The 262,013-nt window shown below is 43.9% G+C and overlaps 6 protein-coding genes across 12 annotated transcripts; 2 read left to right on the forward strand and 4 right to left on the reverse strand.

Annotated features, from left to right (window-relative positions):
- Positions 1–7,591: 7,591 nt before the first annotated feature.
- On the reverse strand, positions 7,592–102,366 carry KIAA0319L (KIAA0319 like; the record flags this gene model as incomplete). The annotated part of the gene is made up of 21 exons (XM_084242742.1): positions 102,300–102,366; positions 99,181–99,354; positions 70,683–71,209; positions 49,769–50,003; positions 47,427–47,528; positions 42,565–42,662; positions 39,481–39,568; positions 37,869–37,961; positions 34,959–35,091; positions 31,598–31,826; positions 30,204–30,327; positions 29,512–29,644; positions 27,615–27,763; positions 25,117–25,268; positions 24,634–24,772; positions 23,002–23,161; positions 19,029–19,171; positions 16,014–16,136; positions 15,079–15,169; positions 13,970–14,061; positions 7,592–7,779 (listed from the first exon to the last, which is right to left on the reverse strand). The coding sequence occupies exons 2-21, from the start codon at positions 99,320–99,322 to the stop codon at positions 7,592–7,594; spliced, it is 3,141 nt and encodes a 1,046-aa protein (XP_084098868.1). The 5' UTR covers positions 99,323–99,354; positions 102,300–102,366.
- Positions 102,367–103,270: 904 nt separating this feature from the next.
- NCDN (neurochondrin) lies at positions 103,271–110,830 on the forward strand (the record flags this gene model as incomplete). Of its 5 annotated transcripts, XM_084243029.1 has the most annotated exons (8): positions 103,271–103,303; positions 103,554–103,625; positions 104,214–104,354; positions 105,456–106,424; positions 107,394–107,635; positions 108,195–108,419; positions 109,019–109,161; positions 110,394–110,830. In XM_084243029.1, the coding sequence occupies 8 exons, from the start codon at positions 103,271–103,273 to the stop codon at positions 110,828–110,830; spliced, it is 2,262 nt and encodes a 753-aa protein (XP_084099155.1). The 5 variants fall into 5 exon arrangements, with proteins under 5 accessions (XP_084099155.1, XP_084099156.1, XP_084099157.1 ...); XM_084243030.1 differs by lacking the exon at positions 103,554–103,625 and having other exon boundaries at positions 104,184–104,354; XM_084243031.1 differs by lacking the exon at positions 103,554–103,625.
- Positions 110,831–117,474: 6,644 nt separating this feature from the next.
- TFAP2E (transcription factor AP-2 epsilon) lies at positions 117,475–132,239 on the forward strand (the record flags this gene model as incomplete). The annotated part of the gene is made up of 7 exons (XM_084243576.1): positions 117,475–117,501; positions 117,811–118,293; positions 118,750–118,801; positions 128,000–128,222; positions 129,508–129,626; positions 130,166–130,307; positions 131,957–132,239. 7 exons carry the CDS (start codon positions 117,475–117,477, stop codon positions 132,237–132,239), a joined length of 1,329 nt encoding a protein of 442 aa, XP_084099702.1.
- A 7,079-nt stretch (positions 132,240–139,318) lies between these two features.
- Positions 139,319–166,057, reverse strand: PSMB2 (proteasome 20S subunit beta 2; the record flags this gene model as incomplete). Of its 2 annotated transcripts, XM_084243727.1 has the most annotated exons (6): positions 139,319–139,426; positions 141,879–141,928; positions 143,321–143,483; positions 157,880–157,950; positions 161,824–161,946; positions 165,967–166,057. In XM_084243727.1, 6 exons carry the CDS (start codon positions 166,055–166,057, stop codon positions 139,319–139,321), a joined length of 606 nt encoding a protein of 201 aa, XP_084099853.1. The 2 variants fall into 2 exon arrangements, with proteins under 2 accessions (XP_084099853.1, XP_084099854.1); XM_084243728.1 differs by lacking the exon at positions 161,824–161,946.
- Positions 166,058–207,428: 41,371 nt separating this feature from the next.
- Positions 207,429–208,118, reverse strand: LOC311177436 (UPF0500 protein C1orf216; the record flags this gene model as incomplete). The annotated part of the gene is made up of 1 exon (XM_084243440.1): positions 207,429–208,118. The coding sequence occupies one exon, from the start codon at positions 208,116–208,118 to the stop codon at positions 207,429–207,431; it is 690 nt and encodes a 229-aa protein (XP_084099566.1).
- Positions 208,119–226,290: 18,172 nt separating this feature from the next.
- On the reverse strand, positions 226,291–253,184 carry CLSPN (claspin; the record flags this gene model as incomplete). Of its 2 annotated transcripts, XM_084241550.1 has the most annotated exons (25): positions 226,291–226,486; positions 227,011–227,172; positions 227,428–227,510; positions 228,334–228,439; positions 228,761–228,888; positions 229,141–229,262; positions 229,367–229,531; positions 231,086–231,186; positions 231,398–231,473; positions 232,650–232,761; positions 233,308–233,534; positions 234,106–234,260; positions 234,589–234,788; positions 235,368–235,432; positions 235,537–235,712; positions 236,611–236,846; positions 240,741–240,932; positions 245,968–246,551; positions 246,741–246,849; positions 247,566–247,638; positions 247,961–248,038; positions 248,707–248,865; positions 249,455–249,900; positions 250,678–250,786; positions 253,161–253,184. In XM_084241550.1, 25 exons carry the CDS (start codon positions 253,182–253,184, stop codon positions 226,376–226,378), a joined length of 3,999 nt encoding a protein of 1,332 aa, XP_084097676.1. In that variant the 3' UTR covers positions 226,291–226,375. The 2 variants fall into 2 exon arrangements, with proteins under 2 accessions (XP_084097676.1, XP_084097677.1); XM_084241551.1 differs by lacking the exon at positions 240,741–240,932.
- Between the last annotated feature and the right edge of the window lie 8,829 nt (positions 253,185–262,013).

Below are 262,013 nucleotides of genomic sequence, written 5' to 3' on the forward strand. Positions count from 1 at the left end.
CCCCTCCCCCCCCAGGGAAAAAAACATCAAACAAACGAGAAACATCTAAATTATCCTGTTTTTTTTTTTTTTTTAACCATGTTTGGGTTTTTCCCTTGCAGAAACCACAGAAATATTCCCTTAGAATAAAATAGTATATTTGTATTTGATGGGTGAGTTATTCCTTTTCTTTATGTCTTGAAAGAATTTTAAATACTTTCTGTATTGGCCCTATTGGTATAAACTAACAGATGGTAAAATTACAAAGAAAGAGCAGTTTTCAGAAAATAAATTATTTGACTTTTATTCAGTCCAGTAAATACTGTTTCATTACAGAATCTTTCATTTGTTTTCTTTTTTCTATCAAGAGACTTGTTCCCCTTTTTAGTTAATCTTTTAACTATAGTCAAGCTTTGAAAGCTAGAAATACTAGGTATCGTGTATATATTTCATTTTCAGGCAAGCTTTTTCGGGATTTACAAAGCTTCATCAGCTCAACTTGAACAACTTCATCAGCTCAAATTAATTGTGAGATTTAGAATAAAACCGTAAGTATAATTATTTAATTAGGGGATGTGAAACTAAATGGCATTTTAAGCTTTAGAGCCATCTTGGTGTTGCACAAATACACCTTCAAATTCAAATCAGTTTCCTCTTACCTGCCCTTTGGCATTCCTAATTTATAAAAACAGGAGTTTTCCAAAAAGGAAAATGAATTTCTGTAAATGAGCCCTAATTTTCCATTAAATTCAGAACTTAATTTTCTTAATAAAGTTAACAAAACAGTGCCCTATGGAACTGAGTTGAAATTTTAGAAAAGAATTAACAATTCTGTTACTAGTACTTGTCTGTCATTGTCATATTTTATTACCATCATTAAAAAAATATTAATTGTGAGGCATTATTATCGAACAGGAAGATCCAAGACTTCGGAGCCTAGCCAGGTTTTCCATGTATTTGTTGTATAACTCAGGTGAATTACTTAACCTTGCTGTGCGTCAGTTTTGTCATAAAGTGGGAATAATAGTAACTCCTTCATAAGATGTGGTTGATACATGGTGGGCATTCAGATAGCAAATATTTGCCAGGTATATAGTGGGATTTTATATAAATATTAATTCCCCCACTGCAGCCTGAATTTTCACTAAGTTCGGTGTTCCCAATTCTGCAAACATACATACTACATGATCAGTTTTGTATATTTGGATCAAATATTTATAATAGCATTAATGTGTGTATTAATTTCTTCGCTCATTTTCTTTTTCTTGCTCACTCTTAACCTAGTCTTTGTAAAGAACCAACATTTCGTTTTGTCAGGCTTCTCTTTTCCACTTAGTTTTATTTTACTCTTCTTTTTTCCTGCTGTTCATTTTTCAAATTATTGAATGATCGCTTCACTCATTGGCAGTATTTCTTGTTTCTTGAAAATGGAAAATTACTTCAAGCCTGTATTCCCTCTTGGTTCCGCTTTAGCTGTGTTCCCAGATTCAAACACAATGTTAATATCACCAGCCCATTCTTGGGTCCTTCTGTAACACAGGGTAATCCCTTTCTTTTTGCCTGATGTTTTGTTAGTTTTCAGGCTATCTTTCAAGTATTCTAATATGATATTTACATGTTCCTGATTGTTCTTACCAGTATATAATCTCCCATCTTTTGTCTGTTTTGCATTTAATTCTGATGTTATTTTGCTTCTGATGCTAATATTGCTTCCCTGGCTTTATTTGCTTGGTAGTTTTTCTGTCATGTTTGTTCTAAATTGTTATTTTTAAAATAGTCATACAGCCTGTTTTTTTACTCATTTTTATCAGTATAGATTTGTGGATTCCTATTTAATTCATTAGGTTGTCATCTCATCTTCATTTTGATACTCAAATCATCCTGTACTTAATCAGTGGAAGCCTCTTCTAACTGGATCCTGTGTCCTCCCTATCATTTCTTCAGCATTTACTTTCTCAAAACAAGATGTTCCAGCATTATTTTGTACTTCCCTCCCTTAGTCTTAAAATCAAGACTAAGGCCTATTTCTCCATGGGCCCCCTAATGCCTTAGCTCACTTAGTGTACTCACTTCTACTAAGTTAAGATTGTTTCTACACCTTTCAAAGGATAGAATTAAGCCATAAATATACACAACAGATTCATGTAACTATGTACAACTGTATCTTTTGATCTATTTTAATGTGTGAATTCATACCATATCTTCTAATTTCAATTCAATACATTGGAACTTTTTTCATCCTCCCTTTGTACTTTCAGAAATTCTTTTTCGGTGAGAAGTCTGGCTCCCATTATCTTCAATAATGTGTACTTATATTCTCCATCAAGTAACTTACTCACCCCGTGTTGTCAAGTCTCCTGATCACTCCAGCCACCCACTGCCTTCCTTGCTCTGCCACTGGGCCAGCAGCTGCCTCCCTGTGCAGCCCTCGCAGTAGATTCCCACAGACCCCAGGCCCACCGCTGGCTGACTCGGGACAGACATCTCCTCAAACACCCCAGAATCGATTTACTTTCCTTTTATTTTAAATCTTTTTATATTTTAGGTGTTTCTTTTATAAATGTATTTAAAATTTTATCCAATCTATTAACTTCTGTTTGGAGGTGGTGGTGATTGATTTTAATATCCAATCTGGCTGCTTCTGTTGTCTACTAAGTGGTCAGGTTTTCAGCGCTGGGTTTTCCCTCCTTCCATCCCTGCTATTTTGTTGATTAAAGTATTTCAATTTTTTTGTTGTTGATTGAAGTATTTCCATCTATTTCTTTCCTGGTCTATTTTTTTTTTTAATATTTATTTATTTATTTATGCATACAAGAACTAGAGTACAGGCTAGAGGTGTGAGGGGGGTGAGAGGATTCAGCAGAGACAGAGTGGGGAACAGAACAGGCAGACTGACTGAAATACACTGCTGAGGGGAGCAGCGGGCGAGTCAGGAGAGGTCTGCTGTGCCATGTGGGCAGCTCCCTGGCCGGGGATCGGACTCATAGTGCAGTGGCTGCGGACAGCTTCACAGTGCTGCATCTTAACCCCTTGCGCCACCAGGGAGGTCTAGTTTAGATGTTACATATTCTAATTCTGAGTTTTTAGTAGCCTTTTCTTTATTTCTATAATGCGAACCCCTAACAAACTCTAATCAGAATTTGTATTGTCTTCCTATGGAAAAAAATTAATTTGTCACCACTCGGCCCTCCTCTTATATGTTATTCAGTATTTTAATTCCCTCTCTTAAATCTACCCCCCCAAGTACTATGACCTGGAAACTGACTGGGCCACGTTCTCTTGGGGAGTCGGCTCAGCTCAGCAGTGACTAGATGTGCCATTCTTGCCCCCTCTTCAGCTGGTGTTTTCCTGAGAAACCAACTCTTCCATGTCCCTAGGCCGGGTGGTTCTGCATTATCCTGTGCTCGTCATAGGCATACTTCAGCGTGCATGCCCAGCACTGTGGTAAGGGCTGGGAAATGGCATAAGGTGAAATTGGTGCTTTGTGGGGAGGCTACAGTTGTATTGTTTCTTAAAATAAGAACACAGTTTTCGATATTTTCCAGGAATATCATGCTTTTGAGAACAGTACTGGAGTTTTTGAGGTAAGAAAGGGATAGGTAGTGCTGCCGTCTCTGCAGAAGACAGCCATGTTGTGACTTCCTGCCTGCTGTCATAGTTGGCATTTCTCCCTGATGGACACACATGGATTATGGCTAGCTTGGCAGAAGCCCTGTCTGAGGCAAAGGTGTTTGAAATTCCTGTGTTTTGCCTCCATTTAACAGAGTCAAAACAGGAGGTTTCTTGGGTATTGACTACTCCCAGATCACCTTGCTCTCACATACATTTGTTTTTTTAGCTTTACTATTAGAGGTAGGACTGTCATAAAACAAGACACTGCTCCAGATTCGGGAATTACAAGCAAATAGAAGGCTGAGGGCTTACACAGTGTAAGAGGCGCCTGAGTCACAGTAGCCTCAAATATAGTCCCAGGTATCAGAGGGAGCAAGATTCTAGGCTGCTCGGTCCTCTTAAAGACTGGAAGGCCATACCTGAGGTAAAGTGTAAACTGCTGTAATGGGATGGCATTAATAAGCCAAGTAATAAATGCCAAGAGCAAGCCTGTAACTGCAGTTGTTGTGCCCGAGGTTTAAGTCCTCATTGTGGGTTTGCAGTTCAGACTGGAGCCCAGGTGTGAGAATAGGTAACTATTGGCATTATTGTCCTTAAGGGCAGGATGCACCTTCAGAGATTCTGGGTGGGTGGCTCCTGCAGATTACAAAGCTGACTTTCCTCCACACAGCAGCATTTCCCGTTGAATATTGAAATGCAGCCATTTATAACAAAGTTTGAATCAAACACTTTTTGCATTAGATTTGTCCTGACTCTTCCTTTAAGCAGGAGCCTATCTTTGAGTTTTTAAAAATGTGTTCAGTTTTCTAGGGTACAAAATCTAGGAATGATTGCGATGCCTTCTGTCAGCAGGCGGAAATTTTCTCCACCTGACTGTCATGCTTCCCCACACAAGACTGGACCCAGGAGTTTGCAGTTCAGATTACTGCTGATTCAGATTCCTCTCTAAGCTTCAAGCACATGCTGCAGGTAAACACTCCTGGCTCTGGAGCTCTAAGCACCTTGCCCTTAGCCTAAAGGAGGACAGAGTTACTGTCTGAGCTTCAGAAAAATTACGAAAAGCATGTTGACCTAAAAACCGTTTGGCCAAGATTATGGGATACTTTGCTGTTCCAGCAGCCCACAAGGCTATGGTAGAGGCCTGGGCTGAGGCATCATTAGCTTTCTCAGACCCAGGGAGGCCTGTTATAGAAGAGAACCTGGGCCCACAAGCTTAACACCAGCTATTATTTAAAAGAAAAAAAAAATATTTAGGCAGCACCACAAAGCAGCTTCTCTTAACAACCCAGAGGCCATTCTGCTGGGCAGCTCTCCTAGATGGCGGTTTAGGGACCAGGCTTCTCTCTGTCTTATGTCTCCACAGCGGCCCGAGTCCTGAGTGCTCCTCGGCATTTGGCCAGCAGGTGGAGGAAGGAAGCAGGGATCACAGAGCATTTGTGGGTCAGGGCTGAAGACGGAACACCTCTCTTTTGCCCAGAGTGGGCAGAAGGCTGGGACCGTAGATCAGCTGTGTGCCCTGGAAAAATACTCTGGTTTGGTGAACAGCTGCTCTCTGCCACACCAACTACGAGGCCCTAAGGCAATTAGAGGTACCGGGTACTTTCCCTCTTAGTCTGTCAGACCCAACTGGTTTGCTAGTCTTCTGGAACTGAGCTGCTAAGGACTCTTTTTCCCCCTTGTCAAGTGGGCTGCACAAATTATCTGAGAAATGAGAGTTTCAGTTAAGCATTTAAAAACCAAAATAACCCCTGGGGTGTAGGTTCAGGCATGAGTGTGGTTTAGAATTGCCTGGGGATCCTAGCATGCAGTCAGGGTGAGAACCACTGATGTGGCTGCATGGGCAAGTGTGGACAGAGAGAGGAAGTTAGACTGAAGCACAGCAGCGACTCGCAGGCAGGTTTGTATCTGCCTACACGGACAGAAGGCTGGCCAAGGCCTGTCCACAAGCGGTTGCTTTACTTTTGTCCCTTGTGACCAATAGTCTGATCAGCAGCTTCCTGAGCAATCAAGATCCCCCAGAGGGAGGGGGTGTCACCTGTCTGGGCAACACTCAGACACTGAGGAGTGAACACACGTAGGCCCTGGGTGAGTAGGCACGAGCGTGGCCAGCCATAGCCCGCGTGCTGGAATATTGGCTATCAGGTGGCCACATCAGCAGCACCGCACACGGGACATCAGGTAGGTGGAAGGAGCTCTGGACTTGACTAGAAAAAATGTTGAGGCCCTTAAACCAGTACACAACATTCCAGGGCCTGATCCATGGTCTCCGGGCCAGCAGTCCAGCATGTCTGGGAAACTTGTTAAGAAAGGCAGTTCGCATGTTCCACTCCCGGGCCTACTTAAGTCAGAAACTCAGGAGCGGGGCTCAACCATCTGTTTGAACAAGCCCTCCAGGTGATTTTGATCACATCAAGTACGGGCTCTGCTAGGCCTGAGTTCTAATTCTGTCATTTACTATCTGAGTGGACTGTTACTCCAGGTCCTCTCTCCTCCCTTCCTGGGAGTCCCGACTGCACCAGCTCTCCTTCTTCCTCACCGGCCAGCAGGCTGCTCCATGAACAGTGCACACTGAACACATCTGGGGCAGGGCTCAAGCCCTGTTCCTGTGGAAAACTAAAAAAGGAAGAGCAGAGGCCAGAAGTTCTAAAGGCCATACCCCCCAGGCAGCAGGACACTTGGTATAGCCCAGCTGAGCCCTGAGAGTGTTAACAAAAGGTATGGAAGACAGGACAGGGAGGGAAAAAAGCAGCAGCAGCCCTCCCAGCAGCCAGGCAGACTGAGGCCAGCTACCCGGCCACTGACCTCAGCTGAACCAGGCCTTGCCTACCAGAGGCCATAGGTCTCAGGGTCACACAGGGGCTTGGCCTGTGGGACAGGTTAGCAGTGTAGCACAGAGCAGTACACCCAGCGGGGACATATACAATTAAATAGCATGTTTAATCATCTCACAACAGACAGTAGTACAGTCGTATAAACTAAGTTTCTTTGTAAAAAGTCGCTCCCTCAAAGCCCCCAGTCCTCAATACCCTGATGCCATGGTTGAGGAACCAGTGACAGGGCCAGAGGGATTCAGGAAGTCTCTGTTCCAAGGAGCTGAGAGTCTTTCCAAGTCAAGGATGCCTTGTGAGCAGCTGAAAGCCCTATGAGGAGTTGAGGCACGCACGCGCACTCTTTACACACATGCAAGGGCACAGAGAGGACACGTGGACAAACGGACGTAAAGGAGACCCTAATGGGCAGTCGCACACATGCACTCTCAGGCCACAATGTTCTAGTCCGTTTGTGGCTGTCTACAGGGAGTAGACCTGGGTCCTGCGGCAGCCACGGCTGATCAGGAGGCAGAGGCAGTCTTTGTCCCGCCCAGCTGTCCTGACACAGCAGCCCAGCGGCCACAGGGCCACCTCTATTTCTGAAGCAGCCGGTTCTCTCCTAATCTTAGGCCGGCACCGCTTCTGCACTACAGCCAGCATCAATGGTGCAGCAAGGCGGCATCACTTTTTTCTAGACCTAGTGAGAGGGCGCACTCCATCCAAGAAGACAAAAAGCATTGCCCACAGGCAGGCTCTAGGAGCCCAGGGGCTGTGGGTGCTGGGTTCTGTACCCAGGCACAAGGGACAGTGCCAGGCCTCACTGTGCAGGCACCTGGGAGCAGCACACTGCTAACAAGGAGCTGAGAAGTAGGCCAGGAGCTGGGTATGTCTGCTCTGGGAGCAGCAGAGGAGTGTGAAGGAAAAAAAAAACAAAAGCCCTGAGGTGAGGCTGTTTTGGGGCCTACCAGACGGGTTTACAGAGGAAACCTCTTCATTCACAGCTTCATTCAAGGGTTCCTGGACAATGTCTGTGGATTCAAGTACGAGCAGGTCTGCTTGGGGGTGTGAGGATGGAGTGGCCAGTGAATGCTGCAGAACAGCTGCTCGCAACCATGAGAGTAAGTGAACCAGCCTGGTGTGCTCCTGGCCCCAGCACTGCCACCAGCTGCCCTGAGGAGACAGACCAGGGGCTACAAGATCTCTTCCCGTGGGCTCCTGGCCTTAAGCGGAGTCTGTCCATTGGGCACAGAACCATTTTGACCCTGCAGGAGTTTGCCCTTCTCTCGGTCTGGCCACGTGAAGATGGCATCATCGCTGTCCAGCTCCGACTCGGAATGCATCAGACTGCTGCTCAGCACTGGGCCTTTCTGTTTAATGCCTGCAAGGGAGACAGAAACCCGTGTCAAAACATGAGCCTTCCTTGGGTCAGGCTTGAGCCATTCTCCAAACCCTCCCCCCAACCTGAGGAGGGACAGGGACAGTCCGGGTCCTCCTGTCTAGTCCTGGCTAACTGGAACAGTCCCATTGGGGAACCCTCAGCAGGCCTGGGGCTCAGTGCTGACTCTATCTCCATTATCTATTTGCTTCAGTTCATGTGACCCAACGACCTTCTCTTGTCTTTCTTTTAAGTGTGGAATATTCTGTCATCTACCTTCATGACTAGGATGGAGTTCGGGAATGCAGGAAAGCATGTGAACAAGAAGTCAGGCTCTGGAAGAAGCTTTTCATCACAGCCTGTCTCAGTAGGGGTGGCAGCCTGCCAGAATCCCCACACTGAGTGGGACCAGCTTGGCTATGAAGATGTTAGCTCTGCTCTTGGTTTGCTCTGGCTCCATGGAACGATACTGGAGGTGGAGAGCAGACACGCATCTCTTAGAGGACTTTCCTACTGGGAGAGGCTGACTGAAGTGGGGAGACTCAGACAGTCCCAAGCCACAACAAGGACCCAGAAGAAGCAACTGAAGGTCAGAAAAGATGCCTGAGATTCTGCAAACTATCGGAGGCCCTTCACCACTTATCCTTATGGCTGCAGGGAGACCACACCATAACACGTGGCCTGGTAACAACAGCTTTAGGGCAGATGCCATCCCTAGGGTACCCTAGACAGGTGCCCTCCTGCTGGTACAAAGTACTTCTTCAGAGAAAGCAAAAGGTAGGCTGAGGAAACAGGACTAGAAATAGAAACTGCCAACAGAGAGAACCCAGTTTGGCAGTGCTCTCTGCCCTGGCACTGCCTGTCCCACCCCCAGAAGCTAACTCACCTCCTTTTATAAAAGGTGGTCCAGGGAGCCCTATCATCAACAGTCACTCTCACTCAACCACATCCTTCCAAAAAACACCATCGTGTCCTGAGAAGATTCTTGGCACTACTGCCCCTTCCTGACAGACATGACACATGGCTGTGAATGCTGAGGGCATCCAGACCAGACTACATCTGTTCCCTGGAGACAAGGAGTTCCCTAGCCTGGTTTACCTCAGGAGCACAGGCCTGAGCAGGCCTGCAGACAGCCACACCACCACTGATTCTCAGGATGACAGGACCACTGGGCCAGAGAATACTGACATCCTGGGCAACTCCAGTGTGGTAACATGAACCACGCCCAGGGGAGAGTCAAAACAAAGTCCTCGACCTCTCTGCTTTGTCTCTGTAGATGAAATAACCACCCCCTGGCTCTCCACGTCCCTTGGGGGCTTTCTTCTGTCATAAACTTTCCTTCTTTCCAGGACCCCGTGCCCACAGCTCCAGAAGACGGGACGACACGTCTGACTCCTCAGTCCACAGCACTCACCAGGGCCCTCCCACCACTAGCTCCTGCTCTGCTGGAACAACAGAGTGGCAGTCACCACAAAATACAAGCTAGGAAATGAGAGTTATCAATGGGATGTAAATGCACACGCCTCCGATGATTCAGCAGTTCCATTCTGGGTCTATACCCAACGGACGTCCATGCACGCGCCCACCAAAGGACACGGACAAGAACTTTGACAGCAGTGCTCTTCACAAAGGCCCAAAACGAAAAACTAACTGCCCATCGACAACGTAGCCACACAACAAACATACAGCCGTGAGAGCGAACAGCTATGACTGCACTTGACGACGCCGGTGAATCTCGTATACGTGACGTTGAGTGAAAGGAGACCAACACGTTTACGTAAATAACCCCAACAGAGGAAAACTGAGCGCTGGGGGAGGCAGTGACTGGAAAGAAGCACAAAGAGGGCACTTCTGGGAGGCTGATGACATGGCCACGTTCACTCGTGAGAACCCACCCAGCTGTGCTTATGATTTTCTGTACTATTATATTAGATCGGGCCATCAAAAACTAATTTTTGCAGGTCAACAGTCACTTATCAGTAGTTTCATATGGTTAGACTTAATATACGTCAACAGAAAGTTTTGAAAAAAATCAACGGACTAGCTGAACCAAACCAAACCCCCAGCTGCTGAAGTAAACTACATGTGGTGAGTGGGCCATTCCCTGTGTGAGGCCTGGAGGCTGCCTAGGCCCAGAGCTTTCCCTGCTCAGGTGACTCCCCAGTCACCTTCCCTGCAACATGACCCACTCAATCTATTCTTCAATCTGAACATCTTCGGTTACACAGCACAGCCTGCTACCCTGTTCACTTCTTCCTACTCATGTCTCTGCTCCAGGCACCTGCTGATCCACAGAGCCCAAAACAAAAGCCAGTGCTTCTGGCCTGCCAGCTTCTCCCACACCCTCAGCTGGACACTGCCAGAAAGAAGGGCTTGGGACCCTCACCGTGTCTCCTCTTGTTGCCAGGTGGCATCTGAGCGCTCTGTGGCTCTTCCTCACCAATAGCCCGTGGGCCTACCATCAGGTTTCCTTCCCACTTGGCCTCCGTAGACTCAGCTTCTTCCCTCCACCTCAGAAAATCTACCTGTCCAGCTGGTCCCCACTTCCTCCGTTCTCCCCTGCTCACTCCCCCTCCTCAGAAACCACCTTCAGCATCTCTGACCACCTGCAGGTTTGCTCCATGGCACTCTAACCCCATCCCACCTTTTTTTCACTGCTCAACTTCTAAAAGGGCTTTCTAAACTGTTCAGGGCCTCCATGTCCTCACTACCTGCTTGTTTCCTAAATAAACTGCGCCTTCACTTCTGCTGTGCTCACCATTCTGCTGTAGCTCTTTAGGTGACCAGAACCGTCTCCAGCGCCCCGTCAGTTCTGACCCTTTGCTTCTGCAGGAGCAGTGCTGCTGCTCCCTCGTGACTCTCCTCTTTCATCATTGATGGCCTTTGAGCTCCTTAGCCCTGGACCTCTTCTTTTGTCTCTGAACTTTCTCCCCATGAGGTGCAGATCTGCACCAACATAAAGAGGACACCTATATTGATACTTCAGTTCTGACTCTTCTGGTGGTTCTATGTAATTTGCACCAGAGGCCCTTTTTTGGGGGGTTTCATTTTTTTAAAAAAGTTTAAAGTCTTTTTTTTTTGTATGTTTTTCTTGAGGTAACACTGGCTTATAGAACTGTATATGATTTGGGGGTACAGATTCACACCTCTTCACATGTACGTTAACATACCATGCCCACCACCACACAGACACCCTAATTACATCAACAGTGCTGTTGTTCTGCTTTTTGGGTCAGAAGTCAGCTTTACCAGTGCCTCCATTCCGACACCACGCTTACTGAGCCATCATCACCTCCCCCGACCACTCCAAAATCTCCTTGCTGGCTTCTACCTCCAACCCCACCCCAGTGTCCTCTCCCGCAGTCACCTAAACATCACTAGACTCACCTGTCCAAAGCCAGCACGCTCAAGATGCTGTTCCTCCTCACCACCAGGGTAAATGGTGAACTCTGCAGGCCGATCTTAAAATTTTCTACAACTTGGTCCTTGCCAAACTGCCAGCTCACTTCCTCAATCCCACTTATGACTCTTCTGAACCAAACATTCCGTCTTCTCCAACATTTCTTCTCCAGTTTTTCCTACCTCAGGGAATAACCAACAATTCGCAGATGCCTGAAGTAAGGTGCTTAGGAGACACCCTTCTCATTTTCTCTCACTGCAGCCAACATACTACTGATCTCATTCATTAAGTCCTTCTCCGAAATGTATCTGGGATCTCTTATATTTCTACCATAAGGACATCCCTCATCTACTCTTGCCTTTCTCCAGTTCCTTCAGCCTGCAGCCATAGTTTTCTTTTTAATTGGTAAATCACACCATTCTGGGCCTCCCTGGTGGTGCAAGGTGTTAAGTCCCAGCACTATGAAGCTATCCACAGCCACTGCAGCATGAGTTCGATCCCCGACCGGCCAGGGAGCAACCCACATGGCGTAGCAGACCTCTCCTGTCGCACCTGCTGCTCCCCCCAGCAGTGTATTTCAGCCAGTCTGCCTGTCCTGCTCCCCACTCTGTCTCTGGTGAGTCCCCCTGCACCTCTGGCCTACACCTCAGTTCTTGCATAAATAGATCTTTTTTTTTAAATCACACCATTCACCCCCTTAAAAAAAAGCAGTAGCTCCCCATTGCTCTTGGAGGGAACCATAGCACGAACCACAGCACAACCCACGCGCCTGTCCAGCCTGTGTTGTGCACACTGGGTTCACCATGGCAGCATGTTGGCTTCTTTGACTTCCTCAAATGCCATCTGCTGCTGCCAGCACTTGGGCCTTCACCAATTTTGCTCCTTTGCCAGGAATGCTAGTCCCCGGAACTTTTCCATGGCTAACTCCTACTCGTCCCTCGGGCCTCAGCTCAAGTGTTACTACTAGTTTGCATATTTGAGTTTAGGGTGTGTCTGGCATAAGTCACAGAGTAGCCTCTGTTTGTTCACCTGGTACACACCAGTCTCAGCCCCTACTCACAGAATGAAACAGCCTTTGCCCTCAAGGACTTCACTGCTTGATTAGGGGACAGATATATAACTAGTGTAACACAGTGAGGGAAATGCCTAAGCAGACACATGGGAGAAAGATGAGCAGGACTTTTAACTTGCAGGTTAAGGGTGGGATGAGAGCTTTCTGGACAGAGATGGAACCAGTAGAATATGTTTATAAAGAGATGAGCAGGGAGGAAGATCTCAGAAACTTAGGTAAGCTCCCCAAGGCCTTATCTACCGGACTGAAAGTTCTATCTTTCCGTGCTGAAATAGTCACTGGGGGATTTCAAGGGGTGGAAGGACCTTGTCAGAGTAACATAAATACAACCTTGGCTGCTGTGTGGAGGGGGGTTGGACGCATCTCTACCTCCGGGCCTCTGCTCCTGGTACCCCTGTGTAGGATGCTGTGCCTGCAGCACCACATCTCGGGCTTACAGTCCCACCACCCCCAGGCACAACCTGTATTCCCCATCTGGGCTGCTGGGTGCACAGCCCAGACAGCCTGTGAACACTTCTTTTTTCCTGCTAGGGCTTTTCTCTCTCTAGAAAAAGACTGGAATTCTGAGGCCGAGTCAGTTTCCTTCACTCTCTGTTCCCCCTCCCTCTTCTAATAGAAAGCTTTAAGTATGAAAGATGTTTAATAGAGTTCTACCTGCAGTATTTAGGAATAGCCCCGTTCCTCCCCGGTGGCGCAGCGGTTGAGCGCTGGGTTGCAAAGCTGCCTGCAGCCTCTGCAGCGCCGGTTCAATCCCCGGCCGCTGGGCGAGGGTCCCACATGGCATGCAGACCTTTCCTGCCACCCGCTGCTCCCCTCAGCAGTGTACTTTGTCACTCTGCCTGTTCCACTCTCTGCTCTGGCTCTGGTGAATTCTCTCACCTTCCATGCCTCTGACTATACCCAGTGCTTGCTTACTTGCATGCATAAATAAATAAATAAATAAATAAATAAATAAATAAATAAATAAATCCTAAAAATAAATGAAGTTGGAAAGAAAATAAATAAATAGGAATAGCCCTGTTTGAGTCCAGCTCCGATAAACAGACCACAGCTGCCCCATGGCATATGGGAACTTCAAGCGACCCGGCCCAGCCGAGGAAGGGAAGACCTCTACCCACCCTGACTCATCTAGCCCCATCCCCAAAGGCCAGCCCCGCGCTTGTACAGTTGGAAATTCTTTGGGGTGGGATGAGGGGCAGCACCTGACAGGAGCCTGATGCACCTGGAGCTAGCAAGGAAGCTGCCCCCCTAAGACAGCCTGCTGGAAGACAGTGACAAAGCCTATGCTTAGTCTGCCAAATGCTGAAGACAGGGCCGTGGCAGAGGAAGGCTGGCCGACGCTGCCTGAGATCTCATTCCTGCCTCTCCTGGTCAGGCAGCAGAAACCCAGGTTCCCAAGCCTAACTGCAGGGCACAGCTTGAAACCCGAGAGGACTGACCAGGCAAAGGAAAGAAAGAGGACTAGTCCCTCTGCAAAGTAGAAGGAACGCTGAAAAGGGAGCTCTGGAGCCAGCCTGAAAAGGGAGCTCTGGAGCCAGCCTGACCCGTAAGCAATCCTGCCAGTGCAGGGCGAAGCTGGCCCTTGGCCTTCATCAAGTAGGAAACAAAATGCTTTCCAGCACAAACAGCTACCAGTGGCACATGTAGGAGGGGGCTAGCAATGGGATTGCTTTTCACAGGGAGACTACAAATCTAGATACGCCAGCTCCCAGGGCCACTACCTGCTCGGAGCGTCGGCTTCAGCTCGAGGCTTTCCTGATCTGTGGCATCCAGGATCTTGTACTTGCTTTTCCGTTTGGGTTTTCCTTTTTGCCTACAAAACACAATCCACGCTGTCAGGAAAGGCTCTGTGTGAGGGGCGGGAAGCCACCATGGCATGACAGGCAGACTGTGTGCAGGGCCCTGCCTTGGGGGAAGCTGCTTAATAAGAGGGCTGCTTCTCACTTCTCAGCCAGAGAAGGAGCAACTGACTGGTCCTTAAAATGTTCCTCACCAATTTCTGAGGAAAAGCAAAGGGACTGTGACCATCTTAGCATGAACTCAGTGCTCCACAGCAGCAGTGAAGGAGACTGGGTAAAATAACACCCTGTGCTTGAGGGTGTGGAGTGAAGGAAAACATTAAACCAACAAGTTGTTAATGGTGGTTGTCTTGGGCTGGCAGGAATTTTAAAAATTCTTTTAAATTTTCTAAGGTTTTTGTGAGTCATATCACAGACTCTCAGCTCTGCCGCTTAATGGTATGTCCATGCTGTTTTCCTAAGTTTCCTTATCTACAAAATAATAAAGGTTGTTAAGCATATTAAAAAAAAGAAAAGTTCTATAAATACTACCATGGTTCTTGGCACACAGTGAGTGTAGAAATCACACTTATTAATAATGAAAAACATCAAACACTACTGAGTATTAAGACTAATGAAAAAACCCAGAACACTTACTCATGACTGACCTCAGCATGCACTTATGTGAAAACGTGTACAAATGAATCTCAAATAGAAAGGAAGGCAGAAAAATGAAATCGTGTTCAGCTGGTGAGGATGAGATGAGTATTAAAGGGGACACAACCTGCAAGTGATCCAGGGCACAGCCCAGGTCTTCCGACTTCCACACAGACCACAAATTTGTGACATTTCCCAGGTTGCAAATAACTGTGCTAAGACCCACATAGTGGAGGGAGTAGATGAGGAGGAGGAAGCCTTGCACACGCCTTGAGTGCCCAGACCATTCCAGAGGTCTGGATTCGGCACCTTCATGTGGCGGGTACTAGCTATTCCTTTGATGAATGAACACATGACTAGAACCTGAATGAATTGCAAAGGAGAATCCATCTTACCTCTTACAACAACAGATTGCAGTCCAGGACAGGATTCCCAGGGCAACAACAATGACAAAGGAAGCAATGATAACATACAACACACTCCACTCTGCAAAGAAAAAGTAGTAAGAGTTCTGAAGAGAAAAACTAGAAGGGAGGTCTGGGCTGCCCCCCCCCTTTGGGTGGGAGGTGGCTTTGTAGACAAGAATGTCCCTGCGGTTTCCCCAGGGGAAAGTGAGACCTTGGAGTTGAAAGCAGCTGAAACTTTAAAACATTGGAATAGGGGCCTCCCTGGTGGTGCAGCAGGTTGAGCGCAGGGCTGTGAAGCTGTCTACAACCTCTACAGCACCGGTTCGATTCCCAGCCTGCCAGGGAGACACCCACATGGCGCGGCAGACCTCTCTGCCTCACCCGCTGCTCTCGTCAACAGTGTCTTCAATCCATCTGCCTGTTCTGCTCCCCACTCTCTCTGGTGAATTCTCTCACCCTCCCATGCCTCTGACCTGTACCCCAGTGCTTGTATAAATAAATTTAAAAAAAAAAAAAAAAAAGGAAAAAAAACCACATTGGAATAGTCCCTGCTCTGAGAACCCGGGGCAGTAGGGCAGATTGCAAAGAGGGCTGGGGGACAGAGACCTGAGTGCTTCCACTAGATTATACAGCACAGAGGCACCCCAGAAAGCCCGGAGGCCTCACGGTTGGTCTGATTTAGACTGCAATTTGCATTTAGTCTGACTTAAGCTTGGTTCTTTGTACATGACTGATTCAGAGCTTTCCTCTGAACCTTGAGCAAGTGTGGAGGAAGGAAGTAAAAAGTCCTCTGCAAACAGAAAATACAAGAAGTTCTCCTCGCCTGCTCATCTGCCTCAGAAACACCAACACCCACCCACTCAACTTAGAACCACATTTAGTGCCAAACCAGACGGCACAGAGCCAAGCAGAGAGCCACTTACCACAGTTGCTGTCTCCATCCCTCAGTTGCACCTTGATGAAATTCTCCATCCAGAAAGGATCACAGATACAACGTTTGGTGAATGAATCACAGTGGCCGTGGTCAGAACAGTTCAACTGACATGCTAAAAGTAGCAGGAAAAGGAAGAAAGTCAACAGGAGTGCGAGCAGGGGGTACAACCAGCATCCAGTGCCTGTGGACACAGGCTCCTACCTCCCTACCCTGCAGCGGCCAGTCTCGAGACTCCCACAGACCGGCCCCAAGTGCTCTTACAGTGTGGGCATGCCACTGATAATTGTCATGGTCAGGTAAAACGGGGGCAGCCAGGCAGGCCACTGACAAAGTTCCAATTTGTTTTCACTGGTTTCTCTGTATCAGCAGTTCTTAATCTTCTATGTCCCATAGACCCCATTCTCTGAATTATTTAATTACAAAAATAAAATATAGTATTCCAAAGGAAAACAATTATTGAATCTTGAAACAGTGAAGATTATATATTGTTTAAAAAGGACTACATCTCCAAAAACTGCATAGCAAAGCACTGTCATTAAAAGGGAACGAGAGGGTCTCCCTTGTGGCACAGGGGTAAAAATCTCAGCGTTATCAAGGTATCACCAGCCACTGCAGCCCAAGTTGGATCCCTGGCCAGGGAGGTGACCCACATGGTGCAGCAGACCTCTCCTGTCTCACCCGCTGCTCCCCCCAGCAGTGTATTTCAGTCGTTCTGCTCCCCACCCTGTCCCTGGTGAATCTTCTCACTCCCTGCACCTCTGGCCGGCATCCCAGTTCTTGTATGCATAGATATTTTTTTTTTAAAAGGGAAAAACGCTCTACTGAATAGAAGATATTTGCACATCACACCTCTAACAAAGGGCTAATATCTGAAATATATGAAGAACTCATACAACTCAACAACAAAAGAACCAAACCACCTGATTAAAAAATGGGCAAAGGATTTGAATAGACACTTCTCCAAAGAGGAGATGGCAACAGGCACGTGAGAAGACATTGATCATCTCTAATTATCAGGGAAATGAAAATCAAAACCTTAGTGAGGTGTCACCTCACATTGATTATCCAAACAACTATTTTCCAAAAGACAAAAACCAGAACGTGTGTGAGAGGGTGCACAGAGAAAGGAACCCTTGGTAATGGGAAGGTAAATTGGTGCTTTCTATGGAAAGCAGCATGGAGATTCTTCAAAAAGTAAAAATAGAAATTTCTTTTGAGCCTCCCTGATAGTGCAAGGGGTTAAGACACAATCTATGAAGGTATCAGCAGCCACCGCAGCACGAGTTTGATTCCCCCACCCGGGCTCTAGCCACATGGCGCAGCAGACCTCTCCTGTCTCGCCCACTGCTCCCCTCAGCAGTGTATTTCAGTCAGTCCACCTGTTCTGCTCCCCACTCTGTCTCTGGTGAATCCTCTCACCCCCATACCTCTGGCCTGTACCCCAGCTCTTGTATGCATAAATAAATAAATCTGTAAAAAAAAAGAAAACACAACAGGAAAATTCTTTCATTTCAGGGTATTTACCCAAGAAAACCAAAAATATTAATTTGAAGAGATAGATGTAATCCCATATTTACTGCAGCATTATTTACAACAGCCAAGAGCTGGAAACAGCCTAAGTGCCCACAGACAACTGGACGAGTATATATACACACAGAATACTAGTCATTGGGGGAAAAGATGACACTGTACCATTTATGACAACACAAAAGGTACTGTGCTTAGTAAAATAAAGACAGAGAAAGACAATTACTGCATGGTTTCATTTACATGCGGTATATAGGAAACCAAATGAATGAATGAATGAAATAACACAAAAATAAACTTTTAAAACATACAACCAAATCAGTGGTCACCAGAGGGAAGGGGAAAAGAGGTGGTTGAACTGGTTAAAAGGGGCAGAATTGGACTTTTAGTGATGAACTTAATGTTTACACATGGTGATTTATCAATATAATTATGCACACCTGAAACTTAAATGTTTTTTTACTTGAATGAAATTTTACTTCAATAAAAAACTTTAAGCAAATACAAATTTTTAGGGCCTCCCCAGTGGCACAGTGGGTTAAGCACAGCTCTGTGAAGCTATCTGCAGCCTCTGCAGTGCGGGTTCGATTCCCAGCCAGCCAGGGAGATACCCACATGGTGCGGCAGACCGTTCCTGTCTTGCCCGCTGCTTTCCCTCAGCAGTCTGCCTGTTCTGCTCCCTGCTCTGTCTCTAGTGAATTCTCTCACCCTCCCTTGCCTCTGGCCTGTACCCCAGTTCTTGTATAAATAAATAAAATCTTTGAAAAAAAAAAAAAAACGGGCCTCCCTGGTGGCACAAGGGGTTAAGAAGCAACCTATGAAGCTATTAGCAGCCACTGCAGCAAGAGTTTGATCCCCAACTGGGGAGCTACCCACATGGCACAGCAGACCTCTCCTGACTCACCTGCAGCTCCCCTCAGCAGTGTATTTCAGTACATCTGCCTGTTCTACTCTCCACTCCGTCTCTGGTGAATCCTCTCACCCCCCCAAACCTCTGGCCTGTACCCCAGTTCTTGTATGCATAAATAAATAAATCAAAAAATATATAAAGAGATTATAAAATTTTAAATGTCTCTTATAAGATATAGATTTGAGTCTAATAACACAATTTTGTAGTAGTGATAAGTGATATCTCATGTAATGTAAGAAACTATTGCCTTTAAAGTACAGGTTCTGTTAAAATTACTATAGTTTGTTGCCTACCTTCATAATTGAGGGGAAAAATTAATTTCAGTTAGAGGTTGCTTAAAGATGCAGTTTTTTCCCCCTCACACTCAGCCTCTCTGACACCATCTTAGGGGTCTGTGAACAGTAGGCTAAGAACTCTAATGGGTTGAGACTCTTGTGATAACAGTAGTGGGGAAAAGTGATTATCTCCATCTTCCCTGAGAAAGGAGATGAAGCCCTGGACAACCAGGACTATGGGAGAGTTGCAGGCACTGGGTAGGCTGATTCCCAACTTTCCAAAATTACTCACTGACAGTATTGATTTCCAGGGCTCTGAATATCAGAAAGTCTGCCTTTTGCTTCCGCAGTTCATTCTTGAGCATCGCTGCCACCTCATGACCTTTGAAGATCTGGCGGGGAGGATCATTTTGAACAAAAAATACCATCTTGGTGCTGCAGAGACATGCAACAGTATGAATAAGCAGAAGCTGTCAACAACAGGGGTAGCTGTCATCTGCTGAGTACCTTCTGTTTGTGCTAGACACTGTGCTACGTTTTATGTGCTTTCTCTCACATCAAGTCAGTGAGAAAGGTATTGTCAGTATCATTTCCACTTTATAGAGGACAACACTGGGGCTCAGAGGGGTTAAGTAAAATAACTTGCCCAAGGTCACACAGTTAATTATGGCAGAGCCAGATCGCAAATCTGTTATATCCGACTCCAAAGCCTATGCTTGTAGAAATGCCCTAAGCTGCCCTAGTTCTTAACAAAGGACCCATCCCAAATAGGTAACTGGTGGTAAGGAGAATGCTGTCAGCCTTTCAATAGGGCTATGGGGTTTGTGGTGCTTGGGTCACTTGTAAGACAAACCACAGTGCTTTATAAAATATAAATTGTTAGACAGCATCAGAGCATAATTCACAGGCAAAAACACAGCCAAGATGATCATTACCATGACAGCAATGAGCAAGTCCCTGTCAACAGTGTGGCTGGAACCAGACTATGTTACTCCATGCCCAGGATCCGTTTTGCTTCCTGACTGTAAATTTCTGTCCAAGGCAGGCCACGTTTGAACTCCCATCTGGGTGGCACACAATCTGTTCTCTAAGCCTCGCCTCCATTTTTGGTAGTCTGCTTCTTGAGCTCCATTTGGTTTTATAAACCAAAGCTGCTCAGTCAGTGGGTCACACTGGGGCATAGGTATGCCCAAGAAACTGATCTCCTTTCCACATAGGTCAGCTGGGTGGGACCTGGTATCCCAAAGTGCCATATAAACAGCATTATTTTCTGTAAGGCATGATAAAAAGTTTGGGAAGCACCATCATGAAAGACTTTCTAAAAGTTAGTGAGGCTAACAATGGGGCATTATAAATTCCAGAATCAAGAAACAAACCTTTACCATAAAAGATTTGTGGCCCATTATTTTCTCCCAATTACATAATCAATGCTTACAGTTTCCATTTCTGTCTATATACCAATAACCTCAAATATTTATCATCTATACCCACATCTCTTGTGAGTAACCAAATCTGTATCAGCAAATGCTTGCTAGAATCCCTACCCCATATCTTCCATGGCAACTGAGACCCAAATACCTCAAAAATAAACTTATAATAATAACTACGAATAAGTACTCAATATGTCACAGGGACTACACAAACATTTTCTTATTTAACCTTCAATAACAGCCCTATAATATAACCATTTTCACAAGTGACTTTGTAAGTGATAAAACGGGCTCAGAGAGGTGTGTAACTTGCCCAGAGCAACGATGGCAGAATTAACACCAACAGAGCAGGGTTCAGAAACCAGTTCTGTCTGGTCCGAGGACTGTGCTCTTTTCCTCCATAACATGCTGTCTCCCTTCCTTCACACCCTCTTCCTGAAGTCCTCAAATCAATCCAGGCTGAGCCAGAAAGCTGCAGTCATCAGTCTTTTTCATGCCTGAGATGCAGTAAGACCGAGTCTACACACAAACTGTTCCAGAACGTTCTGATGTCTCCCACTAGTCTCTACACTGCTCTCCCCAGTCACTTCTCACCCGCTTGGATCATCCAAGCAGCCACTTTCCCTTATCTTATCCCCCAGGCTGCTGAGCAGAGAGCTTTAACACATGCTAATCATCATGCTGTCTCTGACCCAGTATACCCTGACTACATATTAGAATCACCGGGGAGCACTTAGACCTCACCCCAGACCAACTAACCTGTAATCTCTGAGAGTGAGGTTCGGGTAATGGTATGTCCATAAAAGCCCCAGGTCATGTAGCTAGAGCTGGGTCATGGGTCTCACCTCATATCTCAATTTGGCTGAGACCCCAATATTGCTCAAAGCCAGCTTGCCTGGAGCTGCTATTCCCAGGCTTTACCACTTCCTCAGACTGCCCACCTCATCCACTTCCTTAAAGCAGATGACCTTGCCTTCAGTTTCAGAGACAAAAACATAGGACACAGGTACCAACATGCTTAAATTTCATTCTCTCAACCTCTAAATTCACCCACGGTGCATTCCCTTCTCTCCTCATATCTTCCAGAGAAAGAGATGCCCTTGTTCAGCCACAGTCAGTCCCCCAGACCCAGCTCCACTTACAGCCCACCTCCCTGGTTTTCATCTACTTTTCTTCTGTTCCATCTCCAGTCTGTAAAAATGTTCAAATATGCCCCAGCATGGCCCTCCCCCTAAAAAACCAAAAACAAAAGAGAACTCCAAGGACTCTCCATCTTTAAAAGGTGTCCTTTCAATCTTATTTCCCATATTAATTTCAGTACCCACTGCTTCAAAGAGTTGTTATATTTACCATCTCTGTATCTAAACCATGAAATGAATCTGCCCTCTACCTCCAACATCTTAGTAAAATGCTCACTACGGTTTTGATGGCATACTAATCACAAACCCAAAGGCCTGGCCTGCATCCTTATCACACCTCCACCCTTGTAGCATCTGAATCCTGTGCAGCCCCAACTGCTAGTTCTTCCCCGCACTCTAGCAAACCTCTCCCACTGAGTTTTTCTCCCACTTCTCTGACTGCGGTTTCTTGGTTTCCTTTGCTGGCTCCTGTTTCTTTGCCTTCTTTTCAAATATTAGTGTTCTCCAGTGTTCTGTCCTCAACCCTCTAGATGTTCCCCAGTGTGACTCATTAATCCTCACGGCATTGACTCCTGCCTGGATTTGGTGACTCCCTCTCTCTGGCCTTTCTCTCCACCACCTATACGTGCTACCATAGGATGGAACATCTCCCCGTGTAACCCATAAGACATCCAAATTCAATAGTCAAAAGTAAACTCATTATCTTTTCTATGAAACTGGTTCCTTCCGTGTCCCTAATCTCAGTTACCAGCATTCTCCATCTGTCTATCTCCATCAACCAAACCAGTCTCATGTGATGCCCCATTCACCTTTATTCCCAAAGAGTCCCCGAATCCTACTGACTTATCACTGAATTTCTTTCAAATTCTCCTTCTGCTATTTCCATCACCACTATCTCAATTCAAATTTACCTTTTTACTAGACTAGTCCACAAGCCTCCCGACTGGTCACCCAGACAACTGTCTCTGTATTTTAGCCGTGCCTCTACACTACTGATCCCACCTAAAATTTAAATAAAAAGAAAACTTATTTCCTGGCTTTAAAAATAAAACAAAAACTTCACAACATAAAATAAGCTAACTTTGGTACTCTTGCTCACCCTATTAAAGCTAAACTTGTTGGCTTGCATATATGCCTGGTCTCAGCCTACTCAGTCAGTCTTATCTTGGACCATGTCCTCAGGTCCAGTAAACTCTGAACCAAGTGATGCTTCCCCGAGGAAACACTGTTCCTTTGTAACACAGGACCTTTGCTCATTCTGTTTCCCTATTCTGAATTTCCTCCTACTCCTCCTATGCTTGAACAATGCAAATTTTACTTCTTCCAGAAAATCTTTGGATTACCCCCTAGCCCAGCCCTCCTGAAAGAATTAATCACCCTTGCTTCTGTGTTTCTAAGATACCACATTTTCTGTCAAATTCACTCTGTACTGATGTTACACGTATACCAGATTATCTCCCTAGCCTTTAAAATGACGGGCTTCCCCTGCCCTTGCACCCTGGCTGTCATATCTAGAATAGAGCCTTTCACCTACACCAGAAGAGTAAAAGTTCATTAAAGAAGTACATACCATGAGTGTGGTTCCTGGTCAGAGAACCCACCCTTCTCTGTCTATACACACTATTTTTCAGCTCAATAAAGAAGCCCCAGGGGCCCCTGGTCTTTCTTTCTTTCCCCCCGTTAAGTGCCCAGCTACCTCTGCTCCGTGTACGGCTGAATCTTTTGCACAATGATGTCGGAATCCAGCACCCCCAGGAGGACCCCAATCTGGCGGATGAACATCCCCTTCAGCCTCTCAGTTAGCTGACTGACGTTGACATCCAAGATGATCTCCACCAGGTTGTTTTTCCTGGGATCTGGAAAGCATGTGGATCAGTTATGGCTTTAGAATAGCAGAGTTAAAAGACCTGCCCCTATGCATCTGCTTTGGTACAAGAGAGAAGTAGTGAGATCATTCAGAAATGCAACTGACCTCCTTCACACAGAAAGGGGAATAGTGAATTCCTACTAAAGTAATCTGGGGCTGGCTTATAGAGATTCAGAAACATTTATGGTCTCCATACCAACCTGACAATTACCAGGCACATGCTCCCAGGTTGAAGCAGGGAGGCAATGGAGATTAGTGAAGGGAGTGGAGAAGAGAGAAACACTTCAGGGTTTGTTTTAAAAGTCCCTGATCCAAACTGTCTTTCCTTAACTTTTCAGGCCATCTGGGGGCTCTCTAGTCATCTCCCCCCATCCACAGCACAAGGGAAAATGTCTAGCTCAACAATCTTACCAAAAATGGGAATGAATCTGCTCCACAGATTTGAAAACAGTAAACACAAAGGAAATCCAGGCAACCAAGAAACAAGGATTTCATTAGAGCAACATCACAGCTGTACAATCTTTTTACAACTCTAGAAGTGTGAGTGTGGTTTACTTTGGAATATGTCTCAGAGACTGTTCTACATTTGGGTATTAAAAGTGATTATACAGAATAACTTATTCATATGCTTGGATGCACTATTTGCCTGTTCTAATGTATAATTTACATAAATAGTAGACTATGTTCTGGCTCTAGACACAGAAGAGACTTTATAGTGCCTTAGCTGCTGTCCTTCAGTGGGAAAGGACAGTGTGTGAAGGACCTGCCAAAATCCCTTTCCCATTTTAATCATCCATACATTAGCTTGGCCTAGATAATAAAAAGCAGGTTAAAATTAATACCTTCTAATCAGATGCCCATAATTTTATAAACTTCTACCCTACCCCCACATTCATTTCTTCCCTAATGCCAAATTAGCCTCAAAACAAAAACTTGATTCTATTTAAGAAGAAAATCTTATTTCTGCAAATCTTAAAAATGTAAAGGACACCAGTTACTTTACCTTCCTGGGCTGTCAGATAAAGCCTGAGGCTCAACTTATAAAAATAAATTGTTTTCTGCATCTGGGTGCTGATGAGACATCATGACTCAAGTTATTCCTGTGCTCAGATTCCCAAAGCACCCAATTCCTCACTCATCAGTCACGTGTAGAGAAGAAAGTGCTGGCCTAGGTGCACAAAGGCCTGGCTCTGACACAACCCCTGTGTGACGCTGAGTAAGCCCTGCCCTCTCTGAGTTTCTGTTTCTCTGACAAGAGTCGAGGGAGGTCTATATTCCTGCATGGGTAGGAGAGGTACTGATGGAATGGACAGGGGTTTTCAGTTTGGGGTTTCTATGATATTTTTAAAAGCTGGACGTGCCAGCTGGCTCTGTCCATACTAGGGGGAGCGGGTCTCAGGTGCAAGGCCCTGCTCAGCTGACCCAGTGATTCCATTCAGGCTCATCTCTCCATGAACTCACCAGGCTTCACCTCCACAGTGGTTCGGTCTACGTCGCTCTCGCCCTTTGCATCAGTCACTTTCAGGTGAAATGTGTAGGTTCCCTCGACCAGGTTGGAAAGGAACAGGATAGGGTGGCGGTCAGTGTGATTTAACACCTCCTGTGGGGTTGAACAACATGACTAGGTTGCAGGAAAAAAACCTCCCTCCTTTTGTGAAATTAATTGCTGCTTTTGTCATAATTTAAGGCCCCCTCTTGGCTGGACTGCTTTGTGTCTGGGCAGTTCCGGCTGTGTAATGGCACTGCCCACAGCCACCAGGGCCAGGGGAGAGAAGCACATTCTGTGCCACACTAGATAACAGAGTGACCCTAAGTCTACCATTTAACCTTCCTGGAACGCAGAGAATGATCTGGATTTGATACAAGGGACCAATTAAAATGGATACTGGAATGTTTGGCTCAGACTCCTCTCCCTATTTCACCACCTTGACCTTCTACACTTACCCCTGCTGCTGGGCTCCCCTCATCTCGAGTCCAGAGATAGCTGACTATTCCCTTGTCATCAGAGGACTTGGAGCCGTCCAGCTCTGCTGTGTCCGTGGGCAAGGTAATCACCACATTCCCAGTTATCCTGGCTATAGGTGGTTTGTTCATTTCTAACCAAAGAGAAAGTATTGAAATAATGTAATATTCTGCAAAAGAAGGAATGCGTATTCATGATGCATACAGGAAAATTAAACACTGAGAGCATCTTAAATGGAGACCTATTTTAAGTGCCTATCCGTGCTGGCAGCTAACAGTATAGATTTAACGCCACTAGTGTGCAGGTCCTGAGGCTCCAGTACTATCCAGAGTCACGTTCTCCAGACACAGCTTACAACAGAAGAGGCAGGTGCAGTTTCCTCCCATATTCTCAAAGCAGCCTCCCTGAAAGAATCCATTTCTCTGCCTTGGAAGTATATGATGCCTGGAAACAAAGGCCTAAAGTGGACTAAATGTGTCAGAGTGTAGGTTCATCCAGCTGACATCACAAATGCTCTTTAAAACATGGCTTTAAATGTTATTCTCTGAATATCTTTTTTGATTCTTTCCTTAGTACTTTAATAGATTTTTACATAGTACTATTTTTCTTTTTTAAATTTAATTTAATTTAATATATATTTTACATCATTCTTCCTTTTTGTACAATATTTGCTTTCTCCTCTCAGGTGTAGTCCCTGTAAAATCCCCACCACCAATTCATCCGTGCTCCATCACCATAGTCCCTTATATAAGAACACATTCCCTCCCCTGTTTTTTTTTTCCCTCCCCTGTTTTGATCCTCTCCCACCCCCTCCCCTGAAGAGTATCTCTGATTAATAGCTGCCTGTTAATTTTTTTTAATTTATTATCATTTTTTTTTCCTGATCCCTTATTTGGTTCCCTTATATTCCTCCTATAAGTGAAACTATCCGATATTTTTCTTTTTCCTTCTGGCTAGTTTCACTGACCACAACCCCTTCCAGCTCCATCCATGTTGCTGCAAATGGCATGAGCACATCTTTTTTGATTGCTGAATAGTATTCCATTGTGTATACCACATCTTCTTGCTCCAGTCATTAATTTTTGGGTATTTGAGTTGTTTATATATCTTACCTATTGTAAATAGTGCTGCAATGAACATTGGGGTGCAGGTATCCTTTTGTGTCCCTTGGGTAGATCCCTAGGAGTGGAATTGCTGGGTCATATGGAAGCTCCACTTTTAGTAGTTTAAGGAGCCTCCACACAGCTTTCCATAGTGGTTGGACCAGTTTGTACTCCCACCAGCAGTGAGGGAGAGTTCCTTTTTCTCCACATCCTTGGCAACATTTTTTTTCTTTTTTTTTTAAAATGTGTCATTTTTGCTGGTTAAGGTGGTATCTCATTGTGGTTTTGATTTGCATTTCCCTGATTACAAAAGATACTGAACATTTTTTTCATATACCTGTTGGCCATTTGTATTTCCTCTTTGGAGAAGTATCTTTTTAGCTCTTCTGCCCATTTTTTTTTATAGGATTGTTTACTGTTCTTGTTGAGTCTCATCAGTGCTTTGTATATCTTTGTGACCAGTCCTTTATCAGTAGTATTGTGTGCAATTCCCAATCAGTAAGTTGTCTCTCTATTTTGGTCAATGTCTCTTTTGCTGTACAGAAACTTTCTAATTTGCTGTAGTACCAGCTGTTCATCTATTCCTTCACTTTCTTTGCTTTAGGGGAAGTGTCTTTAAAGATGTTACTGAGATGTATGCATGTAATGTTTTAAAAATATGGAACACTTCACAAATTCGAGTGTTATCCTTGCGCAGGGGCCATGCTAATTTCTCTGTATAGTTCCAATTTTAGTATATATGCTGCTGAAGCAAGCACTTAAATAGTACTATTTTTCAATTGTGCTTTTATCCTGGGCTCCCACTTATAGCTTTGTTTACTCAGTGTGTGCTCAGTGATTCCTGAGCTCTGTGGAGGTCATCTGCATTATCTGAGGGTTTTTCCCTACTACTAGCTTATAGCCCTCCCTCAAGATCATCACTGATCACCATGGATGCAAACCAGAGCAAGGCCAAACAACTCCTGCCTCAAGCTGGCCTTAGTTTGCAGGCTCATAGGACAAGCCTAGGAAGCCAAGTGCAGAATGATGATTCTCATGTCTGGCAGCAGGTGTCACTGTAGCCAGAGGGAGAGCCACAGAAACCCAGGACTTGGCAGCAGAGGCAAAATAAAAATGCAAAGAAAAAAACTTTAATTTTTTCCTTGTTAAACTAAGAAGGAAGAAAAGGAGGAAGTGGGGAAGGGAACCATGAAGTTAAAATTCACCTACAGTCACTCTCAATTAAAGGTTGTTTTAGAAAAGCCAGTAACAGCTGCCCTCACCCAACCGTCTCCCCCATCCCTTGTCTCTAGTCACTTTTTGCAGCTAAACAAGAGATGACTCTTCATTTATCTGACCCAAAGAGGATGCTGTACCAACTCTAGGCAGGAAGGTACCTTCTTTGACAATGACATTCACAGAGCTCTGGCTTTGCAGGTTCCTCTCATCTTTGACGGTCAAGGTGAACACGTAGGTCCCCACTTGCAGCCCAGTCACAGTGGCGACACTGCTGTTAGCATTCTCGAGTTGCACCCCATCGGGTCCCCTGGACAAAGAGAGAAACCAGAAGGCGGAGCTGTACCTGTCTGCTGCAATCCTGACTCAGCAGGAGAAGACAATTACTGCCTCAGCTAAGTCATGAACTATTGTTTCCCAGACCTTGAGAGGGCATGTTTAAAAATACTCCATTTGCACAGAGTGTCAGTTGGCCCCAAAATATAGGCTACCTGCTGATCAGAAAATTCCATTCACTAGCTTTCAAGCACACCTAGCTTTATCCTTTATATGAGCTTCTAGAACATTCAAAATCTTTACTGTTCTAATGTGTAAAAGGAAGAAAGTACCACTGAGCAGATCTCTGATCAACCAAATAATTTAAGAGTGATATTTCTGAAAAGCATTTCTGGCTCAGTAGTCGGTTCAGCTCTTGCCAAAAAAGAAGAAAAATGTATTTCTTAATCACAAGCCAAAATCCCTCTTGGTGAAAAGTCAAGGAAAGGAAATGGGCCAAGTTTGCAGAAGGACTCTCAGGGCAAAACCACCTCTTCTCAGCAGCTCTATAAGCAAAGTTCCCTCCAGCTTCTGAACAGGTGCCACAGAAGACCCAGGACACCTTGTATCCTTCTTTCTCCCCTGTGGTCTCACCCAGCAGCCTGCAGCAAGGTAGTGAGTTCTGTGCCAACATCTGGCCCAAGCAACACATAGCAAAGAGCCCTTCTTACTCAAGGATCAAAACATCCCAGAGCATTCCATTAAACTATAGGACAAGCGGAGAAATCTGCACACTTTCAGGTTTTGCTTTGTTTTTACTGTTTAAACATAACTGCTGACCTTAGCAGGCCCTCTTGAAACATTCTCCTCTAAGAAGCCATGCTAAGCATTATTTCTGTTGACAACACTAGTAAGACAACTGAAAGGTCTATCAGCTATATCTTCAACAAACAGTTGAAGATAAACAGTGAAAACACACTAGGCTGAGGAAACATTAGGTTCGTCAAAAGATAGAAGAGCTGAGGGAAATAATCCTAGAATCTAAGTCACCAATCATTATTAGTAAGTGGCTCCTATAGTCAAATTATAATCCTTTCTTACTAGTCTCTTAAGCCCTGATCAAAAAACACATAAAAAACCCAGTCTGTCCTAGGCCTGCTACCTGTGGGAACAAGAATATTTTTAACCCTTCTGTGGAATTCTTTGCTTTCTGTGAAGTCCTGAGTTCAATTTGTTATGATTTAAATTAGCAAAACATAAACTGTGAGAACCAGCAATAGTTTGACTAGGTAACTTACAGTTTAATTAGTCCACTTTGGTTATTGCCTTTGGCCTCTCGCTAACATAAACGGTAAATGATATCTTCAAGGCAACAATAACAGAGTAATGCTTTCATTTTGTAGATGAATTTTCAATCTCCTTAATTGCTGCTCTGCCCCATCCCCCCTGCCAGCCTTACCCAGTTAATTTTGAGCAAAAGTATTTTTCTGCTCCATTACCCCTTCTATCCTGCCTCTCAAGTGTAATTAAACTATGCATTTTAGCAGATGGATTGTACCTATAAAAGCACCAGGACCATAAAGCACTACCTGGGGACTGGCTGATGGTAAGCATTCTTTATTTCTTACAAATATTATTTTGTATCATTTTCTTAGAGTTGGAAGTTTGAAGTAAACATTTCTTTCATAGGCACCAGCCTTGGATAAGCCAATAAAAGCAAATAGACTCTTAAAAGTAAGTAAAACCTTGTTCTTCAAAGGTTTAGAGCCTTTGTACAAATAAAGGTTTTAAGTCAATACTTACTGTGTTTTTTCCCAGAGATAAGAGATAATTTTCTGATCATCTGAGCTCTTGCTGCCATCTAGGGTTGTGCTGTCCACCGGCAGGGTCAGCTCTTTATCTGGACCTGCATCTGCCTCAGGAGGCTTGTTGTTTTCTACAAGACAGAGAATTGGAAGTCAAAAACAGTCTAGACCGGAAAGGAGAGTAATCAAATAGAACAAATGTTCTGAAAGCCATGAGAACTCTGCCTCTGCCCACAGAAATGTCAGATACTGTGGGAGATATGGGTATAGTCAGAAGGTCACAACCAAGAAAATAAGCCTGAAACATATAAAACAATTATGAAAGAACAGAGTAGAATTTGTAATACCATGCTGAATTTAAAATACAGTGCTCTAGAAGTGCAAATGAAAGGGCTGAATAAGGCAGGGTTTCTCGTGGGAACAGGCTTTAAACAGGCCCTTAAAGGAGACTGGCCACTGGCAAGGACACAAGCTGAGGCTCTGAAGATTCTTTCTCTATGATAAAAGGACAAGGAGGGAGGACTACAAAAGTTGCCAGGACAACAAAAGTTGCCATAGACAGGTGCTTCCAACCTCTTCCCCAGAACCCAAGCACCTCAGAACTTGTACCTCAGAACCCAAGTCCTCTCCTCCTCCAAGGTCCAAAGGGACAGCCAGTATAAGATAATACACCAGATAATTGGGCCTTACCAGGCTGCACAATAACAGTCACTTGAGCGGTAGCCTGCTGTCCTATTGTATCAGTCACTGTGAGCTGGTAAGTGTAGTCTCCTTCTTGCATTGCAGAGAGCTGTAGGGTTGGTGTTCTAACACCCTGAGTATATAAACATAGACAAATGGAAAAGCAGACTCCCAGAATCACAACATCATACAATAAATCCTATTCTGGTTGAAATGATTTACTCAGTTTTCTAAACCTAAACTGGTATTGTAATATTATTCCCAGTTCAACATAATTAGTGAATGCTGAATTAGACATGGAGGGACTTGAAACCAAAGGTTTCCCTCTTCAAGAGAATAGCCTTCTCTGATATAGCAACAGTTTCCAATAAGGTCAGAGCTCTCATATGGGAGGGGTATACGAGAAAATATATAGAGATAACTAAGATCAGCGTCCATGACCCACATTAGAAAGAAGACCTTGAACATAAAATAATGCAACTTTTAAAACAGCATTCTTCTTACTGAAGCCACACAGTGATCCCAACAAAACTGCCTCAATACCACATGGCAGCGACTTAAGATGCTATGCAAGGCCAAGCCGTCCACTTACAGATTTGTACAGATTCTGCAACAGCAGAGAAACCTAACAGAATATTAAACTAGAACCAGGTGAAATGTGAGCTTTAAGTCAAGCTTCAAAGTGGAAACAGAGACTTTTGAATGTCAGAAGGAACTTTATAAATAATTTAGGGCAGACTTCCAATGCAGGAACTTTCTCTGGAACAGTGGGTAAAAACTGGCAGCCTGTGGGCTCAATCCAGCTTGCAGATATCTTTTTGGCCTGTAGAGTCTTGAAAAATTATAAAATTTCACATACGGGTCTAGATTTTTATCTTCTCTTGAAAAGCTGAATGATTTGGCATTATTAAGGTAATACTTGCATGTGGTAATAAGCAGCTGATCTTGGAATAGCTGAATCAAGGCCTCAGTTCTCCAGTTATCTTTATTTACTTGTGTGAGATGCTTGAGGACCCATCTAATCATCTCCAGAGAGAAGATGTTCAAGATCTAGTCAAGTACTTACTCCAATTGTATTAGAAACCACTGAAATTTGCACCTTTGCAGGTGTAAAATTACAGGTGTAGTTTTTGAAGAGTTTGACTCTGGAATCATCTGGAACAGCTACATTTGATCATAAAGCCTTCTATAATACCAAACACTTAAAGACTTTTGCTAGTGTTTTAATTAAAGGTCCCTTAAAGTTTTTCTTTGTTTGTGTTTTCTTTTTTTAACTCAAATATTCTATGCACAAATCTGACTTTGGTAACTAAAATGGAGAAACAATGAGCCTGGGATAGGTGACCAGATCAAGTAGCTCTAATGGCCCTGGATAAGAAAAGACAGAAACTATATCCTCCTACCTGCATCTCCACGACTTTCCCTTTGCTGCTCGGGCTGAGTGACCACTCATAGCTGTAGATGCCATGATCATCAGTGCTCTGGTTCCCGAAGAGGGTGATGGAGTTTTGGGGCAGGGTGATCACTTGGTTGGGGCCTGCATTGGCCACAGGGGGGTAATCCACAGCCTTGTTCACTGTCAGGTTTGCAGTGGTAGAGTTGGTGGCGCCATCAGAGTCTACTACAGTCAGGCTGTCGGGGCAGAGGAAGGAGTGCAATCAGGGATAGGCTAAAGAAAAGAGGAATAAACACAAGAGAACTGGAAATCTTACCAATTCCCCTTATAAAGGCAGAGGAATACTGGAAGCTAATATGGACTGAGGGTTTGTCGTGTGTCAGGCACTGTTTCAAATGCTTTATCTCCCCCTAGTTCTCACAACAGTGCTATAAAGTGCTATCTTCACTTCACTCCTTACATATATGAGACTGAGGCAGAGAGAGGCAGACAACATGCTGAGCAGAGAAAGGCAGAAAACATGCCTGAGGTTACAGAGCTTGAACATAGTGGAACCAGGATCTGAATTCAGGCACTCTGTCCCCAGCACCAACTTGCTCTCCCATCTGCACACATCTGTATGCTGAAACCTAACAAGCATTGTTTGATATGGCCCTCAAACAACAGTCACAGAGAGTAGGTAGGTATCACTAATCTCACCTTACAGGAGGCTTAAAGAAGCTAAGTATCCTGTCCAGGGCTACATCATGAGCCAAGATACAAGGCCAGTTCTCTGACTCTAAAACCAAAAAAACAACTCTTAGGGAGAGATAATCCCTGGCTCTATTCTTGTGAGGTTCAAAGGCACAGTAGCAAGTAGAGCAAGATCTGGCCAAAAACGGCTCTCCTCCATGATCCTGTTTCAGCTGTGTACAAATAATCACAAGAATGGATATCCTGGGCAGACAGCCTCTGGGATGGACAAGTGGTGGGGGAGGGGGCTGGCTCTGGTTAGACAAGAGCCTGAGATGGAAATGAATTCTCCTACGCAACAGTCCCACAGTTTGTGTCAGTGTGAAATAGAATTTGCAAGAAGAAAAAAAAAAATGTTCATTTATAAGAGCAGGCTTTTACCTAAATGATGCCTTCCAGCTGAACAGCCCAAAGCTTCTCTTGCCACCTCAAAATGTGAGCATAAGCAAACAAGAAGGTTTGGGCTCCTTCCATTTGCTGACAAAAAGAGGAAAAGCATAGAAAAAATGTAGTTTGTTTAAATCTCACTACCAGCCACAGACAGAGCTAGACATCTGTGAGGTCTTATTCAACAATGTCACCTTTTATCTATGGGGATTCTTGGTATAAGAATCTTTAGAAAAAGGCACAAAAACATCAGACACACAGGCATGTGCAAATCATTTGAAAAAGAAAAATCCACAGAAGTTTTATTCTTTGCATATAAGAATCATGGAACAAAATAGCACCTGGTCCACAGGCTGGGAGAAAAGCTATTGCCATATAATAACAGAGGAGAGGAAAGGTGAGTGGAATCACACCAGATTGGACCTTACTAAAACCCAACCCCATTATTTCATAGATTGAGGCTTCAAAAAGAACTGTTTACATTACCCCATCTACCCAATTGTGGTTAGAATCTCAGGCTCTGGATCAAGCTGCCTGTGTTACCTTGAGCAAATTACTAAACCTCTCTGTGCGAATTTCCTAGTGTATAAAATAAGAGTAATTATAATACCTATTGTAAGGATTAAATGAGATACTGCAAAGAGTTCAAAACAGTACTAAACATATAATAAATGTTTAGGAAACAGCAGCTATTTTTTTTAAGATTTATTTATTTATGCATATAAGAGCTGGGGTACAGGCCAGAAGTGCAGGGGGGTGAGAGTATTCACCAGAGACAGAGTGGGGAATAGAACAGGCAGACTGACTGAAATACACTGCTGAGGGGAGCAGCAGGAAAGACAGGAGAGGTCTGCTGCTTGTAGGTAGCTCCCTGGGTGGCCGGGGATCAAGCTACAGGGGCTGCGATAGCTTCACAGTGCTGTGCTTAACCCCTTGCATCACCAGGGAGGCTCAGTAGCTATTATTTTTAAAAGGATCACCTGGCTCATCTAAATTCTAATGTTGAAATTCCTATATTAGAAAGTTAAAACCAACTCACATTTCCATTTTAAACCAATGAGAATTCTCTAATCTTGTTGTGCTGGCAGATAGCTTTCATTTACATGAAGTCTTGAATCAATAGGGAAAACTGCTAAGTAAGAACTTGCAAATTTATTTATGTTAGAAGTTGTACTCGGACACTCATTTTGTCTCAGAGAGTATATAAAACTTGATTAATCTGAGATCCAGTGGGGAAGACAAACACCCATGAAGAAGCTGTGGCACCATGGCAGATACCACATAGAGGCACTGAATACAAAAGGGAATAGGAGAGACATAGTCCTTTCTTTCTGAAAGTGATCTCAGAGAACTTCACAGAAAACTGAACAGGTCCTTAAGAATGGGCAGAACTCTAACAGTTTGAGAATGGCATTCAAGGAAGCAAAAATAAAATACTTAAGGGTCAAGTCAAGGAGTGGAATAGTGAGCCCTGACTTGGGAGTTAGAAATTTCTGTCTGCTCTTGAGTTCTAGCTGTGTAACCTCAGAGAAGTCAGTAAATAAACTAAGCCTTATTTTTCTCTCAGATATAATGAAGATAGTATTGTATACATATGGTACTCTGTAACATATAGGAATTATGCAAAGGATTATTCTAGAGAAATCCTCACATTCTTATTAATTTCATTCTAGAATGTGGACTAGTTGGCACTATTTCCCAAAAGAACATCCTTTGAATCATATTCTCCATAAAGGCCTAACAGAGAAAGAGCCTACAAATCATATTGAAATAAATCACTACTCAAATTTAGTATTCTGAGGTATCATAAATTAAGGAATCATTTCCCAAAGGGAAAAGACAAGAGGGGTACAGGTTCCTTCTGGATTTTGCCTGAGAAAAGGGCAAAGAAATATAGGCCCTTTCACTTAATGACATATATCCTAAAAAAAATTTTGAGTTCTGCCAGGTAAGACTTGGAGGAGAAGGATCAACTAATCTCACCCTGATCTACTATGCTCTGCCCTAAAAAGTTATCACTGTTGTGACCACAATCACCATAGGGCTCAGAGAACCAAATGGAACAAGTGTGAGCTGGTTTCACCTTGGATTTCTAGTACAGAAATTTTATACTTTATAGAATTTAGCCTGGGCTATATTATCAACCAACTCCACAGTGTGATATCTGTCTGAGGTACTCATAACTATGTAAAACCCAAAAGGGAGAAAAAAATGGCCCACGGTAAAGTTAAAGCTGGATCCTAATTTACCTGAAAGTGTAGTTCCCAGGGACGAGCTTACTTAGTTTTAATATGGCCGTATCTCCAGAAATCTTCTCTTCTCTCAGAGGCCCCTTAAGTTCTTCCCAATGGTACTGGACGATTTTATCATCATCAGTGCTTTCTTGACCATAAAGAAACATTAGTTACAACATGAGAGTGCTAGGTCTCAGCACTTATCCAGTTTACACAAACCAGGACAACCACCCAGGGATTTGGGGCTAGGAAAACTTCATGAAATTACAGACTATCTCTCCAGAGTGTTTCTTCCCTAGGAATATTGGGTCATTCTGCCTCTATATATATATATATATATATTCCACTGCATAGTTTTCCAAGGACTCCAACACAGGCAACTTCTGGTTAAAATGCTACTATATAAAAAAAGGAAAATAAAAAATTCTTAAATACAAAAAGAACTCTATCTCACTTAAAAGAAATACAAATTAAAATAATACTGAGACACCATTTCATTTTATTTTTTTAAATTTGTGGTTGGTCTTTATTTTTTTATTAAGATTTATTTATTTATGCATACAAGAGCTGGAGTGTAGGCCAGAGGTGCGGGGTTGGGGGGGGGGGCTGTTGTGTGTGTGTGAAAGGATTCACCAGAGACAAAGTGGGGAGCAGAACAGGCAGATCTACTAAAATACACTGCTGAGGGGAGCAGCAGGCAAGACAGGAAAGGTCTGCTGCATGTGGCCGAGTGGCTGGAGATAGCTTCATAGTGCTGCGTCTTAACCCTTTGTGCCACCAGGGAGGCCCCAAGACACCATTTAAAAAAAACATATCAGATTGGTAAATACTGAAGTTTTACAACACATTATATGAGTAAAGATATGGGCAAAGAGTCCCTCTCATAAGTCATGGTGGAAGCATAACTTGGGACAGTCTCTATAAAGAAGAATTTGGCAAGAATTATGTTTTCCTGGTAATTACTCTTCTAGAAATATAGCCTACAGAAATACCTGTGTGTGTTTAATGCCATGCTTACAAGACATGGTAATACTGTTTGTAATAACAAAAGACTAAAAATAATCTAAAGGATTATGCAAAGGATTAATCAGCAATTGACTGATTGAAAACATGTATATATTCATACAATGAAAATGGATCTCCATTTAATGGAAGGCTATGTAATCATTAAAAGAAAAAAAGAAGTTATTTCATGTGTTGAGTCACAAACATTCTCTACATATAGAAACAAGCATCATATATAAATTAAACAAGAGGGAAAACTATATATGTATTTTCTTTTTTTTTAAAGTTTGTAGTTTTTTTTTTTTAATTAATTAATTTATTTATACAAGCACTGGGTACAGTCAGAGCGTGGGAGGGTGAGAGAATTCACCAGAGCCAGAGCAGGGAGCAGAGCAGGCAGAAGGACCGAAGTACACTGCTGAGGGGAGCAGCGGGTGGCAGGAGAGGTCTGTGCGCCATGCGGGACCCTCCTCCGGTGGCCGGGGAGCGGCCGGGGATCTAACCGGCGCTGCAGAGGCTGCGGGAAGCTTCGCAACCCAGCGCTCAACCGCTGAGCCACCAGGGAGGCCCTATATATGTATTTTCTTATATATACATAAAGTACCTCTGAAAAGCTACATGAAATAAAACCATTGGTTGTCTGGAGGAAAACTGAGACAGGGATGGTAGGGTTGTTTTTGTGGTATATCTTTTTTTTTTTTTGTTTTAAAGATTTATCTATTTATTTATACAAGCAGTGGGTATAGTCAGAAGCGCCAGAGAATAAGAGAATTCACCAGAGCCAGTGCGGGGCAGAACAGGCAGACTGATGAAATACACTGCTGAGGGGAGCAGTGGGCGCGGCAGGAGAGGTCTGAGCACCATGTGGGACCCTTGCCTGCCAGCTGGGGATCAAACCGGTGCTGCAGAGGCTACGGGCAGCTTCGAAGCCCAGCACTCAACCGCTGCGCCACCAGGGGAGGCCCCTTTGTTGTATATCTTTATATATTATTTAACTTTAACCTATTCAAAAATGCAAAATAAAATGGTACTATGTGAAACATTTTTACCATTCTCACAAGTGCTTCTTCCTGCTTGGTTTTTCACTCTTGGTCTGCTATTGTTCTAGTCTCCTTTTTTTGTTAGAACTATCTACATGAAATTCTTAACCTTGCTAGAGTTTCCTCTGCTAAAGCAGTGACTGCCTCTGCCAAAAAGGATGCTACTGATGCCAAAACAATCAGGGTAACAAAGCCTCATGGGTCTCAAAAGAAAGCAAATAATGGTGAGAGGATAGGCCTGAAACCTCCTATACACACACTTTTAATTTCATAACTCTGAGAAGCAGGATGGCTGGCCCCAGATGGTCTTCTGAAAAGAAAATGGGAAGAGAGAATAACAAAGACCCAAAATCCTCTCATGTCACCCATTAGGCAACAAAAACTACTCTGAAGGTTGTTATGTTAATGTGCCAGGCAGGGGTATGGAGCATATTCTCTGAGTCTCTCCAGGAAGATGACATGATTCTTGTCAGGTGGTGATGGCTGGGAGAGAGCTCCTCAGTCAAGCCTCTCAGTTGCTTATCTTGCCATGATAGGAAGGAACTTTGTTTCTACAACTGAGAATGGCAACTCCATCTAAGCAAATTTGAAAACCAGCAAGTTTCAACCAAAATGATGCTAAATACATGCATGGTCACACTTTCTTACCTTCTCTGAAAAGCAATATTACCTCAAAGAAGCCACACAGGATATTTTAAATAAGGCCTGTCAGTTTTTCATTTCTATTCAGCTGCTTTGGGACGCTGGTCTTCCCAAAACATGGTCAAGACTGATCTAAACAGAATGCAAACATAGCTTGCCCCAAATCATACACCAGAGTTTTCTACCAGAGCACACAGTAAATGTTCTTCTAAAACAGCTTGCCTAGACAAGTACTCACGGCTGCCATCGATGACTGTAGAAGTGGTTGGCAGAGAGATTTCCTGGAATTGTGGTGACACAATAGCAACAGGAGGCCGATTCTTACGAGGCTCTACAAAAAAATGAACCAGAAGAAATTAGAAGAGGCTTTATAAATTATAGGAGGCGCAGGCCATATCTGGGTATATTATAAATCAGTTTCATTACATGATTTATGGTTGAAGCATTACCATATGGGAAAGTCACAAGGCTAGGTTGCCATTCAAATATAAGATACCTGGAAATGTAAGAGCTTTCTGCACACCTGACTATTCCTAAGACCATGCCCTGTGCATTCTTTTAACATCCACATACTACATAGTTCATGAAAAGCACTATAGCAGCAAGCTGACTAGAGCTGGATAACAAGAAAGCTTTCTGTAATAAAGGCCTTGGAAAGCACTTTCCCTTGGTACAGACTGTGCTGAAAAGATAATGGTGATTTCTCAAGCAACCTGAGCTGACTGTATGTGATGTAACTAGGTCTGAGTAATGAAAAGGTCACAAGCCACTCAGGTCCACCCGAATGACTGGGAGCTACCAAACCCGAAGCCATTCCTTTCAGAAATGAGTAAATGACCTATGCTGATCACATTTTTAAGAAGGTAGAAGAATTACCTTAGCTACAAAGTTAAAGAAATGAAAAGAAAATCTACTACCAGCAAAGACAGAAAACAGTATTAAGAATTTGTGCCAATATATATGCCAATGTCCAATTTCCCCAAATTTCATCGAAAATGCAAATCAAGATACCTTGCTATTACACTTTAATCTACCAATTGTGGATCACTTAAAAAGAATGACGGGATTTGGTTTCCAAGATGAAAGAAGACTGGCAAGGTTTAAATGAGGAACTTTGGGGCCTCCCCGGTGGCGCAGCGGTTGAGCGCTGGGTTGCGAAGCTGCCCGCAGCCTCTGCGGCGCCGGTTCGATCCCTGGCTGCTCCCTGGCCACCGGAGGAGGGTCCCACATGGTGCGCAGACCTCTCCTGCCGCACACTGCTCCTCTCAGCTGTGTACTTCGGTCCTTCTGCCTGCTCTGCTCCCTGCTCTGGCTCTGGTGAATTCTCTCACCCTCCCGTGCTTCTGACTGTACCCAGTGCATGTATAAACAAACAAAAACAAAATAAAATAATAAAATAAAAAAAAAAAAGAAAATATTTAAAAAAATAAATAAATAAATAAATAAATGAGGAACTTTGTGGACAAAAGCCTACATTTCTCATCAGTCAGTGGACTGGTTCTTCTCGATATTTCTAGGCTCCTGGCTTTCTTGTATCCCTTAATTACGATTCACAGTCCTCTCTCAGCATGACCCACCTGGAGAAAGTTCTCAGGTAGACAGGCTACTGTTCAGGCCATAGTACACAGTGGGCTGTGAGACTAATGTTTCCCTGCACAGCCAAGATTTTCAACTAGAACCAAAGCATATACTTTGTCACCCTAACCTTTCACCACACTTTATTGGAGTAACTCCCAATAAATACATTACCAAAGAAAACAGGAATTTAAAACACCTAACGTCAAACTCCTATCTCTGGGACTCCTGCAGAGTAAACAATGAGGTTGCCACCAGGGCTGGAAAATACATACCTGGTTTTACTGTCACGTTCACATAACCTTCTCCATGGCTATTCTGACCATCAACAATCACTTTGAATTCATACAAGCCTGGAGTGAGCTGAAGAAGTGAAAGAAGATATTTTTTTAGACAACCACAAAAAGTAACAATTATATTTTAAATAATGCATATATGAACTTTCCACTGCTGATTCTTGCATGCTCTTCTTGCACTTTTTCAAAATGGAAAAAGTAAACTAGCTGAAAAGATGAAACAATGAATTATAAACTTAAAAAAAACCCTAAAAACATAGCTTTTAATGTGAATCTTATTACTAGCTGATTCTAGAACAACAGAAGGAATTTTAATATCTCTGTACTCCCATTTTCTTTTCAGAAGAACATTAAAGGCCCAACCATCCTAATTCACAGAGTTATGAAATTAAAACAATCATCACTGCAAAGAAAAACATTTTTGTAAAAACACCAAATTGCTCCCAAATATCTGAATATTTTTCCCTCCGGATTTCCACTATCTGTATAAACATAATATAAAAAGAAAAAAAAAATCACCCACAATCCCACTTTCCTAATACTTCAATTAGTCACACTTCCCTGATTTCCTTCCAATCCTTGGCCATACCAAAAAAATTCATTTAAACAGTTCTTTATGTGCCAGTCATGATCCTAGGCTTGGGATTTGAAGATAAGAAAGATGAGGTCCCTACCTATGTGTTCATATTTCAGTGGTATTCAGGATCTGGCTAGGAACAAGGTGTATAACAAACTTTTCATTGTACCCTCTTCCATTCATTTAGCATGAACACTTAACACCATTATACTTTTTAATAGTCCTTGTAATGGCTGTAGAATAACAGAGCACATGTGCCATAATTCATATAAGCATATTCCATATTGTTGGATATTTGGTTGTTTCCAAATTTCTACTATTACAACTCATTCTGTGATAACCACCTTTCAGGCAAATGGGTTTTTTCCCTTCTTTTGAATTCCCTGTGGGTAAATGCTGATCAACCGCCGGTAGCATTTTCTTGTACTGCTCTCCCTTCCTTGGCTTTCACTTCTCTGCCCACTCCTCATTCTCTCCAGTGTTCTCTTCTTTCCATACCTTTAGTGACAGTATTGCCAGTATTCCAATTGTAACCTGTATTTCTTCCCTCTGCACATTATCCCTGGATGATATCATCTATTACCACGGGTTCAACTGTAGCCCAGACTTGTATTCTGGCTCTAGCTTCTTTCACCCAGCTACTTACTCTAGACACCTCCACTCAAATGTTTCACAGTACCTCAAGTTCACTCTGTCCAAAAATGAATTTATCATCTGCAAACCTCCCCAAACTGGTTCCTCTTTCTGTGCTCATTTCAGTGAATATAACTATAATTGGACCAACATCTACCTAGATGCCAGAGCCAAAAGGCTAGAATTAGCCTAGATTTTCCTTCCCTAACACCACCTCCACCCAGTTAATTGAACACCAGGTCTTATCAAATTGACCTCTATGTTTCTCACATCTACTCACTTCTCTCCATTTATACTGCCACCATCTCAGCTTTTAACCATTCATCACAGAACAGTTGTTAAAAAGCATGGGCTTTAAAGATGGAAAGATTCCTTCAAATCTACAATGAAGTAGCCATGTGAACTTTGATCAAACTACTTTATTGTTCAATATTTAGTTTTGTCATTTGTAAAACAGATATTAATATCTACATCTTGTGGTTACTATGAAGGTTAAATTAAATAAGTGCATAAATCAATTAGCACTATGTCTAGCACATGGTATAAGCGCAATAGTTTTTTTCTGTTTTATTTATTTAATCTTTTTACTCAGGTAATTATCATCTAATATGTACATTTTTTTCAACAGATTACTCATTAATATTCCAAATTTGAGCCTCAGTTCCTCCAATCTATAGTGAGGGTGATTTTTGTAAATTGAAAATCTGATTATTTCTTTCTCCTGCTTAAAACCTTTCAAAGGTTCCCTATTCCCTCTGGATAAGATACAAAGTCCTTCACCTGGCATCAAGGCTCTGTGCAATCTAGCCCCAGCAGCATCTCTCCAACTTACCTGTGCCACTGCTCTTTTTACACAATAGTTTACTGGGCAAAGCCACATACAATTCTCTCCCTCTGCTTGGAGCACTACTCCTCCACCCTTTACCCAGTAAGTTAGTCACTTTTGAAGACCCAACTAGATAAACTTTACTCTAACTCCAGGGCTTCAATAATCCCCTGCACTCACATAGTGTATCACCCTGTTTAAACCATCTACTTCCTGTTAGCATCACCTACAAGACTCTGTTGTCCTTGAATATTAAGATTAGTTCACTGGTCAATCCCCAATGCCTGCTACATAACTAATATACAATAAATAGCTGTTGAATAAATGTATGAATGAATGAATGAGAGAGAGTTCTTGGCCATATGATATGAACTTTTTTATGACTCTAATAACTATACTGAATCCTCCCCACCCCCCGCCAAAAAAAAAGCTAAGCCAATTTACAGTCACATGCCTATGAATAACCTAGCTTAGCTCCTAAATCTAAAATCATTATGTTACCTTAAAAGCTGTTTGGTTTATACTTTCAACTATCTTCACCATGCTGGAACAGTCTACTCTTTTTTTTTTTAATTTAATTTAATTAATTTAATTATTTTTTTTAGAAGTGGGGTACAGGCCAGAATTGCAGAGGGTGAGAAGATTCACCAGAGAGAGTGGGAAGCAGAACAGCCAGATGCACTGAAATACACTGCTGAAGGAAGCAGTGGGCGAGACAGGAGAGGTGTGCCATGCCATGTGGATTGCTCACGGCTGGCTGGGGATCGAACTTGCACCACAAAGGCCGCAGACAGCTTCACAGTGCTGTGCTCAATCCCCTGTGCCACCAGGGAGGCCTAGTCTTCTCTTTTTGATTTGAGAATCATCTACTAACAAATATTGGATGTCAGCCAATCAGACTTTTGGAGGATTCACTTCTAAAAGATTGTTCCTGACTTGAGTGTGGACAGGAAATTCTGTATAATACCCTTGAGAAAATGGTCAACATCTCTACCCCAACCTTGAAAATGACAGGAAGCAAATTCACCTTGGATAGTTTGGGGGTTTGAGAATATTTTCCTTCCATTTCTCCACTGTAGTCTTTAGGATGAGTAATTAGCTGCCAGTTGTAGGTGTAGGTTTCTCCTGTAGAAAGGTAGTGACAAAAATCATGAAAACACACACCAACACACCAAGAGGGCAGCTATACTGACTGCCAAAAACAAATCTCTTCTAAATCTTGATAAGGCCTTGGTTTTTAAGATTTCACCTCAAAGCCTATAGGGAAACCAAATATTTCATTGAAAGAAAGGGTAGATTTTGTTGCCATGGCTATAGTCAGAGATTCTTCCACTCTCTTCCAGCAATGCTCTTTCCTGCTCCATATCCCACAAAAAAACAGGTTGTACATAGTGTGGCATCCCAGCAAAAGTACACACCCTACCAACCACTACAGATGAACTCATTGGGAACAAAGGCCATTTTTCTTTCTTTCTTTTTTTTTTTTTTTTATAAAACTTCTTTTGCAACAAAGAACCACAATGACTTCTAAATAACAGGGTTCAAAAATAGCTTTTTACAGAGTGCTAGCAACGTTCGTCTCACTGAGGTCATCACACCCTGGTGAGTTAAAAGAGCTACTTCTTCCTGCTGAGCTAAATAACATGCTGCAGAAGATGGCAGGGGATGGCCCATTTAAAACAGGCCCCACTGAAATTAATTAAGATCAAACAAAGTATTAAATGGTCCTCATTTGCAACTCAGACTGTATGACTGGGTATGGCAAGGATATAATCTCTCCCCTGTAAAAGTGGTCTTAAATTTGGTGGGGGGGAGTGTAAAATGCATTTCTAGTTATGGAAGGGGGGAGTAGAACAGCCAAAAGTGAAAGTAAAAGGGGAAAAAATGGAACCTCTAACACATAACAGACAATGGTAATCTTTTATTTCATGAATTCAAAAGTTAAAGTTAACATGTAGATCCTAATGTCAAAACATCTGCATTTATGACCAGATTTTATTTTATAAGCCTTAGATATAAGGTCAATTACTCTTCCTTCCTCCCCAGTTATTTTTTGGCCAGTTGTCAGCTCCAGGTAGCTTCTGTATATGCAGAAGTTATGATAGGCAAGGAGAAGGAAAGAAACAGATGTAGAATAGTAACTAAAAGGTGACATTTCTTCCAACTGTAGTTGAAAATTTTGTCCATACAGAAAACAGATTTATACCGGTTTGGGAACTGACAATTTTATATCTAAAGCTAGTAACACAAATTTGAAAAAGGGGGACATTTCTTTCATAGGAAAAAAAGCTCAGGGTAAAAATTATGCCTTACAATCAGAAATTTGCCCAAGGGTAGGAACAAATGAGTATAGATCTATTAGAATGCCGGTTTTAATGATTTATGGCAGTGGTTTCAGACTGTCTCTCAGCACCTCGGAGGGATTCTGAGAGATACCACAAAGACAGAGGACCCCCCCCTCAGAGCTAACCCTGCTTCACTGTCCCCACCCTCTGGAAGTGTGAGCCATCCATCTCAGGTATCTGATAAAGGCTGAAGACCCTGGGGAGAGGAGACTTGAAAAGAATCTGTTTCTGAACCGATGTGTTTTATAATTCTGATCTACAAGATGGTATTAACTCACAGAAATGCATATGCATTTAAGGGTTAAAAGGAAAATACATTAGAGCCCCCAAAACTTTCACAGCTCAAAGGCAGTTTTTTCCTCACCCCCAACTTCAAAGGCCACCACATCCATTCACCTTAACTTACCAACAGAGAGGGAAAGGGAAAAGCATCTCCAGAGAAGATGGAATGAACTGATAAGAAAACTTCAATTTCAGGCAAATGGCCAACAGACATATGAAAAAATGTTCAACATCACTTGTAATCAGGGAAATGCAAATCAAAACTACCATGAGATACCATCTCACACCAGTGAGAATGGCACATATTAAAAAAACTAGCAACAACAAATGTTGGCGAGGGTGTGGAGAAAAAGGAACTCTTCTGCACTGTTGGTGGGAGTGCAAACTGGTCCAACCACTATGGAGAGCTGTGTGGAGATTTCTGGACCTACTAAACATAGAGCTTCCATAAGATCCAGCAATTCCACTCCTAGGTATTTACCCAAAGGACACAGAAACATCAATTCCAAAGAGCACCTGCACCCCTATGTTTATAGCAGCACTGTTTACAATAGCTAAGCTTTGGAAACAGCCCAAATGCCCAAAAACAGATGACTGGATCAAGAAGATGTGGTACATATATACCATGGAATATTACTCAGCATTCAAAAAAGATAAACACATGCAATTTGCAGCAACATGGATGGCGCTGGAAGGGATCATGCTCAGCGAAATAAGCCAAAAAGAAAAAGAAAAATACCGGATGGTCTCACTCATAGCAGGAATCTAGAAAACTTAAATAAGGGACCAGGAAAATGAATATAAGAAAGTGAAAATCAAAATCAACAAAAAACTATGAACCAGAGACACTTTCTGGGGGGTGGGGGGGCGGGAGGGGAAGGATTGGGGTCAGAATGGGGCGTTTGCAATTGTATGGGGGAATATAAAAATAAAATTTAATATTAAAAAAATAATAAAAAAAATAAATAAAGTATATAGCTATGCAAAAAAAAAAAAGAAAAAGAAAACTTCAATTTCAGGACAGAAATATGTAACAAAGAGAGCATTTAGATTCTGGAAAAATACTTTTTTTCCAAGATTTATTTTTTCAATTTATGCATTGAAGAACTGGGGTATAGGCCAGAGGTGTAGGGAGTGAGAAGATTCACCAGAGACAGTGGGGAGCAGAACAGGTGGATTTACTAAAATACACTGCTGAGGGGAGCAGCGGGTGAGACAGGAGGGGTCTGCTGCGCCAAGTGGTTAGCTTTCTAGCTAGGGATCAAACTCATGCTACAGTGGCTGGTGATAGCTTGATAGCACTGAGACTTTAACTCCTGTGCCAACAGGGAGGCCCATACTTCTTGTATAAATATATTATTTGGTATTAGGTCCAGAAATTAGGAATACAGTATTGAAAACGTGTACCTAAAATGGAAGGACACCCCCACCCCGCCCCCCAGAGCATGGGATCCTACTTTATTAACTCTATTTTGCTTTTGTTTTGTTTTTTGGGGTTTGTTTTTGTTTTTGTGGGACCCTCGCCGGTGGCCGGGGAATGAACCAGAGCTGCAGAGGCTGCCGGCAGCCCAGCGCTCAACCACTGCACCACCAGGGGAGGCCCTTATTAACTCTATAATGGGAGTAACATAAATCCACTGCAAAAAATCTTTCATCAAAGCAAGTTTCACTTCATGAGATAGTCTTACAAGAATACATATTAGCAGTAGTCTTGCAAAACTTCTCTCCAAGTTTTATACCTGCTATTTATTAGTTGTTTGGCAAAAATAAACACGTTAACCTGAGTCTCAGTTTCTTCCTCTTTTAAATGGACAAAATACAACCTACATTTTTTTTTTTAAAGAGGCATGTACTATTTATTCATTTAATTAATTTATTTGTTTGTTTGTTTGTTTATACATGCACTGGGTACAGTCAGAAGCGCGGGAGGGTGAGAGAATTCACCAGAGCCAGAGCGGGGAGCAGCGCAGGCAGAAGGACCGAAGTACACTGCTGAGGGGAGCAGCGGGCGGCAGGAGAGGTCTGCGCGCCATGTGGGACCCTCCTCCAGTGGCCGGGGAGCAGCCGGGGATCGAACCGGCGCCGCAGAGGCCGCGGGCAGCTTCGCAACCCAGCGCTCAACCGCTGCGCCACCGGGGAGGCCCAACCTACATTTTTTTTTTTAAGATTTTATTTATTTTTTGCGTAGAAGGGCTGGGTTGTAGGCCAAGGTAAGGGGGATGAGAAGATTCACCAAAGACAGAGTGGGGAGCAGAACACATGGATCTGCTGAAATACACTGATAAGGGGAACAGTGGAGAAGACAGAAAAGGTCTGCTGCACCATATGTGGGCTGGCTCCCTGGCTGGGGATCGAACTCAGGCCCTAACAGTGATAATGCTTAAACTAACAACCTAGGCCACCAGGGAGGCCCAACACAACCTATATTTAATGAGCATCAGCTACATGCTAGAAAATGAATAGGTATCTTATAAAACATTTCATTTTGCCCTGAAAGTAACTTTTAAGAGAAAGGAATTTTTTTAAATTGTTCATAGTATATTTATTTTTAACATTTATATATATATATATATAATTTACATCATTGTTCATTTTTGTACAATGTATGCTTTCTCTTCTCAGGTGCATTCAAAGCAACATGGATGGAGCTGGCAGGGGTTATGCTCAGTAAAATGAGCCAGAAGGATAAAGAAAAGATATAGGAATTATTATCCTCATTTTACTGAGATAGAAACTCAGAGAAGTTAAATAATTTGCTTGAAATCATTCAATGATTGACAAACTGCTGGAATTTGAACCCAGATTTGACATTGAAGCCCATGATCTCAAACATATTATAATGCCTCTAACATAGCAAATACTCTAGCATAGTCTCATAGGAATGTGGCTACAAGTGAATGAGTTAAGGTATATAGAAATCATTATAAATTAAACATTATTGGGCTTCCCTGGTGGTGCAAGGGGTTAAGCACCGCACGGTGAAGCAATCCCAAGCCTCTTCAGAACGAGTTTGATCCCCGGCCCACCAGGGAGGAACCCACATGGCGAAGCAGACCTCTCTTATCTCGCCGGCTGCTCCCCTCAGCAGTGTATTTCGGTTAGTCTGCCTGTTCTGTTCCCCACTCTGTCTCTGGTGAATCCTCTCACCCTCCCCCCAGGCCTCTGGCCTGTACCCCAGCTCTTCTATGCATAAATAAATCTTTAAAAAACAAAAAAAATTTTAAAAATAAACATTATCCAACTAAAAGTGGAATTTTTTTACCTTTAGTTGGTTCTTGGAGAACATATGCATTCAATTTTACTTCATTCTGAGGCAAGGTGATCTGAACACTATCTCCAGCAGATACCACCAATTTCTTTATAACTGGAAATAAAATGTATAGGAAATAAAAAATCAGAAACAGACTACCTCATTTCTTCGCTTCCTTTTATGGCCAAATTTCTTTTATAAACAATAGTTAGTTACTGCCTTGACTTCTTCATTATTTATCCAGTGAAATTTGATTCTGTCCCCACTTCTTCACTGACAAGGATCTTTTGAGGTCACTAACAAACTGGCTCAAAGTAAACCTTGTAACTGTTTCTCAACTCCCACTCTTCATCTCTGAGGCATGTAATATTGCTGACTGCCTCCATCTTTAAAAACTCTTGATTACGACACCATATTTTTCTACTTTTCTTCCTTTCTCTCTGAGTTTTCTCCACTGTATTTTAACTCTGGCCTCTCCCCATGCCATCTTTATATTACTTTCCACAGAGTTCAAAATATTTCAACTCTGTTTCAGGGGTCACCTTTATTCTAATAACTTTCTAATAAAATACACAAAAAAGCTCCTAGAAGGAAAGGCACGTCACAAGGCAGTCTTAATTTCTTTCCACCCCAATTGTTACAACCAAATTTAGGTTGTTTCAAGAATCTTAACCTTCCCCTACTAGCTTCTCCACTCTAATCCATCCTATCTTCCTACAAGACCTACCACCACTAACTCTTCTAAAACTCTCACCTACCACGTTACTTTCCTACTTGAGAGCTCCCCTATTCCCAAGCCATGTTTAAGACCAAACTCTTAACCTGGCATTAAAGAGTCACAATCGTCTGATCAGACCTTCTGACCAAATCTGCCTTTAGTTACATTCATGTTCTCTCTTGGGCTCTGTATAAGCCATGGTCTACTCTTGGGGATTTTATAAAAGCTATTTCCTTCAATGGGGTGATTGCCTTTCTTTATTCTCCATACAGTTCTTTGTTTCTAGCTTAAAACCAGCCCTCTTTGTAAGAAATCTTACCAGACCTTTTCAGTCTGGTAGTCAAGATCCTACTTCCTGAACTATTTTAGCATTTTTGGAATATCCAAGTCAGCAAATAGCTACCACTGTCTTTATACTATTCATATAGGTATTACATGGATGTAAGAAATTCTCAACTACGGCACTATCGACATTTTGGACCAGATTATTCTTTGTTCTAGGAAGAGGATTGGGTTGGCCTATCACAAAAGATGTTTGGCAGTAACCCTGGCCTCTACCCACTAGATGTCAGTAGCACTCTTTCTCCATAGTTGTAACCAAAAATGTTTGCAAGAACCAATGATTATATAAATCTTATTTCTCTGACAATAATAGTTCATTAGCTATGAGCCCTAATATGAGAACTATGAGAGCTTAAAGCTTAACAACTGGCTAGTCTGCCCATATTTCAAGACTGGGAAGTGAGAAGAGCTTCCTAGACAAATATGAAATTTGATATTTATCTATCTACTTGAGAACTTTGCACTTGGGAAGAAATGAAACCATCTTTTATGGAAACTTCAGCATTTAGACATTCTAGGAGATGAAATAACACATTGAACTGACTTTCAAAAGAAACAAATAAACCACTATACTCAGAGAAAGTACAATGGGCAAAAATACAGCACAACTGACTCAAACCTTCTCAATTACACCAAAAATTATAAGCATTCTGCCTGAGTACAAAAAACACTTTGGTACCTCAGGATTGAAACCTTAGAGTTTCATGTTATATTACCACCAAAGGAGATCCTAGGAAAATAAAAATTGGCAAAAACTCATTTTCACTGGTTTTGTTTCACTCCAGTCACTTTTTCAGAGTATAAAAATCAATTTTGTTTCCTTGATTAGCCATTTCTTTCTAATACCTTAGAACAGAATTAGTGAAGTACAGTTTTGTTGTTAAGGCAACATTCTATGTATAAATCTGCTCCCTATGAGTTGCTTTAAAAAATAAAGATGCTATCAAAATCAGAGAGACAAATATCTCTCCAACTATCAGCATTTTACAAAGCAAACAGGTGCACAGACACAACTCTTTTTTCCCCCCAGTGACCTCTGTTGCTTGATTCCTTAAACATTACTTAATTGAATCTTGTGTCTGTAAGTGCCAGGCACAGTAAAATCTGGTTCTGAGGAAATTCTCATAGGCTGGGCCTGTGACCACAAGGACACTGATGGTTTGTTTTTTCCCCCCTAATCTACAGTCTTTAAACGTCACCCCTCCGTCCTCCTTCCTTTCAACTAAACAAGAACACTGATCAAAAGCTCTATTTTCTCATCTATCCCAAGGGTAGAAGCCAAGGGCCTCTTCACCTGGGGATGGCGCCGAAGTGTTCTGGAAAGAGGCCTGGGAGCTGGAGGTGGCAAAACTGTAGGAGGGAGCCACTGGCTGAGAGGTAGCAATCAGGCTTTTTACTTGCTGAGTGCTGGGCGTAGTACCAGGATTCGCTGATGTCCCAGGTTGGACCGACACATTCTTTGACCAATCAGGAATCTCCACAGGCAAGGTTGTATTTAAGGGATTGGAAATTATAACTGTTTTGTGGACCTAAAGAAATGTAAAAGTTACAAGTCAGTTTTTTATGTTATATCTCATGAAATAACTGCACACTAAATGTTTCTTTGAAAAACGCAGATCAAAATATTGAAGAAACTTGTCTCACCATCCAAACTGATATTAAATGTTGATATAAATCTTTCCAGGCTTTTTTCTTATGCAAAGAATTTTGCTTAAAACAAAGTAGTAATAATTGTACTAAATATACTTTTAATCTTTTCTCACTTAACATTTATATTCTATCTTTCTACAAATATTTATTGAGCACCTATTATGGAAAAGATCTTGTGGATCCAAAATATAAATAAAACACAGTCCCTCTGCTTAACAAGTACACAATCTAGAGGGGAGACATAATAGGCCAAAATGGTAAATACATCTATAAAATTTATGATGAAACACAATCTGAGTGAGCATGAAAAGATGACTTAAACAAAGATTTCCTGAGGAAGGAGAGTCCTAAGCTCAGTTTTAAAGGGTAAATAATTATTCACTAGACAAAAGGCTAAGTAGAGAATGAATAAAGGCACAAAAAATGAGATTAACATGGCATATGTTGGGAACTGAGAGTCATTAGCAAAGTGAGAGGCAAGAAAAAAATGGAAGATAACTAGAAAGAGACTAAAGAAGAAATATGCAGGTTTAAGGAGAGATGTAATGGTAAGCATTTAAAGAGTTGTATGGAAGCAATTGACAAGGTCACATTGCTGTCTTTTTTTTTTTTTTTTAAGTTTTATTTATTTATTTATACAAGCACTGGGTACAGTCAGAAGCACAGGAGGGTGAGAGAATTCACCAGAGCCAGAGCGGGGAGCAGAGCAGGCAGAGGGACTGAGGTACACTGCTGAGGGGAGCAGCGGGGAGCAGCGGGGAGCAGCGGGTGGCAGGAGAGGTCTGCGCGCCATGTGGGACCCTCCTCCAGTAGCCAGGGAGCAGCCGGGGATTGAACCTGCACTGCAGAGGCTGCAGGCAGCTTAGCAACCCAGCGCTCAACCGCTGCGCCACTGGGGAGGCCCCATATTGCTGTCTTAAATGGATCATTTAATTTGCTGCATAAGTGTATGAGACTGAAGAAGTATACAACAGTAGGAATACCACTTAGGAGAGTACTACATTCATCCAAATGAGAAAAGATAAGTGACTAAACAAGAGTAGAAGTAGAAGTATAGTAGAAGTATTTGAAATGAACTTTAATTAAAGTGTAATTAACATAAAATAAGCTGCACACATTCAAAGTGGATAGGTCAATGAGTTTGGACAAGTGTATAAACCCTGAGACTATAATCATGAGGAGATGGGGAGCGAAAACATTTCTATCAAGCCCAAAAGTTGATCGATGTCTCTGTAGTAAATGCCTGCCTCCAACTTCAGTCTTAGGCAACCACTGATTTGTTTTCTGTTATCATTATTTTGGGCTTCCTTATATTTCATATAAAAGGAATCATACATATTACTTTTGTTTCTGGCTGCTTTCACTTAATATAATACCTTTGCAATTCATTCATATTATTGCGTGTATCAGTAGTACAGTTTTTTTTATTAATGAATATTATACCATTATAGAGATTGAATAAATCAAAATTTGTTTATCCATTCATCTCTGATAGGCTTTAGTTTTTAGTTCTTAGCTCTTATAAATAAAATTATGAATGTTTTAATACAAAGAATACAAATATTTCTGTATACCTAAGCTTTAACTTGAAAAACACAGAAGAAGAACTTCATAAGAAATTTTGAACTATTATCCAAAGTGGCTATACCATTTTGCATTTCCAGCAGCAATGAAAGTAGCTCTACAACTTCACCAACACTTGATATTCTTAGTCTATTCATTTTTGACTATTCTAATAGTATCTCACTGTGATTTAGTTTGCATTTTACTGATGACTAAAGAGGTTTAACACTCATGGGTTTACTGGTCATATATTTTCTTTGATGAAATTTATTCAAGTCTGCCCAATTTTTTATATCACTATTAAGGTACAATTGACATTTAATAAACAGGGTATACCTAAAATGTACAATTTGGTAAGTCTGGACATATATGTACATGTATGAAACCATTACCACAATCAAAACAATGAGCATGTTCATCACTCTCACCCCTGCCAGGAAACTATATATCCATCACTTTCAAAGATTTCTTATGCTCCTTTGTAATCCTTTCTCCCAACCCCCTAAACAACAACTTTCTTCTTCCTATCACTGTTGATTATTGGTTCATCAATAAATGGAGACTTGGGCTGATTCTAATTTGGGGCTATTACAAATTGAGCTGCTATAAATATTCCCTTATAGGGCCTCCCCGGTGGCGTAGTGGGTTGAGCACAGCGCTGTGAATCTGTCCGCAGCCTCTGCAGTACAGGTTCGATTCCCACACTGCCAGGGAGATACCCACATGGCGCAGCAGACCTCTCCTGCCTCACCTGCTGCTCCCCTCAGCAGTGCTCTCAGTCCATCTGCCTGTTCTGCTCCCCACTCTGTCGCTGGTGAATTTTCTCATCCTCCCGAGCCTCTGGCCTGTACCCTAATTCTTGTATAAATAAATAAGTCTTTAAAAAAATATTCCCTGATAGGTCTTTATGTGAACATATTCTGTCATTTCTCAAGCATAAATACCTATGAATAGAATGTTTGGTCATAGAGAAGATGGATCTTTAACTTTAAAAAAAAAATGCCAAACAATTTTCCAAAGTTGTTGTGCCATAATACAGTCCCACCACCATTTTAGTTCTACAACCTTGTCAGAATTTGATGTTAGACAGCTCTTTAATTTTAGCCATTGCTGAGGTACAGTAGCATCTTGTTATGTTTTCATTTGCATTTTCCTAATTACTAATTTTTCTAATGAAATGTTGAGCATCTTTTCATTGTACTTATTGGACATCTGTATGACTTCTTGGGTGAATTATCCACAACCTTTGTTTTGTTATTAGTTTTCTAATTGAGTTACAAGAGCTCTTTACATATTCTAGTAACAAATCCTTTGTTAGATATATACTTTGCTAGTATGTTTTCCCAGTGTGTAGCCTGCCTTTTCATTCTTCGTAATGGTATTTTTTGAATAGCAAAAGTTTACAATTTCAATGAGTTCAAATTAACAATTTTCTTTTATGACTCATGCTTATAGTGACATATTTATTTAGTGACAAGATCACAAAATTTTGATTCTACTAGTTCTATAGTTTCAGTTTTTAAATTTAGGCCTTCAACCCATTTTGAACTAATTTGGGTCATGGTCCATGTTTTCCCATATTCTTTTTTTTTCATTTATTGAAAAGATTATTCTTTGCCCTAGTGAATTGCCCTGCCGTAATTGACCACATATGTGTGGCTCTTTACTTGACTCTATAGTCTTTCAAGTTAGTCTATCTTTATACTGTAAGAGTAATCCCCAGGGAAAGGGGAGGTTCCAGGTTCCAAGGGAAGGATGGAGCTGGGCAGGGAGGTGAAGATAGAAAAGAATGGGGAGGGCCTCCCCTGGTGGCACAGTGGTTGAGCACTGAGTTGCGAGGCTGCTCTGCAGTGCCAGTTCCATCCCCAGCCACCAGCAAGGGTCCCACCAAAAAAAAAAAAGAAAGAAAAGAATGGGAAGACTAAAAAGAAGCAGAGGAAGGAAGAAGTAGGAAACAGAAAAAAGACCTGAAGGAGCCACATGGAGCAGAGAAGAAGCTGCCCTTGCTTCTTGGCCTTGTATTTGTACCAGGGACTTGGGGAACATGGAAGAAGACACTTGAAAGAGACAGAGATGTGGGTGAAAGACCTGTGGGGAGTTGACACTGGCAGTTTTTATCTTGATTTGGATTTTGTTCTTTTCCTTCCAGACTTGCCTAGTCCCTCTGTCCCTTTCCTGTGGTTCCCTACCAGAGAAGATGGCTTAGTCTTGTGCAAGCTTTTAAGCCTCAGCAGTTCCATTTTGGGCCAACCCTGTTTGGCTGGCATTTACCCACAAGGGAATGGGTAACTTCGGGTATTTAATCAGAAATTATTTTTTCTTAAAGATTTATTTTAGGGCCTCCCCTGGTGGCGCAGCGGTTGAGCGCTGGGCTGCGAAGCTGCCCGCAGCTTCTGTAGCGCCGGTTCGATCCCTGGCCACGGGCGAGGGTCCCACATGGCGCACAGACCTCTCCTGCCGCCCGCTGCTCCCCTCAGCAGTGTACTTCGTCAGTCTGGCTGTTCTGTTCCCCACTCTGGCTCTGGTGAATTCTCTTACCCTCCCGCGCTTCTGACTGTATCCAGTGCTTGATAAATAAATAAATAAATCTTTTTAAAAAAATATTTATTTTATTTATACAAGAGCTGGGGAGCTGGGGTACAGGTCAGATGTGCAGGAGGGTGAGAGGATTCACCACAGACAGAGTGGGGAACAGAACAGGCAGACTGATGAAATACACTGCTGAGGGGAGCAACAGGCAAGACAGGAGAGGTCTGCTCGCCATGTGGGCTGCTCCAAGGCTGGCGGGGATCGAACCAGCAAGAGGCCACAGACAGCTTCACAGCACTGCGCTCTAACCGCCTGTGCCACCAGGGAGGCCCCTAATTGGAAACTATTTACCTATATTCTTTCTCTTCTCTTTTTTGCACACTAATTGTTGCACACTAATTGTGTTAAAGTTATTTTCTATTGAAGATCTTATGCCCTAGAATATATTTTGCCTTGATGTGGTAGATGTAAAACCCATTTACAGCAGGCAGGTTTGGGGGTACTGGAGTGCCCTTCATCCTGCCTTGTAACAATACCAGTACCATTATCTTGATTACTATAGCTTTATAGTAAGTCTTAAAGTTAGATAGTTTAAATCCTCCAACTTGTGTTCATTTTCAAAGTCATTTTGATCATTGTAGGTACCAATTTATGAATACAGTTGTTTTACTTTACGTGAATTGCCATAATAAATTGCCACAAAATTTGATGGCTTAAAGCAACAGAAATTTATTCTCTCACAGTCCTAGAGGACAGAGGTAGGAAACTAAGGCACCAGCAAGTCCACATTTCATCTAATATTAAGAGGCTCTTAGCATTCCTTGACTTATGGCATCATAATTCCAATCTGCCTCCATCTTCACATGACTTCATTGTGTCTTATGCACCCAAAGTCATCTTCTCCTCACTTTTTTTTAATAGCATTTTTTAATAGATTTATTTATTTATTTATACAAGCACTGGGTATAGTCAGAAGTGTGGGAGGGTGAGAGAATTCACCAGAGCCAGAGCGGGGAACAGAACAGACAGACGCACGATATACACTGCTGAGCGGAGCAGCGGGCAGCAGGAGGGGTCTGCGTGCCATGTGGGACCCTCGCCGGCAGCCAGGAATCGAACCAGCGCTGCAGAGGCTGCGTGAGGCCCTTCTCCTCACTCTTATAAGGACACAAATACCAATACCAAGAACCAGAAGGGCAGTTCAGCGAACAAGGAGAAGGTGGGCTCAATAACAAGAAATGCAAGGGTAGATGAGCAAACAAGGAAAGGGTGGAAAAATAAAAGAATACCCATCACTAGATTTAGAGCCCACCCTAAATACAGGATGATTTCATCTCAAGATCCTTAACTATTACATCTACAAAGATTATTTTCCAGGGCCTCCCTGGTGGCGCAAGGGGTTAAGCACTGCACTATGAAGCAATCCACAGCCTCTGCAGCACGAGTTTGATCTCGGGCCGGCCAGAAAGAAACCCACATGGCGAAGCAGACCTCTCCTGTCTTGCCCACTGCTCCCCTCTGCAGTATATTTCAGCCCGTCTGCCTGTTCTGTTCCCCACTGTCACTGGTGAATCCTCTCACCCTCTGTATCTCTGGCCTGTACCCCAGCTCTTGTATGCATAAACAAATAAATCTGTAAAAAAAAAAAAAAAAAAGATTATTTTCCAAAATAAGGTTATATGCTGAGGTTGCAGGGGACATGATTGTGGGTGATTGCAGGAGGGCTTATTCAACCCATTATGATGGTGTAACTCAGTTTAGGTTCTTTCTCTCAGTATGTTTTATAGTATTCAGCATATAGTTCTTACACATATTTTGTAAAATTTATCCCTAAAAATATTCATGGTTTCAGATGTTACATTTTTAAAACTTTAATTCCCAATTAATCATTGCTATTCTATAAATACAATTGATTTATATATTAATCTTACATACTACAAACTTGTTAAATTCACTTTAATAGTTTTGGTAACTTTTAAGTGGATTCCTTATAATTTTATAGGTATGTTATATTACCTGTGAATAAAAGATAGCTTTGCATCTTCATTTCCAATCTATATTCCTTTTTCTTGCATTCTCACATTGGTCTCTCACACAGACCCTCCAGTACAATGTTGAATAAAAGGCGTTATTCCCTATTTGTTGAGTAATTATTATTTTCCTGTTACTTTCCTTTATATGCTTGGACATAGTTTCTTTTTATTCTTTAAGCTTATTTTTAATAGTTACATTGAAGTCTTTAGCTGTTATTTTTGAAAGCTGAGCTCATTCAGAATTCAATTCCATTGATTAATTTTTTCCCTGAGCCTGGGTCACACTTTTCTAATTCTTTTTCCATATGTCTCACAGCATCTGATTAAAAACTGTACAGTTTGGATGATATGTTCTAGCAACTCTGAATTCTGTTTTATTTTTCTAATGGGCTACTGATTATTTTTCATGACTTCCCTGTACTTAAACTGCAGAGTCTGGCTCCCCAAAAGTATACTGCCATTGATGGCTCTGTTCAGTATTTTTATTCTTATCTATATTTTATTCTGGCATTAAAGTATCATCCCTGTAATCTGTAGTTTAGCAGTCAGCCAACGATTTGGGCACAGGTTGCTCATACCCATAAAGCTTTGCCTCTGCCAATCGGTCTGTGTGTTACTTGGTGAATATATTTAAAGTTACATCAAATTTTTGATTTTTACTTTTTTACCAGACTCTCATGGATCTCTGTCATACAGGTAGGTAGTTTCTCAGTCAATCAGGGTTATGTGGAGAGCTTATCTTCGCCCTTCTATGTCTTTCTTATTTTCAGGATTAAATTTCTAGCAGGCCCATCACTTACATCAACAGGCATTGCAATCTCAGGTTAGGAAAACTATGGATTATCTCCATTCATTACCAAGCAAGTTTGCCAGTTTTACTTAGCAAAGCTGTGAGAGTCCACCCTCTGTCCCAAATCAGGTCCACTTCCTTTGGCAGAAAAGCTGCCAGTTTTGATGGTCAGCCACACACTGTAAAATTACATTTCTTGTCATGTGGGCTGAGGTTATGGAGGTAGGGACAGGTGGGAGCAGCACCAGGAAGGAGTTCACTCCATAGTACTTACCCCAAACATTGCCAAATTTTTAAGAATAATAGCTTCTCAGTTTGTTCCTGCCTTTATTGAACCAGTGGCCTAAAAGATTTGCTTTTGTTAATTCTATCTAGTTTCATTCTTGTTTTGTTTTGTTTTGCTTTTAAAGAGAGAGAGAGACAGAGAGAAACATGAGGGCCTCCCTGCTGGCCTAGGGGTTAAGTCTCAGCATTACACCATCATGGCTTGAGTACGATCCTTGGCCAGGGAGCTAAATCACATATGGCGCAGCAGACCTCTCCTCTCTCACTGGCTGCTCCCCTCAGCAGTGTATTTCAGTAAATCCACCTGCTCTGCTCTGCAATCTGTCTCTGGTGAATCCTCTTACCCCCCGCACCTCTGGCCTACACCTCAGTTCTTCTATGCAATAAATAAATAAAATCTTTTTTATTTTTAAAGATTTATTTATTTATTTATATAAGCACTGGGTACAGTCAGAAGCACAGGAGGGTGAGAGAATTCACCAGAGCCAGAGCGGGGAGCAGAGCAGGCAGAAGAACCGAAGTGCACTGCTGAGGGGAGCAGCGGACAGCAGGAGAGGTCTGTGTGCCATGCGGGACCCTCCTCCGGTGGCCGGGGAGCAGCCAGGGATCGAACTGGCGCTGCAGAGGCTACGGGCAGCTTCGCAACCCAGCGTTCAACCACTGCGCCACCGGGGAGGCCCATCCTAAATAAAATCTTAACAGAAAAAAAAAAAACAAAGAGGAAAAACTACAGACCTCTTCATGATACCATAAATGGAAGCCCTCTTGATTCTAGTTTCCTATTTTAAAAATTGTTCCAATTTCTCTTTTTCAATTCTTTAACTGTTCATCATGAAGCCAGTCTCCTTTAATCCCCTTCAGTTCTCTGAATATACTGTGAATTGTGACTACTACCTCCAATATCCAGGTCAATTTCTATTGAGTAGGTTTTTTTTTTTTAAAGATTTATTTATTTATGCATATAAGAGCTGGGGTACAGGCCAGAGATGTGGGGTTGGGGGGAGGGTGAGAGGATCCACCAGAGACAGAATGGGGAACAGAACAGGCAGACTGACTGAAATACACTGCTGAGGGGAGCAGCAGCGAGGCAGGAGAGGTCTGCTTCACCAAGTGGGTTGCTCCCTGGCCAGCCGGGAGGCCCCTTGAGTAGGTTTCTATGACTGCTCCTCACTCCCCACCCAAGTAATGGGTCATTCCTTCCTATTTCTTTGTATATCTAGTAATTTTTGTTTGAATACTTGACATTCTATCTATTAAACATAGTGACTCTGGGTTCTACTGTCCTTTTCCTTATTGGGCTTTTCCCCAACTTATCTGCACTTAAACTGTAGATTTTTGCTTCTCCTGCAATGTGTAACAAATGATATCTCTGTAATTTTTGCAGCAGCTTTTTTAGTCTAATCCCTTCAGGTCTATTGTATAATCTGATGACTGGCCAGTAATTTGGCCATAAATTACACTCAAATTTGGGGACTGTTCTTGCTGTGCTTCCTTTGCTTCTGATCATTACTCCCTAATTTTTGAGTCATACACTCTCCCCTAACATCTCAAGTCAATAAAGCTTCAGATTTCTGCTATACAAGGGGTGGGGAATGTACTTAGTTAAAGGCAACAAACTCACAGAGCTTGCCAAATGTAGGTTCTAACTTTCAAAGACAGAACTCTGCCTCTCTGACCTCTGCCAGCTTTTTCACTGGGCCCTCTCGAGTCTTCCCTATGAAGGTATACTTTAGAGGTACAGCCAAGAATTTTAGAAGAATTTATGGTAAGAATATAGTTTCACTCTTCTGTGATTTTCTTATTTTTAGGGTCCCCCCCCCTCACCTTACATTTCCAGATAATTTTTCTGTCCTGAACTCTGTTCTTTGCCATCATTAAGAGAGTAAGGTTGATTTTTTTCTTTTTTTTTAAGATTTATTTTTTATTTATACAATAGCTGCAGTACAGGCCAGAGGCGCGGGAGGGTAAGAGGATTCACCAGAGACAGAGTGGGGAGCAGAACAGGCAGACAGACCAAAAGCACTGCTGAGGAGAGCATGCTGCACCATGTGGGAATCTCCCTGGCCGGCCAGGAGTCGAACCTGCGCTGCAGAGGCTGCGGACAGCTTCACAGCGCTGTGCTCAACCCGCTGTGCCACCAGGGAGGCCCAGGTTGATGTTTTCTGCTGTCACTATCTTCCTATGTGGACATTAGTGATTGTCGGTAGGCAAAAAAAATTTAAAAGCTGTAAACTCACAATTTTTATCACTTCTAGTTGCCATTTTTCAAAAGTAAACTTTTCTAGCTTCTGTCTGCTTTTGGATTCTTTCCAGTTTCTTTAAATAAATTTTTTACATATTTTATAATTATTATCTGTGGGAAGATTCAGGAGACCACTTTATTCTGCCACCATTACTGGAAATTCCCCCTGTGGGATGGATTTTAAAATATTAAGGATCTAATATTTGTGAAGCTAAAATGGATCTGGGGCTTAGGGAACAGAATCTATGATGACTCCCATGTTTCTAGCTTGAGTGAGGGACCAACCAAAGGGAAGTCAACTAAAAGAGACTACAAAGTAGCAGTTTTAAAGAAATAACAAACAAGTTATTTTTTAAACATATTGAATGTGAAGCACAACAAAGACCCAGACTTGGAATGAAGTTGCCAAAGACAGTAGCTGAAGCCATGAAGCAAATGAGCTTGCCCTAAAAAAGCATATAAGTAAAAGAAAGGAAACATAGACTCAAAGATAGAATACTGAGGAATGTCAGTGTTGAAGCTATAAACGACATGAAATGACCCATAAAATTAAGAAAGAATGGTCAGAAAGAAAGAACTAGGAAAATGTGTTATAACAAGAAAGGGGCAATTGCAATTAATATGAAAAAATTAGAGGAAAGAAGTTCAGTCACATAAGGACTCAAGAGAATACCCTGCATGTGGCAAGGGAAACATGAAAATCAAATTCTACAGTGTTGGGGTTTAATACAAGTGAGTGGCAAGAAAGTATACACTATCCTTGAAATATCTAGGTGGAAAGGAAGAGTAAATAGAGTAGTGAAGAGTAAATAGAGATACAAGGGGACAAAAATTTTTGACATAGTTGGAAGGAGTGAATTTGAACAATAAGCACCATGTTCTCAGACTGAAAAGGCAGTAGCAGAGTTTAGGCTCTTGTACAAACATTCAGGAGAGCATCTGGACCCAATATGGGGAAGACTATCAGTGAAAGCTTCCTAGAAGAAATTGACAATGTCTGGCCCCAATCAAAAATCACCAGACATGCAAATAAGCAGGAAAATAAATCCTGTAATGAGGAAAAAATCAATTAAAACTGTTTCAGAAATAAAATGGATGCCAGAACTGGTAGAAAAGGATATTAAAATAATTATAATGATCATAGTCCATATATTCTAGAAGCTATAAGAAAGACTTTCTGTATTAAATATCTGGAAGATATTTTTTTAAAAACACCCAAATCAAGCTTCTGGTTATAGATGTTGTAATGTGTAAGATGAAAAATACACTGTAGAGACTTAATGGCAGATTAGGCAATGGAAAATCAAAAAATAGTAAACTTGGAGATATATCAGTAGAAACTGTTCAAAATGAAACAGGGAAAAGGCTGAAAAGAAATGAACAAAACATCAGCAAACTGAGAACAAATATGAGTGGTAAAAACACTCATAACTAGAATTCTCAAAGGAAAGGGAGAATAGAAAAATATTTGAAGAAATGTAATGGCAAATAATATCCAAATTTGATGAAAACTATAAATCCACATTCAAACCTAGATTTGAGAAATTCAAAAAGCTCTATGCGGGCCTCCCTGGTGGTGCAAGGGGTTAAGCAACCCGCAGCCTCTGCAGCACGAGTTCGATCCCCGGCCCTATAGGGAGCAACCCACATGGCTCAGCAGACCTCTCCTGCTCGCCTGCTGCTCCCCTCAGCAGTGTGTTTCAGTCAGTCTGCCTGTTCTGTTCCCCACTCTGTCTCTGGTGGATCCTCTCATGCCCCTTCCCTGCCCCACATCTCTGGCCTGTACCCCAGCTCTTGTATGCATAAATAAATAAATCTTTAAAAAAAAAAAAAGCTCTATGCACAAAAAAAAATTTTTTTTAAAAAGAAAACCTACACTAAAGAATAGCAATCAAATTACTTAAGATAAGACAAAGAGAAAATCTTAAAAGTAGTCAGAGAAAAAGGGCACATTATGTAAAGGGACAAATAAAAAATAACAGATTTCTCAACAGAAACAATGTATCCTACAAAACATTGCCATAATATATGTAACATACTGAAAGACAGAAAAAAAAAGGATCATGCCAAATCAGATTTAAACAGTGAAAAAATTGTTCAAAGGTGAAGGAAAAGTGAAGACTTTTCAGACTGGGGATTCCATACTCTCAGATGGTAAGGGAGAAACCAGGCAGGATCTGGGTCCCTGGAACCTTGGACTAGGTAGATTTGGTCAGCCAGGACCTATCAAATGAAATACATAAAATCCAAATTGAAGAAATGAAATAATAAAATGTTGAGCAGAAATCAGTAAAATGGTAAAAGTAAAAATGAATGAAACTAAATATGGTCTTGAGAAAATCTAGCTAGTCTGACTAAGGGGGAGGGTGGGAGAAGGAAAGGGAGTAGAAGAGTTTGGAAAAGAAGGTAGAAGAAGGAGGGGAGAGAGAGAATGAATGAATGAGAAATAACACAAATTACCAATATCAGTAATGAGACAGTATGTAATATCATATAAATTCTACAGATATTAAAAGGACAATAAGGGAATGTTGTAAACAACTTTATGCACTTTATCTGACTACTGGGATAAAATGTACAAATTCCTTGAAAGGCACAATCTGCCAAAGTTTACTCAAGAAGAGCTATTATAGATAACCTAAACAGCTACATTACCATGTAAATTGAATTTGTAATTTAAACTTTCCTACAAAGAATTTCCTACAAATTGCTTAAATGGAGTTCATAATAAACATTTAACAAATAGTACCAATTTTACACAAACTCTTTCAGAAAATTAAGAACAGTAAAAACTTCTCAATTCATTCCATAAAGCCAGCATTACAAATGAGAGAAAGAGAGAACATGAGAACTGTAGGTCAGTATCCCTTATGAACACAGATGCAATGATTCACAACAAAATTTTAGTAAATCAAATATAACTATATAAAAAGAAAAATATATCACAACCAAGTGAGGGTCACCCCAGGAATGCAAGGTTGGTTTAACATTCAAAGTCAACTAAGATAGTCACTGTATAACACACTAAAAACAAAAACCCATGTGATCATCTCAATAGACGTAAAGAAAAGCATTTGAAGGATTTTCTAATACAAATTCATATCAAACTAGGACTAGAAAATAACTTCCTCCACCTGATAAAAAAAAATTCTCAAAAACCTATAGCTAACATCATAATCAATGATGAAAAACTGAATGATTTGCTCCTAAGATCAAGAACATGACAAAGATGTACACCTTCATTACTCTATTCAATATTGTAGTGGAGGTTGTAGCCAGTACAATAAAGGCAAGAAAAATAAAGACACCCAGATTGGAAAAGAAGTAAAATGGTTTTTATCACAGATAAAATTATATAGCTACATGTAAAAAATTTACCAGGATTAATAAGTGGATTTTGCAAGCTTTTAGGATACAAGATTAGTATACAAAAAGCAACTGTATTTCTATACACTAGCAATAAACCAAACTGAATTGAGGTTTTTCTGTTTTGTTTTTGTGTAACATTCGTTTATAGTGGTAACATTCATTTATGACATTGCATAGGTTCCAAGGTTACATTTTTTTCACTACACACACCAAATGTCCAGTCACTACCCACCATTATCCTGTGACCCCATCAAACCATTCCCTCCCCCTTCCTTCTCTTCTGGTAACCACCATTCCACTAACAGAGTCTATGGGTTTATTTCTGCAAAACTGAATTTTAAGAATACCAAGTATAATATCATCAAAAATAAGACATATCTAAGGATAAATTGACAAAAGATGTGCAAGACCCATAAACTGAAAACTCCAACACATTACTTGGAGAAATGAAAGGTGATTAATAAATAAATGGGAAAATATACTGTATTCATGGATCAGCACTCACTATTATTATTAGGCTATCAGTTTTCTCCAAATTATCTACATATTGATCCCAACATAATCCCAATAAAAGTTCCAGAAAGCTATGTAAAAAGAAATTGACAGAATGATTCTAGAATTTACATGGAAATCTAAAGGGCCTACAACAGCTAAAACAATCCTGATAACAAAAATCAAAGGTATAAAACTCATATTATTTGAATTAAAGACTTATTACAAAGCTATAGTTATGAGGAGCATATGGTGTTGATGTCAATATAGACAAATAAATCAATGGAACCAAATAGAGTCCAGAAATAGATTCATAAACATATGGTCAACTAATTTTCAGTAATCACAAAAAGCAATTCAGTGAAGAAAGGAAGGAAAAAAATATGGTGCCACCACAACTGTATAGTCATCTGCCAAAACCAAAATGAAACAAAACTCTTCCATTCATAGTTCCTACCATGTACAAAAAGGTTCTAGACCAAAATATAAAATCTAAAACTGTAAGACTTTTTAAGATTTTTTTATTTATGCAACTAGAGCTGGGACACAGGCCAGAGATATGGGGGGTGAGAAGATCCACCAGTGGGGATCAGAACAGGCAAATTGACTGAAATACACTGCTGAGGGGAGCAGCAGGCGAGACAGGAGATGTCTGCCTCACCATGTGGGTTTCTCCCTGGCCTTCTGGGAATTGAACTCGAGCTGCAGAGGCAGCGGAATGCTTCATAGTGTGGTGCTTAATCCCTTGCGCCACCAGGGAGGCCCTAAAACTGTAAGACTTTTAGAAGAAACTTCAGAAAAGAATCTTTCTTAGACATAACATCAAAAACATCCATTAAAAATGTTGATAAGCTGGGGCCTCCCCGGTGGCGCAGTGGTTGAGCGCTGGGTTGCGAAGCTGCCGGCGACCTCTGCGGCGCCGGTTCGATCCCCGGCTGCTCCCCGACCACCTGAGGAGGGTCCCACATGGCGCGCAGACCTCTCCTGCCGCCCGCTGCTCCCCTCAGCAGTGTACTTCGGTCCTTCTGCCTGCTCTGCTCCCCGCTCTGGCTCTGGTGAATTCTCTCACCCTCCCGCGCTTCTGACTGTACCCAGTGCATGTATAAACAAAACAAACAAACAAACAAATAAATAAATAAAACATGCCTCTATTTAAAAAAAAAAAAAAAAATGTTGATAAGCTGGACATCAGCAAAAATATTTGCTCTTTGAAAGGCACTGTTAAGACTGAAAGAGAATATTTGCAAATCACATACTTGATAAATGACTTATATGCAAAGAATATATATATTCATTTTTAAATGGGGAAAAATATGGAAACTCTTTGCAAAAAAAATGGGTGGCAAATAAACACATGAGAAACTTTATATACCTATTACAATGTCTAAAATTAAAAAAAGATTCCCCATGCCAGTGTTGGTGAGTGTGGAGCAACAGGGGCTATCAGATATCCAACATACATACAATGTAAAATAGTACAACCACTTTGGAAAACAATTTGACAGTTTTTAAAAAAAAAATAAATATACACACCTACAATATGACCCAGTCAATCCATTCCCAAGTATTTACCAAAGAGAAATTAAAACATATGCCCTTAGACAGACTTATACACAAATGTTCTTAGCAGCTTTATCTGTATTAGGCCAAGCTCTAGAAACAATCCAAACTTCTATTCTCAGGTAAATGGAGTAACAAATTAAAATATATCCATACAGGGCCTCCCCGGTGGCGCAGCGGTTGAGCGCTGGGTGGCGAAACTGCGCGCGGCCTCTGCGGCGCCGGTTCGATCCCCGGCTGCTCCCCGGCCACCAGAGGAGGGTCCCACATGGCGTGCAGACCTCTCCTGCCGCCCGCTGCTCCCCTCAGCAGTGTACTTCGGACCTTCTGCCTGCTCTGCTCCCCGCTCTGGCTCTGGTGAATTCTCTCACCCTCCCGCGCTTCTGACTGTACCCAGTGCATGTAAAAACAAACAAACAAACAAACCAGCAAACAAATAAATAAAGCATGCCTCTATAAAAAAAAAAAATAAATAAATAAAATAAAATAAAATATATCCATACAACATATTATTTATTCATCAGTTTAAAGGACTCAACTACTAACACTGTGACTAGAATAAACAGGAAAACATTATGCTAAGTGGAAGAAGCCAGACCACACAAGAAGCCACAGCTTGCCTGGTTCCATTTATAGAAAAGTCCAGAAAAGGCAAATTTATAGAGATAGCAGATTGGTACATGCCTTGAACGGAGGGTGGAAGGGAAGATGGCACACAGCAACTTTTGGGCAAATGGGCACAGGGAATTTTGGCAATGTTAACAAACTGGATTGTGGTAATGATGTATAATTCCACACATTTCCTAAAATCTCTGAATTGTATGCTTAAAAAAAAGTGAGTTTTTATGGCATATAAAGTTTTTAAAAAGAAAGCGTATAGAATAAATTATTTCATTTATTTAAAAATGCTGGAAAATCTGTAATAACCTTAAGTAGGTCAATGGTTACTTGGGATAAGGAAGGAGTGTTAAGGACTGATTACAAAGGAGTACAAGGAAAGTTCTGGGGTAACGGATATGTTCATTGCCTTTTTTGCAGTTATGATTTTATGGTATATACGTATGCAAAACTAATCCAGTTGTACACTTAAACATGTACAGTTTATGATATGTTGATTATAGTTTTATTTTTTTTTTCATGGTTCTGGAGGATTGAAGATTATACTTTTAAAAAGTTGTTTTTAAAAAGTATGGCTGGAGGGCCTCCCTGGTGGCACAGAGGTTAAAGTCTCAGCATTATCAAGCTATCACAGCAACATGAATTCCATCCCTGGCCAGAGAGATAATAATCCACATGATGCAGCAGACCTCTCCTGTCTTACCTGCCTCTCCCCTCAGCAGTATATTTCAGTAGATCTGCCTGTTCTGCTCCCCACTCTGCCTCTGGGGAATCCTCTCACACCCTGCACCTCTGGCCTAGACCCCAGTTCTTGTATACATAAATAAATAAAAATAAATCTTTTTTTAAGATTTAAATTTATAGAGGGGGTACAGTCAGAAGCGCAGGAGGGTGAGAGAATTCACCAGAGCCAGAGCAGGGAACAGAACAGGCAGACTGACGAAATACACTACTGAGGGGAGCAGTGGGCGCGGCAGGAGGGGTCTGTCGCACCATGTGGGACCATCGCCGGCAGCTGGGGATTGAACCGGCGCTGCAGAGGCTGCAGGTAGCTTCGCAGCCCAGCGCTCAACCGCTGCACCACCAGGGGAGGTCCAAAAAATAAATCTTTAAAAAAAAAAGTGAGTATATGTAGAGTTCAGAATAGCACATGGCACATAACAGCACACTCAGTAAGCATTAGGTATTGCTGCTAGCATCATCACCATTATTATTAAAGTTATCTCTACATGGATATTTCACTTAATTTGCTTGTTGAGCTTCCTGAGTTCTTTAGCTCCTTGTAGCCAATGAATTTCTCCACTCTATCCTAGCAGTCCTCTACCATAGCTACACCCTAGATCTGATAATAACCAGAACTTAGTCTACCTCCAAAATCTTAAATTCAAATATCCCATACTCTACTATCTTCAATTCTTTCAAGACTCACATTGACCCGTTCCTCCAATATCCACTTCCCATTGTGGAAACCTCTAAATACCAAGTTCCTCTACATCTTACCAGTCAGCCCCCACCCCCCATCTTAGTCTCTGTCCTACCTTCTTATACTCTCTCTCTTTCATCCAGTCTCCTGAGAAAAACCTCAATTTCCATGCCCCAATTTCCTTCTATGCAAAATTGGTAAAATTCCAATCCTGGATGAATCAAACTAGCAGCCTTTTGTTGACAGGGCTGCTGAGACCTACTGAGGAGAACCTCACATCTGGTAAGATTAGTACCACTCATAAATTCATGGTCTCCATATTCAAAGCTACCAGCAATCTTTCCATTTCCTCACCTAATCCTCTCCTCCTTACCCTTCACAATAGCTGTTTCAGAAAACCTTACTACTTTCTTAAACCTCTGATTTTCCTGCCTACTATCCTCACTCCATCTACCTCTGCTTGTACCCTCAGTAAGTGACCTATGTCACTTCAGAGAAAAACAGAGTAAGACTAGAACTACCACAATTTTCTTCTACCAAACCTATAAATCTACCTTATATCTTCCCATTTCTTCCTTCCTATCACAATGAAGGAGACATCTGTTCTCCTGCTTAAGGTTACTCTTACAGGCTGAAGACTAACCTACATGTCTATAATGCAGTGATTCTTAAAGTGTGTTTCCCAGATCACCAGCATCAGCACTCTCCAGGTACTTGTTGCAAAAGCAAATCCTCAGGCTCGACCCTAGACCCACTGAATCAGACACTAGGGAGCTGAGGGCCCAGCAATTTGTTTTTTTTGTTTGTTTTTGTTTTTGTTTTTTTTTTTGTTTGTTTGTTTGTTTTAAAGATTTATTTACTTATTTTTATACAAGCACTGGATACAGTCAGAAGCGCGGGAGGGTGAGAGAATTCACCGGAGCTAGAGTGGGGAACAGAGCAGGCAGACTGACGAAATACACTGCTGAGGGGAGCAGCGGGAGCGGCAGGAGAGGTCTGCATGCCATGTGGGACCCTCACCATGGAACCAGCGCATGTGGGACCCTCGCCATGGAACCGGCGCTGCGGAGGCTGCAGACAGCTTTGCAGCCCAGTGCTCACCGCTGCGCCACGGGGAGACCCCCAGCAATTTGTTTTTAACAAGGCTTCTAAGTTGTTCTGATGTATGCTAAAGTCTGAGGAACAAAGCTCTAAAGAATTACCTGCTCTTTAGCCCTTTCCTCAATCTTCAACCTCTTCGGTCTAGTAAAAGGTTCCATTACCTAAGAGCCTCCTATTTGATTTCCCCGTTTAAAGTCTTGCCCTTCTCCAAACTATTCACCACACAGGAACATACCTGATGACGTTATTCCCTGCTTAAAATTCTATAATGACTTCCCACTAATCTTAAAATAATGACCTCAGGGCCTCCTGCTGGCACAAGAGATTAAGCCTCAGCACTAGCAAACTATCACCAGCCACTGCAGCATAAGTTCGATCTCCAGGCCAGGGAGCATTAAACCACATGGCGCAGCAGTAGATCCTTCTGTTCTGCTCCCCACTCTGTCTCTGGTGAATCCTCTCACCACCACCCCTCCCCGCACCTCTGGCCTATTTTGTATGCATAAATAAATAAAAAAAATCATTAAAATAAATCTTTAATGACTTCAAGATTCTGCACACCTCTCAAGTCTCTTCTTTCATGACTAGATCTCTTACAAGATCTCTCTCAATTTCATATTGCCATACTTTAGTGTACCCAACAAATGCTGAAATTGTTATTCCCTCTGCCTGAAATACTCTTTGCCTATTTCTTTTCTTAACTCCTTTATGTATTTCAAATCTCAGCTTAAACTTTCCTTACTTAGGATATCCTAAGCTTACCCTTTATTTTCAGCTAGGTTCCTGTTAGATACTCATATAGCACTCTGCCATCTATTCTTTCATAACTTACATCAAACCTATAGTTATTATAAATGTAATGTCTATTTTATTTGCTAGAGTATAAGACCTCTGTAAGACCTATTATTATAAATATTACTATAATATTCTTAGTACCTAGCTTAGTATAGTATCACATAATTGCTGAATGACTAAGCCTTCGCATAGACTGTGCCTCTGTCCAGCATGTTTTCACTGCCTTTAGCCCCATAGTGAAATCCTACATATCCTTCAAGAAATAAGTTAAAAATCTCTGTAAAGTGGACCTCCCCGGCGCAGTGGTTGAGCGCTGGGTTGCAAAGCTGCCCGCAGCCTCTGCAGCACTGGTTGGATCCCCAGCTGCTCCCCAGCCACCGGGGGAGGGTCCCACATGGCGCGCAGATTTCTCCTGCTGCCTGCTGCTCCCCTCAGCAGTGTACTTCAGTCCTTCTGCCTGTTCTGCTCCCCGCTCTGGCTCTGGTGAATTCTCTCACCCTCCTGCGCTTCTGACTGTACCCAGTGCTTGTATAAATAAATAAATAAACAAACAAATAAATAAATAAAATCTCTGTAAAGTATTCTCTGTACACACACAACAATTGCCTGTTAAAGCAGATCACTTTTCCTTTTGTGTTTCTACTGTATTGTGTACATAAACTTACTAATTCAATAATTATGCACTATTATAAATACCTCTTCATGTCTGAGTCTCCACTAAATTGTAAAGTCCCTGAGGACATGAACCATGTCTTGTTCATCTTTGTGTTTCTTGTGTTAAAACTTACCTGAAACTGATAATAGGTGTCCATAAACATTTAAGGACATATAAAAACTAATACTGTATCTCTAATATTGCAGTGAAAGGGCTTTTTGTAATATTAAATCTGGATTCTGATTCTGGGTTTGCTGTACATCATGCATATGATCAAACTGTTTAACCTCTTTGGACCTCAGTTCCCTCACTAGTAAAATGGGACTAATAATACCTACTTGCAAATATTGCTATGAAAACTAGACAAAATGACACAGTACAACGATTAGCACACACAATGCCTGGCAGGTAGCATAGCAGCCTCCCCACACTGGTTTTAATTTGATAGAAACAACTAGGACAAAACAAATACAAAAATAAGTCATGGCAATCATACAGTGAGTCATTCCTTTTAATCATTTGCCCAGGAAGATCAACATAATAAGCAGACCAAACTCTACTGGTGGTATCTCCCTTGACATACAAAGCTTGGAGTGAATTCACACCCATGACCTCTTGGCTAACAGCCACATCCAGCTCCCTAGCCCAGCAGATGAAGTCTTAATATGTAATATCAGGCATGGTTACTGCAGACTGGATTAGGAACTACCTCATAAGTAATGTGTTTACAGACAGGAGACTGGGGAGGTGGAGGAGAACTTGACTACAACCACATCAATCAAATGTTTTGCAATCTGGCACAAAACATTTCAGAAGATTAGTGGAGACCACCCACACAAATGTACTTACCTGTAGTCAAGAACCAGCTTAGACTAGACAATGAGAAGCTTTTTGCTTTTACCAAAATAATGGCCAGATTTGCATGGAGTGAACATCTCTAAAAACAAATTACCATTTTACATCTGGGCTGCACCCTCTAAGATGACTCCAAGCAACTTTATATACATATTCCTCAGTCCATGGGTGTTACACACAAGCACTAGCTTCACTGCTCATGTGTGCAAAATGTAAAAGCATTTGCTCCTTATTCATAATACACTTACCTCTGCTGAGTCATTGGTATTCAGATCACTTAGTTCCTTGGAGTCATTCATTTCAGAATGCTGCGCCGGTATAGGGGTAACTACTTCACTGGGACTCTCTCTCTTCTGAAGCTTCCTGATTAAATTCTGCCAGTCATCTGAAGATACAGCAGGCCTGGATGGAGTTCTGGGTGGACTCAGCCTCTTCCACGATGCCCTGCTCCAACCAAGCCCCAGAATATGTGGTACATCATCTTCAGGTGGAATGTCCAAATCATCTGCAGTTTGGATTTTTTTAAAAAACACCAGCATGGAATTGGAAGAGTCTGTCCTAAAAGTCCGGCAGCTCTGGGGAATGCTGCAGTCTGCCTGAATACACATCCCTTCTAACCACCAAAAGGCGTGGCAGGCAGAGTCCTGGCAGCAGGCAGCCCAACATGACTGGAGAGAGGGGGTTCCTTCGAGAAGCTGGAGGTGATTTTCTCCTCCAGATCTCAGGCCAACTCCAAATTGTGTCTTTGCCTGCTGGCACCTGCTCTCACTGGCATCTAAAAACAAGAATAAAAATATTTTAAGATGAAATAAAAACAGAGACTACTGCTCTGTAAAGAGCCCTGAACACTAACAGTCGAGGCTATTTTGAAGACTGTTTTTTAAGAGGGTGGGAAAGCTGTCGAGTAAGTGGAACAGAAGAAGCAAAAGAGTGTTTTTTGGCTCAGATATTGTAGCTTGTAGAAGTACTATTCCACATTCATTGTTGATTCTCTTTCTCAATGAGTCCCTTCCACATAGACCTTTTTTATACAGAACTCCCGTTCATAAAACAGAAAGAACAAAACAAAAGAGCTCTTCTAGTGAAAAAGTGAGGAGGGGCTAGGGATTGGGGGGGGGTGGGGGAGAGAAGAATCCTACCACTTGTCCTCCCAATTATGTCCTAGAAATTTCTCAGGATAGCATGAGGACTGTGGGACCAGAAGAGCAGGTAGCTAAATAAGCTGGAATATTTCCAACGCTGAACTGAAAGCAACACAAACCGAGTACTCTTGACTTCCTACAAGTTACAGATTCATCTGTTTTCTAACCAACTGAATGCCAAAGTCAGGTGGTCTTATATATGGTATCAGCCAAAATAGTAATCTAGCTTACTAAAAATTTTAATCTGAGGCTGGAATGAATTTATTAACATCAGCATAAGAAATAAAGGAATATAAGTACAACAGACCTACTATGGCTAACCTAGATATTATGGTCCAAAATTCTAGCTAATACTGCTATGAATAAACTTTTGGGCTCAGGAGTTATTTCAAGCACAACACTGATTTTCCTGAAATACTATCTCACTTCTGTTTTCTTAGCTAAAGTCAACAGGACCTCCCTGGTGGTGCAAGGGGTTAAGTCTCAGCACTACAAAGCTATCAGCAGCCACTATGGCATGAGTTCAACCCCCAGCTAGGGAGCTAACCCATATAGCACAGCAGACCTCCACTGTCTCCCTGCTGCTCCCCTCAGTAGAGTATTTCAGTAGATCCACCTGTTCTGATCTCCACTCTGTTTCTGGTGAATCCTTGCACCACCACCACACCACCTCCCTGCCCCCACACACATACACCCCTGGCCTACACTCTAGCTCTTGCATAAATAAATAAATAAATACATAAATAAATAAATAAGGTCAACACAAGTTCCAAATGAAAATGGTTATACAGACTTCATTTTAAGGAATTAATTACATAGATGTCTATAACCAACTGTGGTCAGGGTTCTACAGGGCCACACCAAGGTGAAGCAAGAGAAGTGCACTAGGTGCAAAATTTAAGGAGATACTCACTTCTACAGATACAGAAGTACAATGTTGGTTTACCTGATCTTAAGAGTTGAGTACTTCCTTTAAATTTCATGCCTGAGGTGACCTGTTCTTCACCTGAGCTCTGGTTCTGGGGTTGTAAAATACATTTTAGAATTACATATAGAAAATATGCAGTAGAATCAAAGCACCAAAGAAATGAATGACCATACCTGCATGTACACATAACCAACAAAGGCTCTGGTGAGACTAGAGAAACAGTCTGAAAATCACAAAAAAAAAAAACCTGACTCCAAGGAAATACTTAGTGTTTGACTGAACATTAATTTATGCATGTGTAGGTAAGGGAAAAGGAATTCAGCACAAGGGAAATTAGATAATATTTTGAACTGAATGAAAATGAAAAAGCACTTCAAACTTTGTGAGATACAGTTATAAAAATGTTTAGAGGAACAATAGCTTTAAATGCTTATTTCTTTAAAGAAGACAAGTCTAAAACTCAGTGATTTTAAGACACATACAGGAGAATGCCCTGCAATGACAGAGGCAGAGATTGCAATGATTCAGCAGCTAGTCAAGAAAACACCATAAGGGGCCTCCCTGGTGGCTCAAGGGGTTAAGTCTCAGCACTATGAAGCTATCCACAGCCATTGCAGTATGAGTTTCTATTCCCTGCCAGGGAGGTGACCCACATGGTGCAGCAGACCTCTCCTGACTTGCCCGCTGCTCCCCTCAGCAGTGTATTTCAGCCAATCCACCTGTTCTGTTCCCCACTCTGTCTCCGGTGAATCATCTGGCCTGTACCATAGTTCCTGTGTGCATAAATAAATAAATCTTAAAAAAAAAAAAAAAGAAACCACCATGAATTGATATTGACCACCAGATGCTAGGAAGAGTCAAAGAAGGATTCTACTCAAAATCTCAAAAGGAATCAACCCTGCCCACACCTTGGTTTTAGACTTCTAGTCGCCAGAATTATTGACTTACGCAAGATTCTCTGCCCTTGTGTGGTATGAATCTGGGAGTTCAGGAGACAGGCAGCTCCAACACTACCAAAAGCCTAAATCAAAGGATCTCCAGCATTTGGGGATGTAGGTAAGGCCTTTACCCAGATTGACTAGAGATAATGGTAAGCCATTCAGTGGACATGTACAGGGAGGTGATGTTGGAACACTATAGGAATCTGGCATTTGGGGGGCTTATGTATTCCAAACCAAAATTAATCATCCAACTGGAACAAAGGCGAAGGACTTGATGGAGGTGTAAGAAGTTCCACCAAATGCCTCTGCATCTTTGGTTTAAAACAAAGATGTCAGCCCTAAAGCAAAATACTCCTGAAGGATTAGCTCCGTAATGGTGAACAAAAAAATGTCATGACTGATACAGATTAAAAGGACAGAAGCTCTAAAAAGAAGCAGTACTATAATGTGGAAAACTCTTCAAATATAATACCTCTCTTATTAATTACCAAAGAAATTATATTAGTGGAAAATCTCATAAATGTAAAGTGTGGAATAGCCTTTAAGAGCTGCTCATCTCTTTTCAATCATAGAATTCACATAAGCAAGTAACCTTTTAGATGATAGATGTATTAATATGAGAAATTGTTCAAGAAGCACTCAACAAGTATTAATCATCAGATAATTCATTTTAGAGAGACACCCTGTAAATGCAATAAATGTGGCTTTCAGAAAAAATCCTACCCTTTTAAGTCATCAGAGAATTTATACCAGTCAGAAACTCTACAAATGTAAAGACTGTGGGAAAGTCTTTTTTCAGGAGGCAGGTCTTACTCACCATAGAGAATACATAGTGGAGAGAAGCCCTTTAAATATAATGAATATAGTAAAGCTTTCAGGGATAACTCAACGTATTGGAACATCAAAAAATCCACAGGAGGGCCTCCCTGGTGGTGCAGGAGATAAAGACACAGCACTATCAACCAATAAAAAACACAACAAAATCAATGATCTACACTTTCAACATAAAAGCTAGAAAAAGAAGAGTAAATTATACCCAAAATAACTAAAGAAAGGAAAAGATAATGGTAAGAGTAACCAATGAAACAGCAAAGAGAAAAAAACAGCCAATACAGAAAATCAATGAAACCAAAATCTGGTTATTTGAAAAATCAATAAAATTGATAAATCTCTAGTCATATTGATGACAGAAAAAAGGACAATAGTCACAAATTAACAATATCAAAAATGAAAAAAGGAATACGACTACTGGTTCAGTAAACGAGGGTAAGAAAACTATGGCCCAAGGGCCAACTCCAACTGTTGCCTATTACTGTAAATAAAGTTTTATTGGAATATAGTCACACCCATTTATTTATGTATTCTCTCTGGCTGTTATTGCTCTATAATGGCAGAATTTAGAAGTTGGAAGAGAGTTAAGGCCTGCAAAGTCTGGCCCTTTAAGAAAGTCTGCCAATTCTCTAAAAGAATATGCCCCAGTTTGACTACTTACTATGAGTAGAGTCCAAATTTATATGTAATTTTTTAAAGATTGATAAGTTGCAAATCATTTTAATTTTAAGATTTATTTATTTATGCATACAAGAGCTGGGGTACAACAGGCACAGATGCAGGGGATGAGAGGATTTACCAGAGACAGAGTGGGGAACAGAACAGGCAGATTGACTGAAATACACTGCTGAGGGGAGCAGCAGGCCAGACAGGAGAGGTCTGCCTCACCATGTGGGTTGGTTGCTCCCTGGCCCTGTGTGGGAGTTGGGAGGGGATCGAAGTGCTGCAGAGACTGCAGATTGCTTCATTGCACGGTGCTTAACCCCTTGAGCTACCAGGGAGGCCCTAATTTTGACTTTTATAGAGATGCAAATTATTTCTGTCTGATAGAGCAGACAACTTCAAAGGTTTTCCCTATAGTTTCATACTTAACTTACAAACTTATTTTCCCTATAAGTTTTAAACTTAACTTACAAACTTATTTCATCCCTCTTTTCCTGACTCTTCCCATAAATCTATGTTCCTCAAAAGCAGGTTAACCATCCCCTAGTTCCTTCATTCATGAATTAAATAAATCTCTGACATGTTTCCTTTGTATTTGTGAGATGAATGTCTTCAAGTATTGGAATTCATACTTTGAAACACACAGAAGGTTCACATTTTCACTTACAGAGGCCACAAAACACAGAATTACCAAATTTCAGGGAAAGAAGTTTTTTCAAAACATTTAATTTAGAGATTCCCTGGTGGCACAGGAGCTGTCAAGCTATCACCAGCCACTTTAGCATGAGTCCAATGCCAAGCCAGGGAGCTAATCTACATGGTGCACAGACCTCTCCTGTCTCATATGCTACTCCCCTCAGCAGTGTATTTCAGAAGATCTGCCTGTTCTGCTCTCACCTCTGTTTCTGGTGAATCCTCTCATAGCCGGCACCTCTGGGCTATAACCCAGTTCTTGTATGCAAGAATAAATAAAATATTTAAAAAAAAAAAAACATTTAAACAGAAAAGAACTTAGTGTGTAGCCCTTGAAAGACTTCCCAAATCTAGCAGTGGCCTGCAAAGTTCTATTTGGAATGGCCTCAATCTCTCTAGACTCATCTTTCACTTTTGAGACTTTGATCTATGTGCTCAAATCATATTGGTCTTCTCTCAGTTTTTAAAAATAACTTTACTCTCTTCTCCCACAGGATAAGTAAAAGTAAAACATGGGTGAGATTACTCAGCAAGAAAGGGAGAAGAGAAGAAGTGTAGGATTCATCTTCATGTCTCTCCTTATCCAGCTTGGATAATATTATTAGCACCTTTATGTGTGGGGAAATAGCAGTTGTGGATGAATTTAACTGTCCTGAGAATAAATGGGAAAAAAATCCCCCACAGCACAGATAGGTCCCACTGTATATAAATGATCTCTTCATTCTCATCAGCACTGGCTGTCCTGCACGTCCCTACTTTCATGTACTTTTCCCAATTTCTCAGAGTAGCCATTTCAGATCTTCTCCATTTTTTTTTTTTGAAAATTCAGGTGCCCTTACCTCACAGTTAGTTAATATCTTTATCTCCATATTCATTCATCTATACAACAAATAATAGCAGGAATCTGTTTCATGCAGGCATTGTCCAGATAATGCTTATATATAGATGGGGAGATAGAATCAAACAAACACAATAAAAAAAGCAGGATTAGAAACCAATGTAAGTGCTCTGAAGGAAAGAAATTCAGCCTTGATAAAGGTACATAAATTTTTAATTTATTGAACAAATATTATTACATATGTGACAAGATATTAAAGATATTCACTATATGTTGTTTGAAATACATCTATTAATAGAGAATTGGTTAAATAAAAAGGACCCATACGGTTGTTGGGATAAATAAGGTCACTCTATATGGTGTTCACATGGAAGGGAAAAGGGGAGAATACAATGATAATGCATGTATATGTATAGACTGTTTTAGAAGAATAGTCAGGAAACTGGCATGGTTGCCTTTAGGAAGGAAAACTAGATAGCTGGCAGACTCAAAGAGACCTGTTTGCTCAGTAAATATCCTTTTCATATATTTTGAATTTGTACAATGTACATGCATTATCTTTTTAAAAATAAATTTAAAAAATTTAAATAAACAAAAATTTCAATGGCTTGTCAAAGTTCTTAGATGAAGACCAAAACCTTTAACATAACCTAATAAGATCTTGTATGATCAGGCCCTATCTACCTTTCTGGCCCTATCTACCTTTCTGGCCCCACCTTGTACTGTGATCTCCCTCCTTCACTAAGTTCCAACTCACTAATCTTTTTTTTTTATTATTTAATTTAATTTAATGATAGCACATTTTTTTTTGTTTTTTTAAAACATTTTATTTTATATAATTCTTACATCATTCAACAAGCAACTATAAACCAGAGACACATTATGGGGGAGGGTGGCGGGGAGAGGAAGGATTAGGGTCAAAATAAGGGGGGGTGCAATTGTATGGGGAATATAACCAAAATCAAAATGCATACTGATCTTCTTTTGTTTCTTCAATGAACCATGCTCCCTCCCCTTATGGGGCTTTGCACAAGCTGCCCTCTCTTGGAAGTTTCTTGCCTCCCTTCTTTATTTAGTTAACTCCTCAAATAAGGTCTCAGTTCATCCAACCTCTAGAAAATCCTCTAGGCTAAATCAGATCTCTCTAATTATACATTCTTTTGGACCATGTCACCCCTTTCCTTCAAAGCAAAGTTAATACTTACAAAGTTACCTTTCTTTGTGTGAGCATTGGCTCAATATTTTCCCCCACTACACTAGAAGCTCAAGATGATAGGACCATGTTTGGTTTTTTTCCTCTCACCACTATATATCCAGATCTAGCACGAGATTTAGTACATTACATGGTAGATGCTCAAAAAATATTTTTGAATAAAAGCACAAATAAATGCATGTGTGCATGTGCATGAAGTATTAACAGCACAAATGAACTGTCAGGAAATCAGGTGGTCAGGTATCAGGTGGATCATACTTAAAACACCCAGGCTAATGACAAGACTTTGGGGGTTTTTTTAAAAGATTTATTTATTTATACAAGAACTAGGGTACAGGCCAGAGGCACGGAAGGGTGAGAGAATTTACCAGAGACAGAGCGGGAAGCAGGGCAGGCAGACAGACCAAAAACACTGCTGAGGGGAGCAGTGGACGCAACAGGAGAGGTCTACTGCGCCATTTGGGTATCTCCCTGGCCGGCTGGGAATCGAACCCGAGCTGCAGAGGTTGCAGACAGCTTCACAGCGCGTGCTCAACCCGCTGTACCACCAGGGAAGTCCCTAATGACAAGACTTTGAAAAGAGATAAGGTCACAATAATGAGCGGGAAGGGGGGATGACAATTGGTAGATGAGTAATGATAAGAGCTAGGCAATGGCAGCTGTCTCAGAGAGTGTAAGTTTTTACATGGAAGTGGAGGAGTAATGTTCAAAAAGTGACAGTAAGGAGTTCTAAGGACATCCAGCACAATCTCCAAAGTAAAGGTAACCGAGATCTGGAAGAATGCACAACCATTGCCTGCAGCACAAAGGGAAAAAGCATCCTCTCCAAGAGAAAGCTAGGTCTCAGGGTAGTCTCTCATTCTAATGTCTTAACTAACAAGTTGGGAAGGAGGGTATGGTAAGTGCAAGTGAGTTGAAAAGCCAAAGTTATATAGGAATGTCAAGAAAGATTCATACAAATTATAATGGTGAAGGTATTTTATAGCAAGAAAAAAAGGAGAAGATGGAAAAATATTATGAGGAACTGCTGACAGAATGACTATCCATTCTTGATACAAAATGACAAAAACTTTGAGGCAATTCATGGAGACTGTTTTACCAATAGAATTTGGGGGAAACACATTCAGGCTGGGGAAATGGCCCAGGGAGTTTATGAGGAATACAAGGTCATAGGGAAGACAGCAGAAAAATTCTAAATCCGGGGTTGTTGCTAGGAGCTGTGGTTAAATTCAGATTTTTGAAGAGCAGAAAATAAAAGATGAGGGAAAAACTACAAGATCCGTCAGTAGTATGTTCTAGAAAGAACATACTTTTGCTTCCATGGTTCCCTAAAGAATGGCTATCTAAGCTATACCACTATCTGGTAGTACAGAAATGTTTCATAACCCAAACACTCCCCCCCACTTTGTGAGATGACCTGGAAACCTCAGTCAGAGATAATAACGCTCTAGGTTGGAAAGATCAAGTTCAATGAGTAAAGGAACATGGAAATTCATACAGGACACTCCAGACTCTACTTGCAACTCCTGATCACTGTACCCTTAAAATTATTACTAAAGTTTAGTAAACAGGTAAGATCTATGATTCATGTGAGTCTTTTTTTTTTTTTTTAAGATTTATTTATTTATTTATACAAGCACTGGGTACAGTCAGAAGCGTGAGAGGGTGAGAGAATTCACCAGAGTCAGAGCAGGGAACAGAACAGGCAGACTGATGAAACACACTGCTGAGGGGAGCAGCGGGCGGCAGGAGAGGTCTGCGGGCCATGTGGGACCCTCACCCAGTTGCCGGGGATTGAACCGGTGCTGCAGAGGCTGCGGGCAGCTTTGCAACCCAATGCTCAACCGCTGCGCCACCAGGTAGGCCCACTGCGATTCATGTGAGTCTTATCTGACATTTTGATCCTCTGCTTAGCTCAAAGGAACAAAGCCTGGAGATGGTCAGATGCACTTATACTTTTGACACTGACCAGGAATAAAGGAAATGTGAAGTCTGACAGAGGTTAGCTGGCTAATACTGGTTAGAAAATTAATCCCAATAGGGCCTCCCCTGGTGGCGCAGCGGTTGAGCGCTGGGCTGCTGGTGCTGCCCACAGCCTCTGCAGCACCGGTTCAATCCCCGGCCGAGGGTCCCACATGGCGTCACAGACCTCTCTTGCAGCACCTGCTGCTCCCCTCAGCAATGTATTTCCTCAGTCTGCCTGTTCTGCTCCCTGCTCTGGCTCTGGTGAATTCTCTTACCCTCCTGCACTTCTGACTGTACCCAGTGCTTGTATAAATAAATAAATAAATCTAAAAAAAAAAAAAAAAACAGAAAAAAAGAAAATTAATCCCAATAGTTCCCAAAAATACTCTGATCTCTAAGTTCACATATTCAGTCAGTGGAGTTTTAAATGAGGTGTTTTTTTTTATTGTATTTTTTTTAATGTTGTTCTACTAGGTGTTCAACAATGAAAATATGGGGGATGGGTGGACAGTTCCTTCTCATTCACTAGCGAAACATAGTTCCTCCACTTAGATGGTTAAAAAACAACCATGTTAAATAGCTAAAATATAGGGGTTCTAGTTTCAGCTCTAGGTCCATCATTTACTAGTAATTTAAGTAAGTTAACCTCGCTAAGATTCTCATTCTTTTCATTGTTGTTACTCTTAAGAAAAAGAATTCATCAGAGGAGGAAGCAAGGAAGCATTGGTAGAGTCAATATTGGATTCTAGAAGTAACTTGGATAAAAGGTAAGATGAAAATAAGCTCCAATTTTAGATCAGTTCCTCTCCCTGCCCACGCCGCCATAGGCTGGCTCTGATCCCAGGGCCTAAGCAAAAGTAATACTAAATGCTTACAAAAAAGGGCTTACATTTTGGTAGAGCCTTAAGACTGAAAACCCTTTGATAAACTCTGGAACTCATTGTTGGTAGGAGTATGTAGAAAGCTTACCCAGGGTGAGAATAGGGGGGGTAAAGCCAGTCCCTTTCCTGAAAACCATAGCAAAGCAGAGAATACAAAGTTCTTCTCAAAACACAAGACTCTAAAACTAGCAGTGCTTACTTATTACCACCTCTCAAAAGACAGAATTCTAATAAATCTGGCACAAAATCTAGACCTGGTTTCATAATTCCAAGCAGCAAAGTAGAAAAGTCTATAGATATAGAATACATGAATTATTGCCAGAAGGACTTTCATCAATACTTTAGGAAGCTATGAGAAACTCCATGAAACAGCACTATTGCCTCTGGCACTCTCATGTCTCAGGTTACAAGCTCAACTTCTCCAGTTAAACTTGGAAACTGTACTGGTTGGCAACCAAGAAGAAAGCAGAGAAGGAATGCACACTATCTTAGAAACCACACCATTAAAGACACTAGAAACTCATACTATAACAAAATTCATCAAACTGTATCCCAATGGAAAGACTGAGATGGGGCCTCCCCTGTGGCGCAGCGGTTGAGCGCTGGGTTGCAAAGCTGCTCGCGGCCTCTGAGGTGCCTGTTCGATCCCTAGCTGCTCCCAGGCCACTGGAGGAGGGTCCCACATGGCGCCTAGACCTCTCCTGCCGCCCGCTGCTCCCCTCAGCAGTGTACTTTGGTCCTTCTGCCTGCTCTGCTCCCCGCTCTGGTGAATTCTCTCACCCTTCCGCGCTTCTGACTGTACCCAGTGCTTGTATAAATAAATAAAAATAAATAAATAAATAAATCTTTTTTAAAAATTAAAAAAAAAAAAAAGACTGAGATGGTGGGCATGGAAGGAGATAAAAGACCCTATCAGTCTTATTTTTTTTAAAAAGAACAAAATTGGTAAATTCTTCTGTTGAAATGGGGCTGGCAGGGGAAACCATGGTTCTGTGGAAAGCGATAAAGGGCTAAGATATTTTATAAGCAAAAATTGCACTTATTTTTAACATTCATTGAAACTAAAATTCTTGAAATCTCATGATTTAATAATATGGTCAAAAATTCATTTAAAGCTTTCCTTTAATAATGACACCACATGAGCTATTATCAAGCAGTAAGGCAGAAGTCTTGAATTTGGTGGCATATTATCAATCCCAAAAACAACTCAGAGTAGCTATTCAAAACAAACCACCTTAGGGGGCACCCTCCACCTTCCTTTTGACTGTCAGCATGTCTGTCACCTGCACACCCACTAATAAACAAATACAAAAATGGTTCCACATTACTCTCCACACCAGTTCTCTCCTGCAGGGGTTAGCATATTCAGAAAACAAGGGAGAAGAGGAGGTAACTAAATCTTTTGAAGGGCACAATCAGGTATTATGAACTTTGGAAACGACCAGGGTAATAACCATTGCCCTCTCCTCCTTTTCAAAAGAGCCAACACTTTTTTCCTCAACTGCACACAGGTTAGATTGAAAGGTGGCAGCAGCCTCACAAAGCAGTCTTTGAAAAGAATATAATTGCTATTCATTGCCTTTGCTGTGTGCCTAGCTTTGTTAGGAGCGCAATTTGCTAAAAGTTAAGGTGTAGGTGATTTGCTGAAACTAACTAACTGCTCAACAACAATCAATAGGACTTGTTTCCATATTCTCCTTTTCCTTATCCACAATGCTTCATTTTCCCCCAAAGATTCCTCTGACTGAAAACACTCCCCCTCCCCACCACCATGGAACTAGTCATTGCATAGATACCTCTGTCACTATTCACAGTAACTCTTGATTGTCTGCTCTAGTGAAAAACAACTTGACCTTCCACACCTGAGTGTTGTGCTCCAACAACTTGACCACCACACCTGAGTGTTGTGCTCCTAGGGCACAACATACACATACACTAAAATTGGAACAATACAGAGATTAGTATGGCCCCTGAGCAAGAATGACACCCACATTCATGAAGTGTTCCATATTTTTATAAAATGGAAGGAACTGGAGAGAATTATGCTGAGCAAAATGTTAGGAGAAAACTAAATACTGGATGATTTCACTCATGTGGAATATAAAGACATAAAACAAAGGAACAGAAAAAACTACACAAAAACAAACCCTAGAAACCAGGCTGCAAAATTGAGGTTACCAGAAAGAGAGGATGGGGGTAGAGGGCTGGGAGCAAGGGGGAAAAGGGGCTCAATGGACTATGGTGGAGGGCCTGGTGTGGTAACACACATCTGAAGAGATGTGAACCTTGGCCTCTGAAATACAGACCTTTTTTTAAAGTAATGTTACCTCAAGAAAAAGAGATACAATTTTTTTTCCAAAAAACCTGAGTGCTATAGCAGTTTTCTACTTATGAATACTCAAAAGAGTAAGTCCTCTTCTGTAAGACTGTCACTAAAGAAACCTCAAAGGAACTAGGCTGTGGCAAATTGCTGAAGAGAAAAAAAGCACCATATCATCTCCTCAGAAGAGGGAAATGTTTACAGGCAAAAGAAGGGGGCAATGTTCTTTGAATCTTCCTACTTAATGTAGAATAACTATAGGCTAAAGAAACTATGAAAAACCCTCATTTAATCTTGGTTAAAGAGAAAATACATTCCTTCAAAATACTGAGTTAAAAATGTTTTTTTAAAAAAATTCCATATCAAGATCAATACCCTTGTTCCATTCTACCCTATCTTCTGATCCTCACCCCACAAGTCTGGTTAAGACTTTCACCCCTGAAATAAGACTGCCTGGATTTGAATCCCACTCCAGTCAATTTATTAGCTATGTCATCATGGATCAAATTTCTTGGTTTCTTCATGTGTAAAAATAAGAATGATGATAACAGGACCTAAATCACAGGGATATTATAGCTATTAAAGGAGATAAGTTACGCAAAATACTTAACACAAACCCTAGCATGTAAAGTTCAGTAAACATTAGCTGTCATTACTTTTTTGGTTGCTATTACACTTCAATTTTTACTCAGCTATCACTTTTTTTTTTTTAAGGTTTATTTATTATTTATTTATTTATACAAGCACTGGGTACAGTCAGAAGTGCGGGAGGGTGAGAGAATTCACCAGAGCCAGAGCGGGGAGCAGCGCAGGCAGAAGGACCAAAGTACACTGCTGCGGGAGCAGCAGGCGGCAGGAGAGGTCTGCGCACCATGTGGGACCCTCCTCTGGTGTCCGGGGAGCAGCCGGGGATCGAACTGGCACTGCAGAGGCTGCTGGCAGCCTCTCAACCCCGCGCTCAACCGCTGCGCCACTGGGGAGGCCCTCAGCTATCACTTCTTATAGAAAGTTCTCTTTGATGAAATCTTCATCCCAAGATTCTCCTATACATCCTACATATACCTCTATTATAGTCTTTCTCTCAGGGGATCAATCATACTTTTTGTCATTGTATCTTATATCTCTTTACTTGGAGCTCCAGCAAAGCATGTTGGGCACGCATTAGGCATTCAAAGATTTATTATTAAAGTTTAACCAATATTTAAATAAATTTATTTTTTAAAAAACAAAATCTAGCAAAAAATGTCAGCTGCAATATTGAATTACTTGAGTTTTAGTCATTTGAGTCAGATCCTTAATATTAATTAATTTACTTGGTTAAAAAGAGGGATGGGCTGAAGAAAAAAGCAATGTTCCCTGTTCTCTAAGAAATTAGAAAGATCTTTTCAAGTTAAATTGGGGAGCGCATTGAATGGGAAGTATGATGAGAGATGTACAAAGAGAGAAACTGAAGAAAAGCCAAATGGATTAAGAAGAGATAATGGAATCTAAAGTAACTAGCTAGGAAATAGCCTTTCCTGCCTAAACACTCAAAGGAAAAATCCTTTCAAATCACAAAGCAATCTTTTCCTCATGAAAGGACCAACCAAATTTCAATTCCCAGAGCTATCTATTTCAGACTATTCCACTTCACTCAAAGGCAAGATAGGCTTTTACCATGGAACTTTCTGAACAAAGCAATGGTGGAGAACAACTTCCCAGCTCACATAGGCAAAGAGCCATCCATCACTGATAGAGGACATCTAGATGCATTCAACTGTCCTTCTCCTAAATAAGGATGAGAAGGAAAAGGAAAAAAACAAAATCAAAAACCAAAAAACCCTCAAAGTTCTGGTCACCTAGTTAAAACAATGGAAACCAGTCTATCACAATTCTTAGGCCTTTAGCTTCCACCTTATACTTACTAATAAATCGTTTGCATTAATTGGACAGAGTTGCTATTAATTTTCCAAAGATCTACCTATTAAGGTTTAGTCCAAAGCAATTTTTACCACCGAGTTATAAGTGAGAGTATTAATTGAAACTGGTGTAGCTGAAAATAGCTCTCCTACCATAAAAGTCACCTGCTCAAAAACAATCCAGTCATCAAGGGCTTTAAAATATTTAAAAGCAGATTGAAGACAAATGATTAAACCATGCACTTAAAAAAAATTAAAAAAACTGTAACTAGGGGGTTACATTGCTGCATATGATATACTCAGAATCTCCTGCTTCACTTTTTCTCCCACCACCTTATGACTAAAAGACTGAAGAATGCTGTCAGCAAGGAGAGCACGCCTCCAAGTCACAGTGTGAAGGAGCCCACACCTCTCCATGTAACACTGTCTTCAGAAAGCACAGGTATCAAAAGATAACAGATAAACTGTCCTGTACATAAAATTGGTTCTAAAAAGAAAGAATTTTTTTTTCTAAATAGAAAAGCACTTAGAAATGATGTCACGAATCTAGCAATTCCCTGTATTAGAGCCCAATTGTAGATGTCATTCTTAAGAACTCACAGTTGTTTGCAGTCTCTGACTAATAAATTATTTGCATTCACCACAATCATACCAATCTTCTTTTGAAACCCATACAATGAACCTTGAATCAGAGCACTATTTTGCATTTTGGGCGGGGTTGTGGGGGTTTTTGTTTATCTGTCTTTTGATGGCTGATTTTGCAGCAGAGATATGTAAATTAGATAACAGCAACCTGAGAAGGACATAACACAGCAAATCATGAAATGTTACTTCAAAAGATAAAGCCAAGAGAGAAAAAGTTTATGTCAATTTATCCATTAAAAATCTCTTTTTGGAGTATTATGTAAGTGTCAGAAAGAAAAAAAACCCTGCAGTGGGCTGAACTGGGACATGTGAGGACTCAATACAACCAAGCTTCAGATACTTAAATATCTCAAACCACTTTTTGCTTATAGCAAATAAAATGCAGAGCTACAGATGCTTTCTCATCTGTGTGTAAATGAACGCGAAACTGTGTGAGTAGTTAGTATTCTTAGAATTTTTGAGAGCCATTTTATTTAAATTAAATCAAAGCCAATCTGTATCTGTACAGAAATAATTTTCTTAGGGCTTTTATCCTCTAGACTTCACAAAGCTGTACACACTCTTCCCTCTACTCCTCCCTCTGAGATAAAAAAGTGAAAGGAGCTCTATAGGTTAAAAATCACTTCAAAGGAAGTTCAAAGGGATTAAAACATCACTTTTCTTATCATCCTGCTATAGAACAGGGTTCAACTTTCCCCTGCCCCATTCTTTGTGCTCCCATAGCACATTTTGGAATTTCTCATGCTGCTTTATGTTTCTACATCTATCTCTGCACCCACAGTGTGAACTCTCCAACGACAAGGACCAGGTTTTATTTAGCTGGGAACAGTGTTTGTTGACCTGAATTATATGTATCTACAGTATGTACCTAACAACTATATATTAATAAAGCATAAGTGATTTGAATTAAGCATCCTAGGAAAAGTTCTCGAATGCTCTAAGTATATTTTAAGGTGCTGAGTGTGAGACAACACATACAAAGAAAAAGATCACAAATATTAGAGAACTATAATCTAGTTAACATTAAATCACATCAATATAATGCAGCACTGACATTCAATTACTTGGTATTATTTGGTTCATTTACTGCAGATGTGTGGCTTCTAATGGACTTTATTTTTATGATGTGCACCTACATGTGTCTTTCTCTTACACCTCCATTCTCAAGTTGATTATGATTTACACATTCTGCTGACAGAAATAAAAATTGGAGTAAAACCGTCACTACTGATTACCAAATTATTTAGTATGGAGTCTCTCAAACCACAGAGAAAATGGATTTGCCTTATCCTCATCTGTAAAATGGCAATATATCTTTACTGCTTCAAATGTGATATTAATTCTAGAGAGAGCAATAAGGACATCTAAATGTACAAGTGTCTCTCTCTCCCCATAGGCACACAAGTCCCTGGAAACACATCATACACACAGGGCCTTCACTCTCTAACTCTTCCTCCCCACTGACAGCGGCAGACATGCTGCCAAGGCAGCAACCCCCACATGAAATATGAAAGAGTGGAGGCGAAACAGCTCAATCAAAACAGCTTAGGAAAAGAAAGAAGGGTATGCTTGTCAGCGAAAGTCACCATGGAAAGGCCAAAACTCTTCTTTCTGCCTTGACCATCCTAGGCAAATAACCCTGCTCAAGATCTGCTTCCTAAGCTTAGAGGCGAAGGCCTCCCTTCAATCTTCCACAGAAGAGGTAATATGATAACTCACCCCTGCCATTTGAAAAGTGCACTGTGAAAAATGTCAGGGTGCTTATAAGCATATTCTGGAGGGCATAGCTGACAGCAATTCTGAAAACCAAGCAGGAGTTGATAAAGTAGAATGTACAAGTAGAAGAGAAGCTTGGCACTGCTTCAGCATCTGTGGCTGACCCAGACTGACCCAGCAGGATGCAGATTTCTCAATTTTGTGTAATGGAATCTGGCTCTTCAGCTTCACTCTACAAAGTTGTTTCATTTATTCTGATTAAACTCATTCATTCTACCTAGTTCTCTTCCATAAGCCTCTAGCTGACTCAGGTCACCCTCATTTAAGGACAGTAAACACTGAGCTTTACCAAAAACAAAATAAATGGAAAAAAAAAAACAAACACAAAAACCCTCCAGAGAAGCCATTTCTTAACAGCCAGAATGAAAGTCCTTTAATTTTTTTTTTCCTGAAATGTGAAATTAGAGTACAAAAGTAAAGCCAAAATCAAAATAAGCTCCCCATCTCCCAGCTCTGGTAATACTAGTTATTCCCCTTATTACCTAAAAATAAGAGACTCCATGAACACACATTTATTTCAATCTCAAATGTGCTCCTGGACTAGAATCAAAGCATAATTATAAGCCATTTGGAAAAAAGAGCATTCCTAAAATTCCTGTCATTTGCTGGGAGTGTTTAAAAAGGGGACTTAGGGTGAGCTACACTGGGCACTCATCTTTAGGGGCAGACTGCAGCTGGTGAAGCCTCAAACTATGGCCACATTTCTCTCTGCTTTTGTTTTTCCTAGGAAAGCATCTGTGATGACTAACTTGCTGTTCAGGACATTCAAAATTCCTTCTTATGCTCGGGTACATTACAGTTTCTTTTGGTGATTGACCAGAGAAGTTCGGGATTTATATAACTTGGTGCTTGCCTGATGTTAAGCATTGAAACAGTTCACCTGAGAGCCTGAGTATGAAACCTGATGTAAAAAAGGCAGAAGCACCCTAACACAGAAAAGATTTTTCAAGACTGACTAGTCAGGGATAGCCAATAACCATGAAATCACCAGAGGACATGTACTTCCAAATTGGGGGCAAAGGCTGCAGCTGTAGCATTTTTTCCAGCTCTCCACATAACAACCCTCACTGCTTATTCAAGGACGTGGGTTATTATTGGTGGAGAGAGTGGGCTGGATTGAAAGGAATGCTGGAGACATGCTGTATTATAGATGGGGGCTTTACCTACATAGTTCTTAGCAGAAGGTTACTCTATTGAGACCAGCTTAAGACATCAAATTGCCTAGTCTCTGACAAAATCCTTCCTAGGATTCTGGGTCTCCGTTGGCACTGAATTACCTAAGGACCTTAAGGAGGCCTCAGTCTCTTTGAAAGAAATCTTGGGACCAGTATCATCATCACTCTCAGAAAGACTTTCTGTTTCCTAGAAATGACAAAGAAATCAATACACTACAAAGTCCATGAAGACAGAGACCATATCTGTCTTATTTACCACTGTATTTCTAATGCATGAGGTAGTAGGCACTAAGAAATGTATTTTGAAGAAAGGAAGGGATTAACTGCTACTTCTGATACAAAATCCCAAAATGGAACAGCTCCAGTCAAAACACTGTCCTGACCAAAAGACAGAGTCAACTGGGTTGAGCACAAGGCCTTGCCAAGCATGGGCACACAATCATTGTTGGGGAAATGAGCTGGGGTTAAGAGACAGGCAGTATCAAGGCAGAAGAACTGTCCTTTTCCAGAGGGAAAGTGTCCTTGGCTGAAGAAGGAAACAAGCAGCCAGTAACATCTTAATGGAGGCCCACTTTTCCTGACAATGCAGAAAGGCTATCTGCTGCCTACATTATACATTTTAAAATGTGAGGACTGAGATCACAAAGGTTGAAAAAGCCAGCAGAGCTCAAACCTAGTGCCCATGCCTCCCTGGTGGCGCAAAGGGTTGAGACGCAACCTATGAAGCTATTCACAGCCACTGCAGCACGAGTTTGATCCGCAGCCGGCCAGGGAGCAACCCACATGGCGCAGCAGACCTCTCCTGACTCGTCCGCTGCTCCCCTCACCAGTGCATTTTAGTCAATCTGCTTGTTCTGTTCCCCACTCTGTCTCTGGTGAATCCTCTCACCCCCCGCACCTCTGGCCTGTACCCCAGTTCTTCTATGCATAAATAAATCTTTAGGAAAAAAACCAAACTGGTGCCCACTGGGTCATATTGGAGTTTGACAGGAGGTTAAGCAGATGGGATTTTATATTATATTATAATGACTACTGCCAACATTTACTGACTTGCTATTTATGCATCTGGAGTAGGCTAAGCACTTACATGAAAATTCAATCCTCACAACAATCCTATAAGAAGTACTCCCATTCCCATTTTACAGATGAGCAACTTGATGAAAGGTATGTTTTAGTAACACCACCTAGACCTTTCTGAATGGCAACGACCACCTCACGAGAATATGCAAATGATCTCCTTCATCCCCCTCCAGAGGAGAAAACACAAGAAGCAGCACCTGGTGCAGAGGTCCAATTCCTATTTCATGGATGTGAAATGCTTAGGATGTTATAAAACCATCACCATCTTTAGCCATGCACAAATGTTAGTTTTTTTATGTTGGTGGCTCCACTGTCCTCTCCCAACCTACAGGAGGAAAAGCAAAGCTTAGAGAACAATGTTCCTTCAGATGGAAGAAGCACTGAAAGAACCATGAATTAAGATGAATGGGACACCATCCCAAAAAGCACGTTTTGGATACGAAATAAAAAACGAGTACCCAGTATATAACAAAACCAGGACTCAGATTCAGGCTTTTCTGACTCCCAAGTCCATGTTCCATTCTCTTGGCCACTCTGCCTCCTATCTCTTGCTCAGTTAGTTGATCAATAGGTAGTCAAGACCAGTTTTTACACATTCTTTCTAAAACTTAGCCACCACTGTCTGGAACCAAAGGTGGCTAAAGGATCTTAGATAAAGGATCAGAAATAAAAAAGTTCAAAAGGCAGGCCCTCAAACACAGAGCTATGCATTCTGACCCAAACTCTTTACTATCACTCACCCAAGAACAGAAGCCCAAACACTAACCACACACATAGTTCTTAAACATGTTCTTGCCACTTCTACACAATGCCTTGAATTGGAAGCTGTTCCAATTGTAAGACTGTCATACAATCTCCAGAATAAACCAAAAAGCCTTGCTTTGGTCCTACAGTTCTTATTTTGTTTTCATAAACTCCCTCTGCTATATATTATTTCTTCCCTTGAGGAATTTCTGAGGAGAGTCAATTTAAGACAGCTTTTAAACTTAATTGGAATAACTGCCCAATTATGCCATTTTCTTATCCTTTTTCACTTTGTCACACAATCTAGGAAGTTTGTGTTTGTACAATGCTTCTAAAGGCAAAAAGAACCCACCAAAATTACATAGTTTTTCATGATAGAATTTAAGATAATCATCTTTCACAAGACAATATATTCCTGTCATTGGGAAAGAAGCTAACTTCAGAGGATTCTGATTGGTCTTAAGTCAACTAAATTGTGATATAACAAAATCCCACAGATCTGCTCACTTTACAATGAATCTTTTTTTTAAAGATTTATTTATTTATACATACAAGAACTGCGGTTCAGGCCAGAGGTGTGGGGGGGAGTGAGAGGATTCACTAGAGACAGAGTAGGGAACAGAACATGCAGATTGACTGGGGGGAGCAGCAGGCAAGTCAGGAGAGGTCTGCTGCACCATGTGGGTCACCTCCCTGGCCGGGGATCGAACTCATAGTGCAGTGGCTGCAGACAGCTTCATAGTGCTGCGCCCTAACCCCCTGCACCATCAGGGAGGTCCCTGTACACTGAATCTTATAATTGAAAAGCTAGCATGATTTGTGTTAACAGCCAGAAAACTCTTAACTCCCCGCCTCAGCTGCCATGTACTCAAGTCATTATCCTACAATCTGAGGAGACAGATTTAGGATTAATAATTTATTACCTTCCTGTACTGCAATGTAGTTAAGAATATAGGACAGTTTGGCAGGAGAAAGTTCCTGCTGAAGACTCATTGCTGTGAGATATAGTCCATTAGTCATCCACCTTAAATTAGGTGCCCAGCAGATATAAGAAGAGCTGGAATATAATGCTACCTAAAAAGTCTCTTGAAAATGCTTTTCTCCTGAAGATAGGACTGATGCATGTTCAAAATATATTATGCTATTAAATAAAAACGATACCACTTGTTCTGATTTGTCAACGGGGCTACAGCCCTCAAAGTACAGTTAAAGAGTAGGGATAAAAAAGAAAAGTGAGATCAGGTGCCTTCTGTCCACCAGAGGCAATGCAAGCAGCTATAAGAACAAAAAGAGTGGCAACGAGTGGAGGGAAGGACTTCTTGCTAAACCAGGAGCTATCTTTGTCCCATCTGCAATCTCTGTGGAGTTGACAGTGATCATTAATCTCTCCCATCCAGAGTCTGAGTCTAATAAAAAAATAAATCATGGCAATGAAAGGTAGACAAAGATCAAAATATCACCTGTAGTAAAAGTGACGAGGTGACTGGAAAACAAAGTTGAAATGTATCATTACAAATAGGTTTTTTACACTGAATTAAACTTATCCAACTGGATAAATGCAGGCGGTCCTGACATGGGTTGACCAGCTGGAGCATAGGAGAGAGAGGACAAGCGCAAATCCTTAAGACTGGCTGTCCATGCATAAGCAGGATTCCTTTCCAATCTCACCAACCAGAAAATCACTCTTCCTTCATTTCATGGAGAGTCAGAAAAAAAGTGCAAAAATCGTCTTCCAAATACTGTTCCCTCCTGGGAAGTGAAATGTCCACATAATGTGCCAAGACTAAATAAGAGAGTATGAAAAATGTTTATTCCATATTTATTTCAAGGTGGCATCACCTTTAGATCAACCAAGCAAACCTATACTGCTACCTACTATGTGCTAGATGCTAGATACACACTATGTGAAAAACAGTTTCATGAAGCAGAAGCAGGAACAGTAATTACAATAGACTTCTGCTCCCAGTCATGATAAAAGTTAATACCAGACTTACCATCTACCATAAATAACTATTAAACTGGACAGAATATGGCCTTCCTGGTGGTGCAAGAGGTTAAGTCTTAGCACTGTGAAGTATCTGCAGTCACTGCAGCACAAGGTCGATCCCCAGCAAGGGAGGTGACCCACGTGGTGCAGCAGACCTCTCCTGTCTCACCTGCTGTTCCCCTCAGCAGTGTACTTCAGTCAATCCACCTGTTCTGCTCCCTACTCTGCCTCTGGTGAATCCTCTCACCCTCCCACACCTCTGGCCTATACCCCAGCTCTTGTATGTATAAATAAATAAAATAAATCTTTAAAAAATAAACTGGACAATATACAGCTCTTTAAGTCAGGAGAGACCAGGTAGTGCAAGAATGCAATTCCTGTAAGAAGGGAAACTTGAAGTAAGCCCATAATTGCCCTGTTCTCTGTTATGGGACAACTTCCCAATTTTGGCAAAGAAAGCTGGAATCCAAACACAACAGAGGGTCTCATTGAACCCAAGAAACAGTGATCTGAGTTTGGTTAGAATTTTAAGTGGTAAAATACTAGAGAGAGGGCCTCCCCGGTGGCACAGCAGTTGAGCGCTGGGTTGCAAAGCTGCCCACAGCCTCTGCAGCGCCGGTTTGATCCCCGGCCACTCCCCGGCCACCGGAGGAGGGTCCTGCATGGCACACAGACCTCTCCTGACACCCGCTGCTCCCCTCAGCAGTGTACTTCAGTCCTTCTGCCTGCTCTGCTCCCTGCTCTGGCTCTGGTGAATTCTCTCACCCTCCCGCGTTTCTGACTACCCAGTGCTTGAATAAATAAATAAATAAATAAATAAATCTTTAAAAATTAAAAAATAAAACACTAGAGAGAAAGGAGCTGTGAAAAAAAAGGGGGGCACCAAAAGTCCATTGGTGGGAGGGCTCCTCTGCCACTCTGTGGCTGAGGACTGGAAAGTAGAGGCACAGGGCAAGACCACCTAATCCTTATTAGATAGTAGGAGCTACAGGGCTGAAAGAGAAAATCACTGAAGGTCAGGCAATGCTGGCATTGGAGGTAGGAACATGTTTTGGCTCTACCAGAGCAAAGAAGTCACATTAATGCCACAGACCAAAAGACACTGGCAAGGCCTGACATTAGAAGTAAGGACCACGTTGTAGAGCAAAACCTATGTTGAGCCTCTCCTCAAGCGAGGGGTCTTTGGGAACGCATCAGAAAAGAGTGTGTGTTTACCTGAATCAAAACACATCAGGCACATGGTAAGGTCATATGAAAAGGAATGGTGCACTCTGCATGAAAACACAAAACCACACTCTACCACTGTGATTTGAATGTGGAGGAGAGAAGGGAATGTAGAATGACTCAGGGATTTCTATCTCACAATACAAGTGGAGGTGGTCTTTTCACTGTTAGGGAAAACAAAGGAGAAAGGGATAAAAAGACCACAGGTTGGTTTTGATAGATTAAGCTAGAGGTAGCCAAGAGTCGTCCTGTTGAAAATGTGTGACATACAGGTGGTTATGAGGCCAGCAGAGAAGTGAATGAACAAGTGACAAATCTGGGAGTAGTGAGCACACAGGTTGGAATTATGGGAATGAATGAGATTGCCCAGGGAGAGTACACCAAGAGTGAAGCAAGAAAGGGTTGAAACAGAACCCTGAAGAACAAAACATTTAAAGGACAAGCTGAGATGGGAGTGAGAGAATAACTAGAAAGTGTAAATGCATCCATCTGCTAGATGGAGAACGAAGAAAAGCATGGTATGACTTAAGGCAACAAGGCTAGGGTCTCAGCAATAGTCAAAAGGCATCAGCAACAAAGATGCTAAGTAAAAAGTAAAGGTGTTCAACTAGGGAAGTAACTGGTTATCTACGCAAAAGCCAAGATGTAGGCAGAAATCAGACCTCACTAGATTCAGAAGAGGACAAAGTGGGAGGACAGCAAATGTGACATACTCTTTCAGAAAGCTGCTCTGACCAGAAGACTGTCTGGGATCTGGCTAGAAATCTCTCACAAAGAATATTGCCTAGCTCAATAAATATTGAAGGATTGTGCTAGAGGACTACATCACTTAAAAATGAACAAATGGGGCCTCCCTGGTGGCGCAGGCGGTTGAGCGCCGCACTATGAAGCTGTCCGCAGCCTCTGCAGCACTGGTTCTATCCCAGCCAGCCGGCAAGAACCCCACATGGTGAAGCAGACCTCTCCTGTCTCGCCCGCTGCTCCCCTCAGCAGTGTATTTCGTCAGTCTGCCTGTTCTGTTCCCTGCTCTGTTTCCGTGCATCTGGCCTGTACCCCGGTTCTTGTATAAAAATAAATAAATCTTTAAAAAAAAAAATGAACAAATGGCAGAAAGGGTAAAAAAAATTTTCAATGTACAAGGGAATTAACTATATCCATCTGGTTATTTCACCAGTCCTTGTTTCTTACCATTTTAGTTTGTCTGTCAGACTGGATAGATATTAGACCCAAGCAAAGTTCCATTTTCTCCATGAAGACTTCCTTGACTTTTGTAACCTTCAATGACCTCCTCTACCATAATCAAAAAGATAGACAAATGCAAGCATTGACAAGGACATAGAGAAAACTGGGACCCTCATACATTGCACATAGAAATGTAAAATGATGCAGCTGCTGTGGAAAACAAAGTTAAAGAGCTAACATATGATCCAGCAAAAAGTATATAAACAAAATGTGATTTAGCCATATAATGGATTATCATTCTGCCATAAAGGAGGAAATATAGATCCATGCTGTAACATAAATTACCTTGTAAACATTATGCTAAGTGAAAGACGTCAGCTATAAAAGACTGCATATTATAAGAATCCATTCATATGACCTTTCCAGAACCAGGCAAACCCATAGAGCCAGAAGGTAGATTACTAATTCCCTAGTGCCTACCCCAGGATCAGACTCCTAGTAAGTTTCCAAAATGTGATTCTAAGATGAATATATTTTCTTTGAACTGAAAGCACTTATTAACTAACTATGCAATCTACTTCCCAGAAGCAAGGGAACATCAGTAAAAGTTTCCATAGCCAATTACTAGATTTAGGCCTATGTTAGTCTGAAGGACTCTTCTTGTTTCAGGCTGGTTTAGACCCTCCAATCCCCCACACACATGCACACATAACTCTTCAGATGTACACACTCTTTCTTTAGGTGTGTTACTATATTTGTTACTGTATTAAACAGAACTTGCTGATCTCAAAGTTATTGTGTCTCCCTAAGGTGTTTTCACATACTTCTACTCTGTATTCATTTTAAGCTTTAGCTCTCAAATGATAGATTGTGTTGATTTTTTAAAAATTTTTTTAAAGATTTATTTTTATTTATATAAGAACTGGGGTACAGGCCAGAGGCATGGGAGGGTGAGAGGATTCACCAGAGACAGAATAGGGAGCATAATAGGCAGACGGACCAAAGACACTGCTGAGGGGAGCAGCAGGCGAGGCAGGAGAGGTCTGCTGTGTCATGTGGGTATTTCCCTGGCCGGCCAGGAATTGAATCCACACTGCAGAAGCTGTGGACAGCTTCACAGCGCTGCGCTCAACCCGCTGCACTGCTGGGGAGGCCCTATGTTGATTTTTTTAAAGATTTATTATTTATGCTTAAAAGAGCTGGGGTACAGGCCAGAGGTGTGTGGGGAAGGTGAAAAGATTCACCAGAGAGAGAGTGGGGAGAAGAACAAGCAGATCTACTGAAATACACTGATGAGGGGAGCAGTGGGAGAAACAGGAGAGGTCTACTGCACCATCAGTAGCTCCCTGGCTGGGGATCCAACTGGTGCTGCAGTGGCTTCAAATGGCTTCATAGTGCTGAGACTTAACCCCTTACACTACCAGGGAGGTGCTGTGTTGATTTTAAAGTTTAAGTCTCAAAATACAATTCCCTTACTGCTAATTTATCAATTTATTCAATCAACAAATATTTTCTGGTGTACCTACTATGTGCCAAGTCCTCAGTATTTTCCAGGAATAAGTAAAACAGTCAAAAATCTCTGCTCTCAAGAAATAGACAATTTATTATTTCTAATTTCTTGGGATCACCTCAGACTTCTCTCCAGGTACTGATAATCCCAAGATCCAAAATAGTGGGTTTTTTTAAGCCATATAACAATATCATTAAGTAGAAAAATGGTGATTCAGTAGCAGTGGGTTTCAACACTGAAGCCAAGAGCAGAAATAAAGAAGCAGCTGAGTATAAGCAAGCCAGTGAGCACTTGGGGCTCTTACTCGAGATGGAATAATCTGCAAAGTGGTAAACAGGAATAAGGACAACTGGAAAGTATTTTCTTTTGATTCATTTTTTAGGAATAATCCATATAATCCAGGAGCTAGATGATAACAGCAACAATCAAATTGTATCTTATCGGGGAAAATTAAAAAGCCCAGGTACAAACTGAACAAACTCACAAGGAGATAAATACTGATTCAGACTATCAACAAAAGGTTTTTGCTGCTATTGCTTTGTGGTTGATTTTTTCAGGTAGGTTTTTTTTTTTTCTCCTACATAAACACTGGGGGGGAAAAGTCTGGAAAACACAGAGAAATATAAAGAGATAATAATTCCACTATTCAAAAATATACATAAACAGTTATATAACTTGTTTCAGACTGTTTTCTATTATGTAAAAATATTTTTTTCTTTTCATAAAATTGGCACCATAGTGACTATGTACTAGTGTATCCTGCTGTTATTACTTAACACAGGAGCATTTATCCATGTACTTATTCTTCAAAAATATGAATTTTGAGGTTGGATTATACTCCACCATGTGAACATGACATAATTTTACCACCCTCCTATTGTTGGGGAGGTTGCAGCAATGTTTTGCAACATAAAATAAATGAATGTAGATACATGCTCTCATTCATAACTATCTAAATGTGTCCTTGAGGTAAATTCCTAAGAGGAGACTAGCTAAGTCAAGGATATGAACTTTTAAGTATCTTGATATTTATGCTAAAAAGTTTTCTGGTAAAACTCCCAGCACAGTATGAGGACAACCGCACCATCCCTTGGCAGCACTTGATATTTTTACTTTCATTTTCATCAATTAAATTAAAACTAATTTCTCATTTTAATCTGCAATTCTTTTATTAGTAATAATAAATATTTTTAAACATTTATAAAATTATTTTTAAATATTTTATGTATTATTTATTGTACTTTGTTTATGTCCTTTATTATTTTTTCCATTAGGATGTTGCATTTTTTCTTTTTTTTTTTTTTTTTTTTTGTGGGACCCTCGCCGGTGGCTGGGGATCGAACTGGCGCTGCAGAGGCTGTGGGCAGCCTCACAACCCGGCGCTCAACCACTGCGCCACGGTGGGGAGGCCCAAGGGCCTCAATTTCTTTATTCATGAAATGAAAATAAAACTATGTGTTTTAGGGTTATCATAAGGATTAAATGAGAGAAAATATGTGACGTTTATAACCAGGGTCTGGTATGGAGTAGATGCTCTTCAAAAATATGTGATTTTCTTATTTGGAGGTACTAAATCAGTATTTAATTCATATGATCTTATATAAAATGTTTGCTTGAAATAGTTAGCTATCCCAGCAAAGTATCATCTGGGTAAAAACATTTAGGTCAGCTTTCTGTCAATTGTAATTTCCACTGCTGTAATTATGCAATCATCAACCACCACTGCAAAACAACAAAACCCCAAAGCTGATGTTACTGAAATTGCTAAATACAGTAATTATTTGATTATCAAGATCATGACCACTAGTTCCTTTAGGAAAGCAAAAGGAATCTTTGTAATTATAAGAGCAAAAGGTTGATTAGTTATTCCAGAAAGTTGTCTCTACAAAAAAAGGTTTTTGGTCACTGCCCAGAAGGCAGTATACTCAGAAGTTTTTCTCAAATTGCTGTTTTCTCACATTCCATACTCTGAAAAGAACAATGTCAACAAAAGAACTGAAAGAAAAAAAGGATATTCTTTGAAACTTAGCCTTCTTGGCAATCTTTTCTGGCAAGAGGTTCCTTACTGGTTGAAATAATCTCCAGGAAGAAAGCACAGTTGATGAAATCTATCAGCATAACCCCTCTCTATGGAAAAAGCAGGGAACATATTCTCCCTATAAGTGTAGATTCCTTTAAGAAAGGAAGCAAGGTATCATTTACTAAGCACCTGTGTTTATAGTGCTTTATTACACATTTATATTATCTCTCAAAGCTATGAGGTAGGTCTTATCCTTTCTTACAGACAATAGATAATTTGCTCAAGGTTTTATAGTTATTAAGTGGAAACAGTCAGCTCCAGCACTCAAGTCTGTCCAACTTTGAAATCATTTTCTTTTCATTATACCTTCATCAAAATTCAGAATGATCATGCCAATTCTCCCTTATAAGAAAGGACCCAGTTTAAATCTTGATTCCGGGCCTCCCTGGTGGCGCAGCGGTTGAGCGCTGGGTTGCGAAGCTGCCCGTAGCCTCTACAGCACCGGTTCAATCCCCGGCTGCTCCCCGGCTACCGGAGGAGGGTCCCACATGGCACGCAGACCTCTCCTGCCGCCCACTGCTCCCCTTAGCAGTGTACTTCGGTCCTTCTGCCTGCTCTGCTCTCTGCTCTGGTGAATTCCCTCACCCTCCCATGCTTCTGACTGTATCCAGTGCTTGTATATATAAATGAATGAATGAATGAATCTTAATAAATAAATAAATCTTGATTCCAAGATAAAACAAACTCAATAAAGTGTGGGTGAAATCAGCAGATTGCTTTTCTGCCTATTAGTCTTTAAAATGAACTGAAGGACTCAAAGAAAGTGCACCCTGGTGGCGCAGCGGTCAGCCTCTACAACGCCCTGTTGGATCCCCGGCCACCGGGGGAGGGTCCCACATGGTGCGCAGACCTCTCCTGCCGCCCGCTGCTCCCCTCAGCAGTGTACTTCATCACTCTGCCTGCTCTGTTCTCCGCTCTGACTCTGGTGAATTCTCTCACCCTCCCACGCTTCTGACTGTACCTAGTGCTTGTATAAATCAATCAATCAATCAATCAATCAATCTATCTTAAATACATAAAGAAAAGGTACCTGTTGACAACCATAGCACACTGAAGCAGAAGCAAGTATAAAACAGGTATAGGCTTCTCAACCACATCACAGATGTCTGCCAAAAAAATTCTGATAAAATCCAGGAAGCAGGGCTTGGCTTGACTCCCAGCCTCTTCTCCATGGCCTTCCTTCCAGACAAGCAGAACCAATCCACTAGAGAGACAAAAAGAGAAGAAATTATATGCCAAGTAATTAATAATTGATTCCTGGAAATGTGGAATGCTAGAAAATGTGACAGATAAGAGGGAAGAGAAATTTCAAGTTGTCTTTCAATGATTATCCCTGCCCATAAATTTTTTTTAAAGATTTATTTATTTATACAACACTGGGTACAGTCAGAAGAGCAGGAAGGTGAGAGAATTCACCAAAGCCAGAGCGGGGAACAGAACAGGCAGACTGATGAAATACACTGCTGAGGGGAGTAGCAGGTGCAGCAGGAGAGGTCTGTCGCGCCATGTGGGACCCTCGCCGGCGGTGGCCGGGGATTAAACCGGCGCTGCAGAGGCTGCCAGCAGCTTCGCACCCCAGTGCTCAACCGCTGCACCACCAATGTCACCAGGGGAGGCCCCAATGCCCATAAAGTTTAAACCTGAGCTTTGACATAGCTGATAATTATCAGGATAAAAACATAGCAAGGGCTATGAAGGACTCCACTGTAAAACTGAAACACTTTACATTCCATTATTTTCTAACAATTAATCATCAATGTGGTAAAATAGAAAGAAGATCAGCCTGAAAAAAAGGTCTGGGTTTTAGTTCCAGTTCTGTTACTAACAGTTTTGTGGCTGTGGCCGAACACACTTTCTTATCGATGAAAATAAGAGATTAGATCATTAGAGGTAAACTAACCTGAGGATTTTTAGCCATATTTTAAAAATCTGTAATGTGACTGTCTCTAGGCAGGGCACACACTTTCCCTGTTTGCTACTGTGTCCATCACTATTATCTTTAAAATCTATCTGATTAACACTTTAATATCACCTCCCTGATCTTAAGTCATTTGCAATTTTTGACTTGAATTCATACATATTCAGCAAATATTTATACAGCTCCTATTATTTGCCAGGCATTTTGTTGGCTACTCTAGAATCTAAGGGCTAACTGATTTAGACCTCTTCCAAAGGAAAAAGTGATTTTCCATCAGTTTCTTCTCTCTTATACAATTCTCCTATAATGTATAAATAACTACATAAATATAGGCAACATTTTGAGAGTTCAGTTCTGAAAAAGCAATTAAAAACTTTTCCTGTCCTAAATGGTACATGCCATCCATAACTAACAAAGAGCACAGGCTGACAACCCCCACCCTCAACAGTATCATGGAGACTGGCATTGATAGATATCAACAGTAATACAGGGAAACACACACACATACACACTGCAAAACTGAGGTATAGCCCACCCAAGAAATGGCTTTCACTAAGCCTTAAGTATCTGAAGGATTTTATCTTTCTCATTTACTTCAATCCATCTCTACTTCTAGTTGTTTTGTAGTTGTGTGTGAGGGAACAGGGGCAGAAAGGTGTGTGGGCCAGACACATGTTCCAGAGATTATGAAATGATGCCTAAGTTAGGAAGTGTATCTAGCAACTTCTCTAGTCTCCTACGACAGAATGGGTGAGTGTGCATGTGTATGTGTGTGTATGGATCTTACCCAATACATTTCTGCCTACCACAAAAAGATTTTAAACTCAAGGTGACTCAACACCTGTCATCAATAGTGTGATAGGTAGGCGACAAAAGCATAAAAGAAATGAATAGGCTTTGGAAATGGGAGTAATAAACACCATTGGATCAGCAGCTGACTTGAAGTGCAATGCCTTACAAACCATGCATAAGAAAGAGGTAGTGCTACTTTCATGTGAACTCCCAACCAGTTATTTCTCTGAAACCTACAATTGCACAAATCACTGCTAGGGTCCAGTCAAAGACTTGCTGACCAGAGGCAGGAACAACATTTCACATCAAGATCCAAATGGTTTGTTTTAGAATCAAAGGGTAACAACTCAGGGAGAGAACACACACCCCCACAATACAATAGTTCTGGCATTTAGGGCGTTACAAGTACACCCGAAATAAAAGCACTCTCTGTTGCAGCAGCTGTTCAGACAGAGCAGGGGGTAATGTTTACTTAATACTTCAGGTTGATGGGGGATGTATCATAGTTCAGTCTGTCAGCTACATACGTGGAACTCCATTTATGTACAAAGCGATAAGATATGTTTGAACAACGACAGAGCACGTCTGAAACAGCCTATTCAGCTGGTATGAGTAATCAAGAATAAAGTACTTTAAAAAAAAAAGTCTCAGATATTTGGGAAAGTTACAGAACAGACTGCCATGAATAGCTTTGCTTATATTTGCAGACATTGTTTTCCAAATAGCTGGAAAAATGAACAGATTGTTCTGAGAGGTCGTCTTTCCAATTTGTTCCTAGTTTCCAGTCTGTTAATCACATAAGAAAGCACGGGAGAGTGAGCTAATTCTCTTTGCTAACTGCATCTATTGTTGGTTGGACATAACCACCAGACGTGAGAGAAAGCAAAGCTTTCCTGGAATCCAGCCTGAGGTTTTCTCTTGACTTCCGTCATTTCACCTTTGCGCTCACTGCAGTCACCACAGAACCCTCTGTGGGGCATAATTTTCCAAGCCCTGAATAAGGCAGGTTTTGCATGAGAATTTACACATCGTGCTCAGACCCCTGCCACCCGACCTCTTATTCTGCATCAAATTTCTATCTTGGTGGGGAGACCAAACACCAAAGACAGCAGCTAAGGGAGAAGCTGCAGAAGTGGAAGCAGGGGAAAAGCCAGCTGCGCCCCGACCCCGGTCTGTCTGTCTGTCAGGGGAGGGAGAGCGCTGCCTGACCGACCGCCAGGCCCTGGTCGAAAGAAGCTGGGGGAGGGAAGGATGTTACACCTCGGACTCGAGCTCTGCACCAGCAAAGCCAGAAGCAGCTGGCTGCCCTCGCTGGGCTAGGAGCGCCACCTCCGGGCCCCAACACCCGGCCAGCGCACCCCCAGAAATAGCCCGTCCCGTGAGTCCCTCCCCTGAGCTCGAGGTCCTCGGCCTGGCAGCCAGCCGCCCCGGCCACCTACCGGGGCTCAGGGCCACACAGCGGGGCCCCGGCTCGCGGCGGCCTCCGCCTCCTCCCGGTCCATGGGGTCGGGGCCCCAACCTTCGCTCCCCTCACCCGGAGGAGGAGGAAGAGGAAGAAGGTAGTGCGGGCTCCCCACCCGGACAGCTCCCTCTCGCCTCAGCCTCCCTGGACAGCGACGGCGGCCGGAAACACCGCCTCCTCCCACCTCCCGGGGCGCAACCCGGAAGCACATTCTGCTTGCTCAGCAAGCCCTCCCGCCCCCCCGGAAGCTCAATTCCAGCCGCGCGCCCAAGGGGGAGGAGGGGCGGTGCTGGAGGGCAGAACGACGCGCGAGCGCAGGAACCTCGGCCCCAGGTGGTCGCCTCCTGCTCCCCAGAGGCGGGCTGCACCTTCGCCTACCCGGCGTGCGCTCCGGGCCCCAGACCCAGGAGTACCCACAAGCAAGATGGCCGCGGCGGCGGCACCCGCTACGACCTAGCGCCCGGCCTCGCGATTGGCCGGGGCCTGGAGTGAGGCCGCCGCGGATTGGTCGAGGGCGCTGCGGGGGTGGGGGTGGAGCTGCAGCAGTCTGGAGCCGGGAGTGGGCAACGCGGCGTGAGCAGCGGCCCCAGGCTCCCGGAGCATCGCGCTCGGAGAAGACTTCGCCGCTCGGGGCCGCAGCCTGGTGAGCTCAGCCCCCTTCAGGCCCTCCCCTGCCTCCCAGCCGGAGCCTCTCCGAGCCGGCGCTGATCGATGCCGACACACCTGGGGGACCCTATCGCGACTCCATCGCGCCATATCGCGACATCATCGTGCCCTGTCGAGACTCCATTTTGTCACAGCCCTTTGCAATATATATCTATAATTTTTTTAATTTGCCCTGTCATCTTTGGGGGCTGTCCCATGTCGTGATTTTGCCGTGATCTCTCCGTGACATCACCGCGCCATCGTGAAGTGTGATCTCATCGCCGCCCTGTCGTGACTTCATCAATGTCGTGTTGTGACCTGGCTGCGGCGGGACAGGTGGTGACCGCCAGGAACCCTTCTCCCCTTCTCATCTCCCCATCTCAACAGCCCCGCTTCGATTATCCGGCTTTTGGATTCTCCGTTGTCCTGGGAGCTACCCCGGACCCCTTCTTGCTTCTCCCGCCCCTGCCAGTATCCACAGGCGGGGCGGGGAGAGCGAGGAGAAAGAGCACAAAGGGTTAATCTGCTGCTGCTGCTGCTGCTGCTGCTGCTGCTGCTGCTGCTGCTGCTGCTGCTGCTGCTGCAGCTTCTGCCCGAGGGAGGGAAAGGAGAGGAGGCAAGGAGGCTGCGGGGGCGACTAAGAGGCCCGGCTGGAGGGGTGGGGTCCCCAGAGAGGCCTCCAAGTCTTCCCTGCTCAGGCCCAGCATTCTCACTTCTGCTGAAGCTTGTCTCCTGCCTCTTCTGGAGAAGGGAGGGGAAAGGAAACCTAGTATACCCTCTCCACTCTTGTCAGCCTGAGTCCGGATAATCGAACTTTCACCCATGTATGTCTCATTCCTCCCTGTCTGTCCTCACCACTTCCTCCCTGTGTGCCTCCGTGGAAGGAGATTAAACCGGGCTTCTGGTGCCAGGGGACAGCTGAACAGTGGGGCCAACCCCCTCACCCCCCCAGAGATTGGTGAGGAGAGCCGTCCAGCTGAGCAGTAGGATGCATGCTCCTTTCCTGCTTTCTGGAGGTGACCTTGGACCTGGGTCCCTTCATCCCTAAGGACTTGAGGGTCCAGCCCCTTAAAGGGACTCCCCCGCCCCCCAAGGGAGGTCAGTCCTGAGGATCCCATCCTTCCTGATCCTCCCAACCCTCTGTGCTAATCCCTCCCCCCATCCTCCACTCCCACTCCCGCCCCCTCCCTGCCCCACCCCCGCCCCTCCTCTGCAGAGGGATGCTCAGTCCCTCTTGTGTTCACAGTTGGGCAAGGCGGGCATCATGGCCTCGGATTGCGAGCCAGCTCTGAACCAGGCAGAGAGCCGAAACCCCACCCTGGAACGCTACCTGGGAGCCCTCCGTGAGGCCAAGAATGACAGCGAGCAGTTTGCAGCCCTGCTGCTAGTAAGGAACTGACTGAAAATTGGGAGGTGGGAAGGGCTGGGTGATTGAGCCCCCTAGGAATGGGGTCAACAAGTCCCAAGGATATATAGGTGGTTGCTGGCAGCCTTCAAGTCACAAAAGAAGGCCCTAAATGCCTACCTTTGGGCTCTCTTTTTTTGCTTCTCTAAGTATGGGGCAAAGGGAAGAATGAGGGTAAATAAGGCTTGTGGCCCTAGGAGTCTTGGAGGAGGCTGCTTGGGTCTGCTCTCTGGGGCGTCCCAGAGCAGATGGGAGCTGACTCATATGGTAACAGCAGCAGGTAGTAACTAGTGCAGAGTACTTGAGGCCTGGGGATGATTGTTCTGGGGGTGGAGAGTAGCAGGACTGGAAGTGACTGGGAAGGGGTCGAAGAGGGTGGCCAAGATCGTAGTAGGTAGGTTGAGGGTAAAGGATCTGGTTCAGGGCTTAGCCCTGTTGGAGGAACCCAAGCTGGGGACAGCAGAGCAGGAGCTGCAGTGCTGGGAAGGGGGGGTCGGTGTGTGGGGGGTGAAGGGAGGAGGGAGTACAGCCGCTGCTTGTTTGCCATAGCAACAGGGAGAAGGCTCTGGAGTCAAGGGCTCACACTGCAGCAGAGGAGGTGTTTAGGTGAAATGTAAGGGGAAATGTTTTGACAGTCAGAGCGGCGAGACACAGGAGCCATTTCCCTTGAGAAGGTGGCGGGAATGGATCGGAGACTTCTCTGGAGGGAGCAATTAGGGAGGGACCCTAAGTCCTTGGGAGATTTTAACACTGAGTGCTAACCCTCTTCCAACTCAGGTTGTGAGCCTCTAGATTAGACATCAGGAATTCCAACTGACCAGGTGACGAAACAGCAGAGCAAGTAGTTGAGGAGGACTAGACTGTTCTCCACAGAGATAACCAGAGGGGAAGGTTCCCAGAGGTCACACCTGTCTCCTAGGAGAAGGAAGGAGCTAGATAAAATGGCCTCTGGGAGTCTTCCTGACCCCTCAGTGAACCCCCTTACATAACCTAGTCCTGTTAATGGTGAATACCACATGGTGCAGGGGACAGTCTTTGCCACCTCTTCCTTTCATCCTGCTGATGACACATACCCCCTCTTAGGTGACCAAGGCAGTCAAAGCAGGTGACATTGATGCGAAAACTCGACGGCGGATCTTCGATGCTGTCGGTTTCACCTTCCCCAATCGCCTCCTGACCACCAAGGAGGCACCTGATGGCTGTCCTGACCATGTTCTTCGGGCCCTGGGCGTGGCCCTGCTGGCCTGCTTCTGCAGTGACCCTGAACTAGCCGCCCATCCCCAGGTCCTGAACAAGATCCCCATCCTTAGCACCTTCCTCACAGCCCGGGGGGACCCTGATGATGCTGCCCGCCGGTCCATGATCGATGACACCTACCAGTGCCTGACAGCTGTGGCAGGTACACCCCGAGGCCCCCGGCACCTTATTGCTGGTGGCACTGTGTCTGCCCTGTGCCAGGCATACCTGGGGCATGGCTACGGCTTTGACCAGGCCCTTGCACTCCTGGTGGGGCTGCTGGCTGCTGCTGAGACACAGTGCTGGAAGGAGGCGGAGCCCGACCTGCTGGCTGTGTTACGGGGCCTCAGCGAAGATTTCCAGAAAGCCGAGGATGCCAGCAAATTTGAGCTCTGCCAGCTGTTGCCCATCTTTCTGCCCCCAACAACCGTGCCCTCTGAATGCCTCCGGGATCTGCAGGCTGGGCTGGCACGCATCCTGGGCAGCAAGCTGAGCTCCTGGCAGCGCAACCCCGCACTGAAGCTGGCAGCCCGCCTGGCGCATGCCTGCGGCTCCGACTGGATCCCAGCAGGCAACTCTGGGAGCAAGTTCCTGGCCCTTCTGGTGAATCTGGCATGCGTGGAGGTGCGCCTGGCACTGGAGGAGACAGGCACAGAGGTGAAAGAAGATGTGGTGACTGCCTGCTATGCCCTCATGGAGTTGGGGATCCAGGAATGCACCCGCTGTGAGCAGTCACTTCTAAAGGAGCCACAGAAGGTGCAACTAGTGAGCATTATGAAGGAGGCGATAGGCGCCGTCATCCACTACCTACTGCAGGTGAGGGTACGGAGGGAGTCCAGTGTGGGGGGAGCCAGGGAAGGGGGGAGCAAAATTCCTGCACCTCCATGTAATGGGAGACAAGACACTGATCCCACAGCACTCCAGGGAGTAGTGTGTGGCCGGCCCTCCCTCTCCCTCCCTCCCTGATCCTCCACATAAGCACCTACCACACACCATATGTGCACTCACATCACAGTACACACACACAACACAGTAACCTCCCACTTACAAGCCTCCCCCCAGTACACACACACACACACACACACACACACAATGGAAGCAGTCTGTTCTTCTCAATCTCTAGCAGTTTTACACACATACACATACAGACTTGTAATGGCACAGGGAAAGGAGCAGGGCTGCCTGGTTCTTGGCCTCTGGAGAGGTTCATCTAACTCCATTTAATCCCCTTCCCCACATCCACATCTCCTCCTCCCTCCCTGTCTGAGAGTCCAGGATTTTGTCCCACAGGGGTTCACTCAAGACTGGTCTCTTCAGTAACCTGCTTCAGCCACTGAACTCACCAGCACATCTCCCACATACCAAGTCAAGCTCCCATTATCTTGTTTTTCTGATTTAGCCCAAAAGAGGGCATCTCTCCCACCACTCCTACCAAACTGGAGCCCGTCCTCCCACCCCAGGTCAGTGCCGCTGGAGAGGAAGTGTTTCTTAGCTTTCTTAGTGTTTCTTAGCCTTGAGATGCTTTAGAGGTGGGGGTCCAAGGGGATGCGGCTTGAGTCTCAGCAGACATGCCCTGAGGCCTGCTCTCTGCCAGGCCCCTGTTGGGTTAGTCCCTACTGTGTGCCAGATGCTGGGTTGCACAGGGTAGGAGGAGGCGAGGTGCCCACCTTCGGCTCACAGGCCAGAATTCCTCTAGTCCTGTTATTCCCAGGCTGGCCAGCATGCTGGGTAGGCAGAGGAGGGGCTGTGGTCCTGCTCCATCTCGAGGGCATCCTCTGGTAACAGGTAGGGCCGGAGAAGCAGAAGGAACCCTTTGTGTTTGCTTCGGTGCGGATCCTGGGTGCCTGGCTGGCTGAGGAGACCTCATCCCTGCGCAAGGAAGTCTGCCAGCTGCTGCCCTTCCTCGTGCGCTACGCCAAGACCCTCTACGAGGAGGCCGAGGAGGCCAATGACCTCTCTCAGCAGGTGGCCACCCTGGCCATCTCCCCCACCACCCCAGGGCCCACCTGGCCAGGGGATGCGCTCCGGTGAGTTTGTAGTTAGTCTGTTCAGCCAGACTATTCTAAAAAAAAAAGTGTACCCCCTGGGTTCCCTGGGGCCGCTCTTGGGTGAAGACTGGTTAACACAGGGCTACCTCTCCCCCATACTAGACTGTGCTGGGTTTGGGGCATGAGATTTCCTTTTGGATTGTTCCTGTTTGTGGGGGACTTATTCCCACATGCCAACCCTAGGTTTTTCTGTAAAAAGAACTCATGCTCGTTAAGTTACCTACTAACTGCTTGGCATTTTGCTGTACCTTTTACCAAAACTATCTCATTTGGCTCACACAGCAAATGTATGATAATAAGTCTCATCCATGTCCTTGGGGTGAGGAAACTGAGACTCAAGGGGTTTAAGTAACTTGCCTACACTCACACCATGTGGCAGAGCCCAAGTTTTCATCTAGATCTGTGCCATCCCAAACGTGTGATGCTTCTGCAGTACCTGTGAAGATGTGTCTTCCCCTACTTCCCTTTCTCCCCAAAAGGGAATCCTGTGCCCTAATCTCTCCCAACCTTTCACATATCTGTTCCTTCCACAACCCAGGCTCCTTCTGCCTGGCTGGTGCCACCTGACAGTTGAAGATGGGCCTCGGGAGATCCTGATTAAGGAGGGGGCCCCCTCACTTCTGTGCAAGTATTTCCTGCAGCAGTGGGAACTCACATCCCCCGGCCATGACACCTCAGTGCTGCCCGACAGCGTGGAGATCGGCCTGCAGACCTGCTGCCACATTTTCCTCAACCTCGTGGTCACTGCACCAGGACTGATCAAGTGAGGCGGGGATAGAGGTTGGAGGAGCAAGGGGGTGCTGCTGCTCAAACTGGCTCCAAATCCCAATCTCTTCTGCTTCTCAGTGCCCATGGAATGAAAGGGGCTCAGAACAGACAAAGCCACACACATAAGAATTTAGCATATTGGGAAACCCTCTGGGCATGTCTGCCTATTCTAGCTAAAACCCAATCTCTGCCCCCAAGGTACCATGAATGTGATCCATAATTAACTATTCACCCTGCTGCCTGATTTCTTTTTTTTTTTTTAAAGATTTATTTATTTATGCGTACAAGAACTAGGGTACAGGCCAGAGTTGTGGGGAGGGGGTGAGAGGATTCACCAGAACAGGTGGATTGACTGAAATACACTGCTGATGGGAGCAGTGGGCGAGCCAGGAGAGGTCTGCTCCGCCATATGGGTAGCTCCCTGGCCACTCTTGCTGCAGTGGCTGCTGATAGTTTCATAGGTTGCGACTTAACCCCTTGCGCCACCAGGGAGGCTCCCTGCTGCCTGGTTTCTAGCTGCCCTTTTTCCCAGGGCTTAGCCTGACTCTGCTAGGCCCTGCCCTACCCACACCCACCTCTCCCCTCTCTCCCCAGGCGCGACGCCTGCTTCACATCTCTCATGAACACCCTGATGACGTCGCTGCCCGCACTCGTGCAGCAGCAGGGGAGACTGCTTCTGGCTGCCAATGTCGCCACCCTGGGCCTCCTTATGGCCCGGCTCCTTAGCACCTCTCCAGGTAAGCCCTGGGAGTCCAGTCCTAATGGATAGGGGCAGGGGACCTAGGTGGATCTGCTACGTCCGGGACATAAGTCACTGTCTTCCAAAAATGGCTTTAGACAATTTTCTAGTCAAGAGGAAATCTCTGAGGTATGTCTCCATCCTCCACCCCACCCCACCCTTCTTCCCAGAATGATAGCATTCTCTTCCTTTTGAAGACTTTTAAGGCAAGTTCTGGTGGGTGTAAGTACAGGCCTGCTGAGAGGCACAGGCATAGGCACCTGGAATCCCCAGCACCCCAAGGAATCTGAATCCAGTGTTTTCAAGGTGGAGCCGCCCCCACCCAGCCCTTGAGTCAGAAACCTGACTTCCCTCCATTGAGGTTTTTCTGTGCTCGGCACCTCACCTCCCTTGTGACAGCCTTCAGTGCTCATGCTGTGCTGCACACCCTCTCCCCAGCCCTCCTCACTCTGGCTGTGTGCAGGGGGAGGGACGTCCCCTCCAGCCCCTGCCAGCCCTCTGTGTCTCCCACTTTGGCCGTGGGTGTCTGCTTGGGTCCCTCTGTCCCCGCCTGTTCCCTGTGCCCCATCTGTCAGGTTGGAGGAGCTGAGCAGATGCCCAGGAACAGGGTGTAACAAGCCCGTACCCTCAGCTGCCTCTCTGTTCCCTGTGTGGGGATCCCAGCAGGGTACCCGGCAGTGGGAAGGGGAGATGTCCCAGGGAACCAGGAACACCCCCCTGCCCTCTAGTCCCTGTGCTCCCTTAGTCCCAGACTGCATCTCCATTGCCTCTAAGTGAAACCCCCATGCAGTTCACCCACAAACGCTCCAGGCTAGACAGCCTCCCAGAGAGCCTCTACAAGGTGGGGCTTGAAGCTCCGCATCCCCAGCTCATGGTCCCCAGTGCTCTCTTCTGGCCCAAGTATCAAATTGGTGCGACCTCCTTAGCCTGTTGAGCTCCAGGCTGAGCTGCTGCTCCCCTCTCCTCAGAGGACAAGAGGTTCTGTCCAGTAGCTACGAGCACCAAGATTATTACATTTTATTCTCGCAATAAATTCTAAGGCTAGCACTATTGACCCCACTTTACAAATAAAGAAACAAGGTCCCTGGGAAGTGTGTCCCAGGGTCACACACAGGTAGGGTATCATTCTAGGCTGTGCTTCAGCTCCCTGAGTGTTCACATGGGTAGGGAAGGGCTGGCAGAGCAGCTGGCCCTTCTGGCTCATGCCCCCACCCACCTTTTACCTTCCAGCTCTTCAGGGAACACCTGCATCCCGAGGTTTCTTCGCAGCTGCCATCCTTTTCCTGTCGCAGTCCCACGTGGCCCGGGCCACACCTGGCTCAGACCAGGCAGTGCTGGCCCTGTCCCCTGACTACGAAGGTATCTGGGCCGATCTGCAGGAGCTCTGGTTCCTGGGCATGCAGGCCTTCACTGGCTGTGTGCCCCTGCTGCCCTGGCTGGCCCCTGCCGCTCTGCGCTCCCGCTGGCCGCAGGAGCTGCTCCAGCTGCTAGGCAGTGTCAGCCCCAACTCTGTCAAGCCTGAAATGGTCGCTGCCTATCAGGGTGTCCTGGTGGAGCTGGCCCGAGCCAACCGGCTGTGCCGGGAAGCCATGAGGCTGCAGGCAGGTGAGGAGACAGCCAGCCACTACCGCATGGCTGCCCTGGAGCAATGCCTGTCGGAGCCCTGAGGGTGTGTCCACTGGGGACAGACCTGGGGGCAAGCAGCGAGGGAAGGAGGGAGGAGGCATCTTCCCTGAAGCCCCCAAACTGGAACCCCTCTCCCTAAACTTCCCCCCCAAACACCCCAGCTTACTGGCTTTTCCGAGGGCAAGGGCGTGTTGCCCACCCCTCAGGTGTGAGGAACTGCGTCCCGCCCCCCGGGACCCCACGGGGGTAGGGATGGGCTTGGAAATCAACATGGCTGTCCCCGCCAGGCCGGGGAAGGTCGGAGTAGCCCCCAGGGAGGGGGGCACTAGGTGTCATTATGCCCGATGTCTGGCTCCCGTATAGGAGGGAGGCCCCAGAATAGGATAGGGCTGGCAGGAGCTGGCTGCCTCAGCCCATGTGCCCTGCCGGCCAGGGCGTGGGGGTCCCCTAGGCTGTGGTGCCCCCTCTGGCCTCCCAGGCTCACGTCCTTTAAATTGGCCCTTTGGCTCTTGCCTTTGACTCTCTTGGGCAGAGAGCAGGCTCAGGCCATTGACATCGCAGTTCTTCCTATTAACTTCAGTGGCCCAGGGTCTGAACTACCCCATCCTTCCAGGAAGCCGTGGAGCAGAACAGGCCTGGTGGGGGGGGTGGGGAACCTCCTTCCACCTGAGCTTCCTTGAGGGGATCCAGGAGTCCTTGGGCTCTGGTCTCTAAGCTTTTGTGTCGTGTTGCAGCAGAGTGACAGTGGGGATTGGGGGATATTTATTTTGCCTGTCCTTATCCCTGCTTGGACACCTGAGCATCTGATCCTTGTCCCCCCAGTACCATCTGGCCTGGCTGGAGCCAGGAACAGGAGGGACACCTCCCCAGAATCCGCATGCTTCCCTAGTGATTGCACCCCATCACCATCGTGGTGCCTGGCTTTAACTTCCACCCCTGCTTAGGGTTCCTCTGCAGAGAGACGCGACTGGCGGCTCCAGCAGGGATGACCTTTCTTATGACCCCAGGGGGATGCCCCCCATCAACCTGATCCTTTTCTTTCCCTCCCCCATCCCCTCCCCCAGTGCGTTCTGTGATCGCCAAGTTCAAAGCTGTGCACATGTGGACACTCAATAAATGTTCATTGGTGACAAGGTGGCTCCTGTGTGGTCTGTCCTGCACCATCTCACTCCTTCCCAGTCTCCAGCAGCTCACTACCACCTGCCGCACACATCCACTCCTTACTGAGCACCTTTACAAGTGTTATCTCATTCAGTCCTCCCAAGAATCCTGTTAAGAAGGCACTATTATCCCGATTTTACAGGTGAAGAGACTTAGGCATAGATGGACGATTTGGTGTTACAGCTAGTGAGTGCCAGAGCCAGGACTCCACATAGGCCTTCACTGCTAGAGGTTTGAAAATGCAAACTATTGATGTGCCAGGCCTGGTGGGGGTGCTGCCTCTGCAGTCAGCAGGCTGTTACCAAGTGAGACAGGTACATCATCCAGTTTTCTTAGAGTCCACAATCCTAGCTTTTAAAATCCCATATTTGAATATTGATCATTTAAAAAAAAATCACTACTGCCTCAACAACATCTGCAGGCCAGATATGGCTTTTGGGTCACTAGCTGTTCACCTCTGTTCTATGCCAAGTGAGAAAGGGAAGGGTCTTCAGCAGGATACAGGAGCCAATCACCCACTGCCTCACCAGGTCTGAACTTAAGCTGGTCCTTTGGCCCTCATTTTGCAAGTTGTTATCTACCCGTGGGCCTACACGCATTCACAGAGCTCCATCTCCATGTGCCAATCAGTGGTGGGCTGTGTAAATATGAAAAGCTAGACCCTGCCCTCAAGCAGCTTAAAATCTAGCAGGGAAACAGACAAGGCAACAAACAACCTGGAGATGAAAGCATTACTTCCTTGGAATCTAAACAAAGAGAGCCCCTCAGTCTAAGTCCAAGAAAACTCAGAGGGTGAGGGTGAGGAGAGGTATGCCAGGTAGATAAGCAGAGGAACAATGGGTATAAAGGTATGCCGACTAGGTGGCTGCAAAGAGTTGATCAGAAGTAAATGGAAGAGTGTGAAGTAGGCAGTGTTGGAAGATGATGTTGCACCAGTGGGCCTGGACTAGATCTTTCAAGTCCTGGTGTGTTGTGCTAGGCAGCTTAGCTGTGGGAGAATGCTGAAACTGCAGAATTTTGAGCAGATTGAAAATGACCCAGTTTGCATTTAAGAAACATGGCTTTGACTGCAAGAGGAACAACTGAGGCAGAGAACTCAGAAAAGAAATAAGATGTCTGAATCAAACCAAAGCCAGTGAGAATGAAGAAAATATAGATAGGAGTCAGTTAATAGGGCTTGGTGATTCATTGCAAGTGAAGAGGATAAAGATGGCTCCCAGATTCCTGACCTGGGCCATTGAGTGGAGAATGAGGCCATTCATCATCATGGGAAACAGTGGGAAAGAAACAGGTTTGTGCAAAATATATACTGTTTTGGTAAATGGTAAGAATTCATGCTGCTGGTGGGATATCCAGGAGACAGTTGCTTTCTGCATCTGGAGCTTGGAGAGAGGTCTGAGTGAGTGACAGATTTGGGAGTTGTCAGTACAGAGGGTCCTTAAAGCCAAGGGAGTAAGTGAGATCATGTGGGAAGTGACAAGAGAAGGGAAGGGTTCCAAAGCTAGCAGCAACTACTCATAGGGCTGTTCTTGTGCAGAGTGGAAGCCAACTCCTGCAGAAAACTTCGTGTTACAAGGCAGACTGAGTTCTGTACTTTAGTGAAGGATGGTCAGAAAGTTCTGGGCTCCGGATGGGGGAAGAGGGATGGGCGGGACAGGCAGGCTTAGGATAACTTGGCTAAACCAAGCTAGTTCCAGGAAATTCAGCTGCGAGGGAAAAAGGGGGACCTGAGCTGCAGTTGTGAGATATAACCACGAGGTGGCACCTCAGAATCTTCCTGAGCCAGATTTCCTGGCATCCTGCAAACAGGCCCTGAGTAGGAGGCTGGCAAGAGGGTGGCTGTGTCAATAAAGGAGGCAGACCTGAGTATTTTCTTAACATAAAGTCCACATGCAAGTTTGCTGATTCAAAAGAGAGGGAAAATTTTGAGCCTAGGAAAAAAGCAATATGACAAGTATGCCTAATGGGATTCCATGTATGTGTGAACATGCACACCTATGTGCCAATATATGTCCTGTGTTCTGTGTGCATGTGTGTTTCCCTTGGATATCTCTGTGTGTGTGTTGCATGGGCCATGTGTCAAGAGGTGTCTGCACATATACCCCAGTGCACATCCCAAGCCTTCACATATATGCGTGTGTCCCAGAGAGTAGGCAAATAGCAATGCCTATCTCTATCTCAGAAAGTGAGGTGTCCCTAAGCCCTGAAAAAGAAAGATCACAGGGCTGCAGCCAGAGGGTCCTGAAGTCTTTAGGAGCCCCAAAAGCCTCAGCAGGTCATGGAGAACTTGCCTCATCCCGAACATGCCACAGGTAAGAATCACTCACTCATCAAATGAGCTCCTGCAATTATACTTGTGTTCTGTCTAGTTACCATGGTCATGTTCACGTGGAGGATCTAAAGGACCTAAAGGATCCCTCACTAGACCATGGGATTCATAAATGTGTTCATTGTTTCATTTATCATTTATTTAACAAGCATTCATTGAGCACCTGCCATGCACCAAGCCTAATGCTAGTTACAGTCTGTTTTCTCCTTTCATCTTCTTGTGCAGCAGATCATGAGGCAGGAAAGAAAAATTAATTGCAGCTGCAAAGAGCCTGGAATGCTGGTTAGAGTGTTTAAACTTTTTTCCCCTGAAGATGTGCCCAGGGGGGCTCCCGGAAATTTTTCAGGAGGGAAATAACGTGGTCCAGTCACTCATGTTGCTGAATGAAATTAGAATTGGATCAGAAGAGATATGACTGAAGTCATGGACCAGTTAGGGGGTTGTTGAAATGGCCTAGGCAGTGGTTCTCAAACTTTAGTGTCCTGAGTCACCCTACTGGCTTATTAAGAACACAGGCTGTATTGCTGATTCATAGGTGGTCTGCAGTGGGTCTAAGAACTAGCACTTCTAGCAAGTTTGCAGGTGTTATACATACGCGACGCTTGAACACTTTGAGAACTATTGGTCTATAAGGAAAAGTATGGTGGTGTAAGATGCTGGCAGAGAGGCAGAGAGAGACTTAAGGGTTAGACATGAAAACACTCCATGAGGATTAGCATATGCAGGTGAAGGGAAGGTCAGAGTCTGGGGAGATTGTTTTTAATTTGCAGAACAGTGGTGCCATTTACTATAGAACGCAGGAGGTAAAGCAGTTTGGGGTTGAAGGTGGGAGTAGAGATGTGGAATTCAGTTGGGGACTTGGAAAAATTCGGCTGGCTGCAGCCAGATATCTGGAGAAAATATTAAGTTGGCACTGGCATCTGGAGGTCTGGATTTCTAGTGAGATCACAGACCACAGATGACAAGGGGGGAGATAAGAGCAGATAGGTAGTCATTAAAGTTTTGAAAGAGGATGAGCTCACTTATCAAGAGAGTAGACAGGAAAAGACAGAAGCTTTGGCCTGAGACTGAATAACTGACCTTAAAGATGTGAATGAAAAGAGGAGGTAGAGAAGAAGACAGAAAAATGGATAGAGTAGTAAGGAAGAGAATGAAGAAGGGAGTGTCTTCCGCTGCAGGGAAGTAGGATGAAGAAACCAAAGGAAGCCTCCAGACAGGCAAGCTATCTGGTCATTCGGCCTTCCCAAGCCTGCTGGAGAATCCCCAGGGGAAGCCCAGAGCTGAGCAGGGCTCCTCAGGCTCCCTGTCCCTGGACTTCTCTGAAAGGGGTCTACCAACCTGCATGCCATGCACTGACTTCAATTGACCTGTGAACCTGGGCTAATCCCTTTTCCTCTCTGACCTCAGTTTCTGCACCTGCAACAACAAAGTAGGGGACATATACACCTGTCCTGGAGTCTCGTTTCTAAAGTCCTGTGGTTGAAGTTGGGAAATGGGAAGAGGTTCCGTGACACAATCCACACACCCACATATAGAGACACACTAACACTCCTGACGTCTGATCTGTCCTGGGCACAAAGATTGCAGAACTGCCCAAGTCTGCTTAGTTTGTCACCCTAGCAGATGGTTCTGTACTCCAGAACATTCTTAGTGATGAGTTCTCAGCTGCTGGAACATCACCTCCCCCCTTTTCCAGAATCCACCAGATAGAATGGACCTAGACCTGAGCTCTGCACCTGCCCTGTGCCTTCTGAGACATCCCTCTCAAGCCTCCTGCATATACAGCCTGTGGATTCAGTTTTGCCTCCATATCCCTTTCTCCTCTAGTCTGTCTCAATATTTCCCCATTTTCTTGCTCATTCTCTACTTCACTAGCAAGGAATCTAAAACAACAACAACAACAAAACACTTCTAGTCCTTTCTCTCCTCCCCTACTTTTTGTTGTTGACAGTGTAGAAAATGAGGTCAGAAAAGGGATTTGCCCAGTGTCACCGGTTAATTGGAGTCAGGACTAAATTCTAGGCCTGTGAGTTTCAGGCAATACAAAGTAGTAATCCTGAGCAGAGAGAGAAGAGAACTAGAGGTATTGCTCTGCCCTATGACTAGCAGCTTGACCTTGGGCAAGTCATTTAACTTCTCTGTGCCTCATTTTCCTCCCCTGAGGTAGGCATAATGATATCTGTCTCATTGGGTGTTGTGGGTTTCAAAATTCAATATTCATCAACTACTTAGCACACAACCTGACACACACTGTGATAAGTGTTTGTTGTGGTTATTTCTATTATGCCCTGATCTGAGAGTCTTCTCGCTTTCTTTCCCTTTGCCTTTAGCATTCCTCTCTTTTCCCTTTTTTTACCCTAGTCCCTGCTTCTCAAGAAGGGAGGGCTGGATTTGGGGAGACAGAAAGAGAAAGTGACTGCGGAGCCTGGAACAGGCTTGAGAAACAGCCAGTAAAAGGTTCGCGCGGACACACACACACACATACATGAGTCGTGGGCTTCAGTCTGCAGCTCACCAAATTGTTCCACATTCCTGATCACCCACCTTATCTATTGCCCCGTGAAATAATTAGAGAAAGAAGTGACGGTACCCATTTTACAGACAAGGAAGCTGAGGCCGGAGAAGTGCATCCAAAGGCAAGGATGCAATGGAGCAGAGGCGCAAACCCGGGGCCCTCAAGTCCCTGCCTCGAATCCTTCCATTTCAACACCCCTGGGAGCCTGGAATCTCGAAGGCGGCTCAGACCCGCGGGCTTGGATTCTTGCCCGGCTACCAGCCCACTGCGTCGCGCCAAAGCCCCGCCTCCCCCTGAGCGGCCGCTTGGGAGAAGGGCGAAGCTGCCACCGCGTGTCTCTTTAATGCGCGCCCCCGGAGGCCCGGCGCGCCCCCGCCACTATAATTGGAGTGCATGGAGCAGGCTGCGCTCAGAGGAAGAAGGCGGGCATCGGGCACCAGTTGACCGACTTTTTCAAGTGCGATCAGCGCCCGCCGGGCTCAGTCCCGCCCCCACGGACCCGCTCGGGGGCGCCCGCAGCTGAGGACCCGACGCCCGCTGGGCTCCGGGCTCGGGGGCGCCCCGCCGACGCCAAGGGACCCCGGGCGGGCTGTGCCGGCTCCAGCGCCTCTTCCCGCCGCGCTCGCCGTCGGGCGAGAGAGCCGCCGCCGCCACGCCTCGCGCCCCGCGCTGCCCGCCCCATGCTGGTGCACACTTACTCCGCCATGGTGAGTTGTCCGGGCTGGGGGCGCAGGGAGACACCAGGCGGGGAGGTCGGGGAGCCTGGGCGCTGGACGTTCCGAACCTCCTCCTCCAGCGAAACGTCGGGGGGAAGGAGCTAAGGGACTCCGCCAGCTGAGGACGGTGCGCGCAGGGACCGCTGTCCCTAGCCCCCGGCCCCCGCGGTCACTTGGAGATAGAACTTCGGGTCTGGGGAGGTGGCCAGGATGGCAACTGGACCCTGGCGGGCTGAGGAGGGAACTTACCGGCCGGGGTCCTGCCCATGGGTGACCTAACGCGCGCTTCTCCTTCCCCAGGAGCGCCCCGACGGGCTGGGCGCAGCGGCTGGCGGGGCCCGCCTGTCGTCTCTGCCCCAGGCGGCCTACGGACCTGCGCCTCCGCTCTGCCACACGCCGGCAGCCGCAGCCGCCGACTTCCAGCCGCCCTACTTCCCGCCGCCCTACCCGCAGCCGCCACTGCCCTACGGCCAGGCGCCCGATGCCGCGTTTCCCCACCTGGCCGGGGACCCCTATGGTGGCCTGGCACCCCTGGCGCAGCCGCAGCCGCCACAGGCCGCCTGGGCCGCCCCTCGCACCGCCGCCCGCACTCACGACGAGCCGCCCGGCCTGCTGGCGCCGCCCACCCGTGCCCTGGGCCTCGACCCGCGCCGCGACTATGCCGCTGCGGTGCCCCGGCTCCTGCACGGCCTGACCGACGGCGCGCACGGCGCGCACGGCCTGGCGGATGCGCCCCTCGGCCTCCCGGGGCTGGCGGCACCGCCCGGCCTAGAGGACCTGCAGGTGAGGCCAGAAGGGCCCGGGATGGGCCCCTACCCCCTCGGTGATTTAGGTAGGAGTCGTTGAAGGCAAAGTGTGAGGAATGCATCCCAGAACCCGAGTTTTCTCCCATCTTGCCACCTCTCTCTGGTGACTCAGAGAATGTGTCCCAGGGTTAGTCACACCCTGGCCTTTAAGGCCGGCTGGCCCTGAGTCCTTGCACAGCACCTGATGACTGCAACTCTTGGTAGAGTAAAAGGGCAGGGATTGAACCACTCCTGTCCCTCCACACTAGGCCAAGAAGGACAACTATGCCTAGTCCAGTTGTGAGAAAGAGAAGTCATCCAAGTTTCCAAATTCCCTTTTTGCACGGCACAGGGAGGTACCGTGTCTGGTTGAAGAGGTTGTCAAGCCTTGGGGAATCCTGGTACCGCCTATCTGGCCCAAGGTTATTTGGTCACCATCCTTTCCTACTTGCAGGTCATGGATGAGCCAGGAATGAGCCTTCTGGACCAGTCTGTGATCAAAAAAGGTAAAAAATGGTGTGTTTCTGCCAGGGCAGAAGCAGGGGAGATGGTGCAGGCCCCGGGGCACACAGACCCATTTTCTTCCCTATGGTGTGTGTCTCCTGTGCTTTGCCTGGCTCCGTGGTCACTGGGCACTCTTCTGGTTGGGAGGGCAGTGGAGGCTGGGAGCCTGGCCAGAGCTTGACCAGCCACGCCTGTTGGTGAGTTGACCCCAGGACCAGTCCGTGCACTCAACTGGCTCCCCTCACAAGCCAAGGCCCCACAGGGGCCTGGCCTCTCCCTGCCTAACAGAGGGCATTCTTGTGGGTCTGGAGTTAATTTGCAGAACGAGTTAAACCACTTTCCTGTTTCCTAAGAGGTGGGAATGGGGGTGCTGTTCCCACGGATTTGTTAAATGATTTCCACATTACTGAGTCTTAGCATTTCCTAGCCTGGCTGGAGCTTTCTGCCAGCTTCCTTCCCAAGAGGGAGGGGGAGGGACTCACATTTCCCTGGAGAATTTTTTCTCCTGGCGGGAGCCTCTTTTGGAGGCGAGGGTTAGGGAAGCTGGTGCGTGAATAAAGTCCACTAGTTAGCCTTGTGCAAGGAGGGTCAGGGCCTATCTGTTCCTGGGTGTGGGTGTGTATGTGAGAAGGTCTTGTACATGTTTATATGTGCCTTCCTAGGTGTCTTTTTCTTAGCGTGTGTCTCTGTTACTGTGTGTGATGCATGTCTGTTACATTGGTGCACATTTCCATGTGGTTGGGTGTGTATGTCAGGGTCTCTGATATGCCCTAGAATTTATTCTTTAGCACTGAGGACCTCTAAGCACAATGAAACTTGCTCCCTGTGTGTTTTGGGGGTTGTTTGTGTTTCTTTGCATTAGTAAAAGCCAAAGGTTTGAGACCTGCCCTCCAGTGGATTTTCTGGTCTGAGGGCTGAGTTCCAGTTATGCCACGAAAAGGTGAGAAAGAAAGCAAGGGAAAGACAGAGGCAGAGATTCAGAGGGGTCAGGGCATGGGGGGCGGACTTTAGATTTGGGGTTGCTACTCAGAAGGGATTCCTAGGTTCAGACAAGCCCTTCATGCCTCGGGAAGGTGCTGCTCGCTGGGGATTTGGCTTGAGTTGTTTTTCAAAGGAGTAAACTCAAGCCCTAGCTCTGTTTGCCCTCCAGGTGTACTCAGAGGAGACAGACAGGGATGGGGTTCTGGGATTGGGGGTTTGAGGGCTGGAGCTAGGGCTGGGGTACCTGGGACTTGGGGTGTGTGTGGGAAAGATGAGGGGTCTTAGAAAACCTGAGGGCTCCAGGTATTGGAGCTGTGTCGCCTGGAGATAGGAGTGTCAGGAGGCTGCTGGGAACCCACTGCCTGGAACGGGGCGGAGGTGTGTATTCTGGATCTAGCTGCAGGGTGCTGCTTTGGTTTAATGGACTTTCTGGAATTCCAGGAAAGGGAGAGCTTGCAGTTGGCAAGAGCCAGTTGCTGGGCTGTAGCCACTGGAAAAAATGACAGTGGTTTGAACTCTCCTCTCCCCTCTTCCTCTTCCCCCACCCCACCCCAGACCACTTCTGAAGGGCTTGCGCTCCAGAATTTGGAGGACTTAGGTTTACTGACTCCCTGGGGAAGCCCAGTCTCTAGCACTTGCGGAAGGAAGGAGTGGGAATCTCTGCCCGGTGCAAGTGCAGAAGGATCAGCTGGGGGGCTCCGAGTACTTTAATCCCCAATCCCAGGTCAGAGCCAGGTGGGGAGGCTACCTGCAAGGAGGGACTGCAATTTCCCGGAGTTGATTTCTCTCAAAGGACTTTAGCTTCCATTACCCGGGTCCTAGATGCACGACCGTATCCTGAAAGGTTGTCCCAAGAACACAAATGGCGCGCCGGGCTGCTTCTGCACGCCGGTTCCAGGGCGAGCGTGCGCGCTGGTGCAGCGCGGGGCGTCCCCGGCGGGCACAGGTGCGCACCCCACCCGGCCGCAGCGTCACCTCGCCGGCGGCCACGCGGCGCACCTGCCACCTGGGCTGGGAACTGCGCCCTGAGCCCCTTTCCCGGGACGTCGAGTTACCACCCCGAGCGCCGCAGCCAAGAGGTGCGGGTGAGAACCCGGGCTTTCAAGCGTGCGGTTCGCGAGCGGCGAGCTGGGCCTCCTGCTGGTGCGGCGGGCCTTTGGGAGCAGAGGGTCAGAGGGTCAGTACTCACGTTTTCGGGCTTTGCGAACGCCAAAGCAGAGCTGGTCCCTTGAGGTCCCGATCTAAGAGGGTGCGTGGCTCGCCTCGGAGCGCAGCCGCGGGCGCGGGAAGCGGGCGTGTGGCAGGAGCCCCGCATCCCGAAGCTTCCAGGCCCCGCTCAGCAGGCAGTTTTCTGCCGTCCCGCGGGACTGTGGCCACCGAGCCACCCCTTAGCCGGTGAGGATTAGCGTTCTTCTTCATCCTCAGGCCCTTCGGACAGCAGCTGGAGTCCGTCTCCTGGCTCAAAGACCTCTCTGACACGGGCGCGGTGGTGGGGATCCCTGCTCCCCCTGGGCCCTGGAGTTGCACACTGTCGCCCTTAGCCAGCCGAGGCTTCTGATTCCTTCTGCATCTCCCGACCCCGGCGGGAGCGGCGCCTTGAATCGCTGGCGGTTGGGGTCCTGGTGCAAAACGGTGCCCCAGAAAGGGCCTTCCTACTTGGAGGGTGTGTCTGGGAGGGGAGTCTGGAAGCTCTCCCCGCTCAGACTTAGGTCGTTAAATCTCCGCTTCTCCAGCACGAGCCCCGGGAAGGGAGGAGAGCTGGGCCTCCGCAGATACTTCCAGGCCAGTGGCCCGCTGCCGCCACATGTGGGTCAGGGCATGGCACATTGGGCACAGGCCCACCTGGAGGAAATCGGGGAGCCCTCCATTTAATGTAGACATTTGTCACCTCCAGTTTTGCGACTGGGCCGAGGGATTCTGACCTAGGGGTTCTCTTGTACCAGTCGGTCAGTCAGTCAGTCCAGGTAGGAGCTCAGAGGAGAAGCAGTGAGTGCCCCAAGGGGGGTATCTTCAGGGGAAAAGACTTTTGGACAGAGCTCGGTAGGGGCTCTGTTGAGTGAATTGTGAAGGGTGTTCAAATCTGAGTGCGCTGGGAGAGGGGCTGGGAGAGGGGCGTAGACAGAGCTATTTTCACGGCACAGCATGTGCAAGAGCCCTGCCAGTTACACAGTCCGAGCAAGGAGAAAAGTTCAAAATAAATCTCCGTGGGTTTCAGGTTATACAGTCACAGTTGGAGAAGATGTGAGAATTGAGGCTGTCCTCTGGGGAAAGTGGGTGCTTTGGAATGGGAAATCCCTCTCTGCTGGGCTCCGTTACCGGGACCTCAGGGGGTCTGGCTGGGGCTGACATAAATAATCACGGTCCCCTTGTCTCCTTCACTGACCTTGGCTCCGGAGGAGGAAAAGGGAGATGGGGAGGGACTGGGGAGTACATTTCCTAGCAGGGCCAGGCCCAGGGTGAAGTGAGTGAGGTGCTCATCTCAGCCACAAGATTTAAGAGGGTCCCCCAAACCCTAATCAAGTTGAATAATATATTATTTTGCATTTAAAATTTAAATGCAAAAATCCCTGGTAAGCAACATATCAAATTTTACATGAAAACAGCCTGACCCTGCATTCCATAACCCTGCCTCACTTGCCTCCCAGACCTCTGTCTGCCCCAGAAAGTGACTTAAAAACTAGTGCCTGTTCAGACATAGTTTGGAGGGTACCTGAGGGCAACGTGGAGCATGGGAGTGAAAGATGGAAGCCGTGCTAAAGGAAACCTTCTGACAACTGTGAGAAGGAAACAACCAGCAGGTCCCGCCGGGAGAGGGGAGGACACTGGACAGGATTGGGAAGAGGGTCTGCCTTCCTCCTGGGATCCTCCCCCAAGGTACCCTAAAGTGATCAGTGTTACCTGGGGTGCTTGCTTAAAAATGCAGATTTCCTGGGCACCCCCACAACTACTGAATGAGAATCCCTTCCCTGGAAGTTTGCATTTTTAAAACTGGTTTATTGAAGCAAAATTTACATTCCTAAAATCCATCCATTCTAAGAGTACAATTCAATGACTTTCAGTAAATTTAGAGTTGTGTAAACATTACCATATCTGTTTTAAGACATTTCTATCACCTCAAAAATTTCTTCATTCCCATTTATAGCTAATCCTTATTCCCATCCCAAATTTTAGGCAACCACTAATCTGCTTTCTGCCCAAAATTTGCATTTTCTGGACATGTTCTATAAATGGAATATATAAATATACAGAACATATAAATACACAGATTTTTGCATCTAGCTTCTTTTCCATGTTTTTGAGAGTTATCCCTGTGTAGTCAGTGCCATTTGTTTGTTTCTTTTTATCGTTGAGTGATACCCTACGGCATGGATATCACTCATAGTTGCCTGACACGGGTTGTTTTCACTTTTTTGCTCTTGTGAATCGTACTTCTGTGATCCTTCAGGACGTGTCTTTGTGTGGACATGTGTTTGCATCGTGCTTAGGTAAATGCCTAGGAGTGGAATTGCTGGACTTTATGGTAAGTTTGTATTTAATTTTTAAAGAAACTGCCAAGCTGTTTTCTAAAGTGACCGTGCTATTCTGTATTTCTACTAGCAATGTGTGAGGGTTCCAGTTTCTCCAACATCCTCATTGGCACTTAATATTTGTTTTTTTTTAATCATAGTTACCCTAGTGGAATCTCAGTAGAGTTTTAATTTACGTTCCCCTAATGACTTATAGTGTTGAACACTTATTCAAGTGCTCTTTAGCCATTCATTTGTCATTTTTAGAAATGTCTATTCATATATTTTGACCATTTTCTAATTGGGTTGTTTCTCTTATTGCTGAGTTATAAGAATTCTTTGTATATTCTGGATACACATTTTTGGTGAGATGTGTGATTTGCAAATATTTTCTTCAAGTCTTTGGTGTGTCTTTTCATTTTCATAATATCTTATGAACTTCTGATGAAGTTCAACTTATATTCTTTACTGGATAATGCTTTTGGGGGTTTACTAGGAACTCTGACCAGCCTACGGTCATGAAGATTTTTATCCTGTTTTCTTCTAGAAGGAAGTACAATTCTGGAAGTGTCTGTTGCACACTCCCAGGCTCAGTGGTCAGGCCATATCTACCACCTGTGGAGAGAGTAGACTTGTGTGTGAGCCTCTTACCTCACTGATTGGATAACTGGGAACTCTTGTGTCTGTAATCTGGTATATATGAGGATGGCTCTGCATGTGTGACCAGAGGAACAGCATGAACAGACCACGTCAGCATTAGGAATCACCATGCATGTTTCTCTCCTTGCAAATCTCTGCTATTTTAATTCCCACCTCTATGACTATCCCTTTCCCAGGCCACCTGTTTCCCTAAATTAGGCTCCATTGTTTTGCCATTTTTTGATGGAAGAGGATCTGAGAAAAAGGGGACAAGTGGGAAAAGCAGCAGGGTCTATCACTGATATACACAAACATATCCTCTCCTCATACACCTGCACTTAGCTGCACCTATGTTTACATAAAACTGGCACACATTCTATGTTTAAATATATTAACAGGAAGAAAAGCACTTACAGATATCCATATGCATGCTGTCATATTCCTGCCACAAAGAAGGGTAGAGACTGTGTATATAGCTGGCACTCAGTGTTTATTGAATGACTAAGTGTGCACATGCACAATCTTACCCTCGCAACCGTGACTATAGAGAACATAATCATTTTGTGATACTCGTGTATCACACATGTCCCTATTTGTACATCCACAGTGTTACACAGCCTTGTCGCTCTTTCCTTTCACAGGACCTGGCCTCAGGGGTCCCCAGTTTTTCTTTTTAATTAAAGATTTATTTTATTTATTTATGCCTACAAGAGCTGGAGTGTAGGCCAGGGATACAGGGGGGTGAAAGAGTGGGGACAGAGACAGAGTGGGGAGCAGAACTAGCAGATAGATTGACTGAAATACACTGCTAAAGGGAGAAGCAGGGGGTCCCGAGAGCTAACTCTTGCTGCAGTGGCTATAGATAGCTTCACAGTGCTGAGACTTAACCCCTTGCGCCACCAGGGAGGTCTTACCCCCCTTCCTCACCCAGGTTTTAAAAGAAATTGGATGGAGAAGGCTACTGGAGGAAAGAAGAAATTTCTGTTGCTCTGAGTATTCCTCACTCTGGGAGAGGGCAAGGATTAGAGTAAAATGAGTAAGGCAGGATTGTACAACAACAGGATCAAAACCTGTTTCTAATTAAAATTTTGTTATTTTGTCACCATGGACTTTTTACATTAGTTTTTATTTTTTTAATATTGCATTAAAGTATTGTTTATTTTGATTGCTGGGTTTTTTGGTGACTCCTTAAATTTTATATCCAAGTCAGTGCCTCACTTGCTTCACCCTAACTTTGATCCTGTTTTGGAAACAGAGAACTTGCCTGGGGTGGGAAGTGTGTGCTACTCATTCTCTCCTTATACCACCCCCAACCCCACCTCCACCTCTCCACCTCTCTCACTCACCCCCATTCCTGACCCTTTGGCCCTTCCTTGATGCCTGAATGGGGGCCCTGAGGGGATGGGCAGTTTAACTATCAGTTGCTAACAAAGGAATTCTTTCTCAACACTCCCACCACCCCAATCTGGGCTGTGGGCGATCACTCTTTTTCCCATTTCAGATTTCGAGGGTTCTTGCTTCAGTCATTTATTCCACATTCACTGATGTCCACTTATGCCAAGCTTCTGCCCCCAGGACATATCTAGTTGGTGGGGAAGAGAGACATGGAAGCAGACAGGATGGTTTAATGTGGTAAGGACAGGGATGGAAGATGAGAGGAACGAGGGGAAGGGGTTTGCACTGAGATATACCTGAGCTGCGGCCTGGGAAGGAGAGGGCCCTTTTCAGACAGTGAGCAGTTCTGTGGGGCTCAGTGAGCTTCCATGCTGATGACCCCACGCCCTTGGTGGTGCTTCACCTGGTTCCACTTGGCCTGTGTTGGGATTTTTAATGCTTGAATTGGTGGCCGATGTTTAATGCTTAAAACCAAGACATTTCACATAGAAATCCAAAATCCTGGTCTCAACAGCAAAAAAGCAAATGGAGAATTGTGGTAATGTTGGTGTGTCCTACTCAGTTGTTGCACCCATCTGGCACCTTCCTTCCTGGGGTAACCTGTTGTGCTCCCCCTCTTTGAACTCCAGAGCTGTGTTGTCCATTGTGTGGGCCACTGGCTGTGTGTAGCTGTTGTGCCTTTGAAATTTGGCTTGTTTGAATTAAGACGGGCTACAAGGGAAGAATATGCACTGGATTTTGAAGACTAAGTACAAGAAAAGAATATAAATAGTTCATGGATAATTCTGAAAATACTGATGACTTCTCAGTGACAATACCTTAGATATATTAGGGTAAATAAAATAGATTAAAATTAATTTCACATTTCTTTCTACTTCTTAACAATGGGGCTACTCAAAATTTTGTTTACCTATGTGGGTCACAGCATGTTTCCTTTGGTTAATCCAAAGGACAAATGGAGGACAAACCGGAGGGGTAGGCAGGGTTCTGGCAGGAAGGAGGTGGGAGGGGCACTGTACGCTTAGTATACGAACTGTGGACTCCTTGTGATCAGAATTTTACTCATTTTTACTCCTTGCTTGCTGTAACCTCTTTGAACTTTTATTTCCTTCATTTGAGATGGGAATGGATAACAGCATCTATTCCACAGGGCTGTTTCCCTGAAGCACTTGGTATACAGTTGGCACTAGCTGGGACTTGCTTCTCAGGAAAACCACCAAGCGCTGACTATTTAGGGGTGAGGGGGTGATGTGTTTCCGAAAGCTCCCTCTAGAGCAGGGCAGGGAAACAGATCAGGCAGGGGCTATGCAGACACTCAGCAGGGGAGATTTGTGTGTGTGTGTGTGTGTGCACGCACACATGTGCGCATGTGCACATGGGGACCTGGAAGCACCAGACTAGGTGCTGGGTGGGCTATGGTGAAGAGACCTGTGAGGGGCCTCACTGAGGGCTCTGCTGGATGATGGTGGAGGGTGGTTATGGCCTAAAGAGGGGAACATGGGAGGGCTCTCTGCCAGGTCAGGGGCCCAGTCAGTCCTGCTTACCTCTGATTCCTGAGGCCTCAACACTCACAAATCCAGGCAAGAAGGGGCCCAACAAGTACTAGCCAAATGGCTAGAAGGCTCAGAGACCTGTCTTTGGGACCGCAGCCTAGGCTTGCCACTGGTCCTGCTTCTACCTGCCGTGTGGGCTCAGGCACACTGCTCTTTCCTAGACTGGCTGGCTTTTGTCTCCTCCTCTGTACAATGGAAATAACATTGTCCCCTAGGGGTGTCCTGAGGATTTACCTGGCACAGGGAGTTCTCAGTAATTATTGGTCCCCACTTTGGCTTCGCACTCCATCTCATGCCCCAGTGCCCACGCACGCACATGCGCGCGCGCACACACACACACACACACACCTGCCTTCTCTACCAAGACACTCACTTCCTTGAAAGAAGAGGCTCTCTTCCCTCTGAGGCTAAGCAGGAAGATGGAGGTTAGATTGCAGGAGGAACTTTCTTTCAGAGTCAAGAGTGTCCAAGCGGGTTTTAGAAAATTCACTTCTCAGATTCGCTTTCCTGCCTCTCATAGATATTGGTAGATAATTAGCAAGGACTTGGAGGTGAGCATCCCAGAGTCACGTGGCAAGGAGGGGGCCAGGCTGTGGTCTCATGGGACCATAACTTCCCTATCCTTGGGATGTGGGAGTTCAAAGCCTCCAGGCCCCTCAGTGATCTGTTGGGGGGTGGGGTAAGACACGGCTGGGCTCCGCTGCTGCATGGGAAGCCTGCCTCCAGCTCAGACTCCATTTCCTCACTGCCAACTCCCTCTCTGATTGCACAAGCCAGAGATCCAAGACTCTGCTGAAGCTGTTTGAGTTTTAACAGGGAACCAGCCTGACTCAGTGTAGGGGACATGGGTTCAAGAGCCAGACAACGCGAGGCTCAGTTTCTATCACCCACTAGCTGAGTGAACTTGGGTGAATCACATTAACGTCACTGTGCCTCAGTTTCCTTTGTAAAGCAGGGATAGTAGAACCTCCCTCAAAGGGGCTGAGAGTTTAGATGTGGCTGTGTGCACAGCGTGCAGCACACATTTGGTGCCTCATCAATGCATGCACTCCATAGCTGGCTAGCGCCCTGTGTCCCCTGGCTCAGTGTTGTCTCTCTCTCCCTTGCTCTTGCTTCTGCTCCACAGTCCCCATCCCCTCCAAAGCCAGCAGCCTCTCGGCCCTCACATTGGCCAAAGACAGCCTGGTTGGTGGCATCACGAACCCCAGTGAGGTCTTCTGCTCCGTGCCAGGCCGGCTCTCACTGCTCAGCTCAACGTCCAAGTACAAGGTGACGGTGGGGGAGGTCCAGCGGCGACTCTCGCCTCCCGAGTGCCTCAATGCCTCCCTCCTGGGTGGCGTCCTCCGCAGGTAGGAAGGTCAGCCCACTACTCCATGCACAGTGTCTGGGCCAAAATCCTGGTCATTTCAGACCTTCTCAGGGGGTCAGAGAAGGGGCAACCTCATCCCAGACCACAAGGTCATCTCTGCCTCTGTCTCTCTGGGAGTTTCTGCATGCCCTGGGGGCAGGCCCATGTCCCCAGCAGCTCCCATAGGTCTGTAGGCTTGGGGTGAAGGGTGGAGAAAGACAGGGTGGAAGGTCACCCCTATTGGGCAGGATGGACAAGGCTGGGAAGAGTGAGTGCCATCCTCACCTCCTGCCCCAGGAAAAGTACTCCCAGGACCCAAGGCCCTTTCCATGTGGCAGCAGAGATCTCCTTGGTGTGTGTGTTTTGGGTGGGGAGCATGGCGGTCCTCAGTGGGGAACATGGTTTGTCTTCACAGTTGTGTGTCTGTCTCTCTCAGCATGTCCTTGGGCCTGGATAGGGAATTTCTGCATCGGGGCTGAGTTTTGATGTGTCTGAAGATGGTGTGTACGTGTGTGTGAGTGCATGTGGGGATGGCCAGGTGTGTTTCCACAACTGAGTTTCCTGTGTTACTAATCTTAGTGGGCTGTGTTGGTTAGAGAGTGTCCTGCTGTGTGTGTGTGATTGTGAATGCACCTGAAACTAGATACAGGAAGATCTACATGTCTGTGCCTCTGTGCATGGGGAATCTCCTTATTCCTGGCCTCATTGAGCACCCCAGAGCGGCTGTGTGTGTTCCTGAGTGTCCGTACATATCTCCCTGGGATCCAGATTTGACGTGAATGTCTGTTTCTGACTCCATCCCTGTGTGTCCCCAAGTGGCCGAGCTTGCATGTCTGTCTCTCCTGGTACATGTGTATGCCTCTACTCTTGGCCCTCAGTGCGTTCATGTGTGAGTGTCCCCAGTGACTGTGTGTGTGTTGCCCCATGTGTCTGTGTGTCTCTGTGCATCTCTGCATAGGTCTGTGTGTCCTGGGTAGCAGCATATGTCCCTGCTGGTGTGCTAAGATAGGACCCTAAAATGCTGACCTATCCTTCCCCACCCAGCTTGTCCCTGTAGTTGAGGATTAGGGATAAACAGAGGGCAGCTGTGTGCTAGGTATCCGGCACTCATCTTGGCTGTAAAGCCAAGGTTAAAATTAAGAAGAGGTTGGGACCAAGCTGAGGGGAGTCCCAGATCATCTCCAGAGTCAGAACCAAGCGTCAGCAGGGGTTGGTGGCGGTAGCAAGTGGCGGGCCACTTAGCCTACATGCATCTTTATAGACTGTCTTTCTCTGTGCATGTTAAGAGCTAAGTCCAAGAATGGGGGCCGGTGCCTGCGGGAACGCCTGGAGAAGATTGGGCTCAACTTGCCAGCTGGTCGCCGCAAGGCTGCCAACGTGACACTGCTGACTTCTCTGGTGGAGGGTGAGTGGGGCTCACTGTGTGGCTGTGTGATTGTGTCTTAACGCAGTTGGGATGTTAGTCACATGGATGTCACGTGTGTCATGGATAAATAAGGGCTGTATGTGATATGCAGGTATAGTCTTTATGCGTCTGTTCTTGCACATGTGTTTTCACACAGTGGAGAGTGCCTCTAAGTGTGCATGTGTTGGGGTTGGGGAATGGCCAGCATGGAAAAGCATGTGGAAAAGCATGAAGAGGTGAGCCCCTTTCCTGGAGGTTGGCAACTGTGTTCTGTCATCTTGAGCTCAGGTTGTGTGATGCATGGGGGGCTCAGCTCACCACTCTGAGCTTGACCCCACCCCTGGCCACAGGAAGGGCAATGGGAGTGAGCCTGGAGCTAGGCTAAGGAGGGAAACTAGAGGAAGGTATCTACAGAAGCAGGGTGGGGCAGGATGCCCCTGGCCAGGGGCATCGAGGCTTTAAGGTTCAAGGTTGGACTCCCGATTCCAAGGTATGCCTGGCTGTAGCGGCAGCTCATCCGCCTGCTCTCTCCCCGCCAGGAGAGGCCGTGCACCTGGCTCGAGACTTTGGCTACGTCTGTGAGACTGAGTTCCCAGCCAAGGCAGCTGCCGAGTACCTGTGCCGACAGCATGCTGACCCTGGGGAGCTGCACAGCCGCAAAAGCATGCTGCTAGCTGCCAAGTGAGTGAGGGTGCCGCATGTGGGTGCCGTGGGGCACTCTGCTTAGGCTGTCACTGGTGTACACACAGGCATATGCGGGGAAAACATAAAGATACCAAGTACGGGCACAATGGATTACACTCATGCATACCTGTGCCACCACACCCGCACACACTAGCTCCTTGCTGTGCACAGCGCAGGGCACGCATGGATACCTGTGAACCTATCAGGGCTCTATACATCAGCAAAAGCGATGTCACAGGCAGGCTAACGCAGGGCCCTAGGTAGAGACCACACCCCATACACTGTTGCGGTCCCATCGTGGTTCTGAGGTTCTGTGGTCTTGCCATCAGCCCCTTTGCTCCAGTGACTTCCATCGGGCTACCAGTGCCCACACAGGTCCCCAGGTTGACCTCCCCTTGTGCTTCATACCTGACCCCTCTGAAGGTCTCACTGGCACCTCCCGTACCACCTTTCACATGCTACCACTTCAACTCGGGTTTCCTGGCCCCACTCCTGGGCTTTTATCCCAGCACCCTACTCCTCCCTCACCCTCCCAACCCCAAGAACCTTCTAAGGTGCCCATACCTATTTTACTGATTTTCAAACTAGGTTCCTTGGGGAGGCTTCAGGGCCTATTTAATTAATTGGTATTCCATTAGAATTTAGTTTTCAGAGAGGGTCCCACAGCTAGAAGGTACAGAGACAGAGAGAAGGGAAAAAAATACCAACTGGTGGGGTGCAATCCAGATTCCCGTGAAGGTCCCACAATCTGGCCTCCACAATCACCCACTCCAGCTGACCTACTTGCTCTCTTTAGCCCTCGCATACTTAGGCTTACCCTTCTCCTGTGTGGAGCATCATCCAGTCTCCCCTTTCAAATCACAGCAGCTCTTTCAAATCACAAAAACACCTACCCTCCTCTGAGGCTCTTCTCAAGGCCCCTCGGCAGCAGTGGAATCCAGGCTCAGGGGACTATGAGGCTGCTCAAGTGGTAGCTGGATAAACAGCTCCAGGGTAGGCTCAGCTAGCTCATCCAAGTGCTTCTTGGTCCCAGTGATGTCCAAGATGCTGACTGGGTTCCGAGGTGACATAAAGGTGTGACATGAGTGAATGGTTGCAGCCTACAGCTGAATTCAAATCCGTTTAGTCACTTGGGCAGGTGGCCTAACCTGTCTGAAACCAGTGTCCTCATCCATATGATGATGGTACTAGGACAGTTGTGAGGATTGAGTGAGATGACACAGTGTGCTTAGCACAGCATCTAGGCCTCAGTTTAGCTATTATTTCAGTTATGTGAGGCAGAGTCTGGATTGTCCCCTAATTTCAAAGCCAAAGCTCTGTGAAGCATTGGGTGTAGGTTGGGGGTGGGAGAGAGGATCAAGAAAAGTTGCCTGGATAATGTAGGAGTGGAGCTGGACTTGGAATGTGGACAGCACATCCACAGAAGAGGTTGTAGTATGCTATTTACTAACTGTGTGATACTGAGCCAGTCAATTAACATTTCTGAACCTTACTTTCCTTTTCTGTAAAATGGGTAAGCTCATCTGCAGACTATCAGGAGGGCAAGCAACCATATACATAATGCATATAAAGTGCCCAGCGTATGTCAGGGCCTTCTCTGACTTAGGCCTTTGTCTTCTAACCACCAGCTCTCCCTCTCCCACCAGGCAGATCTGCAAGGAATTTGTGGACTTGATGGCTCAGGACCGTTCACCGCTGGGCAATAGCCGCCCTGCACTTATCCTGGAGCCCGGGGTGCAGAGTTGCCTGACACACTTTAGCCTCATCACCCATGGCTTCGGTGGGCCTGCCATCTGTGCTGCCCTCACTGCCTTCCAGAACTACTTACTGGAGTCACTCAAGGGGCTAGACAAGGTGTTTCTAAGCAATGCAGGCAGTGGGCATGGTGACACCAAAGCTTCGGAGAAGGATGCCAAGCATCGGAAATAATGCTTCCCCACTGCATGCCTTAAGAGGCTCCCAAGGCCTGAAATAAGGTCTCAGCTCCTGGGGTAGACATGAAAAGATTAAAAGGTGGGGTTGGAGTCAGGCCAGAAAGAGGTGTTCATCTAAAAAACCCACGCTAGGCATCTGGGCTGGATAAGAGGGAGGGGCAGCCTCTCTGTAGTGATTTGTTGATAAGGCTGTAGGACTTGCCTCAAGTGTACAATTTCCTGACCCTTGAACAGGAAAGGGCTTGGGCAGGAAATGGCCATGGAAGAGCCTGATTCTTGGGGTAAAGCCCTGCATATTAAGGTGTCTGGGCAGCAGTGGGTGCTCCTAGGGATCAAGGCCCTGCTGTTTCTACTGATGGCTGAAGGGCTACTGAAAACAAATCAGAGGTGCTACTGAGGAGTTGGCTCCCTTCATCCCAGAATCTCCTACCCCTGGAAAAGAGGTGCTGGCAGGAGGCCCCAGTGGGCTCTCTGGACCCCTCCCACTCATGGAAAGTGGTCAGGAGGGGCCCTCAAGAAACAAAGACGATAAAGCACAAATTGCAGAACTTGAATTCAGGCTGCACTTCACTGTCCTGTTGCTGTCTGTTCTATTTATTTATATATATTGTAATTAAATTTAAAGTTTAAAAATGTCCAGTACAACTTATTTATCCCAATGAGAACGCGTTTCCCTGTTTTCTGCTCAGGCACTGATGTGTCCAACTGGATGAGGATGAAGGACACTTGCTCACAAAAGGCTGGGGGTGGGCTAGGAGGGGAAGACGTCAGGGACCGAGGTTGTTGCTGGGATTTTGTATTTGCTGTTGTTTCTCTTGACCCTGCAGTTAATGTACCTCCCCAAACCTCAGATTGCTTTCTCATTGTCTTAATAAAATCTTTTCATTGGCTATGAAACTCTACCTGTACTTCTTCATCCAAGTCCTGGATCTGCCTCCAAAGAGGGAGACAGTTCACTGGAGAAGTGGTAACTAGGAATCAGGAGGGGTTGGAGTGGAAAAAGGTTTCTAAGGGGGAACCCTACGTGGGAGCTGTGGGTACCGTGTGGAGGGGTGCAAATGGTAGATCTCTCTGGCTTTCGCGGTTTTAGTTGTGTATCAAGTGGATCCTGAAGGTCTGTATGTGCATTATTGTGGGCCTGTGTGTGAATGTGTCCATTGGCTGTTACCTTCAAGTCTAAGGTAACATTAGGCAGCGTTACCTTGACCACTGGTGGTGGATCTGTCCATGTGTCCCTGTAAATGCGGGTTGCTGGGTGTTTGGCCAATGCTAATCCAGTTCTCTTGTTCTCTTTAGGATTTCTCTCTTTAGGTATTTTCTTAAAGATTTATTTCTATTTATTTATGCATACAAGAGGTAAGGTGTACGCCAGAGGTGCAGAGGTTGAGAAGATTTGCCAGAGACAGAATGGGCAGCAAAACAGGCGGATCTACGAAAATACGCTGCTGAGATGAGACAGGAGAGGTCTGCTGTGCCATGTGGGTCAGCTCCCTGGCCAGGGATAGAACTCATGCTGCAGTGGCTTGCAGACAGCTTCATAGTGCTGAGACTTTCAAGCCAGAAATTGGGGGTCATATCTGAGTCCTCAGACCAAGGCATCAGAAAGTTCATGCCTATGTCCTCTACCACCACCCAAAACCTCAAGAATACATCTTCCAGAGCTGGTCTCCCTCTCTCACTTTATACCTTTGTATTGTACTAAGGCTTGGCAATGCTTTGAACTTTGTCTACTTCAACTGTACCTTAAACTATTCTTTTAATTGCTTGCTGATTTCCTTCCTGCTTCTTCAATTGCCATTTTGTTTTTTGCCTCAGGGCTATTGCAATCACAGTTCTCTTTGCCTGGAATGTTCCTTCCCTGGTTCTTGCAGGTATACAAAGATACGATTTCTCTTATTTCTTCAACCCTCCATATGAAAGGAGAAATGAAGGAAAGGCTGGAAGTATGCTCTACCTTAATCAAAGCCCTAGGCCTGATAAGAGATATTCTACTAAAACTGTCAAATAAGGTAACAGACATTTAGCACATAGTAATAATTCAATAAAAGGTTATAAGTTTTTTTTTTGAAATGAGTTTGTCATTAACTTTTCAGTGTTGGACAATTTTTTTATAGTGAGCAATGTAGTCTCATTAAGGCTTATTTAATTTAATTTTTTTTAAAGATTTATTTATGCATACAATAACTGGGGTACAGGCCAGAGATGTGGAGGGTGAGAGGATTCACCAGAGACAGAGTGGGGAACAGAATAGGCAGATTGACTGAAACACACTGCTGAGGGGAGCAGCGGGCAAGTCAGGAGAGGTCTGCTGCGCCATGTGGGTCACCTCCTTGGTGGGGGATCAAAGTTGTGCTGCAGTGGCTGTGGACAGCTTCATAGGTTGTGTCTTAACCCCTTTAACCACCAAGGGTGGCTATTTTAGAGATAAGAATTAACTATAGCTCAGAGCAACCTGCCCAAGGGCACAGCAAGTAAGTGGGACTCAGGCAGATCTCTAACCCACCTCTCTTCTACTGCATTATAAGGCCCTCTGCAGTTTCACAGACCTGAGCCCAGCAAGTAGTCCTCCCAGCCTTAAGGCCCCCAGGCTCTGCTCCTCTAGCACACGTGAGGCCACAATAGCAGAGGCAGCACTACAGGAATAAGACCATAAGTGGCCGAGGTGCTTCTAAAGAGGTCTCACATTTGATTCCTTCCAGTAAGTTTTTTCCATAGCACAGTAAATTGTGTTTTCATCTTTGACTAGCTAACTTTGGGTTCAGCCCTAGGAAAAGTAGGTAATTAAAAGTATACATGGAGGGTCTACCTGGTGGCGCAAGGGGTTAAGACATAACCTATGAAGCTATCGGCAGCCACTGAAGCATGAGTTCGATCCCCAGCCAGGGAGGTGATGCACATGGCGCAGCAGACCTCTCCTGACTCGCCCGCTGCACCCCTCAGCAGTGTACTTCAGTCAGTTTGCCTGTTCTGTTCCCCACTCTGTCTCTGGTGAATCCTCTCATCGCCCCCCCAACCTCTGGCCAGTACCCCAGTTCTTGTATGCATAAATAATCTTTAAAAAAAAATAAAAGTATATCTGGAGGGTTTATATAGCTTTTTTTACAAAGCAAGTACCTGTAAATTAAATTTAGTATTTAGATTAAATGTACAGTATTTAAACTGGGTAATAATCATGATTTTTAGGGTTTATATTCATTTAAAGGCAACTTTCCTGTTTTGTTTTAAAGAATCATATTAGTCCAGGAGGAATAAGGAAAGGGCAGTCTTTGACAATCTTCCCTCCCTCAAACCACATGAAATAAGGTGAGTCAGGCTGAGTTGCAGGCCTTTCTCTTCTCAAACACATAACTATACACAGGAGCTAAGTGACTTGCACACATGCAGAAAGAATCCCCAGAAAGTACCTCCTTCTGCTTGGACACTGATGCTGCTTCAAAGGGCTACCGCAAGGATACAGACAGTGAAAGAACTCTGGGCTTCTGGCATTAACCAGGATTCAGGCAGAGAAGGCTCAGCCACTTAGCTCAGCTGGTGACACTGAGCTTCTGAAGCTATTTCAGTGCCCTCTTCCATCTCTTAAGAGATTACTTGTCAGTTTTCCCAAACTCTTCACTTCAGGGCCCAGCTTCCCTACCCTGAGGCAAAACAGCTGCTCTCTTCTCCAACCAATCTCCCTCTTACCCCAAAACTGGGAAAGAATAAATTTGTGTGTGTGTATTAACCACCTGAAAGCAGATGGGAACCAAAAGGAGGACCATTCTGAACAGCATCTGGGAATGTTAAAGAATCAGTGAATTTTCAGAATTTTTCAAAATTCAGGATATCAATTTAGGACAAAGCTGGCATTAAAAATAAAATCTAAGAAAACAGACCAGAAAATATCAGAGTGCCCTGGATTATGACTCAATCACTATACCCGTATCTGAATTCTATGCAGCAATGCTACTTTTTTTTACAGTGGAGAGGGATGTGTGTGGTCATAAAAGTATGCTGAGGCCACATACATTTAGTTGAATAGTAGGCTGTAGAAGGCACAGAAGAGGGAAAGGACACAGGGAGTGAAGAAGGGAAAGAAGTAAATGGCTAAAATGTAAAATGAAAAAACTGGGCTTATTCTATAAGTAATGGATAACCATCATAAAAATTTAAGTAAGGAGAGGAATGGACAAATTTGGCTTTTAGAGTACCAAAAATGGGAGAGGGAAAGACTAAACAGAGAGAGAAGTTAGGAGGCTGTTAAAATAGCCTAAATGATAAGGGGATAAATCAGAATAACAAGGAAATTTTCATTACGAGATTTAGGAAGTAAAAACTCTAGACCTTGTGCCTCTCTGAAGGTAGGAGGGGAGAAAAGGCTTCAGAAAAGATGCCCCCAGCTAAATGCAATCTGGTTGTCCTGGGTTGTAGCCTAGAATGGAAAAGGCACATTACTGGAGAAACTGGCTAAATGTGAATAAAGGTTGGAGTTTTAGTTAATATTATCTCTGCAACTTTTCTGTAAAACCAAATTTATTCCAAAACAAGTTTATTAAAAATAAATGATGCCTAATTTTCTGGCTTGGGCATTTGAGAGCCAGATGGCTCTAATTCTCTAAGATGGAATGCTGCAGAGGTTTGAAAGAGGGCAGGTGGTATAGGTCAGCTGTAGACATGCTAAATTTGATACCAGAGGCTGGAGGGTAAGATGCCTAGGTATAAATTGATGTGGTGCTCAGGAAAGAGATCAGGATTGGAGAAGAGTAAGCTGATGGGCTTGCCTGAGACTTCCCTGGGGATACTTAACATACAAAGGCAGAGACAATTCATTCATGATGAGGCATGAATGCAAAGTAGTAAGTTTACCAATGACTACACACTTACTGCATACTTACTATATGCCAGGCCCTGTTCTAAATGCTTTGTTACCTAATGGAATCCCTATATTACAAACCCCATAAAATAGTAAAATTTTGATCATTTTACAAGTGGGACAACCATTAAGCAAGCAACAGAATCACTTTTAGAGCTTTAAAAACAGATGCCTTAGAGACTGAGAAGTCTAAATAATACTAATGGTTGAATCAGTTGTGGTATGTGAATCACTGTCCCCTCCTCCTATTTATTCAATGATAAACTACCTTCTTTTGGTACAAAGCATTTACATTTGGTATATTAAGTATGTGACATTCTTATTAATATTAATATTCTGATCTGTAGGTAGTAATTTAGACAGTATTTCACCATAAGCCAAAAACTTACATGTTATGAAGAACAGCACAAAACTGAACAAAGCAGGACTTAAAGACCAAACAATGCTTGAAATATGGATTCCAGAGCAACAGCGGCACCAATTAGTAATGTTAAAAATGCAAAATCTCAGGCCACACCCCCCAAACATGAACAAACTATATAAGTAGGACTCACTCATCTATTTCAATGAGTCCATCAAAGGAATGTTCTGAGGACTGAAGTTTGCAGATTACTGCTCCAAAGAAACGTCAATCCAGTAGTCTTTCCTAGTAATGCAGAATTACTGGAAAGCTATAAAAAAATTCCTATGTCTAGAGTTACAAACCTACTTAAGTGAAATATGGGAGCACAACTTAATCTACTCTAAAAAAGAACTACTGTGGCACTAACAATAATAGTAATAATATCCACTCCCAAAAAGCTAGATTAGGAGGTAAAACATATCTGGTTAACTGCTTATAGTGTAATTATTTTATGGAATATTATGCAACTCTCAACATAAGGTAGCTATATATGTACTGATATGAATAATTTCTAGCAGAGTGTTACCAGAAATAAGCAATAAGCAGAACACTTAAAAATATTTTGGGGGGGCCTCCCCTGGTGGCGCAGAGGTTGAGCGCTGGCTGCGAAGCTGCCCACAGCCTCTGCAGCACTGGTTCGATCCCCGGCTGCCGGTGGGGGTCCCACATAGAGCTACAGACCTCTCCTGCTGTGCCCGCTGCTCCCCTCAGCAGTGTATTTCACCAGTCTGTCTGTTCTGTTCCCGCTCTGGCTCTGGTGAATTCTCTCACCCTCCTGCGCTTCTGACTGTACCCAGTGCTTGTATAAATAAATAAATTTTAAAAAAATAAACCTTAAATTATTAAAAAAAAAAAATTGGGGGGGCTGTCTCTGGTGAGTCCTCTCACCCCCACATCTCTGGCTTGTACCCCAGCTCTTGTAGGCATAAATAAATCTTTAAAAAAAAATATTTGGGCTGGGGCCTTACTGGTGGCATAGCAGTTAAGTCTCACTGCTATCACCACAATGACAGCCTGAGTTCAATCTAGGGAGTTAACCCACATGGTGCAGCAGACCTCTCCTGTCTTACCCATTGCTCCCCTTAGCAGTATATAAATAAATAAATCTGCTTGTTTTGCTCCCCACTCTGTCTTGGTGAATCCTCTCACCCCCTGCACCTCTGGTCTACACCCCAGTTATTCTATGCATAAATAAATCTTTAAAAAAAGCTTTTGAAAAGGGGATGTGTGTGTATTTAGGTGGATGTGCATGCTTTACATAGGAATAGCATATCGCTTAAAGGATAGAGAAGAAATTAGTAGCTGAAGTGTCCTCTGGGAAAGGAAACAGGTGGTCAAATTATAGAGACAGAAGAAACATTTTTTACTATTCATCTGTACTGTTTACATTTTTTCCTAAGTACCTGTCACCTATTCTAATTAATTAAAAATATTTAAGTGTAGAGGCAGTAAGAATCACTGTTTTAGTGTGAATGAAACATTAGTAAGCAAGCCATATGAAGAGCTAAATTGAAAGGATACTGGGCCCTGAAATAGAATGAGAGGCTGCCAGCTGCTAAAGGGCAACTAGGGCATTCATGAAGGGAAGGAGACAGGAGGGAAGGTAGTCCCGGCAAAAAGTCCAGTGCAAATAATTTCTTCCTGCATTTCCCCTCTGAGGGGATGTTAGCTAAACTGAGACTCAAACCAGAGAGCTCAATTTAACCATATTCAGATTTATTCTTAATTAACCATCTATGAAGAGTGCACGTCAAAAGAGTAGAAAAAAATAAAGAAGCCCATCAAAAATAGTTCCCTGGTAAGTGGGAGGGAGGGTATGATGTTAGGAGCCTTGTTTAGGGAAGGAAATGTTGTCCAGATCATGGATGCCATTTTTGTCAATGATTCGAACACTGAAGTTTGGCAGATTCAGGATGAAGCGTTTCTGGAGCTGTAGAGAGACAAGAAAAAAATCAGTCAACAAATGCTTACTGAGCACTATGGGCCAGGCACCATTCTAGGAAATTGGGTGTATGAGCAAGTAAAAATCCTTGCTTGTACAAAGACTATATTCTACTGGGGGAAGAGGGAACTAGAACACAAAGGAAGCCAAACTACAACTGGAGACTAACTAGAAGGTAATGAGTATGAACTAGGAGATGCAGCTGGGACTTGTCTCTGTTCAGTTAGCTGATGAGACAATTTAGTGCTTTATTTTTATTCCCCATAGTCTGTCACCAATCCATCCAGAAAACAGATTTCTCTTTTCATGTATCTCAAGGTAATAAGCCAATAAAGGAGTGATTAACTATTAAGAATAAGTTTTGGATCAAAGCAATGTACCCTTAACAGTTTGCTCCCATCAACCACTCACATTATAAGGAGTGGACATGTGTGTATTGGTGGAGGGGTGGTGAGAAGGATGTCAGCAGAACTGCTCTTGGAGCCACCCTGCCCCTGTTTCCAATCCAAGCTGCCCTGTCATTAAAGAAACATCTCTGTACTCTCATAAGACTCTCAGCTTGAGGGCCTCCCCAGTGGCGCAGCAGTTGAGCGCTGGGCTGCAAAGCTGCCCACAGCCTCTGCAGCGCCAGTTCGATCCCCGGCCACTGGTGAGGGTCTCACATGGCATGCAGACCTTTCCTGACGCACCCGCTGCTCCCCTCAGCAGTGTCCTCCGTCTGCCTGTTCTGCTCCCCACTCTGGCTCTGGTGAATTCTCTCACCCTCCCGTGTTTCTGACTGCACCCAGTGCTTATATAAATAAATAAATAAATCTTTTAAAAAAAAAAAAAAAAAAAACACTCTCAAGCTTGAGAAGACATTCCAGAGGTGCCAAAGTCTACATGCACGGAAGCAGAGAAAAGACACAAAGCTCTCCACCTGCTCCCTTAGAATCATATCCCAGAAGTGTCCACCTCCCCAGGTCTTAGTCTTCCTTCTATTGATATTTCCCATTTCCTTTACAGCTAAGGACTGTGCAGCAATACCACATTCTATTTCTAGAGTCCTCTCTGGCTGACGACTCTTATGCCCAGAAACAAGCTTCAGGATCAATAAAACGTGACAATAAAGAAATACAGGTTTCTCAAATGATCATCTTTAGGATTGATAGAGAATAAAGTCTCAAAGTATTTGATATTCCAGTGTCTTCTTCATGGTAGTTCCTTACAACTACCAGACTAAAATAAAACAGTCTTTCAGTTGAGTGATCAAGAAAAACACAGAGAATTTAGGGCCTCCCTGGTGGTACAGGGGTTAAAGTCTCAGCGCTATCAAGCTATCGCCAGCCACTGCAGCATGAGCTCCATCCCCAGCCAGGGAGCTGACCCACATGGTGCAGCAGACCTCTCCTGCCTCCCCCGCTGCTTCCCTCAGCAGTGTATTTCAGTAGATCCGCCTGTTCTGCACCCCACTCTGTCTCTGATGAATTCCCTCACCCCCTGCACCTCTGGCCTACACCCCAGTTCTTGTATGCATAAATAAATATATATATATATTAAATGTGAGTTTATTCCCCAGTCTGTGTTTTGGAAAGGGGATTTATAAGCAAGGAGAAGAAAGGGGCACTATGGATTGAAAATGACAGGCTTGTGTAAGAGGCAAACTGCTAATACTTCTGATGCTCCCACTACTCTCATCTTCCCACTCTCTCACTAGATCACAAATTCATCCTATGGCCACAAGAACAGCAAAGGAATGAAAAGCCTAAGTGAGTTACTTTCATTTCCTCTTCGTCCTTCATTCGTAACCCAAAGCCTTACTTGGTCCATGTTCCTGAACTTATAAATTAAAAGCTATTCTCCCCTTCTGCCCAAAGCTTTCTAGTGGCTTTTGAAGACCTCCTGAATTCTCAGAGGAGGCTTTCTCTCCAGGGCTCATGCACTCTTAAAGGAGAAGACAATATGGTAACTCCAGGTGGCCCCAAAACAGAGCAAGTATAAAGTCTAACTCTTAAAGGATAGCCCAAGTTTATCATTTACAGCCGATCACCTGGGACAGTTGATTAAAATGTTCCCAGGCACAATCCCAGTTCAAATGAATCAGATGAGGGATTGGGGAGGGGTGAGGATGCTGGGGGACATGAATCTACTTTTTTTGTGAAACAAGTTCCCCAGATGATTCTTATGCACACTAAAATTTGAGAACCACTAGTCTGGACAAATGAAAAAGAAAAGTAATTAAACTGTAAAATTGACATTGATGAGGAGGTGACCCATGAGAGGAAAAAAATAAGCCTGTTACCCACCAAAGTCTATCCCTAGTAGCAACTTCACATCTGGTTAGAGGGTATTTATTACACCTTCTGGCAAGGATCAGAAAAAATGCAACCAAGGAAATGGAACAATATTGGCAAACAGAGAGACAAAACATTCCTTTCAAGATCCCATGGGAGTTACTCACCTCCTCTAGACATTTCCTAAGAAGTTCCACTGCTCTCTCACGTGTGATAGCTGGAAGAGAACAGAGGCCAAGGACTCAAGGTGTTATCAGTAAGTCCCATCCCCACTGAAACTTTTAAGTTTCAAACCTTTTCCGATCATCGTGCCATGAATGGAAAAAGCAAAAAAAAAAAACAAAAACAAAACAAAAAAACCCAAAACCACAAAATACAACAACAAACTCCTAGCCTTCTAGCTTGAAACAAACTTATTCCATATGCAGTTGAGGGTGCCCCAGACCCAATGCTCCAGCAGCCACAAGCCATTGCAAATTGATTTGCTACAGAGAAGGGTAAGCATAACGGAATTCTGCCTCCCATGGCCAGGGCCTGCCTCTTTTTTTATAGCCCACCCTCCCACCCCCCTTTAAGACTAGGGCTTAAATCAGTTCCATCTGCCCTAGCCAGCTGCAAATCAGGGAAAAGGAGGACAGGGCCAGAGTTTTAGCTTCACTTTCCCAGCTGGATCTCGATTTAACAATGGAAAAGGAATTCACTGACTGGGACTGAGCTCCATAAAATAGGAGCCAAAAGAACTGTCCATGGGCATGGCAAACTGGGATGACATATAATGCAGTTAGGTTTCAGGGATGGTTGGTGTTTATTTTGGTGGGCAAATCAGCTGTATTACTGACAGATGCCAAATCCAGAAACAGTCACTAGGAGGCCAGGCTAATTCTTTTCAGGATGTGGCCTGGAGCTCTGGCATTGCTGAGGTTGAGGAAGAGGGCAGCACCAAAAAAGGAATGAATAAGTCAGTTTCTCACCATACTGGCAGGGAAAAATGGAATGTAAGGAGAAGAGTTATCTGTGCTGCATCTATAGCCTGTTAAAGTTAAAAATTCCAAGTGCCTATTGCTCCAGTGGCTAAAGTTAAGGTTGACCTTATGTCTGAAGCTTTGCCAAGCTCAGTTTATGGACAAGTAGAAAGCCAGCTTTTGTTTTGCAGAAGGAGCAGCCATTAGGGGATAAGAACCAAAGGAAGAACCCAGACTTGCGACCTTTAAAAGCTTTGATGTTTAAAAGAAATTCCCAGTTGTTATGTTGGGGACACGTTCATCTTTACCAGCTCAAAACAAACACACAAACCACTTAGTTTACTTGCTCATTCTCTACAGATGATATGCCAATAAACATCTAGGCAGAGCAAAATGAGTAAAAACCTGAACTTTTATAACTGAAGAACTATAGTTTACTCACCACTCTAAACATTCCCCACCTTAAAACAAAACGAAGCCCAGCTCTAAAAGAGGGAATTATATCAACTTTTCAATACCCCTATCAATCCACATTCCAGAGGGTAACTGAATGTGCTTCTTAGGATCCACCCAAGGCGTAGTGCAAACTGGAAGCAGCTGAAGATGGGGATCTGCTACTGCTCCCTACTGAAAGCATTGGAACATACTTGGTGTGTAGTATCGGTCCAGGATACTGAGAGTCAGGAAAGCACCATAGCCATGAGCCGCAAAAGGTGCCTTGGCCAAGGCTGCTAGGTAGTCCATATAGTAGAGTGCTGGGCCCTCATGCTCATCGTAGCCAGCCAGGAGGAGGTTGACATGATACGGGGTCTGAAAGGAAAGACACGGCAAAGAGATGGTCAAAGCAGTAACAGCAATATCTCTTTGCATGGCAAATGAGACCATTATAACTTTTGGTTAGTAAAATAGCAACAGCTGAGTAAACCACAGTGAAAGTAAAAAATTTAGAGGCATCTAAAGGGCCTAGAGTGTGGTAAGAGGTAAAGGGAGGTCAGCTTGTTTTCTATGAACAGAACATTTGGAGCACTTTTAGGTATATGAAAAATCTGCTTTCTTCTTAGAGCCCATGGACCAGAACCTGTGACAAAGCATTTGAAAGGCAAATCATGCATGCTCTTGTGTCTTTCCTAATTGCTGAAACCAACAAATAACAATTGTGAGCATGTCAGCCCACAAACTAATAAAAGCAGCCACATTAATCCAAACTACATCACCCAAAATGAATAGGCTCAGTCTGGGCACCTGGACCAAAATCTCAAATGGTAAACTATATGCACCACTATGAAAGAAACAACTTGGCGTGGGGAATATCACATATTTAAGTCAAATCACTGAACTTTTAATGCAGACAGTAATAATGAAGTCTATAAATATGCAAAGAAAGAGAGCTAGGTAACATTAGAAGTATAGATTTAGATGAAATGCTAACATTTTTCTAATATAAGGCTCCCCAAGATAACTAGAAGTAATTTTTATCAACGAGATAATAAAAACATAATTATAAATTGGATTTATAGGTGTCCTTTCTTATTGTTATCTGTAAGTATAAAAATGCAGGTTTCTACAGAGAACCTTGACTAAGTCTACCTTGCTCTTCATCTCTAAATGGATTTTTTCCCCCTATAGCTGCTAAGCCATTTACTGTGATAAATTCAGACTTTTCATGCCCCCAGGCATTAGTGGTGAGACTCCCTTTTTCATGGCTTCCTTTTTCTCTGCAAAATGTGTTTTTCCTCTTGCATCACCTCAGTGGGTCATGAGCAGACCCTATCCATGGTTATGGACTAAACTTATGTATTTGATGAAATACACATTAAATGAAATCAAATACATTTATGCACTTTATTATGAAACATACATAAAGTAGTAACAGCTAAGGGTCCTAAGAGTGACATCTTACATTTTTTGGAGCACTGATTAACAAGGGCATTTGGCAGCCTAAAGAAAACAATGTTAGAAGAACAAATGAAAATATTATATACTTAGAATTCCAAGCCAGCTGGGCTTAAGTAGGAAAGGTTCCTAACACCCCCTGAAGATTACAGAAAGACCTAACCTGAAAACAAGTTTCTGCCTTGAGGATAAGATGTTGGATAGTCTCAGAGTAGTATGAATTGACCAGCAGTAGTCAAGACTTCTGAGAAAATAATTACCTGCCTATCACATTTCCCAGTGGGTAGTGTGCTACACTTTGCCAGGCTCTGGAATTCTCTATTGCATTCTGTCACCATGTTCTTAGTAAGTCTGACCTTAGGCAAGACACTTAACCCCTATGAGCTTCTGTTTCCTTATGTGTAAAACTGGGTTAATTAATCCTTCCCCTTTCTATCTTCTAGGGAGTATGGTGAGAAAAAATAATAGAGATGAGGCATCTCAAACTCCCATTTTTTTCTTCCTTTAAATTCCCAATATATTAGCTAAATTGCAGTCTCCTTTGGTAGCTCACCACTTTAAACAACCAAAAAACCCTTTAAATTAGCCAAAAAGTATCTAATAGCATTTTTTTAAAGTGTGAAAACAGTACTGCAAAATCAGACACACACAGAATAGAATATTTTGTGTTCTTATAAAATTAGAACAGGAACAGAAAAGGAAGAGAAATATAGCAAGGAGATTCTAATCATTTCCCTCACCAATAAATACAATCTCTTACCCGTCACAAAATAATTTCATCTTTCTGGTAAGAGGAAAATTCTCTTCCTCATTCACTGGTCAGAACACCCATTGCATGGTTAGCTAAAACAACTCTGCCAACTTTCAATTGTATACTAAGGATCCACTCAGACACCCAAAGAGACTCTAACCAGCAGAATTCAGATATGCTGTCTCCAATGAGGATCTTGCCCACGGTTTAAAACTGTGTTTTAAACAATGTGATATTAAAAGTCATTATCAAAAGATTTTTTCATGAAACTATGGTAACAACACAAAAGTAAATTGTATTGCTTAATTGGTCTATATAATATCATGTATTTATGCTTAAGCATCTGACACACATGCTCATCAAAGTTGGTATTCAGAAGCTACAACACGTGGTATAGAAGATAACTCACAAATTATTGTGTGACTTTGAATTACCAACTTTTGCATGTGTGAGATGCTTAAGCATAAATAAATGGTGTTATCTAGACTAATTAAATCAATACATCTGTGTAACAACTTGCAGTTTCTGAAATTCTTCTGACAATGCTCCATTAAAGAGCTCTGGCTCACACCAGTTTTTTAAAATTTCAAATAAAGTCTTGTGTATTGTCACTCTCTTGTTCCGCTAAGAATCATGGCATTCAAAGTGACAAAGCCTTGGTTATGGGTTTCTTGATTATTACATTCCTATCATATTCTTGATTCATTTATTTCTTTTCTGGAATGAGACAAATTCCAAGCCATTCAATTTTATGCTATTCTTACAGCGTACATGTGTGACTGGTGGTGGTATGTCTAGAGAAATACTTAGTATATGTAAGCCCACTATTCAAACATTATACCAATTATAAGGTCCATAAAGGTAAGATTATGCCTGGCTTCTTCAATGATATACAAGCACACAGTATATGCTCAGTAAATATTTGCTGAACGAATAATAATCATACCAGAAAGGATTATACATCTTTTTACATATGTGACTAATGTCTGATATTATAAGAAATATCACCAAATAAATATCAGAAAGTCTTAGGTTCTACTTAACTGGGTTAAGTTCAAAAATACTGCCAGCATCTCTCTGAATGTTCATATATCATTACTTTTTGCTAGGTTCCTGAGTCCCTCTCTTTCTACCTCTTCAAACATGAGTTGCTAAGTAAGGAAAAATTTAGGATACAAGTCAGGCATTTAGAATTGAATGAAAGGAGAACAATAGCATTCAGGAAAAAATAGCTAGCTGGGTTATACTGCAGTTAGACCTGAGTTTTGAAATCAGGCTCTATCACAACATATGTAGATTTAGGAAAGCTAGTCACTTAATCTGATTTGTAGTATTCTCATTAAAAAAAATGAGAATAAGACCTAGTACAAAAGGGCTGCAGTGAAGATTCAGAGACAATACACATAAATGATAAAAGCACAGTGCGTAAAATATATGAAAGGCTCAATAAATGCTAAAATTAACTGGGAAACAACCACCTACAAAGGTCAGTTTCCTCCTCTCTCCTTCCCAGGCCTTTTCAGGGGCCCTATGGTGTTCACTGTCACAAACACTCACAAGCACTGACAGAACATACCTGCTTCACATTCAATCCACTCTAACTTACCTTGAGATTAACAAAGGCCTGGTAATATAGAGATCTATATCCTTTAAGACTGAAAAAACATAACCCAACCCAACATCCAGATTTGGAGAGTAAATTATCATTTAAGCTGTTTAAATATTGTTAAATCCTGCATGCTATTTCCACTCTTACAAATGTCTATCCTAAGAGCCAAGCTTCACTTTCTAAACAGTTCCCTCTTTCCCATAATCAGCATTACATGTGAGAACTTGCCAGTTACTCTGCAGAAATGAATATACTTATCAATTATGACATAATTGCCAGGAATCTTCTTTTATAAATTAATCTTATTCTGTACATGATATAATCTAGTCTGGTTGTCTCCACTATTCTAAGTGTTTAGCTAGGAAGTCTAGGTAATTAAACAATGTTAATGAGGTCCATGGGGAAGAACTGTATCATATATGCCTAGGCATTTTCCAGAGCACAGGGTAGAAATGAATGTTTAATTGTGAACTAGACTAAGTATTCAAATTATATATATATATAAAATCCAAACATTTTGCTGAGATATTCTCTGCCCAATGGCCTTGAGGATCACCATAAACAGTTTACTGCATAAATACCAACCAATATGCTTAGTTTTCAGGTTGTATCTAACTGATATACAAAAAAAAACTTTAAATGAACCTTTTTGGAAACTCAAAATGAATTTCAGCCTCTGAAAAAAAGGTACAACCAAAAGTTTCAAGTGGGGAAAAAAAAAAAGCAAACCAGAAGTGGTACTATTTTTTCTTCCCTTTAACAAATATATGAAATGAGCTTATTTTTAAAATGGGTCGCTTAAAGTCATTTTGATATTTCCTCATCTATACAGGTTTAAATAAATAAATGGAAAGTGCTCAATGCAATGCCTGTACATCATAATTTTTAGGACCTGACTATATTATTATTAAAAGAGCTGACTGAAGAACACAATATAAAAAAGATATGCCACAGGGAGTCATTAAATTATCCACCTTACTTTGGTTGCTAAAAGGGGTAAAATTTAAGCCAGGGTAATTACCCAACAAGGACATCTCTTACATACTTCTCCCTCCTGGAATGAAATGGACTTCCTAAGTACCTCCAAGCCATGAAGAACTGGACTCAGTGCCCTGGGACCTTTGCGAGTGTACATGGTGCACAAACACACTTTCCTCGAGCTAGGTGGAACGTCTCTCTCCCTCCAACTCTTGTGCATACAACTCCTTGTATATTCCCTCTCTCATGAAAAAGAAACACTGTAGTAAGAGTGTGAAATTCCATAAATTTTACAGCTTAAGAGAACAGTTGTGATAAATACACTGAAACAACAAAATCAGCGACAAGAGTCTGGGCGGTGACAAGCAGCGGTGTGACATCTGGCGGAAGCCAAAGTCACAGCAAGGGGGAGAGAGGTGGGCGCGAGGAAGCATCCTGCCGAGCGTGGACACAGAAAAAAAGGAGGAACTGACAGTCTTCCTTTGGAGCCAGGCCAGCCTTTGCCACCTCTAATTGAATAGGACGATGTAGCTATGAGTGAGGGGCCTTGGAGAACGGTGCAATTTCTTTTGCAATGTGCTGCACCTTGGACTGTTAATGGTGTGTGAGCATACTTCCAACACCACTGGTGGGCCACTAACTTGCAAGATGCAGAAACATCACTGTCCAGTGATGACAATGTTTTAGTAGACTTCTAAATGCACTAAACAGAGATTGGGCATTGAAGGGAATGGAGTTGCTATTTCATTTAATCCAGCAGATTGCCAAAGCTGCCTAAAATTTCATCTTTACCTCTGATGGTATTTCACAAAAAAGCAGTTTATGAAATTAGAAGGTATCCAAGAGTTCAATTAGTTTAGTTTATCCAATGTCACTTTTGTAAATGTGAGATAACTCAAAGAGGGGATAATGACTTGTCCTAAACCACACAGCTCCCCAATTACAAGTCTTCTGTGCTTTTCAAGGAAACCATACTGCCTCCACAAAATGGAAATTAGTGTGAAAATATGATTCAATATGTAAATGTCAGTTTCAGCCTCAAATATTTCAGAATGTACTATTTTGCATACTGGCATCTATTGTTCTAGTTCATGTATCATATCTTATATGACCACCAATATATTAAATTCTAAAGGGAAGGTTTCATGTCAGACCATAAGACTGACTCCTCTAAAGGGTCTAAAATATGTATGCCAAGTAATAGGTATTCAATGAATACTTGTGATGTTAGATGCCAACATCTTAACTGCTCTGCCAATGCTCAATTCAACTTCATAAATAAAATGGATCAATTATTATTTTCCTATATGGTGCTGTGAATTCTAAGTCTGGAGCTATTTTCAAATAACCAACAAAATTTACTATTTATCTTCCTTGGGTGGATCTGGTGGTAAAACTTTAAAATTTATTTTTTTTATTAAAGATTTATTTATTTATGCATTAAAGAGCTGGGGTACAGGCCAGAGATGCAGGAGGGGGCAGAAGGGAGGATTCACCAGAGACATAGCGGGGAGCAGATCAGGCAGACGGACTGAAATACAGTGCTGAGGGGAGCAGCGGGAGAGACAGGAGAGGTCCGCTTCACCATGTGGGTTTCTCTCTGGCCAGCCAGGGATTGAACTCACGCTGCAGAGGCTGCAGATTGCCTCAGTTAAGTGTGGTACTTAACCCCTTGTGCCACCAGGGAGGCCCAAAACTTTAAAATTTAAATGTTAATTTTGCCATTTTAATTCAAGAAGGACTTTGTACCTATATTGGAATTGCAATGTTCACTATTTCAACCACTTAAAATCTCAAAGATTGCAGAAACTTCCAACTGTCCTTGTCACCTTAGTACCTTTCCAGCTCTTTAAAAAATGGTTTTATGGATAGGGGTAGGGAAGAACTACCTACCTTTAATCCCTAAGCAATACAGAATCATTTGTACTCTGACCTTGTCTTTGACCTAATCCTTTTTAAGAAAAGCCATTGGGGACCTCTCAGGTGGCATAAGGGGTTAAGATGCAACTTATCAAGCTATCTGCAACCTCTGCAGCACGAGTTCCATCCCCACCCAGGAAGCTACCCACATGGTGCAGCAGACCTCTCCTGACTCGCCCGCTGCTCCCCTCAGCAGTATATTTCAGTCAGTCTGCCTGTTCTGCTCCCCACTCTGTCGCTGATGAATCCTCTCACCCCCCCAACCCCATACCTGTGGCCTGTACCCCAGTTCTTGTATGCATATATAAATAAATCTTAAAAAAAAAAAGGAAAATCTATCGATCTCTTTTTCTTAAAACAATGGTAACTATGCCATAAGTATAAATGTACAGAATTTAAAAAGGCTTCAACTAAAACCTGGAAGAGTTCTCTTTAACTCTAATACAGGATAATTATGAAATGGGAGATAGTCCATTCAGATAGTCCCCTATCTGAATGTGGGGGATACTGCTTGCCTGAAAATGTGAATAATGCAAAGTGCTCATCTGTGTTAAAGTTCCTGGAAGAAGACCTAGTAAGTAGTACTTAGCTGATAAATGTCAACTGAATCTGAATTTTAGGAACAAAAAAAATTAAATATTGAGTATATTTAAATTTTTTAGAAAATGAGATTTTAAAGTTCCTCCCCAATAATTCCAAATTTCTGTGAATTTTACTTTTCTAAAGTCATCACTAACCCCAAGTTTGAATAGTTTTCCTAAAAGTTGTAATCTTATCATAATTAGAAGTTTAGAAATTTAATGAGTTGAAATGCAACATGGCACAGATGCCTTATTATACCAACTAGTTAACACAGTATTTGTTTTCTACATTAATTTTACTTGCTAATCAAAAATACTGCTTTCTCCCAAATAACATCAAAATAAAATTGCTGATTGTGCAATGGTAAAACCAACAACACCAAGTCTGCAATGAAGCCACTTGAATTATTTTTTTCATGAGTTGGCAGTTTCCTGGGAAAATGTAAGCTTCCACATACCTTTAAATCAGTTCTCAAAAAATTCACATGTAGAAATCATGCTTTGCGCACAAGGCATATATTAGGTGGCACATGCCTAACATGCCCATGAATATCTATGAACCTTGAAATCAGAACCAATTCATCTCCCTAAGCCATGTAGGTTACTCCCTGGCCAGCCCAGGATCAAACTCATGCTGCCAAGGCTGCAGATCGCTTCACAGTGCGGTGCTTTAACCCCTTGCGCCACCAGGGAGGCCCTAATCAAAATAGATTTTAAAAATTAGGGATATGGGTCTCCCTGGTGGCACAGAGGTTAAGTCTCAGCACTATCAAGCTATCGTCAGCCACTGAGGTATGAGTTTAATCTCAGGCCAGGGAGATAACCCATATGGCACAGCAGAACTCTCCTGTCTCGCTTGCTGCTCCAATCAGCAGTGTATTTCAGTACATCTGCCTGTTCTGCTCCCCACTGTCTCTGGTGAATCCTCTCACCACCCCTTGCACCCGTACCTCTGGCCTACACCCCAGCTCTTGTATGCATAAATAAAATAAACCTTACAAAAAAAAAATTAGGGCTAGGAACCTCAGAAAACTATTTGCCACAAACATCACTAGAAAACCAGTAGCCTAACTTAATATACTCTCTCACACAGCTGCTCAGTCTGCACTTCAGTTTTCCCTTTAGTTTCATCTTTGCCTTAATGACAACTGGTCCTTCAAGGCTCAAGTGAGGCTTTGTTCCCAGAGCCTATTTATCTGTATGGCTATTGTAGCACCTGTCACTCTGCAGTGCATCTGACTGTTTACTTCTCTCCTTCTCTACCTGAAGGCACACACTGAAGTTTGTACATTTCCTGAGCCCAAAGGCCAACACAGGATATAGATTTGCTGAATGAATGAACACTAGCACCTGTAGAGCTTCCCAGCTATAGGAAACCATATCTACCAGGAGGCATCAGAAAAGGAAATGTAAATTTTGGCAGGCATTTCAGTTTGTAAAGATTCAAAGATTTTTATTTGTTCTCCTTTCCCTTTTTCTTTCCCATCTATTTTCTACACTCAAAAATAACAGTAAATCTGAACTTATTTACTTTTTAAAAAACATGTAACACTTTCCTGCCTGTTTATCCTTTTTTATTATCTAAAAGCTTTTTTGTGACATAACACAAACATTAAAAAGTGCACAGAATGTACATGTACAGCTTAATGAGTAAGGTGAATATATATGTAACTTACTTCTCAGGTCAAGAAATAGAATAATCAATTCACCTTCGAAGACTATCCACGTCCTTCATTTCAGATAACTGTTTTTAGGAAAAAATAACAACCTCAGCAAGTTTTTAGACTAAAGAAAACCTCAAAGAGTTTTCAGGGTCAGTCCCTGAATTCATATACCTGCATGATCCTAGTCCAGGACAGATAAACAGAGGTACCAAGATGCCAGGATATACATGCATTTTTATCTACGAAGGAACATGCACAGATTACTGGTTTAAAGCAATCTTTTAAAAGGTAGGGTAATGTACACTTCTAATGGTAAACATTTTCAAAATAAAAACATGTTTTAGTACTAAGCACACACTGTACTCTGCTGCTCCTAGCTCAAACCAAACCACATAATTTTCAAGATATGTTCCAAATCAATATAAATCTAGACCAATTACCTATAATGCTTCACCCCCATTGAGGGTAGGAAAGATGCTTTAAGTGAAAAGTTGCCATGATGGAATTGCACAATCTGTGCCACCCAACAGGCTCATTCCATTCAACCAGAACAGGGGTTCTCTCTGCTCACAGCAGGCATCCAACAGGGTAGCACATACATGCTCTCCGAGTGAGAAAGCAACACCTTCTCACATACAACCCCCTGGAGAGAGATGGGGAAGGGGAGGGGGGGAGGACTTTACACCTGCAAACTCCTAACTCTATCAGCACTAGGGTTGGGAAAAACAGCACATATTTTTTAAAAAGAAAAAAAAAGAAGTCTCCTGATAAAGCTAGTATCTTTTAAAGAAGGCTCTGAAGTAATTTTTCTCTTGAGAGATTAGTAAAAATAGTGACTCAACATCCAAGTCTTTGTCTTCCTAACGAACTTAGTCCAGCCCTAATGACTGTACAAGCAAACTGCTTAAAAGGGCAGCTGTCAGAATTCTTATTCTTTTTAGTAAAAAAAAAAACACTATCAACACAAAATGGTGTCATATTTATGCATCTTAACTTCAAGGCACATCTGTCCCCCAGGCCTTTTAATAATCCACTGACCACTAAAAATAGAACAGTGAATATCTCCAAAGAGGCAGATATGAGCCACCCCTGATTCAGAGAGATTCCCGTGAGATGTGAACTGGGATACCCATTTAGCAGTATCACTGAGTATCCATTTAAGTGTAGCCATATATTTTCAGTTTTTATCTTATGTTCTATTAAGGATAGAAGACAAAAATAATTAAGACATATAACTCTTGGCCCATAGTGAAAATCTATAGTTTACTCACTAGCTAACTGAGGTTAGAAGGGGACGAAAACTACCCTCCAGGTCTAAAAGAACTGCTGCTTGCATTGAAACTCCAGGAGTTTCATGATGAACATCTTAAATTTTTATTTTCTCAATTTTCCTATCACCAAAAGTAAGACAGCTCTGTCTGTCAAGATGCCCAGGCTGTGTGGCAGCGGTGTCAAAGGCTGCCATTTGCTCCAAGGCACTGCCATCTGTGGCAGCACAACATTTTGTCTCCGGAAAATAAACACATCTGCCTTTGCCAGTGTCCTCCCACTGTGCCGCCCATCTGGAGCAGGTGAGCCGTTAAGGCAAGCCTGGGCATGGGTGAGACGGGGCCAAGCAGAGGAGATAAGGCCTCAAGGGAGATGGCACATGGAGGAAGAAGGCAATGCTGTGTCATGTCACATCCTGCTAGCCACATTTGCCAAAAAGCATGTGAAATTACTCTTGTTAGTGATATTTTAATCACATGTAACAAAAGGTTGGTCGTGTTTAGGGGAAAAGACCTGCAAAGTCAAGATTTCACCTGGGCCATCTGTTCTCAAGGTCACATGACCGCACTGATACTTACAAAGACGTGCCAGCCACCAAAGGCATGAGGACAGTAACTCTCGTGGTCAGAACAGAAGGCTCAAAGCAACAAGATTCCCCCAGGACAGGAGCACACTATATCAGCCAACTATTAACTAAACCAAACACACTCAAATTTAGGACAAGATATGGGCACTTCTGAAAGTAACTAATACCTAAAATTCCTTCCTACGTGTTTTTTCCCTTTCACTAAAAAAATTAATTCAAGTATAGCTATGGTCTTGACATAGATCTTTAAATCATGCCCTTTAAACCACCCATAAAATAATCCAATCAAATTCTTTCTCCCAAGGTTTTTCAACTAACAGGAGAGCTAAGCCTCCTGGAGTAGGGCTCTTTCAAGTACATCATTAGTTTTCAAGCTTTGATGAGAAGGGGACAGTGAAGCCACTTTTTCAATAGTCTTACATGGAACTTCAACACATAAAATACATAAAACTGAAGTTGATCCTTAAGTGGATAATACTAATTTTATGTTGTTATAAGTACTAAATAAGGTCATATACATATGTATCTAGAATAGCACTAAGAAAGCCTCCTATGATGATGAAAATGTTCTATAACTGCAGTGTCTAATACGGTATACAGTAACCACATGTGCCTACTAAGCACTTAAAATGTGACAATGACTAAGGAACCAATATTTTTTTTGAAGGAACAAGAGTTTATTTCTCATTCAAAGTCTAAAAGGTTCTCAGCCAGATACCAAATTTCAAATTTTATTTTATTTTAATTATTTAAATTTAAATAGTAACAAATGGCTTGTGGCTGTCATATGGAACTGTATCAGTCTAGAATAAAGCCTAGGAAAGAACAGATATCAACATTAGTTTATATATTCCCTATAAATATCAGTAACTTTTAATGTCCCCTCCCTCTTTACTAGTGGATCACTTCAACTAAAATACCACAACAGGGCCTCCCAAGTGGCACAAGGAGCTAAGACACAACCTATAAAGCTATTTGCAGCCGCTGCAGCACAAGTTCGATCCCCAGCCAGGGAGCTACCCACACAGCACAGCAGACCCCTCCTGTCTCACCCACTGCTCCCCTCATCAGTGTATTTCAGTCAGTCTTCCTGTTCTGTTCCCCGCTCTGTCTCTGGTGAGTCCTCTCACCCCCCACACCTCTGGCCTGTATCCCAGTTCTTGTATGCATAAATAAATAAATCTTTAAAAAAATAAAATATCACAACAAAGAATCATCCATAAGAAAGAGTTAAAGAATCACACATAGGAAAGAAAACTACTAAATTGCTTCTTCAACCAAATAGCAATACCAACACAAAAACAAAAGTGATTTATTAATTAGTTATATATACCATATACTGTGCTAATAGTTTTACACACTTACATCCTTTAATCTTCATAATAATTCTATGAAATAGGTGAGTATTTTATTAATTAGATAAACTTAGAATGTGTCTAAAAATACAGTGCCAGCAAATCAGAGAGTAAAAGATTTAAACCCATGCAGTCTAATTCCAGAGATTGTGCTTAACAACAATGCTAAACTACCTGCCTCTTAAGGAACCAGTTTACATAAGAGTCATTAAATATTCTGCAATAAAAAAATGTCCTTCCAACAAATACCACCTACAAACACACACACAGCATACTGGAAATCAAACAATTTGAGCTTAAGACAAAAAATTATGCAAGATAACTAGCCTACCCAAAATAAGTCTTATGTACCAAGTGGTATGTATCTGTATGAATGTACCAAATCTAGTGACTGCACTTATTAGGAAGACTAAAAAACTATCATTTTCTCCCTAGAATTAAATGACTAAAGTATAAATTCATATTTTAGAAATAACAACTTATTTGATAGGAGGATGGGGGAAAAAGAATTGGACCTAGAAGCAAGGCAGAGCAGTCAATATTTACTAGAGCCGCATGTCACTGTCTGCAAGGGATAGTTATCTGTTAAGACATCAAACATTTCTGCTAGAAGATTAACCTGATGCTTTGCATCTGAATGGAGCACACTGTCACACTTATCTCAATTCTAAAAGAGGCTTAATTCACTTAATGTCTGCAGCATTTATGACAATGTGTTTATTGTGCACAAAGCTGGAGTTCTTATTGCAGTTCTGCCTGGCAAGTCTGAACAACATTTTACACAGCAAAGCCACAGCATATCCTTTACTAAATACCTCAGGAATAGCTTGTTAGCAGCAAAGGTCATATCTGACATTTTCTCTTTCACAGAGAAGGCCACAAGAAAAGGTCATTGACCTTTCACCCAGATCAAAACAATATATGTAAATCTGTCTCCTCCTTTCAGGCTGTAGTTTTTCTTCAAATTTCATACCAGTCATGTTGTACAAGTCTTCTTTAGTCAAAGCTAGCATTGAGAAAGACTATTTAGAAGTTTTCAGTGAAGTATTACTAGGAACTAGAAAATAAATTGCTTTAAAGAGCTACAGTAATTTTTAAAAAACATAATACCTGAACTGGTTTTGTTAGGGGGAAAAGGATGTCCCAAAGCAAATTTCATATAGGCTTTGTGGACTCCACCCCCACCCCAGGTCAAAGCCAAAGACACTAGGAACTCCAAATCCCATCACCACCAAAGGGAAGGTGGCTGGGACCTGAGGGTGGGGTTAAGCAGCCAGGTGGATATAAAAGGCAGACACGTGGGCTTTGGGGAACCCCATTTTGGCTCTCCACCAGCTCACAGTGTCCGGCCAGCTCTGAGAGTGACTTTGAGTTTCTAGGTCGTCGGATTGGGTAGGACACATTAAAGACTTTATTTCCCTATTTTCTCCCTGAGTTGTACATTTTCCTTATTTCCTTTCCTCTTGTAAATAAACTTTTTATTAACCTTTTTGTGTGTGTCTGTAGTATTCATAAGTCCCTTTAAAGCGCGCGGGTGAGGACCCACAGCCAGGAACCCGTTTAATATCGGGGTTGCTCTATAACAGTTTAGATATCTGTCACAACTCAGCTTAAGCAAATACAATAAAACTACAACCATAATAAAAAATATGAATACCCCTGATGTTCTAGAAACACTACTGGAAAACCAAGGAACTGATGTAGGGCAGAAGAGTCAAGTAATTATAGCACCACTACTGCAGCTTTGACTGACCTGCTGTGTGACCTGGAGCTAGTCCCTTTGCCACTTCATGCCTTTCACTACATATCAGTGATAGAGAATTAACTACTGAAGGTCTCAGTGGAATAGTAAGTAGATTAAATTATGGAGCAAAAATGCTCTGGGCAAAAGTCATATGAATGCTAAACATTATGATTTACAAGCATTCATTTCCCTAGCACTCCTGTGGGGTTAAGAAGTTATCTCGATTTCATAGATGAGTAAATAGGCACAGGGGGTGAGGTCACATGGCAAAGCTCCATTTACTTAGTTCCTGTGGGAAAGAAATAATACATACCTTTAGCAATCACACTGGTACATCCTACATATTCTCTTACACATTCAATCCTTAACTTAATGCTGCACCTTTTACATGCTGTTGATGAACAGAGACAGCTTTAAGATAGCAAACAAGACCAGAATAAGAGGAACAATTCTATGAGCTTTGGCAACAATCACGGAAAGACCCAGAAAATAATCTCAACATGAAACCTGTATTATTATTTTCAAGATTTCACCTACACTCCAATGTAGGGATCTTTAATCACAAGAATTAAGAAGCATGGCTTGCTATGAAATCATTTTGAAAAAAATGTTAAAGGTTGTCACAGGCCCCTATGTTGGTATGCCCCATCCAAATTCTCTGGGAATGTGTATCTGCCCCTCTGGGTTTTAATTAGCATCTATGAAGAAAGAGAAAAATCAATATAGAGACCAAAGAATGCATTAAGTAGCAACAGGAAAGTCTCAGGAAGCATAAAAACACTGCACATGTGTAATAGCAAATAAAGGAAGCACAGATTTTGCCGCTCTTATCAAAAACTGCCTGCTGTATGCTTACCCGACTCCGAAGACAGTCAGCCAGATTTCGGCGTGTGAAATTAGCTGCTGCTGTGGGAGACAATTCATAACCTGGTACAAGAGATAAACAGCCATACTTAAAGTGAAGAAAAAGAAACAGTAATACCCCAAATCACCAGACTACTACAGTTCTTAAAGCCCATTTTCCTTTGTACACTGAGAGTGTATAAAGTACACAGAATGAGGGCCTCCCTGGTGGCGCAAGGGGTTAAGCACCGCACTATGAAGCAACCCGCAGCCTCTGCAGCACGAATTTGATCCCCGGCCGGCCAGGCAGCTACCCACATGGCGAGGCAGACCTCTCCTGTCTCGCATGCTGCTCCCCTCAGTGGTGTATTTCAGTCAGTCTGCCTGTTCTGTACCCCACTCTGTCTCTGGTGGATCCTCTCACCCTCCCCAACCCCGCACCTCTGGCCTGTACACCAACTCTTGTGTGCATAAATAAATGAATCATTTAAAAAAAAAGTATACAGAATGAAAAATACAATCCCACTTTTTTTTTTTTTTTTTTAAAGATTTATTTATACAAGCACTGGGTACAGTCAGAGAAGCGCGGGAGGGTGAGAGAATTCACCGGAGCCAGAGCGGGAAACAGAACAGGCAGACTGACAATACACTGCTGAGGGGAGCAGCGGGTGGCAGGAGAGATCTGCGCACCATGTGGGACCCCAGCCTGGGGGCTGGGGATCGAACCGGTGCTGCAGAGGTGGGCACCTTTGCAACCCAGCGCTCAACCGCTGCACCACCAGGGAGGCCCCAAACCCACTTCTTGTCCTTCTTCCCATTTAACAGTTGTGGTCATAATTGGTAGGAATTCCTGGCTACAAAATAGAACCAAGGTTACTATTCTAAGTGAGACATGGTTTCCTCTGTAGAAGGAAAAGGGTACAATTACACTGGTGTTGAAAAAAGGAAAGAGGTCCTGAGATGCCATTCTTTTTACTTTATTTAAAAAACAGTATCGGGAGAATAAAGGCTGAATGTTAAGACAGTCTTAGGGCCATACTTTATAAGGTTTTGTTTTTAAATAAGTAACTTTATTAAGAAGTGTAGTACGGGGGGGGCCTCCCTGCTGGTGCAGGGGTTAAAGACAGCATTATCAAGCTGTCACCAGTCACTGCAGCTCAAGTTCTATCTCCATCCCCAGCTAGGCCAGCCAAAGAGATAAGCTACATGGCACATCAGACCTCCCCTGTCTCCCCGTTGCTCCCCTCGGCAGTGTATTTCAGTGGATTTGCCTGTTCTGCTCCCCACTCTCTCTGGTGAATCCTCTCACCCCCAGCACCTCTGGCTTACACCCCATTTCTTGTATGCATAAATAAATGGTTTTTTTAAAAAAGAAGTGTAGTATGATTTTCAAAAGTACAAGTCAGAAAAAGAATGTTTCCATCACTAATCCACAGCATTTAAAAAAATAAAGAGTATCTCCAGAGAACAGACTGGTAGTTGCTAAAGGCAGGGAAGGGTAGGTGGGATGGATAGGCAAAATGAGTGAAAATTATTCAAAAGGTACAAATTCCAGTTATAAAATAAGTAAGTCAGAGGATATAATGTAGAGCATGGTGACTAGATAATAATACTCTATTGCATATGAGAGTTAAAAGAGATTGCCAACAAATTATAGCCCAGAGGAATGGCATCAGGTGCGCCCTTAATAAAGTTCTCACTTTGTAAATGGGAGTAGTGCCAAGACACAAGAATAACCCACAACTCAGCAGCCCCATATAGAAAATGCCAGTTTAGAAAGACAGACAGCATGTGATGAAGTTATTTCCTACAACATTTCAAATACCACTGACACATCAGGTAAGAGTCAGATTAAATTTAACAAATATTTATTGAATAGCTATTATGTTACAGTGTCATTACAAGTCTACTAGCACATATTAAAGCATAATGGAAGCAACTCTGGACAAGCAGGAATACTTTTCAATTCTTCACCTAACCACCACTAACTAATTAGACAATTAACTAATTAACAATTCTCTTAACTCTTGTTTACTCATCTGCCCTCTCCCAGAACAGGACAGTGAAGTAATGCTATACCCACTATACCTCAGAAGCATTACTGAAATCCTTCACCCACCATGTAGGCAAAAAGAAGAACTACTAAAAAAAATAATTCTTGAAATATTCTAAGCTTGCTTAAACCTAAGTACCATGTGCTCTAAGTGCCCGAATGGCAGGAACTGAATCTTAATCATCTTTGAATTCTTCGTAGTACTAGGCAGAATGCTCAATATAGATGAGGCCCTCAAAATTATTTAGGGAATTGAATGTATGTCACTAAATCTCCTATCTAAAAAACTATATAAGTAGATACTAATAATTTTACACATAAAATTATATTCAAATTAAGTTCCTCCACAGTTTCACATTATACCAGTGCTGTTTAACAGAGTTATTAAACTGTAAAGAAAGTAACTGGAAGTGGGCCTCCCCGGTGGCGCAGCGGTAGAGCGCTGGGTTGCAAAGCTGCCCGCGGCCTCTGCAGCGCCGGTTCGATCCCCGGCTGCTCCCCGGCCACCAGAGGAGGGTCCCACATGGCACGCAGACCTCTCCTGCCGCCCACTGCTCCCCTCAGCAGTGTACCTCGGTCCTTCTGCCTGCTCTGCTCCCTGCTCTGGCTCTGGTGAATTCTCTCACCCTCCCGTGCTCTGACTGTACCCAGTGCATGTATAAACAAAAACAAACAAATAAATAAATAAATAAAAACATGCCTCTAAAAAATAAAAGTTAAAAAAAAAAGTATATTGTTATTAAAAAAAAAAAAAAAAAGAAAGAAAGTAACTGGAAGTAAGATTTTTCCTGCCAGAGAGTGATCCTAAACTTTCCTGGATCAGCAAGCTGATGCTTAGTATTATATGATGGGGAGGCTTTCCTGATACATCAAGTACTACTTCTAGAGAGAAGTCACAAAATACCTCACAAAAATCCTAATTGTCACCCTAGACAAAAACCTACTAGAGGCTAAGAAGTACCCTTCCCCACCTTTTAGAGATTTATTTTTATCTATTTATGCATACAGGAGTTGGGGTATAGGACAGAGGTGGGGGGGGTAGGGAGGGTAGTGGAAAGGGGTGGGTGAGAGGATTTACCAGAGACAGGGAAGCAGAACAGGTAGATCTCCTGAAATACACTGCTGAGGGCAGCAGTGGGCGAGACATGAGAGGTCTGCTGCGTTATGTGGGTCAGCTCCCTGGCCCCAGGGTCAAACTCTTACTCTTGCTCTTGCTTGCCACAGTGGCTGCTGACAGCTTGACAGAGATGAGACTTTAAACCCTGCACAACCAGGGAGGACCCTCTACCCCTCATTTTAAAAGGAAAGGTTTATTGGGAAAAAGAGAAAGAAAAAGAGAGGCACCAGCATAGTCACAGGTGGGCAGGAGAGATGCCCAGGCAGAACATTTTTATGACACACTAAATCTCCTATAATTAAAAAGAGCTTTAAGTTTACAAAGCATCTTCATATGTATTATTCATTATTATAATCCCATTTTGGAGATAAGGAAATAAAGCTTCAGAGAGGATAATAAAAGATATTAGAAACAAGTTTAATTTAGGTCTTTGAATTGATATTCAGATATACTTTAGCTCGAATCACAACCTCTGAAATATGTAACTCTTAAAAATATGTAACTCTTAAAAAATCTGATATGATCATGTTCATCTCTAAGATGCTATCAGGTTTATCCCCCAAGTAGCAATAATGGTTTCTTTTCTGCTTTGGGATTTTTGCAGAAAATCTTTAGGACCAGAAAGGGGTCTATATAGTTTTTTTATTATTATTATTATTTTTTTTCTATATAAGGTTTTAAAAACAGGAGATTCAGATAAAAATATGACACATAGTGTCAATTATACTCTTTTCGGTTCAAATTGAAACCAATAAAAGCACAAAGCCACAATCTAAGTATTACCCACCATTTCGCATTTTATAAAGTTGCACATTTTTCTGAATATACTCTGCAAACTGTACAGTGTCTCCAGCTTCTCCAACACATAGCAGCAAGATTTTTTCACTCATCTTAAACATCTTGTCGTGATCTGCTCAAAGAAAAAAAATCTTGGTTAGAAATTATCAAAAACTTACTATTTTATATATAGAGGTAATGATAAAAAAGTTTGTTAACTACTATATTGAATAATTTTTATTAACTACTGTTCTTATAAGATTTTTTTTTAAGATTTATTTATGCATACAAGAACTAGGATGCAAGCCAGAGGCGCAGGGGGTGAGAGAAGTCACCAGAGAGAGTAGGGAGCAGAACAGAAAGATCTACTGAAATACACTGCTAGGGGAACAGCAGGTGAGACAGGAGAGGTCTGCTTCACCATGTGGTTTGCAACCGGGCCAGCTCCGGGATCAACTCGGGGACTGAACTTGTGCTGCAGTGGCTGGTGATAGCTTGGTAGCCCTGTCTTAACCCCTAAGCCACCAGGGAGGCCCCTCTTATAAGATTTTAATAAGCAACTGTATTAATTACTTTCATTCTCCATATTCAACTCATCAGCATATTTTATTAGTCAATTTTAGTTGGTGAGTATATATCAAAGTTGACAACTGAGAATACAATTAAAAACATTTAAAAGCAACTGACGGGCAAAGAACCAAGCAATCTGAAGGAATCATGTAAATGACCATTATCTTTAGGCTCATGACTACAGTCCTGAAATGTCTCTACAAATACAAATGTTACTGTGTTTAAACACAAATATAAGCATTTATGGAAAGGACCAATGATACAATTAAAATTAAGATGCCATCTCAAGAAAGAACAACAAAAACAAAAAACTCAAGAATATAAAAAGTAAACAAACCTCATTTCCAAGCAAAACAAAATTTAAATGACTGCCAAAGCAAAAGTTCTAACATTAAGCTATTCAAAAATATCTCAAAAATCCTAATACTCTAAGATAATCTAGCTTAACCAGATTCATTCAGATCAGACAGATAAAATACTGGGATAGCACTTAGTGTCTAAGGAAGAAAACTCCATATTCAGACTGTAGCTTCAGAAAAAGCCTAAATCTATGTCTTACTCTCACTTTCACTTTTCATTTTTCAAATAGTGCTGAATAATCTTCAGTGGGAGACATGTTTCCTGTTTGAAAGCTTCTAAAAAGTCAAAATCCCTTAATAGGATTTAAAAAATAAAATGCTCCCATCAGATACTTTACTATACTTTAGTATTTCAGAATTGCAGACACCAGTAATATGGCTTCCTAGACTGAACACACACACAAAAACACATAATGTGCCTGTAGATAATTGTCTTGAAACTCAACCCCCCCCCATTTTTACTTGTTATAGGCTACAGAAATTTTAGAAACTATTAATTTTCATACTTGTTAATACAAGAAAATATTTTTCACATAAATATTACCTATGCAAACAAATAGAACCAGAAGCTTATTGTATGCCACTGGCGTCTAACTTCTTTTTTTTTTAATTTTTATAAACTATTTTATTTTTTTAAATTTTTATATATTTTTACATCATTTTTCATCAATGTGTGCATTTTCATCTTGGTTATGCATCTAACTTCTTGCTAGTGGCATGAGTATGGGCAATTTTTATTTCCTTCTTTTTGCTTATCAGTTTTTCCTAAAATACCTATATTTAATATGCATCATTTTTATAATACTTTACATGAGTTTGCATTATTTTCAAAATGAGAAAAAAAAGCTGATCTTTTGGGGAAAAATTGTTTATAAAGAATTTATGTCACATTTAGAAGAAAAGTTAAAATTCTAGGCATTACACTCTTCAATTTTAAACATGATACGAGGCCAAAGCTATTTTTGAAACAGCTATTGCATGTCCAGTGAGCAGTGAACGGGAATATGAAAGCTAAGTTATAGATGCTAATGGCTCCTTGAGTTGCACAGGAAACAGCCTATGTAATTCTAGGAATTTTCCATCATTGACAAAAAACTTACAAGACCCACATACACGGAAAAAAAAATGAACAAAACGAACATCAGCGTGTAATACTGTAGAAAGTCAACTGGACTAGAACACAATAGACCTTGGTTGTAATCTGGGCTTAGCACTTTGAATCTGGGAAAATTATTTTCCCTCTTTCAATCCCATTTTCAAATGTATAAAATGGTATTAATATCACTTACTCCTACCTAACCCATAGGTAAGGAAAACTATACATATACAGTATTATTATACTCAGTTTTAGATGATACAATTCAGATTATACATGCTATAGAACTTCAGGGGGAAAAAAAGAGTATCCTATATGGACTGGAGTACCCTGAGTAATTTAAAAACAATTTTATACAGGCCAGGAGACAAGAGACATTAAATGTATTATAGAACTAAACTGAAGCGTTAAGCCACTTCAATTAGCATGCAATCTGTGGGAAATACCTTTTCTATAGTACCAAACTGCCTCACGAAGTGAAAAACCAAAAAAACTGATTGGAAATAACAATCTCATTTTATACTTTAAAAAAAAAAAAAAAGAATCCAAAAGGTTACTCATTTTCAGCATTTAGTCTACCCAAGTTCCTTCATGAAATGAAAGATATATGAAAAAGCTCCTATCATTAAAAAAAAAAAGTTTTTTAAATGACTAGAATAGAGGGCAAATCAGAGAATTTTGTGCAATTATTTCCAACCAATTTTCAAGAACTCCAAATTCATCATTCTTTTCTCTGCATACCCTTAGGGTTTACTCCAGAAATCATTAATTTTATAAAACTAACCTAGTATTTATGAGTGAAACTACTTTTATAGTATTTATTCCCCTGTTTTTATTTAAATTTTTTTAAGAGGCATGTATTTTTATTTATTTATTTGTTTGTTTGTTTATACACGCACTGGGTACAGTCAGAAGCACGGGAGGGTGAGAGAATTCACCAGAGCCAGAGCAGGGAGCAGAGCAGGCAGAAGGACCGAAGTACACTGCTGAGGGGAGCAGCGGGCGGCAGGAGAGGTCTGCGCGCCATGTGGGACCCTCCTCTGGTGGCCGGGGAGCAGCTGGGGATCGAACTGGCGCAGCAGAGGCTGCGGGCAGCTTCGCAATCCAGCGCTCCACCGCTGCGCCACCGGGGAGGCCCAATACTAACTGTTTTTTAACTGCTTTGCATCCTTTCCGCATCTAGCACTACAGTGCCTAAACTAGCATGTTCATGCCTAAAACCAATTTTTCAAGTGAATGTTAAATTCTCTGAGCCAAAGTAACATCTATTTAATCATGACAACACACTCTTAGATTCTGAAGATCAACCATCAAAATCTGGAGTCAAAGATATGGAGTTATACTGCAGAGAGGTCTGAACCTGGGTTCGCTATTTGTGGGCTTAGGCAAGTTTCTTAGACTCCTATGTCTCAGACTCACGTCTGTAAAGCGCCTATCTCAAAAGGTTAAATGAATTAACATAAACGGTTTAAAACAACACCCAATATATAAGTACTCAGCATTATTATTACCAAGTATGTCACTGTGCTACATATTTGCACAAAAAAATTTCACTCAATCTTACCAACAAGCTTATGAGATTGGACTATTACTAACAAGCCTTACAGATGAGGAAATCTGCGAAATAACGACTACGGTCATAAAGCAAATAAGTGACAGTCGCCTGGAAAAGGAAAATCAGCACTGAGACATGGAAGGTACAGGCAGCAGATACAGGTTTCTAGTCCCACAGTCTCACTGTCCCCAGGAAATCCACCTTAGAAGGCCAGCAAACTAATCTCATTAGTAGCGACACCAGGAAACTTTCCAGAGATGGGGGGGTCTAGCAAGCCTGGTGGCCGGCACGCGCTTCAACACTTAAAAACTGAAATTTCCTCAGCCATCCCTCCCGTAGCCAGCGTTCAGCCTAGGCCAGAGCTGAGCACTGACCTAGGAGCCCCGAGGACAGCGAACGGCAAGGCCCTAAGCATGTCTGGCTGCCCCCTAAGTCCCAAAATAAGCAAGTACATACCGAGGCAGGCCAGATTCCCCTCCCAGACCTCCCTGGTACTCACCCAAGCCCACCTCGAACTCCCTCCCCGCTGCCCCTACACGCAGGCCCTGCCGGGCCTCCCGGGCTTCCTCTCACCGTCCTTCATCTGGATAATACTGCTAGCGGCCACGCGGTCGGAGGCGACAAGGACATAGTCGGGGCCCTGGATGCCGATGAGGTACTCCATGGCGGCGGGAGGTGGGGGGCTGCAGGTTCGACAGGGTGCGGAACTCGCCGGCTTCTCGGCCTCACCGGTGAGACAGCACCGCGGAGCGAGGTCCGCGCGACGTAAGGCACCGACGCTCTCGGATGACGTACAACTGTCGCGAGAGGTTGAAAGTGGGCGTGGCCTTGGGGGTCAAAAGTTCTGTGTGGTGTTCTTCCTGCCCTGCCGGCTGTGGAAGCCGCATCGCTTATGACCTGTTTCTACGTTTATAAATTGAGACTTTAGGGCCTCCCTGGTGGCGCAAGGGGCTAAGCACCACACTATGAAGCAATCTGCAATCTCTGCAGCATGAGTTCGATCCCCGGCCGGCCAGGGAGCAACCCACATGGCGCAGCAGACCTCTCCTGTCTCGCCCTCTGCTCCCCTCAGTGTATTTCGGTCAATCCACCTGTTCTGTTCCCCGCTTTGTCTCTGGTGGATATTTTCATCGCCTGTTCCCCAGCTCTTGTATGCATAAATAAATAAATCTTTAAAAAAAATAAATCGAGACTTTAAAATTCGCTTGAGGATGGAGTCAAGCACTCTCTGAAGTGCGGAGCAAGTGTGGGTGCCAAAAAAGGCCTATGTCCTTAGGTGACGGTTTCCCCTTGTTGCTCACTAAAAATATCGCCAGATACCTGTACCTGCAAGCCAGATTGGAGAAAAATAAAGTTTACAGGAGCGGAGCCCTATTTACCTGTTTCACAAAAATAAAATGTGGTTCAATTGAAGATCTAAGAATGAAATTAAAATGCAAGAAAACATGTTACTATAATCTTTGAAAAAATGCATGTGTTTCTAAGCATAAAGGGAATCCAGAAGCAATATATTGTATAGAAGCCTGACAAATTTGGCCACATAGAGTCTCTATATGGTACAAGTCATCATGATTTTCAAAGATAAATATAAATTGAGACTTTCATTATATGAAGTAGTTAATATCTGTAACGCAAACGACATGTCTATAAAGCAAAAGACAAGATTTTAAAATAGCCAAAAGTTAAGAAGATGCAATTCACAAAAGAAGCCATGCAAGTAGCCAATAAACATGAAAATCCTCAACCTTGATGGTAATTAGGAAAATGAGAAATTACAAATTGCTGGTAAATGATTATAAATTGTGACATTTTTATAGAGGACAATTTGATAGCTATAAAAATTTAAATGTACACAGCTTTTATAATGTATCCTAAACAAATATATGCAAAGTACCCAAATATGTGTGTGCAGAGATATTTATTACAGATATTTATTACAAATATGTGTGTGCAGAGATATTTATTACAACAACAAAAAAGGAGTGGGGAAGGGCCTTCCCGGTGGCGCAGCGGTTGAGCGCTGGGTTGCGAAGCTGCCCGCAGCCTCTGTGGTGCCGGTTAGATCCCCGGCTGCAACCAGGCCACTAGCGGAGGGTCCCACAGGGCGCGCAGACCTCTCCTGCTGCCCGCTGCTCCCCTCAGCAGTGTACTTCGGTCCTTCTGCCTGCTCTGCTACCTGCTCTGACTCTGGTGAATTCTCTCACCCTCCCACGCTTCTGACTGTACCCAGTGCTTGCATAAATAAAATAAAAAATAAATAAATAAATCTTAAAAAAAAAAAAAAAGGAGTGGGGAGGATAAGTGAAATGTCCATAAGTAGAGAATTGTTATATAAACTTTGCGACATTCATGCAGTGGAATACCATGCAGCCTCTAAAAACAGTAAAATGAATCTAAATATACCTATATGTTCCATTTGACCCAGATATATTAAGTGAAAATTAAAATGCATTGCTATATGTGGCATGAGACCACTTTGCTGTTCTTCTATGAATATTTGAGTATGATCAGAAATATCTATCTCTAGATGTTCAGCCTCAAATTATATGTAGTTGTTATCTCTAGTAATTATAATTTGAGGAGAGGACCTTCACTTTTTATTTTATATGCATTGTTTAAATGCTTTGCAATACTCATGTATTACTCATTTTTTGGATAAATTTAAGCATAAACATCTCTTTATATCTAGCAGCCATTTTGAAAAAAGCAGAAATATTCCATGTTTAGTGTCTGACGTCCACAAATGAGTCTTTAGACTAACTTCCTCAGAAATAGAAAAACAGTTACAATTATATCTCCAAGGACAACTATGCATTTCACTTACTTCTGCAGACATTTTTTGTCCTTACTCTGCTCTGTTTCTTCCAGCTCTCTGCCCATGAAAGAATGTAGAGCCTGGGGAGTATGGGGCAGCCCATCTATCACGGGTAGATGCCAGGGGCAAGTGAGGTCATTAAGTCAGCCATCTCACTGTGAACACAGATGAATCCATCATTCTAGAAATATCCTTTTCTTAAACATCACAAGGGAAGAATTCCCTCAAGTCTGTCTTTCATTCGCTCCCTGTCACTGTGTGAGTTTGTGTGTTTTCATTGCAAAAAGTACATAGTTATGCTACACACACAGAGAGATAATAAAAAAAATAGTAATTACCTCATCGACAGGTTGTAAGGATGAAATGGATAAAAAAGAGCATTAGTATACACTATGCCTTCAATAAACGGTATTATTAATTGCTCACCATCTCCAAAGGGCAGCTGTTCAAACTCCAGCACAGTATAATATTTATGCAATGCCTAGCAGGGACTGCCCATCAGAAACATTCACTATTGTGGGAAGAGGATGTATCAGGGCTGTACCAGAAGGAAGTTCATTACAAGAAAAGTTAAAGCAGAGGAAGGGCAAGCCAAACGGATTTAGGATGCCAGAGCAGAGTGTAGAATAGGGAAGGCAGCCCATAATACCCTCAACTGGGAGGTTAGGGATGGATAAGGTATGTTTGGGGTAACTGGGGAATGATTAAGGTACACACTGGTGAACTAAGCAGATTAGGAATGACTATCCTGAAATGCAATATTCCTTCTGTCTCAAGGTACCCTGAGGTGATAGAAGCAGAGCCTTGGAGAAAAAGAGCCATGACAAGTAAGAAGACTCTCAAATTTCAAATTCCCTCTCCTGCTTACCCACTACTAACTTGGAGAAAAGAAATTTAGTTGTCCACTGGAAGACTTTGTAATGGAGCCAGTCGGTGGGGAGAGGTTAAGTTGAAAATCAAGAGACCTAGATATTGGACAAACTCTGACTGTATCTTGTATTCAAGGCTTTAGCTTATTCATGTAGAAAGGAAGACTTCTCCCTGGAAAATTTACCATTTCCTTACCCATTATCCCTCAAGAATGTGACTGGCCTAAAACAAACATCGGAGGTGGCTGGTGTTTTCAGCAACAGGTTCCCCTGAGTACCAGAAGCTGTCAGATAAATGACACCTTCCTCCTCTTTGTATTACCCCAGAGGCCAGGGCAGTCACATCTGCTGATGGCTAAAAACTCAACTTTTCCCGTAGGTCCCACAGGGGCTGAGGCAGCCCCTGTAGAAATGACGTGGTCCATGATCAGAGATCTGTTGCTGCCTTGTACTATCTGAATCTGACAGCACCAAGCACATAGCTGGCAAACAATTGTTATATACCATTTGTAATTGTTTCTACCTCTTGTCAAAAGGTAGGTGAATGAACCCAATGATTTTTAGAGGATTCCAGTGACCCAAGAAACTGATAATCATTCAACACAGTGATATAAGATCTTTAGGAAAAGTCATTTTCCTATGAGGATTCTGCACAAATATTAAAAGTATCATTTGTGTCATCTGACTTCTGATCTCCAAGGAGATTACACAGAACTAGGAAGCCCCATATGCATCCTCCCAGGACCTGGGACTATAAAAGAATCCAGATCCATGTTTTGCCTACCCTCTATTCATTCTCGTCCCAGATCCACCTCCACCTACCCTACCTATTCCATCACCCACTCAGACTTTGAGCCAATTAAAGTAGAGGCACTCTTGTGTTTATGACTCTCTAACCTTGTCACTCCTGCTCCATAGCATCCCAACTCTATATCCCTGCCACCTGGTATAGCTAAGGTTTTGAACTGTGAAGACAGCAGTAAGAGGCAAATGTGCCCCTATGAGCACCCAGAGCTGACATTTGGATTGCTAAGATTCTGGGCTGGAAGCCCATACTGAGCCTGGTCTTCCTTGTTGCTCATCCTTGGAGAGCATTTGCTTCCCTAATGTTTCTTCTGCCATCAGGATGCGTGGCAGGCCAGCTTGCTGCTGGCACCCGCCACACTGTAGCATAACACCAATACTAATGGCAGAAATAATCACAGTGACATCAACGGCTTGGTCTACATGCAGAAGGTACTTGTCATCTCCCCAGGAGACTCCTGGCCTGGGGCTCAACTGTGATAATGTACCTGGCCCCTGGCCCACACTGTCTCAGTCACACACCAGATTCATCTGAATGGTTGACGTTATCATTACTGTCATCACCATTCTTGATAACTATTCATTTATTCCTGAAAAACACATTGACTGAGGACAAACTACATTCCAGGTACTGTGCAACATTCTAGAGTAGTTACAAAGATTAACACTTGCAAGGAGGAATGCACAGGGAAGAGAGAGATCAATTAATAATTCCCATACAAACTATCACAGATAGACACATTCCCAGGCCTAGAATAGGACACAGTGAGAGTTCAATATGTTTTTATGACTTTTGAATGAATGAGTGAATGGATAAATGAACAAATGAATTAACAGGTGGAATACAGAGTACCAGTGGACCCGAGAATGGCAAAAAGAATGACTTTGTTGGAAAGCAGTAAAGGAAGATTTCCAGGGATGGTGGCATTTGAACTAAATTCTGAAAACTGAAAAGACAACACATCATAATGCTTAAGAGAATGGACTCTGGATCCAGAATGCTGGGTTTGAATGCTAATTCTGCGTGGCTTGGGGCATGTTACTTAATTCCTCTGTATCCCTGTGCTCCTATCTGTAAAATGGGTTAAAAACAGTAGTTCCCTGGGCCTCCCTGGTGGTGCAAGGGGTTAAGCGCCGCACTATGAAGCTGTCCACAGCCACTACAGCACGAGTTCAATCCCCGGCCAGGGAGGTGCCCACATGGCGCAGCAGACCTCTCCTGTCTCACCCACTGCTCCCCTCAGCAGTGTATTTCAGTCAGTCTGCCTGTTCTGTTCCCCCCTCTGTCTCTGGTGACTCCTCTCACTCCCCACACCTCTGGCCTGTACCCCAGTTCTTGTATGCATAAATAAATAAATCTTTAAAAAAATAGTAGTTCCTTTATGAAGTCTTTTGCAAAGATTAGGTAAGTTAATATTTGTAAAGCGCTTAGAACACAGCCCCAGTACTACCTAGGTAGTAGTACATGGTACACGTAAGTGTCTGATGAACAAAAATAACTGGCAGAAACTCATTATATTGGTAGGTGGAAAACTAGGGCATGAAGAAGAGCATTCCAAACAATGTCATGGCACTGAGGTTTCCTAGGGATGACATCCTTAAGGAGTAGTGGGAAGGCAGTGGGGAGTAAGGATTTGCCAAGGGATCTTGAATATCAGGTAAGGGGTATGAATCTGTTAGAGGCTGTACCAGAAGGAAATTTTTTTTTTAATTTTTTTTAGGATTTAGCGTACAAGAACTGAGTACAGGCCAGAGGTGTGGGGAGTTCTAAGACATCCTTCACTCAGTTTCCCTAATGAGAACATCTTCAGGGAACCATGGCTTTTAAAGCAAGAATATTGCATAATCAGGCATGTGTTTAAGAAAAGTTGTTGTAGCCAATGTGAGAAGAAAGAACTAGAGGGAGAAAGACCTGGCCCCAGCGGTCCAAAGCTGGAATATTTTTTAAAAAGATTTATTTATTTATACAAGAACTGGAGCACAAGCCAGAGGCACGGGAGGGTGAGAGAATTCACCAGAGACAGATCGGGGAGCAGAACAGGCAGACCGAATGAAAACACTGCCAAGGGGCAGTGGGCGAGGGCGAGAGTGGGCGAGGGAGGAGAGGTATGCTGTGCCATGTGGATATCTCCCTGGCCAGCCAGGAATTGAACCCGTGTTGTAGAGGCTGCAGACAGCTTCACAGCAGTGCACTCAACCTGCTGCACCACCCGCGAGGCCCCAAAGCAGGGATATTAATATCACTTAGAGGGAAATGGTGTGGACAGGACAGGTGGTAACAAGAAGGGCATAGATGTGAGACAATTTCTGAATCAGAGCAGCTGGCTCTGCATGCTGTGGAAGAGAAAGAGCCAAGAGCACTTAGAGGAGATGCTGGCTTGGGCTAGGTGGCCCTCAGAAGCATTTACCAAGCACCTAGCCATGTGAGTGCCCTAATCCTCGCACCGGGATCCCCTCGCCAGGTATCTCCCTGAAGAACTCAGCAGGCTGGCAAGTCTGTGGACATTCAGATGGCTGTGTAGAGCCTGAAGAGGGACAGGCAGTGTCTGGGGCTCCTTTCTAGTACCCTGGAACCAAGTCCTGTGCACTGGGCTCTCACTCCAGGGGAGATAGACAATGTTCTCCATTCTCAATGACTGCTTAGATCTGCTCCCCCTCCTGGCCCTCATCTGGGGAAAAGATGAGACTAGGGGAATTGATGCAGTTTCATCTCTTAGGGTGTTTTCCATGTGTGCTGAGAGGCAGTATGATGCAATGCTTAAATGCTTGGGTATTAACACCCAAAGCAGGCTGGGCTCAAATCCCAACTCTACCCCTTTTTTTTATTTTAAGATTTATTTATTCTGGGCCTCCCTGGTGGCACAAGGGGTTAAGACGCAACCTATGAAGCTATCCGCAGCCACTGCAGCACGAGTTTGATCCCCAGCCAGTGAGCTACCCACATGGTGTGGCAGACCTCTCGTCTTGTCCGCTGCTCCCCTCATCAGTGTATTTTAGTTAGTCTGCCTGTTCTGTTCCCCACTCTGTCTCTGGTGAGTCCTCTCACCCTTCACACCTCTGCCCTATATCCCAGTTCTTGTACACATAAATGAATAAATCTTTTTAAAAAAATTTATTCATTCATCATTCGTTCATTCATTCATTCATTCATTCATTCATTCATATAAGATCTGGGGTATAGGCAAGAGGTGTGGGGGCAAGGGGAGGGGGTGAGAGGATTCACCAGAGACAGAGTAGGGAGCAGAACAGGCAGATCTGCCGAAATACACTGCTGAGGGGAGCAGCAGGCGAGACAGGAGAGGTCTGCTGCGCCATGTGGGCTGGCTCCCTGGTTGGGAGTTGAACTCATGTTGCGGTAGTTGGTGATAGTTTGATAGCACTGAGATTTTAACCACTGTGCCACCAGGGAGGACCCTAACTCTACATCCTAACAACTGTGTAACCTTGCATAGGTTACTTAACTTCTCTGTGCCTCAACTTTCTAAGCCATAAAACAGAGACAGTAATAGTATCTGCTTCATAGAATTATGAAGGATTTATTGAAGATTTATGTAAGAATTAGGTGAGTTTACATATGAAGAGAGCATGTAACCCTCCTACCTATTAGGTTCTATATTTATATTTACATCATTTGATTAATATGTTTAAATTAAAAGAGCTTAAATTATTTAATACTGATATTATTATTATTTTATATATGAGGAAAACGTGAGCCCAACAGAACATGAGTTGAGTATGAGCATAGACATTGTCTCCCAGTATATTAATACCTGGTATAGTCCCTGGAACATAGTAGTTACTTCCTATTTGCTAAATACATTTTGAATGAATAACTGGGTGGCACTCTAACTCCAGGGTGCATGCAGTATGCAGACACCAATTCAGAAGCGCTTTGGAAGACCCACTCTATGGCCAGAGCTTTGAATTCAGTGTTTGATAATTGCCCAATTTAACATGTTAACATTAACACTAGGTGGTTAAAACAGTGAGTTCAAACATCTGTTGCACACTTGAGCTCAGTTGTAGGGAGGAGGCTTTTTGGCTGGAAGGAATAGCTATGCACCCAAACCATTCAATGAGGGGTTGTCTGCATTGGAAGGACACCAGGAAATCTCACTGAACCCACTGCAACAAGTACAGTTGGTATGCTCTGGCCCTGGAAAGCCATGAGGCAGCATCTCCATCCATTGTTCTTTCTTAGAGCCTCTGACCTCCCCATTTTTCTGTGTGTCTGCTCCATCCTACTCTCAGTAAACTGGTTTCCTCTGATTCCTCATACTCTGTTATGCTGCCCCAACATATGTGAAGTTAGAAAGAGTACTACTGAGCCAGCTTAGGGCAAATGTTCTGCTTCCATCTGATCATCTATGGCCAGATATTAGAATTGAGGAATACAGAGGACTCCTCTTTCTGAGAGGAGGATATGTAAGAGAAGAAAATGAAGGACATCTCTAGATCCTGGTCCTTTTTCCGGAAAACAAACAAACAAACAAAAAAAAAAAACCAGAAGAATGGAATATACATAACAGGTCAATATGGGTGAGATTTCATTTTTAAGAGTAGGAGATAAGACCAGAAATTTACTCAATCCTAGAAAAACCCTTGTCCCAGGCACTTCACTTGACTTGGCTGAATCCAGTTCCCTCCTGTCTGGTTTTTGCTATACTTTGAAGCTGTTTCTAGAACACAGAGGCCCCCATCAGAAAGTCTGATCATGTCAGGGAAGAAGGGTTCAAGAGCTGTTTTTGGCTACTTAACATAACCTGAAAGAGGAGAAAACTGCCCCTATGTTTATATCAACAGAATTTTCCTTCCAAAATTGTCACCCCTAAGGATAGGGCTTGATGTGAAAGGGGAGGACCAGATTTAGGGAAAGAAACTATTCTCTGGGAAAGCAGCTCAAGCTTTTTATTAGCTGCATTTTGCAGTGTTCTCCAACTTTACATTCACTAGTTGTAATTGGGATCCTCACAGAGACCCGGCAGAGCGAAGATATTCACCCTCATTATGCAGTTTAGAAGAGGTGAAGTGGTGTCTCCAAGGCCACACAGTTAGCTGCTCATCTAGGACTGGACTCCAGGCCTCTTGAGATCCCAACCCAGAGTTTCACTGCACTGCACTGCCTGGCAATAGTTTGGGGAATAAGATTGTATGTGGGGGAGAATGTAGAAAAAGTTAAAGCTTTCAGGTGCTGGAGATGCAGAGAGTTAACCAGCTTCCCAGCCCCTAAAGCATGGATGGCCTGATGAGACTGGTTGGGGACTACAGAGAATGAGGAATCGATCTGCCATGCCATGTGAAAATGGATATAGCCGCAGCCTGCAAGCGTCAATGGAGCTGATTAGCACTTGCGTGAGTCTCCAGCCATCGATTGGCAGGTGAGAATCGGTCCAGGAGCAGCAGGGAGCCAGTCCTCTCCCACTTCATCCCTACCAGCTCCTCCCTCCACAGAGGCTCCTTCTCTCTTCCTCCCCCCTGAAGTCTCCAAACCTCTTCCAGCTCCCAGGACTAATGGGTACCCAGAGCTCCTCCGACTACTTCTGACCAAGAGAGGAAGACGTGGCTGGTACCCACTTCCTTCAGTCATGCTAGATACAGCTAGTGGGAAGACAGACAGCCATTCCACCTACTGTCTGCTTAGAGAGTCTGGTGTGAGTGGGTGAGTTCAAGGTTCAGCTGGGAGTTTAAACCATGCTCTGGAAAAAAGCAAGGGCTCTGCCACATATTTATTGCTTGACATTGGACAAATCTTTTGCCTTTCTGGCCCCCAATTCCCCATGTGTATTTGTGTATCATCTGGACTAAGACATGCCCAGATAGCTGGCATTTTAACATGTCTGTGAAGGTGTTTCTGGAAGAGATTAGCATTTGAATTAGTAGTCTGAATAAAGAATATCTTCCCTCACCAATGTGGGTGGGCATCATCCAATCTGTTTATGGGTCCAAATAGAACAAAGAGACAGAAGAAGAATGAATTCTTTCTCTTCTTGAGCTGGGACATCTATTTTTTCTTGCCCTCAGATAGTGGAACTCCTGGTTCTCAGGCATTCAGACTGTTGCTGAATTATACCATCAGCTTTCCTGGTTCTCCAGCTTGCAGTTTGGGGTATTTCAGGACTTCTCAGCCTCCATAACCACCTGAGCCAAATCCTATAAAAAATCTCCTTTTATATATGTCTAGTTGTATATCCTATTGGTTTTGTTTCTTTAGAGAATCCTGACTAATACAGTATGGGATTAAAAATAATGTTCTCACTGGATTGTTTGGATTAAATAAGGAAGAACACTCTTCCAAGTGTTCTTGAAAGTGTTGGAGCTAATCTCCAAACAAAGTACTTTAATACACTAGAAGTACTTTGTAGGGGCCTCCCTGGTGGTGCAAGGGGTTAAGCACCGCACTATGAAGCAATTCACAGACTATGTAGCATGAGTTCGATCCTGGCCAGCCAAGGAGTAACCCACAGGGTGCAACAGACCTCTCCTGCCTTGCCCGCTGCTCCCCTCAGCAGTGTATTTCAGTCAGTCCACCTGTTCTGTTCCCCACTCTGTCTCTGGTGAATCCTCTCACCCGTGTGCATCTCTGGCCTGTACCCAGCTCTTGTATGCATAAATAAATAAATCTTTAAAAAAAAAAGTACTTTGTAGCCCCTGGCACACAGTAGGAACTAAATGTGTTAGTTGGAAATTGACTCTACTCTCCGTAAGAGACATCTACTCTGGAAAACCCTCTCTGGTTGGTCCCAGTTCTCTTTTCATCATTGAATATTATGTGCAAGTGACAGCAAATGTCGCAGTGCTGCTTTGATCTGTTCTACCTCTAAGGAAGCTCAGCCCATAGCATTGAGTTGCCTTTGGGTGAGTGAACTGTCAACTTCCAGCAAGGGCACCAGACAGCTCAGCTGAATCAGACCCACAAAGTCCATCTAGACTAGTGATTCTTATCCTTGTCACATGGTCTCCAGGAGTGCCCTGAGCATTTTTATGCCTATCAGGCTATGATCTCTTCCATTACCACCAATTTTACCTAGACTACATGGCAGATTTCCTTCAATAGTTTTCTCTCCTGTGCCTCCAAGGCTGGATCTCTACCTAGTTGCTAAAGGTCTTGATTCCCTGCCTTGATCTTGCCAGACTGCTCCCTAGGGATCTGGATTTGTCTGCTGATGGCTGTCCTTCTGCCTCAAGTTGTTTAAGCCTCTGTCACCAGAATTTGGCCATAGCCTTACCTGAGCTAGGCACTGCAGGGCAATTGAATGTCTGTGATGCTACAGGCAAAGAGGAGCATCTTTATGAGTACTCAAATTTGGCAAGTGTAAGAGTCATAAACTCTGATGTTGACACCTAAGACTGCAATGTCAAATGAGGATTGTGGTTAAGACCATGGTCATGAAAATACAAGATCGGAGGAGGATGGAGGTGCTTGGGTTGGGGATGAGTTCCACGGCCCTGACTATGCTGAAGAAGTGTCTATGCTGTGCAGGGGCACACAGTCAGCACCACGGACAGACACCACTGATTATGTTATTTTGGAAATGCAGTCTTTTTTTTTTTAAGATTTATTTTTCATTTATTTATGCATACAAGAACTGGGGTGTATGCCAGAGGTGCAGGGGGTGAGAGGAATCACCAGAGACAGAGTGGGCCGCAGAACAGGCAGATACACTGAAATACACTGCTGAGGGGAGCAGCAGGCGAGACCTGAGAGGCCACGTGTATCACCTTCCTGGCCAGAGATCTAACTCCAGTTGCAGTACCTGGCAATAGCTTGATAGCCCTGAAAATTTAACCCCTGCACCACCAGGGAGGCCTTTGGAATTGCAGTCTTTAAGATCCTGAATTAGTCAAGATTCTTCTAATTACAGGAAATGGAAACCTATTTCAAATTAGCCTAACTAGTATTTGGATGAGCTGGATGAGTGAAATGGGGCATATATGCTAAACAAGAATGAGGTTTCAGGGAAGGCAGAGTGTTATATATTTTTGTTGCTAACTTTAGGGGTTAAAGTGATGCCTGCACTCTGAGCTGTGGCTTTGTCCCCTCCAAAGCCTACCTTCTCTTCATACTTCCTCTCCCTTCTCCAGACCTCTCCTCCAGGCAGTGGTGGGGCTGCCCTGACAAGAGTGTGCCACCGGTCCGGTCCAGAGGCTGCCACTGGTCCAGAGATTAATTTTACCAGGACTTTCCTGCAGGTTCTGAAAGGTTCAGTTCATATCTGCAGAGAACTTAAGCCAGGGTGGTGGTAAAAAATGAGCTAGTCTCTGCCTAGAAGTAGTTGGTTTTTGCCTCAAAAAAAATCTTGTTCAGCTATTATTTACAATAGCTAAAATATGCAAGCAACCCAGGAGTCTGTTGACAGATGAATGAATAAGCAAAAGATGGTGTATACATACAATGGAATATTTATTATTCAGTCTTTAAAAGGAAGGAAATTCTGGCGCATGCTACATGAATGAACCTTGAGGACGTTATGCTATGTCAGATAAGTCAGTCATAAAAGATGTATACTGTCTGATTCGTCTTAAAAAAAGTACCTAGCTTAGTCAGGTTCATTGAGACAGAAAATAGAATGGTGGATGTCAGGGGTTGGGGGTGTTGGGGAATGGAAAATTATCATTTAATGAGTAAACAGTTTTTGCAAGATGAGAAAGTTCTGGAGATGGATGATAGTGATAGTTGCACATCAATATAAATGTATTTAAGGGCCTCCCTGATGGCACAGGGGTTAAGTATCAGGGCTACCAAGCTATTGTTAGCCACCGCAGCATGAGTTTGATCCCCCGCCAGGGAGATGACCCACATGGCGCAGCAGACCTCTCCTGCCTCCCCCGCTGCTCCCCTCAGCAGTGTATTTCAGTAGACCTGCCTGTTCTGCGTCCCACTCTGTCTCTGGTGAGTCCTCTACTCCTGCACCTCTGGCCTACACCCCAGTTCTTATATGCATATATAAACAAAATAAATCTTTAAAATATATATAAATGTACTTAATCCTACTGAACTGTACATTTAAAAGTGGTTAAGATGGTAAATTTTATGTCATGTGTATTTTACAATAAAAAAATGGAATGAGAAAATGTTCTGATAATTTTCCAAGAGACAGATTCCTTCTGACAGTCTTTACAGAACATTCCACTAGAGTGAATGTGCCATCACTTGTACCTTGACTGATGTGATTACTATAAAGGAAACTGAGCATTTCCTGAGAACTGCAGCTGCAGGAAGCTCTCTGAGGGTCAGCCTCACGTCCTGGGGCACCTCTGACACACACAAGTGCATAGGCACACTGGCAATCCCAGACTTCAGGGCACAAAGTCAAGTGCAGCAGTGGCTCTTCCCTGCTCCATGTGATTGCACCAGAGCAGAAATATAGCTCCTGGATTCCCCTCTGCCCTTCCCAGACCCTTCACAGTGAAGGCCTCTGAGATGAAGCTGCTTTGACTAGAAACAACCATCAGGAGCTGAGAGATGGGACAATGACCAAAAAAAGAAAGACAGACAGTAAGGAGGGCATGTCACGCTGGTCTGCCTCCACCCTACTGCAGATTGTCCCAGAGCTTAGTATGCCAGTTCCCACTTCTTTTACATCTAGAGCTATATCAACCAGTCTGGGAGCCACAGACACCTGCAGCTACTGAGCACTGGAAATAATGACTAGTCCGAACAGAGTTGGGTATTAAGTGTAAAATACGTACCAGAATTTAAAGACTTGGTACTAAAAAATAAATAAATAAATAAATAAAATAGCTCATGAAAAAATGTTTTTATATTAATTATATCCTGAAGTGGTAGTCTTTGGGTGTTTGAGTTAAATAACATATATTGTTAAAATTAATTCCACCTATTTCTTTTTATTTCATTTAATTATATTTGTGGCTCACATATTTCTATTGGACAGCACTGGCCTAGAGTCTGTCCTGATCCCAGACTGCTTGATGAGGCCTTGATCTGCTTGGAGCTTGTCATTCCTTTCCACGGAAACAGGATCCCTGGTACTGAATGGAATGATGCTATACTCCCCATACAGACATCACCACCCGCCTGGACACCTTCCCACTGTTCCTTCTGGCTTGGAGACCAAGCCTCCTCCTTTCTGTCTGTCCATTCTGCTTAAAGTCCTGGCAGATGCTGAGTCTCTGGGCTAGACACAGGCCAGAACTCTCCAGAAAGTACCTTACAGGCTGGGCCCACACTGTCCGACAGGGTATGGCCAGGTAGACACAAATGCCATGTCTTTTTCTTATTTTTCCTCCTGCCCTTTTATACCCCTCACTACTTCCCCCTCCCTTTTTTAAAATTCTAATTCTGAGCAGCCGGCTCTGTTCAGCCTGACTGGTTTGTTATGGCTTATAATCTGCGCCAGGATTAATTAGCTAATTACTGACAAACGTCCGCTGGCAAGATTCTGCTCCAGCTTGTCAGCTTGAAGTGTTTAATTATTTTAATCATTTACTTTCATCTTCAAAATTTATGCTGCCAAGAGAGTTGCAGGGCATCTTTTAATTATGATTTGGGGTTTTTGCTGGGCTGCGTTCTGTTTCTGGGGATAGCGGACATTTTTTTTTTTCACTAGTCTTCCACCACAGCCTGAATGCCTTTCTCCCAGGTCCTGGCATCCTGCTCCCTGACTGGAAGGAGAGGTGGGCGCTCACACCACCTCTGGTCACTGCCCCTTCTAAGTTCCCAGAATGTAAGGTGCACAGCAGCTGACACCTTGATCGTAGACTTCCAGCTCCAGGTCTTTTGTACTTTGTTACAGGCGCCCTCGAATGTTCATCTGCCCCCAGTGGGTGCTCTGGTTGGCCTTTCTGAATCTGTATCATGGACCCAACAGCAACCTCAACAGGACCCTCCGTGCTGCAGCCACCAGCAGTTAACTCAGCCTCAAGCTGGGGGTGACTCGGGCGACAGCTCAGAGCTGAAGACTAAGGAAGGAGAAAGATCAACTTAATGAGCTCAACAATGCCAGGCAGCATTCAGGGGGCCTCTGATGCTGTAGGATGCCACTAGCCAGGCCAAGCAAGGTTCTAATGTGATGTGATGCCTTCCACCCGCAGGACCCAGAGGGGTGGGATGGACATAGAGTGCTTGCCCAGACACTGCAGTGACTTGAATTCCCCTGCCCATCTCTGGTCTTGGGCCATGACGCTGCACATGGCATTATTCTTTCTAACATGTAATGCATATCTGAATCCACCCTCAAACACGCCTGTGCCTAACTGTGCCAGTCTCAGTGAAGGCACCCTCTAAGTGTTCCCTTCCTCCACTCCCACCCACCTTTGAAGTTCCATCTGGAACAATGTGCTTCACAGGAATGCAACTGAGCATCTTGCTAGCCTGTCTGGTAAACGCATAGGGAACCTCCTGCCCAAATTCTACAAAAGCTTCTTTCCCTGACGGAAACCACCCCCCTTCTCCATGTTAGAAATCCCTCCACCTCTCATCCCATTTCCTTCCAAGGATCCATAAGTTCAGAAACAGGTTTAACTGCCTTCTACCAGAACAAAATATCTTTGCCTCACCAGCCCCCACCTCACAAACAGCCAAGGACTCTCCCTCTTCTGTTCCTGGAGGTCTGAGTGGGGACTGGATCCTTGTCTCAGTCTGTGTCTCCCACAGCTAAGTCTAGCTTACGGTGACTTGCATGATAAGGGGGCAGGTATGGGGCAGACGTCCCACGGGGAGCTATCAATCACAGGTGAGCATGAAGTCTGTGCAGGGGGCCTTAGAATGAAGTGAGGAGAAACAGGATGAGACCAGATTCTAGTCCTGGTTTTGCCTTTAGGGCAAACCACTTCCCTTGTAAGTCTCAGTGTCTTTCCCTGAGAAGTGAGAACAGGGCCTCCCCTGGTGGCGCAGGCGGTTGAGCACAGCGCTGTGAAGCTGTCCGCAGCCTCTGCAGCGCCAGTTCGAATCCGGCTTGCCGGCGAGGGTCCCATATGGGGCAGCAGACCTCTCCTGTTGTACCCGCTGCTCCCCTCAGCAGTGTATTTCATCAGTCTGCCTGTTCTGTTCCCTGCTCTGTCTCTGGTGAATCCTCTCATCCTCCCGCGCATCTGGCTTGTACCCCAGTTCTTATATAAATAAATAAATAAATCTTTAAAAAAAAAAAAAGAAGTGCGAACAGTAGCATGCAGAGTAAGTATAGAAAATATAAACTGCATGTAGTATATACACACAATGGAATATTACTCAGTCTTAAAAATGAGGAAATTTTGACACATTACAAAATGAATGAATCTTAAGTACATTATGCTAAGTGAAAAGTCATTCACAAAGGACAAAAACTATATGATTCCATTTATATGAAGTCCCTAGAGAAGTCAAATCCCGAAAGACAGGATGTAGAAAGGAGGTTGCCAAGGGCTGGGAGGAGAGAGGAACGGAAGTTGGTTTATTGAGTACAGGGTTTTTTGAAAGATGTTCTGGAACAGGATGGTGGTGATAGTTAAATGACAATGTGAATGTACTTAACATGAATGTGAGAAGGGAGGTGTGGGGCAGTAGATAAAAGTGTCCAGTTTGCAAGTGGGACATCTGTGCTAGACAACAGAGCTTACTGAGTTGGAAGACCATAAATTAGGCATAGATGACATTTATTGATGAGAAGTCCATTGGAGTCCACCCCAGCATTTAAAGGGTGGGTGAAGGAAAAGGAGCACAGAACCAAGAAAGCATCACAAAGAAAGAAGAGGATGAGCAGAGAGTGCTGTCACAGATGTTAAGGGAGGAGCGGGCCTCAGGAGAAAAGTAGGGGTGTGCATGTCAAATGTTTAGACACGTGGTGACAGAGGCCAGTGGGATGGTATTTGTGTTTATTGGTAATTAACAGGAGTTTTGGACAGAAGTCAGACCATAGTGTGTTGAGGAGAGACTGAAAGGGAAGGAAATGTACCCACTGAATTATTCTTTCAAGAATTTTGGCAGTGATGGGAAGAAAGGGGTTTAAATGATGTCTTAGAGAGAGAAATTCATCTTGGAATGAAGAAAGCGCTCGTATGTTTAAAGGCTAAAGGAGCTGTAATTTGAAGAAAGATAAAGATATAGGTTGAGAGTACAGAAGAGTGAAGGATTGACTGAGGGCGCCATATGTCCAGACTCCCTTGAGCCTCCCCTGTCCTCCCTGTGTGTGCATAGAGCTCAGACCAGCTCAGCTCCTCCTGGACAGATAATAGGGGACCCGCTTGTCCTTTGATACAGACATATGTGGGGGTGTTGAGATGTAAAAGGGTGTGCTTCCATCCATTTCTACGCTGTTCACAATGAGATTACCACATACACCCTCAATCCCACCCCCATACACACTCTTACCCTTTCAGCACACCACGTGGCACATAGACTTCATTAATGCATGCGGAATTTTTTAAAAAGATTTATTTATTTATGTATACAAGAACTGGGGTACAGGCAAGTTCACCACCACTGGGGGTGGTGGTGAGAGGATTCGCCAGAGACAGAGTGGGAAACAGAACAGGCAGACTGAAATATACTGTTGAGGGGAGCAGCAGGTGAGACAGGAGAGGTCTGCTGTACCATGTGGGTCAGCTCCCTGGCCAGCTGAGGATAGGTGCTGCAGAGGCTGAGGATAGCTACATAATGCTGTCCTTAGCCCCTGTGCCACCAGGGAGGCCCCATGTGGAATTTTTTACTGAATAACCTATGCTCTTCACAAGGTTGCGAGGACCCAGTGGAAAGCATATCTAAATGCTCTGTAAAAATATGAACAATCCAAATACTGATTATTACTTGCAAACAGGCTCACACACACATAAGCCTGTGAACACACAGAGGCTCTTAAATGTCATCCTCACACACACAGAAATTCACACACAAACTGACACTGTTTGACTAGGGCATATCTCTTCACACAGATCCACACATCCACTTGCACATACACACATACTCCCTTGTCGATCTACACATATATCTATGGGCTAACACACATCGTCCACCACCTTCCCGTACATATCCACACAAGTCCAAGCTCATATAAACACTGTTGCAGACAAGCACACTCATGCACTTCCATGTGGCTCACCTATGTGCAGGTGTGTGCACACACATACTCATAAAGGCCCACATGCTGGCACAAAATGAAGCTGAGTATTCTCACCCTGGGAGGGCTGAATTGACTCAACATTCAAGAACGGTGTCTCTGATAGCAAATGATTCACCGACCTTCAGCTTTGCTCCAAGACTTTTGTTTCAACAGAGATTCAATCTGACTGGGGCCAAGGCAAGGAGGGGTGGGTGATGGGTTGGAAGAACAGATCTCTTCCCTCTCCCTCTTCATTTGCTTCTCTCCAGATGCCTTGGGGCCTCCACTCTCTCGCTGGCAGGCCCCTGAGAAGGAGCTGGGGGTCTTTGGGCCACAGTTCCAGTCCTTGGAGAGCTCTCATCCCCCAGGCCAATGCCACAGTCATCAAATACATCTCACAGGCTGTTTGCACAAACTCAGCTGCCCCAAACTCCTTTCTGCTCTCCTGTTTCACGGCTGCATCCATAGCAGGTAAGCAGTGCACAGATCAGCCACTTGGGTAATGAAGAATTTTAGCTCAGAGAAAAGAAGAACTTTATCCAGTGAGTGGCCCGTGTTTGTTATTCTTTCATCGGGGCTTCAGCTTTGCACACAGGCCTTTCATCAGCCCCCAATCATTCCAATGATTCCCCGTAACAGCTGCTTCAAACCCTCATGTGAAGCCCACATCTCCACCACCCACTGGCTTCATGCTCAGCACATTATCTCATTTCTTTTTTACTGAGAATACAGATAGATCAGGACCGTCAGATACAGACCTTTTAACTTCTGAACTCCCCCCAGTAAGTACCTACTCGAATTTGTTCTCATCCTTACTTCCCCCATCTTGGAAGTGTCCAGAGCAAATTGCTCACTGCTGCTCTGCAACCCATCCCTCCCACCTCCTCCAAAACCTTTCTCCATCAATTATTCCTCCGTGTTCTATATCTTCAGCCTCTTGCTTTCTACTAGATCCTTCCCTGCACTTATAAGTAGGGTCAAATCTCTTCCATCTTAAAAAACAGGTTAATCTTCTACAACATGTCCTTCTCTCTGCCACCCTGCCCCTGCTTCCATTCATTGTCAATTTTATTAAAAGTTGCCTCCACTCACTTTCTCCTCCTCTTATCACCCCTTCATTTCCCAAATCACCTCAATGTCTTCTGCACACCACCTCCATGTGCACAACTGCCCACCAAAGGCTCCAACCATCTCTTCTGAGTTAGAGCAATGTCTATTTCTCAGGTCCTTTTTTTGAGACTTCTTGGCAAAGATTGTAGGGTCCTAAGAAGATTTATTTATTTATGCATACAAGATCTGGGGTACAGGCCAGAGGTGTGTGTGTGGGTGAGAGTTTGATATTAACCATTTCCTCCCTCCTTGCATCTCTCTCCCTGGTTCTCTTCTGTCTTATTAAGTTTTGACTTTCTCGGGTTTTCCTTACCTCTCTAGCCATCCTTTATTGGCCTCTTCCTCCTCTGCCCTATTCTTCGACTTCCCCTGACCAATCAATATTAATTTGGTAGCTTCTACCTCCTTCCTACGCATCTGTAAAAGAAGAGACGTCTGATTCTCTTCTTTCCTGAAGGAGACACTCAGCTTTAACCTGAATTCAAACTAGACCTCCCTGAGTGGGTTCCCCAGATCCACTTCTGCCTTTTCGAACTATCTACACCTCACTTGAGTAACCCTTCTAAAATACTAATATGACTATTGTTTTGCTACAAAAATCCCTTGTTAGTTTCTCATTGCTTATAGAATTAATCTGAACTCTGAAAAGAGGGCCTCTGTGTCCAAACCTACTTTCCTAGCTAAACTCCTCTCTCACATACGTCCCCCTGGCTTCTTCCTGCCTTCTCAGTTCAACTCAACCGCTTTCAGCTCCTCTAATAGAGCAAGTTTGACTTTGTGCTTTTGAACATAGTATTATCTCTGCCTAGAATGCTCTCCCCTGCCCTCACTCCCTCCTTTACCTAAATCACTTGACCTTCAGGCTTAACTCAGCTGTGAATCCTCCTTAAAGGCGCTCCACCACATTCATCCATTATTCATGTATTCATTGAGGGCATCTGCTTTTAAACCTTAAGAGCCTCAGGAGAATGCTAAGTCCACACATGCTAGGGAAGAGAGGAAACTGGGGGAAGAAGACTGTAGGGTCTTTATGATTTAAAAAAAAAAAAAGATTTATTTATGCATACAAGAACTGGGGTACAGGCCAGGGGTGTTTGTCTGTGGGGCGGGGGGGGGGGGGGTGTTGAGAAGATTCACTAGAGACAGAGTGGGGAGCAGAACTGGCAGACTGACTTAAATGCACTGCTGAAGGGAGCAGGGAGAGTCAGGGGAGGTCTGCTGCGCCACGTGGTTAGCTCCCTGGCTGGCTGGGCATGGAACTCAGGGATGGAACTCATGCTGCAGAGGCTGCCCACAGCTTCATAGTGCTATGCCTAATCCCTTGCTCCACTAGGGAGGCCTGGGTCCTAATGGTTGGACAGGGGACAGAGTTACGAGAAAGTTAGGTTTCCCTAAACATAGAATGCCAATGCAGAGAAAAATGGAAAGTCAATACCAAGAACTATGGGATCTCTCCCATGTATATTTTAGTTAAAATTTCCTCCCTGGCCATAATGAACTTACAAATGGCCTATAAGGAAAATGGACTTAATAGCAAGTCCTATTTCTTGGGCATTATAGGCACTGGGTGAAGCACAAAATATACATTAGCTACCACAATCCTTGTGACAAAATAAGTTATTACTTTTCCCATGTAGCAGATGAGAAAACCAGACAGAAAGATTAAGTGATAGGCTCAAATTCTCTCAGCAAATTTTTAGCAGAGTCAAAGTTCAAACCTAAGTCCCTCTGAACCCAAAGCCAAGTTCTTGATCTTGACTCTCTCTGCTCCTTGTAGCTCCTGGGGTAGGTTTAGAGGGAAGTTCACATGCATCAAGGAGATGGGGGCCCATGGGTAGTACCCACACTTAATGTCCCCTTGGCACTCATCCTGTGTGGGCTGACAGTTTGACAACTTACACAGCAGCTGGTTTGCTTGGAGGAAATCTCTGTTAATTAAAATAACATAAAAGGAGAACAGCCCACAAACCATATCAGCAGGTAATTAATACAAGCAGGGCCCAGGCTTGTAGGAATGCTCAGCCTCTACCTGCCAGAGAGCCTAGCTTCACTCACTGCCCCCAGACCAAAGGTGCCACTTTGTCTCTGTGGCCACGAGCAGCCACCTGCCTGCCTAACTGAATGGATGGGGAGGGACAACCAGAACCTCGACTTCTGCTCTTACTGGCTCTGCCCACTCAACCTCTTCTGAACTAGCAATTCTCCCAAGAGATCTGAGGAGACAGAATGAGCAGAGAGAAGCTCTCAGGGCCTCCAGCTTTAGAGCACCATCCCTGAGGAAGCGTGAGCTCTGCCAGACCCTGCTCCGTTAAGTGGTCCACTGCCTCATCTCCCAGGGCAGGAGTCTTGAATCAGCCTGCCTCAGCATTCAATTTGTAGGGGGGTGGGGATGATGAGCTGAGCCCCATCCACCCTGTCTCTGCCCAGGTGCTTATTTCCTACTGGTCCTACAGGCTGGTCCTGAATCTCACCCTCTGCTGGGATCCTGACCTCTTTCCTGTCCCTTCTCTCATTTTATCATCACTTATGCCCAAAAGACACACTGTAAAAGGACATTTATCTTTTTTTCAGATGAACAAATTGACATTCAGAGCAGCAAAGCAGTTTGTCCAAGGACAAGGGAAGTTTTCCCTCCTCTGTTCAGAGGCAGGGCTCTCCTGGGATTCCAGCCATCGTTTTTTTTTTTTTATAGAGGCATGTTTTTTATTTATTTGTTTGTTTGTTTGTTTGTTTTTGTTTATACAAGCACTGGGTACAGTCAGAAGCTCGGTAGGGTGAGAGAATTCACCAGAGCCAGAGCGGGGAGCAGAACAGGCAGAAGGACCGAAGTACACTGCTGAGGGGAGCAGCGGGCGGTAGGAGAGGTCTGCGCGCCATGTGGGACCCTCCTCTGGTGGCCGGGGAGCAGCCGGGGATCGAATAGGCGCCGCAGAGGCCGCAGGCAGCCTCGCAACCCAGCGCTCAACCGCTGCACCACCAGGGAGGCCCTTTTTTTCTATTTTTAATAAACGTTTTATTTACAGAAAAATCAAAAGATAGTACAGAGAGGCCCTATGGATTTATTTTTAAATGTGGAGGTTTTGAGAATCCTCCATACTGCTTTCCATAGAGGCTGGACCTGTCTACATTCCCACCAACAGTGCATGAAGCTCCCTTTTCTCATGCCCTTATTGTTTCTGGTCTTTTTGACATGGGCTATTCTCACTGGTGTGAAGTGGTTTTTTTTGTTTGTTTGTTTGTTTGTTGTTTTAGAGGCATGTTTTTATTTATTTATTTGTTTGTTTGTTTTTGTTTATACAAGCACTGGGTACAGTCAGAAGTGCGGGAGGGTGAGAGAATTCACCAGAGCCAGAGCAGGGAGCAGAGCAGGCAGAAGGACTGAAGTACACTGCTGAGGGGAGCAGCGGGCGGCAGGAGAGGTCTGCGCACCATGCGGGACCCTCCTCTGGTGGCCAGGGAGCAGCTGGGGATCGAACCGGTGCTGCAGAGGCCGCGGGCAGCTTCAAAACCCAGCACTCAACCGCTGCGCCACTGGGGAGGCCCTGAAGTGGTTTTGAGTTGCATTTCCCTGATAATAAGTGATGATGAGTATTTCCTCATGAACTTGTTGGCCATCTGTATTTCTTCTTCTCCGGAGAAGTCTATTTAGCTCTTCTGCCCATTTTTTACATTGGGTTATTTGTTTTCTTTTGATTGAGTTGCATAAGTTTTTAATAGATTTTCAATATAAGCACCTTGTCAGATGTATGAGGTGCAAGCTTCTTCCTGTATTTGGTAGGGTGTCTTTTTGTTTTACTGATAGTTTATTTTGCTGTGCAGGAGCCTTTTAATTTGATGTAGTCCCATTTGTTTAGTTTGTTTCTTTTGCCACTGTTTTGAGTTCCTGAAGACATCCTTGAAACCAATGTTTTTGTTCATATATTTTATGATTTCTTGTCTTTTGTATCCAAAGGGCAGGATTATCATATAAAAAAGAAAAGGAAAAAAGGTGCTTGCGCAGACACAAGTGGGTGAAATAGATGCCCCTGAAAGGAATAGGATTGTTACACAAGACACCTACATAGACGCAGGTAGGCAGTTATGGGACAAGAGCTACCAGGTTTCTGGTCTTACATCCAAATCTTTGATCCACTTTGAACTGGTTTTTGTGTGTGGTATGAGATAGTGATGTAGTTTCATTCTTTTTCACGTGCTGCCCAATGTTCCAACACCATATGTTGACTAGACTTTCCTTTCTTGATTCCTTTGTCATAACTAAACAGTCCATATAAGCAGAGCTTTATTTCTGGGTTCTCAGTTCTGTTTCATTGAGCTATGTGTTTATTCCAACATTATGATGTTTTGATTGCTATTGCTTTGTAATTAACTTAAAGTCTGGGAGCATAATACCTTCATTCTTTAGTTTCAGAGTTGCTTTGGCTATTCAGGGTCTTCTGTGGTTTCATATAAATTTCAGTAGTATTTCTTCTATTTCCTTAAAGAAAGTTATTAGAATTTTAATAGGGATCGCATTAAATTTGTACATTTCTTTGGGTAAGATGACTATGTTCACAACGATAATTCTTCTAATCCATGAGCATGGAATAGCCTTTCATTTCCTCCTGTCTTCTTTTATTTATGTTAACAAAGTCTTTGAGTTTTCATTGTACAAATCTTTATCTCATTTGTTAAGCTTACTCAGAGGTACTTAATTCTTTTAGGTTGAATTGTTTTCATATTTCTTTCTCTTCTAGTTCATTGTTTGCATATAGGAAGACAACAGACTTTTGCTTGTTGGTATTGTAGCCTGCCACTTTAATGTTCTTTTTTTTTTTTTTAAAGATTTATTTATTTATGCATACAAGAACTGGGGTACAGGCCAGAGGTGCGGGGTGGAGATTGGGGGGCGGTAAGAGGAGTCACCAGAAACAGAGTAGGAAACAGAACAGGCAGATCTACTGAAATGAACTGCTGAGGGGAGCAGTGGGCAAATCAGGAGAGGTCTGCTGCGCCATGCGGGTTAGCTCCCTGGCCAGGGATTGAACTCATGCTGCAGTGGATACGGATAGCTTCATAGGTTGTGTCTTAACTCCTTGCACCACCAGGGAGGCCCCACTTTAATGTCTTATTTATTATTTCTAATAGTTTTTTAGTGGAGTCTTTAGGGTTTTCTAAGTGTAACATCTGCAAATAGTGACTTCTTTTTTTCTACTACTTTCCTTTTATTCCTTTCTTTTGCATAATTGCTCTAGATAGGACTTCTAGGATTATATTGAGTAGTAGGGGCAGACTGTCTGTCATGGTATCTTTTTTTTTTTTTAAAGATTTATTTATTTATGCATACAAGAACTGGGGTATAAGCCAGAGGTGTGGGGGGTGAGAGGATTCACCAGAGACAGAGCGGAGAACAGAACAGGCAGATCTACTGAAATACACTGCTGAGGGGAGCAGCCGGTGAGTCAGGAGAGGTCTGCTGCACCATGTGGGTCAGCTCCCTGGCAGGCCGGGGAATAGAACTCATGCTGCAGTGGCTGTGGACAGCTTCATAGGTTGTGTCTTAACCCCTTGCGCCACCAGGGAGGCCCTGTCTCTCATGGTATCTTATTTCCTAACTTGTGTTGTAATTTTTATTTGCGTACATATTTTCCGGAAAGTTTTCTTCCATAAGATTCTATCAATGCACATAAGTTGCGTTGATCTTCTGGTTGGTCAAATAAATGTTTCTGATAAATGTGATTCACTGGCTTTGGAACAATTTTTACCTTGGGCTGGGGTTATTTTGTGGTTGGGTTTTCTGTATCAGGGATGTAGTACAGAAGTGTAGACTTCTACTCACATATTTATTGCTCAGGCCAGAGGTAGAGATTTCTTAGAGTTGACACAAATAACTTCCCTACTCTAAACAGAGTGGTTCATTCCTGTTTCTGTTAATATCCCCCAGGCAATGGATAATAGAGAGTTTTATAAGTACAACATAACAGGCAGTATAAGCTTTTTCTTGCCTCCAGCCTTAAGAAGGTTGCCCAGCTCTAACCTGTAATCTTGACTCCTCCCCCAGTCTCTTAGCTCACTCCTAAGGCTTAAATCTCAACACTTTCATGGGTTACATGGCTTTGACTGTTACTCATCAATGAAGGAGTCCATAATATTGCTTTAGCAGTTGAAATTTTACTTTTGCTGCTTTCAGGCTCAGCTACGCATTTTAACATTGGAAAGAAAAATCCGAAAACCGTCTATCCTGTATTTCTATGTTTTGGGGAACAAAATGCCAGGTGAATCTGTTGTCTGAAGCAGAAGTGCTAGGAAGAAATGATCACATTAGTATGATAAGAAAAGGAAACGGCCTCCCCTGGTGGTGCAGTGGTGGAGCGCTGGGCTGCGAAGCTATGCGCACAGCCTCAGCAGCACCGGTTGGATCCTCGGCCACTGGGCGAGGGTCCCACATGGCGCTCAGACCTCTCCTGCCGCCTGCTGCTCCCCTCAGCAGTGTACTTCGTCACTCTGCCTGTTCTGCTCCCCGCTCTGGCTCTGGTGAATTCTCTCACCCTCCCGCGCTTCTGACTTTACCCAGTGCTTGTATGAATAAATAAATAAATCTTTAAAAAAAAAAGAAAAAAAAAAGAAAAGGAAACAATGATGTCCCAGAAGACAAGAGAGAAAAAAGTTGCAAGAAAGGGTATTAAGTGTATCATAACAAATGTTGCATGGTGAACAAGAAAATAAAACTGAATGGATGTCATTTTATTTGAAGACATGGAGTCATTTATTTGTGAAAGCTATTTCAAGGCGTGCTGGGGGATAGCAGCCTAATTGGAGTGAACTAAAGTGAAAAGGAGGCCATAGAGAGAGGGAGATAGGAGCTCCTCCTGAAGTGGGACTTTGCAGAGAAGGAGACTGGTAAGGGGGTGGAGGAAAGGAAAGGAAGCAGAAGAGACAAGCTTCAGGAAAGAGAAGATGCCCTACAAAGCCCAGAGTCAGACCCAAGGAGATTGTTGACCTTTCCTCAAAGGAGAAATCAGAATCCAGAGGGAAAGTGCATTTGAGCTGGGGCTGGGGGCTTGAATTGAAGAGATTCACACCCAAGGCTGAGTGGAATCAGTGGGTTGGGCCTGGCTGAGGGGATGAGGAGAGGCAGAGAGCTATAGGGGCTTGTGGAAGGAGAGTGGGGAAAGTCTAAGCAAGGAGGTGATGTGGGGAGGAGAAGGGGGGCTTCACAAGGTGCCCCTCAGGGGCAGAAAAGCACTGGAAACCCTCCTGCAGCCCTCAGGGGACCCACCTAGAGTGGGCCTTAGTGTGGTGCTGCAGCAAGCCAAGGGGCAGGGGATTTGGGTGCTAGTAAGTAGGTTGAATCAGCACAGATGAGACAGTGGAGTAAGGGTTCAAGAAAGAAGGGAGGATACAAACCACTCTTGGACAGAGAGTGAAGAAAGAGTGGGAATATTGGGTAAAAGCCAGTTTTCCAAGGTGGAGTAGGGGGAATTTTTCTTATATGTAAGCTGTTTTGTAGTTTCGAGAGGGACTTGATCAGCAAATGAAAAATGAATGAATGAGTGAGCGAATGACAAATAACAGATCGAAAGAGAACACAGAAGTGGGGGAGACAGGCAGGTGGGCCAGGTGACTGGATGAGTATAAAATAGCTGGACTGACAGACTCTCTCTTCCCTAAACTTGATCCCTGTAGGCTCAGTCATGTGCCTTCCTCCTCTCTTTCCTCCCTCTCTCTCCTCCTCCTATTTTCTAGGAGCTCAGTATGAGGTCGGAGAAGGCTAGGGGCTTATTTTTGAAGGGGGTTCTGAGGGCTGGCACTGGGGTTGGGAGCTGGGGTGGGAGGAAGCAGCTTCAGGGATGCTGGGAGGCAGCTGAAGAAAAGAGGAGGAGGGGTGAGGTAGGAGGAGGGAGAGGCAGAGCAGGGTGCCCCAGGCGGGGAAGCTGCAGAGGTGTCAGAGCTGGAGACTTAATGACAAGCCCGGGGTCCACCTGCACAGATGAGCAGGGCTGGGAGGTGGGAGCTGTGGGGAAATTGGAAAAGGGACATGATCATTTTTCAGCACATTTCTCTCTCCTTACACACACACACACACACACACACACACACACACACATCTTTAATAAAGAGCTGGAGGCTTGCTTTACTCTGGTTCTCACTCCATTTCTACAAAGGACCCTCTGGGAACAAGGTTGTAAAGAGGGGTAGTAACAGGTCTTGGGGAAAGAATAGGGTTGCTTTTTGCCTCTCAGCTGTCCACTGCCTATTCACTTGCCTGAGGGAGACCAGGCAGCCTTGTCTCTGGGGAACTGGAGGTAAAGTTGGGAGGGCTAGGGAGCAAAAAACATGGGGGGTAGGCTGGGTGCTCAGCACTGGAGCAGGCACTTCACCAGATCCTTAACTCTCTAGATCCCCTCAGAGAGGCCTGACTGCAGCCTGGGAAAACTCTACAGTGCCCCCAACACACTAAGGTCACTCACTAAGCCCAGAGCCCTTAACTCCTGTGCTGGGTCCTCCTCCCTGGCCTGGAATTGGGATAGTAGGAACAGAACTGAGCTGAACCCCTGGATTTAAGGTCAGCATCTCAGGACCCAATTCCGGTCCTCACACCCACATCAATTCACATCTGTTCTGGAAGAATGGCTACCTCTGTGGGAACTGTACAAACACCATCTAACAGCCAGGGATGTCACACCCTGATTCTGTGGGAAAAGCCTCCCTCCAATCTCACCTGCTTGAGGCTCCCTAAAGAAACTACCTGTGCCTTTGAGGCTATATATATATATTTTTTTAAGATTTATTTATTTATACATACAAGAACTGGGGTACAGGGCAGAGGTGCCAGGGGGTGAGAGGATTCACCAGAGACAGAGTGGGGAACAGAACAGGCAGACTGACTGAAAGACACTGCTGAGGGGAGAAGTGGACCAGACAGGAAAGGTCTGCTGTGCTTTGTGGGTAGCTCCCTGGCTGGCAGAGGCTGCGGATAGCTTCTTAGTGCTGTGCTTAACCCCTTGTGCCACCAGGGAGGCCCTGAGGCTATATATTTAAATAACAAGAGTCCTAGTCCCCATCCTAGAGAACTACAAAAGTCTTTCTTTTCTCCCACTTACTTGTAGTTTGTACTTCAAGGGTTCTGGCAAGTGTTCACATGTTCCTCTAACCCACTACCTGCTACTCAGGGAGCTCAGTATGGTTGTGCAGGTTGTAGACTGTACCAGTCTAGGGTACCTTTCACATAGATCATGACGATAATAAAGCATCTATGCTCTTCCTTCCAGTCACCACTTGCTGTCAAGTCCTCTGACAGTAATTCAGATTATTCTCTTTTTTCCAAAAAGCACAGAGTATCCAAGTCAAAGTGGTGAGTCCTTCCTAAATCAGAACTTGAGACAGTTAGCAACATCTCATTCAAGCTGTCAGTGTTTGTTATCTGTGAACATTTGTTTTTGCAGTGGGTATAAGCTAATTGTCTTATTAGTTACTGATCTCAAGTCATTCATTTTTCAATGGTGACTTATAAAGCAGCATATCAGGGCCTCCTCGGTGGTACAAGGGGTTAAGTCTCAGCACTATGAAGCTATCTGCAGCCACTGCAGCACATACACACCAGGGAGGTGACACACATGGCGCAGCAGATCTCTCCTGCCTCACCCGCTCTCCCCTCAGCAGTATATTTCAGTAGATCCGCCTGTTCTGCTCCCCACTCTGTCTCTGGGGAATCTTCTCATACCCCTGCACCTCTGGCCTACACCCAGCTCTTGTATGCATAAATACATAAATCTTTAAAAAAAAAGTCATTAAGATCCTTAATCCAAGAAATCTAACTTTGAGAATCTACCCCAAACAAATAATTCAAAATATGAGGGGAGGCCTCCCCAGTGGTGCAGCAGGTTGAGCGCAGGCCTATGAAGTTGTCTGCAGCCTGTGCAGCACAGATTCGATTCCTGACCAGCCAGGGAGATACCCACATGGTGCGGCAGACCTCTCTTGTCACGCCTGCTGCTCCCCTCGGCAGTGTCTTTGGTCCTTCTGCCTATTCTGCTCCCCGCTCTGTCCCTGTTGAATCCTCTCACTCTCCCATGCCTTTGTCCTATACTCCAGTTCTTGTATAAATAAAAATATGAGGGGAAATATTTTATACGATGTTCTCTAATGTAATATAATAAATAAGAATGCATTAGTCTTTCATTCCTTTTTATTGCTAAGTAATATTCCATTGCATGGATATACTGTTTTTTAATTCATTCATCAATTGATGAACATTTAGGTTGTTTCCATGTTGGACTGTTATGAACAATGCCGCTGAGAACATTCGTGTACAGTTTTTGTGTGAATATAGGTTTTCAATTCTAGGAGTGAAATTGCTGGTTTGCGGAATTGTGGTAATTCTATGTTTAACTTTTGAAGAGCTGCCTGATTATATTCTACACAGCTCTATCATTTTATATTCTTACCAGTAGGTCCTGAAGGTTCCAGTTCTCCACATTTTTACCAACATATGTTATTATCTGTTGTTTAGTTATAGCTTTCCTCGTGGGTGTGAAGTGGTATTTCATTGTGGTTTGATTTACATTTTTACCATTATTCTTTTGTAACCAAAACAATTTTTTAAACAAAATAAGTTTCAAGTGTTTTCCCGTTCTAAAAGTAATCATGCATATTAGTAGATATTTTTGGGAACAATTTTTTTTTATTTAAATCACACCCAAAGAGCACCATCTAGAGGTAGCCAATGTAAATAGTTCAGTGTTTCTTTTGCCTTTTCTCCTCTCTATTCTTTCTAAAATAGACTTAAAATAATATATTTGCAATTTTACTTCTGACTTTTTCACCTAATCTGATAAAATGGGAAATTTTCCAACCTCTTCCTAAATATTACCGGATGTAACAATTTCCTTAGCCACTCTGCTACTGATAGGTGCCTGTTGTTTCCATCTATATTTAATATTGCAGATAATAAAATAATACAATGTTTTGATACTGCTCTTTTTACTTTTTTTAAGATTTATTTTATTTATACATGCAAGAGCTGCGGTGTGGGCCAGAGGTGTGGGGGTGAGAGAATTCACCGGAGACAGAGTGGGGAGCAGAACATGCAGATCTACTGAAATACACTGCTGAGGGGAGCAGTGGTGAGACAGGAGAGGTCTGCTGCACCATGTGGGATAGCTCCCTGGCCTGGGGATCAAACTCATGCTGTAGCAGCTGTGAATTGCTTCATAGTGCTGAGACTTAACCCCTTGTGCCACCAGGTAGGCCCGATACTGCTCTTTTTTAAACTTCTGAATTGAACTCTTATTTTCTTTCTTTTTTTTTTTAAAGATTTATTTATTTATACAAGAACTGGGGTACAGACCAGAAGCACAGGAGGGTGAGAGGATTCACCAGAGACAGAGCAGGGAGCAGAACAGGCAGAAGGACCAAAAACACTGCTGAGGGGAGCAGCGGGCATGACAGGAAAGGTCTGCCACACCATGTGGGTACCTCCCTGGCTGGCCGGGAATTGAACCCATGCTGCAGAGGCTGCGGACAGCTTCACAGCGCTGTGCTCAACCCACTGAGCCACCGGGGAGGCCCCTGAACTCTTATTTTCAACAAATGTGTTTTAAACTAAGTTGACACATTTTCATGCTTTTCTACACTTAAGCAGCCATAACATATGTTATCATACATTGCAATACACACTGTATAAACCTCTTTCAGAAAAACTTTAGCACAACCTTATGATGAGATGGGAGAGCAATAGCTCTAGTCTACAGAGGAAGAAACTGAGAGTTAAGGATTCTGGGTTTCTGACTCCTAGTTAGTGTTTTTTCCACTATATTATATTCTCATAAAATTTGAAGAGCATGGAAAGGTCCTCCTACACAAATACATTTCTTTGCTAAACCTACCATAACACTTGAAATTATGCCATTGTTTATTTATTTATTTGTTTATTTATTTGTTTATTATTTGTTTATTCCTTTAAGTTTAAGTATTATGTTCCCAAATATAAAACATAAAACCATAATCATCAGAATTACTTCTCGCATAGCTGTCATCTTTGATAGGCTGCAAACAAGAAAACTAACAATGCAGAAATAAGTTGCCTGAGGTCCCAAACTAGATGTTTGATGATACACTAAGGGGAAAAAAAGCAACAAAAAAGAAACACTCGGGCCTCTCTGGTGGCCCAGCGGTTGAACGCTGGGTTGCGAAGCGGTCTGCAGCCTCTGCATCACTGGTTGGTTCTCCAGCTGCTCCCTGGCCACCGGAGGAGGGTCCCACAGGTCCTGCAGACCTCTCCTGCGGCCCTCTGCTCCCCTCAGCAGTGTACTTCGTCAGTCTGCCTGCTCTGCTCCCCGCTCTGGCTCTGGTGAATTCTCTCATCCTCCCGCGCTTCTGACTGTACCCAGTGCTTGTATAAATAAATAAATAAATAAATAAACAAACAAATAAATAAATAAATCTTTTTTTTTTTTTAAAAAGGAAACACTAATGAAAAAAAGTCTTTGAACAGGAGTGTGTGACGCTAATCTTTATGATAGGTGTTCTGTCTAGTAAAGCTAAATCTTTACTGGTGGCGTAGGAGTTAAGTCTCAGATCTATCACTGCTGTGGCCAGAGTTTGATCTCAGATGGGGAGCTGACCCACATATGGTGCAGCAGACCTCTCCTGTCTTGCCTGCTGCTCCGCTTAACAGTGTATTTCAATGGATTTGTTCTGCTCCCTGCTCTGTCTCTAGAGAATCCTCTCACCCTCTGCACCTCTGGCCTACACTGAGTTCTTCTATGCATAAATAAATAAATTTTTTTTTTAAAAAAAAGATAAATCTTTGGGACAAAATATTTGAGGAACCTGTCTTCTCTCCCCTGCATTCTTCCAGCACTTGATATAAAGTACACTTAATTGAGTCCTCATTACAGACCAGGCATTATTCTAAGCATTTGACACATTTAGTATTATATCTATTTAATCCTCACGACTTCCCTGTAACATAAGTAGTATTATTATCACCCCTATTTTATACATGCAGAAGCTGCGGTAAGAAATTTGTTTAAGGTCATCAGCTAAGTGGCAGAGAAAGAATTTGAATCCAGGCATTCTGGCTCCTGTCTGCACTCTTATCCATCAACCATACTGTTCTCTCTCTTTTTTTATTTAAGATTTATTTATTTTTGCATACAAGAGCTGGGGTACAGAACAGAAGTCTGGGGTGGGGTGGGGGGAATGGGAGGATTCACCAGAGACAGAGTGGGGAACAGAACAGGCAGACTGACTGAAATACACTGCTGAAGGAGCAGCGGGTGAGACAGGAGAGGTCTGCTGCGCCATGTGGGTTGCTCCCTGGCTGGTGGGCCAGGGTTTGAACTTGTGTTTCAAAGGCTGCAAACAGCTTCATAGGTTGCTTCATAACCCCTTGCTCCACCAGGGAGACCCCTATAAAAGCTTCTTGCTTCCACCTCATTCTGCAGTTCTGGAGTAAACCATCCACTCCAGTGTTAAGTAAAGTGTGTGTGTATCACCTATGCTGTCTTCTTTAATCATTTAACACTATGATGATATTGATGTTGATTGCTTAAGGTTTCCTATAATTGCTTTTTCAATTTTAAAAGATGGAGAGTTTTTTCCCTGCTAGACTGTGAGCTTCATGAAGGCAGAAGTCACAACTGTTTTCTCCATCTCTGTATCGGCCACGCATGGCAGATCTAAACTGTCAAGGTGCACCGGCCCAGCACCAGCCCCACACTTTTCCCTTCCATTCAGCCTGCAGCAGTCCTGGGAAGAACTAATTGAGATCTCAGGTGAAGAAAATGAGGCTCCATAACAGTGATTTCTTCAACCTTCTACTGGGCAGTTCTCTCCCTTTGCCTGGCACCTGGCAGAAGCCCTCACCTCTCCAAAAAAAATGATTTCAACGGTAACAGACATTCCCCCCCGCCCCCCAGAAAGGAAATCATATTAGCTGTCCAGAGCCTAGGGGCTGGGGGAGAGAGGTGGGAGGCCCTATTTGCATTTTTTCCATTAACAAGCTGGAGTTGAGCTAGCTCGCCTGGGGAGATAATTTGAGAGGGAAATCTTTGCATATTTTATTTAAAAGCACGCTGCGTTAGGCGGGTAATAATGCAGAGTGTGGCGATTAGGTGAGGCCTGCAGGGGCCGGGGGTGGGGCCCGACCCTCCACTCTTTCTACCAGCACCGCCCCCCACCCCCCTTCACAAACCCCACAGTCCTGGGAACCAGCTTCCTTAAAGGAACAGCCTCCTTAGCCCTCCGAGGCAGGCCAAGGGGTGAAGCCTCAGTAAGTAACTTGACAATTTCTGGCTGAGAAAGTCAGGATGGCTCCTGAGACCCCCGCCCACCCAGGAAAGGGGGCGGAACAATAGAAAGGAGTCAGCACCCAATCTGAGACCCTAGCACTGTGCCGGTGAGGGGTGTGCACAAGTGGGTGGGGGGTGGGGGGAGGTAGTGAGAATGGAGTGTAGTAACTTTTCTGCAAGAAATGAAATCCACTGAAGGAAACTTGGGTTTGTTCACCTGTGAAATGGTACAACAGAGGAATTGCTTCACGGAGTTGTGAAGAATGCGATGGAGCCCTGACATAAGTTGGTCATTGTCAGCCCTACCCCTGTCCTGCTCTTCCTGTCTACCTTACTGCCATCTGCTTCTCCACTCTCACTCCCTGTTCCAGTCTCATTATCTCCTTCCATCCTGTCTGAGGGCACCTTCACTCACAGCCACTTCATTTTTAGGAATACTAAAGGTGACCTATGGGAATCTAGCATCTCTGTAGATCCCCCAACCTTGTTAATACAAGAAACTTTTCCTTTTTCATAAATTATTACTCATCACAAACAGGGGAGATGATAATTTCTGTAGCCTCCATTAAAATTAATTGCAAAACAAATTTTCACTGTTTAGGAAACAAATGGTCAATTGCTGAAATAAAAACATTTGCTTCTAGAAAAATAAGACAAGTGAACTAAAAACAACACATTGGACTGTAAATATTTTGTAATTTCAAAAGCATTTTCAAGAATGTCCAAAAAGCAATTTTAAGAGCATTATTTAATGCTACAACAATCCCATAAAGCGGATGCTACTTACTTTCTTCCTCCCTTTTAACAGACCAGGAAAATAAGTCTCCAAAAGATTAAGTTAATTTATCTCTGGGTCACAAAGCTAGCAAGATTGACAAACCCACTCTACAGCCAGTATTCTAAGAGTTACAAGGAAGAGAAAGGGAACAGGCCATTTGGGAATAGGGATGGGGAAGAGTCAAAGGTTGGATGGGGTGGTGGTGATGACTGGGGATGAAAATGGACATGGTTCATATCCTGGCACACTGGGGCCTTTTTATTTATTTATTTATTTATTAAATATTCAAGTTTTGAAACTTTTTTTTAAAGATTTATTTATTTATTTATATAAGCACTGGGTACAGTCAGAAGCGTGGGAGGGTGAGAGAATTCACCAGAGCCAGAGAGGAGAGCAGAACAGGCAGACCGACGAAGTACACTGCTGAGGGGAGCAGCGGGAGGCAGGAGAGGTCTGCGCGCCATGTGGGACCCTCCTGCGGTGGCCAGGGAGCAGCTGGGGATCAAACCGGCGCTACAAAGGCTGTGGGCAGCTTCTCAAGCCAGCGCTCAACCACTGCGCCACCGGGTAGGCCCTAGGGGCCTTTTTCAGAGACAGGATAATTTTCAAAGTGAAGAGAGAAACTCCTTCTGGCATCCTGGGTTTATCCAGACCATCATCATCATCATCATCATCATTATCATCATCATCGCATTTGTAACAATTTTATAGTTTAGGAAGTATCTTCACTTTTACATGACATTAAAGACATCCCACACCTTGTTGAATCAGAATTGATGCCTCCAATTTACAGATAGAAAATGAAACTCAGAAACAATCTGCAAATTAACTGTTAAAAAGCTAGATTCAAGTTACACTCAAATAGGTTCTTCATGTTCCGGGTATGGAATTAAACTTGTATGAAGGAAGTGGGATGGGGTTCAGGACAAGTTGGTAATGGAAATGCAATTAATGGAGATACGGGTAGGACAAAATGATGATGGTAAGTCGAGGATGGATGTTTGAGTTGGTGAGAGTACTGATTTTGCAGTCAGGCTGCCTGAGTTTGAATCTTGGTTGTCACCTGCCAACTATGTGAATTTAAGCAAGTGGTTCAATACATGTGGGCTTTCAATTTCTTCATCGATAAAATGGGGGTGATGATAATACTACCTCCTAGGTTATTGTAAGGAATAAACCAGTGAACACATGTAACGCACCACAAATGATACCTGCCCTGGCGTAAAGTAAACTTCCACATGGGCATGCCCATCTTCTCCCCTCTCACCAGCCTCCTTCTCCTTCCTCTTGTTATTAGAGAGCTGATTTGGGCTGCAATACAGAAATGAGTTCAAAAACATGGCTTTGAGAACAGCATGAGGATGAGGGATAGGAATAACAAACAGATGGATGCAAATAGGAATAAAATGGGGAGAACATGATATTGCAACTCACCAGAGAAAAAAAGCTTTGAGCTTTTTCAAGGGGTCTGGACACACACATATACATTTGTATATACCTGCATGTGCTGGACCAAGCTTAAGATGACACTAAGCAGAAAGGTCTTTTGAGGACGTCTGGGTAGCTCCATAACAAAACCTCATGGCCCTGAACAGAACCTCTCTTTTCAGAAGATTAGTTTCTGGGCTTCCCCGTCTGCACCCACTACTGCCTCCATATGCACCCAAACAGTGACGGTCCTAGCTGTACCTGAAGACAGATTTGTCTGGCTCACAGACCAGTGGGATATTTTACTGACTTTATTATACTGCCCACTCCAGGAACGGATGTGATGTCTCAGGCCAAGCTCAGAGCAGGGAAGCAAATGGGTGGAAGGGAGCCAGGCCGAGATTGGTTCCAGCTGTCCAGGTGAGAGATTCCAGTGGCCTGAGCCAAGGTGGTAGAAATGGGGAGGAGAGGAAGGCATGCATGGGCTGAAAAGTGCTCGGGAGCTAGAAGGGACAGGACTCGGTGATTGACCGGCACAAGGAATGACAGAGAAGGGCCAACAGTCCCTGGGTTAATACTCACCTCACTAGCTGCGTGAGCCCCATTAAGGGTGGAGCTGTCCAGTGGGCAATTGCTGGGGGTATGGGTGGGGAGAGGGGATTGAGAGGAGGCAGACGACCTGCTGGAGACAGCAGTTTGGGAGTCCCAGGAATAGGGGGGGCTGAAGGCAGAGTGGAGACCCCAGGCGTGTGTGGAGAGAAGAGGTCCCCGGACAGCTCAAGGTCTGAGAGAGTTAAGTACTGAATTCTGGGGACTGGCTGGTGGAGTCCAAGAAGCATGCGAAACAACCCGAGTCCCCTGCAGGCGACTCCCTTGCACCCACTCACACAGATCAGCCCCGCACCTGCTCGCGCGCAGGGTCACATCACCCTCGCGGTGGAGGGCGCACGCCGCAGCCCGCCCCGGCTCTTTCCAGCGCCGTAACCCCACCCCTCCCTGCGGACCCTGGGGTTAATCCTCTCCCTCTCCCAGATTAGGGGTGCTGTCCCCCTTTGTGCACCCAAGTGTCGGAGGCGGAAGCCCTGGGAGACGCGCGGCCTCCCAGAGCCGGCCGGGCTGGGGGAGACAGGGCGGGGCGCCGGGGGGGAGACACAAAAGGGAGGGGTCCCGACTGCAGCTGCCCCGGGAGGGCCGGGGACAAAGGGTCCGCCGGCGGGCGGGCCGAGCCGTTTTCATGCTTGTTGGGATTAGGCGCAGGAGCGTCGCTCGCCAGGGTGGGGCTCACCCGTCCGGTGCGCGCCGGCGCGTGGGGCGGGCTCGGCCCTGCCCGCTCCCGGCTTTGCGCGGAGGCCGAGAGCGGGTGCGGCTCCCGGCTGCGCGAGGTCGGGGAGACCGCCCCTTTGTCAGCGCCTTGTGGGAGACGAGCCCCGCCCGGGGACCTCTGAGCACCGGCTGAACGCCCGTCTCGGGCAAGGTCAAGCCGTCTCACCTCCCCGCCCCCCGCGCCGGCCTCCGCCCCCCAGCTCTGCACTGCTGCACCCCAAGACCCGACCCGAGTCCTCCTTCATCCCGACGCGGGGCGGCAGACCCTCGGGGACCTGGCCCCTCCCCGCTCTGACCTGAGAACCCTAGTCCTCTCTCCCGCACCACTTCCCAAGCCTCTCCTCCCACGCCCAGCCTCCCCGCAGCCACCAGCCCCCCAAGAGCCACTTCTCAAACCTGCTGGTGATAAATGAAAATTGAGCGATTAAGGATCCACCGGTGGTGAGCCTAGAGGTTTACGGGGCTCAGCGCGGCAAGGGTGAGGTTTGACTAGAGAAGCCCCAAGACCTGCAGCGCAGAAGCAGACACATTTTGCTGTCCCTTGGGGCCTGTGGGGATATCCTCAGGCTGGGAGCCCTCTAATTTCAATGAGGGGTGGGGCAGGCCAAGGGAGCAAATATATGGGCCTGTCCAGGAAGGACACTGTGAACGTGAGCTTGCACAGGCAGGGTCTGGGATCCCTGTGTCTGTGGGTGCTTGCTGGGTGAGGACATGTGTGGAAGTATGGGTCTGGCTCAGCTTGCCAGAACATCCCCAATCTCATGCCCTCGTCTCACCACCAGTATCCATTAAACTTGTGGTTCTGGGAGTCCAGGCCCTTGTAGTAAGGCCTTTCAAGAGGCAGCACTTTCCCCAGGTCCATCTCATCTTCTCTTAGTCAGATAACAACAGCTAACATTCGTGGACTACTTCCTGTGTACCAGGTCCAGGGCCAAGTCCTTCACCCTTGTAAACCTGTTTAACTCCCACATAGTCCTGAGAGAAATACTGCCCCCACTTCATGGTTGAGAAAAATGAGGCACAGCTCTTAAGTATGGGATCCAAAACATCTAGGTCCATTGTACCGTAGAAATAAGTATCCTCTGCTGTCTCAACTTCTACCCGTTTTCTAAGCTGCTCTTCCTCCAGGAAGCCTTCCTTGACCTGGTCCTCACAGATTGCACTCCTTTCCTGTTCCTGTCATCTCTCCATGCCCTAATTAGGAGGTTCTGGATTGGAAATAAAAACTGATAGGCTGCCAGAAGGCATTTAATCTCCTTAGAAATAGACCTACAGAGTTCCTGATATGCGAGGTACAGGGGTGGGGAGTCCACCGAGCACATCTTGAAGGCTCCTTATCCCTGTAACTATTTATATTATTCCTCAGTTAACTGTTCACCCCCTTTTCCCCGTACCCTTAACTTTAACCCCATCTGCCTTGACCATACTTGATGGGGCTGACTTACTCCGTGTTCCTGGAGAGAAAGTTTTCCATGGATTCAATTCCTTCTTCTCTCCCCAGAGGACTAAGTCCTGTGTTATCTCTCCAACAACCCCTTCCATGCTTCAGTTCAGCCTTGGGATCTGCTCAGGCTTCTCTGTTACATGCACTACCCCTATTGGTCTCTGGGTCTCAGCCCAAATCACATGCCTCATTTTTCCTACTAAGCAAGGCTCCTCCACACCAGAAACCCAAGTTAGACGTCCTGTTCCGGGTCATGGATCATTCTGGCAGGAAGAGAAAGTTGGTGAACTGGCCAAATCCCTCCTTGAACCCTTTTCCGGGTGTGTGAATCCTATTTACCTCACTGTCCCTGGGACTAAGGAATTCCCACCCCAGTGACATCCCAGGTATACCAGTCTCGGACTGAGACCTACACAGTGGAACAGCCCTGGCATTCCCTCTCCTAAGCTGAGAGTGGCTTGTGTTTTAGTCTTTTGGATGCAATTCTCATTTAACAATGCAGGCATGCAAGCAAGAGCTGCTAGAGGCAGGGCAGGACTGCCAAGGCCTTGTGCAGCAATGTTCAATCGTTTTAATACATACAAAGTATCTTTAGATTCATTTTCTCATTTAAGCCATACAATAAACACAGGTAAAGAAACAGAGGGAGTCTAGATGTCTCTGGGTCAGCCCCAGAGGGAATGAGTGCTCCCAAGAAATGAGACCAAAGTTCCTGGGCTGACACCTTGACTGCAGCCTTGAGAGATTCCTGACCTACAGAAATGGTGCGGTAACAATGGATATTGTTTCAAGTCACTAAATTTTAGGGTAATTTGTTAGGTAAATAAATAGGTATCAAAGTCATGATTTTTTGAGTGTAAAATAAATCTAATTTAGATTGGTATCAGCGAATAACTGAGACCATGGACACCTATTATAACTACATCTGTGTCAAGTCACCTAAGGACCCTTAGGACAAGGTCAGTCCCATATGAGGCTCTCAGTGTCTCAGGCAGAGGTCAAGCCTGAGGAAAGACCCCTCTTCAAGCAGTTCTTGCAGACAAGAACTGAATTCCTCCTCTCTAGTGTCTCCTCTACAATGACCCCCCAGCTTCCAGTAGAGGATGCAAAGGGAAACTCAGACTGTGTGAGGGAAAGGCCACCAGACTACAGGTAGAATAGAAACACAAATTCAAGAAATGCAGTTCTCTACCTGTTTATTCATCCTAGGTTGGGCCATAGGCCGGATTCATACTCAACATGCATGGACTAAACACAATGTCCCCAGGGCCGTTGCTTCACCCTCTCTCCCATCCCCTTCACCCACCCGTCCATCGAGGATAGTCTAGAGATAGTCTAGAAGAGCCCCCACTTCTGCAGGTAGGGAGACTGGAGGCTAAAGGCAGTGCCAGTCACTTCCACGCCACTGCTCACCCAAGAGGATCTGGCTTCCTTTTGGCTCCCAAAAGCAAAGTAGAGAGCTCAGCCACTTGCGTCGTCATTGCTTTCCTCCAAGAGCTGCTGGAGCCTATCGACTCCCATTTAAAGGACGGAGCGGTGATGAAGGGGGTATGGCCCAGCGTCCTACGAGCTTCCAGAAGCTGTGCTGACACTGTCTCCTACCTACCCTGGAAAGCCAAACTGTGGTTCCTTCTGGCTCAGACCATCTGATTTCAGGAAAATGGACCAAACTCAGTGTTGCTAAAGTCACAGGCACAGCAAGGAGAGGCACAGAGAGGAAGTGAGATGTTTCCCAACAGCTTTGGAACATCCTGTCCATCTCTTTCAAGTTTGTAAGCACACATTCCTTTTCTTCTTTCTTTTACATTTTTTTAAGATTTATTTATTTATGCATACAAGAACTGGGGTATAGGCCAGAGGTGTGGGGGATGAAAGGATTCACCAGCGACAGAGTGGGGAGCAGACAGGTGGATCCACTGAAATACACTGCTGAGGGGAGCAGCGGCCACACCATATGGGTTAGCTCCCAGGGTGGAGATTGAACTCATGTTGCAGTGGCTGGCGGCTTGATAGCGCTGTGTCTTTGACCACTGAACCACCCGGGAGGCCCTCTTTTTTCTTTTAATTGAGGTATAATTGACATATAATATATTAGTACATACAACTTTTCATCAGAAGCTTAAGTCAAATGGTTTGCAATATAGCTCCTTTGCATGGAGACATGTGGTTTGTTGGGAATTGATATTTTAGAATTTCCATTCTCCTATTCTTCACAGGTTTCCGCCATAATCACCAACTCCACCCCCTTATCCCATGTGCCCAAAGGCAGAGCTCTAGAGGGACAGTCTCCTGTCTCCTCTGACCTGCCCATGGTCCCCAACCCTGCCATGGTCTCTATCAGTATCCCTAGCTCCTTTCCCTGATACTAATTCTCTACCAATTGCCCTGGCAAATTGTGGCCAAAAAGCCATGACAGGCCAGAGCAGCCACAAAACTTCCCACAACAAATCTTTTATTGGGGACAACCACCTTAGTAGAGCAAGGTCTGGGAGGTGTGAGGGAAAGGGAAGAGAAGTAGCGGGAAATCCCAGGAGAAGGATGAGTCTCAACCCTCAGATAAATGACAGCAGGTTCCCCTTCCCTCTCCAGGGAGCAGTGGACCCATGAAGAGAAAAAAGGTGGAGTGGCCATGGGTATGCCACAGTGTGTATGGATGCTCATGGGATTTGAATATATATTTGCACACATCTGCTTATGAGTCTGCCTGAAAATACTCCAAATATACACTTCCCATGCCTGTGCTGCACACATGCCTCCCCCCAATAAATAGGCCTGGACACACAAGGGCTCACTTACATACACCCATAAGCTTGCACATTCAAACTCACTCATATACACACATTGATCCTCATTCATTCACAGTATGCATACTATTAAGTATCTGTTCGTGCATGCATATATGTTTCATCACACACAGGTTTTACCTACACATATGTTCCCCTTACACACTTACATATAGGTCTGTACATAAGTTAGCTTGTGGTACACATGGAACACACAGCACAGATAAACTCATACACAAGTGCTGATTCACACATGCTTGCACATACCTGCCTACATTAGCTCATCCATACTCACACTTACCTGCACTCATGCACAACCATATGCCTGCCTTCAAAGATATACATACACCCTTGCACCCCTGTGGAGGCACACCCTTAGCCCCGGTCCTGGGGCCTGGAGGGTGCTGCCCTCTGTTGGAGACAGCGGATAAGCTCCTTCCGGTTGTCAAGGATGGTGTCGAAGCTCTCTTGCAGCCGGGCCTGCTGGTCAAACAACTGGTGCTGCAGGCTGCGGATCCACTGGAGCAGGGCGAGCCGGCGGTACATCACCAAGTGCACATGGTGCTTCTCTTTCTCCTGCTCTTTGTAGCGCTCCTGAGCCTGCAGCTGCTGCACAGCCTGGGCCACTGAGGGTAGAAGGGGTTCTGCAGGACCAGGCCCTCTAGGGGACCCACAGGCAGATTCAGGGTTGCTGCTAGGGCTGTCAATGCTCAGGGAGCTGCTGGCATAACCGTTGTCCTCCAGAGGGGAGCAGACTTTGCTGGCACTATCCATCTTTTCAGGCTCAGCTCTAGGGATCTCTGCCCCCTCTGGAGGGCTGCGAACCGCCCCGTCAGGGAGTCCAGTGGCCTGGAAAACCTGGTGATCAGGGGGCAGCCCTGAGGAGCTCCTTGTCGGGATGGGCTCCACTCGGCCTGGCATCCCGTGCCAATTCTCATTGGCATCCTTGGCACTTGTCATGAAGTTGGAGTTGCCGTCTGGCTGGAGCTTGGGCTGACATAATCCAGGAGGTGGGCCCCCCAGGAACTGGCCCCCCTCAGCTAGCCCTGGCTGGATGGCAAACATCTGGTCTGTAGAGAGGAAGAGGAAGAATGAGTCAGAGCAGGATAGGGTGGGGTGCTGCAGGGAAGAGGCAGCAGCAGGATCCTGGCTACTCCTTGACTGTCCCCTTCCCTCGACTCCTGCGTCACTTCCGTGGTGCTTCTCCTCCTCTGTGACCGCTGTGTCTCAGTCTACTGCACAGGGTCTCCCCTCAATCCTTGGAGGCAGGGGGTCTTCTCATTCTATGTACTTCTCCCCAGATGGCCTCATCCCTACTGGAGCTTCCAGAGTCATCATGTGTTGGTGACTCTCAGCAATGTTTCTAGCCCAGATCCAACGCAGTCCAGCCCTACAACCAACCTCAGGCTCGCATGTCCTAAGCAAAATGGCCTGCTCTCCACTCAGAGCCTGTGACTCCTGGACTCCTCATTCAGTTTCCTTCTCCACCTCATTCTTCTGTGTGGGTGTACTCACATCTCCCCAACTTCTGCTTGCTTCAGGCCACTTCCTACCTGGATTACTGCCACAGGCTTTTCACTGATCTTTCTGCCAATTAAAAATATAAGTCTGAGGGGGTCTCCCTGGTGGCACAAGGGGTTAAGATGCAACCTATGAAGCAATCCGCAGCTACTGCAGCACGAGTTCAATCCCGGAGCCACATACATGGCGAAGCAGACCCCTCCTGTCTCGTCCGCTGCTCCCCTCAGCAGTGTATTTCAGTCAGTCTGCCTGTTCCATTCCCCACTCTGTCTCTGGTGAATCCTCTCACCCCCACACCTCTGGCCTTTACCCCAGTTCTTGTATGCATAAATGAATAATTTTTTTTAAATTAAAAAATATAAGTCTGAGCGCCTCCCCGGTGGCACAGCGGGTTGAGCACCACACTGTGAAACTGTCCACAGCCTCCGCAGCACGTGTTCGATTCCTGGCCGGCCAGGGAGAAACCCACATGGCGCAGAAGACCTCTCCTGCCTCGCCCACTGCTCCCCTCAGCAGTGTCTTCGGTCAGTCTGCCTGTTCTGCTCCCTGCTCTGTCTCTAGTGAATTCTCTCACCCTCCCACGCCTCCGACCTGTACCCTAGTTCTTGTACGTATAAATAAATAAATCTTTAAAAAAAACCAATAACCTTTAACAAATATATATATATATATATATATATATATATAAGTCTGATCTGTCACAGCTCCAAGTGCCCTCCCGAAAGTGCCCAAACTCTGCATGGCCTACAAGGCAGTGCCTCTTTTGGCCCCTGCTGACTCCTGCACACTTGCCTCTTCCCACTCTGCCACTCAAGCCACACCCGCCACAGACACAACACAGCTAACCATGCCTTCCTCTGGGTCCCTGCTGCCCTGGGTGCACACTGGGCACTTAATCTTGTCCTGGCACAGAGGCGATGGTCCATCAATGTCTATCTAACATATCTCCTTTTTGTTTTCTTAACCATCTTGTAATAGCAGCTTATAAACATGGCTGAGATGTGGAACTCTTCCAAATATCCTCCATCATATTCCCAGGAGCCAGCACCATGCCTGGCACTAAGCAGAAGTCAGTACTTGCTGAGTGAGCCAACAGGGGAGCCAGGCCTATGCTCAGGATGATGACACCAACAGTGGCAGGAGGCTCCTGCTGACTGCCCAGGGTGGGAGAAACTGGGCCCAGTCCCCCCTCTGCTCCAGGGAGGGCCTCCCCACCCCACCATTGATAAACCTCTTTTCTGACCTTGCCTGGGTCCCTTCAAGTCTATTATCTTGTGTTCCTGCCCAGAGCTTGCCCCATCCTAAGGTCCAGGAGGGTGTGCATACCACTCTATTCTTTCCTCCCCAAAACTGACTTTTCCCAAAATCAGGGCTTGAATTGACAAGAGGTTTCCACTGAGCACATATTACTAGGATTAGAAAAATTGGGGCTCAGAAAGAAGGAGGGACAGAGCTAGTGGGGCAAGCACTAGGCAGATCTCTATAGGTGGCACTGGCCCCTCCCCACATCCAGCAGAGTGCGCAGGGAATGGTGAGAAGGTCCCTCTGTAACCGACATCCCCCCTTCCCTGCTAAGCGAGGGGCCTGGAGATCTCCCCTGCAAAATGTTTTCTTTCTCCTAAACCTGGGCGGGGCCATGCAGCTGGCATGTGCTGGGTGTGGTGCTAAGGACCCTGGGGTTCCCAGAGATGATAAAATAGGAACCCAGACACACAGGGTCAGGCTTCTTTCCAGCTAATCCACAGCACGCGTGGGGGGCGGGGCGAGGGGCTTGTGTTGAAGGGAGAAGGTGGCTCTGGAAGGATTCAGCGAGCAGGCCTCCCTGCGCTTCCAGCCTTGAGGGAGGCGGAGGCTATCGCAGGAGGCAGGATGGAGGCCATCCTTACCTCTTCTCCCCAAAGGAGGCAGCTGGGCAGAGGCTGCGACACTCCCTCCACCCCCCTCAGGGCGGCTGGTCTCCAAACCCTCCCCCTGGGAACCCCGACTCACGGGTGTCTACCCGCCCGGGTGAGGCTGCCTCTGACTCTGATTCCGCGGGCCGGGCGGCGGGAACTCGGCCCCGGGGGCTGGGGGCGCTCCGGGCCTGGGCGTCCACACGGTCGCGGGTGCGGGGCGCGGGGCGCGGGGCTCGCGGGCGCAGGGCGGGACTGCGGAGTCGGGCGGCGTCTGCGCGGCGGGGCGGGGCGCCCGGGCCCACGTGGGCCGGTTCGGGGGTTCAGCCGAGCAGCTCGCGGCCATCTCCGGCACCGGAATCGCCAGCCCCCACCTTCGGCAGCCTGGACCAAAGCATTGCAGGTCTGGTTTTGTCAACTAACTGCATTCACTGCGCCCTTCCGATCGGTTTGCTTCACTGCAGATGCAGTGACATTTTCAAAATGAAAACCTAAGCAAGTCCACAACCTCCAGCTTAAAGCCCATCAATAGCGTCCCCATTGCAGGGTAAATCCTCCTGGGGGCTGCCGCAGCCGCTGCAGGACCCGGCCATCTCCGCTGGCCTCAGCTTTTGCGCACTGTTTCCCTCTGCCTGAAATTCCCTTCTCAGATTTCAGAACTCTTCTCAGATAAACCTTCTCCGGCCTTTTAGGCCAGGCAAGTTCTCCCATTCTAGGATCCCAGGGTATTTCATAGTATTTATCACAGTTTGAAATTATGTGTTTGTTATATGGCACAAAGGAAACTTAGACACCAGGGTTAACAAGAAGCAGGTTTACTGCACCGGTGCTCACTCTGGATTCGCATCCAAAGGCTGAGCCCAGTTTGTAGGAAGTCAGGGACTTATATACACTTCCATATATTTTTTAAAGATTTATTTATTTGTTTGTTTGTTTGTACATGCACTGGGTACAGTCAGAAGCGCGGGAGGGCGAGAGAATTCACCAGAGCCAGAGCGGGGAGCAGAGCAGGCAGAAGGACCGAAGTACACTGCTGAGGGGAGCAGCGGGCGGCAGGAGAGGTCTGCGCGCCATGTGGGACCCTCCTCCGGTGGCCGGGGAGCAGCCGGGGATCGAACCCGGCGCTCAAGAGGCTACGGGCAGCTTCGCAACCCAGCGCTCAACCCCTGCGCCACCGGGGAGGCCCTACACTTCCATTTTTTGCAAGGTTCCAGGTGGGTTTGCATTGGCAGCTGTACATGGTCAGGTATGACCGTGCCTATGTACCCAGAGGTGAATTGCATACCAAAGAGTGAGTCGAGGTCAGTAGTCATGGGACCCCAACCCCACCTCAGGTCCATTCTGCCTCGTGGCAGTACATGGTCTAACACGAAGCAAGATTCATACCAGGGACTAAGTTGCATACCAGAAACTGAAAATACAGTTGTTCTTAAGACAACCCCCCCCCCCGCCCCCCGGCCCCCCCCCCCCCCCCCGCAGCTTCACAACCCAGCGCTCAACCGCTGTGCCACCTGGGAGGCCCCCTAGTCATTTTGTATTTGATTAAAGCTAGTTATTGACAGCTCCATTTTTAGGAGGAGAGAATCTGCTCTGGGCCAGGGCCAGGACTATGTCTTGCACTCAGGCCCTGGTGGCTTGCTTCCTGTGAGCCAGAGAGCCCCTCCATGCACTTTGCTCTTCTCAGTTTCTATTTATTGAAGCCTGACCCCCCCCACCCCCACTCCTTTCTTCTTTGGGGGAAATGTGCAGGGTTTGGGGACTCAGTTTGCCATCAAAGGGAACAGAATAATTGCTGACTCTAATGACAAAACCCAAAATCACTGGCTAGTATTAAGGATGTTAAGGCTTCTGACATTAAGTTCTTGCTGGAGGTAGCCCCATAAAGATGACAAATCTAGCCTTACCGGCACAAGAGCTTCCACAAGGCCTCCACGAAACCGTACATCTTAAAAAAAAAAAAAAAAACAACTTTCCCTCATCCCTTTTATTTTTTTTTTTTTTAAGATTTATGTATTTATGCATGCAAGAACTGGGGTATAGGCCAGAGGTGCAGGGGGTGAGAGGATTCACCAGAGACACAGTAGGGGACAGAACAGGAAGATTGACTGAAATACACTGCTGAGGGGAGCAGCGGGCGAGTCAGGAGAGATCTGCTGCCCCATGTAGGTCACCTCCCTGGCCAGGCCAGGGATGGAACTTGTGCTGCAGTGGCTGCGGACAGCTTCATAGTTCTGAGACTTAACCCCTTGCGCCACCAGGGAGGCCCCTTTTGCTTTTTTATTTTTTTAAATGAGGAAGAATTCAAGTCTGATCTTCATGATGAGGGTTTCCCTTCCAGTTCCAAAATAACTCCAAGTCACCATTCTGCAACCTAAAGACTAAATGGGAAATTAAATCCCACCGACAAATCCTATATAAAAACAAGGGAAATGAAAGAGCAAGAAACTACTTATGTTTGTGACAATTCCAATTTTAAGAATGAAAAGGAAATGAAAAGGAAAGCAGAAATAACTCAAAATTTAAACACACCTCCAGCTAAGAATACACAGCAGACACCTCAGCCCCAATTCTGCATCAGGTCCTGAGCCCTGATTTTCCCTGTGCCCTATTCACAGCAAGTTCACTTTGCCTCCAGCCAGTTTTCTTCCTTATGAGGTGACCTTCATTCCTAAGGAGTCTGACCTTTGGTGGTCTAGTGTCATGCAGGTCTTCCCATGCCAAATAGCCAAGAGGTCATCTGCTCGTTTGGTGAGCCCAGAACAGCTGGTCCCCATTGTACCTTTGGGCTCCATTTCTCCTAGTTCTAACCATGTGGTCAGAGGGGAGCCTGTTGAGTCCAGGGATAGGAACCCCACTCCAGAGAGTCAGACTCTTTCTCTGGGGTGTTCTGAAATAAAGTTAAACGAGACAAAGCAGGGAAATGTGAGCGCAGGGCTGTCACAATCACATTCCCTGGCAAGTGGATAGAATCGATCTGTAATAGGAGAAAATGTGCTGGGCATTTTTTTGAAGCAAAAAATCTGCTTCTGCTGACACACAGAACAGAGGCAAAAGACTGAAGTATTGATGATGTTTTCAGAGATCTGTGATTTGTATACTTTCCAGTAAGGCCAAGCCTAACTCAAGTGGAATTTCACTGGCAATCCAAAGACTCCTAATTGACACAGTAGCACAAGGTAGAGACCTTGGGGTCCCTTGGGCCCCATTCATTTACCTCTAGCCCTCAGTGATTAGTAGCAACTCTTTCCCTTGAAAGCTATAATCAGTCTAGCCTACACCATGGCCTCCTCTCTTTTAGTTCTCCAATATCACGAGGACCTGAAATGCAGTAAGATCATCTTTATGTTCCCTGGGTTCCCTGGTTAGAAACATTCCTCCTTAGATGCTAAAACCTCCCAAGTTGCAGAGCCTAGAATGTCAGAGACAGGAAGCAAACTCCTTAAAAAAATTATCAGGTACAATCATGAGTCTTCTGGCTACAAAGGACAATTACGTATTGATTGTTGATTTAAAGGCTATGTTGTCTTCTGCAGGGCAGTAACCAACCTGGCACAGCTGAATCATCATTTGGTCATTCCTTTGTTCTACAAAGCTATTTGTTTCTAAATAACATAAACTTGGTAAGTCAAGTGAATTCCAAGGGCATCAAGATAGCTTCTCTTTTCTCATTCAAGGACAATGTTGAGTGGGATACTCCAGCACTGTATAATTAATGTAGTAAGCGGTCTGGCAACTCCATAATTTTCAGAGAACTGGGAGCCTGGAGAACAAAAATCCCCGAAAAGCAGGGGCCTCCATGTCTGCAGGACCACAGAAAAGCATATGTAGAGATGTCTGCTATTCAATCACCAGAAGCTTCCTCAGTCAGGATGCCAGGGGAATTAGCCATCGCATGTGAAGGGTATCTCTAGTTGTGTCTGTACACATGCCAGGGACTTAACTGGTGGGGACACAGAGATGGCCAGTACAAGTCTGACTGGGCTCGGCAGCAGGCAGTGGGCCATCATGAAGATTTCAGCAACAGGCAGCAAGTAGATACCTTGGCAAATCAGTAGCTATCAGCCAAGAGAGGCAGGAATTGAGGAGCCAGATTCAGGCTCTGCAGACCTGGAGTGTCAGGCAAAGAGACAAGGGAAGAGGAAATAAATTTCTATCCTGGGAAATAGGACAGGCATAACAGTTCCTCTACAGGTGGATAATTTCTCAGCATCAGTATTCCCAGGAAGAAGGGGGTGGGTAGGATCAAAGGGTTTCAACTTCAAAGACCATGCTTCTTCCCATTCATTCATTCATTCATATTCATCACACAGTTACAGAGTGCTTACTTTGTGGCAGATACTGTGCTGGGGATTCCAAGCAGAATCCAAACTGGTGATAGCTTTGGGAGCTCCCTGTTTGGAAAAGGGAACAAAGAGCAATCGCTACAATAGTGATGGGTCTTGCCACAAAGCTGGAAGGCAAAAATAACGAGTACAGAAGAGGTTAAGTGTGGCAGCATAATAATATTGGGGTAAGGCTGGAGGCACAGGGGTGAAAGAATTCACCAGAGACAGAGTGGAGAACAGAAAACGCGCATTTATTGAAATAATCCTACAAGGGATGTGGGGGGCGAAATGGGATATGTCTGCCCCTAACAAGGATTTGGGGCTCTCTTTTATAAGCTGTTTTCATGGGCTTTTTCATGACTGAGGGTCAGTCTCTGCCAGTTGCTGTCAGCTGGGACATCAGGTTTTGGTGGGCCTTCCCACAGGAGGTGTTCTGCTTGGTTTAGTTTGCCCTGGGAAATCTCGAGAGCCCCCTATTGGTCATGTGGACGATCAGGTTCCCATGGCAACCCTAGCAGCCTCCCTTTCTTACCTATTTTGTGTCCGCCAACATCATTCAGCTGAGCTAAGTGCAGAGGCTAAGTTTTTTTTTTTTTAATTTTTTTATAGAGGCATGTTTTATTTATTTATTTTATTTGTTTGTTTGTTTTGTTTATACACGCACTGGGTACAGTCAGAAGCGCGGGAGGGTGAGAGAATTCACCAGAGCCAGAGCGGGGAGCAGAGCAGGCAGGAGGACCGAAGTACACTGCTGAGGGGAGCAGCGGGCGTTAGGAGAGGTCTGAGCGCCATGTGGGACCCTCCCCTCCGGTGGCCGGGGAGCAGCCGGGGATCGAACCGGCGCTGCAGAGGCTGTGGGCAGCTTCGCAACCCAGTGCTCAACTGCTGCACCACGGGGGAGGCCCAGAGGCTAAGTTTTAACTCTATTCAATGATACCCCAACATTTAAGGAAAAGCTTTATAGTAGTGATATTTGAGCCAGGCTTTGAGAGATGAATAGAAGCTCACCAACAGGAAGGGGAGAAAGAAGAGGAGACTATGGGTGTGTGCTGAGTGTGCTCACACAACATAGAGGTCAGTGTGACTGGAGCTTGGGGGGAAGTGGTTTCTACTGATATGACAACAGGTAAAAAAGTGAGGCTGGAGAGTAAAGCTGGCCCAGTCGTGAAAAGGTCTTGACCACCAAAGAGCTTGGGCTTCATCCTGGGGGCAGCAGGGCATAACTGAGAAGCCCCAAAGTTCCCACATCAGATCAAAGCAATCATCTAGTCCTGCAACAAGCTCCACCGCTACCGACTTTCTTCTCTTTTCTTGAGCTCATGTTCTCTGTCAACTTCCCATAGGGCTTTGGGATCTCAAATCAATGAAATCTTTTTAGGTTCAATAGACAATATTCCTTAAACAGTGTTAATAAAGTTACAGTTATGAACACTGGGCTCCCAAGATCAGGCACAGCCCTAAAGAACTTTTGACCTTTAATGCATCAGAGAGCCTATAAAGCAGATTAGAAGGAAAATTACTCCCCAGAACTAGCTCATCTCAAGAAAGGAAAGTCTAGGAAGCTGGTGACCTAGTTGTTTTGTTCCTCCAGTTCTTAATTGCCTCTTAAAGGTAAAGTGCACTCCAGTCTATCAGGAAACTGTCACCTTCAGCAAGAGCAAGACCCGTGTTCCCCACCCCCACATGGCGGTTTTCTCAATTGTAAAGTGAGGGGGAGGTACAGCAAATCTGCAGTTTTCAAGCTTTTTTAAAAAGATTTTTTTAAAACAAAACCTTTGCAGTACACCCAGTTTGAGGTCTTCCCTCTCCTCCCCTGAACCTTCTACCCTAAAAAGTTCCTGAGGGGGCTCCCAAGATTTTAAAGTTCAGAGGGGCACAGTTCTAAACCCACTGTATCACTTGAATGTAGGAGATTCATTTCTCCACCCCCTCCCACTCCTGAAGGAAAAAAGGACAGAGGGTTGTTTAGGAGCCGCTGAGAGAATGAAAGGTAGTATAGACCCTTCAATGTGCCCAAGTGGTAAATGGCCTTTCCCAAGTCTCTTTCCACTAGACAAATCAAATTCAAAGTCTGGAGGCTGTTGAACACCCCAGAGCCCACACAGAGGTAGTGAGTTAGAGAAACTAATCTGTAGGAGGAATGAGAAGGGGTGCCTGCTCCACCCCCTTCCTAGCAGCTGCCTCTGTGGGCTCCATAATCCCCGTGCCCTCTCCCCCACCCCACCCTCTGGCCGCCCACCTCTCCTCCACCTACCCCATTCATCAGGAGGAGGGCACAGTATCAGCACAGCTTTGCAGACCTGACAGTTCCTTTCTGGGTGCCCCCCACATGTAACCACTTAACCCCAAGCACAAAGGGCCAGGCTGAATGGCTTGGAGCCAGTGGCTCGTGCAGACGGGAAGGCTTCAATAGGATTTGGGGAGCTGGGTGTATAAACTGCTCTGCTCCAGTGGCCTTCAATGGAAGAGAGGGAGTTGGGGCATGTGCCGAAGGGAGGAGCCCGGCAGCTGTCTCCCACCCCTGAACAATGACTTATTCATTTTCTCAGCACACACAGAGAAAACAGGCTGGGGCTCCACAAATCGTCCTTGGTCTCAGCTGATTTCCAGGGCAATCACTTGTGTTTTAGAGAATTCTGTCCCACTTGTAATTTTTTGTCTAAAGCTTCTTGTCCTTTCTCTTACCTAAGATAGAATATATTAAGGGAGACCTATTGGAGCCCAAGGTTCAGGCAGTTCTTTGAATTAGATGTATCCAAACTGTGTCTCACTCTGAAACTGCTCCATCAGGTTTTCCTCATACCCATTTCACAGGCAGAGAAACTGGTGTGTGTGTGTGTGTGTGTGTGTGTGTGTGTGTTTGGGGCTTGGGTGTATGGGGTTACATAGCTTGGCCTGTCTCAGGGCTGCTCCAGGGAAGGATTTCTAAGGAAGCAGGGATTTGGGGTGCTTAGCCTAGAAATAATTGATTCCCCATGGGACTCTAACAAAGGTGTCCTACTTGCTATGCCCACTTGTCTCCCCAGCCTCAGCCTCATCTTCTAGCCACATCTAGCTGGGATTCCTTGAAAAATATTTGGGAGAACTTTAGGATTAGGGGACAGAATGAAGACAGGTAAGCAAAGATGCTAAATCCAGTAGATTTTTTAAAATGTGAGGTGGGTAGGTGGTTTCAAGAAGCTAAATTGTGACAAGAATAAATTTGCTCTTTCCCTCTCGCCTCCATACCTCATGTCACCAGGGCCAGATCATTCACACACACACACACACACACACACACACACAAACACACACACATACACGCACCATATAATAAATAAAACTGAAAATCAATAATGTTAACAGAATAGGGAGAACCAGATTGAAGTGACCATCCTCAGACTGGTCCCTGGGCCTCTTGGCCCCAAGCTTATAATTACCTTGTCACACACATAACAAATCTATTGTGGGTGGTTTAGTGTGGAGAAGTAGGAGATCCTGGGCAAGGAGGTTGCCCTGCTGAGGAGGTGGAGGGGCTTGCAATAAGAAGACTGATTAGCTTTCCTGGCTGTGGGTGGGTGGGAAGGAAGTGAGGGTTGAGACTGATAAAACTTAGGCCCAGATAGTTCAGAATGTTTTCTTCCCCTAGACAGTAGGATGGGCCAGCTAAGGGAGGGAATTCTGCCTAGTTCTGAATACTGCCTGTGGGAAGTAGGAGGGTCCAGGGGAAAAGGCCTCCAGCCCACACCCCTAAGCCTCAGGACAGGTTGCTATGATGCTGCTGCCCTCTGGTGGGCATGGAAAGATTGCATCAACACCTCCAATGCTGGAAACTGCTGTCCTTTCAGGTCCTCCTCCAGCATCCGCCACTAGGGCTAGCACACCCCAGTAAGCAGGTTCTGAGAGTTTAGCATGCAGTTTAGGAATAAGTGCCAGAGATCAACATTTGTGAAAGGATGAGGTGAGAAGCTTAACTATGATAAAGGTCTTTGCTAGCCTCAGCCAACCCTCAGGGCACTCTGAAGCTAGAAGTGCCCTTCAGACTGGTGAGGCCTTTGGATGACTGTAGTAGTATAGCATAGTTTGTACCAGAAACCTCTGTACCCTGTACCTCTGCTAACCCACTGGCTTTATGGAAGGAAGTGAGGGCCAAAGAGAGAGAGAAAGCTGTCAACTGCTTTTCTACTGTAGTCACTGGCTGTGCCGCAAAGGGCCATGACTTTGGATGCGGCATTGTCTGCAGTGAAGGGGTTGACCACCGAGGGCTGTCCTCCCAGCAGCTGGGCCAACAAGACTTCCATTGAAGGGGGATGAGGTCTCGCCCACACACCACATACTCTCTAAGCACATGTTAGATGAATGGCAGTTAGGTCATGCCTCAGGCTCCAGGCCCCAACCCCCCATCTCAGTTATTCAAGGTGTTACACACAGACCTTTGGAAATGGTCAAGGGAAACTTCACGCTCAGATCCATGGATTCAGTCACTCAACTTGCATTCATTGAGATTTATCATGTGCCAGGCCTGGAGGCAGACACTTTACAAGTTTTTTTTTTACTTAATCCTCATAACTGTGGAGCTGGTATTAACTCAGATTATTCAGATGAGATCATATTATTAAGTGCAGCCCAACAGCACTTTAAAAAATGACACTCACAATGGGGCAAGTGCTATTGCTGCTGTCAAAAGACTCTTCAGGGGCCTCCCTGGTGGCGCAGGGGATTGAGCACCGCACTATGAAGCAGTCTGCTGCCTCTGCAGCATGAGTTCGATTCCCAGCTGGCCAGGGAGCAGCCCGCAAGGCACAGCAGACCTCTCCGGGCTCTCCCACTGCTCCCCTCAGCAGTGTGCTTTGGTTGATCTGCCCATTTTGTTCCCCACTCTGTCTCTGGTGAATCCTCTCACCTCCTGCATCTCTGTATGCATAAATGGATGAATCTTAAAAAAAAAAAAAAAAAGACTCTTCAGGCTGCAGAGGATCTTGGTGGTAGTGGTGGTGTGTGTATAGGTGCTATGCAAAAAGCTTTCAGCCAGAACACTTCCTCTGTCACAGCTAAGAGTCATGTCTCTGCAGCCTCCTGCTTCAATTCCTTCCTAATGTAGTTGCTGCCTAGAGGTGACAGAGTCACAGGCTTTAAAACTTCCTGGTTATGTCTTCAGTGATAGCTCCTTCCGTGGATATTTAAGGGATATGCAACTCTTAATCCTCAGAGTTCTTTGGCCATCTGAGCATCAGAAAGTTAAGAAACAATAAGTTCTTCCCTGGTGTCTAATTTCCCTGTCTGCTGCAGTCATGTTTCGGTAACATTGAAGGGACACAAGGTATTAGTTTTTGCTCCAAAAATCTCTCGGTAGCCAGTACCTCTGCAAATCTACTGGCTCTGTGGAAGGAGGTGAGGGCCTTAGAGACAGAGCTGTCAACTGCTGTTCTACTGCTGTCCTGACATGTCCTCATCCTTAGCCAATTACCCTTTCATCACACCCAGCCACCAGCACAAAATTCTAGTTTTCTCATTTAGATTCTGAGCATAAAGAACTTGAAGGGAAAAGCAGGGCCCAGGTGGGGAAGCTTGGATGTCATGGAGCAATTTGAGTCTGACTACAGAGACATAAAGTGCCCTCAATATTCCTCACCCCCTCTCAAAGACACACACACACACACACACACACACACACACACACACATACCCCTTTCCTCCTGGGCCCTCAGAACCTAATTTTTCACATTTGGAAAACCCAGATGATTTTTGCCTGGGTCCATCTGTTTTTCCAAATAACCTGTCTTTTTGATAAATAACGTAAGTTAAATTAGACAAGACAAACAAAGAGAGGGGTGGGCAGTCAGCTTTTTTTCTTCCCTCAGCCTCTGAGAAAAAGATGGGGGCTGAAAAACCTACACCATGACTCACTCCCAATTCTGCCCCAGCACTTTCCACCCCTAGAGCGGAACAGTGATTCTCCAGCCTGGAGCTGGGGCTGCCACTTCACCCCACTTTTAGCCCACCTGTCATTAAGAGTATCAGATTGTGGTTGCCTCTAAAATGAAGGGAAGAACCCAGGCGTCCAGTCCCAATCACCCTGAGGCTGTAGCTACTTCCAATCCCCTTTTCCTATTATGTATCCCACCACAGGGAAGAACTAGATCAATAACTGAAAATGAAAAACCTTTAAGGTGAGAGAAGAGAGGACAGAAAGAGTGGATGGGAAGGACGTGGATAGTAAAAACCCGTACAGCTACTAGGGACAGAGAGATCCGGCAGCTGGGTCTCAGAAGGTAAAGCCACAGGTGACACTAGTCATACACAAAGCCGTAGCTACTGCCTGGTTTACCACATGTCCAAGCACACAGGAGGCCCTCCAACCTGACCAGACACAAGTCCCAGCACTGAGCTAGCCACCGCTGCTTCTGGGACAGTCTGTGGGCTGGTGGCCTCTCCTTCCCACTCAGACCATAAGGAGGCATCAGCCCTGGTCCTTCCTCAGCAGTAGTTAACCAGCAACAGCACAGCCTCAATCATTTCACATTAAGTTGTACCATAGATCTTAATCATAATCCTGTGAGTTAAACCCTGACATGGAGGGTTTGTAGGCCAGGAGGAGTTACACTTTAGCTTCAGTTTTAACTGAGGAAAAACATTCAGAGAATAACTTATCCAACATCATGCCACTTGCACTTCTCAGAGGAGCGGGTCTCATATAACCACGATCTCTCTCCTATACCACACTGGAAAGCTTTGCAAGCAATTTAGCTCCATGCTTTTCACCATTAACTCTTCCAGGCCTCAGGCCTCCCTGGTGGCTCAAGGGGTTAAGTCTCAGCACTATGAAGCTATCTTGGCTGCTAGTGTTTGATCCCCAGCTAGGGAGCTGACCCGCATGGCACAGCAGACCTCTCCTGTCTTGCCCACTGCTCCCCTCAGCAATGTATTTCAGTCAATCTGCCTGTTCTGCTCCCCACTCTCTCTGGTGAATCCTCTCACTACCCCCCCACCCCTGGCCTACACCCCAGCTCTTGTATGCATAAATAAATCTTTAAAATAGATAAAATAAAAAAATAACTTCCAGACCACAAATCACTTGTTTAGCAAATATTTAGCAAATATTTATACATTAGTTCTTTGGGCAGGGAGCTACCCAAAGTATACATTTAAAAAAAATTATTTATTTATACATACAAGAACTAGAGTACAGGCCAGAGGTTTCGGGGGTGAGAGGAGTCACCAGAGACAGAGTGGGAAACAGAACAGGCAGACTGACTGAAATACACTGCTGAGGGGAGCAGCGGGTGAGACAGGAGAGGTCTGCTGCACCATATGGGTAGCTCCTTAGCCGGGGTTCAAACTCGTGCTGCAGTGGCTGTGGGTGGCATCATAGGTTGTGTCTTAACCCCTTGTACCACCAGGGAGGCCCCAAAGTATACATTTTTAACAAAACAGACATGATCTCTGCTTTCACAACACTTAGTCTAACAGGGAAGGCAGACCTACACAAACACTAAGGTGGCAAACTGTGATAAGAGATCCAGAAGAAAAGAATAAGGAACTAGTAGAGATAATAATTAAAAAGGGGGTGGTAATGGAAGGCCTCTTCCAGAAAGTTAGCTCTAAGATGACATGTGGGGAATTATACATTAGCCTCATAAGGACGATGGTGGAGGGAAGGGAATTCCAGGAAAGGGGAAGAACATTTTGGAAGACTCTGGGGCTGAAGGTAAAGTGGATGAAGAGTGCATTAGAGGTTGGAAGGTGGCACTGTGCCTACACCCCCGCTGGGGACCGTATAGAACAGCAGCCCCTGCAGCCTAGGTGTGTGGCAGTCTATACCATGTAGGGTTGTCCTTTCACCTTGAGATATTCATGCCAGGACAAAATCATCTAATAGCACATTTTTCAGAATGTATGCCCACTGTTAAGTGATGCATGGCTGTATCATGGAGGGTTTATAGGCCATGAGGAGTTTGAGTTTAATTCCAGGTGCAATGGAACATACTGAAATGTCTCAAGTGAAGGAGTTCATCCTGCAGTTTCTGTTCATACAAAGGGCACTCTGGTGCTAGGCACCGATTGTACGGAAAGGAAGTAAACAGAGTGGGTAATCAGGAGGCTGGTGGTACCCAATTTTGGAGTAGGGTATTATCTATAGAGCTGGAAGAATCTGAGTCAGGATGTGATTGGGAAGTGGAAAGAATAGAACTTAGATTGTTTGATTATGGGAGTCAGAAAGACAGTGTCAGGAAAGCCCTTCAGGTTTCCAGCCAGAGTGATGGGCATATGGAGGTATCTTTCACAGAAATGGGAAACACAAGAAGAGCAGGTTTTTAGGGGAGGAAATTGACATTTTAAAATATGTTAAATTTGAGAAGTTTTGAGACAAGAGGCCTTTAGGAGTTTTGACAAAGCATGATGCAGCTGCGACACTGGCAATTTCTTATGCTTGCAGAGTAGCATTTGACATAATGTATTCACATACATCTTCCAACTTAAGCCTCACAGCAAATCTGAGAGGAGTGAATTACTAGCCTCATTTTATAGATATAACGGAGGCTTTGAAAGGTGTGGTATCATTCATTCAACCTTTATTGGGCAACACACATTTCAGGCCATGTGCCAGACAGCAAATAGGATACAAAAGTAGAAGACAAACACTACCCAGGATCATATAATCAGAGAGCATCATGACAACATTACTCCCAGAAATACTCTCCCCAACCCCCAGATATACAAATCTCAGGACAGGGCCACTAAGAGTTATTAGATACAACTCCTGGAGATACAAACAGAAAAGGCCCAGCCATTAGAAATTCTCAAAGTGGGGCCTCCCCGGTGGCACAGCGGGTTGAACGCAGCACTGTGAAGCTGTCCGCAGCCTCTGCAGCACAAGTTCGATTTCCGGCCGGCCAGGGAGATTCCCACATGGCGCAGCAGACCTCTCCTGTCGCGCCTGCTGCTCCCCGCAGCAGTGTTTTCCTTTTGTCTGCCTGTTCTGCTCCCTGCTCTGTCTCTGGTGAATTCTCTCGCCCTCCTGTGCCTCTGGTCTGCACCCCAGTTCTTGTATAAACAAATCTTTAAAAAAAAAGAAAGAAATTCTCAAAGTGGGGAGAAGTGTGTAGAGAGGCAGCTGAGGAGAGGGATGGCGCAGGGGGCCAAGCACTTTGTCTCCACGGTGCTTTTGTGAATGTAATGATGCTTTGTGGAGCAGACCCAGGCATGGCTTATGTAACTGTGGACTGAATAAGTGAGAACAGAGTCCTGTTTATTTTTTTATTTTTAAAAGATTTTTAATTAATTTATTTATACAACCACTGGGTGCAGTCAGAGGCGCGGGAGGGCGAGAGAATTCACCAGAGCCAGAGCGGGAAGCAGAATAGGCAGAAGGACCGAAATACACTGCTGAGAGGAGCAGTGGACGCGGCAGGAGAGGTCTGCGCGCCATGTGGGACCCTCGCTGGCTGCTGGGGATCAAGCCAGTGCTGCAGAGGCTGCAGGCAGCTTCGCAGCCCCGCGCTCAACCACTGTGCCACCAGGGGAGGCCCCAGAGTCCTGTTTAAATGAAGTAAATACCATGTGTCCCTATCCCAGTGTGCAGAACGAGGAGGCGGCAAGAGAACTGTCACTGAGCATACTCTGGCTCCAGACTCCCAGGTTCTCATGCCTCCATATGGAATTTCTAAATTAGGGGAGTTGAGTCTAGAAGCCAGGCCGTGAGGCTCCAGTTTCATGACTGTAGCTGAAGCTGATGGTTCACTGCACCGGTTATATAGATCAGTCACAACTCTCCGCTTCAATCCTTTTACCAAGGTCCAGGCTTAGCCTGCTTTATGATATAGCTACACTGTCACAGCAAAAAGTGACCCAGAGCTTACAACTCAACTTCTCGTTCTGGGCTCTAGAATAGAACATTTTCTCCCCAGATTTCTCAGGCACTGATTTTATCCTCAGTGGCTCACTCCAATCTTCTTCTCTATCTCCTCCCTCTCCTCTCCTCCCTACCCCACAAATGGACATGGGAAAGCAAGAAGGGAAAAATACCTAACCCCACTTCCCAGTTCTCTTTTGCTCAGCAAGCGCTACCCAGCCTTGGGCACTATTTAGATGGTGCAAAGGGAAGGACAATAATTCACCTTGGACCAGGGCTGCCAACCAAAGGGCTATAACAGGTGGTACCTTGTATGTAAACTCTCTACACCTGCACCGAACCCAACTTGGTGAACCCGACTTGCACTGAACCTAACCTATACTCACCCACTTGGTGAGTTCATGTGATCACCTCAGAGTGCCTCTCATTTCAGGCCCAGCGGGCTTCCCTGGGAAGGAGACAACCTGAAAACAACATGCGCAACACGAGACAGACGCTGACCTGAGACCCAGCATTCAATCTCAACAGTAAATCTGCCTTTACAGCATGAGGTTTATTGAAAAACTACACACATTAAAATATCTTTATATACATTTTCCCTGTTACAAAATTACAAATATACAAACATAAATTCTGTCAAAGTCAGCATCTTGTATATTAGAAACAACTATAGAAAACCTATACCCTAATTGAACTGAATGGTGTTCCCTATCTACCAATAAAAAACTGGCACAACTCACTCAATTTCTCAAGTCCAGTTCCTGACAATGAAACCACAGTATTCACATGGAATGTTTTTCCAAAGCAGTAGTGGTGCTCAGTTCTGAGAGAAAAAAAAAATCTGTCCAAAATTCCAAGAGCCTCATGGCAGTTCAGGGAAAATCCGGAGTGGCAGAAATTTGCCTCAACAATATTTTGGTTGTATTCCATGAGGGTCTTCTCTCAAAACAAGTAATAAAGTATGAAGTTACAGGGCAATGTACTCACCCAGTTGAATGCAATAAATAATACTTGTATTTCCTCTTCTAAAGGAAAAGTGTCCTTGAGCAACACTGAAATGAGAGTTCAATCCCAGGACAGAGGCCCCTGCTCATGGGCTTTCTTCTGTGGCACACACTGGGTGTAACCCTCACACTCCAGAAACTTAGGGCCAAAGTCTCTCTGACTTGGGTAATAGTTTGAGTTCTTATTATAAAGGAAGCAAAGGTTACTTTGAAATTTGAGACTGCCTTGGAAAGAGGCAGACAGGAAAATGGAAGGGGCAAGACTAATAGAACAGCCTAGATGCTGGTTCTAGGTGCCTGTCTAGGAAGCCCTTCATTGAGTCCGGTCACTGTGGTGCAGATCTTAGGCTGTGAAGGAGTCATCCTGGTAATGACAGTCACGGCTTTCTCTCATCTTCTATAATCCACTTTTTTCCTCCTCCAACCACCCCAATCACAAAGTGGTATCAATCCAGGAAGCTGCTAGGATCAAGTGTCTAATATTTAATGGAGGAAATGAACCTTCATCCAAGTATCCATGATGTTGTAAACACTGAAGAATTTAAGATTAGTGGCTAACCCAGGAAATAGTACTAGGAAAGGAAAGAGAGTCCAGAGCCATGCAGTGTAAATCCTTTTGATTCTGTCTGTAATCTCAATGCACTGATTATGAAGGAAGGGGGATCATCCATGTGGGCATTAACTCCCACCTTCAATGCCAGAAACTTTTCAAAGTAATTTCAACACAGTTGCAGGCACCTTGCTGGGGTTAGCTTTCCAAGAATTTGAAGATGCTTCGTTTCAATCCTGGAGTACTCTCATCTGTTTTGGGGCACTTAGGTGAAGGAGTTGCCATTAAAGATGGACCCCTTTTCCTCACCTAGAGAGCAGAGAGTCAGGGTGAGTTCAAGCCACTCATAAGAGAACTTATATAGTACATTAGTTCTTCATCAACACATAGTTAAATCATGGACAATTAACAACGGAAACAAAGAAAAGAAATATGAACTTCTCAGGCAAGTTTCAGAGGTTACCTACTGGGTTAATAATTCCTCTGTATGTTACTAGGGAGTGCAAGAATAATACTGCGGCATAAGTTTTTTTTACACACACACACACTCTCTCTCTTTCTCTATATACACACACACACATATATAGAGATATACACACACACATATACTTTATATATATATATATATATATATATATATTTTTTTTTTTTTTGTGGGACCCTCGCCAGCAGCCAGGGAACGAACTGGCGCTGCAGAGGCTGCGGGCAGCCTTGCAGCCCAGTGCTCAATTACTGCACTACCAGGGGAGGCCCCACATACATACTTTTTTAAAATTAAAAAATATTTTAATTCTAGTCTGGAGACCCACCAATTGAGCTCTCAAATTCCCTACCTGAGGCTTCGATGATTCCTTTGCTGTTTCAGTCTTGACAGGAGAAATTGTATGGAAGACAAAGTTTCTTGAATTTCGGGGAGCACTGGGGTTGAGGTCAGAGAGGGCAGCCAGTTTCTGAAGCACAGCTTTGGGCTGGTTTAGCAGAGAGCCCGTCTTCATCTAAGGAAAGAAGAGTCATCTGGTGTCAAATTCCAAGTGCCATGGAAAGAACCGAGAAGTCAGTCTCCCCCTGCAGCATACTGCAGGAACATAATCCTACCCTACTCAAGAAGAAAATAATCAGCAGGCTCCCTTGACATCTTCCAACTCCTGCAGCAACCTCCCTCCCCTAATGACAGAGTATTCCCTTAGCGTGACCTGGGCCTTTATCACACGGAGGATCAAGGTATCAAGCTAACAAGGCCCCCAACCAACCTGGCTGGCACTTCCTGGTCCGATGACTTCAAAAGGATTTCTGAATAAAGACTCTGATTCTTGAACAACCACAGTACGATTGACTAAAAAGAAAAAACAGAGAAGCTTGTTCTGGGCAAAGCTGGGTAGAACTGCTTTTAAATCTAAACATACAAAGAAGACTTTAAACCAATTAACTAAACTAAAAAAGCCATAGGAATTCTGTTTTTTTTTTTTTTTTTTTTAATACAAGAACTGGGGTACAGGCCAGATGCGCAGGAGGGTGAGAGGATTCACCAAAGACAGAGAGGGGAATAGGCAGACTGATGAAATACACTGCTGAGGGGAGCAGCGGGCACGACAGGAGAGGTCTGCAGCGCCATGTGGGACCCTCGCTGGCCGGCCAGGATTGAACCGGCGCTGCAGAGGCTGCAGATAGCTTCACAGCTAGGCGCTCAACCACCTGAGCCACCAGGGGAGGCCCTCTGGTTATTTTTAACAGTGACTTGAGATGATAGTAAGACAGATAACTAAGGTGAACTTATTGACTAATCATTAACAGTAATAATAAAAACAAGCATGGGAAGACTGTGGAATAGTGTTTAACAGTGTCAACTCTGCCGTTAGATATATCTGGGTTCAAATCCCAGCTTTAACACTTAGCTATGTAATCTTTGGAAACTAAATGAAGAAGCCAGAATTCATACTCTGAGCTTCTTTAGAACATACAGCAAAACCTGTTAAATAGTCTCACAAGTACAACCTTCACTGCAAAACAATCTAGGATCTGCAAACACTGCCTCTCCCCACATCTGAGGGACCTCTTTAAGATAATGTTAGACACAGGTACATGCAGTTCGAGTTGCCTACAAGGCTCCAGCAGTAACAGTTGAGGAAGCTAGTCCCTGAGAAGAATCAAGAGCTCACCATTTTTCTGTAGTGCTTTGGCTGTAACTTTCTTGGCCAGCATCATAAACTGACTGTCTTCCCCAATTTCTTCTTCTTCATCAGCTGCAATTTTCCCTTGCTGTGCCTGAAATTAAAAATTAGCCACATTAACAGGAGTCTTTTGAACCCCTAAATAATTAGCATGGCCTGAAGCTTGGGTACCTGGGACATCACTTGTTTCTCTTTTTGCAACCGTTAGTTGCTTTAGACAAAAAAGATTGATTTTGGACAAACATGAAGAGAATTGCTCATGATAACCTTCTCAAAGCACAAAAGAAAAGTCAGGGATTATAAGGAACAGCAACATGCTGCCCAAGATTTTGGAACTATCACGACAAGCTAGGTGACTAGACCCTTCCCTCATAAACGAGGGTCAGAACAGGTGAATTTTTTGCAGATTTCCTACTTGGTCCCGTAGCCACTGCTCTCGTTCAATTCTCTCCTTCCTCCATCTGGCTTCTGTCTCATCAAGTTGTTCTTCAATCTGATCATCATCAGAGTCTCTGTGGAACAAGTCCATCTGGGAAGCATCATCTAAAGGAAAGAGTTAAGGCAATCAGCATACTGCAATCCCAACAGGATGTGCCTTGACAAGTGAACCCATATAATTTATCATACATTAACACAAACTTTCCCCATTCACTAATAGAAAATAATAGTCATACGACAGACCCTCCACAATAACCAGCTATAGTTTTAATTTCCACTTAGACTGATATAGTCTACCAGTTGCTTCTATATACAAAAGGCATATATGCTTCTACAAGCAACAACCAACCATGGTACCTATGTTTTTCCATCGAAATTTCCTCATTCGCCCAGGGCCATCGCTGTGCAGATCCCCATCAGCAAGGTATCTCTCTTGGTATAAACGTAGCTGTCGCTTATCATCATCCAACATCGTTTTCCTACAACAGGAAAATTAAGGTGTTCACAACCAGGACTCTGGCTGGTTATAGGGCCTGCCTGAAGACACACCAAATTACTCAAACAGGCTTGCTGGGATACTAACATGTGTATTTTCTTGATTTGATTCTGCAGTTCTTCATCAGAAGGAAGTACTTCATCAATGACATCCTCTTCATATTCATCAATTTCTTCCCCATCATATTCATCTTCACTTCCTATGTCACTCCCTGACACCTCGGCCTCATCTTCCAGATATTTCTTCAATCTCCTGGAAAATAATTTTGAAGATTAGAAAATGCCAACAATGAATACACAGAGAATATAGAAAAAATAAGAAAAGCAGAACACAGCAATTTCTAAGAACAACAATGAGTTTAAATTTATAATACATTTTGATAATAGTCAAGCCTATCAGTACATATTGTGTGCCAACCCCTGTGCTTTATGGGCATCATCACGTGATCTCAGCAGGGGCACTATTATTCCCTTCAACATATACTTCAAGGAACTGAGACTTAGAAAGTAAACAACTAAGAGGCACGACAGGGTTTTCATGTTAATGGTTATTAGTTATCAAAACAACTAGTCGTTTTTCCGACTTCAGTTCTCATTGAGAATAAATCTGTTGTCACCCCAGGTTAAGTCCTACTGCCTACGGACACAAGTGGCAGAAGTTTGTTGGCTGTCTGAGGCTTATTTTTATCAAAAAAATGTTACTTTTTAAAAATCTGAGTTCCTTTAAATTCTGAGGTTTCTTTAAGGGCTACTAGCCACTAAGTTTCCTAATCTTCACATTTACCCTGTTGGAGGAGTTCAACTTTTAGCTGTCAGTCTTCATAAGATTTCATTTGAACAAAAGATTCTACAGTTAAATAAGGTTTAAGGAACATTACCTTAGAAAAATCTATACATGGTCCAAAGCTGCAGAGAGTTAATTTGACAGGTGACAAATTAAAACCCAAACCAATCTTAACAAAATGGAATGATGGGCTAAAAACAATATAAATCAAATAGGGATCAATATAATGTCCTGTATGTGAATTCCAAAAGTCATCCATGCACAGTATTGCATTTAATGTCAATTTAAATATCCTTACAAAACTTTTAACATCATGGGAAAATCTTTGTGGGTATTTTAACTGGGAAAAAAAAACAAGATGCAAAATTGGACATGCAAAAGAAACTACACAGATCTCAACTATGTAAAAATACATGCATAAAAAAAGTTACAAGACAATTTTACCACCAACACTTTCACAAATATGCTGGATAGTGGATGTGGAAGGAATTTTTGTTTGTATTTTTCTGTATTAAATATTCTGTAATAAATGATCAGATGGTGATCAGGACATAGCAAAACACAAGGGGTCATCATATGCCCAAAACCAGAATAAGGAAAACCTGGAAAAACAGTAATCATAGGAAAAAAGACCCAGGGAATTTTAGTTGTTTACTAGAGCCTCAGGATCTAGAGTGACTCAGCTCAATTTTTGAAGACTCTACTAGTATGCATCCAGAGCAAGATGTGGCTATGCCACTACATACAGTAGTCACAGCACCTGAAGATGAGAACAGCCAGTACACAAGAAGTCTGAAAGCAATGTCATGTGGGAAACAGCTGAAGGAACTAGAGGTGTTTCCTCTAGAAATCACTGAGGACATGACCTTTAATCTTTAATATTCAAGGGATGACAAATGAAAAGATTTTATTTAATTATGTTCACTACAGAAAAAGCAAAAACAGAACCAGAAATTTTAAGTTTAAAAGGTGGCAAACTGGAACTCAACTATTAGCAATTAAAGAATTGGCTATAACACCTACATTTGCCTTTTCAACTTCTCGGATTGCTTCATGATTTCTTCCTCATCATCGTCAAGATCTCCCTGTGCCAGATCTTCATTATTAGAGTCACTGTGTTCATCCTGCAGAATCATAACATCACTCAAGTGAGCCAGAATAAAGTGCATCCTCAACAAAAGCAGGATGTATAAATGGCTGCCTAAACATCTCACTCTAGGAAATTGATTCTGATAAGATGCCAAACTCAGAATTCTCAGAACTCAGACTAGGAGAAAAAAATACAGCAGCAAAACATGGAGTTCAGCATGATTCCTCTGTTCCCTTCAAACTTACCTCATTACTATCAAACTCATTATCATTTGAGACAAGTCGAAAGTCTCCAAATTCCTCCTCTTCACAATCTTCTTCTCTAAAATGCAAATTAACAAATAATAAATAAGTGACTGTAAGCAAACTACAAGCAATTGGTCAACTTAAGAACTGAAGATATTTTATTAGCACCAACAATCTCATCAAGAAATAGGAAACAAAACACACACACACACACACACAGAAATAGGAAACAAGGTATCTTTAAAATAATTTTTTGAACTGTGATAAAATATACATGACACAACACTTATCACCTTAACCATTTTTTAAGTATACAGTTCAATGGTATTAGGTACATTCACAATGCTGCACAACCCATGCCCAGAACTCTTTTCATCTTGCAAAAATGAAACTTTGGATACATTAAACAACAGTTTCCCATTCTCCCCTCTCAGCCCTGGTAGTCACCCTTCAACTTTCTGTTTCTGTGAATATGACTACTCTAAGGACCTCATGTAAGTCGAATCATACGGATTTTGTATTTTGTGATTGGCTTATTTCATTTAACATAATGTCCTTATAGTTCATCCTATATTGTAGTATGTATCAGAATTTCTTTCCTTTGTAAGACAGAATATCATTCCGTGTGTGTATATACAAATACAAACATACACATACACACACACCACATTTTGTTATCTATTTGGAATGCTTCCATCTTTTCACTATTATGAATGATACTTCTATGAACATGAGCATATGAATAATTTTAATTAAGTTCTTTTTTCACTTCTTTTGGGTATATATCCAAAAGTGGAATTGCTAGATTGGATACTAATTCTATTTTTAAATTTTTGAGGAACTGTCATCCTGTTTTCCACAGCACTATCATCATTTCACATTTCCACCAGCTGTGCACAAGGGTTCCGATTTCTCCATATCCTCTCCAACACTTACTTTCTGGCTTTTTGACAGTAGCCACCCTAATGGGTGTGTCAGTATCTTACTATGGTTTTGATTTACATCCCTAATTATTAGTGATGCTGAGAATCTTTTCTGTACTTATCCTTGTCATTTTTTATCCTGTTATCCAATAACTAAGTGAAAGCATTATAATTTCCTTACCATGCAAATATGAGACTCAAAACCACTGTAGGACTCTCAGACAGGATAGGAAGCCCCTAAGATGACCAGTTAAACCCAGAAAACCTGATCCCAGCATTTCCTCAGGAGACCAGGCCATCCCAAGTTTCCACCAATCACTGCGACTCACCTGTCTGTTGGAAAAGAGCCTGAGCAAAGAGCAAGTGCTTCTTCCATCGGATCACCCATGCTGCCCTCTGTCTCTTGATTATTTAACTCTGATGGTACTAGAGCGGAGGCATCTACATCACCAACAAATAAAAAGATTTGTCATCAAGGAATGACAGTTTTATTCTCTCCTTCCAGTCATCTATAGACACGCCAGCTCAATATAGCTCTAAGGTGAGCTTTCCATAAAGAGCTTACAATATTATGATCCATTCATTCAACAAATCCTCATTTAGTGCTTACTATATGCCAGGCACCTAAGATCAGTAGAGAACAAAACAGCCCATTCTAGAAGAGGTATGGGAAGGAGAAAGGGGCATGCAGGTAGAAATATTGTTAGCATTTATATGAAATTTATAATACACCAAACACTGTTCTAAACTTTGCACATCTATTAACCATAAATGACAAATCATATGGCAAAGTTAAAGTAATCTTAAGCTAACACTTTATCGCTTTAAATACCAAGAATTAAATATTAAGTTCAAGCTACATGTTAGACTCCATCACAGCCCTGTTTCCTGTGAACTTATCACCACAGAGCAAGGGGTTTCTTTTCAAGGACAGTGACTTAAGATATTTGGCCAGGGTGAGCCTGATGCTCTCTGTTGAATATTTACCCTGAGAAATGAATTTTCCTGAACAAAGATCCAAAAGTTCTTCCATGTTCTCTTTCTTGTCGCTCTTGCTGGGCAGCGGTTTTTCAGCCTGAGAGGTGAACTTTCCAGTACACAAATCCAACAGTTCATCCATGTTAGCATCCATGGCATTCTCATCCATACTGGCCAGTGGTAATCGGGGCTTTAAAACCTGGTACTGATTCCTATGGTTTCTAACATTTAGGAACCTACAAGCACAATGAAGAGTATAAGGAATTCTCTATGAAAAATACAAATGTGTGAGAAACTCTGATACCAAAGGTAGAAGCTGAATCCCAAACCAGAAGATGAAAAATTCAGACTTTAGCCTGTGATCATCTGAAGTGGGGTGAGGAAGTTTTATGAAAGAATAAATGCTATTCAAAAGTAAAGGGTAGAAGGATAACTTTTGGTTTCAGATGATGCCAGAGCAGGGCTTGCTGTATGCCCATGTAATATGCCACAGGCCTGCCAACTCTTAGTCCTACCCAACAATCAAAACATAGTAAAATGGATACAGGGAAATTTGATGCCTTACAAGAACTATGCATTTCAAATAAGGCAGAGAGTGAAGGATCGCAACACCAGCAAGTGCTATTTACGTTTTATTTTGTGGAGAGACTTTGTTCAAACTTGTAAAATGTAATACTAATGGTCTGTACACCTTCTCTTTCTCAGAAGAGAAAGCACATATGGAGTGACAGAAGCTCACTTTATTTTTAAACAAAATTAAGCAGTACCCAGCACCATTGCCACCCACAGAAACATAAAACTACCTACCCATCTGCATCCAACAGTTGGCTCTGAGTGTCATCTTCTAAACAGAACTGGAAGTCTCCTGCTCCTAGGAAAAGTGTCTTAGGCTCTGGGGAGGCGTTATACAGATCCTGGGAATCCTCTATGGGAAGTGAAGGCTCAGACAGCTTTCCTGAACTCTGGCACCAAAACAAAACCAAACAAAACAAAACATTTTACAAATGTCATTCACTGTCATGACAACAACAGAAGTTGCTATTTGCAGTATTTCATCTACTCTCAGGCAACTGCAGTTAAGGAGGACAATGCATAGCAAAGAGAAGCATAAGAAAAAAAATCTCCAAGAAAGTAAGAATACTGGATAAGGTTTGTTTTTAATACACAAAGGGGGTGGATTTTTTAAACTGAACATACATAATGTGGTAGGAGTTGGTGGCTTGGACACACTTTATTTAGCAATGTGGGAAGCAAAAGGGGGAGGCGATTAGAAAACTATTAACATATTACCTTAGAAGCTGAGCTGACCAAACTGGCTCGAAACAGCCCAGGGGAAGGAGATCTGAATCCCCCCGCTGCAGGGAAAATACTGGTCCCACGGCCTGTTTGTCTGTTGCAAGGCTGATAAGATGGAATTGTGGAGCCAATCAGCTCAAAGCTGCTATTGTGGCTGCTCTCTTTTGTTAGCAATGAACATGAATCATCTTCATCTGAAAAAAGAGAAATAATTTTAAGAACGTGATTCTGGAAACAGGGTGGATTTATTTAGGAAAAAGTTGAGAATGAAATTATCAAGCAACATTCAAAGGCAAACCTCTCAAGTTAATGTTCTAAGACATCAAGTTAAAAGTAAATTATAGAGGGTTAGGGAAAAAAAAAAGTAAATTATAGTAGTAACATAGCATTGTACAATCAGGGTTTATCCCTCTGAGCTAAGTGACACTAATCTTCCTTGAACTTTGCCTAAACCTGTGATCACCCTCCATTATCCAATCACTTATGCATCTTCTTTCAATCTACATAGAAATGTTTCATAATTCACTCAATCAACATATACTCAATAGGGAGATATTTTATTCCCATGGTGAACTATAGAGAAAACTGCATGTAAGCTTTAAAAAACTGGACCAAGGAAAATATTCTAATTCATAAATCCCTTCATTGCCATACATGTAAGACAGGGAAGAATCCACTGGGGCTCAAAACATGGAACCTACAGAAAGCTGCGTAGGTATCAAAGCTGGAGAATCAAAGAAAAGTCAAGCTCTGCATTAAAAGTCACCACTTACCCAGTTTGCTAGGTCTTTTTCCTGAGTTTTCATCTGTTTCTGATTTTTCTTCACTAGGAAAATCACTGCCAAAAAAAAAAAAAACATGGCAAATTGTGTATCTGTTTCTGTTCTTACTAAAGGGGCAAATCCAAGGGAATCTTATCTTTCCCTAAAGAAAATTATTTACCCCATTTTGGAAGAGTTGTCTTTAAATAGAAGTAAGGTAGAATCTGAGGAGAGAGGTTTGGGAACAGAAAGGCCAACTGACTTGCCAACTTCATTACTGCCATCATTGTTTTCTTTATCCATTTCTTTTTCATCTTTGGTCTCCATTTCTTCACCACTGAGGAGGAATTCTGTAATCTTTACCATCACATAGCCAAAAACAAAATAATAAAGGTCAAAAAATTTAAAAGTAAACAGACTATTAGCCTGGTCATAGGTCATGTCTTAGATCTGGAAAAGTAAACCTGAAGGAAGCTCAGTCTAACCACGATCATTCATGTAATTTTCCTGACAGTTTTAGAGATGTTTTATACTTATTTTATTTTGCCTCTTACCCTCCCTAAATTGCTACAGGATTATGAAGGAAGACTGGATTATCATTTTATTGAGAGGTTTTATTGAGAGGTTAACTGATTAGCTTGAAATTGCAGAACTACTGACCTCAAACCAACCACAGACTACGATATGCTGAACAGTTCGGCCATTGCTTTCTTCTTCCTTTACCCAGGGCTAAATATTAACCAACTTTTTCAAGTGACTCCAGCATTCAATCATAGAAACTTCCTTTTCTAATGCCAGAAATCCCATCATCCATCTTCTGTAGAAAGCAGAAACCAATGCCATGGAACAAGGGCAAAAGGCCATTTTCCAAATACCCTCCTCAATGAAGAATAAAATTAACTCAGGGAGGCCTCAACCTGCCTGAGAATTTATTCCAGACCTCCATCTGGCCAAGGTTAAAATTGCTTAACCTAAATTAATGAAGACAAAGAGCTTATGCCTACAGTCATTTCAATATTAGTGTATTTGGATTACTATATGCAAACTAACAGGGGAAGCCATGGCTCTGAGAATTATAGGAATTTCATGGTGTACACAACTGAACGCACTGATTTAAATATCTATGAGCTAGCTGTATTCATCGCTGACCCTAAAATCATACACAATCAAACATATTTACTGTATTCTTATTCAAATCTGATTTTCTCTTTCCCCTACGCATCCTAAGAAACAAAATCATGTAATTGTGGGAAACCTGATGGCCTTCATCCTCATCCTCGTCCTCTCTCTCCTCTTCCTGCTCTAACTCTTCCTCCTCTTCCTCTTCTCCATCTTCTTCAGATTCATCTGTCATTTCTTCCTCCTCCTCTTCCTCTTCAAATCCATCTTCATTATCTAATTTAAATAATGCTTGGCGTTTCTGGCGCTCCTCAAGTCTCCGGAGCTTCATTGCTTCCTGTAGCTTAGCTTTTAGCACCTGAAGCTTTTCACCTAAACAGAAATAGGAAGAAAAGCTTTAGGCACAATGAGTGATTATATACTACAATAATGTAAGTGTGCACTTTAGGCAACTCCAGAAATGTTCAAGCCATACCCAAAAGGAAAACCAGAGAGAGACCTTAGCTCTCTAGGCTTTTCTTATTTTAACAAATGGGGGTTTTATGAATTACAGTGTAAAAGAGAACTTCTATAATTATGTTCTATATCTTGGAGTAATATATTGTCAAAGATTATAAAATTATGATTAAAAAGGGCAAAACAGGGGGAACATTAGGACTTCACAAAAGTGTCTGGCTCATCAAAGGAAAAGGCAGTAGGTGACAAATGATACAGAAGGAAGCATGTCATGCACAGGCATCTGAGAGCAACATGCATGTGACTGATGCTTGAAATAACAATAGTGTGAAATTAGCCACTGAACCACAACTACCGAAAAGCAAAAAAGGAAAGAAATAGCATGCAAAAGAGAAGTGAAGAATCTAATATTTTTAATTAATTTTCATTAAAATGGAGGCATGGCTTAAAAAGTGTTCATACAGAAATGAGCAGTTCAAATCCTGATTTTTTTTTTTTAAATTTATTTATGCATACAAGAATTGGGGTACAGGCCAGAGGAGTGTGTGTGTGTGGGGGTGTGTGTGAAAGGATTCACCAGAGACAGAAAGGGGAACAGAACAGGCAGACTGACTGAAATACACTGCTGAGGGGAGCAGTTGGTGAGACAGGAGAGGTCTGCTGCACCATGTGGGACACTTCCCTGGCTGGGGGTCAAACTCATGCTGCAGTAGCTACGGATTACTTCATAGTGCTGAGCCTTAACCCCATGTACCACCAGGGAGGCCCCACATCCTGATTCTTATTAGAAAGAAATTTAGGGTCATTTAGGGGTTTCCCCCACCCTGATATTTAACTTCATCTTTCAAAATAATTATGAACAGGGGCCTCCCTGGTGGAGCAAGGGGTTAAGTCTCAGCACTATAAGACTTGCAGCCACTGAAGCAGGAGTTCAATCCCTGGTTAGAGAGCTAACCCACATGGCACAGCAGACCTCTCCTGTCTCACCCGCTGCTTCCCTCAGCATAAATAAATAAATAAATCTTGAAAAAAAATTAAAAACTTTCTAAAAAAATATTCAGGGTGTAAATATCTATGGAATTATTCTAAAGGACAATGGGCTGCTACATATCAAATCTTCACTCAATGATCCCACTGCAGACAATTTTGCATCCAGATACACTGACATAAATCTGATAGTAGCATATAACACTGCATAAAATAGCCAAAGACTAGAACAAACCAGATTTCCAACAACATGAGTTAAAACAAACCATGTTATACAGACATGCATCATTTAAAGACAGGGATACAGGGCCTCCCCGGTGGCGCAGCGGTTGAGCGCTGGATTGCGAAGCTGCCGGCAGCCTCTGCGGTGCTGGTTCGATCCCCAGCTGCTCCCTGGCCACCGGAGGAGGGTCCCGCATGGCGCGCAGACCTCTCCTGCCGCCCGCTGCTCCCCTCAGCAGTGTACTTCGGTCCATCTGCCTGCTCTGCTCCCCGCTCTGGCTCTGGTGAATTCTCTCACCCTCCCGTGCTTCTGACTGTACCCAGTGCTTGTGTTAAATAAATAAAGAAAGAAAGAAAGAAAGAAAGTAAGAAAGGTATAAAAAAAAAAAAATAAAGACAGGGATACATTCTGAGAAATGCACTGTCATTAAGCCACGCATCAGAGCACAAGTACACATCTAATGGTGCAGGCTGCCACACACTGAGGCGACAGGGCACAGTCTGATGGGACCACCACTGCATATGCGGTTCACCATTGACCAAAACATCATTTTTAATGCATGACTGTATTCATACCATGTAATATATGCAATGGTCTAAAAAAAAAAAAAAAACCTCATAAGCAATATAACGTATATCTGAGCTCTGGAGTTAGGTGGTCTGGATTAGGCTGCTGATTCTACTACTTATTAGCAATGTAAACTTGAGTAAGTTTCTTAAATCCCATGTATAATGCTCTGCTTACACACAGAATAAGAAAACTGATTCGTACTGCAAATACATAGGACTGTCCGTAGCTACAGTAATTAATAACTGTCTATCTGTCTTTAACACACACACATGCATGCACGCATTGTATACATATACACATTTCCCTAGGACACACAAGAAATTGTTAACCTTTAGGAATACTAATTTTTCATTTTATACCTTTCCTCAGTATTTTAATATTCTCCTATGTGAAACTGAGGGCCCTGGCACAGGTGAGGGCACATGCATGGCTGAGGACTAGGCAAAGCCAAGGGCAGGCCGCACAACAGAGGGCCGGGTGCAGAGCAGAGGGTCAGACACACAGCTGATGACTGGGCACAAAGTAGAGGGCCGGGCATTGATCAGAGGGCCAGGCGCAGAGGGTCAGGTGCACAGGTGAAGGCCAGGCACAGAGCAGAGGGCCGGGTGCAAAGTAGAGGGCCGGGCGCACAGGTAAGGGCCAGGCGCAGAAAGGACCAGGTGCCAAGTAGAGGCCAGGCGCAAAGAAGTGGGGCAGGTACAGAGTAGAGGGCCGGGTGCACAGGTGAGGGCCGGGTGCAGAGTAGAGGGCCAGGCACAGATCAGCAGGTCGGGCACAGGGGGCCAGGTGCACAGGTGAAGGCCAGCCACAGAGCAGAGGGCCAGGTGCAAAGAAGAGGGCCAGGTGCAGAGCAGAGAGGACCAGGTGCAAAGTAGAGGGCCGGGCGCAAAGAAGTGGGCCAGGTACACATTAGAGGGTCAGGCGCACAGGTGAGAACCAGGTGCAGAGCAGAAGGCTGGGTGCAGAGCAGAGGGCCGGGTGCACAGCTAAAGGCCACATGCTTGGCAAGAGGAGCAACGTGTTGAGGGCGGGGCACACAGCTGAGGAGCACATGCACAGCTGAGGGCCAGGTGCACACATCCCGAGGCTCAAATCACAGGCCATCACAGGGCTGTGAACATGAGTGGTCCCATGAGCAAAACCGTGGACAGTGGCTTGCAGCATGTGACACTGAAGGCACCATGATGAGCAGAAAGGCAGAACACTCCAGACTGGAGAGTGTGGTGGCATGAACTAGGGTTATGGCCGCCATCTGGGTGGAGGTGGGAAAAAAAGGGAAAAGAAAATTTTCTCCCCCTGTGTGATGTTACTTGCATTTTCAAAGGGAAGTGGGAACAATAGAACTATCCCTAACACATTGTTAAAAAAGCAGGTTATAGAGCAGAATATATTGCATTTATACACACATACACAAAGAAGGATTTTTTTTTAAAAGTAGTGTTTCATACTTTTACTTATTTTTATTTATTTAAGCATAAAAGAACTGGGGTGTAGGCCAGAGGTGCGGGGGGCGGTGAGAGGATTCACCAGAGACAGAGTAGGGAGCAGAACAGGCAGATCTACTGAAATATACTGCTAGGGGAACAGCTGGTGAGACAGGAGAGGTCGGCTGCGCCATGTGGGTCAGCTCCCTGGCTGGGAATTGAACTCAGACCTTAGCAGTGAGAGCCTGAGACTTAACCCCGTGGCCACCAGGGAGACCCCAAAAATGAAAGTTTGAAAGGACACACTATGGTTATAGAAGTTTGTCTCAGAGAATTGTAGAAGTTTTTTACTTATCCTTTCTATGAATTTTCTATAATGGATGTCTATTTTTTTTTATAAGACAAAGGCTATTTTAAAAGGGAAAAAAAGGTATTTTACCCACCTCACATCTCTAGGCAATGCTATGCGAGAATCAGGTTAGAGGCACTGTTACCCAGTCTCCAAAATCTCCAAGGAAAAAGATTCTATAACTCTTCACTATAGGGTTTGCAGTAGCCAGAGTACAAAGTATAAAGCCAAAAAAACAAAGTGGTGGACGCATATACCTGGTTTTGTGTGGCTTGCTTCATCCAGCTTCTCAGCTGCCAAATTCACAGGTACCACATCTGCCTTCAGCTCCTCCTTCCCGTCAGCACCCACATCTTTCACTATGATGTTTACATTCAGCTTCTGACAAGCCCTGGATTTGGCTGCCGGTTTCGCATGCTTCCAGAAACGCTGCTTCAAGGCTTCCAGTTCTAAACCCAAACACCAACCAATATGTCAGTTTCTCATGCTCAAATTCTTTAAGATGCCAGTTAAAATCGAGAAGCAAAGTTTCTTAGCTCAAACTCGTAAGGAAAAAATATCTACACAGACATAGCAAACATTCATTTGCTATTAATACCTGTGCCAAATTCCTATCACCTAACCCAAAGTAATGGATTATTTCAACTTTTTTGATACAGTTCAAAATTTTGGGGTAGAAATTTACAACTTCAGTTTCAAAATATGTGCATTTCTTTTTTTAAAACCCATCAAATTGATAGAAAAATACCATGATTTTTAATTATTCAAGGGCTTAATTTTTCATGGGTTTCAGTCTCCTCTTTAAAAAAAATAGGCCAGGGAGGCCTATTGGGGCCTCCCTGGTGGTGTAAGGGGTTAAGCAACACACTATGAAGCAATCTGCAGCCTCTACAGCACCAGTTCGATCCCAGGCCAGCCAGGGAGCAACCCATATTGCGAGGCAGACCTCTCCTATCTCGCCCGCTGCTCCCCTCAGCAGTGTATTTCAGTCAGTCTGCTTGTTCTGTTCCTCACTCTGTCTCTGGTGAATCCTCTCACTGCCCCCCACCGCCCCTCATCTCTGGCCTGTACCCCAGCTCTTACATGCATAAATAAATAAATCTTAAAAAAAAAAAAACACAAAAAAAACACAGGTGGGTAGCATTTCTCCCACCCACCTGTAACTATGAAGGTCTCTTTTACAAACTTGTCCCTTTCAGGGGCAGCTCTTTCTGCCCACTTGTGTGTGTGCAAGCATTCTTTACTTTCCTTCCCCTTTTTAATAAACCTTCCCCTTTGAACATTAAATAAAAAATAAAAACTCCCTATTGTAAACATTTTACTCTTTACTTAGCAATTTTACTGAGTATGGACAAAATCAATTTTAAGAAAGAAGATATTCAATCCATGGGCTTCCCTGGTGGCGCCAGGGGATAAACACAGTGCTGTGAAACTGTCCACAGCCTCTGCATCATGAGTTCGATCCCCGGCCAGCCAGGGAGCTACCCACATGGCACAGCAGACCTCTCCTGTCTCACTCGCTACTCCCCTCAGCAGTGTATTTCGGTCAGTCTGCCTGTTCTGCTCCCCACTCTGTCTCTGGTGACTCCTCTCACCCCCCACACCTCTGGCCTGTACCCCAGTTCTAGTATGCATAAATAAATAAATCTTTAAAAAAAAAAAAAAAAAGAAGATATTCAATCCAGTTAGTTATGTAACTCAGCAGAACTGGTGAAGCTGTTTTTTTGGTGAAACTGTTACACCAGTCTCAGTACAATCAGAAAGGAAATGGCACTTAGAGGTGGGCCTTGCACCACACACCCAACTTATCTACAAATATACACACTGGGAGCAGCAAGCTCAGCAGTAATGGTAATAGGGTCTCCTCCCCTTTCCCACTGTAGTTGTTCAGAATTTCTTTCTCCTTTCAGCTTCTACTGGCACCATCGTTATTCAGTGTTTAACATGCCATGCCACAGTGCAATCTGTTGTAAGAGAGTTAAGAATTATAAAGAGAAAGGAAAGGAAAAAAGAGAAAAGCTCTTTGGTTTAAGGGATGCTGGATTTTTCTTTGTGTGCCTTCTCCTGCATGATAAAATGTCCAGGAAACAAGTTGGGTTCTTTTTCTAAAATGCACTTGAACCGTACTTTAGTAGTTCGTTGACAACACCTAGATGTGCCTTTTCTTTCCCTAGAGTCTTAGGAAAAAAAAAAAAAGAGAACTGGAAAGAACCTCTTATCCTGAGTCCCTAACATTATTAGCAGAAAACTCCAACTTCAAAGGATAGTATTCTACATTACAAATAACAGGGACAGAAGCTGTAAGTCCGCATCCTATTTTATAATCGTTTAGTAAGCTCCAAAGCAAAGGATGGTGGCAGTGGAAAGAAAACAGAAATAGGCTAGTCATTATTGTTGCCAACAGAGTAAGGGACCTAAAATAATAGTGAGGCCAAAGGTGCCTTTGTTTCTCTGCAGAAAGCCAGGCCCCTCAAAGCTCTTTTTCCACCAACCGAAAGAAACACCCACTTTCCTTGCCCTTTACTACATGACTCAGGCATCACCCTCCTGTCCCTAAAATCCCTGTTCATGTTCTTCTCTCCATTAGTCTTTTTTCTAGCACCCTCTTAATTCTCTCTAAATGAAAAGTCTCTGCTCTAGTTCAAGTCTTTGTGAACTTGGATCTAGAACTGTTTTCCTTGCTGTTACTCTTAGTCCAGAAAATAGAGGAATTAGGGTAGAGATTATTTCCTCAAGCACTGCAGAAAGTAGTTGAAATATATTCCTGACACCATAAAGTTTAGACTTACATGAATTTTCTCATGGAAACCTTATTCTACATAAGGATGCACAGCTGTTCCTACAGCTTTGCTCTTAAAGACTTCAAATGTGTCCACCATGCCAGCCACCAATATTCAACTTCCTAAAATGAATATCTGATAGGGTCATTTACCTTGCTAAAAACCTTTCAGTGGTCCTCTACTAACAAGCTAAAGTTTAAGCTCCTACTATGATCTAATAGCTCCAAATGATCTCTAATCCCTTTGCAATATTATTTTTAAAAAAAACTGGGGTGTGGGCCAGAGGTGTGGGGGGGTGATAGAATTCACCAGAGACAGAGTGAGATGCAGAACAGGCAGATCGACTAAAATACACTGCTGAGGGGAATAGCGGGAGAGACAGGAGAGGTCTGCTGCATCACACGTGGGTTAGCTCCTTGGCTGGGGATCGAACTCAGGCCATAGTGGTGATAGTGCTGAGACTTAACCCCCGGGCCACCAAGGAGGCCCTCCCCTTGCAATCTTCACTGCAGTCGGCCAGAACATTTTTTCTCTAGTCTCTGTATCTTTTGCAGGTTTGTCCAGTCCAAGAAAACACTCACCTGCCTCTGCCTTGGTATCTCCCACTTAGCTTTCAGGGCTCAGCTAAGTTATCAGCTCTTTTCAGAAGCTTCCCTGGCTCCCCATGAAGTACTCAAGTGAGGTGTCCTTCCTCTACACATTGGTACTTACCATCCAGCAGCATAATGGTCTGTTTGCCTGTCACTACTACTGGATTTTAATTTCTTAGAACAGGGACTATGTCTTACTTGCTAAATAAAAGTTTAATGTACCATCACATGAATGTCGCTCCTAACTTCACATGTATTGTGGAATAGGTTGGTTTGGAAACTCACCTTTCATATCAAGAATTACTTCTAAGAGAAAACATAATCTGAATTAAAAATAAGTGCCTATTACTATGTGGTAGTTCCCTGTATAAGGATAATGTTGAAGAAAATCACCCAATTTCTTGCATTACTCAACCTCTCTAAGCCTTAGTCTCTTCATTCACAAAACAATTCCTGCGGCTATGAGAATTAAGAGAGCCAACTAACAAAGAACCCATATGGTCTAATACAGTAGGTACCAGGGAAATAAAGTTTCTTCCCTTCCTGTCTTTCAGTCTAGGACTGTTTATATAACTTCTAGTCCCATATAACAAAATTTAGCAAAGTCTAGTAAATACTTCAAGTTTCTTAGTTTGGAACCACTCAGAGAATTTGTAGTCCCATATAAGAAAACCTTTCCTCTCAGTTTTGGGTAATAGCTCATTCTCATGCTCTTACTAAGGGAGCCAAGCTAATGCTATTCTACCCCACCTCCTACTCTCATCATACTGACTTACACAGCTTTCCGACACTCACCCTGCAGAGCTCTTTTTATCCCTTCCAAGAATGTCCTCTGTATATCCACAAAATCCATCCATTCAATTAACAAAGACAGACTCACTGAGCATATTTCACACACCAGATACTCTGTCTTAGATATCAATGCCAACAATAAGCTGTCTTAATGTAAATAAGCTCTCTAATAACAGAAGTAGCAGCCACTATTTGAGTGTTTCTTTATGTTATCTACTTGTATTGTTTCAACTAATCTTCATTACAGTCCTGTAAACCAGAGTTTAACTTCACTTCTTAAAAAAGACGGCTTGTAGCGGTCACATACCACACTCAAGTTTAAACAGTAAGTAGCGTAGTCCAGATTCAAAGCCCAGTCTTGCTACAGAGCCTACACTATCACGCCACACTGCCTGGATGCAGAGGAGGCAACAATCAATTCTACCTACGAGTCAGGAAGTTTACAAAATGTGGTAATACTTGAGTTCTGTTTTAAAGAATAATTCATTTGTTCATTTAATAAATACGGTTGCCTGCAATGAGTCATCCACTCTGGAAACACTGGGGATAGAGTAGGGAACAAGAAGATCCCTATTCAAAGAACAAAGGGGAAGGCAGTGAACAAATAACTATATCCACCTACTCTGCAAGCCTTTTCTTTAATCACCTATCAGAAGAAACTTATCCTTCCTCTGAACTCCCAAAGCATTTTATTTGAAATGTTACTTCTAAATGTTACTTTCAGCAAAGACTACTTTTCCCTTTCTTCACATTATTTTTTTCCCAATTGTCTGCAATACATGTTTATCGCAGGAGATGTCACTTACCATATTCTTCTTTGCATACTTCCTATCTCCCCTACTAGCATGTAAAAGATTAAGTGTAGGATAAGTGTCAGATTTCTCTGGGTATGCCCTACAGCATCTTGCATATAGTAGATAGTTTAATATTTGTTCAGAGGAAAAAAATTCAATTTTTCAGAAAATTTACTGAACCAAAATGTTTAACTGTGTGAAACTGAATGCCTTTATTATAAATATCTTAATAAGGTTTAACACAAAACCACAGGAAAACTTAGAATTTCAGTTGGAGAGGCAGAAGTAAGTTCCTAAGTATGTAACACAACAGCAATGTACCTCTTCCATATATGTTAACTATCAACAGGTTTCCGTTTTAAACAAGTAGATCATTCTGATACCCTCCAAATCTAGCTACATGGGATTTTCTACCTGTATTTGTTTCATCACGTGTGGTTATCTAGTGTTCCCTGTCCTCCAGAGGCAAATGACCAAAAATTGTTAGAATAAATCACTCTGGAGACTCCCCACAATTCAAAGGATTACCTCTGTTGGCCTCAGGTTCTTCAAGTGTCACAAAGGAATCTTCATCAGCACCCAGTCGAGGTTTAATGAAAACATCTACTCCCAGTTGCTTAAGTCTATCCAGAGTGAACCTCCTCACTTTCTCAGGTGGCACAACTGTTGCTGCTTTAGTTTGTTGTCTGGGTTCTTCCATCTTCTCATCTGCTTCTTCTGTTTTTCTCAGATCATTTTCTTCCTCGAGGGCATGAGGTTGAGGTGCTTCAAGTCCCGCAGCCTGACAGTCCTCACTGTCCTTGTTCCCAGGGAAGTTGGATTCCTGTGGCCCCACTGAGTTGTCCCCAGGCAAAGGTCTTTCATCACTCTGCTTCTGTTTCTCCTGATTTTCTTCTATTTCTTTACCTCCCATCAAGTCCTTACTGCAAGACTCATCTGATCCAGTCGTGAGCTGGGGTTCCTTTGAAACTGCACAGAGTGTATTGATTTCCATTTCACATCCAGTGCCTACTGTCTGCTCAGAACCTTTGCTATGGTGGTCATTATTCACCCCCATCAGATTTGCAGTGTCTATGATTTCTTTGTGAAGGCTTGACTGATATTTAGATGACCTAGAGTAGGAAAAAAATGAGCTGGAGTTGAAAACGATCCTAAATGTGAAATATTCTCATCCCTTAACACATAATGAATCAGTCAAATCAGCTTTAAGGGAGTGAGAAATCTTAACATTTTTACACCTGATGTTGCTACAAAACTAAATGTTTACAGAAATCATAATCACAGGGAAAAAAGGTTCTTACTTTAGTAGTGCCATGGCATTTCCCTGGCAAGTTGGCCGGGGTTTTCGCTTGAAGAAATAGTGAATGCTTTTATTCTCAGGCATATGATATGGAAGATTAAGGGCAGACTCTATAAAATGGAATAAAGCAAGTAAATACATAAGCAGTATATTCTGAAATGTCACTTCATATTCAGTTAGCGAAAAAGTACCGCCAAAGTCATCACCAGAGACAGAAAACAAACCTGCCTTTAACAAAGGCAGGATCTAAGTACAAAAGAATTCCCTGAAGACTAGTGGCTTTTAAACTTAGATGTGATATCAAACCGATTAAAGAAGTTTTTTTTTTAGAAAAGCAGATTCTGGGCCTCCCTGGTGATGCAAGGGGTCAAGTCTCAGGACTATCAAGCTACCAGCAGCCACTGCAGCATGAGTTTTATCCCTGGCCAGGGAGCTACACACATGGTGCAGCAGACCTCTCCTGTCTCACCTGCTGCTCCCCTCAGCAGTGTATTTCAGTGGATCCACCTGTTTTGTTTCCCACTCTATCTCTGGTAAATCCTCTCAACCTTGTACCTCTGGCCTGTACCCCAGTTCTTGTATGCATCAATTAAAAAAAAAACTTAAAAAAACAAAAAACAAAAAAAGTCTCCCTCCTTACCACCATTACAGTTTTAGAAATTTTCTGTTAAATTAATGCTTCAAGGACATTAGAACAATCGTCACTCATCAAGATAAATACTGAACTTGAAATAATCCAATTCATATTAGGATTGTTAAAAAACAATTCCTCAACATACATGTTGAACTTACAAATATTGTGATTTATTGAACTCGTTTGTATTACCTCGAATAAGGCGTTGAGTCTCACTATGCAGTTTTTTCAATGCTTCCTTACTTAATTTGGCTGCCTTTCTTTCCTTAAAGAAAATAAAAAGTGAGGCCACATTAAAGCAATATAAAGGAAGATAGATATTAATTTCTCAAGTGTTTGGTCTCTGCAAGAAAAGATGAAGAGGGAATAGTAGTACTAACAAGCTCAAAACAATATAAACTCAAGCTATTTACACGTATTTACAAGTCTCATAGAATTAATTCAATTCATATTTGTATCCATACTACGTACAAAGCACTATCCTGGGTAGCAGGAAAATGTGATAGATATGATAAAATATTTATCTCTGAGAAAGTCACAAATTCTTGAGGAAAGAGATCAACATAACTATGTAGGCCCCACCTCACCTTCCTCACAGTGCCTTTTGAGAGCTCGTTTTCTTCTTCTAAGGAATAGATCCCATTTTCCAAAGACAGTTCCTTTTTCTAAAAGAGAAGATTAGCAACTTGACTAATATGCACAAACATTAAAGTGAAACAAGAGGATGTTGCTTACTCAAATATTACTTTGATACTCCAATATCATGCTGCATTAATAGTTAATTATTATCAAAGAAAATTTAAAAACACAACATCCTATAATGCATAGAAAACAAGTTGGATGTCTCCAAATGGAGTTGGGTCCCTCATTTTCCCTACCTTGGTATAATTTCTTTCCCTGAGGAGGAATACCACCTGCCAGGGTGCTGAAGGTCATCTTAGGAAGAACAAAGATGCTTCTAAAAACTCAGGACAACAATGCCTTGACTGGTGCCTCTCTTTGATACCGTTCCAGAAATAGTACAGGTTCATTTATTAGGGACCACAAGGTTCTAAAATTTACATCTCTGCCCCATTCTTTACCTGCTTCTTACACAAAATAAAGTATCTTAACTTTTTTTAATGTTCTTGTAAGGGCAATCAAAATACTAGTTTCCAGAGAAGTCAGCATGTCTATCACTTGTACTGCAAGATTCCAAAACAGCTGAAAAACTTAAATCAATTTACACGTTTCTCTATAGATAAGAAAAATTAACGTTCTAATGGTAAATCAAAAAAACAAGGCATAGATTAGAAGCAGTTGGTTAGCCTTTATCGCAACATCCTTTACTTGCCTTGTGCCTTTTCACTTTATTTTTCACAGCTGCCCTTATTGATTCTAATGATTCTTCATCTTCTACTGGAGAGTTATTTTCTTCTTCCAACCCAGTTTCAAAAAGGTCATTATCCATAAGACAGCCACTGTCATTAAATGGTTGTTTCACATTATCTTCCTATATAATGCATAAGAAAAAGCAAAATCCCATAGTTTAAAAATTAAACATCTCATAACATCATATGGAACTTGGATCATGTTTCATTAATAGACAAGTATATGAATTCTGGAATACTCTCATTGGTTCCTAACCCATAGTTATCTATTGAAATCCAGACTATGATTTTATACAACTATCCAAAACTAACTTAAGGGTAAATTTCTTTTTTTTAAAAGCCCAATTAAATATTTATTAAGCAAAGGGTTTATAAGACTTAAAGATGGTTTTCCTTGTTAGCAAAAAAAGACTTCAGTTAGAAGTCTAACTGATGACTGCATGAGAAATCCTCCTTAGAAAGTGAATTTTCATCATATCAGGAGCAGCAGAGAACTATTCAACGTGCTCACAGAGAAAATCAAAAACCCATTTACTTAGAAGTGTATACAAAATGGAGAATGAAAACAACTTTTAAATCACACACACCATTACTTGCTTTGCAAAACTATCAATTCAAAGCTCTACAGAATGCAGAATCAATCTTAAGAACTAAAAGCAACTTTTCTAAAATGTTAATCTAGCTTAGAAGCTGCAATTTTTTAAAATATACCTCATTTTTCATTTCCTTCTTTTTTAGTTGCCTAATTTTTTCCATCTTTCTCTCCTCTTTCTCAAGTCTTCTCTTTGATTTTACTTTAGCTTTTCCTCCAGTTCCGCCTTTATCACGTATGGGGTTTTTTGAGGTCTTTCTGTCAACTGTAAAGTGCACTGTGTTTTCAGATTGGAGACCCAGTTCTAAGCAAGGTGTCACCTGGCTTTCAAGACTTTCTATACACAAAGATTCTTCGAGGTCACTCTCATCACTGTCCACCAGAGTTTTGTAAATCCTTCTGACTTTTCCTTTTTTGCTGGCATATAAGTTCTCTTTATTCTCCTCGACACTGTCATAGGTAGTTTTCTCTGGAGATACATTCGTGTCCTCTTTTTCAGAATCACTGTCTTGTAGCACCTTCCTGCTTTTCAATTTCTTACTCACAAATATATCTTCATCTGAATCTGGAGAAAACAAGTTTTTGTTTTAAAGAGGTCAAGTGTCATTTGGCTTTTCTCTTAGCTTCACTACTCCTGAAAAATATATTCAGTTATCCAAGGGATTTATCACCTTGTGAAATTATGTAACACCACTAAGAACTGATTGTAGCAAAGCAAATCTAAAAATACATTTTGAAAAACATTTTTCCCTGAAAAAATGTCTCTTACTGAGAACTGTAATTACATGTATTTACAATGTGCAAAGTTGTTCTAATCCTTCTGGCAGGTGCTAAAAATCCTTTCATTAAAGAATGAATGCATTATTTGCTGCAACATGGATGGCGCTGGAAGGGATCATGCTCAGCGAAATAAGCCAAAAAGAAAAAGAAAAATACCGGATGGTCTCACTCATAGCAGGAATCTAGAAAACTTAAATAATGGACCAGGAAAATGAATAACTATAAGAAAGTGAAAATCAAAATCAACAAAAAACTATGAACCAGAGACACTTTTAGGGGGGCGGGGGCGGGAGGGGAGGGATTGGGGTCAGAATGGGGGGCTGCAATTGTATGGGGAATATAACAATAAAATTTATAAAAAAAAAAAAAAAAAAAAAAAAAGAATGAATGCATTCAATCAGGCAATGTGGTAGCTTCTAGATATTTCTATACACTCAATAATATAATGGAAATGGTTTTCAAAAGGGTACAAACAAACAAGAAGGTTGGCCATTTGATCCAATACACTTGCAGGTCAAGTTCCCACATTCCATTCCTAAAAATAAATGTGGATATTACAAACCTCTTTCACTCAAGAGCCCAGTTGTTTCACAGCTGCCCTGTCCACTGTCTGAAGGGCTATCTGCTTCTTCTTGTGAAATAATTTTTGGATAATTGACTTCTAGGTGAACCTAGAAAATGAGAATATACCTTACATTAATCAGCAGGTCATAAAAAAGTTCTAAGTACATAATGACATACAAACTGATCATCAGGCTGAAATAAGGAAAAGACCAAAACAATGGCCCAATGAAAGGATGACATTAAGGATTACTGGAAAATCAAAAACAAAAATTCATTGTTTACCTTTGAAGGATGCAATAGCACCAACTCCTTATTTTGAGTAAAGGTAAAGAAATGAAAAGAAGAAAGCCTTTATTGTGCTGCTTCCGTGTAAACTATTTTTCAGTGTATCCAAATGGCATGTTAAATCCATGATGTAATCCAAATGTGGGAAACTCGAGAGGCCAAACTATGGTTTCTTTAACAATAAATTGCAAGGAAAAAGAGGGAGGGGACCCTATAAAAAGAGTTAAGATACACACACATACCAACAATTGCAATATGCAGACTTTGTTTGGGTCTCAATTTAAACGGAAAGTGCACATATATATGTGTGTGAGTGTGTGTGTGTGTCAAAGAAATCTGAAAACAGTGACTTCTAGTTATTTCATATTAAGCAATACTTCTAAATTTTTTAGGTATGGTAATTATATTATAATTATCTTTTGGAAAGCCCTATCTTTTAGAGATGCTTAATGAAGTACTTGTGGATGAAATAATGTCTGGAATTTGCTTGCAAATAAACCAGTGAGGGAGGGTGTGGGTGGGGATATAAATAAAATGAGATTAGCATGATTTGATAATTGTTGGAGTTAAGTTCATTATATCAGTCTTCCCACAACTGAGTATGTTTGAAAATTTCCAAATAAAAACACTTTAAAATTCACAGGTAAAACTACCTGAGGGTGTTAGCTGACTTGACCAGTTAGTGACCAAGCTGACCCTAGACACCTGGTCTCCTTGGTGTTCTAGGTCCCTGAAACAAGTTATTAATAAGGGAAAGTATTAACATCTGTAATAATAATAAGGCACAAGGTCTGACCCTAATGGTTTCTCCAACAATTATTCAATTTATTTAAATTCTTGAATAACCAAAGATAACATGTACTGAGAAACCTATGAAGATCATCATGCGCAGATGAGTCTCCCAACAACCCAACTCAATAAGACTGTTCATCATGTTTTGTGGATGAGGAAACTGAATAGGGAGCCAAACAGCTGTATACATCATGATGCTCTTAATCCCTATTTTAGGCAATTTGCAGCAGAGTACCAGCAATGGTCAAAATCCAGGTACAGGTTCTCAAAATAACACCTTATTGTACTATTTTAAAAAAATCAATAAAATGGGCACATTATGGCTCCTGGGGTCAACCACCTGCTATTATTGGCATCATAACCAGGATTAATGTAAAGTGAAGCTAAGTCATGGAAGGACAGTGTCAGATCTTGTCTCTATTAGTTTGGTATTTCCTTCAATATCAAATCATAGGACTTTCTTCTGCATTAATCTTTGGGGTTTTCTTTTCTTTTTTTTTAAAGATTTATTTATGCATACAAGAACTGGGGTACAGGCCAAAGATACTGGGGGGGGGTGACGAGGATTCATCAGAGACAGAGTGGGGAACAGAACAGGCAGAATGACTGAAATACACTGCTGAGGGGTGCAGCGGGTGAGACAGGGGAGGTCTGCCACGCCAAGTGGGTTGCTCCCTGGCCGGGGATCGAAGTGGTGCTGCAGAGGCTGCGGATTGCTTCATAGTGCTGTGCTTAACCCCTTGCTCCACCAGGGAGGCCCGGGTTTTTTTTTGTTTTTGTTTTTTCCTTAATAATGCTATGATTTTCTTGATCGCTGAGTTTTCGTGCACCCCCTTAAATTGTGCTCAAAAGGTGAGACCCAGCCACAGAAAAGAATCCAGATGTTTTCTTGCCAATTCCCCAGCCGCCAGGCGGGAGGGAGGCCCAGAGGCTGTCACTTCCGCCCCCCGGGTCCCTCAAGAATACCCAAAGGCCTCTTCTAGACCCAGTTTTGAACTCCTAGGACCCCGCCATCTAGAGAACGGGCCCCGCAAGCCAGCGGCCGCATTTGACCTGGGCCTTCCTAACATTTTGGGGCGCTGTGAAAAAGAGGAGCTCCCGCGGCAGGAAACGCGCCAAAAGGAAGGGCGGGCGAGGTCGCTGAGTAGGGCCCGGGCGCCCCGCCGCGGGGGTGACGGAGGCGCGGGCAGCCCGCGCTGGGACCGGAGCGCAGGGTCGCCAGCCCCGGGCCAGCGGGAGCGCCCCCCTGACCCCCACCACGGACGGAGAGGCCGAGCCGCGCGGGGCACGCCGGGAGCTGTAGTCCTCAGCGCCACCGCCCTCGGCCCGGCAGACCCCTGCTCCTTCCAGCCCTCGGTGCCGGGCCTCCGCAGCCCGGGTTCCGGGTTCCGAGCATCAACTCACCTCAGAAACTACCTCGCCCGTCATGGCTCCGGCCTTCTCAGCGCGCGGCTCAGAATGCAGCCGGGCTCCGGCCCCCAGTCCAGGCACAGCAGCTCCCGCCGTCTCCACCCCGGCTGCGCGTTCGAGCTTTCGCGCCCAGACAGGGAGTAGGCCCCACCCTTAACGGTTTACACCAATCCGAAGAGAGCTTCCTGCGTGAGGCCACGCCCCCACCCCATTCGTCCAATCACGAAAGGCCTCCCGCTAAATATAATCTGGCTCGGGTTGGCGGGTCCCGGCTCCCTGGTCAGCTGAGCCTGGGGGAGCTTGGAGGTGCCCCAGCAGTGGGATGGGAGGGCCCACGGGCCTCGAAGGACGGTACCTCACCAGTGGTCGTCTTTGATTTTTGACCTTTGTTATCGCTTGGCAAAACTCCCATCAAGCGCAATTTGAGGAGTATGCCCTCCAGGCGGAAGTGGGCCGGAGAAGACCCCCTGGGTACCCCTCTGCCTCCAGCCCTTCCTCCCTCCCGTGATGATTTTCTCCATCCCTGGAACAGTTCAACGCCACCTGCCCCTTCTTGTACATGGCACACCACCGAACATAGAGAAAAGATTTGTAAACTGCCCAAGATAGCAAAGAATACTTTGGGGTAAGCTTTTTAATATCATTTAAGATTAATTCAAGGATGCAGAAAATGCCCACCCATCCTACTCACAGTGGACCTTCAACCTTTGGACAAGGTAGAAAAAGGAAAGCTCTAGAGTAGGACTAATCCCAGACCGTTCTGATCCCAGCTTTGTCACTGCACTGGTTCTCTTTTTCTCTTTCCAGGTCCATTCTGCTTTTTCTTATCCTCCTCTATCCAGGCAAGGCTGACCTCTCCCAACTACATTACCCAAGCTCCTTTGCCCTCTGATTTCTCTTTAGGTCAAAGTACTGAAAGGCACTTTACAAGACAACTTTAAGGAGGAGAGCAGGAAAGAAAGGTCACAATATTTACCATCCTCCATTTTACTCCCCACAATCCTATGCACTGGTAGGAGCACAACTAACCCCCATTTTCCCAGCACTTTTCCAGTTTTAGCGACGAAAGTCCCATATCCTGGGAATCTCCTCAGTTCCAGGCTAACCAAAGTGGTTAATCATCCTATCCACTGGCCTCCTCTTCCAAGTTCCCAGCTTTGGCATGGTTCAGATATAAGTTCTCTCTCAAGGCCTCCCTGGTGGCGCAAGGGGTTAAGATGCATCCTATGAAGCTATCTGCAGCCACTGCAGCACGAGTTTGATCCCCAGCCAGGGAGCTATCCACATGGCACAGCAGACTTCTCCCTACTCACAGGCTGCTCCTCTCAGCAGTGTATTTCAGTCAGTCTGCCTGTTCTGCTCCCCACTCTGTCTCAGGTGAATCCTCTCACCCTCCAACACCTCTGGCCTGTACCCCAGCTCTTTTATGCATAAATAAATAAATCTTTTTTAATAGATTTATTTATTTATACAAGCACTGGGTACAGTCAGAAGCGCGGGAGGGTGAGAGAATTCACCAGAGCCAGAGCAGAGAACAGAACAGGCAGAGTGAGGAAGTACACTGCTGAGGGGAGCAGCGGGTGGCAGGAGAGGTCTGCGCGCCATGTGGGACCCTCGCCAGGGCCGGGGATCGAACCTGCGCTGCAGAGGCTGCGGGCAGCTTCGCAACCCAGCGCTCAACCGCTGAGCCACCGGGGAGGCCCTATAAAAAAAGTTCTCTTGGGGCCTCCCCGGTGGTGCAGCGGGTTGAGCGCAGTTGTCCCACAGCCTCTGCCTTGTGAGTTCAATTCCCGGCTGGCCAGGGAGTGACCCACACGGCGCAACAGACCTTTCCTGTCTCGCCCGCTGCTACCCTCAGCAGGGCATTCAGTCCATCTGCCTGTTCTGATCCCTGCTCTGTCTCTCGTGAATCCTCTCACCCTCCCAGCTCTTGTATAAATAAATAAATAAATAAATAAATAAATAAATAAGAAATGTGCAAAATTGCTAAAAAAAAAAGTTCTCTCTCATCTTCACTTCCTCATCTCTTTACCTCTTCTCAACCCACTTCTGTCCCCAGCAGCAAGACCCCATCATCCATCATCTTCCTTTCACATTAGTCTGTCCACTTTTTCATTCACTTTACTATCAATTTTCACATCAATGTTTCCCAAGTGTGCATTTTATAGCACTCTTTCCTTGAACTTGAAGGGCTAATACTTATGGGGGCTTACCCTGTGACAGAAATAGTTGCAAGAATTTTGCCAACATTATCTTATTTAATCTTCAGAGTAATCAGATAGTGTAAATAAGTCATATTACTATTGAAGTTTTAGTTGACAAGGAAATTTAATCTTAATAGGCTAGTAACTGGTAGAACCAATATTCACACCTTGCTCAATCTGACTCCAGAGCTCAAATGCCTCCGAGAGATCCTGCTGAGTACCCTCTACATGCTCCCTCCATCCCCTGTTCTTGTTTTCCAGATAACATTTCTCTCTGCCTGAAATATCATTTATCTATTTTATACTGTTACTCCAAAAGGACAAGCGCTTTATTATCTTTAATAACATGTCCTCACTATCTAGAATAGTCATACTCTAACCTAAGCAAGTGTCAGAATGATCTGAAGGGCTGGTAAAAGCACAGATTGTTGAATCCCACTGCCAGTTTCTGACTCATTCTGTCAGATGTGAAGCCCAAGAATTTGCAATTCTAAACAAGTTCCCAGGTGATGCTAATGCTACTGGTACAGAGACCACACCTTGAGAACTAAGGACTTAGAACATAGCTGACTCATGGTAGGGAAATCAATCAATATTTGTTGAACTAATTAATTCAGCAACTTGACAACTATGTTATTCTTCTTGAACCACCTTGGGGGTGGATAAAAGAAATATTAGCATTTTCAGAACTGATTAGCTTGTTCCGCTCAGGTTTTTTTTTTAAAGATTTATTTATTTATGCATACAAGAGCTGGGGTACAGGCCAGAGGCACTGGGGTTGGGGTGGGCAGTGAGAGGATTCACCAGAGACAGAGTGGGGAATGGAACAGGCATATTGACCAAAGTACACTGCTGAGGGGAGCAGCGGGTGAGGCAGGAGACGTCTGCTGCGCCTTGTGGGCTGCTCCCTGGCTGGGAATCAAACTCATTGGCAGTGGATAGCTTCGTAGGCTGCATCTTAACCCTTGAGCCACTAGGAAGGCCCCGTTCCTCTCTTTGAAGGGCACCTCTTCAGTTACCACAGAAGCTAAAAGGGCTCTGCTTAGGACAATGGGTGGAAGGAGAGATCCAAGAGGGAGAAATCATTTATTCTACGTATTCACTAGGGTCAAGGTAAACTGAGTCTGTATTTGGAAACAGTGAGTCTCAATTTTGATGAATGGCACGATATCCCATCACTCACCAACTCTGAAGCCTGGGAATTACCCTTGATTCTTCTGACCCTAGTCCTTCACGTTTAAACATCCAACACCTTGTTTATGAAGTTGATAGGGAGTATTAAGGGAAAGATTTGTAAAGTTCACTTTACAAAAGGATGAACCGGAACCTGTTCCATAGATGGTTCTGTGAATTTAGGAATGTCATTTAGCTTCTCAGAGGCTTGTTTTTCTTGTTTGTAGCCAGAAGGCTTCAGATCAAATCGTGATTCTCAAATTGGTTTAATTGGCAGAGCACCTGGAGGGATGGCACGCTGCAGGCCTAGCTAGACTCACACAGTAAATCTGGTCATTTAAATTAGGAAACATTTTCACCAGTAGGACCTATCATTATACCACAGAAAATCAATATAAAAAATCAATTCTGAGGCTACTCGTTCATGAAAAAAATAAGCCATGGGATTTAACATGCTGCTCTATTTATTCCAAAGTTCTATTTATATTTCTTGCTGGCAGACAGACAAAAGTATATTACAAGGGCTTACAAAAGTTTGGAGGGAGAAAATTGACTAAATAAAATATTTCACTTAAGCTTTTCTGCAAATTGAGAAAGCCTATCTTGTTAAATTTTTAGTACCATTCCTCTAGAGTGAGAACTACTTGCTTTTCCGGAGTCCTAGGTGGCTAAATCTTCATTTCTGGGGGAGCACTGCCACCATGTGGCACAGTTGGATCATGTCACTCCATCTACTGCCTGAAGCCACTAATTTTTTTTTTCAATTATTTAGCGTGGTTTAAAATTTCCTTTAGTGTGGAGTCTACTTCCAAAAATAGCTTCATACTTTAAATTCAGAAGGTTATAAAGCTTCTTTTGGAGAGCACAGCTTTGACAGGGAAGTTTTTCTTGCTTAATATATTATTCCCTAACCTTTGAAAATGACACGGGACTTGATATATAGTGGGTGTTTAAAGATTTTTTTGGTAATTTTGTGGGTTTTTTTAAGATTTATTTATTTATATAAGAACTGGGGTACAGTCAGAGGTGCGGGAGGGTGAGAGAATTCACCAGAGATAGAGCTGGGAGCAGAATAGGCAGACAGACAGAAGACACTGCTGAGGGGAGCAGCAGGTGAGGCAGAAGTCTGCCACGCCATGTGGGTTGCGCCCTGGCCAGCTGGGAATCGAACCCACACTGCAGAGGCTGCGGACAGCTTCACAGTGCGGCGTTCAATCCGCTGCGCCGCTCAACCCGCTGCGCCACCAGGGAGGCCCCTATAGTGGGTGTTTAATAAATAATTATTGAATTGATGATTAAAATACTGTGGCCCAAATATCAAAAATGAAAATCACCAGGGTCTATCCCAAGGCATGACAGCACACACTCCATCAACTGTTTGAATGCAGCAGGTCCTGGACCAGAACTTTTGGCAACCTAAAGTACCTAGCAAACATTTATCCACTCATTCAACAAAACTAGCACATTTTTAGCCTATGCTAAATATGGAGAATATAAAGGTAATGAAATACAGTACCGATCTCAAAGAGCTTCCCATTGCTGGTTGGAGCCTGGCACACAAACTAACATTTCCTGGGGTACGCTGGTGGAGGTGGTTCATGAACAGAGTTTCCAAGACAGATTGAAGTTCTCCAGGCTGGCACAGGGAGGAGAAGGCACTCCAGGCATGTGTAGGAGCTTGATAAAGCATGTTGAGTTGGGCAACTGAAAGTAGGTCAGTTTGAATGGACACAGGTTGCGGGGGGGGGGGGGGAAGGGAGGGAATGGCTAGAACAAAGGCTGAAAGTTAAACAGGGAGCAAAATATCTGGAATAATAATATGCTTGGAGTTTAGTTTTTAGACAGTGTGAACTGAGCAGCTGCTGGGTGGGGGTGGAGTGTTAAGAAGGAGAGTAACATGGTTAGATATATGTTTGAGAAAGATTATTCTGGCAGAGTATGAAGGATGGGTCTGACTGGAGGCAGGAAGACTGGTTGTCTATGGTGGAGATTATAGGGACATGAAGTGAATTTGGTCAGGGTAGTAACAATGGAGAGGAGATGGATTGGGGAAAAAGAGGCAAAACTTTGGGTGATTAGCCTTGAAGAGAGAGGGACAGTGGCACCAAAGTGACTCTAGTGGCTCTCAGGTTTCTGGATTGGTGAATGGCCTCTTATGATGCCATTTACCAAAATTGAGACTATAAATCATTAATCCCAAATTCAAACACACTTTAGCTCAGCACAAGTTGATATGCAGAATAACCGGTATCCCTTTCCTCACTCACCCCTATTTGGGCCATTGTCCAAATTGGAGCTCTGTTCACTTTTCTGGTGACTGAAGTGTCGCAGGTACAGGCCCATCTCTTCATTCAGTTTCCAAACTGCTATCCTTGCAGTTTCCAGAACCTTAAGTCAGCATCTTTCTACCTTGCATATATATTTCTGTCTGCAATTACCTTTTTATCTGGCTGCCTACCCAGGAAAAAATGTATAAGAGCAATTCCTCTGCCCTACTTTATTCAGTTTCTTTCTTCAGAATTTTTTCTTCAGTAATTAAAAATCCTAGTGTCCCCTGTTCCCAACCTCCCCTAAAGCTCTATCGTTAGTGACTTGGTGGTACAAATAGTGTTTTTTTAGACATTAGCATCCTCAGCACTTGGTCAATTATACTCAATCACATAGACCCCAATCAGTGTAAGGAGACTGACCCTTGCATGTATATTTTGCGGAAATGAGATTCTATCACAGAAGGACAAGTTTGATAAAGGGCTAAAGGGTGACAGGTATGATTGGGGGCTAAAGTGGAAAGCTGCTATTTTATTTTATTTTAAAGATTTATTTAAAGATTTATACATACAAGAACTGGGGTACAGGCCAGAGGTGCTGGGGGGAGGGGGTGAGAGGATCCATCAGAGACAGAGTAGGGAGCAGAACAGGCAGATTGACTGAAATACACTGCTGAGGCGAGCAGCAGGCGAGACAGGAGAGGTCTGCTGTGCCATGTAGGTAGCTTCCTAGCCAGGGATTGAAATCATGCTGCAGTGGCTGCCAATAGCTTCCCAGTGCTGCCTCTTAACCCCTTGTGCCATCAGGGAGTCCCCGGAAAGCTGCTATTTTAGAAAGATAAATCCTTCGAATAATATTGATAAATATGAGTGTTCTAGAAAAATGGTTTTGATGTTTGATGACCCTCTACCATCTATCAGTAAGTTTGTCCCAGATCCTCTAACTGCATTAAAATCCATTTATAGAATCATAGAAGAAAGCTTAGAAGTCAATTTTTCCTATCTCCTCACAAAAAACAAACCAAACCCTAGGTGTTAGGTGGTATGCAATTTATTCATATTAAAAATTATAATATATTAATAATAGAAAAGTGTTTGCTATGTTACATATTACTACAATACATATTTAAAAATTTCAGGCTAGGGGCCTCCCCGGTGGCGCAGCGGTTGAGCGCTGGGTTGCGAAACTGCGCGCGGCCTCTGTGGCGCCGGTTCAATCCCCGGCTGCTCCCCGGCCACCGGAGGAGGGTCCCACATGGTGCGCAGACCTCTCCTGCCGCCCGCTGCTCCCCTCAGCAGTGTACTTCAGTCCTTCTGCCTGCTCTGCTCCCCGCTCTGGCTCTGGTGAATTCTCTCACCCTCCCTCCCGCGCTTCTGACTGTACCCAGTGCATGTATAAACAAAACAAACAAACAAACCAGCAAACAAATAAATAAAGCATGCCTCTATTAAAAAAAAAAAATGATAAAAAAAAAATAAATAAATAAAAATTTCAGGCTAAAAAGTTTGATATCTGGGGCCTCCCAGGTGGTGCAGCGGTTGAGCGCTGGGTTGCGAAGCTGCCCGCGGCCTCTGCAGCGCCGGTTCAATCCCCGGCTGCTCCCCGGCTACCGGAGGAGGGTCCCACATGGCACGCAGACCTCTCCTGCCACCCACTGCTCCCCTCAGCAGTGTACTTCGGTCCTTCTGCCTGCTCTGCTCCCTGCTCTGGCTCTGGTGAATTCTCTCACCCTCCTGCGCTTCTGACTGTACCCAGTGCTTGTATAAATAAATAAATAAATAAATAAATAAATAAATAAATAAATAAATAAATAAATAAATAAAATCTTTAAAAAAAAAAGTTTGATATCTGTGTGTGTTAGTTACTTTTAGTGAAAATCTTGGAGGCCATTAGTTAACACTTTAAGTACCCTAATAAGAAATATACACTCTAGAAGTGGTTAGTTAGTACCTGAGAAATTCTGATCAGTATTCCACATTCCAGTAGTAGTTATTGAAAGTACTTCTACTATCTTTATCTGTAATCAGCACGAGGAGGCTATTAACTGGGGATAAATGCTAGATGTGTCTTTTCATAGGTGAAATAAGTGGTGTCAGGATCTAGGATCTGGCTAGGATCTTGCACAGGCAACTGCATCCTTGTGTAGCCAAGACACAAGAATTTAGTGAAGCCAGCAACTAGGTTATTCAGAGTAGCTGTGGGCTACGATCTATTTAGCCCCTTCTTTCCCGTTCATGGAGGATCCTGACACTTGGTTCTGACTAGCAGGTTAGATGAATCCTTCTGCTAGAAAACTGTCTTATTTACGCAAAGGAAAGCTTTCAGGCAAGATGCTTGGAAGTGTCTGAAAGATCAAGAACTGGGACTTCAAGTGGTATAACTGGTTTTGCCTGTTTGTTAATAAATATTTGAGCACATGATAGATTTCAGTCTGAGACTTACTTTCACTGTAACCCACCACTTGGTAGTAGGGTTTGGGGAAGGAACATGTGGCCCTTCTCTCAGTACTGGAATTTACAGTTATCTGCTCCTCACCCTTGCAACAACAACTACTCAATAATAATAAAAAAAATTAATGATACAATATTGATAAATAAGCAAAATGACTTGGGTCAGTTTGCAATAAATAAATAGCCTAAAGTCACATGACAACTTGATACTTGGGGTGAGGGGATGGGTGGGGAGCAAAGGAGAGAGGAGTTCAATGGCCTATGGTGAAGGATTATTGCTGATTTGGTGGTCAGCATGGTGTGGTAACATGCATCTAAAGAGGTGTGAACCTCTACCCCTAAATCATATGCAGTGTTGTAAGCCAAAATTACCTCAATTATAAAAAGTTACAAAATAAATAAAAACATTAAATATAATATGTGCAAACAAAAACACAAATTGATTCTTGCCATCATCATCTGTCAAACAATTTGAGCCCACATCAGTAGAGAAGCCAATGTAAACCATGAATTGTTTTAGGAAGTTCAGCCAAGTGCAGTGTGGAGGATGGGTTAGGAAGAAAAACACCGGAGACAGAAACACCAGTGAGATTGTTGCTATAACCCAGGTAAGGCAAGAGTCAGAGGAACAGCATGGTGCAATGGGACTGGGTTCAGGTATCAGGGACATCCTTGTTCAGACGCTGGTTCTGCCACTTCTCAGCCTTGTAACGTAGGAAGTCACTTGTCTTTGCTCAGATTCAATTTTCCTC

Source organism: Talpa europaea, assembly GCF_964194135.1.
Source record: "Talpa europaea genome assembly, chromosome: 9".
In the NCBI taxonomy this organism is placed as follows: Eukaryota; Metazoa; Chordata; class Mammalia; order Eulipotyphla; family Talpidae; genus Talpa; species Talpa europaea.